The 288,358-nt window shown below is 37.8% G+C and overlaps 1 protein-coding gene across 6 annotated transcripts; it reads left to right on the forward strand.

The window, feature by feature from the left end:
• The first annotated feature begins 55,301 nt into the window (after window positions 1-55,301).
• On the forward strand, window positions 55,302-229,192 carry EPHA7 (EPH receptor A7). Of its 6 annotated transcripts, none has more exons than XM_064447614.1 (17): window positions 55,302-55,667; window positions 59,961-60,025; window positions 64,481-65,150; window positions 113,527-113,682; window positions 114,559-114,894; window positions 183,485-183,609; window positions 186,990-187,158; window positions 193,542-193,650; window positions 194,339-194,394; window positions 198,299-198,424; window positions 203,889-204,074; window positions 204,641-204,702; window positions 205,631-205,840; window positions 206,911-207,060; window positions 211,597-211,790; window positions 212,901-213,056; window positions 225,477-229,190. In XM_064447614.1, the coding sequence occupies exons 1-17, from the start codon at window positions 55,571-55,573 to the stop codon at window positions 225,670-225,672; spliced, it is 3,063 nt and encodes a 1,020-aa protein (XP_064303684.1). In that variant the 5' UTR covers window positions 55,302-55,570; the 3' UTR covers window positions 225,673-229,190. The 6 variants fall into 6 exon arrangements, with proteins under 6 accessions (XP_064303684.1, XP_064303678.1, XP_064303679.1 ...); XM_064447608.1 differs by lacking the exon at window positions 225,477-229,190 and adding an exon at window positions 214,203-218,395; XM_064447609.1 differs by lacking the exon at window positions 225,477-229,190 and adding an exon at window positions 214,203-218,395 and having other exon boundaries at window positions 198,311-198,424.
• The last annotated feature ends 59,166 nt before the right edge of the window (window positions 229,193-288,358 follow it).

Raw genomic sequence — 288,358 nt, forward strand, 5'->3', positions numbered from 1 at the left:
ACTGATTTTGGTTTAACAGAAGCAAAATTTGAAAAACAAAATTGAAAAAAGAGTCACTATGGACAATTATAATATTGCAGGGACCAATAGGACAGATCTACGTGGAAGATGATAGCCTGAACAAGAATTTTTGGACTGGGTGACCATAAAGCAAAATATCAGATTTGGAAATATTAACACAAAATGTATGACAGTACTGAATTTGCAGTAGTGCTATTCTGGTGAGCACTCCCACCCAACACAAAACAGAACTTTTCTTAAGAAAAAAGTCATAGTCGCTTCCTGAATAAAATGCATTACTTGGGCAAAATTATTCTTGACTATTATATTTGCCTTATTTTATGAAGGTCTAGACTGTATAATTTTGTGAGGTGTACAATTTTTTCCACATATTTTAATTAAGACAGTTCAGCTTGCCAAACTTATGAGTATGGGTCATGGTTAAGAGAGAGATGGGAGACCAAATAGTCCTGCTGTTGTAGGTACTTGCTGCAGAGTGACAGTGTTGATGTCAATAAGAAAAGGAAACTGCTAAAGAAGAAGAACACAGAAATTAGAAATTAAATTTCTAATTTAATTAGAAATTAAATCCATATGATTAAATCCCTACAGTCTTGACCAACAGATGAGACACAAGAAACCTAAAATATGAACTGCAAATCTTTGGGATGAAAATGGGAGGTCTTTTCTTAGTATTTTCATTACCTGAGATCACCCTGCCCCCCCAAAAAAAGAGATAAGGAAACAAGCTGGCAATGTATAGGATGCTTGGAGAATGTAATGCATAATGAGGAAAATAGTCCACAGAAACAAAGAATAAAGAAATGCTTAGAGACAGTCAGCTAAAAGATAAATGAGTAAAAAATATCAAAAGGACACCTAGTTTAAGGAAGGATTGAGCATGAATATTGAAAACCAGCAGGGAGGACAAGGAGAGAGAAGGAGTATGGGTTGCAAGATGCTGTTAGAGGTATTTCAGACAGTAGCTTCAGTGCATGAAAATGGCAGAGGCTGGTTTGGAAGTAGTCCAGATCAACTTGGCAAAAAGAAATTTGAGACAACAGCTATAATCAGCATGTTAAGTGAGCTTAGAACTGAAAGGCAGGGCATTCCTAAGATGCAGGGATAAACTTAAAAGGGAAAAGCTTAGGGGAAAACTATTTGAATGTTAAAGGCCAAGACACAGCAAGAAGGTCCAAATGAGCAGGAAGTGCTGTAAGACTGAACTCTGTAAGAGCAGAACTGAAGAAGTCCAGGAAAAAAATCAAATATACCTTTCTGAATTAGTTTAAGCACAGAAGATTATGAACTGACTTACATGAATTATTACTCTGTAATGTGAATGATTCATGAAGTAAAAAAGTCCTTTTTTAGCATACAGGGAGAAAAAAAGAGCTGGCATAATGAAGCAACATGAGAGGTACTAAGCTGTTTTCAGGACCAAACAGAGACAAGCATAGTTGTTGTGTGACCTTCTTTGAGACTGGACTAACTGCTAACTTAAAGCACCCAACAGGTGGTTGCTTATTATTAAATGTATGTTCTTTCCTGTACATCTATGTAAAACTATTTTCCTAATTCAATATAATATTTTTTCTAGAAAAAAATATTGTAAGTCTACGAATAAAAAATAGCATACTTCCTTTAAGGGAAAGAGAACCACTTTTACTGTGATTAGCCTACATTTATTTGCATTTCTGTATGTTATTTCAATAGCTTTAATGGAATTACTCAAAAGCTCTTTCTGCTGCATTGCTTGGAGGGAAATGTAGGAACACAGAGGGAAGCACTGAGGCCCTGAGAACAGCAGGAATAGGAACAGAGCTTACATAGCAGGTTACAAGGCCCCAGGAGTGCCTCCTCATGAACACAGCATGGCTGGTATTAAGCAGGTTGAGAGGCTGTCAGCTTGAAGAAGGAGTGAGCCTAGGGACAGTCACTTAAGTTAAATGCCGGAGAAGCCATTAGCAGCAAAGCTCTTGACTTTGTGCTGCCAGGAGTAAAGCAAGGATGGGAACTAATCCTTGCACAGATATCCTACAATCAGAACTTGATTTCCCATAGATCTTTTATGCTTAGCAGGCACTGCTCTCTTGGCTTATCCGTAAATATCCTCTCCCTCTTTATTTCCCCCTGCTCAGTTGTATTCTTCTCTTGACCTTCACCCTGTCGCAAAATGTCTCTTTCAGAGTTGTGTAAGAACACATGGCCTGAGGATTATTTAGATGAGAGAAAATACATTTGTTGCAGTGGGCTGTATTTCCCCCCAGAAAACTAAAATATATGTGTCACTTTGTGTTCCACAAATATAATTATGAATTACATTAAGAGAGTATCTAAAGGAAGAAGGGGTTAACAGTTATCTGGTTGAGATCATTATTCTGAAATACATTTTCTAACCAGTTAAACAGTGCAAAAAGATAAAACTGATCATCTGCATGCACCATTACAGAAAAAAATAGAATGCTTTTACTGTACTATACAGTGTTATGGGTCAGCTTCCAACTTCAAACACACACCTCCATGTTTCTTGAAATTTTCCAACACAACCACAAAGCCATATGCTTAGAGGTTCACAGAAATACTTAGCTGGAGTTAGAATGTGATCCTTAATACCTAAAGTATGTCAAACAAGCTATGTTCATTGTGGCTAAATGCCATATGAAAACAAATCTGAACTGAGGTAAGACAGTATGAATAGAGTATGTCCATATATTGGCATATGACAAATCTCACACTGAGCCTCTGCTTATAGCATAAGTTTACCCCATGTCCCTGTCTTCTGATTACAAAATAATGAGTTTTCACAAGAAATTCTCTGATGCAGTGAGAGTGAAAACTCAGTGATCATTCATGCAAGTAATGGCTCACTTGCATGAGGGTGAGGTTTATAAACCAGCTTCTCTTCTCTCTGTTAATTTCTGGTCTGTTAGCAAGAGCTATATGTGCAAAGTACCACCAGCTTAAAATACTTCTATGTTCTGCTTAAATACATTTGCAATAAGTATAATTTCCTTCAACAAAGTCTGAAGGCTGCATTGCATTCTAGGTATGTACAAAATGTCATATTCTTAGGAGAAAATAAATAGGAATGCAATAATTGCTAAGCTTGTCAGATGAAAAGGATATGTAACTCAGAAAGCTGTCTGAAGTAATGTCCAGTAATCGGTGTTCTGGGAAAGAGCATGAGAATTAGCCAGCCTGAGAGTGGCCATTTCCTGGTATAGCATTTTAGCTCCCATCTAGACACAATTATAGTCTCTTTTGTTTGTTCAATTACGAAACTAGAAGTCTTAATTAAAAACAATAAGAATAAAAGATTTCCCTTGTTTTTTTCTTTTTTTTTTTTTTGTTTTAATGGAGCATGTTTTCAGAACGTAGGATTAACTAATAAGAGAAGTTTCACACTTGTTCTCCCCAATAAAGGTGGAAAATTTCATCTTTTGAAATTCTATTTCATTTTCAAATCATTCTGACACAAACAGACATATTGACAATGAAATGGAAGAGTGTTATTCACTGTGCTCCACTTCCTGTCATTCAACTGGGAAAATGTATGCAGCCCAGCTAAGGCCTTCAACTTCGAGAAAATCTCAAATTGTGATAGAGCAGAGAAATAGGGAGAAGTGATATTTCTAACATAAAGTCTTACCAAGCAGATGAAAACATGAGAAGATTGCCAATAATTTTTATTTTGTTTCTGTTAATTTAAATATTTTAACTACTGCAAATTTGGCAGTGAAAAGAAGAGCATATATCAAATGTTCCAATTCTATTTCCAGCATATTACACAAAATATGTCAATCACTTCCTTGAAAACAAATATTGTTCCAAAGGGCCTGGTCTTGTCAAATATGCTCTGATAGGACATCTTCACCACTCTTTTTAGTCTCTGGTCCCAGTGAAACATAGGCAATGATAAGTAAACATCCACAGGAATGAAGCATCCAGTATATTCAAAAAAACATGTCACAGAAATATCAGATCAAATGGTGAGATACCATGAGTTTAGGCAGCTAACTGAACAGGTTAGAAAAGCCATTTTCCTTGGCCCAGGAAAGGAGGTGACCTCCAGGAACCTCCAGATCTCCCTTCTAACCTCAATGATTCTGTGATTCTGAGGAAGGGACTGTGGCTTAACAGTTATGGACTTTGGGGTATTTTAGAAGTTTAAGTTGTTTTCAATATGTCAAATAACTCATAGAGTCAAATTCTATTTCAGACATCTGGCCACATATCTTTTACTTTCCCAGCTTGGAAATCTGTTCCATGCTCTGTCACACTCTTGAATATGCTATGATGTTACAAAAAGAGAAGTAGACCTAACAACCAATAAAGAAGTTCTAAAGATGAATGTGAAAGCACCAGAGTCTTTAGGTAATGACAGTGAACCTCAGCACTCAAGTGCCAAATCAGAAGATAAGAAAAGGCATGCTGGATCAGAAAAAAAGTCATACAGTCCAGGAACAGAAAAAGTCCATGCTTAACTAACCTCCTTCTGGATCTAACCTGCCATATCCCCACCTAGTGTATTGCAAGGTACACTAACTGATTCTCACAAGTAAAAAGCAGACTCCATTGGGTGCGGGTTACTGAAAGATGACTGCAATGCTCAGAAACTGTTCCTAAATGCAACAAGGGCTCTTAGCAGTCTTACACAGATTTCATAATTTTCAGATATCAGGGAAAGAATTGCCAAGTTGAAATGTAAAGCTATATCAATATTTTCAGCATCTACTAACTGATCTTTACTCAATTATAGTTCATTTTTTAGTGAAGGCACTACATTTCTCCCTAATTATTTCAGGTTCTGGCAGACTTACAAGCAGAGGATACTTGTTCCAAGAAAATTGTACCAGCTCTTTCAGCAGTCAATATTTTCAGAGTTCAGGTTTTGCATGATTTTTCAGTCAAATGTTAATTATCAAAATACAGTAAAGGACAACAAGCACTACTTAAATGTAATGATTTTTCATTTTAGAAAGGTTATCTAAACAAAACATAATCCTGATTTCATATAATGTAGACTTCACCTTTGTATTCCATTACATTTGAGACTGAAGAATGAATGAGCAGAAAATAAGAATTTTGAATAAAAGGCTGATTTGTTAAGAGCAAAAAGACACAATATTCACACTGTCATTAATGCAGAAGTAACATTCACAATGACTATTGCTAACATATTTTGTTTAAGAAACAGTTAAATGCTAAATACAGAGAACTACCTTTTATGTAACTTCAGACTGACATTTTAGAAGTGGATACAAAATTACTAATTAAATAACAGGGTACATTTGGAAAGCAAGAAATATAATTTGCAAAGTAAGGGCAAAAGTATATAAATAGGATAGTATGGAGAAATCCCAGATAATTTAAAGAGACAGTTCCAGGTACGTAATGAACACTACTGAGCCGAGGTACATCTGCTTTAAACCAAGCAACTTTACTTCATTTCCAGTCCAAGGGAATTTAATCCTGTGGCAAGGTAATCTCTTCCCGGAATAGTCCTTCATTTGCACACTGTTGCCCTGAGGCATTTACCTCCACTCTTTTGTCTTGAGATTCCCTATTTTGGGTTACTTCACTGGTGTATTCCAACCCTCAGTCTCAATTTACAGGTATAACAATATAAGAAATATTACTTAATGTAAGAAACCCGATAGCAGTTGATAGAGTGTAAGATTGGATGCCAACAAGCTGTAAAGTGTAATCTCAATTATTCCACAGATTTGACATTACCTAAGTCTTAGGAGAAGTCCAGTACATCGAATTTCCCTTTTTACATGGATCTAATGCCTCAGATAATTCCGTGAACGGAATAACTCCATAATAACTGGACCAGTTATGTCAATGAACCAGACTAACTCCAAATAACTGGAGTGTTCAGTAATAAGTGACTGCCAGACATCTGATGCCCTTACTTTATTACCCTGTTTTTTAGTGAAACATTACAGTTCCAATCATTCCAAAGGTTTAAAGGAGAGGACAGAAAACTCACCAAGCTCCTCATGATTTTTCCTTTTGAAGTAGCTTATTTTAATATTTTTTGCAGTGTACCAAACAGCTAGAAAACTGACTGAGCCCCAGATTTATGCTGCTGTACACACAGCTGAAAGCCATTTTTAAATTGTGAGATGGAGTGATGAAGGACAATTAAATAATTATGTTTTTTATGATACCACACTGATCACCCCACAATATGACAGTTGGCTGTAGAAATGGACATTGTGTATTCCGTCATGACAAAAAACATATTAGCTTCAGTATGCTAGCTCTCTATGAGAAGGACATTATTTTTCAGTGACAGTGAATGATGTGCAAATATCTAAAATTATAAAGCAATTTTTACATTTTCAATTACATACAGCATTTGACAATTATAATTTTGTTAATCATCAAGTTCCCAGTTTTGTTTGACTTCTAAAGCAAATAGGTTACCCATTAACTAAGTAAAATGATTTATCAGCTGTATCCCTAGTCTTTCTCCAATTCTTATATCTAGCTTGCTAGCATGGACTCGTGGCACTTAATTCACTCACCTCAGCCAAATTGAGTGACTTTCCTACACTGCTTGGCTTATTTGCAGACAAAGTCCCCAAGTGGTTCTGATTTCAAACATTCTTGAAAAATATTTCATTTTTTTTGTGGGGGATATTTTTTCTTTTCTATCTCAGAATTTATCTTACTTTGGGCAGTTACATTAGCTCTGTTCTCTTTAAATTACTTTTTTTCCACTGTTACCTGCCCATGTCCATTAGAAAGCATTATATCCCAGTGTATCAAAGCACTGAAAATCATGAGTTGAGTCAGCTCCCGAAATAGTAGCCATCAAGTGCAGAATTTTACAAACTTCCATATCTTGTTTGACATTCACAGATCTTGGCAGAATGTTTATGCGCTTGAAGACAGATGTAGGCATTGTTTTTCCCAGTGATGTGGTCCATTGTGATATGAAGTCTACAGTCTCTGTTCTCTACCCAACATCTCTTGCCGCTGGAAAATCCTAGAGATTACATTAAAACTAGCACAATCAGAAGCTCTCTGTGCTGGTAAGATCCAAAAAAAGCATTTTCTGGACAGTGGATGTCTTCCAGCACACCAGACCATCTCACTCTGTTGTTCTTTAGACTTACCAGCGTTACCGACCCACGTCCCCAACAGCCATCTACTCTAGCCATAGCTAATTGGCTGTCTTGTACTGAGCCCCAATCTAGAACAGGATGAATGCACGTGTAGGTGGGGAAACGGGTGACTCTTACCTGTGAGAATGATTCATCCAGAAACTAGCTTTGTATCCCAGATCTCATGGTTTTTTATTACAACCAGAAGACTGATCTGCCAGTTTTCACCTTCACAAAAATGTTTATGCAATACATAGCTGCCTGTGTGACAGATGCTGCGATTTCCCTGACTCCATCTGTTTCTGCTGCTGAGTTAGACGCCCACTAGTGCTAAGAGGTGTCAGGTTTCTCATCAGAGAGGTTGTCCTTACCGCAGTAGTATGCAGAAGTCAAATGGGATGCTTCAGAAATCATCTGAAAACTTTTTACTCTGATGCACAGAGCAATTGTTCTAGACATGTAGCCTCCTTTCCTGAAGGCAAACTTCAAAATTCATTCCTTTCTTGCAGAACTGGCAGGTGGGTAGTTATGCACTTTTTCTTTCTGTAGTCTTACTATAGCAACTGGAACCACATGTAATCTATGTCATGTCGAGGTAATTGAGTTATTCATTGTAGATCAGATTATCTGATGAATTTCACCATTTTTTGCAAAATAAATTATTCAGGGATGCATTAGATGAACAGATTTAATTTCAGGTACAAGTGTTCTATAAATTTTATTCTTTTCCATCTTTTGAGAAGCTCACAGTCTAATAACTCCATACTTGAGAGATAAGATTAAATCTATGACTCACACCTTAAACATCACAATTTAAAGTACACGGGTATATACCCAACTGAGGCAAAGGACTCCTACCAAAAAAGCAGTAGATAAAACATTTTAACTTGTCTAAATCTTTGACTGGTTAAGCGTTCTGTAGGCCTTCCATATGCAAGCGAGTGTATTATTTTATTAATCATTAGCGCTAACATGTGATTAAATCCAGCAAAGGACTGAGGCACAGAATGTTACCTAATTGGCCCCTCTTCTTCTGACGGAATAAATGGAGTTCAAATAGGCAAGGTGTTACAACTGGTTGTGTCCATGAGAGAGACCATCATTCAGCCTAATCATTGTAAAAAGACAAACATACAGAAAGAAATTAATATAAGTTTTTCTGAAGAAGGTAGAAGGGAAGGCTAATGAGTGTGGAAACAGAAATTATTTGCATTCTGAATTAACAGCCCATGTTAAGAGTATGCTTGCAGTTTCTTCAAGGAGGTTTAATCAAAAGAGCAAACCATAAACAACCCAACAAGCAATTTATTGTCATGTTCCCTCTATGAATCAAAGCCTTTTGATTACGAGACAGGTTTTTAAAAAGAAAAAGGTGAAAATTAAGATTTTAAGGAAAAGATGGATATCTGAAGTGTTGCTTGTTGAGGAACAGCTAATAAAAGAAATGTAAAAAGGAACTCTGAATAGTTTTCAATTTACAATTACTCAAGTGGTCTTGGTCTAAAATTTCAGTTACATTATTTTTTCTTTTAGCTTGGGAACATCTTATGATGATTCAAATATTTAGCATTCTTGTTACAGATTGATTCACGTCAGACACTCTTTGGCAATAAAAATGCATAAATTGAATATTTTTTAATCCTACTGTTCCAATAGAAAAACTACATCACAAATATTTCAGTATTTAAAAAAAAATTAAGGTAATCAACATACTTTCGAATTTAAAAATTCTAAAGACCTTTAATTCATTAGAAGCAAGTTTCAATATTTATATGACTTTTAATGAGGCAAAAAATGCTGTACATTTTAAGTTTTATACTTTTTAAGCTTTGCTTCATTTTTAAGGAAGAATGAGAACGTAAATAGAAATGAGCATTTGTGCATATGCTCACTTTTTACTTCAGTCTAAAAAGCAGGTCTTTCTTCTCATTGGACTTTTCAGTTGAACGTTGTTTTAGAAGAAGAAAATACAAACTTTATTATCAAGGGGAAAATAATACACATTTCAAGAGTCTTTATAGCTTAGTATCTTATTTGACAATAAGATAAAGGTTATTTCATCATGTACAAAAGTATACCCTCCCTTATTATACTTTAAATTTGAGGTAGTATAAAATCTTCATACTCACAAATCAAAGGAATATTAAAGTATAAACTTGCTAGCCAGTGAAAACTGTATTAACTATTGGGCTCTCAATGACTTTAAATGGAAAGACTGGACTGAAATATCACATAATATTTTTCAATTTACTTTGTGGAATAGGATTTCTGATAGATATTTTATTACAAAGTCACAAAGTTCTGTTGGACTTCTGCCCATGGTTGCTCTCCTGCAATGTCCCGGAAGCTAGAGATTTTGCATTTCCTCCAAACAAGTTATATTTTAGAGAGCAAAATGTAGACTTAAATGTCCAGTGAAAGGACTTAAGCATCATGGGGAAGGTCAAAGTGCATAAACTGAAATACAGGAAATTCCACTTAAAAGAAAACAAAACAAAAAAAATATTGCGAGGGTGGTCAAACACTGGAACAGGCTGCCCGGAGACAACAACATGGAATCTCCATTCTTGGAGATATATAAATTCCCCTTGCTACTGTTCAAAACAATTCTTCACCTTTTAATCCCTGTGGACACAGAGTACTGTCTATTTCCCTAAGGAATTTTATTACCTATTTGTCTGGTGTCATTCCTCCCCTCATATCAAGACTTCATGATCCACTCCTTTCAGGTTTTATTCCTGTACCTTGTCTTTTCTAAACTTCTGATCATGCTTACAATCCTCTGTATTGTGCCTAACTAAGATCATTTGTGGGCAGTGGAAATATAATTTTATTTCTTATGTATAACTCTACTATTCATATATCTCAGAAAAATGTTGGGTTTTCCAACCATGTGACATTGTTGACTGATGATCAGTTTAAGAATTAAAGTGTTCTGCAGATTACATTCTGCAGAACTATCTAGACAATGATTCCACATCTTGCAGTTGCAGATTATTCTTACTAAATGTAGTACCTTGCCCTGTTTCTACTAATTTGTTTCCTATTTTTCAAGTATTTCTGCAGCTTGTCATGATCATTTTGAATTATATTCCTGCTCTATTACTACTACTTGTAACTTTTTCAGCTTGTTATCATTACATAAATGTACTCTCAATTATTGTTAAAAAAAAAAAAAAAAAGAAATGGTATCAGACCTAGAACAGATACCTGCACACCCACCTTCAAAAAGTCTTTGATAGCAAACAGCACACAGCTCTACTTTCTTTGCTGGTGCTCTGTCCACCCATTTTACAATAGTTTCATCTGCATCTTATTTAACCTACGTTGATTACGATGTCAACTAAAACTGTATTAGGAACCTTAGAGCAACCAAGAAAAACTACATATTCCACTTTTCTCTCTTCCACAATAAATATTTTGAAATTGTATTGATTTAACATGATTGTTCTTAACAAATCTATGTTGGCTGTTACTGTCTTATTATCTTCTAAATGCTTACAAATATATTGTTTTATTTTTATTCCAAAGCCTGGAATTCAGTATACACATTTCATTTTACCACCTAAGTTTAGGCACCGTATCTTTTTCCAGTTCTCTGGTGCTTCAGTTGCCCTTCTTCATTTCCCGAAGATGACTGTTAACTAGTCTGAAATTATTTCAGCCAATTCCTTAAAGGCAAACTCAGTTCAAACTCTAGTTTGTCTAAGAAGACTTTAACATATGATTTTTCCTATTATAAATTTTCATCTTTATATGATCGGTGCCAATTGTTTGTCATATGCCACAGTTAAACTTTATAAGAGAGAAAATTTACAAAAGGCAATGGCACATCTGGTGTCCTCAGTGTTTTTTCTTATTAGCTTTCCAACCTACTGACTAATTGACCAATTGCTTTTACTGCTGATGTACTAACTCAAAGCATTTTTATCTTTCTTTAAATTTCTGGTAAGCTGTAGCTTGCAATTTCCAAGTATGTTTCCATTTTTGATATCAGCTTTTCCTCCTCCTAGATAAAAACTTTGGATTCCACAACTCTATGTTGCTCCATTAAAATCAGCAAAAAGACATAGATTTAGTCCATAACATCATATTCATCTCACCTAACAGCTGTTGAGAAAGTCAGGCTACTCTATGATAGTTCTATATGTTTTTCCTACAATGAATTGTGAGAAGTAGATTGAGATAAGGAGATAATCTTATGACACATCCCATCCTAAATTTGGCCTCCGAGATAGGGAGGATAAATTGTCCTTTGGAAATACTCATCACTGTTGCTAGTCACAAACTGTGCTCATCACACCCACAAAATGGTTCTGAACTTCAGCAAACGTGAGGGATCCAGATCCAGTGTTTTATTTCTGCACTAGCTGTGTAACTCTCATGAAATTATCTTAAACTGCCTTACAAATATTAGTTAACTTAGGTCACAATATCTCTGTGAAAGAAGGAAATAAAGACTGAAGAACCCATCTGTTCTCCATCATAAAACAATGCTACTCAACACTTCAGAACAAGAAATATTTTGCATCTAATTCAATATATAAAGAGAACACAGAATTAGGAAAGATGGTCAGAAAAGGACCTGGAAAAAAATTAGAAAGGCCTGAAATAAAACTTAATTATGATTTAAATCTTAAGTACTTTTCTGAAGAATGTAATCTGTGATTTCTGATGAAAACTACTTTTGGGATGTTGTTTTTCTGTTGCTCCTTCAGCTAGGTATTTCTAGCACTTTACAAGCACTTGGTATAATTTTTAAAAAGCATTTTTGTTTTGATCTCTGTATTTTCATACTTACTCACTCCATGTCTTTAATAAAGTAGTTGGAAATTAACTGCTTTGGTGAACCCGTCTTCTTGGTTTATGCAGATATGGGAAGAGGTGCATAGTATACCACCAGTATAAATTTTTGCCATGCCTGGATGACCTTTATGGAACCTTCATGCTTCAGACATCACATTTTGCTTTTCAGAAACAAAGAAACAGAAAAGCAAGAGATTATATATCTGTTCCCACCATTTCTGAATGTTCACTAGTAAAGATACATGGCACATAATTTCCTAAACAGGTCCATTAAAAGTGTGGCAGAGTACAAAATCAATGGTTCCCAAGGGTAGGACAATGTATTTAGTGCTGAATGTTATGATGAAACTCCTGATATGAGGACCTAGTTGTTGCTGACATAGCTGTCTTACCTAAGCTAAGTTTTTATTAAAATATGTTAGTTTTGTCTCTTTTGCTGACTGATGCTGTTGAAGGGTTCATCCTTAGGAACTGGATATTTACAAAAGACAGACATGTACATATATATTCTATAACGTATACAAGAATGTTTTTAAAATACTTCACAGAAGAGGTCTCTGTCTATGTACTCAAGACTTCTTCAAATCCCTTCTTCTCCTCCAGCTACCTCAGCCCAAGGACAGCTGGTGGCAAGGTAAGGTAAGCATCTGACATTGTTGAGAGCTCAACTCTGGCTGTAGGATGCCTTAGAAAAAAAAATGACTTGATGCACCATGAATGACGACTCTGATCGATCCAAATTCAGATCAGATCCACTGGAATTTGTATTGTCTTCAGGAAGATGGTGAGATTAAGGAAGAGAAAAATGATCTTGATATGATATCCTGGACCTCACCCTCAGTTAGGAGAAAGGGATAGAATTCTTCATATTGCCAACTTGGGGCACAATTTAGTGGTGTCAGTGTCTTCCATAGCGTACAGAAGAGTCCTAGTCTTTCAATTATCTATACAAGGGGACCAACTGGAGCTTACTCTAATGTCCCCTCCTCCCGCCTTGCCCATGTACCATGGTTTTTGTTGCTGCAATTTCATGAAGGCACGAGGTAGAAGCAGACACTTCCAATGGCCACTGGCATTCACTGTGTGTATTCACTTGTGTATTAGCACAGATCACTGGTGAATATACTGAACCACTGCAGCTAAATGCACTAGTATTCATGAGTCAAAGCTTTTTATTTCCACTCTGTAAAATTAAATTATAAAACTTTTAAGTTTCTGATATGTTCTGCAAATCTCAATTGGTGTTTGGGAGGTGCTTTGAGATACTATGATTTAAACAAAGTTTCATATGTATTTCACTGCATGTTATTATCTCACTGAATTTTATTGTATTTTATGTATGGGAATATTTTCTTATAGTCCTGACACAAAATGTATAGAAAAACCCAGATCAAATATAATAAACTTTTAAAAATATAAACTCTAGTGGGTGTTCAGAACATCAAATGATGGCAGAATTTAGACTCTTCAGCTTGAAGCTGAAAAACATGTACAGATTTTTAGAAGGAGGCTTCATATTTCAGTAAGAAATGCTTGGATATCAAACCCAAACAAACGGAAAACACAGTTAACTGATCCACGTGCTGCAATGGTGGATCTGAGATGCTATGTGTCTGTCCACCCACTCTTGTACAGGCACTCGAGATACTAGTCATGAAACTATTTTTACCATCATGAGCTTGGTCTTTTAACCACCCACATTTGTCTTTTAGGTTCTCACCTGTCAACAATGTAATTCACACCTTTACTTATAGCCCTGACCTAAAGCCAAGAATAATATGAAAGTAACAAGATTTTTTATTTCATTATTTCTCCTTAGGATTTATTTGCTCCTGTATTTTTTTCAAGAATGTTTACATGAAGTTATTCCTGCAACAGCATTCTTAAGAAAACCAAGATTTCTGAGAAAAAGTAATTATGCTTAAAATATTCCTTTAGGAAGGAAACTGAATAAACTTTCTTTTGAGTTGCAGACTGATAGAAAGCAGATAATTTCTATTCCTGTTTACAGCACGATTTCTACTTTGCACTGATTCTGTACAGGGACTCTTCAAGAAGGAAAGTAGCTGGTTCACCCTAAAGAGTGTCCATCTACTTTTCAGTATGTGGAAACTCCCAGGATCCTTTGTTCGCTTGTCCAAATTACTTCGCTTTCCAACTGATCCATTTTCCACGTCTCTAGAGAACCTTTTATATTCTGTATGTTTAGACACCCTTTTCATAGCTGTTCATCTATTTTTCAAGTGGATCGAATCCATTAGCTCAGGGGTAGGAAATTTTGTTAACATTTACACAAAGGGATCCTTACTTAGGACAGCGTTTTCTTGGAAAGAAGGCTACTTTACAACTGCCCCCTAATTATGCTCTTGAACTTTATCCTAGCCTTTCTGGCTTCAGCACTGCTATTCACAGATTATGATATCATAAAGAACCATAGAGATTATCCAGTTTGGCCTTAAGGTAAGAGTCTTCTGTGAATTAATTTTTGAACTAGGATAGCAGGTAGTAACTCTAGTCTGAAAAGCACTAATGGTCAACAAGGCTAAATAAGGCCATTTAAAAATTATTCTTAGACCATATATAGTATTTGCAGAAAAATAAATTTATATATAGTAATATACTGCAATAGACAAGACACCTGTCACTTGGCTATAAAAGCTGGGTAACTTCTGCACCTCAGTTTATAAAAAGCCTTGCTTTGAAAATTCAGAGTCATGCAGCATCTACCATAAAATTGAGAAAGTTAGTGCACTAGTCAGTTACTCCATTGATTATTCTGCTGCTGTCTCTGTTAAAAAAGCTTCGTCTTGTTTCTGGTGTAAATGCATGTAGTTTAAACTTCCAACCTTATGCAAAAATCCCTAGTGATTTCTAGTTATGTTAAATGTAGCAATCAGCTAAGAGCATGTTCCTATATCTCAAAGGAGTTAATTCAGGTGTTCCAACAGAGTATGTGCCATCTTCATTTTTGCTGAGTACACGGGTAGCTTGTGTAGAACTCTTACATTTATCTCATTAATTTCTCTTACTATAAAACATTTTTAAGAGACTCCAGATTCTTGCCAGCTACTATGGAGATACAGAATTGTGACTGCTACAAACTGCTTCAGAAAAGCGTATTACAGAAGAAGCTGCCATCTGGATTAATAGTGTGCACTGTGGGTTCACAGCCTTCACAGTAGGTTGGAGGTTCCATTGCTCAGTTAAATACATGCATAGCAAGCACTGCGTTTCTTTGCCCTCCTATCTAATGTATGTGTGTTCTAAGGTGAATCCAAGCCATTATAACCACTTTCCACATTGTACAAGATGTCCTGTTACCACACCTAGCCTGAGGTTGAGTGACATCTGTGAGAAACTACACTTAACTATATCACTTAGGGAGGAAACAACTCCGTTGCTATCCTGCAATTGCCAGGCACATCATAGCTTTAAGAGTGGACAGCAATATGTCATAATATTAATGTATTTCTGATAATACCTGTGCAGCCACTGAGGAGCTACATTTACTAATAGCAGCACGAGCACTTTGTCAATCACTGCACACAGTGTCATCCACAAATCTTGATGGTTCCATGTCAAAAATACTCCTTCAGAAAGGACATGTAAAGATTTGCTGTCACCATAAAAACACTTTTGCATGAATTACAAGCTATATGCTTACTTACCAGTCATTCACTGTTGTCAGGTGATTTGAGAGGTCTGTCCTTTAAGTCTGGCATGTGAAATATGAATACAGAAGGGAATAGCCCTAGAAAGAGTGTACAAACAACATGAATCTCACATGCCGTGAGCCATCTACATAAGGGCTTGTGGTGTGGATCCATGCATGTTTATGTTAGAGATAATGTGGTGCAGGTGAAATGGGATGTGTTGGATTCAGTGCCTCAGTAGTCTGATATTTTGGGCTTTTAAAACTAAGAAGCAAGTTCAATATCCCATTGGAAAAATGAACATTTTCACCTTTTACAACCACACCACAACCCTTTTCTAACTCTGCAAAAGGACAAGAGACTGAAATGACATGTTGCATTTTACTTTTTCAAAAGCCATACTTCATGTAGCACATAATCTTACTCATGTCTAAGGACGATGCAAGCAAGTTGCGGTTGAAACCTCATGAAAATATGTCCAAATAACATTTTAAATATGCCCTCTTACTCTACAGGTGACAGTCCTTAATAATATAACAATTATCTAGACATATTAGGTTACTTATTTTGTTTTCCTCTAAGCCTATTAATAACCTCTCAGATTTCAAATGCCACACAGCTTCCCACAAAACCTTGCATTTTCTCTATAGCACTTTGCAGCATTAATGTCTCCTTTGGCACTTTCTTCTTCTTCATTCTGCTGCTCTTAGCTTGCTGTACTGAGATTTCAGCTGGAAAACACTCTTCCTTTATGGTCAGGCTCCACTAGGGACTCAGCCTAAGATTTAGTTCACCAAACTTTGGCTAAAGTAACATCTACTCTAATTTAATCAATAAGGATCCTTCTGAAGTCAGCGGGTCATGTAAACTTTCTAATTAAGACAGTGACATTAAGTCAGCTTGAACCACCTACTGGCAATGCCTATCTCTTTATGTTGAGATGAGAGAGACTGGATGAGGATGCTAAGACTACATGCATATTAGGAAAAAAAAACAGGATATGGGCTGTTTTCTGGCCTGAGCCCAACTAATATGGCACAGATTGGAGTCCTCTATTCCCTTACAGACAACACCTTGTCTGCCAAAACAGGGGGCTGCACCCAAACTGCTACTGGAATGGTACCTGTCCTAGGTTGTCCCCAGGCAGCACCTGGATATTGTCTAGGAAAGCAACAGTTGCCCTGGGAAAAAGCTGTGCCAGGAACTGTGCTCTACAGCTGGTTGCTATGGCTGATTGCATGCCAGTGGTAAGGCCCACATCTTGGTCCATGGCTTACCAGTATAGGTGTAATCTAAGTACATATAAGTACCTTCTATGTAGCGAAAAATTAATCAAATTAATATACATTTTGGTGTTGAAGATGTTCTGTGTTAAAAGAGTGAACTATGGTAAAGATAACCATTCTTTTGTCATATAAGAAAAAGAATTATTGAAACCTCACTAACCAATTCATCCACTGTGCTAAAGATATCACTTACAGAGCATTTAGCCAAAAGCTACATATCTGAGTACTGTCTACACCAGAAGAGCTTCTGCCACTGTAATCATGCCAATTACCCAGACTGGCAATGTAATCATGCCAGATACCAAGATTGGCACTGGTGTTACAGTAACTCTTTAATATAGACCTGGATTTACTAACAGGCAAGCACTAAAAATTAAATTCTATATCCCAGAAAAAATTAAGAAAGTTCCTTTTATAGATGATTAAACAGAAGTAGACTGTTTAAATCTGCATGTGGATTCTTACTTGAAAAATTAAAATAAATTCTAAGATAGATTTGCATGCGAAGGGCAATTGAGATACACCAAAGTTTATTTATATATTCTAATAAAAAGTGTTTTAATTATATTAATTTAATTTTTCTCATACACACCTACTGTTTGAAATTTTTTTCCTTTTCCTCTTGACACAGTTATTCCTTTTCTGAATAACTATTATGAAAATGATATTGTCTGATTAACAGCTGTGTAGCTTCCCAATAACCTAAGAGCTCATTCTGTAATCACAGAATAGTCTTTCTGAGTGCAATGAGGCTATTTGCATGAATAAAGACTTGCAGCCTCAGTCCCTAAATTTTTATTTATAGTATCTTTAAGTATAATAAAATTAAATTACAAATGAGTCACTGATTAAGTGTCCTTTGAAGTGCTATAAAATCTTGCATTGAGCTAGAGCTCCCTACTGTTCCTGTGATAAATAAGTGTTCAGAAAGACAACATTGGAGGGTTTGGTAGGCATGCAGACTGTGGGATCTGCTTTATCCCAGTTTTTGATAGAAAATGGCTTTTCAGGTTTACATATCATCTGAAAAGATATCCAGGGGCACCAAACTTCATTCTAGTTCCTCTTCAGACACTGCAACTACAGCTTTGGAAATGAGGTCTGGAAGGATTTGAAGAGATCAGTTCTCCTCTGGCACAAAATAGAGGACAGCTGGCCAAGCCACAAGCCCCACAGAAACAACAGGCTCTTGTCAGGACACCATAGTTACAATTAGTTACGAAGAAATCTGGTGAGAAAAGAAAACTCCAAGGAGATTTGGATGCTGTTGTGAAAACATCCCAACAGAAAAATGAGGTAGGCAGTGAGGACCACAATGTTATGCTGGAAGGGCTGCGGTAGTGGACTTGATTAAAGCACAGGTGCTCCCCAGTTTTCTCTTTCTCTCCTACCAACTTTCTCCCTTCAAACATCTCTGTATTTCCTGCTCTGAAAATAGTAGCCCATCCATCCCATGTCTGAGACACTGCGTGTCTCTTGTTTCTTTTGTCCCACTCCAAAACATCTTTCTTTACCCTCTCACCTAGTGGAAGGTATGGAGAGATGGTTTTTCCCAGCTACACCCCCGATTACCACCCAGGTTTTTTTCCCTGACCCCCAGCCAAAGCAGGCTTTGTGGAGGAAGCATGCTTGAAGAAAAGAAGGAATGAACTGTGTCTCATTCTTCTTACCCCCTGTCTTCTGCTGGCTGAACACCTGTCCCACACCCCCTACACAGTCCCCAGCTGAGAAAACACTGGTCAGTTAAGTGGTGATTTTTTCTGTATTTGACCAAAACCTGCAGAGTTCGAAATTTTGTAACTTTAAACTGCAGCTCTGATTGGATCTTGTATTGAAATTTTATCATGTTCTATATGAGCAAATGGGAAAATTCCAGTTGCTTAGGGTCTCAGTTTGTCCATAAGGCAAAAAAAAAAAAAAAACCTACTTTTTTCAGAAATTATGAAAAAAAATCACAAAAATATTTACTTTTTTCAGAAATTATGAAAAAATCATTCAGAAAAGAGGTTCTATACTAATGTTTCCCATATTAGTTGAAAAAAAACCCAACTTGTTTCAAAGTCTGAATGTTGAGAAACATATCTGCACAATATAGAAAGTATACACAAATGCAGGCATAGGAAACATGCGTAATCTGAGCTAGAATCTTCTTCCCCTCTGTCTGGAATCTTACAACTTTAAAAACATAATACTAACCTGAAATCTATAATGGATTTCTCGTTGGAGATGGGGGCAATAAACACAAAATAACTTATGGAGCCATTTAGTAAGAATCTGATTCAAGGCCTGTCATTATAATTTCAGAGCCTGGTATCAATTTTAGTGGTATTTAGCTCATACTACAAGAGCAGGAATACTATATTTACTTAGCTCACTTCAGGATCACTCCTCAGACAGTATATATATATATTTATCTACAGCATTAGTACAATAATTCTTAGTGCAATAATATATATGTAAAAAAAATATATATACATAAAAATCTTATCTCAGGAAGGATTGTGCAAATGAATAGTCATTACTTGCCAAAGAAGTCCCACTGCCTCAAAAATCAATTCTGTGATAGCAGAGCCCTGAGGTGTGAAGGGGCTACTCCCTAAGCCTAGCAGGGCTTACCACTTCACCATTTTTTAACTGGGAAAAGGTAGGCAGGAAAGGTTTAAAAAAATTACTTTTCTATGACTTAGATAAGTGCTTTGCACTCCTAAAATTCAAGCAAAGTAAAAGCTAGAGTGAAGGTTCCTCAACTTCTCACCTTAAATTTTACCTTGAAACTCCCCTCACTCCATCTTGGGGTTGACATATGAGCGCAAGTAGATTAAACTTGTCTGGCTGAAGTGGCTATTTCCTGCTCTTATTCACCTTGCCTCTTGCAGAGGTGGCCACTCACAGCTGGGAAGGCTGGTCCAACTCTAATGCTATTTCTTGAACAGCTTACCACTGGCATCGTAAGGCAAAAGGCCAGCTGTAAAATGATGTTATTCGGGAGCAGCCTCGCATGGAGCCAGCTGTCCTAGCCATGGGGACAGCACCCACAAGGAAAAGGGTAAGGCAGAGTGCTCCAATACACTTCAGCCATCAGAGTTTAATACCCCTGTGAGTCAATACCCTCACTCACCCTGCATATCCTTTGGACTTGTTTCTCTTACTACTTCCTTTACAAACTAAGCCATTTTCTGTGTCCTGCTCTGAAATGCTTTGCATACGCAATTTCTCTGGTGTTTCCACTTTCAGGCTTAGCAGAGACCACAAAATTTACTCCCTGTTATTTAGCACCTCAAGCTAGACAGCAACTTGGCCGTAGAAAGAAACAGTCAGTGTTTTATTCACCATTAAACACAGACACCTCTTAAACTGTTCACAGTGCATTTTTATTAAACAAAAGGCATATTATTGGCTTAGAGCCATTTCACATAAATATTTCTTGGTCAAGATCTAATAATGTAAAACATCCTGAAAAACATTAAAAGAATCATATAACAAGATTTGTGTGTCAGATCACATAAAACTGAAAAATTTAAGGTTGATTAGTTGGAAATTATTGTACTGTATGAACCAAATGTTGCTGAAATCTATAAAAAATATAACATGAATATATAAGCAAAAGTTCTGATATCTATTCCAGATGTATCATTTTAGTCTGGTTTCTTGGTGTAGTAAGGCTTCTGCTACCATGCTGTCTGTCCTATGAATAACTTTTGAAGTCACTCAGCAATTTCAACTAATTTAATAAAGAATTTAACTTTTCAAAGTTTATATGATAATTGGAATCTGGATAGAGGAAAGAGCCCCAAATTATCGTCTCTCCTGAGGGAAAAGCAAAGACAACTTATTCCTTTACCTCCTCTGAGAGGAACCAGACATCTGGCCATTCAGTATCTGTATATTGGCAAGCAATCATCACAAACATTACATCAAACCACCTATAGCAAGTTATAAGAAACTGTCTAAATGAGGTTGACGAGGAGAGAAATACTGTTTGTGGCAAGAAGAAAGGATAAAATTCACAAGACAAAATTCAAAGGGAAGAAGGCTTTGCTAATTCCACTATCTTTTGAATAACCTTTTCCTTCAAAACTTTTTTTCTTTTTTCTTTTTTTTTCTTTTTGTTTTTCTTTTGTTAAACCCCATTAGCTGCTCTCACATTTTTTGTAAGGAGAAGGAGTTTGCATTTACAAGCTAGTAAACAGCAACCATCAAATAAGACGTATTAAGATTAAGACCTTTCATTTTGCGTGCGTATTTATCTTGCTATGAGTTATGGGAAGATCTGAACACATGAAATTACACATTATTAGAGATGCAGTCTCGAATGAGATTCAGGATGTCATTCATGGCTATACTGAAACAGGATTTTAACTTGGTTCAATCTATAATGGTTTGTTGGGTCAAAATCTCAGGGTGACCAAGTTAAAATATAGAATATTTTTCTCATAAAGATTAAGAAAGGACAGCCTTTTGAGTGTTTCGAGGACAAACACTGAAGGTGTTCCAGGTTCCAGGTTTGTTCCAGGTTTGGGATACTTCCATGAATCACTCTTTGAAGTGATAATGGAAATCTCCATCTCTTCAGTGGCACAGATACCGAACTACTTTCTAGATTCACCAGACAATATTGGATATTTACTGGGTTTCATACGCTTCTAGCAATAGTCGATCTCCTCCATCTCCAGTCCTAGTAAAAGGCCTCAACAGAAAAAGGAGCCAAACGGGCTGAAAAACAGGAAGTGAGTCACTGGCCACCAAATGACTTGATTTACCTCAGGGACTATGCTCCAAGGTAAAAACAATGCTGGAAGCTCTGCTGGAGAAGAGAACCGAGCAGGTATTCTTCCACTTTGGTATTAATGACTCAACATCAGCTTGGCAGGAGATATTAAGCTGGGTCTCTCAGGGATCTATTCTGGCTTCAGTAGCATTCAATATTTTCATTAATTACTTGGAGGCTAAAGTTGGGAATATGTTAATTGCATCTGCAGATGAATACAGTGCTGAAAGAAATCTAAATGCGGTGGTACAAGACAGATGCAAATGATAGATCCTATGTCTACTTCATCAGTATAGAGTACGGCAGAAGCCTGGTAACCATGACCAGGGATTCTGGATATGACTGTCCTACCGATAATAAAAAATAACTATAATGAAGATAAATAGGATATAATTCATGAAAAAGAATACAGAATCCAATGAGATTACATGCAGTATTCCTGATAAGAAGAAACAACCAGATGCACATATATAAAATATGAGAATCGGTACCTTCATAGTTAGAGAGAAGGATCTAGGTACTTTAGCAAATGATGAATTAAATGAGTCAACAACATGACATATTTCAAATACCGTAAATGCTATCTGGGTTGTATTATTAGGAGTGTCATGTTAAACAAGTTAGGCAATTATGCTGCATTGCTTAGCAGTACATCCATGCACCTTAGAGTACTATTTTCAGTTCCAGTACCTCCTCAAAAAAGTGCAGAAAAAAAAGGAGAAAAACTGGAACAGTTTTCCTAAGCAACAATTGAACCAAATTTGGAAGAAAATCTCAAGTAGAGAAGTTAGAAAAAACAGTAAAATATGCAGTTTTTACTAAATGTTAAGTTAAATAAATTGATTCTGTAAATACTACACGGCTCAACTATCTTTGCATATTAACTAGAACTAAACATAATGGTATAGGATCAAATTTAAGGTTTAAGACAGAAATCTGAGCATAAATATTTTGTAAAGCTTTGACTTCAAGTTGGCAATGAAAACAACTGCCAGTTGAGTCAATGAAAACACCGATCGGTGTGAGAAAATAGGCACATTATGTGGGGTTAATGGGAAAGTCATTCCTTTGCTACAGAGTCTGGGGATCCTGGGACCACAAGCCACATATGTGTCTTTCGTGAAGAAGCCACAGCCACTCCCAGCAGAAGGACAAGAAGAAGTATTACACAGAAATCTCATTGCTACTGGAAATGTCCCTGGAGGAAGTGCCCTAAGTGGTATAGTGAAAGAGATTTCCAGCCAAAATTCATAAAGAAAAGCTTTGCAACACCAGTGACAAAGGTGGACAGAGGCAGAGCAATCCAGAGGACTGCAAATTAAAAAAAAAAAAAATAATAAAAAATTTTCTGAACATTTAATCCACAGTATAGAAGCAGATTAGTGCTTCATGTAGGATCAACAGAAGAAAGGGTAGAAGATAAACAGGAATCAGAGGAGGTTTGAGAGAGCTGGCTGAGTATACCAAGTCCTATAAGAAGTCCCACAGAGGTGAGTTTCGGGAGCAGGGGCTATGAGGAAGGGCAGAGACAGTGAAGCAGTGCAGGAAGCTGGGTGTAATGCTGTCATTTGACAAAGGTACTTCAAGTCAGGATGCAGGGAAGGATTCGAATAATGTGTCTGTGTATTATCCTTCTACAGGGCTGTGTGGCCCCTTGCACTTACAAACCTTTTCACCTCACTATATAGAACAAGGAGCTTCAGAACAAATGGTCCTGTGGTCTATTGCAATGCAAAATAGCGGATGTAAGCTCACTTCTTTTATCTTGCATTCTGTTTTGAACACTATTCCACTAAGACTGAACTTTATCTCATAGTTTGTTAGCTATCTACCAATTAGTTATCTCTCGTTACTCAGTTGTTTGGATCCTTTTCTAGTCAGCAAAGGAAAATATATTCTCGGAGGACCTTCCCCTTTCTCATTCTCTTTTTCTCTCTTTTCTCCTCCCTCTTTTAGTGGTTTCTCTCTTTCTTTTCTTTCTTCCTTTATACCTTTCTGTCTTTCCTATTTTGGATAGCTTTCTTCAGATTTTGTGTATTGAACTGGCTCCAGAAGGATCTGATGAGCACCATTGATGGGTACAGTTGCTGAGTGAGAAATAAAGGATATGTTTCTGTCAGTGGTGTGGAGATGTCAAGAGTCCACTGACAGCTACTCAACAGAAACTAATGATACCACTGTCTAAGTAAAAGCTACCGTTTTTTTCTTTAAATATTTACTGAATACTTCTCAAAAAACACAACATACCCTACCATGCTCTCTCTTCATTAACTAGAATAGCCCATTTGTTTTTTTTTTTTCTCTATTAGCTTCATCATGTTTTCGCTTTTTTTTTTTCCATGCTGTCCTCTGCATATAACATTCTCCCTCGACTGAAACTTGCTATCATATACAGTTCACTAGGTGGGCACATGGGAAAGTCTTGCACACATAATTATGTGTTTTAATTAGTACTAAAGGGAATTACATGTATAAATACCACATACTTTTGGAACTCTGTTTGATGCAAAGCTGGAAGGTTACTGAACTTCTCCTCTATTAAAAAAAAAAAAAAGTGAACTATTTCAAGAACAAAAGGAAGAGATATTTTCCTTTAATGTTAACAATTTTTACCTCTTAGTTACAGTCCCTAATCCAATGATCCACACTAAAGTAATGATTCTATGAGGAAAAAACAAACTCCGCTTCTCTCTCTTTTGCATTTATCAAATGATGAATGATTTCTTAATATCTATTTTTTAAAAGCCATGGAAAAGTCTGATTTACTAAGTGAATAAACATGTACTTGCAAAATCCTTACAGGATGACAAAATGGTAGAGGCTGGAAGGGACCTCTGGAGATCATCTCGTCCAAATCCTCTACTTGAGCAGGGACACGAAGAGCAGACGCACAGGACCATGTCCAGGCAGGTTTTGAATATTTCCAGAGAATGAGACTTCACAACCCTTCTGGGCAGCCTGTGCCACTGCTCTGGCACCCTCACAGGAAAGAAGTTTTTTTTTCTCATACTCAGGTGGGACTTCCTGTGTTCCAGCTTGTGCCCACTGCCCCTTGTCCTGGCCTTGGGCACCACTGAAAAGAGCCCGGTCCCATCCTCCTGACACCCACCCTTCAGATATTTAGAAGCATTGATTAGATCCCCCCCCAGACTTCTCCAGGCCCCCTTAGAACTTTTATGATTCTTATTTATTACAATCAGAAACATAGTTTATTGTTTGTAGTACTTAGAGGTCATGATATGGGAGAAGGAGACAAAAACAAGTTGACAGAAACATCAATGTATTATGAACATAACAGCAGTCTTGTGTACCACAGACTAACAGAAAGGATTGATTAGTTGTGCGATACCATTTGAAATCATTTGCTGTACATAGAAAAACAAAATAATAATAGCAAGAAAAATATAATTGTAAGCAACATATGTGATGAAAGATAGGGAGCAATTCAGTTCTTCTGTGATATGACCACTCATTTGGAGGAAAATGTTAAAATTCCCAAAGGAAAAAGAATTATTATATCTTTTATGGTTGTCTTTTCTTTAAGTTAGAAATTTAATATTATTCAGAAACGTAGGTATGTTTAATAACTTGTAAATTCAGATGCTTAATAGAACTTTCATGAGCAACCTGAATAGACGAAAATACTTATATGATTTAGGAATAAAACTTACAAGTCTCCCCTTACAAGTTTCTGAAGGAAACCAAGTCGTTTCATGACTGATTATACCTTGAGATCTCTTAACAAGCAGCTACTGAAAGCAATTGATTTTACAAACTAACCTTTTTGTACGTATCCCATAATCTACAAAAGGAAACGTTTGAATATATCACAAAAAGATCCAATCTACCAAGCTGCAGATGCATTGTTAACTTCAATCACAGTACTCACATACACAAATGTTTGGAAGATTAACACTCAATTAAGTATTTAAAACTACAAGGACTGAAGCCATATGATTTTCAAACACTAATTATTTTTCCATTTACAACTGTGGAATCCACATGCAATATTTTCTCAATTAACATGGATAGCTCATTACACTGGGGAGAAAAAAAAAAAAAAAAGAAATTTATTTGAAATGTCTCTCTCTTGTTAAAAGAACTATGAAGGAGTTCAGCCCTGGAATTTCACTGAGCTTAATAGATAAGTGACATGGTTAAATTACACCTGTCATTTTACAGATGAAAGGATTTGCCAGGATGTGAATTGCAACTATAAATCTTCTATGTATGAATAGGATAGTAGACAGACTCAGGTTCAGTTTTCAAAGCCATGATTTGTTGCCAGTAATGGCCCTGATAATTAGCAGCAAGTTTTTATAATATTTAAGCAGAAAACTTCGAGGGTCACTGCTTTTAAATCAAACCTCAGGGTTATTTGAGTTACCTTGTGTTACGGCATCAGAAGGCCGGCACCTCATAAATCCCCTTGTATTCTTAACTGGTATTGACAGGACTCTGTTGCAGCATTACATGGCTTCTGATTTATTTGGTATGGGAAATGCAGTACTTGCTGTGGAAGTATTGCAATACTGGAAATTCTCAGAGGGTGGCTTTAGTGTATTAATAGAGCAATACAAATAGAGTTTAAATTGTCTATAGTTCCATAACCTGCAAAAAAAAAGGATCCTAAAAGGGTATAAAATGTTTCTTTATACCAAATGTGGAAGAAAGCTTATTTTTATGACTACAGTCTGACAGCTAGATCCTGCATTATGAAAGCTACCTTTATAGCAGATCAGCACCAAGTCAGGCAATAAGAACTTTTTTCCTTCAATGTTTGTTATGCCAGGAACTGCTTCCTTCTGCATAGTCTTCTTATAGGGGCGTAGGTTCATCCACCTTAGCCTCAGATAGAAAGCAGCCATTTCCAGAATGAAATAAATCACTCCTTGAAGGTGCCTCTCTCTACACTGGCTATAAAGGGAGCCTGGACTTATTTTATAAAAAGGTAAAGTAGGGTGAGAGGACTTTAAGTAAAAATATAAGGATTGCCAGGCTTAGATTGAAGCTTTATTTAACTGGCATTGTCGTTCCCAACAGTACATGCCAATAAGACCCATAAAATCTTTGGAGTAACTATGTTCCCAATTGTCACCAAAGAGGGGAATCTTGCAGAACTTCTGTTGCACTACCCTTACCTACATGTGTAGATGTCAGAGATCCTCTTGGTGTATGGAAGAAGCAAGACTGGAGACCTCCTGGACTCAGTCAGTAGGTATACATGGGCCCATACTGCCTGATGTCTGATACACAGCATTCCCCATCCTCTGCTCCAGAAAATGAGGTACACCTGGAATTCCTTGATCCCTTCCTCCCTCAGGCAAGCCTTGCAGGAGGGTGGCCTCCAGGCACATGTGACTCTTGGCTACGCAGGTCTCCTTATTGGCTTTTTGCCCTTGTACACCTTTCCAGACAGTGTGAACATACCACAACCCCACATGAGCAGGTCTCATGACATGTAGCTGCTCTGCCACCATCTCTGCACTGTGAAAACACTTCCTCACACATGTAATCCTTTCACTCTCTTTCCTTGCTTTTGTGCTCTATCTAGACACTAATTGCTAGTCTCTCTAACTATCAAAAGGGTAAGAAATGCTGTGGGGTAGCATGCTCCACTTTTCACTGTGAATGAATGGAAAAATTGGCCACATGTGGACATGTTCATGGACGTGGAGCAGTTCCTGGAATCCCCTGCATTTCCTGCAGTGAGAGGACACCTAGGTGCAAATGTACACCATGTATAACAGCTGCAGTCCCTCTTCCACCTCCTCAAGAACCCCATGTTGATGTCACCTTTTTCTCCTTTTCCTTTTATTTATACCTGCAAGGCTTGAGATCCCACCATGCCCCAGCACCTCCACTTCACTTCCCTTAGGGCCCTGGCCATTCCCTGCACCAGGAAAAGGAAGGTGCACAGAGAAAAGGGACAACTGCAGACTCTATTTCTGTTGCCTTATCCTGTCACATCTCCACACATTGCATCAGCGGGCAGTGCCCATCTGCTCCTTGAATGATACTTTCAAGGAGCAATGAGTCCTTTTGGGCAACTCTGGTGTCTCCTGCTGTTTCCCTGCCCTTATGTTTGTGACCTTTTAATTGTTACCCTCCTCCCTTTTCTATTTATTATTTCCCCACACTCATTTTGCTCACTCCAGGTCTGGGGTTGTTTTGGTTTTTTTTTCTCTGTCTTCCGTTTGGGAACAGGATGTGGGTTTCGGAGGAAGAACTTTTGGCCAAGCATGAACCAGTCCATAAGAAAATGAACCAATAGGAGCACCAGCTGCCGATTTATACTGAGTGAAGAATATAAGAATAAGGTATACATAATCTTTCTTCTGGTGCTATTTTCCTCTTTTCTCCCTAGGTTTTCTCTTCCTCCTGCTACCTGGATTCTGGCAGTCATCAAAGTTAGTGATTTTCAGATTTAACATCTATGTTAACAGATTTTAAAATGTCAGTTGACCTCTTCAATAATTTGTCTTAACCCCATCTTGACCAACCCTACACTTCAGCTCTACAACTGTGTATAGCAAAAAGTAACGTAATATAACAATACTTCGTGTGGAAAAAAAAAATCAATCTTCCTTTTCTCTGCTTTTTACTTGCTATTTGATAATTACATTGGATTGTCCCTAACTGCTGTGTTGTGAGACTTGGTGAATAATAGTTCCTGATTTACTTTTGCTATACCATGTATGATTCTATAGGCCTCTTTTACATATCCTTCTTTATATACCATCCTCAATTCCCATAATTTGTCTTCCAAATGAGGAGTTTAAAAGTATTTAGTTTATTCCATGTGGTACTGATAGCTCAGATGGAACATTTCTTTTTCTTTTTCTTTTTCTTTTTTTTTTTTTCCAGATGGGATAACGCTAGAAATGAATGTGGCATTCATTTTGGAGTCTTGTTATTCAGTTTTGCAATACATGATGTTTCCTGTTTATTTTCTTCCCTTCTTTGAATAATTACCCCCTTCTCATTCTAGCCTTTTCCCAAATCATCTCAATCACTGTTAACTCCTTGATTAATGTGAAGAGAGATGACCTTTGCATATAATCGCTGTCCTATTGGTAGTGGTGGGCTAACTCTCCTATGTAATTATGTAAAATTATAAACAAAATAATTCTGTGCCAGTGATATATACTTATTTGCCTTTCAAGACATTGCCAAAAATATTTTTTACCTTCTTATTGGTGTTTTCTTCTGTTCACTCATTTATGTTCTTGTTTAATATATTATCTTATTTGTCTATATTTACCTATGGCCATATTTTGCACATTTGCTCATAGTGAGTACTCGTACTGAGTAAAATGTTACTTCTCAAGCCTACTAATTTACTTCACTGGAGCACAAATGTCAGCATTCAAACAACGATATGATTTGGTCCCTACATTTTAAGTTCATGGACTCAGAGGAAATACCTTATTCTATTTTCGTTAAGTATTATATCAGTTTTCAGAACTATAAAAAATAATAAACAGTACATTTTTTAAAAAGGCATCATTTTATAAATAGAAATAAAGGTCCATAGAATCCTAAGTCCTTATCCTTACGGTCTAAAGAAAACAGCTTAAAACAAAACCATGATTTCTCTCTCTCACAAGCCAAAAATTCATGAAGCAGTATGCTGCATCTCCTGAAAGAGTTTAGGAACGGTTGCTTTCCTCTGGGGCATTGCAACTTCATACCTCTTTCTTCCTCTGAGCTGTGCCTAAGTGGAACGATTGAACCCATCATTTGCAGTTACACTAGCGGGAATACAATTATAAAGATTCTCACTCCTAAAACACGTCTTTTTTTCATTTGATTTAGGCACTTAGGAGTCTAATTCCTATTGACTTTCAAATGTGATTTAGCCTCTTGTGCCAGATTTGTAGAGGTATTTAGGTTCCTAATTCCTGTAATCAATGGAAGATAGTAGCCTTTAAAAATCTGGCCCTGAGGTGCATAATTTCTATTGACTTTCCTAAGTGTCTAAGCCACTTTCAAACTTCTGAGTCACGCAGGTGTTTTTGAAAAGTCACTGAATAGTGTCTACCAGAACACCCCCTCCAGTCACTGGGTGAGTAGTAACTGCAGTTACAGTGTGAATACTCTTAACCTTTTATGGAGGGAGCTGAAACGGCCCGTTGTTGGAGAGATGGCACAGAAAGTGATTCATTGATTGGATGCAATTACTATATAAGGCATGAACCCTGACTTATCTTGCTCACATACCATGATCACCATTACTGCTATTGCAGCTAATGGCATTCATGTAAGCAGCAACTTTTACCCTTGTCTATACAGGAAACAGAACTGGAATTTTAAGGCATCAGTCATATTTTGCTCTCGTAAATTGTGTTCTTTGTCAGTGGTTTATTCTATGTAAAACATTAGTTATTATTCTCACTGAATGCTCAGTTAAAACACAATTAAATCTGTCTTAGTAGAGATCCAGATTAAAATAAAGAATATAAAAAAGACATTTGCCAATTAAATTTATTTCATTTTGCAGCTGGTGGAAGTACAATGCATAGGCCCTGTGTGTGTGCGTGTGTCTCTTAAGAAAAGTGTGGGCAGAAGACTTGTTTTCCACAAAGTGTGGACCATATGCTAGTTTCAGTGCATGTACTTCAAATGGTGTCAAATGGATTTTCTGATTCATATCTGAAGATGTCTGTAGCTTTTATATGCAAATATGAATAGACATTGTCCATTTTTTATATAAATTATGCCCAGATTGAGTCAATATGCTTTGAAGCCATATGTGACTTCAGGCGTTGATGTACACGCACATATTCCATAACAATATGTTGGTAAGAGTCTATACAGAGAAGCGGTGTAGACAGAAGGTTAGGATATAAGGCTTAATAGGCTTAAACTGATTCTGTGTTAAACATTTTATAATAAATGTGGCTCTGAAAACTGAACAAAAATTTTCTGTTTTAGACACGTATTTCTCTTTTCTCAAATGAATAAAACCCAACCAAACAAACAAAATCCCATGCGCACATGCACCAGAAAACAGCTGTGATTTTTATAATGAAATTTTGCAGGCAATTAGCCTGGAATGTAGAATAATCAGTTTAAGTAATTTAAATTGGGCAAGATGCTGTGGTTTTAAAGCAACTACTGCGCATTCTCAGAAGCTGCTTGCCATTGGGGTGTTTACTTTGCATTAAGTACTGCAGGTTCATAATATGCAATCTGTACTATTATTACAACACTGTGTGTCCATGTTCAAAGGAGCCATTACCTTAATGCTGCAAAGTAACAAAAGCAGTGATTGCTTTTCATATATATATATATATTAAAAAAAACATAAAAGATACTGATGTTGGAAAAGTGTTCAGTAAGCTTGCTTTGGAACTGCAGTAGAAGCTGCAGATCCCCTACAGCTATTTTAAATTATAGTGCATACACATTCATACTACATGTGATAATGACCCTTGGGAAGAGCATGAAAAATATAACTCCATGTTATAGAAAATACCGACATTGAAGAAGCCTGCAAACCCAATGCCTTGCAACAGAACATCCCTATATCTATTTTTAATTTATGTGATAAAAGCAATAAAATATAAAAATAAATAATAACTGTAAACTCACATTGACAGGTATGCTACGTTTCCAACACAAGACAGAGAATACAAAATCTACTATTTGTTTTAATGGGCTACTCTCATAGTTAACTATTTTGATTGTACTGGAGCTGCCGTATGTCCAGGTTTTTCCTGACATGTCCTCTTTTTCCTCCCAGAAATCGTGTCCAGGTGGAATTCAAGTATTTTGGACATTTTTCTGAGAATTCCAGATGCCTGGCAGCTCAACTAGAGGAGCAGCACAGACATATCGGCTACATATGGGCAGGTCAATGCATCTGATTTTATGCACACATGCAGGCCATCTGTATAGTTCAGGTGTAGCAAGCCCAGTGCTTTTTGGATATATTTCTTCTGGGAAATCCTGCAGAGAGAGAAGGTAAACCTATAAATTTCTCAGGCTGAAAGCATACCTTCATTTATACTAAGTTAGAGAAGTTCAGAATGAAGGACTCAGTCCCAAGCAATGCTCTGGACTACTGCCATACCATGGAGCTCTTCACCAAATAAAGTTGAAATTGTCATCTCCTGTAGTGTTATCTCTGCAGGCCTGTTGAGGTGCTTACAAAAGATGAAGAGTGTAGCACAGGGCCAAAAAAGTTGACCTGTGTAAAGCAATGGATGGCCTTTTAAAGCCATCACATCACAAAGACACAGCTCAGATAGCATCGTATATCAGACACAGCTGAGGGCATACCCTCAACCGGTAATTCACTGTTTAGCTGCTTCACTGTACAAAGGTATTACGGCAAAGACTGAATACAATATACTACTGTTCAAGACCACTTCAGTACTCAGGCACAACAGTGTGAGACAATTCTTTATAAAATACAGCATCTTCTGCCCCAAAGAAATCTAAGTCAGCCTATATATAAAATTAGGAATATATTCACCACTGACGCCCTGTCCCAAACCTAGCCTGAACTTTAGCATTCCTCACTGCAGTGGGTTAACACCAGCTTAACACAACCTTTTTAACTTAGTGATTTAATAATGCATGGGGTCTTCAGCTCCTAAATTAGTAACAGATGGTGAGGCAGGATTCATTCCCAGTCCTGAGGAGCACTTTGCTGTACTTTCTTTGCTCCAGAAGTGTTTCTGAATGCAGCCCAGACTTATAGGTGTACAGATCGATTCTCATGGGGAAAGCCTGGTTTGTGCAGAATCTCCTTAACCGTTGCTGTGCCTCACTGTTTTCTAATATGTAAATCTAAGATCAATGAAGTTATGGATGAAAGTTAAAGATATTACTTCAAGAAATATTGCATACTCCAATATTTCTAGCTACTTCTGTTCCAGTAGCGTACATTCTCAGTGCAGCCACAGCACTCTGAGAAATGTTTTAACACATTGCTATGAACAAATCTTTTTCTTAAGAATTACCTGGCTGTGTGTTATATATAAATGAGTGGGAAGTAAAAGTTAGGTTTGGGGGTATTTTCTTCTCTTTTTTGTAGAATTTCTCCAGAATACCTCATGGTACCATACAAGAAAATTGTTACAAACCAAAAGAATATTTTAGGGTAATCTGTGTTTGGAGAAAAAAACAAAACATATATACATAATTTTGAATGAGTATCTATACAGAACGTCATCTGATAAAATACAGCATAACTTCCTACCTACCCTTCTTTCCACTCTCCTGCCTCAGAAACCCTTTTTTAAACCTTTTGAATCATAGGTACGCTCTGATTCCATAAGCCTATCATTAATTTTTATTCCTTCCTGTTGCCCACAAGCTCTCAATTCCATTCTGTTTTTCTCCTAATGACACAAACATTCATCTTTCCCCTAATAAAAATCAATCCCTCTTTCTTCTGCTTTTGAGTTAATTGATCACTGTTTACAAAATCTTTAATTTTTTTCCCTAACCTAAACTGTGATTTCCAGCTTTTCCTGTTATGTACAGTGAAAAAGTTCTTAACACAGTTTCTAGTTACTCTTTTCTGCCAGAGCCTGTTCTCTCTTAATCTGTCAGCTTTGTTTGATATTACTGACTTTTCTTTAAATCTTACCTCACTTAGCTTCTGTGATGCTTTCCTGGATTCCCTCCTGCTTCTGACAACTGTCCTTTCAGTACATTCATCGAAGAAGAAACCTCAGTGTGGTGGATCTACACACTGTGTTCTAGATTACCTTCTTTCTCTCCTCATTTCTCTCTCTACATGTAATTTTATCTTCAGATGTGAACTGATTTTATTCTTTCTCTGCTGTGACAAATCACAGTTCTACTTTGGCCAAACTTGTCTTCTCCTGTACAAATCAAAATACTGTTTCATCTCTCACATATTCCTGAAGATATCTAGTCATCAGCTTAGACTCCATATAGCTAAAATAGGATCTTGTTCTTCTAAAGATTTCCTCTGCTTTTTACTTTCTGTTGAAAAAAGCAACCAAAGACCTATCTGTCAATCATATCTATCACCTAGCCATCACAGACACTGGTATGAACAGTTAAATCTGAGCAGTCATTTAGACTTCCTTAATAGTTAGTGAAGATCAACAGATACTTCTAGGCCAATTTAGACTTTTCTCTAGATCTTTGTTTCCAGACTGTGTCTAAAACTTTTGAAGTATCTCTTGGTTGCAGCCTTTTCTATCCTTTCTATTTCAGCTGGTTTCTGTCATCTGGCATTTCAGTTAACATAACATCCTTCTCCCAGGCCCTTAGACAGGTAGTCTTTCTCTTTCACTGCATTCAAAAGGTTCTGTAAAGATCTTTTTGATAGCTTGGCACTTTGGCCACCTCAACGCATCCCTATGCGTATTTCTCTTGGCTTTCCTTTTTTTTCTTGCACTGAACTCTGGCTACCTGCTTTCACGTTCAAGGAAAGGCCTTTCATGGCTTCTCTTAGCCATTTAAATTCATTATACTAAATGTAACTGTTTCATTTTACTGTCAGGTCCTTTATGGTTTCTTTCTTTTTTTTTTAACTCACAGTTGGAAAAATATCCTTGTGAGCATCTGCAATCCCAATTCACTATCTCATTTAAATCTTAAAACTCTCCCTTTCTCTGATACCTTCAAAACACTTCCCAACAGTCCAACTGCCGATGCTGAGCCAACTGCCTGCAATGTTGACCAATATGCCCTACTATTTCCTTATTTTCCTATTGTAAAAATCTGAGCTTGAACATTTTCTCTAATGGTGAGTTCAGTTGTTCAAAGTAGTCAAAAATTCATAAAACAATATACTCATTGTTTGAGGGAAGTGGTATTAAAGTGGGAAAAAAAAGAATTTATTCAAATGGCAAGGAATTTTAATAAAGCTCAACACCTATGTGAAGATTGAGCTTATTAAATACAAAAACTATAAGACTGAAAAATCAATGAACCAATACTAATATTACACGAAAATGGTCTAAATATTTAATGAAATAGTCTGGGATAGTATATCCCACCTGTAATCTCAATTCTCAAAGTTTTGAAAAGAAAATATTTTCCTGTTAAATGGACTCAGTATTGAGCCTGGAAAAAAAAAGATATTGTTATGGTTGTTATTGTTATTGTTACTGTCACTGTCATCAAGACTCTTCCGTCAAGCACTCATGATCAGCAGGATGTCCACACTAAGGACACCTGACCAGTGGTCCACACAGTTACAAACACTGAAAGAAGATATTCATGCTCTTTCATTCCTTCAGCACATTTCTGTGTTTTCCTCAGATTCTTCTTATTGTGTTTCCTTTTCTCGCTCTCTTTCTTTCTGCTTTTCAATCCCGAGATCAATCACAATCTCAGCAGAAGTGGAGTGGCCCAGACGTTTCAGCCTAGCCTCAGCAAGAGTAATGAAGGAGCTGGACCTGGCCAGATCAGTCACACAACATCCGTGGGTAGCTAATGAGAGTCTGGAGCAGAAACTCTGATGTTAGAATTGACTGGTCCTCTCGATCTTGTGAAGACAGACCTCTAAAAGATCTATCACACTCAACTTTTACTGTCCCATCTCTGTTTTCATTCCTGTCTTTTTAAAACAGGAAAATAGGAATTATCACACTGATTAATTCAAAATTCACCAACAGAGGTAGTACTGTCTTCCACCATAAGAGAATGAGGCTACATCTAACTTGCTGAAGGTATTCACCCCAGCCAGAAATTCATGACCTGCAAGCCAAGTCACGCAGGGTGCCTCACACCCACCCAGCTCAAAGCTAGCTTCCTCTGGATTGTCTAGTCTTGTTCACATAGTGTAATATTTAGCCTGAATTTCCTGTGGGTCCTATTTCGTCTACCTCAGAATGGACAGTAAAAAAGGGCATTATTTTCTTCATTTTTCTGGTGTGGAGTTGGGTTATTTTTTGTTTGGAGTTTTTTTGTTTGTTTTGGTTTTTTTTTCTGGCTCAGGGAGCTTTAAATAATGTAAAGGCCTTATTGCACTGGTGATTTTTATAACATAAATAATGACTGTGTTAGGTCTTTCCTAAACATTAACTGCTTGTTAGTGACTGGATTATGTTAACATACTTGATTTTCTGAGCCCATTCATTCCTTTAAAATGAAATGAATTACTCCAGTGGGTATTATTTGTTGTTCCTTGGTTCTAGACTATAGACTACAGGTCTCTGAGGCACAGACTTTCACTTACAGTCAAGCAGTACCTTAGCATGAGATCCTGCTCCACAATAATAATAATTGCTACAAATAGCAGTCAATGCTAGTATCTGGGCTTGTTTATTCTGCTACAGAATTAATGTTATTGGCATTGTGGGACCAACTTGCAATTACAAGCAGAGCCTGTGTGTTTGTTCTTTACAAACAGCCCCAAACCTCACCACAGAGAGCCAACACCACCTTTCCTGATGGAAAGATCCCTCCATCTCTCTCCAACAGGCAAAGACATATATACAAAGCCAAGGCTACGAAGGAATGAACTGAAATAACTCTCTTGAGCTAAGCAGCCCCAGGTTAAGAAACAAGTGTTTTAAGGAATTAGGAATTTGGATATGGAGGAAGAGGTGAGCTCATTTCCATGAAGAAAGCTTGCCCCAGGTAGTCCTGTAAGTCACTGTTGAAGGCTTTCTCAAGGACTAGCCACCTATCTAAGGTTGAACTATACACTGAATAAGTCAGTCTGCCACAGAGCCATGCCTGTAGCCATTGAGGGCTTGCTTGTACAACCCAAAATATATTGCTTCATCTGTCTCATCTGATTTCTTTTCCATAGGAAAAGTGAAATCTGTGTTTCTAGATCATTTGGAGGCCCCATAATAGAAAAGACCATGATTATTGTGTACAATGCCAAGGGCAGATAAATCTATTAAGCAACTCTCGAACTCGTGATTATGTTGTTATGTTTTTTCCATAGCCTTCTTTTATAGCATTGGGGATAATGTTAGACAGTTTTTATTGTTAATTCAATGATAGTACAATCAAATTTTGGAGACAAATTAACATTTCATTTGTTCCAGAAGGACAAATATTTCCTTTAGGGCACTTGGTAGCCTTTTCCTCTTACCATCTTCATTGTCCTAGAAAAATATAAGTTCCCCAGCCACTTAAAGCTGTTTTTCTATGGCTTTTTTTTTTTAACTGTTGTCCATTGTATAAATAATTGGTTATTCACTAGGCCACAGAGAAAAAATGAAAGAAAGTTGAGGACCTGCTAGAAGAGGAGGTACCCCAGCAGGCATTCTTATCACCCAACCTTGGCCTACTTCCATACAGTCTAGTTTTAGGTAATAATTTAAACTTCCTTTACCATCAGCAGAGAAAATTTCACAGCTCAAACTAATCCTTAGATAGCTCTTAAGACTGCTTTTCTGACCTGACATTGATTATAGAAGGATCCTAGAAGATGGTTAAAACAAAATGACTACTGTTTAACTGTCAAAAACTAAGCTGCATAAAACTTGCTTTTAAATTTTACCTTGTGCCTTGATGATATTTTCAATGTTATACACAAAACAGAAAAGTTGTAATGTGGCAGACTGGAGGAAGAGCAATGGGTTACCAATATCGACAGAGTTTGTTTGCTGCATCAACTCAAAAAGATAATACATGAAAACCTTGGCCTCCCAGGTCCCAGAGAGGGCTTTAGCTGTAGGGTTACCAGAAGCAGATATCACCATTTCTGCCATAAAGGGACTTGATTTTCTGAATGGCGCTCACACCAAAAAAATTTCATGTCAGGAATGCTGAACTAAGCTATTATGGTGTGTCTTTTTCTCCTTTTTTTTCATTTTTTTGCTTCAGCAAAAAGTATTTGTTAAACTTAAGCCATGTTCAAATGTTTTCCAATGCCCTAAGGTTTTACTTTTTGTTAGAAAAATGATCCACTAAAATATTTTCACCTAGCTTTGAAAATGCGTGCCAAATAAATCTGAAAGAGGACCAAAAATGTGTTCTGTCTTGGAGACTTTCTACTGTCCAAGTGAAAATGTGGAGATAATATCTAAGATTGTATTTCTTTTTCCCTCCCCTTAGCAAAAAACTATTTCCCCTTAATCTGACGCAAACTGGTAGCATTTTGGTGGTTTGTATTCTTTCTTGTCTTTTGAACCATAGGAGCTTTTAAAACCTTTTGATTTCCTTGTCTCTTGTCCATGACGGACCTTGACCTATTCCCTATGACTTCTTTCTTGGGCAAAATACTTACTGGTGGCATATCTGATAGATGGACTAAAATGCTGGACAGTGCTAATAGAAAACGCAATCTGAACACAAGTCAGTTTAATCATCTTCAGGAGAAGCTGACCATGCTTTGAGCCCTGTTCAGTGACCATTAACCCAGCAATCCCAAATCTGGAATACCGTCTAAACTGTAGGCCTCTGTCCTAATGTTCTCATCATCCTGCCATAATCCATCACAGCTAATTATATTAACTTTCTCAATTTCATGCCATATGCTTCACTATTCCTGTAAGAGAAGTCAAGATTTCCTAAGGACAGTCTCTTATTTAAGGTTGAATGTATTCAAATTACTTTGTTTTATTTTATCATTGTACCTCATTTAGCTTATCCATTTAATGATATAGTCACATTGCCATCAGCAGATAACAAGAAAACTATTTTTTCTGTGGCTTTTTCTTTGTCCTCCTTTTGTAAAACTCAGTTAAACAGTGTTTCCCCTTTCATAGCTGAGAACCCTGCCCAATGACACGGCTGAAGTTAAAACTAGTTGAAAGGGAGTGCGAGCTTTTGTTGGGATCTGGCTGGAAATTGTTGCTTAGTGGAAGGCAAAAGTGTTTCTACTTTTTCCACAAACACTTTACAAGGCAAGGAACTTTAAAGAGGAATGACAGCAAAAACTATTCGAAGATTAATGAGGATCCCTGCAGCCTGGTCTTTTATGGATCACCAGCTTTTCTTTCATTAGCTATATTTACTCAGCAAGTAAATCTACTGCTAAAAAATATGAAAAGCTCTTCCACAAGCCTGCTTAAAGGTAAGAGACCCTAAACAAAAGAATTAACAGCATTCTACAAACAAAGGAAGCCCTGAGGGTGGGGAGGGGGAAAAAACCCCTTAGGGAAACCTTCATTTTGCCTGTCAATTAGTCATTTTGCTATTCACTGCCATGCAGCTCCTGAACTATTTTTTCTCACAAATGGAAAGAAAGCAACACAGGGTGGTTAATCATATTACTGCATTGATCTTTTATTAAGCAATATGCTGGACCTCTTGGACTGTTATTAAAACTAAAATGCATTTATGGCATACAGCATGTATATCTAGCCTTTTGGATCCAAGTGTCTCCTGCCGCTGTCACATACTAATGAGGGGAGTTGAGCCTAGCAAACCTTACATTTATCAGGGGAAACAAAATCGTGTGTATTATACATTTTTAATGACTTGTCTGAGTCCTGATGTTAACTCATAATAAATTACATTTGTAAATTATGACAGCAAACGCAATTTGCAATGATACAATATAGTCCGTGGAAATAGCATTCTATTGACAGAATTTTCTCATGCGCTTTTGCTATATTCTTGATGACATGGTGGTGATTCACACCCTATTAAAAATGATCATTCAAAACAGGTCACTCCTATTTCAGGCCAAAAGCTCTTTCCTGTGCTCTGCTCATCAGCAGCGAGGCTCCCCAACATGAGGAAAGCTCTCTAATCACTGAGGACCAAGACCAGTAGGTAAATTAAGCTTCCACCAAAAGTTTAGCAGAAAGCTAGTCCCTTTCCTACTTCTTTTCTAAGAAACTAAGCAGGGCCAGGGCATGGCTTTAAGCAGGGAGCCGTGATCATCTACACTCTACCCCATCCACATGCGTAATTGCCAGCAGGGGCTCTGAGACAGGGCTGCTCTAGTTCAGGCTATGCTGGGGCACAGTCTGGGTGACAAGGTGGCCAGGACTGTTTGCAGGACTCAGTAAGGGCACCTTTTTATGGATGGAGGAGATGTAAACCGTGTTGTGCCACTTGATTTCAGGAATGAAGAATAGGCCATGGCCTGTTTTATTTATTAGTGTGGATGTAGCTTTAGTTTGCTTTGTGCCATGCCTAGAAATTACATGTATATTTGGTGATGTTGCCTCACTTTTTAAATCACCTTTATACCTACTTAGTCATTCTTTTTGCAATATTTTCCCCAAAATAATGCTCAATATACAATTAGAGTTGGTTAGGGTTTTTTTCTGTAATAAAACCTCTTTATAAAAATTAAGCAGATAAACCGTTTCTACCTAAGGTATTTCTCAGAAAAAAAAAAATCTGTTTTTATTTTTCTCATTCCTCTTTGAAAGAAAATAAAATCCCACTACCATAAAAACACTCCAAATATTTTTTTTTCATTTTTATTTTTGAGTTTTCCTACAGAAAATATGAGAAAACAAAAAATGTTGAATTTTCAGCACAAAGTAAAGCTTCATTTTTATGCACAACCATCAGCCAGGTGCCTTAGGAGACAGAAAATCTTGCAGCATACCAGGTTCCCTACAAATATACCACCATAAGATACAAAAGCCATGTTTGTGTTTAGGTCCCATGGTCTCTACAGAGGACAGGCTATGATACCAGCAGAAAATCAGACAATGTGAGGTAATCAACCCAGAAGAGTTTATATCATAACATTCTCAGTTACATCGCATGGCTGGTGAGACGCATGGAAAGGCTGTGGTGATTTAAACACAGTTTGTTGTTCAAAATGTGCAACAGAAGGCAGAATCAGAAAATCTTCCGTATTTTCTTCAAAGGCATATCAGAGCTTCTCTCCTTCTCTTTTTTTTTTTTTTAAACTACCTTCAGCCTGCACCGTACAGCACCGTATCCTCAGATCTGCACAAGTGTGCATACAGGAGAAGAGTGGCAAGTCAAGCACGGCTTGCTAGTTATGCATCAAAATCAGCTGAAACCAGACATTCTTACCAGTTGATATCATGCTTTCCCATCACCCCAAGCTACCCTATAGGGCTGTTTCCATTTTAGTTATGCTCCTAACTTTAGTCCTATTCATAGGCAAGAAATCCATTAGCATGTGTTCATTAATGCTTTCAGTTTGAGGCAGTGAGCCTGAGAAATAATACAGGCAAAGATTCAAACAAACACAACTCAGCAGCTACTCATACAACTAAGCTGGGGACAACACAGTCAAATGTGGTCAAGTCTGCTGAATCTCCAGGGTCTTCTAATTTTCTCTGTATGTCTACAAGAAAGAAGCAATTTCTCCATCAATATTTTGAGTGCACTTATGTTTCCAGCCCCAAAGACTTACTTCACAGGCACCGAATACTGGGCCAGCCCTGACAACTCACATGATACTGCTACGTAACATACAGCTTCAGTCAGCCTAGGCTAATCAAACAAGAGTATGCAAATGCAGTATATTCAAATGAACTCTGTAGTGAAAGAATGGGCCAAATGACCTTGTTGATAACATTTGCTGGTGAGTCATTAAGCAACTGCAATGCGTAGGAGGAACGTTGTTCAGTAATCCCTCTTAATTTCTGCTGATTAGACTATTAGTTAACAATACTCCACACATATTTAGGTATGTTTTAACTAATGTATCGACTGCTTTTGTTAAAGTTTGGATGGATCAATAATTTTCAAGCCAGAAACGATGTGTGTGAACCTCACCCATGTAATGAAGTTATTTCTATTAGTCCGTATTGCCAGTAAGTGGCTGGCCACCCAAGTCCTGCAGTATTGATTCTAGTCCATGAGAGACACCGTTGAAATAACGGAATAAAGGGAAATAATCCTCTTTTTAGGAATACTTATATGTGTTAAAATATATGTAACTTTTGAAATCATTAAGGATCTGCACAAATAACCATTACATTTTTCACATATCACCTCTTCCGGTCTCAGAAATCATCAGCAATCACAAGTTAGCATACCTTTGCTTATGAATGTTTATGAAAATTTACTGTCTGACCACTCTACTTCTAGTTACCCCCCAAAACACAGAAGAGACCCACTGCATGCTGTAGACAGACCTGTACTCCAATTTTAACTTTTACAAATGTACAGTAAGTTTATTTTCTTAAAATACCACTGTTTAAATTTCTGGAAAAGAAGATAATACTTGCTAAAGAAAATTCTATTAAATATTTATTGGTCTGTTGACTTGACCCACTTCCCCTTATTACAATTTTATTCACTTTCACCCCTTTTCCATTTAGTTTTTATATTCTTAGATGATAACTTCATATTTTAGTTTCTACTGTCTTCAGCATGGCCAATGTCATATAAAGCAATCAAATAGAAAATTAGAAAAAAATATCACAACACAACTCTCTCCACCTGCAGAGAAACTGAAATATTAAGTAACTAACTCCTGAACAAAATAGAAAGTTATTTTTTCTATTTCTTCACAATACCTTAAGCCTTAACTGTCCAAATGAACCAAGTTATCACCAGCCTAGTCTTTAGCTCTCACAAATACTGTTTCCTAAATAAAGTAAAACACAGGCTCATACATTTTGTTCTTCTGAACAGCAAAACCAACATGTTTGTAATTTTCAGCACAACAATAATAATGCCATCAATAATAATGTCACTGTATTTTTAATATCTTCCTTCTGTGAGCAAGTTTTTTTTTTTTTTACTACTTATTCAAAACTAGTTTCTTGGTAATTCAGCTGGAATTTTGGCTCTAGGGTTCCTATTTCTCATCAGCCAGCCAAGCTTGCCAAGCACGAGGAAGTGAGGGGTGTGCTTAGTGGAAGCATGTGCCATATTTTTGTACACAGGAATCACATGGGCCATCCTCTTATTCAGTCACTGAAAGGATTGTTAGGTTCACTTGCAGTAGTCAGTAGGTTCATGTGGTAGGTAGCAGTCAGTGATCTTTAACATGTGCCTATTCCAAGACTACTTCTACGAAAAGAACACAATTTTTCAATGGCAGTGGATGAAGGAGTACCTTATTCTTCTCTTATGAAAGCACACCCAGGAAGCCAGAGGAATACTGTAGCTCTCCTGAAACAGTGCCTTTGCCTGCTAATATGGCAGGAATTTGTTAGATATATGATGTGCAGATATCAACGTATACCTAGGCACTGGTCATTCAAGGCTACCAGCTCTATGGGCACCATGACATTTGTCAACTTGAAGGTCTGACCCTCTGAAGCCGGATTCCCCCATTTGTTACTGGCAAACTTCACCTTGATTACAGATTTCAGTGCAGCCTAAGCCAAACTCTAGCTGTCTTGTCAGTTTGAATGGCCTCAAAGTCTACATCTGTATTAGTAAATAAAACAAGATTGGGGAATGTTGTCAGACACTAGTTAATTGTGCTGTTAGGGCAGAATCTGGCCAGACCAGCTAGCACTTTCCTGAATGATTCCTGCAGTTCCTGATGGGCAGCCTGGATATGGCTATCCTATCTGGTTGTTCAGCCAGCGGAGGAGTGGGATTCAGAATGTCCTCTACCAGAGGACCAGTGCCAGACAACAGTCACAGATGTGACTTACCAAGACAGACTTGGCCAAAGTGCCTAAAAACCACTGCCAGATCCCAGAAAACTGGGATCTCCTCATTGTGTTCTCTGTATGTTGTGGGTGGTCCTGCCTCACAGGCAGGGAACAGTAGCAAAGGACTACTGCATCACCTCTAACATCCCTGAGTAGTGAATATGTACTCATGGGTCTCACAACATAGTTCTGATCCTCCTCAAAATGCCCTTAAGGAATTCTAACTATCCCTGTTAGAGACTTCAGAACTCTAACAGGATATCTACCTTCCTGAGCCATAATACTGAAGAACCACAGCACTTCTGAGCTTTACGCTTGTTGGACTTTCTAGCAAACTTGTCTTGCACCCTGCAGAATGGCTTCAACTTTCAAAAGGAACACAGACTAAAAATGTCAATCAAACCATCAAGAACTGCTAACTTTAGCTCAGATCATCAGTTCTGCAGAAATAGTAGAGACTCTGCTTCAAAGTCCTATACGATCTCAGTGGCAGAACATATTCTGGGCTAGCATAAATTTGGGTGAGTTGGAAAACACACATCAAATCCCCAATAAGTAATCAAATTGGAAGAAGTAACCCAAAGGAGTCAGAAGGCTGAGGGGAGAATTTCAGCAGTCCTGTTACAAGCTGAACTTACACTAAAATGGGTGATCCTTTCAGGGTCAAAAGAAGAAAAAAAAGTGAGTTAGACCCTTTATGCCACTGAAACACAGCTCTCCTGATCTATTAAATCATGCCCTCTCTTAAAGTTATGCAAACAAGTCATCCCAAACTTCTCACTTCTGGTCCCTTTGCAGCCTTCCTACTCAAAAAAGGTAAAATGGATTTTCTTAAAGTTTTGTGAGGAAAATGTGGTCTTATAGTGAACCATGTGAACACCAAATTTCATCCCAGACTTAATTTTTATAGCCCATTTATAAATCTTTGAAATATAGGTTTGTAATGGAAATACTGACAGACCCTTAGCAATAGTGCTGCTATAATAAGATTTGTCATTTATGATTAATTGAGGACAGTCTTAAAATGTCTTTTCTAAAAGCATCTTCTTTCCATCTGCTTTATTCCCCATAGAGCTATATCATAAAAGTAAGTTCCCCAATTTTGTCAAGTGCCGGAGACATTCTGCTTATTTACCCTTAATGATAATCCAAGCTTCTGACATGCAATAATTTCCTGTGTGTCACTTCAATCAAACTGATTTTATTGAAAACCTACAAAAGCAGGGTCTAGGAATGTGCAGTGTTTTTAATAATGTATTTCAAATTGCTATATTGTTTTTAAATCTGTAAAATACAAATGGATTTAAAATAGATGTGTGCCTAATTACATGACTGAACTAAGAATACAAAACAAAAAAGATTGGTTAGCTGAAGACATTTTAAAAAATGTTTCATTTTAAATGTTTCATTTAGTGTATTAATACCACTTTGTGAATGCAGTTCGTTTACTCTAGTGTAATTGAATTTGCTTGTTAATCTGTTTCCAAAGGTGTTTAGAGATACAGCTGTACAAGCAAATGGAATCTTACAAAAATGAATATTGATGAAGATCCAGGTTTCCTTATCCCCAAAGGAATGCTAAAATTTTACCCTAAATCTTTAAAAAGATTTTTTATCTTGCTTTTTGCTTATATTAGCAATGGGGGCTGCTTATTAATCAATGTTTAACAATGTAATTACAGCTGGTTTTAGTCTTACCAGATAACACAGATTAATAAATGACCTGCAACTAGTGAAGTGTGTAGAAAGGGTAATGAATTCCTTCCATCAGCACATTAATTTATTAGTAATAAACAAAGACTATGATGAATTAGAAGAATTTGTAGAGTTTCTGAATATTGCAATGAAATTTCCAGATGAAAGCATTTAATCATGAAGTTTTCATTCATTTATTTCACTTTGCGTCTGTACTGTGCTGGGATTTGCTTTTCTGAGCTGCATTAAGCAGTCCATTGAAAGCTAGGTTTCCCGAGTTTTATATCAGTTTATACTGATTCAGCTCATACCACTACACACCAATTTTACCTGTCACTGAAGGTGGTGTAACTCTGATGTGAACTAATTAAATTCTTTCCATATAGCAAAACAACTTAATGCAGCTGAACAAAGCACTGCCAAATTAGCCCTGCCCCTACAGTGGCTGTAACTGTGTGGAGTTCGTCTGGAGAGTGATCTGCAGTTGCCGGTAGAAAGAAGAAGTGATAGAACTAGCCTTATTAATGTGACCTAACTGTCAGTTAAGTGGGGTTATCACACACACCTTCATGCTAGAGAGACATAACAGTTAAAATCACAAGCAAATGTCACTTTAAAATAATCTTGTTATTTTAGCCTCCTTATGAACTCTTCTGGCTTCCCATCATTTGGATACAGACAGACACCTTTTGAAATCAAAATTACACCTTTCTGAGCATGGGATAATTCCTTACAAATAGCAAAACTGAAGGTGAGAAAAAAAGGTAAATCATGGATAATACACCATACTCAATAGCATCATCAGAAAGTACACTGAACAGTAACAGAAGTGTTAGGTGACTATCACAGTATCCACAGTGATGACCTGGTACATCCCTCTGCACAGCACAGCAGCCTCCCCTTTTTGTGGCTTTACTCGTGCTACTCCCCTTCCTTGAGCTGTCCCTCTCCTCAGTTCAGCAGGGAGGAGGTGGAGGCAAACTGTACTTTTCATCTTCCCTCAGTCCTCTTGTTTCTCCGGCACAGTCTTGAATCAGAGCCAGAACAGTGAGCAAGTGGAGTCATGTAGACCTGCTGTGCCCTTAGGTGAGAGAGGATGCTTCACAGGGACAGGCGGAACTATATCTCAATGAGGATGTGTAGAAGGCGGCAGTTCTAACATCTGCAATCGCACTGTAGGTTACTGTCTCAACTGCGTGGCAGTTTTCTTCAGGATTTTGCCTCTTAGCAATATCAGACTGGTGGGAAGCTAATGGGAAAAGAGGTGGAGAGAAAGCTCTCCATTTCCACAAAAACCTGCAGAATTCTTGTTCCAAAAGAAAAAAAAACAAAACCAAATATTATCCAGATACTTGATATTGTAGATTTTTTTTAATATCTATATAAACACAAATTGAAAGAATTAAACGGTATAACTCATCATAAGGTAAAAGTCTTAACAGGTCCATAAAGGCATTAACTCCAGGGGCTCACATCAGGTAAGGCTCAGGCTCACAGCGCTTAGTAATTGGAAGCATGTGCGAAGGACTACTAGAAGAGTTCAGAATTTGCTATGTTTTGACCAACATCCAGCCCTATTACCTCTGTGCATGTAAATCCTGCACTGACTTCTATGAGAGCTGCATAGATGGAAGAATTGCAGCAGTGACTCTCAAAGTGACACAGTTACAGGAGCATATCTGGTGGGAATCTGAGGGCACGTCTAAAGGGAATTCAAAAGCAGAAATCACTGGGATTGTACAAGCTATGCCTAAAAATACACACAGATTTCAGTAGGTTAGAATATGCTGTGATGAATTATGTAACTGGCGTGAAATCTTGCCAAAAAGCCCCAACTAGCGTAATGTTGTTGCAATTATGCCAATTCACAAGAGATAAGGGACTGGCCCTCTGTACACAATATTGTGTGCATGAAACTGTATTATCACTACATTCCATTTATCTAAGACTATTGAATTTATGAGGAAATTATGTAGGTAGACACATACATATGCATATTTGAGAAATAAATGTACTGAAAAGTCTTCGCCTGAACAGATACAGTACAGTACTTCTTTTGAAAGAAAAGTATCTTTAATCTCCTATTAAATCCGAATTCAGTTGAAGCTCTTGCCAGCTGACAGCAGTTACTCACAGGTACAGTAGAGGCAGTGCAGACTTAAAGCTATGCACTGATTTCAGCTGGAAGGAATGTGACAAACTATGTTATTTGGCTGAGCCTGATTAAGCACCTAAAATCTAGCTTAATTACACTACAGCTGGTTATATGCAAGGCACATTATATGGCAGGACAAAGGGACTGGAATAGCATTAAAGCCCTACAATCACTGTTTCTGTCTGAGAGAGGAAAGCCTTTGCATAGGCATACTAGAAGACAGCCTTCAAAGCACCATCTTGCAAATCATATCAAGGGGCAAAGCTAGGGGCAAGCTGGGGGAAGGAAGGGTGGGTTGGGACAGAGCTGCAGAAGGCAGAGACTGGAACTGGTCCTGCAGCGCACCGGGCAGCCTTAGGAGCGTGCCATAATTTTATAGGCTCCCAGAGCACTTTTGGATACACTGAAGACGTTTTCAGCCTACCAAATCAGAAGGACAAGAAGGTGACTTAATGCTCTCTCAGCCTGTCATTCCCCTTGACTGTAAATTTTAAGAGGCTCACTATGGTTTTGTTGTTTTTTTTTTTTTGTGTAGCAACATTCATGGAGAACTCTGTGCCCATTTTGGGGAAAAACAAACTCCCACTACCCATATGGGATGATTAGGAAGATATATGTTAACACTGAAGAAGGAAAAAGTAGTTTAGAGTTTTTTCCTAGAAATCAGGAAGCTGATTTCTGTTGAAATATCCTTGGCAGATGCCCTGAACTGGAAGACTATCTTTTCTTTTTCTTCTTGACACTGGAAGTTCAATTAAGTAAGTTGATTTCTTACTGTGGGTCTTACTACTGTAATACAGCAATTATACAAAATTGTCTGGTAGTTCGTGTACTAATAAAATATGTGAAAAAAATACAAAAACATATAAACTCACAGACAGAATAAATCTGAATTTTTTGTTTTTAAGTTTCAGTCTGCCAGCTAGACTAATTTGATTCCTTTCATATAATGTTACCTGAATATTTGGTTGTATTTGAAAATGGAAAAAAGAACACAATTAAAAAGCAAAGGGAAATAGAAGAGGTTGTTAATTCATGTATTAACAGTTGCCTTTTATTTTAATGTTTTGGATAGTATTATTAAAAAGGGAAACAATAAAATTTCAAATAAAATAATACAAGATAGTCTGCTGAGTCTCTCTGAAGACGACTGCTAAGACCTAAATAATTACAGAGTGTGAGGTAGACATCTGTCAAGAATTAGTCTGGCTATGAGATGGAAAACAAAGCACATTAACATGAAATCAAATGGTTGATTTTACCATCAAAACAAGAAAATTACAGGATGCTTCAAGGTATGTGCTATGAGTAGCATAGCTAATATATTTTTTACCTATTGTACAAGTCGTAGACAGCGATGTGGCAAAAGTTTATTCAGGTTAGCCAGGATTAAGAAAGGTTATGCAGAGGATTAGAAACCCTACCTCTAAGCAACAGGGCAACGCAATGACAGATGAATTACTGTAGACAGCTGCCATGTTATTCACCAAAAAGGAGAGGAAATAAAAACCAAACAACTATTCAGTCACATTGATGGGCTTTAAATTTATTGCAACCACTTAAGAGAAAGACCTAGACATCACTGGCAACACTACAGCTCAGTGACAACTGCTTATTGTGCCATCATTGCAACTGCTTATTGTGCCATCATTGGGAAAAAAGAAAAAAAACCCAAACAAACAAAACAAACAAAAAAAACTAAAAAAAAACCCCAAAACAAAACCCCTACACCAACACAAAATTTGAAAAAAAATCAGTTATTGTCTTGAAAAAAACTGATGTACAAAAAAGCAGCCCCCACCACATCAGTTAACTCTGCTTACTGCTTACAGTTCAAATCACCTCCTCAAGAAAAACATGCACAAAAGGACAAATAAAGGATTCCTTGAAATGGAGTGTTTTCCATCTGAAGCAGCTTTAAAGATACTTAGTGTTTACCTAAGAGTGTCACTCTCATTCAGCTTGAGTAGCACCTAACTCTCACCTAGATCAATGGAACTGCTTACAAGAGGAAAACATTATCTGAACAGAGGCTTTAGACAGGAGACAGCTAAGAAATTACTTGGTAAATGTAGGTGAAATAATAACAATTAAAAGAAAAGAACCCACTCAGTGGTGACCAGAGTGAAATCATCCGTTTTGTGGCGCACATTGTCCCGGGGACAGAGATAGTTAATTCGGTTGCACGAGGGAAAGGAGGGGTCCAGAGGCAGTGTTGCAATAGTGTGGTTTATTTCTCACTCTGCATCTACTGATCCAGGCAGGTGTTAGCTTGCCCTTTAGGGTCGAATATAGCAAAACCTTTTTTCTTCATTATACAGCCATGTAGCTTAATGTTACAGAGGATTTGCATCATCCCTACATTTGTATTACAAGATTATTACTCTAGATAAACCAGGGTTGACTATATAAAGACCGTTTGTTAGGTACTTCTATTAACCTTTGTCACACTACAGTAAATACTAAAGAAATCACATCCAGAAATTACAGTTGGCAAATTCAAGCCAGAAGTAAATGTGTTCTGAATAAAGTGTTACTTACCCATGAAACTCATTATCACGTGAACTTCCACATTTGAAGGAAATAAAATAAAGTACGTAAGGTCTTGTGACTTAACATATCAGCTAAGCATCAACTGTCTCAGGATAAACCAAACTTCCACAATTTGGTATGTGTATTACTTGTCAAAAATCTGGTTTACCTGCAGTGAATAATGAGAAATCAGTTTTGGGGGGAGGTGTATCTACGGACCAGGATAGAAGTGGCAGTATATGCGCATGGAAACTTGACGGAGTATGAGAATATGTGAAAGATGTCAAAGAGGGAAATCTGCGGAGGGTTATACTCCTGAGGGATGGAATTCTTAAATTATTCTACTTCAAGAACACCTTCTCCCATACATTTTGGCAGCTTTCCTGTCAGTAGTGATGCTCCACATCACAACGCTTCCTGGATCTAGAGGTGAAAGCACTGGAACTCCTGCCATTGCAATCTGTAGTTTATCTTTCAGAACTAAATAAAGGTTATTGCATCTGTTCTTTTATCCTTCCCCCTCCTACTTCCTAACACAGAAGGGAGATTGAGAGGAGAGGTTTTTAATTTTTTTCTTTCCCTTCCGTGCTCTTTCACAGAACCATAAGGAAATTGAGAGATTGAGACTGACTGTAAGAGGAGGTAATATATGGAAACAGGAAATCTACTGGGTCTGATTTTTCACCTCAGCTGGGCTGAAATAAGAGTCTAGGACTGTCACAGATGGAAGCGATCAGATGTCACTTGTACTGAGGAAGAACAGGAAGATACTAACCTCACTGTTGCTAGAGTTTATCTACAATTTACAACTAATTAACTAAAATAAGAATTAACTACCATTATGGTCAGGCTCCTGTGAGAAATTTTTAGCACGACAAAACTGAAACTTTGAATCTTAAAGAGTATTGAAGTCAACAACATATTATGTGCGTGGTTGATTCTTGTTGCACCTGGGCAAAAGGCATTCCTTTAATTCATAGGTGAGCAATGGAAATGATCTCCTTTCAGAAAATCTCCAGATGCTGTTGCAGGATGATGGCACCGGCTTGCCTTGCGCGGGCTTCCCAGGGGAAGGTCCACAGCACAATGAAATACACTAACAGACTCTGAAGAGTGATCAACACAGAGACAGTATATTCTCCAAAGGCTCTTGTTCCTCAGTAAAACAGTTTTCAAATTCAGATTTATCAGTGGAAGCAGTCTTACAGGACCCAGATGCAGCATATTTTTGGACCCCATACAAGTCTTTGCTGCTGTTCCTTGGGAAAGGAAATGGCATTTCATGTTCACATATGTATTTAGCATGAATTTAATTTGTGTTGTTCTATAGAATGCAGGTTCTATCGAACATAGAATATGTATATGTATATAGAATATGCTATATGTATACAGAATGCAGAATCATTTCCATTAAATGGCAAGATGATACACCATCTTATCTCTATTTCCGGACAGTGCTTTTCAAGTGTATTGAAAATTCATAGATTTCAAAACCAGAATCTAAGTATCTGTTTAGCACAGTGTATGACTTCAAGTCCCACAAGAGAAAATTTGTCAGTGAATTGTTATTACCATTCTGATGTATGTAAAAACTTCAAAGTGTGAAGCTTTATAGCACTATTTTTGATTTGTGCTAACTAAAATAGTTTAAAAAAAAAAAGAAACCAAACCGAAATTTCAACTATAGGAAGGACTTCTTATATGAGCATGCTTTTCAAACAAACCAGTCCCAATTCTCTACAATTTCTTCATGAACGAGTAATATTTATTTAATGCATTGCCTTCTTTACTATAATAGACCTACTCTGACTTATAAATCCACCTGAAGATCTGAAATTGACACTGTATGGAAAATTCATCTCTGGTCCAGGTTTGGAATATAAGCGCTATTACATCTGGAAGAATAAATGCAAAGTCTCATATACAGCTTTATCATAACCATATTACTTAAAAGTCAAATGTCATGAACCCACTGCATTTTTATATTAAAAAAATCAACAAAAAAAAGACAAAAAATGTACAAAACTGCATATTTCATAGAAAATCTTGTGCACACATAGAGGATTGCTTAGGGATTGCTTAGATTGTGATCACAAATGACCAAATTCAGGGTTTAAAACAATATTCATGTATTACTTAAGCCTAATTTGTACTTTTACTACTGTAAAACACAATTCAAACATTTTAGGTCAAAACCCGTTTTAAGGATCATTCTTGTGTGGAGATAACCAAGACTCAATATAATTTCATAAACTATGTCCGAGGCTAACCTTCAACACCTTTTTGAAACTATTGCAATTTTGATTCAGCCCTGTACAGAGTAGCCAGGAAAGAATGTCTGAATCCTGCAAAAAGGGAATTTGTGAATACATAATTTTATAACTACTTTCAACCCATGTTCATTTCCTTATGTATGCTTGTTTAGCCTTAGAATTGATCTCATATTTCTTTTATAGCGATTTCAGATTGAGGTATGTGGAGTTAGCCAATTTTAAGAAGAAAATTCTTTAAATATTTCCCCAAAATCTGCTTAGACCTTTGCAATTCAATATAAGAAAGCTCAGCTTGTATCAAGCTAGTATCAGTATAGGGAAGCTAGGTGATATCAAGAAAGCCATTCTGACAATGCGCCAGTTTAAATAAAAAGCAGATTCTGGCCTACAGATTTTGAGTAAGAAAAAAAGGACAAAACAGAAAAAAAAAAACACCCCCAACATTAGTAATTTTGACTACGTTGTTCTGTTCCAGTTAACCATTTACTTTGATGGTGTCTGAATTGTAACACATTGAGTTGAATGAAGTTCCCAGTTGCTTTTTTTTTTTTACTTCCTTTTTCCCTTTTTACTTCTTCTCTCAGAGACTTTGGTACCAAATCTGAAGGTTGTGGTCCATTTACCTTTAGCATTTTTGTTCAGTTGTAATATTTCTCTTTTCTGCTTTTGTTCGCAGAAGATCCAATGCTCAGCTGGGTGAGATGCTACACAGGCTGTGCATCCTACAGAATACAATGAAGTATTAGAAAACACTGCAAAGAAGCAGAGCAAAAAGGAAAATACCAGATTAACTAAAAAAGATTTCAAATTCTGAATGAATTTCACAAAGAATTAATGTGTAAGAAGCACAATTAAAAAAAAAAAAACAAAACAAAACAGAAACCACTGTAATATACCCTCTTAATGTATATGGATTATTTTGATGTAACTGTAAACACATCCACAACTGTTTCAAGGAAGCAGTACATATATCATATTTAGCTCAATTTATGATTATCAGGAAGACAAGGCATTTAAAATGAGTTATCAGGAAGAGAAATATACACCCTGAAATCTCTTATTTTATTTCTTTATACTCTCAGTCATGTGCCCATATATCCTTTGTGTGATTAATAAATTTGCATAATTGTAAGTATCTTTGTATGTGTACAGACCCTAGACACATATTACACACACACAATATTAGACTGTACAATATAGTACAATATAGCCTGTATAAATGCAGGTGATGAGGGAAATAAGTGTCTGGCCTAATACTATATGCAGGACATGGATATATCTCATTAGCATTTGAGCCTTTCTCCTATCAGTTTGTTCATTTAGTAAGTTCCTGCGTTTTTATGAACATAGTCATTCAAAGTCTCAATACAAATAACTTATTTTTTAAACACAATCTGTAGGATAACAATGGTCTTTCTGGGTTAATGATGTTGTAGTGAAAATCCTGCACTTTATGCCAGGAAATTGTAGAGGACTGACTATGTTAAGGTCTTCCTACATCTGCTTTAATCACTCTTACAACATATGCCACATGAAAACTAACTTCACCTATGAAAACTTGCAAGGAAGTTACAAAATACCTGCATGTAAGCATTTAAAACAAAAGTATTTTTAAAAGAAGATGAGCAAACTCACTGTTTGGTACAGCTCCTCTTTCTGAGTATGCACGTATGAGGATGGGAATGACAGATGAGAGAGGACGAGAGAATCAAGAGCGCACACTTTGCCTACACTCATCACAGCATCCAGAGTATCAAGAGCATTCTGAATGAAACGCAAAAAGTGCCACATTCTAAGCCATGAGCAATAATTATTCAGCAAATGAAAGGAATACAGCGCATTTTTGAGGCTACCTCCACACCATTCTCAGAAGTAACGAGGAGACCACAGGGAAAGTGCTCAAAGCCCGGAGTATGGTGGCTGTTTATCCGGCCATGCTGAGCGTATTACCATTACTATTATTGCTATTATTATTACTACTACTAATAATAATAATTTTGAAATCTAATTTTGCTTTATTTACCTAAAGATCCTATAGACACCCCTCACCCCCAATTTAAATTTCCATTTATGGCATAACATTTTTCGGTATCCGCGTCCCCATTTGCGCGAGGATTGTTTCAGACTCTCGCATAATCTTGCCACGGAATTGCAATTAAACCCCCTGCGCTTCGCTGCCTTCGCCTGCTTCCAAGACAATAATCACTCATTCCGTTTACATCGCGTTTCCACTCTCCGAAAGGACACGGCGACGCACTTTGAAGCGAGCCGTACAGAGCCAGCTCCGCGCCGCACACCGCAGCCCCGGGAAGGTGAGCGGGGCAGAGTTTGGGGCAGGGGCCGGGCAGGGGGCGCGGAGCGGGGAGCGGAGCGGGGCCGCCGCCTCCCGCCGCGGGGGCTGCCCGGTCCCTGCCCCGGCTCCGGCCCCGGTCCGGCCGGGGATGGGAGCGCTGCCGCCGAGGCCGCCGCCGCCGGAGGCACCGTGCCGGCCGCCCCGCACCGCCCCCGCCGCCCCGCACCCCCGCTCAGGGCACGGTAAGTTCGCGCGTCGCTCTGCTGTTTCCCTCCTTGAAGGAGCAAGGCTGGGTTGTGGGAAGGGAAGGCGGAGGGGTGGGGGCATAATGGACCCCCGGGAAAAGCACTCCCGGGGGAGCGCTGACAAAAGAGATTTGGCAAGTTCCTCTCTCCCTCGGGTCTTTCCTTTTATTTCTTTTCTCTCTTCCCCCCCACCCCTTCCTATTTAAATTGTCTCATTGTTTAGTGGATTACCCTCGCTTCAGGTTACACCCGACGGGGTGCGGGGAGGGGAGCAACCGCCCCAAAGTAAGATCTATATTGTCATTAGCCTTCTTCGTGTTTGGGGCAAATGGGAGAGGCAGGACGGAAAACCCAAATAAAACAAAGGGAAGGGAGCCCAAGTGATGTCCGCCCCGAGGAACTTGACTTTTGGCAGGGCAGTGTCTCGGGGCACCGTCCCGCAGCTCCTACTCAAGTTCCCCTTTCGGTGGCGGCAGCCCAGGTGCACCCTCGGCCCAGCTACGGTGCGGGGGGCAGCGCCGGGACCCGCCGCCGCGGCGGATCGGGCTGGGGCTGGGGCCGGGCCGCTCCTCGCTCCCTGTCCCGGCAGCCGCGGCGCAGGCAGGGCGAGCACACGGAGCCCAGGGGGTGGGGGGGGCTGGCCGGCCGGCCCGCTCTCCCGCAGGAGCGGCCGGCCGGCGGCCTCCAGGCGTGCGGGGCAGCCCCCGGATGCCGGCCGGACCCCGCGCCCCACTCCCGACCCGGCCCCTCCGTCCCGCCGCGCACAGCTCGCGGCTCCGCGGCACCAGCGGGCAACCCGACACAGCCGCGCGCTCATTGGGCGGCACCGCCGACCCCACCCCCCCGGCCGCGACGACTCAGGCGCCGGCTCGGCCCGCCGGGCGGCGAGGATCGCTGTTGGTTGGCCAACGGTGGCTATCAGTCAGGTTGAGGGACGGGCCGTCCTGCCGCTGCGGTCCCGCCCCCTCCCCCTAATTGATATTATCGGAGCGCGGCGCGGGCGGCCGGGCTGCAGTCGGGGCTGGCGGGCGGCCGGCCCGGTGCGGGAGCCGGTCAGCGGCGCGGAGGAGGCGGAGGGGGAGAAGGAGGAGGAGAAAAAGAAGAAGAAGGAGAAGGAGGAGGAGGAGGAGAAAGAGGAGAAAAGCAGCTAGGAGGGAGGGAGCGCCGAGCCAGAGACTAGCAGAGCAAATTCTCCACCGTTCTCTAGCACCCACCAAGCGGCGGCAGCGGCAGTATCTAGAAATATATAGCTAGAAATATAAAATCACCCCATTCCTACACCATGGTTTTCCAAAGTAGGCTCCCTTCTTGGATTATTTTGTGCTCCGTCTGGCTGTTCCGGTTTGCACACACGGGGGAGGCACAGGCTGCAAAAGAAGGTAAGGTGATTCGGAAAACAAAAGTTTGGGCTTATTTATTGCTTTTGTACACGAAGTCTGTGTGGTGGCTTAGTGGAGGACCTGCCTGCCACTGCCAGCTGCTTGTCACCCCCCCCCAAAAAAAAACCAAAACCAAAAGGGACATTTTTTTAGTTGAGGTGGGAGGGAGGAAAAAACAAGGCATTCACTGGGGGTGTGCGAGTGTATGTGTGAGAGACCGGGACAACTGCTTTTGCTCTTAGGAATGAGCTTTGCAAGGCATTTGCACGTGATGAAGAGGCATGGGGCCGGGGAGACAGCCCCCGGCCCGGGGATCCGTGCAGGGGAGCCCCACTCTCCTGTGGCTTCCTTAATCCTCCCGACGAGGTGCGGGGAGGGCGGCTTACCTCGCTGCTCCCCGGGCGGGGGCTGCAGGGGCTGGGGGCCGGGTTTCACGGCTCGGGACGTTTCGGGGGAGGCACGGCACGGCGTGGGGTCCTGAGGCTGCGGGGCAGCTCCGCGCCACTGCCCACCGGGGGGACCTGCAGCGATCCGGCCCCGCGGGGCCGTGCACAGACCGTGGGAAGCAGCATCGGGGTGCAGTTTTGCGCCTCCCGGCCATGTAGGCTGGGCGCGCATTTAGAGGGTACATACAGCCTGGCGTCGTGTCTCTGCAACGTGTGTGCTCTCCCCCGGGTAGAGGGAGAGGTTTCGGGATGGATGCTTTACACCATCTGCGTATCATAACGGGGCTTCCCGATCCCCATCAATCCAACGCCGGTATCTGTGTACGGCGAACCCCGGACATTTGTTTCCCCCGCGCACAGAGAGAAAACAGGCAGTTTTATAAAGGTGTATAAAATCAATTCACAAAGTCCATCTGGGAATCTTTTTCCTCACGCTGAGAAAATCCGAAATTATTTAAAGGTGCGCCCTGCTCGCGTTTGACAGCCAGAGGCGAAGGTCCGTCTCCATCTTCGAGGGTGGGGGACGACAGAGAAGGGGGAGTCAGGGGCTTTTTCGGTGTTTCCGCATATATAAGCGTTTGGGGTTTTTCCCCCCTCAGCTGGATACGTCAATATTTTTCATCAAACCATTGGCATGCAGTAAAATACCATTTGGAGCCTGTAACTGGAGCTTAAAAAAACCCTCTCAATTAAAATGTCCTCTGTCCTTAATAGAAGGCGGCGATGGCGAGGTTAGGGAGGGGAAAGAGGAGAGAGCCTGTCCTTAAGCAGCATTTCGAAAGTTTATTTGGAGGGGCTGTGAAGCAGAGATCCCCACTCGGGGAGTACTAATGCGTGGCCGTGGCGCGGGGGGCGGAGAAGGGCCAGGGAGGCAGGCAGGGAGGCAGGCAGGGAGGCAGGCAGGGAGGCAGGCAGGGAGGCAGGCAGGGAGGCAGGCAGGGAGGCAGGCAGGGAGGCAGGCAGGGAGGGTGCGGGCTGCCCGCCCCGCTCTGCCCGGCAGATCGCGCCGCGATCGAGGCTGCGCCGGTGCCTCCCGGCGATAGTCTGCCTCGCGTTAGTGTGTGTAATACGCGTATGGATGTGTATGTATATGCATCTATACATATTAGTGTGTGTGTATATAACGTGTGTATGTTTAGAGCAAACCTAGCAAAGGAGGGTCAGGAGGGGGCGAGCGGCAGACAGGGATTGGTAGCGGCTACCTGCTGCAAGCTCAGAAAACTCCCGGGGAAGAAAGAGCGGGGTGGTGGTGGGGGGGAGAGAGCAAAAAGGACTAACTTTGCAGCTTCACCCTCGGCCTCGCCGGAGGGCCGGTGGCGGCAGCAGCCCCGCGTGGCTTCCCCACCGCTCCCCGCTGGGTACGAGGAGGGATGAGGGGTGAGAGGCTGAAAAGTTTTCCGAGTTTCCTTTCGGTAGCTAAATAAAAGCCGCGGTGAGACGCTGGAGGGGCGCGGGGCAGGGTCCGCCTGGCTCTCCGCGTTAGCTGCGGAGCCCTCTGCCAGCGCCGCGGCCGGGACCCTCGGGGCGAGCGCAGAGGCGGGGGCGCTGCGGACCGCTCCCCTCGCGGGGGGAGGTGCCACCCCTGCGCCCCGTGGCTGCGAGACCTCGGGGCTCCGTTCCGGGGCTGCCGTCCCGGCCGCTCCCTCCCCAGAGCGGCGGCTGCCGGGCTGGGGTGGGGGAGTGTGCGCCTGTGTGGCGGGGGCGACCGCGGTGCCGGCGCTCCGCTGCCGCTCGGCCGCCAAGCCCCGCTCCTCAGCGCCGGGGCGCGGCCGCCTGCGCGCAGCTCCGCGCAGCGCCCGCGGAGGGTGGGTGGGTGGGCGGCTGCGGCTCCCCGCGGCGTGCTCGGCGCCCGGGGGGGTGCCTGTCCCCCGCCCCGCTGCCGGCGGGGTGCGCGGAGCACGGCGCCCCCCGCCCGCCCCGCTGCCCGCCGCCGCGCAGCGAGCCCGGGCGGCCGCGGGGCTCCCCGGCATCAGCCGCCGGCCGGGCAAGCCCTTCCCCAGCAACTTTCGGTGCCACACGGAAACGCCACGTCTTCTTCGCAAGGGGTGTTTGCAGAGCAGGGTTTTATGTTTGTTTTGTTGGTTTGTTTGTTGTCTTTTCTTTCTGGGATGCGCCCACCCGTTGCTACGTGATGGAGAATTGCTGCCAAATAAAAAGTATAATGAATTCCAGCCACGGGACGTTGTGCTGGTGCTGAAATAGTTAAAGTTTTCGTGGAACCTTTTTTTTTTCCAGGACCATTATAAATGCTCTTGTTTAACAACCCACCACGTACACCACCTGTTTTTCTATAGAAAGTGTTACAAAGTAAAGCCCCTTGAATCCAAGCTTAATGAAATAAGCAGATAATCTTTCAAGAGAGAGACTATCAAACTTCCTTAATAAGTAGCTCCACTTTATTACTGAAATATAGGCCTGGAAGCTACCGGTTTGTGTTCAGCTAACGTTCCAGATATTACTGTATGAACCTTTAAATAACTTTTTTAGTCATCTCATCTTTCCAGTAATTAACTGAAGTTTTGCGTTAAATTCCACTAGGAGAAAGGGCCGAAGCCAGAATTATAACCATTTCAAAAGAACTGACAAAAGTTGATTCAACTTACAGCCTTAAATCATGCACTGAAATATAGGTACTTAAATGCTGTGTATAAAGTTATAAGTAGCTTTATAGCTAAAAATGTGCTGAATAGATTGAAATTAGGAATGTTACTTTTTATTTAATCAGATTGAAGTATGAAGCTCAATGTGCAGCTTTGAAGAATCTTCAAAGTGTACCAAACCTAGATTTATGGTTGATCACTTTACAGCTTTGGCTGTTTGAAAGAACGTATTACAGTAATCATTTCACTCTTCTTTTTTTTTTTTTTTTTTTGGGGATAGCACAGATTAACGTATGTACCGTTTGAAAGTCTTACAGAAACTTACAATAATGTGCTAAGAAAGAATCTTATAGCTGCAACTGAAATATAAGAAGTATATAGAAATGTATGTTTGGACGTAACAGAGCATCAGTAATATAACCTCTAATATGTACTGTAAAATATGAAAAAGTTGGTTTATTAGGCTGTGATTAACCACTTCTGGAGACGGGGTTAAAATTAGCTGAAAATAATTGTGGTGCTACTAGAACTGATGCCTTTTTGCATAGGAGTGTCACAGGGGTATAATGACATGAAGATTTTAGTAAGCCATTACCATAAAGTAGATTAGTCTAATTTTGTGTATGTAGTATTTTGTGTATGCAAAGTGTGAGGTAATTGCAGAGTCTTTTATTTCCTGTATTCCTGGTTATTATTTGTTTATAGAATTACTGCTTTGTCACCTAAGGGACATATTTTTTTTTCTTGCAAACTCCAAAAGAGACCATTGCTTCTGCAGTGCAACTCCGGTAAGATATAGACTAGTCCTGTCTAAATCAGTTTGGAAAAATGTTGAACTGTTGGTGTGTATTTGTTTGTTTTAAGCTCATTGTAATAACCAGCATATGGGAAATGTCCTTCTTATGACAAAGAGGATGAAGGGAGCATGCATTTCACAACTGCTTAGTAACACTTTAGACCACTAAAAAAAAAAGAAAAATTTTGATTAAAGCAATGAATCTATTAACATTAATGTATATCTGCTTATATGTAGATGGTACATAATAATTTATTCATCTATTTACATGTAAATGCATAGTTGTGGTCGCAGATTTTTTTTAATAATGTGAAGAAAAACTATTAATTTATACAAAAATTGTATTCTTTTTATCACTTTTTTTATTCAGACTTTTTTTTTCATTTTATATTGCCACTTATATTTGACAAACAGTGGAAATCCTTTTTTCTTTTTTTTTTAAATCTTTTAGTAATATTGCTGGACTCTAAAGCACAACAGACAGAGTTGGAATGGATTTCCTCTCCTCCCAATGGGGTAAGTACTCCAGGCAAAAATAAAGTTTCTAAAGATGAGCAGTTATTTTCCTAAAGCAATTGAAAGGCTTGCTTTAAACTAGCTCCCCCTCATATTTCTGTCAGTAATTGTACAAAGTGTTTACGGCTTTTTCATTTACAGTGAGGTTACAGCGTACAAACGTGCAAGCTAATTAAGAGTCTCTTTAGAAACTCACCTAAATGTTCTCGGTAGCTTTATGTTTTGTAGTGTAATCCTTTGTGCGGTAACAGAAAGCTCCGTGTATTTATAACATGGTATTTTAAGTCATTTTTTCTTTCTTCCTTTAGAAACAGCAGATTTACTTCTGTGTAGAAACTTTCTAAAAATATGTTTTTCATTTTCTGTATAATGGGTGATCATAAACTTGTTTACGATGTTTTCTTTGTAATTGAATAGCACAGATTGAAGTGCTCTGAAATAAAAACATTTATACTGCAGATGTGTTTGAAATGACATTCCAAACTTGAAACATCCCCAAGTCTTGAGGAGCTTGATATCTGGAACTAGGCACGAATTATGTGGATAAGACCACCTCCAGCTTGCTTACAAATTAATCTCATGGTACTCCGTGAAATGTACCATTGTGAAGTACATCATTATAAAAAATGAGAAGTTTAGAAACATCAATGTTGTTGTCTTATTTATTATATAGGTAAAGTTGAGAAATGTGGCTTTCAGTCTCAATTAAAAGTGGTATAAAAACGCTTCTTCCTCAAGCCTTGAGGAAGAACATTTTCAGAAAGGTATAATGGGTATATTGTCCTGCATTAGCTCAGTCTGACAAATCATATATTACATGGACAGTTCTTGCTCATGGAAGCAGTCTTGCTGAATCCATTGCGACTCCTTGCATGAACAAGGACTTGGGGGATCAGGCCCTTAATCTTCAGCGCATTAAGAAATCTGGAGCCAGAAGAGCATGAAGTGTGAGTGGGGATATAAAAGTGTAACAAATCCTTTAAATAAGAAGAATGAAAATCTTAAAGTGTCTTTCTTTAAAAGCAAGATCGTAAAACCAATACAAGCATAAACTGGAAGTGAATCTAAGGACTTCAGGAAGAATGTAATGTGAGCTCAACGCATATGATGGCTGATAACCTTGGCATTAGCGTTTTGCATTGGTTGAAGCTTTTACCAGAGGTGTTTGAAAGATTAGCTTGGTGGTAATTATATTAGGCTAACCTGTAGATAAAGAAAGGCATGTCAACACATGTTACACGTCAGCATACTTAAGGATGAAAGTAGAGTCAAATTCAACAAATAGTAAAAGGCGACTTTTAGAGGTAGAAGCCAATTTCAATCAGGAATTAAAAGTGAATCAAAACTAATGACTGGATTTGTATGCATGAGAACATCCAGAAATAGTTGCTTGCATATTAACATAAAAGTACCATTTTAATAGTTAATTTTGAAAATAAATGTCTTTCTAGTTTTAATTACTGAATTTTCTACTATGCAATAAAGTCTTCATGGGAATAAACACAGAAAATCTTCTTGAGAGAAACTACTTCATCATCACAGTATAGAATATATCAGCCAGACACTCGTTAAATGCCTCATTCAACTGCAAATGTTACGTCTAACAATCATCTCAAACACTGTTAAGATAACTAAAAAGTTAAAATTTCTTTTATTGGAACCAATAGAAGAGGACACATTCAAATAGAATTGCATGTATATCACCATATGTTGCAGCAGGACAAAGAAAAGTTGAATTTTCTTGCTGTAAAAGCTGTCACGGAACTGATCGCTTCAGAAAGTTTAATGAAACATGTCCTCAGACGGCATAGGTGAAAACATATCCTGAAGTACTGACATATTTTTTTTTTCCATTGCAGAGAAGCAGGTACATCTCCAATAAACTACTTGAAATAATAGCTCTGTGATTACAGAATTGAATCATAAGTCCTATTTCCTTAATTTTTTAGGAAGATCATGTTCCATGGCTTTGGGAAAATATGGAAAGCTAGACTTCAGTGTTTAATGCTAGGGATAATGTAAAGTAGGATTTCTTATCTGAATTCAGTGTTTTGTATTTTTTCCCTTGACTGTAGCAGAAGAATCTCTCTAATACTAGCTAGCCTCATGTAGTGGGCTTTTGACTTTAAGAAAGTTCATTTGTGTTGCATTATGAAAAATGGTTTGATTTTATTAAATGTATTTAGTTTGTTGGTTGGTTTTTTTGGTTTCACTTTCTGGCTTTTTTTTTTTGGGGGGGGGGGAGCAGTTGGGGGCAGGAATTTGTTTTGGTGGGGTGTTCCACACCAAAACCCGAGGAGTCAGATTCTGTTGTGTGGTGCGTTACTTTCACTTCAAAGATACGATACGTCATATGACTAGAATATCTCATTGCAGAATCTATCTGACTTGGTGTTTTGAGGGAGGACAGCTTACACAAGATTAAAAAAAAAAAAAAAACACAAAAAGGGCATGAAGCCTAAAATTTTACTGATCTTTATATTCTCCATTTCACATGAGGTAGTGTTGTTTTTTTTTTTTAGTTTGGGTTGGTTTGGGTTTGTTTGTTTGATTTTTTTTTTTGTGTTTTAGGTTTTTTGTTTGCTTGTTTTGTTTGTTTGTTTTTGGGGGGTTGTTATGGTTTTGTTTGTGTGTTTTGGGTTTTGTTTTGTTTGCTTGTTGTTGTTTTTTCAGTGTAGCAGAGCCAAAACCCTCAGTTCAGGACCCTTTTTTTTTTTCCTCTCCTTGTTAACAGTAGTTCTTATGGGGGGGGGGGAATCTTACTCATTCAGCTCTAATAAATTTATTATGAAGATAGAATTTCTTCTGTTGAGATTAATACAGTTCCATATGCAATCAGTTCTGTTAACTCCATGAGCATTTAATAATATATTTCAAGAATTAATACTATATGCATATGTAATACCGTACATACCAAGTCTATATTGACTGTAGGTCTCTGAAATGCGCTTTGATATTTACAACTTCTGTGCATTTCAGCATCTGCAGCAATGATATATTTTGTGGTGATAACTCTCAGCATCAATTCAGTCACATCTGCTTTTTCCTGGAGCAGTAGACCAACATTAAAATGATCTCATTTGCTGTCAAATAGGCTTGCAAAGTACCGTATACTGCATGGCTCCTAGTCTGGGAAACTAATGCTGTCCACGCTTGGTTACCGGTATAAGGAATGTCAGTGGGTGCTCCATCCTGCAGAGGTGCCGCATATGCTAGTCCCACAAAGCACTTAAGCACATGCTTACCATTAAGCTCATAAGTACTGTCATTGATCTTAAGCGTGAGCTTAAGTGCATTATTGACACAGGGCCAGAGGGCTAAGTGCCATAGGGAGAAGTCATGGTTGCCTGTATCATCGGGTGAGGATAGCTCAATCCACCCCCACCCCTAATTTATTACAGCTGCAGCTTCTGCAGTGAATTAAATGTTACAAGAAATGTGAAAAAAGGTGAAAGACAGATATTGTTTTGGTTATACCTGGGCAGACCCACCTGCTTGATTTCAGTGGAAGGTTTGCCATTGCCGGAGGTGCAAATTCCCACGCCACCAAAGGCTGTTAAAGACTACGGGGCTGTTACAGGCTTACCAGTTTGTTACATAGCTCTTATCCTAAAGAGGGAAAAACAACAAAAACCAGGCTTTGAATCAGTGAACTTTCAGTCATGTGGATTGTTCTTAATTATGAACGTAATCTCATGGTTCATTTAAACTCCCAACTAAATTAAGTTTGCTCCTCTTAACATGGATGCAGCCACTGAACAAAATGTGAGGTGAGGAGCTCCTGCTTACCTTCTGGACTGAACAAAAAGGGTACAACCAAAATGCTTCCTTGCCTTCAGATTTTTAGTTCTGTCTGTTCTCTCTTGCCCTCTCTCTCCACGCCACTTTCATGAAACAGGAGTGAAAAACCGTGCAAGTTTCTCACAAGTTTCGGGATCTGGTCCCGTTCTTTCCGTAAAACTGAAAGTTTAACTGGAAGTTTTATGTGCACAAGTTTTATGTACTGTAACACCAGGCAATTTCATTTTTCTAAGACTTCACTGATTTTATGTTTCTCTGGAAGCGATGCTGCATCCCTCCTTTTAGTCTTTGCTTACCCAAAACTGTCATGACCTTAAGGAAATGCAGGAGAGCCCAGTGTATAATCAGAACTTGGTACGTTTGAACAGCCTTCTCTGAAGCTTCACCTTTACAGCTGCACCCACAATACGACAACGTTTTTCAAAAGTTATTTATATGTGGGAAAGGTGTGGTGGGAGCGCAAGCCAGCAGCTGCATTAATATGTATTTTCTTCATTTGGGTGCTTAAGAGTGTTTTAACAATAGCCTACTTTTTATGAAGCCATACTGTAAAAAAGGAGGAGACTCGAGTTATGCAAAGCCTCTTAAAATACACAGTAGTTACATCTGGTGGTGTACTTGTTTTGTATTACTAACTGTTTGTTATTGTTTTAGTGGGAAGAAATTAGTGGACTGGATGAAAACTACACTCCTATACGAACATACCAGGTATGCCAGGTGATGGAATCAAACCAAAACAACTGGCTTCGGACTAACTGGATTGCAAAAAGCAATGCACAAAGGATTTTTGTAGAACTGAAATTCACTCTGAGGGATTGTAACAGTCTTCCTGGAGTTCTGGGGACTTGTAAAGAAACATTTAACTTGTATTATTATGAAACAGACTACGACACTGGCAGGAATATCCGAGAAAACCAATATGTAAAAATAGACACTATTGCAGCAGATGAAAGTTTTACCCAGGGTGATCTTGGGGAGAGAAAAATGAAACTTAACACAGAGGTGAGAGAAATTGGACCTTTGTCCAAAAAAGGATTCTATCTTGCATTTCAGGATGTAGGGGCCTGTATAGCTTTGGTCTCTGTCAAAGTCTACTACAAGAAGTGCTGGTCCATCATTGAGAACTTAGCTATTTTTCCTGACACAGTGACTGGCTCAGAGTTTTCCTCTTTAGTTGAAGTACGAGGAACTTGCGTCAGTAGTGCAGAGGAGGAGGCCGAGAACTCGCCAAAGATGCACTGCAGCGCAGAGGGAGAATGGTTAGTGCCTATTGGAAAATGTATCTGCAAAGCAGGATACCAGCAAAAAGGAGACACGTGTGAACGTAAGTAAACATGAAGCTTGTTGTAACATGTAAATGTCCTGTTCTACCAGACCTTTTTTTTTCTTTTTTTCCTCCAAGAGAAATACACCACCAGTCTGCTTTTAATGTTTTTGGATCCTCAATCCGTAAACTTCACACTGGCTAATCCAAAGCAGTCGGCGCTTCTGGATAGGGAAATCAGCAGTTGCATACTGTGTTTTAAAAGTTAAACAAGAAAATTTAAAGTTGTATGAAGTGTAAATATAGATTCAGGGTTAACATTTTAAACCAGTTAAGATGATATTGCTGAGCAAGTCATACCTATCAGAGAAGATTTTATTAATAATCTCAAATATGAGTAGTTAGACAATTTGACATTTGACATGGTCTGTGACAGAATTATAACGAAACTAAAACTGAGGAAGAATGAGGTGTGGTTAGTAGTGGAAAAAATACACATGTAGTAAAAACTGAGTTAGAATTTTGTGTCATAAGTGCGTACAAATTCAGACAGAAGAGTATAATTTTAGACCTTTCAAACAGAATATCAAGTTTCCTGAGTAAATTCGTTTTCCTTTCTACAATCTTTTTGCATAAAACTAACTCTAAACTGTCAGCTTGCCAGAGTATCATGGTGATTTTTTTAAAATACTAGCAAATCAGACTACTGAGTTGTTGCTTTCTAATTCAGTTCAGTTACCCATATTCCCAAAGTAATACTTACCCTTAGCGTTGCTGGCACTGGGGCTACATGTGTTAAGACTCTTCTGCTTAGCATGACAAAGGATATTTTGTTGGCTTTGCTTACAGTAAAATCAAGACAATAGGCAGTTTGTTTGAAGATAGGTATTTTCACGTACATTTAACACAAGGTCTATCATTTTTATCATAAGATGACACAAGGAGTTATATATTATCATATTTTTTACCGTAAGATAGGCAGGCATTTTTTTGGTGAGATATGTTGTAAGTCAGAAACTGGAAAAAAAAACAACCCACAAATCTGAAAAGGAGAAACCTGCAGAATCTCAAAAACAGAGCTGGCAGCAGTCACTGAGCCTAAGATGTCTGAGGACTTCAGAATCCCCTACAGAGGATTATGAGCTCCCTAAAAGAAAAAAAAATGTATCATATTATTAATAATTTTTCCTCAGGAAAAATAACAATTGTGTTCTTGACGAGTTTTTACGATGAAATTTGGTACAAGGTGAAGTGAGTGGAGTTGATGTGATGCCTTTGTAGCCTTGCACAAATCTTTCGTTGTTCTGTTGGGAAGGGATGAGGGCTTATATGCCTCTGAGGGTGATCTCATTAGGAGTAATCATAATATGAAAAACTGCCCCCACGAAACCATTCAGTAGACTGTATTAAAGCTGTTAAAAAAATTAAGCACTGTGCCTCATAGAAGCCTGTTTTGAGGTTTTTGAATTTTTCTTTTGAGTGACTGACTTTTTTCCTTTTCTTAGTTAACTTGCTTTTGATTACAGACCTAGTTATGGTTGATGTAATTAATACGCTAATTTTATTTGACTTTCAATAAAGGAGAGAAAGTATCCAAAAAAGAAAGCAGTGTATGTTGGGAAGTGGGTGGGGGACAAGAGCTGAGCGCGTGGTGGAAATGGAAAGAGAAGAAATTGGTGTAACTGGAATTCAAGTAACCTGTTTATTAAACAGGCTTCTTAATTTCTAACCACGCTGATGTTGACAAAAGAATTAAATGATAACATGTACTTGAGTGTAGTAGCGTGCTCATTTGCAAGAACACTTCCCACTTTTGGCTTGCTTCCAAAGCAATCGCTAAGAGAATACACTTCTCTGGAAACAGTCCAGAGGATCATTTATGGTATTTTTCCTCTTTTCTTTCAGTGATCCCGTTAAGAGTCTCAAAACAAACTCTGGCTCCATATTGAGGCAAATTAATGTATTTGAGAGGGAAAAGGTGGGAGGCAGGCGCTCGCCGCATGTGCGCCGTTCGCAGCTTGGAGTCAGAACGATCTGGGTGACTGTGGTGCACAATACTAATTGCCGTCTGTGATACTTGTTAGCCGTGTCTGTCCTCGAGGATGTTATTAAGTATGATCAACTATGTAGTGACCGATAATACAGCTGGCACACTGATACCGCGTCTGTTTTTTGTGACAGATATTGAGAGAAACTTATCTGAACATTGACACTAATGCAACTGGCTAGCTGTTACTGTCAAGCTGTGTAACAGATCAAGCAGAAGCAAGTTGGCGTGTGCTTCCTTAACCCAGAGCTTTTATAGTCCTGTCTGAGGGCTCACTTCTGCAAATACTTTGTACCTGGCATGCTGCGTGACTTCTTTGGGACTACTCATGGCAGAAAGCATTGTGCTCTGTCAGGATGGGCAGAAGTCTGTGATTCCTCTCTCACACTTGCTAAAGCTCAGCTGAATTAACTTAACACAATAGGAAGGTCTTTAAAGATACAGAATAATACCTCATCTGGCTGTGTTGTAGCAAAGGTAGGAGTAGATGGCCACATTGTAGTCCCAAATAGCTCTTCAGCCTGTAACTCAGTGGGGATTTTCATTTGTGTTACGCTAGCTTGATTGGCTGCCTGTGATTGAAGAACGTGTTCCTTTTGCATATAGCTTCTCTCCTGAACTTAATAAATTTCACACACAGATAGTAAAACAATTTAATTTTGATTTATACACAACTCTGCACTGTATGTGTTGCCAGAAGACTTTTTTGTTGCATGAATGTAAGTAACTGGTAATGCTGGGAAGGATGAGGAAGAAAACAATCATGAGCAGTGAAAGGTATAATCTGGAAATGAGCTCCTGTGTGTTCCTTCTTCAGTGCTCAGTCTTTCGAGCTGAATTAATCTATTTTTTAGATGTACACTGATTCCTTCTCACTATAGGTGTGCCAAGGAGTCCATGCAACCTCAGTGATCTGTTGTGACAACACACATACATAAGAGACACAAATTCCGGAGAGCTCACAATTGCTGTTTAAAGCAAAATCTTAAAGCTGGGTGTAAAAATCATGAGAAAACCAGATGAGCCTCTGAACTCTGAATTGCAGATTCTTGTGCTTATGTGCAAGGACGCTATCTCCTCAGTGTTGACCTGATGTCTGCTGGTGTGTGTCACTAGGCTAAGGTGTGGAGGTTGTACATTTTAAAGGATTGTCTTGAAAGGTACGTAGCAAAGGTGCTAGAAAGGTACTTAGAAATATTCAGTTCTTCCAACATCATGTATTGCATATGTTCTGGCAAAAAAAAACCAAACCAACCACAAAAACCCAATAAAGTTCTCACTAACTGTAGCGGACTCCCAGTAGGTCTAACTTCGAGGTTTTTCTCACAGTGGAGTCCAGTCTATATGTTGTGCATGTAAGGACCACACTGCAATCAGTGATTGGTATTTGAAGGAAAAACTAATTCTTTGAGAACTTCTAGTGTAATGTATTTTCCATCTGTTTCATGTTAGTTGGGGATGGGGAGGGAGAGAATTAAATTTATTCAATCGGAGCAGCAGAGTGATATTTCAGAAGGTAGGAAGCATCTCTTAATATGACTGAACTGAGAAATTACATAGATGATTTGGCACCAAGTCAAAAAATTCAGAATTCTAGGGAAAGCCAAATGGGTGCATTTTACTGTTAAACATTTTATAATACCATATGCATTAACAGTTGTTTTATTGGCCCCAGAATAGGGAAGGGATTACAGCTATTTGTACATTTTGTCTTGGTGAGGTAAAAAAGGAGCTACAGGCTTTTCTTTCCAAATTTTGTCATGCGCTATATACTGTGCCAGACTGCAAGCTGTATCTGTTCCTTCTTTTTCTCTTCTTGGGACAAACTTTTATCTCTTGACTTTGAAGAACATTACTTGATAACAGATCCAGAAACCAAATTTGCATTATGCTCGGCATATTTGTGGTAAAGTATGTAAGGTTGTGGTTTTTTGTCTGTTTCCTTTTTTGTTGTTGTTTATAATATTACTCCACTTAGGAGCTGATGTGCCACAAGTTTACTAGTAAAGAGCAATGAATTAAAGGGGAATGTGAATAAGTTGTGATTATGTGATCATAATTATGTGATTACGTAAGATATGTTACCACCCTTCTAAAAAGCCCAAGCTGCGCCTATTGTGAATTGGGTGTAGAGTTTAGCTGAGGTAGTGTGACCCAAAAGCTATGGGGCACCTGCAGACTGAGTAACCTACGTTGGTGTTCCTGCATTTTCAACTTGAAAATGTTTTACTTTGTCGAGAAGGGGCAAAATGGTAGAAAACTTTCTCAATGGCATTTGTATCACCAAGAGTCTAAATGTTTCCTTTTCTGAAGAAGAGTTACCTTTCTTCCATTTGCCTCCAAAATTACCCTAGGGAAGAGAATGTAAGTATTCTCAGCAAACTGAACCAGAGCAGAGAATGAGGATATCTCAGAGTCTTGTAATTTTCTCTGAAGCCAGCAGAAGTTCAGCAGGAGAGTGTCTACCTCCTTACTTTTTAATCCCCTAACATATTTAATATTTTTTCTGTCCTTTTTTTAAAGACAGACTAATGTCATCTGATGTCAGGTCCCAGATACAGCTGCATAGGAACTATTGAATTAAAAAAAAAAACCAACAAACAAACAAAAACCCCAACAAAAACTGAAACCATGTAAGTGTCTTTCCAAAGGATCCTAGCAGGGCTAAGAAAAACATACCAGATATTTTTAAGGTGAAAGTAAGACCTTGTAGTTAGATGGTCAAGAATACTGAGGGTGCTTCTACTATGAAAAGCAGAGCTGTAATTTCTGCTTCTAGCCCTCTTTGGAGTTTCCAGAAAGTTGAATGTCTTGGCTTTCTTTCACCCTGGAGCCTTCTGACTGCCCTTCTCATCAGTGAGATGTGGTAGAAAGATATTGCTAAATCTTTCTTTCTGAACAGTAAACTGTTCCTGAAGAGGGTGACTTTTACAAATTTGTCAGTCTCCCTAAGTCATTCAGGTTTCTTTGACCTACTTTGTTCATGTCCTTCAGGGTTTTAGATGTGTCAACACAGAGAAGAGAATGGGAGAGGACCTATGTCTACTGTTAAACATACCCTCTTTGAAAAGTGTTTTCCGAATTAAATCATACAAAATGGCTGTGTTCTCAGTGGTCAGAGCTAGCCATCACCTGCAGAAACTGGTGCCTTCGTGCTTCATAGAATTTGTTCCCAGTCTCCTCCGGGTTGCCTTTTGTCCCTAAGATACAGGGTTTGTTTTTTTTTTTTTGTAGTGTTCCTTTGCCTGAAGTGTCTGAATTAGTTTGATTAGTATGATTATAGTTGTCGTGGTTTAGCCATCGTAGTTTTGGTGATACAACATCCTCTCTCAAGTGTGTGATGAAGATATGTGAGAAGGTGAGGTTAAGTTGAAGTGATCAAGTGGTGAAGGCAATTGAAACCAGCTAGTTCTCATCCATAATGCCATCAGAGCGATCCCTAAAATTAACTGCAGAGCTACTGATGAGTTCAGTTTCCAATGCATTAGTTGCTTTGCTCTGGAAGAGCTGACAGGAGTGAAATAGCACATGCAGGTGGGCAATCAGGAGCCCAGATCCTAGAAGTTAAATTGTGTGATAATGCAGTTGAATGTAGACCTCTTTCCCTTCTCCAGCCTCTCTTCTTCTCTCCCCCTACCTCCCTGCCCCACTCTGTTCCTCTTCCCAGATTCTGTTGTCTGCAGGAATTAATTTCATTTTTGCATTTTGCTATACAGTTGCCAGATATTAGTTCCTTAAACTAAAGCTTTTGTACTTTTTTTCCCCCTTTTTGTCAGATTCATTGGTGTGCACAGATTTTGGAAACAAAACAAAGCCAGCAATGAAATCTAACAGAATCTTAGTAATTTCTCCTTTAGTTACAGAGGAAGCACTAAAGCTGTCTTTTTACAGGTCTGGGATGCCACTGCTGAATTAGCTATGGTTGCTCAACAGCTGGGTTGTTAACTCCTGAGCCGTAAAGTCTATTTCTCTTCATTCTAAATGAAGCTTTAGTTGCTATTTAGAAATGGAATCTCATCGTGTCAAGTCTGTTGCCCAAAACCATATATCTTGTTTCTGAAACAAACTTTTCTGCCCAGAATTCTTTTATGGAAGGTGCAATAGGCACGCAACTGTTTTGTTATACTTTTCTAAGTAGAAAAGATTTTCCTAGATGAAAAAGCAACTGGTTTGCTTGGAAATTCTGAGGATTGGGTTTGTTCTTCCTCCACCCCCCACCCCCACCCCCCCCACCGGTTTTCTGTTAGCCTCTGAGAATGAAGCCACTAAAAATAAATTTAAACATTCTTTCATTTCTGAGTACAAATGGAGAGGTGACACACATAATCATTGTTAGGGGAATCTCAAGTATACATGCATTCCATTAAATATGACTGTTAACTTTAAACAAACAAACAAAAACCAAACAAAAAAAAAGAAGAAAAAAAACCCAAACTCCCCAGCTAGGAAACAAGATCCTGGGAACTGAAAAAAGGAGAGTTAGTAGGTTGCAGAGAAATTGAAAGTAGAGATCATTTAATGGAAGAACTGATCATGGAAGAGAGGAACGTGTTAATAAGTGTTTAATCTACTTTATGTCTCTGTAAGCCATCTATTATATGGATGGTGAAATGTTCTTAAAAGCTGTTCAAGCAAACTGTGCAGTTCAAGGTAGAAATTGTTCTCTGAAAACACAGAGCCTTAAGCAAAGGAGTGAAGTGGAGGTTCTTACTTGAGAAGTGGGACAAACATAGAGAGATCCACATTTGGTACTGAAGTTGAAAGAAAATAAAAATTATGTGAACAAAATGTTTGCTTAACTAGATTAGTTTTTGAATTTTTCTGCATCCCAAACTTCCTCTGTTATCATGAAAATATTCGCCCCCCGCACCCCAGCAGTTTATATATATATTAAGCAGTATTAAATCTTTAAAAATACCTGTCTGTTTTTAATTGGGAAGCAGTGGAGATAGATAGTTTTCTCTTTATGTGGGTTTTCAGTTAGTATCATGCTTATTACCACTTGAACCACAGTGTAAACGTTAATTGTTCCTTCTTGACTTCTCAGTGTTAAATCTTGGTGTTTTCCCTGTACTGTGCAAGCTCTGTCTGCAATACTAATTTAGTTATTAAAAACAATAAGCTGTACACTGCTTGTGGATTAACACTTTTAAAATTGAAAACATTTAAAACATTTACAAATTAATATCTTCAAAGACAAGACGGGTCTTTCGAAGCATACTCAATACATACACGTCCTTTACATCAAAGCTGTGTTGGGTTTTTCCCCATACAAATACTGTAAATACAATTTTGTTAACAAAAACTTAAGGAAACCAAGTTAAGAATAAAACAAATTGTAAGGGGTTTCCTTAAAAGAATCAGAAAAGTATGTTCAGGGACCATATCAAAAGCCAAACATGGTTCACCTGACAGGAAAATTATGCAAATGTTTTCTACTGCAAGCCTTCACAGAATGTTGCGGCATCAAGCAGAAAAAAGAAGAAAAGGCAGGTTCACTGTTTAATTCAGGATTACCCATCTTTAATTTAATAAAAAGTAACCTCTCTTTACAGGATGATATATCTGAATTCTTCTATAACCTTGCATTATTGAGAAAACAGCAGCGATAGCAAATATGTTTAAGACAGTTTTATGAACTGTCTGCTCTTTACTTAGAGCTGCTTTTATCCCTGTGAGCTTCCTAATCTTTGTTGCCTGTATCTGTTCCAGTGTGTTCTCTTGTCCCTCATATTAATGAAAAATATGTTATATGTAAAAGTGAACAGCAGAAACTATCTTTTCTGGAGGAATTTAATATTTAATTTCTTGTGCTCAGTCACATCAGCAGTTTGTCCAGTGATTTCACCAGGGTGTCTCTTGTGAAGGATTATTCTCATGTACTTTTCCATTAATGACTGTTTCTGACTTCATCAAGTCTCCCTAATAAACACAACATGTGAACACACTAGAGAGCAGCTTTCAGTATTTAAAGCTTTTTTCTTTACTTCTGTTTTTCTCCATTAGGAAGAGATTTTCCTTTTAGGAAAAATTATCTTTTAGAAGCTATATGTATTTTAGGGAATTTGGCTTAATAGTAAGCTAATTTATAATTCAGAGTAAAAAAGGCAAACAAGTATAAAACCTGTGTGAGATAAGAATTAGGCTTAATTATTATACTTTTAGAGTCCTGATCCTGTCAATTCATGTACCTGTATAGCTTGCTTTAGCTGTGTGACCCCACTGCCTATCCTAAGGAGGATAAAGTTGTTCACGTCTGTAAAAAACATCAGGGTTTTCTACCCAAGGTAAATTGATACTTCAACTTCATAATTTTATGGTTTGGATTAGTTACATGTGACCCTTGGCAAGACAAGTCTCTCTTCTGCAATAATAATATAAAGAATTTTCTAATAAAAGTCTAATTAACTGTAATTATTAGTATTTTCTGGCACCTGACATACCTCAAATGTGTGTGATAGATGGATAAAAAGGAATTACATGATTAAGAAATATAATTACTGCTATTATTTTGCAATGTGTTTAATATACATAAATGCAAAGATTATTTCTTGCTGTAATTGTGAAATAAGTTAAGGGTCCAATTTTGAGAAGCTGGTGCAAGTCTAGAGCCCTGGCTTACTGGCTGGCTACTGATTTTTTTTTTTTGTTTTGAACAAAAATTTCGTGATAGTATGTATTACCATAAATAAAGTGCTGTAGAAAGTGTAAAAACGGGGCTCCTATTTTTCAATGAGCAAGTTTATGACCATTTTAAGGAAATAATGCCTAATGCAGAAAACTGTCCATAGGACTGTGGGCTGAGGCATCATCCCTAGAACTTAATGGCAAGAATCCTGTTAACTCAATGAGAGTAACATCGTATGTTGATATTTTCACACTGAGGACAGTGCTAAAGTTTTGCGTAACTGTAAGCATATACATAAACATAAAGCTTTTATGTTGACGAAACATATTTACATGCATGTTTGATTAGTTGTTGGTATAAATGTGTACAGAGAAGCTAATATAAATGGGACTCAGAAATTCCACTGATGATACATGAGTTGTATAATCCCTAGGATAATTAATGGATATAACTTTTTATTATTCTTTCCTTACATTTAGTGAATATGAAATATCACCCAGCCTAGATGGCTGGTATTAATTTTTCACGTAGATTGAACACAGTGGATTGAACTAGGGTGGCCCTTGAAGGTGATACTCGGAGATCTTCTGGCAGGTAACTAATATGGTGGGCTTCACATAGCCACATGCATGTGACCTGCTCTATATTCCCTTCACCTTACTGGATATGTCATCACGGTGTGACTAAATTGCAAGAGTCCCCTGATTCTTGATAGAGCTTATTTTTCTCAAATGACCATGTATGCACTTTTGTTCGAGTCTTATGGCATAGTGTACATGTGCATATTTCTCTATAGAAGTCTAAACCCCTCTGTAGGAGAGGGGCAGGATGTCAGAGTTCTCCATCCACTTCTGATGGACCATCAAGGAAAAACTCAGGAGTTGTCTGGAGCTTGGATTAATGACCTGATCCACTCCACCTGAAAACTTGGTACCGCCTATGGCCTCCAACCCTCCAAGTCCCGCAGTTTCTCAGTTTACTCGTCAGTGTTAATTTATTAGTAGTAAGCATAGCATTCTTTGAACTTCCTGAATGTACCATCTTTTTCTACACTAAACCATTCTATGGGTAGATATTGAGAACAAATGATTGAGAACATTTCATGAATGTCTACGCGGCCTATTTGAATCAATCCATTTACACCCACAGAGGGACGTAGTTGGTGTTGAAAATCTTATTAAATCTCTAATTTAAAATCTTGAAGCCCTTGCTTAGCTACCATGAAAATGCTTGAAGAATGTTGGCCACTGAGATTCTATAAGTAAAGTTCACTGTATTCCTAAAAGCTTAGCCGTTTGTGTGTCAAATGGCTCAGCCCTGTTGGTGCTGGAACAAATTACATGTTCAAAATTTTGTCCGTGGAATATGGTCTGAGTGGGCAACATCTGGCTGTGATCGCTGATCATATTTACATGATCTAACTCAACTCAAGTTTTCCAAACTTAGGTCAATTATTTTTCCTGCTGTGGAGAATTTGAACTTGGATCTCCTGCTTCAAATATGGCATGCCCATTAACCAACATGCAGTCATTGTTAGTAGTTTTTATTAGCCCCTGCTGAAACTTCTTCCCATAGTCTAGCAGTTAGAACCATTCATAAAGAATAATGGGTTTCAGTCTCTTAGGTTCTGAACTTTCTATGTATGCCTATATTTAACACATACGGGTGCACACACACATATAAAAAAAAATACAAAACATTTAACTTTGGATGTTTGAGCTCTCATGTTTCAAAATGTTAAAATATTTTTGTCTTGATCCATTTATTTGCACTATATATATATATGTATATATTTCTGGGGTGAATGATAGAACTGGAGAAAATGTTCTACTGATTTTTCTTTTGTTTATAAGGGTGATTTGTTGATATGTCAAAGCAAATGGAGACATATTGATCTTTTTTCTTTTTTCTGTTAGAACATACAGTTTTGTTTGAAGTCTTAAAATATTAAATAAGAAAATGTAACTAGAAAGAAAAAGAAACATTTTTTTTAAGATAATCTTGGGTATTTCTTTTTTAATTGCCGAATAGCGATAATTTTGGAATGTGATTGGAATCATACTGAAGAGAGGGTATTCTTACTTCATTTTGTTGTCTTGGATCAGGCCCATGATAGTCTCTTAGCTGAAATCAAACATTGAACCTTGGATGTTTGATTTCTCATGTTTCAAAATATCAACATATTTTTCCTTGATCAATTTATTTGCACAGTAAATAAATTAGATAACTCCATTTTAATTTTTGTCCAACTTATCAAAAAGTTTTGTTCCGCGTTGGTAGCTCTTCAGTAAAAACTGACATTCATTATTTTCTTTCTTGAATATATTATAATTGTGATGTGGTTTTGTGTTGACTGTGTAATGACAATATGTTTATACAGACAAATAGACAACTTTCAAAATGTGGGCAGTTTTACTGACACTAACTAGGAAAAGAAGTGCTGATAAAATCCCCCCAAATGGTACCTAAAGGAAGTGGACATTGTTTTAACTGTTAGTAAATCCTAAGGCTCCACATTGTCACCTAATTGTCTCGCCTATGGAAGTCTTAGCCAGATTTAACCTACAGCCTGCTGATGAGAAGTGTGAAAGTATCATGTGCTTAAAATCATAAGTGGGGTTGAAAATCGTGTCCCCCAGTGCAAATGGAATAGAATAGTCTGTGATCTGTGACTGTCTCTGCTGTTCACTTTCACTTATCATTAGTTGCTTATCACTTAATTTTCTGATTAAAAGGGGGAATTCTTTGGCTTTACGATGTGTATGCTTGTCTGTCTGCTTTCGTTTGTCAGTTGAAATAAGTCTCTATTTGGCCTTTTATTAAAAAAGTCTCATCAGTGGAATTGCTAGTGAATAACGCCAGTAAATGAGGGAGAGAAATAACATCTTTTTAAAACACTTTCTCTTTTTCCCGTGTGAGTGTGACAGAGAAGGAGACAACAACATGCCTACTTTTGATCTTTTATCTTAAAGATTTTCTGTCATATATAGAGCTACATAGTCACTGTATTGTGTATTACCCTTGTAAAATTCATGTATCCTGGAGTATAAAATTCAAAACCGTATGACTCAGGTAGAGATTAGTGTTTTTTAGAAAATAAAACACATGTTGATAGTACAAATGATATACAGTCTTTAAGTGGATAATTTTATTTCTTTTCTTACTACAAGGACTAAATGAAAATACAATCCCTGTTCTCACAGAACAAACCCCATTTTTTAAATTCCACCATTTAAAGACACTTTGTGTGTTTAAGCAGTGACAAGGGTATTCATTATTAATTAACATTCAGGAGATAACTGACTGTCAGTTGCCAGTCAGAGAGGAGCTTGGAAGAATGTTGACGTTGATTGATGGACATGTTCTGGGACTATGCAGAAACAGGCTGCTCAGGTCATCTGAACACATACAAATGTTACAGATCAGCTGCACGTACACAGAAAGTTCTTTTGCTTGGGCTGCCCTGCTTTCTAAAGGGAGGTTATCCTTCCATGTATCCTAGATTCACTCAATTTGTAAGTTAAACCTTAGCTTTCTAGCACCATGATCGTCAGTTAAGAAGAGTTCAGTTTGATCTAGTAAATATGGGTAACGTGCAGTCGTGCTGTTTCTAGCTGTGCGTGCCTGAGGTGCTTAAAGCATTCAGATTGAACCAATATCTTTGGATGTTGCTTTATAAAGTGCTGTATGTACTTACCTAATGGATATATACTAATGTAATTTCTTCTTCAGGAGAAAGAAAATCCCCAAACCCTAATTTATATTACATTCAAATGCAGAGATGGAAGAAGCTTTGCAGTCTTGCAATCTCTACAATCTCTTCAGTCTCTTCAGAAATTAGTTTTAAATATCTGCAGTCATACCAGTTCTCTCCATTTCACTGAGCCAGTACTGTGTTTATAGAATCATATAACCATAGAATGCCCTGAGTTGGAAGGGACCCACAAGGACCATCAAGTCCAACTCCTTTCCCTACATAGGACAACCACAAAATTCACACCATGTATCTGAGGGCATTGTCTAAGTGCTTCATGAATATCATCAGGCTTGGTGCCTTGAGTGCCTCCCTGGGGAGCCTGTTCCAGTGTTCCACCACCCTCTGGGTGAAGAATCTCTTCCTAATACCCAACCTAAACCTCCCCTGGCACATCTTCCTGCCATTTCCTTGGGTCCTATCATTGGTCACCAGAGAGAGGAGATCAGCGCCTGCCCCTCCTCCTCCCCTTGTGAGGAAGCTGTAGACTGCGATGAGGTCTGCCCTCAGTCTCGCCTTCTCCAGGCTGAACAAACCAAGTTACTTTAGTCGCTCCTCATACAGTTTCTCCTCTAAACTGTTCATCAACTTTGTGGCCCTCCTCTGGACAGTGTCTATTCAGTGAAATGAAAATCCAGCTTGTGGCACCCTCACACCTCCTTTTTAAGGAGGATAAAACAAGCCTTTTGTGTGTCACGTACAAATTGAATTTGCCCTAGGGTGGGTAGCCTCTGCCCTGTGGGAACAGTGGCTCAGTTCCTCCTGCTTCTTGTGGTGGGTAGCTGATCATACAACAATGGTAGTAGTTAGCTAAAGAAACATAATATGGTGATTTACAGATGGTATAGCCCATATAGAGAGATGATACTTTCCTGTATAGGTGAACAGCCTGGTCACCTTCAACATATGATAAGCACCTGCTTCCTAGGTGCTTATTTCTCATAATTTTTCTTCATATGAATTTTCAGAATATGCTTCCAAATATATCACTGGATTTGCGCTTGGATTTGTTAACTAAAAGAGATGGAGGGTTGTGGATTAAGGTGATGGAAAAGGAGGGTATCTTCTGACTGGAGCCCTTTTCCTTAGATTATCCATGGGGGAAAAACTCTTGTGCTGTATTACATGTGTCTGTAGGTTAACAATGGATCGATCTGTCTTTTCCTCTTTAATATCCCTATAGCTATCTGCTTTGGGAGATGCTATAGTTCTGCCCAGGCCAGATGGAAGTAGAGTGCTGCTGGGGATCCCTTGCCAATCTCTATCCCTGATAGCGGTTTCTGAAGCATATTGGGGAAATCTGTTGAGAGCTGTCATGATTTCATGCTTACATGCCAGTTCTCCCTCTCCCTGTTCCTTCCAAGTACCTGCAACTGGAGTTCCTTAACGCTTCCTTTGGGACTGACAGGGTGCACTGAAGAGGCCGAACTCCCTACTTCTACCCAGTGGAAAAGGGGACCACAAACGTTTTTGTTGCAAAACTGCTTATTTTCCCTTGGGTAAAATCTTGCTTGCTTTATTCATAAAAAAAAAAAAAAAATATAGTCCCTTCGGACTACTTATTGAGAGTGAGAAAACCCGAAATTGGCCCCGTGTCATAACCATCTGTTATTAACACAAAGAGCAAGGGCCCAGTCTTGCAGCCCTTGCTAAAAGCAGTTTGTTTAATAGGAGTTGCTGCAAATATCAAGAATGTGTGTTTTCCTCATTACTGTGGCAATATTCCTTACCAGTGGTGTAAAAAAAGGCAAAAACCCCAAAGTCATCATAAGTCTTGGTGTACAATTGCACAATTGCTTTATTTTATATTGTGGTAGGCTGTATGCAATAAACATCTCATTCCAAGAAATATATGTATTGCTGTATTTTCAAAAATCACTTCAGCTACTTTCACACATATTTTCTCATAGTACATCTTTTCATTTTATGGCTGAATTATAACTTGGGTTTTCTTTTCTACTGTTTTTATGACTGTGGTAAACTTCCTTTTTGATTGTGGCTATTTTGAAAATTGAGCCATTTGTTTGCCTTTTTACCTGATGACCCTCTACTCCCTCCAGCCCCCTCGCTCAATTATAACTACAGACACTACTGGAAAACTGAAATAATTTGATCCATCCTGCTACACTGTGTCATGGCAGAGAGGTAGTTTTGGTGGCTGATATTTCCATTCCCCTTTATAGGCTGGACTGCCAGGTTAGATTACAGGTTTTTTTTCCCACCTTTGTGACCTCCCCTGTATTTGGCATTTCTACTTTAGTATCTGAGAGAATTACTCCATAACATTTACTTCAAAACGCATAGCTCTGTGAAAAATCAGTTTTGGTTCTTCCCCCCCCTTTTTTTTTCATCAGCTTTTATATGCATGGTTTTTAGATCATCCTTTAGTTCTGAGAGTTGTGCCGGTCCCTGCTAGATAACTTGAGCCATGGGTTTTCATAGGGGCGTTTAATCCGTGCTCCTTTGCTTCTGGCTATAAGCCTATGTTAGGCATAGCAAGGGTTGTTATAACCCTGTCGATTGCACCTCAGCGGGAGACCAGCCCTCTGGCTAGCTATACTGCCTTTAAGTGTGGCTTTGCACAATCAGCCTCGCACAGAGCACATGCAGTGCAGCCCAGAATCTGAGAAAATATATAAATTATGATAGAAGGCTGGGTGTTTCCATGGTGTATGCAGGAAGACAGGAATTGCTGTATTGGATCAAACAAGTGGCTTGTCAAATCCATTACTCTTTTGCCAGCAATGTTCAGTAGCAGATGTTTAAAAATAAAAAAGATAAAAGAACTAACCGGTTTGTTTTTCTTCAACCCCAAAGCATTCTATACAGCTCTCTCATGTTTCCCTTATATTCTTTCTCCAGTCAGTCATTCAAATCTTAGAAGATGTCTGATTGTTTTCATTCTGTGTAATAGATATGTTCTAGTCCGTTTAAGCTCCTAATGTATTTCTGTGATTTTTATTAGGTTTGTGGCCTCAGATTTAAATAGACTAGAAATTCTACAGATGTTTACACTATTAACTATCAAGCTTTATTTATAAAATGTATACTTTGAACTTGACTGAAAATCCCCTTGAGAATCTGACATAGAAGTGAACGCAGTAACAACACTAAACTGATTTCTGTGCGTTTAGAGATGTGTATTTCAAATAGCTTGACTGAAAAAATGAATGAATCATTTGTGAAATATGTGTAGGAGAAATGCACTGGAATTTTATTACAGCAGCGCTACAGCAACTTCTTTTTCTGCATTTATAGAAACCTTGAGCCATTGAAGGGTTAACCCCCCCCCCCCCAGGCAAACAGTGTATCACTTTCCTTAAAATGCCATTGGGAAACTGAGATAAATGGTGAAGCATTTTCTGTGTTGACATGATGTTCGCCTGTCCGATCACATCCTTCCCAACAGACAGCAGAGAAGCAATTACAAAAAAAGACATCTGTGCCAAGGTTTGGCTAGCCGGGGAGGGCAAGCTCTTGTGTTTAAGAGGTAGAGAATCCAATCGATGAAAATGTCTGGGCCTGTTAGCACCAATAAAGCTGAAGGCCACTGGGAAGCTCAGAGAGGGTCTTTTGTTGCGGAGATAGAAAAGAGGCCGAAGCTGTGACACTTGGGGAGGAATAGGGTCAGCTAGTACGATCATCCATCTTCCTCAATGGCAGCTTTCTGTCAGTTTTTAACCCTGCTCAGCAGAGGATCTAAACCTCTATTGTTGGCACCAGCCAATTCTCAGCCAAGTGTAAATGAAGTTAATATTCACTGACCTTATGCATAGCCAATGAAGGCCCTTGATGTCATCCTGGAAATAATGTTATCTGACACTTCAAAAAGCAGATGTTGGCAGGTTGTTTGTGGTTTTTTGCTGAGCCAGTACGTAAAGACGCATTGTTTAGCCACCTCGCATTTAAACTGATTTCCATAATAACCGCAAATAGGCCTTTTTGACCTTAAATTGACATAGTTATGGTTTTAGTTTGCATATCATTATCCGCTGTTCACAAAGCCTGGCTAACCTGCACTAAATGATCTGGGAGAAGTTGCTCAGTTCACTTAGATAAGAAATATATGGGTCAGTGAGCAAATTTTATTTATGCTGATAAAACAGTGAGTGATTAAAATAGTTTAAATAGTTCAAAGCAGACATTTTCAGAGCACAATTAAGAATATAATTTATTTTGCAACATACCTTCATGAAAGGAAATATATCACAGAAGTGAAGAAAATTATCACTTTCATGGGTATGGTTTTTATTTTGAAAGGCCTATTACAAGCAATGGTTAAGGTCTTCCTTTGTCTCCAGTAACATTGTGTCATGGCAAAACATGATTATTCTAATGTTGTTTTAATTACAGAATGTTAAACAATTTTCATAGGTTCCTCTTTGCCAGAAGTTTATCTAAGACAGAAGAGTACTGATGATAACTGCATATTTGTACAGTGCATTTCACCAGATAGATCCCAAACCTTCCACAGACTTTTACAAACAGAACTCATCCTCACTCCTTTTGTGTAAAAGCCAGTGTCAAACATCTGTTGTAACGCTGGGGTGACACACTATGGCTCTTTTTAAGTCACAGTGGCGTTTCTTAGCAGCATGTGATTCTGCTTCAAGGAAGCACATAAGTATGTACTGTGCATGGGAGGTGAAAAGTAGTTTGATTTGGATTTTCTTTCTTGTAAATTAGCTGTAATTCTGGCTCACGTGTGCTTACCTTATGAGAGATGAACATAAAGGCTTATGGTAATAAAGTGCAGATGTGGGATGAGTAGTCATTATTAACCAAAGTTTTCAGCAATGAACTTCATACAACCATGTTTTACCCCACTGCATATAGAACACGGCAGCAGGTAACAGAAAACTAGAAATCTCTCTATTATGCTGCAATATTGGTTTTTAAAATACTTTTGAATGATGATTGTGGTACAGTTAGCACCTTTCAGGCTGCAATCCGTACCTGTCCTTTTGAAAAAGAGCTCAAAGTGCCATGCCTTTTTTTTTTTCTGTTTGTCAAAGAATGAGTTAAGGGTTGAACAGAAAAAGCCTGATCACCAGAGTTGCATGGGAGGCAATTATCTGACAAGCTGGCAAAGATGAAAAATACCAGAACAGATCTGCATCTAATTGAAATCACTCAGATCTGATCTTAAGATAAACAGTCCTAGGATTTTTGGAAACTATTTTATTGATTGTGTTCTTCCCATCAGTTGTGTTAGTTTGTACCTGTTAAAGATGTGAACATGTTTCCTGTAGTAACTGATTTGCTTAGCAACTCATCAGCTAGAGACTTCTCTGTATGCCTTTACTTGGTATTAACTCATGTCAGATGGGATTTAAAAAAAAAAAAAAGAGAGAAATAAATTCACTAAGTTTCTGGATAAAATTTTAAAAAATTGCTGACTGATTTTCTTTGAAATACAGCACTGTATTTCATTAGCTTCTGGTTATTTGTGTGCTGGCTGTGACATATGATAGCTCAGTCATGTAGCTCAGATGATTAAATGGCTACTTCTAGTTTGGACATATTTTAATGGGATATCTGATAGGACTAATTTGTCTAGATAGAACTCAGATTTCCGCTCCCTCCCCCAAAATCCTATATTCAGTCCAGTCTACAATCATTCTGAAATTATCTGAAGTTAGAAGAAAATTTCTGAAACACAGAATTACAGCCAGCTACTGAACAGTGTGGAAAGAGCAATGAGCCAGAGAGCATTGAAAGCAATGAGGCACCTTAGTGGGCCTTTAACAAGCCCTAAGTCTGCTAAGCTAGCAAATTAATTTGTTTAAGACTTTACAAAGACCCATTTATTCTGTAAGTTATATTGAGTAACAACCAGATTGAGTCACATTTTGATTTTACTACGTTGCTGTAAGTCGATTAATTTCAGGCTCAGTTTTGATAGTCGGTCCCTTTGTCAGGCTGTATCCTATGAAAAAGTGTAGAATGCCAAAAAAACCCACCTAACTGACCCAGTTCTGCCCTCTCCTCTAGCAGAATTGGATACCGAAGTACAGAAGTTTATTTCCCATTTCTGGGATGAGACTGTGAAAGAGAAATTTGCCTTTGGGAATTAAGCCATGGGCAGATTGATTCATTTCATCCTGTTGGTATTGAATATTGTTCCTGTTTTAGTTGAAAGTTTGCAAAATGCTAGCTTTCCATGGGCAGGCCGCTGAGGAAGTGATCCAAAAATAATGTAAATTGAAAGTATTTGGTTTAATATACTTTCCTGTTTGTTTGTGGATTCCCCGCCCCCTCCCCCCCCAACCAAAACAGAACAAAACAAAAGATGCTTTGGACTAAATGTCAGCAGCAGATTCATTAGGGGGGAAGTGACACAGCTAGATGTGAGCTGCGGGGGCGTGGGGATGCAGCTGGTGGTGTCTCTCTTGCTACCTGAAGGTAGGAGTAAGCCTGGCAGCACCAACAGCTGGTTTGCTGGTGACATTGTCACTGTGTCCAGTTGCTCTCATGGTGGAAACCTGGCAGGTACTGGGAATTGATGTCCTTGCTTGGAGCTAGGTTGATTTTGCTCCTCATTAATCTCATCCATAAGGGCTGAGGTCTTCAACAGCAGATTTTTTTTTGGCCACTTCTGTAGTTTAGAATAATAGATAATTTTCACCTCTAGACTCTGGGCCTCTGCAGAAATAGTCTGTATGGATCTGAGTTCATTCTGTATTGCTTTGTCAGCATAGCTGTGATTTTCTTTGACAGTTACATCAGTGGGGAAGAGAAGAATGGGATTAGGTATGAAAAATTGCTTTGTTCTCTGGGGTTTCTAGAAAAGGTCTTTAAAGCTGTAGTGTGAAATAACAGAATCACAGAATGGTTGGGGTTGGAAGGCACCTCTGGAGATCATCTTGTCCAACCCCCCTGCTTGAGCGGGTACACCTAGACCAGGGGGCACAGGAACATGTCCAGGCAGGGTTTGAATGTCTCCAGGGAAGGAGACTTCACAACTTCCCTGGGCAGCCTGTTCCACTTCTCTGTCACCCTCACAGGAAAGAAGTTTTTTCTCATGTTTAGGTGGAACTTCCTGTGTTCCAACTTGTGCCCATCGCCCCTTGGCCTGTCATGGGGAACTATTGAGAAGAGTCTAGTTCCATTGTCCTGACACCCTCTCTTTAGATATTTATAGGTATTGATGAGGTCCCCCCTCAGTCTTCTCCAGGCTGAACAAACCCAGGTCTCTCAGCCTTTCCTCATGAGGGAGATGCTCCGGTCCCCTGATCATCTTGGTAGCTCTCCGCTGGACTTGCTCAAGCAGTTCCACATCCTTCTGCGGGGCCCAAAACTGGACACAGTGCTCCAGATGTGGTCTCACTAGTTCTCTCTCTAGCACATCTGCAGATGATTTATACCAATAAAGACTTACCAGCAAAACTGTGTTGGAGAAAATAATATTGGAAGAAAAAGGCACAAAAAATCAATTGTATGAGGAGACAGAATATTTAGTACTGAGTCATCTTCCCTAATAAGTAGAAAAATGGATTATATGACTAATAAAGAATCACCTCAAAGAGAACAGTTAAACCATGTACCGTTTTGTTGGACGGATTGGAAATACTGTAAATAACCTACCAGTAATGAAATATGCGATTTTACAACAAACAGAATTTGCCATATGGGGAAAAAACTCTCAGTTAAATGTACCACTTTATTCCTTTGTATACTAACAAGGCTACCTATCTGGCTTTTTTTTTTTTTTTAAAGTCAGTAATATAGTTTACTCCACCCACACAAAGCACTGAACTGCTTAAAGCACCTGCTGTCAAACTGAAGCCTGGGGATATATCCTCAAGGAGAGGGAAGGGGAATTATGTTGATGAAGAGGGACTGCGGACAGGTGAGGAGATGCAATCTGAGGGCAGGGGCTGATCTTGGGGCTGAACTTGTGGATGGAGATGTTTCTCAGCCTCTACCCTGTACTTCAGAGTGCCAGGCAGTAGATGTGTCAACAAGTGAATACAAATGTAAAGCAGGAGTTTTCATCACTGTGGTAGGCGTATCATTTAATGGCCTGCATACCACAGCAAAGTGGTATCTGAATGCTGTGCAAATAGAGCGCGTCTCAGCCATCGTGTGGTGCATGGCTGGGAGCTGCCATCGTTCATGACACAGGATCACGCAGGCATCCTTGGTTTGCACAACGAGTTCTTTACTTAGGGCTTTGCCTTTGTTTCATAAAGTCAATAATGCAAGTGTATGAGAATAAAGGTGAGGCCTGACCTTGTTCCCTTGAAGTGATTGGGAGATTGCCTTTGTCTTTCATAAGAGCTAAGGCCTACTTACTGCTTTTGTTTTATTTTTTTCAAAGCAGTTTTCAAAGTGCCTTTCACACACACAAAAATAACCATTTTAATAGATTAAATTTCAAAGGTAAATGTTGTGGAAATACCTTTCATAAGTAATGAGAAAAGAAGGGCTCTTTTGTAAGTGTGGCCATATTCTTATTTAGTGGAGGAGAATAAGGTGCGTTCTTCCTTGCTGGTGTTGCTCCTCTTTCTTTTCGAACAGCAGTGGGTGTGGCAAAGGTTACATTTTTGTATTACCCATACAAAAGGCTTTACTGTGTTTTTTTTGACACAGCAAGAGAGGCAGGAACTATGTAATATCAGGTTAGAAGGAAAAAAAAAGATATCATTTAAATTTGTGATCTGGACCTAAGGCGATTGAGCTCTGTGCTTCTCATTAAGCAAGTTGGAATGTCTCTTTTCTCTCCCCACCATCCCTAAGCGCCTGCGAAACTGGAAATTAGAAGATGAGTTCAGAGGAAGAAGAAGGGTTCTGAATCCGTGAATTTACTGCTTTTTTTTTAACTTTTTAACCTTTAGATAGGCTTGCATAGCTTATGTAGCTGAAATTAATTGGATCCCCACTTCTTACAAAGGCATGGAGTGACAAGACATGGAGTAATGGCTTTAAAATGAAAGATGGTAGATTTAGATTAGATAGAAGGAAGAAATTCTTCACTCTGAGGGTGGAGAGGCACTGGAACAGGCTGCCCAGAGAAGCTGTGGATGCTCCATCCCTGGTCGTGCTGCAAGGCCAGGGTGGATGGGGCATGGAGCAGCCTGGCCTAGTGGAAGGTGTCCCTGTCCATTGCAGGGGGGTGGAACTAGATGACCTTTAAGGTCCCTTCCAACCCAAACCATTCTATGATTCTATGAAAATCAGGAATGTCTGAAATAATCATTATTCTTTAATCTCTGCGTAAGCATCTGTTCAGTCTCTGAAATGTAGTTGGGTCATGTTTTCAAATTATTTTCCACAGCTGCAAGGAATTAGAAGTAATTTTTTTCTCCGGCTAGAGTTTAGATGGTCATTTGGAAACAACAATAACAATGAAACCATATGATTCTTAGAACTGGAATTTAAAATAGATTATCAACTGTTTTAGGATTAAGAATTAAAAAAATAAAAGAGGAATTGGCAACTTTATAGGCTCAAGCATATTTGATTCTGAAGTCCACATGTAATACCCACAGTTAAAACAACTACAAAGTTCTTTTTTCTTATTTGGTCAGATCAGTTTGGGATTCTTTTGCTCTTTTTTTTAAAGTATGCTTTTAGTCCTGATGAATCAATGTGCCTCAATAGAGTACGCCAAGGATCCCTAATTCACCTCATTCACCAGTGACAGGACTGTTTAGGAAGTTGTGGTATAATCACAGTGACTTCCAGTAGCTTTTATCTGTATAAAACCATCATAGGCAAAGTGTCTCAAAGTATGGGAGAATGTATATTTGTTGCAGAGGTGTAATTGGGGACATAGTTTAACTTGTGGGAACATTGTTACCACTGATGAAGAACGGGGAGGAGGGAAGCCTCTTGGGGCTTTGAAAGTCTCTAAGTATGAATTTGAATGGCTGGTGAATAGCAAACCCATCCTTTTTCTTGCAAAATACCAACTGCAGAACTCACCAAGCAGGCCATAAGCATGGACTGCTGTCTCTCTCCCATGTGCCTTTTTCTAGATGCCCTATTGGAGTGAAATCTTGCTGCAACCTGTGTGTGTAAAATACCCTCAATGGCCAGACTGCAGAGGGCGTTGGGCACATGAAGCTGGGCTCTTTCACAGCTGCTTGCATGCAGTGCATCAGGGAGCACAGGACTTGTGTTCCAATATCTGTGTAAATGGAGTCTGCCTATGCGCAAAATTTAGGTTAAGAGCAAGGAAATATTCTTCTATGCTGAGCGGCAGGTTTCTAGTCAGGGTACACCTGTTCCTCTGTGCTGAAGAGTGCAGGATAAAACAGGAGTTGCTGGTAGAGATCAAGAATGTCAAGGGGAATCTAGGCTTAAAAGCGATTTAAACTAAACAGGAGCAAGTCTTACTCTGTTTGCATGAATTTAATCAGGAACAACTGCATGTGAAGACTGCAGTGAACCTCAGCTTGCAAATCAGATGTTTAGCTATGAGTTGCCATGCCTGATCTCTTTACCACTGACTGCTAAATGGGAATAAATTGTTGGATATGCAGTACCAATCTCATTATTTCAGAACGGCATTCCCCTGCATTTTCTACTTTGCATGTAATTTTTTACTTCCGCTTAATGCACGGTGCTCTCAGTATGCAATCCTAGAAGTTTATAGCCTTGCTGCTGCTGGTCATTTATGTTATGACATGTAACCTTCCTGGAGTCACCAGCTTCTGCTCTGCTGTATTAACTAAAATGCTCTATCCTGGTGATATTCTATCATTCAGTGAGTTCCTTTGCAATACTGGGGAGAAACAGAGAGGGAGACACTTAATTCTGTACTAAAAAATAAAATGCAGCAATTGACCACAGTTATGCTGGACAATAAAATAAGTCTGAATTTGCCTCATTGTGTGAAGTGCCTCTTGCCAGCTCTTGTGGAGTTATCATGAGCTTTATGCCTACTGGCTGCTGTACAGTATCAGCTCCTGCAGAAATATATTTCAATTTACTTTTCTTGAATTTTTTAAAGGATAAGCTGTCAGACACTTCTGATGTTTGACAAATGTAGCTAAGGATGCTAAAAGAAGATAATAAGTGATAAGGGATAATCAAAAAAGGAAAATGGAAATGGTCATATTTTAAAGCCTCTAGTGCAAATAAGTAGTGATCGACCTCCAGTTGTTAACCTTTCTGTATGTCCATTGTTCATTAGGCAGGGTGTTTAAAGTTTTTTGTTGAGATGTGTTCCTCAGATGTGGGCTATTTGTTTGGGGCTGTGTGAGAGTCCAAAGTAATCTGCTTGCTCTGGAGGAAGAAAGTAATGCTTTCTAGGGAGTATTCTTTTAGGTCTAAGAGAATGTCTTTCTATTTTTGTCACAAAGCTATCACCTACAGTGCACTTCAGGCCTGAAGGGGATCATCTTGATGGAGGAAATATGGTTGTTCTTTTATTAATAAAACACAGTGTATTATGTTTGTGCCTGTCCTTGCTGCTGCTACTGAGGCATCCCATTTAAAGTCATTAAAATCTCGTTGATACATTTATTCTCACCACAATGCACTAATAGCATTCAAAGCCATTAGTAGCTGGCTATTGCGCATTGGCAAAATGTTGCAGTGCTAGGTCAGCATACATGCTACTTTTCTGTGATAAATGAGCAATATTAACATATCAGGCCAGAAACAGATTGAAAATATTTATAGCATCAGCTTTCTGTCTTACATTTCACTTTTTAAAATTCTTGCTGCAATTCTGAAGTAGGTGCTAATTAGTGTATCATATGGGTATAGTAATTTTACATTATTATTTTTTATTTGAAATAATGATTAAACATGGTTTGACAAACTTTCAAAATAAAACAATGTGGTAAAAGATAACCCTCTAACATGATCAAAAGTCTCATACTCCTTGCTGCCTCAGTAAGCACAAAGAGTTAATCTAATCTCACAGCACATTGATAGAAATTCAGAAGAAAACATAATGATGTGTAATTCAGGGACAAACAAAATAATTTTCTCCCTATTCATAGAATCACCTCTTTTAATCTGGCCACTGGAACAACTAATCAGTTCCTAAAATTATAAGGTCTGTGTGGAAAATATCACTTTCTACAAAATATTCTAATGTATGCATGTTTTTCTGCCCCCACAGCTTATTTCCACGAGATAGGTTTATCCATGTTTCCATGAGAATGAATGCCAAACCTCCTGCTGAATTTATTTATCAAATGTTGCATAAAAACTGCATGCCATGTTCTGTTCAGCTATTATTCCCACTGGGTTTTCGTTGGTGGAAGTTAAAAGGTGAAATTTTGGCCTTTCTGAAGTGAATGGCATGAATCTTAGTTTAATTGGACCAGGAGCTGACCCAAAGTATTCTGCTTATTATCTCATATTAATTTCCATGGCAGCTAATTGTGATGTCACAAAGCAGAAACATCGTGGGTAAGACGGACAAGAGGAAGTACATTTCTAAGCAACATAGATAATGATTTATTTTAAACAAGTCCTGTAGTAAAAGAAAATAAATGGTGGAAAATCAGTCATTAAAAGTCATTTCACAACTTGCTTTTAGAAAGAGTTGGTATTTTTATTAGGTAGTGGTGAAAATGAAAAGGAAGATTATAAATCCCTTCATGATTTTTAGCATAACTGTAATGAATATGTACTTGCACCACTTTGCTGTACTAAATTTTGATCTGAACAAGGTGCAGGACACTGACCGATACAGGATCAAGGTTTCTCTTTCTGTTTTGATTCCAAAAGTGTTGTCCACTGTCACAGGAGAAGTGAACTTAACCAGACGTGACTTGACTTTACATCTGCACAGGAGGTTATCTCTTGTAAAAGGGTAGACTTGTGAATGAAACCTTTGTCTTCAGCTTCCTTGTAATCCTACAGTACAGTTGAGCATGTTAGCTCAGCTGGAATAATGTGCGGATTTTCTAAAGATGAAAAAGAATTTTAACCCCTTTCCACTTTTTAAGTTCTCAGTTCTGTACTTCCTTAGATTTCACACTACCTGCCTTGGTTTTAGCAACTCTGATTTCAGTCTGTCACCTTCCCTGGCTAAATTCTTCTTTCTTAGTATATTCAAGAAATGCAGTCCCGGAGAGAGTGCTGTTTTGTAGCAGCAGGGATTCTTTTTTCCTGTCATTTTCTTAACTCAGTCTCTGTTTCAAATCTTTATCAGCACCTGTCCTTTTAAGGAAACAGATTAAAATGTCTGAGGGTAAATGGAGGATTAATTTGGTGTGAGTGTATAGCTTCTGTGCTTTTATAATAAATGCAGTTATGAACAGGGATAACACATGCTTTAATATTCTTATTGACTCCAACTGCTTTGCTTCCTTGCCTTTATGCATGCTGATTTTACTTCTTCTTGCATCATATTAGGCATAAATTAAATGTATATTTGAAAATAAGTTTTTATAATTTTTTTTTTTCTTAGAGAAGGGAGCATGTGAGGCTGTTGTATGAAATGCTGGATCACCCAGTCAGTGCTGGAGAGGGGTTATCTGTTAGGAAAGTATGCAGTTATACAAGGAGTAAATACTAAAGATATTTGGTTTAATAAAATGATAACAATATTCTGAAATATTACAGAATATATTGCTGTAGCTCAAATATATTGCTGATTGTCTGACTAGGTTAGAGAAAAAAGCAGTAGACATGCATTTGCTCTGTTTGCTCTCATTTAATTTCATCATAGTGAGTCACACAGGCATCAAAATTTATATGTGTCTGATAAGTAGTTGGAATAGAGTGCTAATGATGGTTGTAATGCTTTCTAGAATTCTATTTCTTCTGACTTTGGTTGACATTGTGACTCCAAATGCTGCAGACTCTGTAAATTAGAAAGTGGGAGACAGAGAAGGGGAGAATGTGCTTCAGAATTTACACCATATTCATCAATATTTAGTCATCCATAGGTTGATTTTAATTTTTTCCCCCCCTGTGTGTCTGGACAGGCAGAATACATGGTGTTCCTCAGGGAATATTTATCAGATTGGAGTGTGCATTTATCAGGAAAAATTCAGGGAAACAAGGCATGAAACATACTGATTTTTTTTGTACATACAAGGAACTTATAACATTTATCCTTCAATTCAAAGAAAATCCTTTTCATCAGTGATCAGTGCAGAATGGAGAGAATTGGCTGAGTCTTACTGATTCACATGGGACAACTGTTTCTAGCACAATCTGTTTATGCTGATGGCCCTAGCACTGACACAACAGATGCTTAGAAAGCTGCTGTCTCTACTGCTGCTGTTGTTGACACCATTGCAAATTCTTAAAGGAAAGTTGCAATGAGTCTTATTCTGGCTGAAAAAAAGACCCACAGTAAAAACAAGGCAGTCTTTTACAGCCTTATCCTATGGGATCTCTCTTGCCATCATGTGCTTTTTGACGGTCTTAACTATAGGTATTGTGGGTTGAAGGCCTTCACCTCTTTAAGTGACTGTAGTATTGATTAACAGGAGAATTCAGAATATTGAAAAATGTTTACACTTCTCTTACCATCTTCATTTATATGACTTGCGTGTCTGCTGCTGTTTTAGCAGTGGTCCTTGGAGGAACTGCTTTTCCAGGACATGAACAAAGACAGGAGTGACAGTATTGCAGCCAGAAAAAGCATGGAAAAAGATAGCTATGGGCAATTTCCACAGCTCTTAATGAGTAGCAAGAACAAGTACAGCACATAAAATCAATATGAGCTCCATGTCTATCATCTACCCTCTTACCTCCACACCCCTCTCCTGAAATCCACAAAAAAATAGATGCAGGAATTATCTTCAACGTTCCTGTCTGTTAGGCGTATCCTATGGCTGACAACAAGGCTCTTTTCCACTTTATCATTTCATGCTTGTTTTGGTGGAAGTGTAGAGAAGACAGTCGGTTCTTCCATTTAATTCTTTTGCCTGTTAGAAAGTATTCTCTATCCTAGTGATATTTCCCTTTGAGCAGTTTAAATTCTTCTGAAATTGCACAGATTTTACTGAAGGCTGTTCTTGCTGTTTAGTTGTTGCTTGCCAATGTGACGCCCATCTACAAGAAGGGCCAGAAGGAGGATCCAGGAAACTACAGGCCTGTCAGCCTGACCTTGGTACTGGGGAAGATTATGGAGTGATACACCCTGAGTGAGCTTACCAAGTAAGTGCAGGACAACCAAGGGATCAGGCCCAGCCAGCATGGCTTCATGAAAGGCAAGTCCTGCCTGACCAACCTGATCTCCTTCTATGACATGGTGACCTGCCTAGTGGATGAGAGAAAAGCTGTGGATGTTGTCTACCTAGACTTTAGCAAAGCCTTTGACACTGTCTCCCACAGCATCCTCCTACAGAAGCTGGCGGCTCATGCCTTAGACAGGTGTACTCTTTGCTGGGTAAAAAACTGGCTGGACGGCCGAGCCCAGAGCGTTGTGGTGAATGGATATAAATCATTGTTGGTGACTGGTCATAAGTGGTGTTCCCCAGGGCTCAGTTTTGGGGCCAGTTCTGTTTAGTATCTTTATCAATGATTTGAATGAGGGGATCAAGTGCACCCTCAGTAAGTTTGCAGACACCACCAAACTGGGTGGGAGTGTTGATCTGCTTGAGGATAGGAAGGCTCTGCAGAGGGATGTGGACAGGCTGGATTGATGGACCGAGGTCAATTATATGAGGTTCAACAAGGCCAAGTGCCAAATCTTGCACTTGGGTCACAACAACCCCATGCAACGCTACAGGCTTGGGGAAGAGTGTCTAGAAAGCTGCCTGGTGGAGAATGATCTGGGGGTGCTGGTTGACAGCCGCCTGAACATGATCCGGCAGTGTGCTCAGGTGGCCAAGAAGGCCAACGGCATCCTGTCTTGTATCAGGAATAGTGTGGCCAGCAGGAAGAGGGCAGTGATCGTGCCCCTGTACTCGGCACTGGTGAGGCCACAGCTTGAATATTGTGTTCAGTTTTGGGCCCTTCAGTACAAGAGGGGCACTGGAACAGGCTGCCCAGAGAGGTGGTAGAGTAGCCATCCCTGGAGGTATTTAAAAGATGTGTAGACGTGGCACTTCAGGACACGGTTTAGGAGCATGGTAGTGTTGGGTTGACAGTTGGACTTGATGATCCTAGAGGTCATTTCCAACCTTAATAATTCTATGATTCTATGATTTTATGATTCTAGTGTATTAATGCCTACATGTTTCAGGCAGACTCAAGAAGAGGAATCAGTTGATTCTGAGGTGCTACTGTTTGTACAATGAATGGGAATGTATCCCCCTTTGCTCCTATTGTTCATTATCTCACCAGAGAAGATAGAGAAATCAAAAGAAATGAAGTGAATTGGCTATAGTCACAAAGCTGCTGTTAAGTGCCAATGTGGGGAATGAATCCCAAACACGAATTTCAACTTAGTACCCTTGTTACTGAGTAATGCTACTTCTAAATAATTTTCTTTTAAGAAGACGACTGCTTAGCCTGCAAAACTGGTCAAATACATATTGTAGTTAACAGAATAGTAGAATGAAAACTCAAAATGAAATAAAATCAAGTGTGGATTTGGTCCATTTCCACTTCTACTTTATACCTCTCCTTAGAACCGAACAAAGGCCATAAAACCTAAATTTTCAGGCTGTATCGTACTTCACCATGAGTAATGAAAATTGAAACAGGGTAGGGTATCCACCTTTCTGCAGTTCTTCCTATGAAATCTACTTCTAGTTTGATGGTTATCATAGCAAAGAGAGGGATTAAAAAATGGACATTAGGCTTCTGGACATTTGAATAAATTAATTTTGAAGAAAAGCCAGTATTCTGAGTTTTGGTTATATTTAAACATATGTAACCAGGTGGAACAATGTATGAAAAGGATAACTAAACTTCTCTTTTTAAACACTTTTCATGATGTGACATAAGGACATTGTACATATATTGTTGTCGACTCAGTCACTTCAGCGTAAGGGTCTATAATGAGGAGAGACCCCGTGGAAAAGTATGTTATGTTCCCTAGTGAAGGAATAGTCGTTTAAAATTGGCAGACAGGTTTGGTGTACTCAATGCCAGGAAGTCAGGCTGACAAAGGTGAGGCAGTAAGATGCTGGAAAGCCTGGAAGAACAGTATAACCATTCTCTGATATAAAAATGAGAAACTAGATAATATGAATTAACATGATGATGAGTTATTGTACTTATCTTCTTTCAAGGAGTAGGTACTTCAATGGAAGAATTTACCCAAGTTCACTGAAAATGTAAAATAATTTTATTTAAAGAAATGAATGGTAAAGAAAATGACTGCAGTTTTAATCTGGTTTTGATGCAAAAAGATACTTAAGGAGATAATGCAGATGTATGGGTTGCCAAATGTTATGTTATTCTTTTATGCAGAAAAATTGCCTTTTCCCATCCCACTGAAGTGTTTAAGCATGGCTACAGCCTTGATAAAGTAAACCTAAAAACCACAGAATTAAGGCAACTCTCCAGAAATTTGGGAACTAAAAGCAGCAGAAGTTTGCATCACCTGTTTGACCTTCATGAGAGCAGCAGTGTAATCAAACTTCTAGGTTTAACAGAACTGGTATAAAACTTCAGTAGGAGACATAAATTTTACTGCATATGCAAAGAGCTGTATGTAAATGGACTATATACCTGTCGAATCTTTAGCTGAACAATATAGACTGAGATAATACCAAAAGTCAATCGCTTCCTCAAATCTTGTGTTACTGGATTTGATTTACTACTAAAACCACATAAAGCCTACCTAATCTTCTTGCATTCTGAGTCTGCCTGAGGTGTTTTTTTGTCCCCTGTTCTCTTCTGATTTTCTCATCTGAAAGAGGTGCTTCACTTTTTTATATTGGTGGGAGCTACCCATCTACCGTCATGCCGTCATGACTTGACATTTGTTGTCTTCGTTGTCAAGGTTGTGAGATTTTTGGAGGGGTTTTGGCTTTTTTTTTTTTTTTTTTTAAGCAGGACAGAACACATGGACTCTTATTTCTACACAAAATCTTAAGTCTGCCAACCTGTTACAGAGTGTTACAAAGAAAAAAGCAGTATTTTCATATGTCACTGGATGTAAATAAAAATGCTGAGTGCTTAAGCACTGTCAGGAACAATTTATATTAAGTTTTAGGACAATTACTAGACGATCGATTAGACTACGGACTTTGCTGCCAAAGGATGTTGTAGAAACATCATCATGGAAAAGGTCAAGAATCTGTATTTCTAAATTGTACAGCAGTAGCTCTTAATTCTGCAAACCAGCTACAGCTGACAGAAAATTTTATAGCAGCTTCACTGCAAATAAAAAGCAGGGACTGTAAGTGAATTCAGTATTAAAAAAAAAAAAGAAAAGAAAAAAGCAATCAGTACAGCAACCCTGGCTTTACCTATTTTCACACTAAATTCCATTTCTTTTTCCACTAGCTCCCATTTTCAGACTTTGATGAAACAGGTTTTTTTGATTGCTAATCCACAATATATGCTATGTTCAGGACTGAAGGAGGATGAGTGAAAATCCAGCACTAAGTACGGGCTGTTTGAAACCTCTGCTACTACTAGAAAAGCCTAAGTGCAGAGGACAGATGGGAAGATATGTTGGTTTAAGTCCATCCAAAAGTACTTGTTGGGAACTTTATTAGTTGAAAACCAGTATGCCTGCAGTGATGATATAGTTTTTGGCTCATTCTTGCAAATATGTACAATAAAGTCACCCTGTGTGACACTAACATCAAGGGTGTGGGTAAATAGGCAAAAGCTCTCCCTTCATTTGAGGAAGATTCCAATGAGCTTTGAGTTCCTTTTACATCTTACAGTCCTTGTTCTGAACAGCATTTTGCTTTATTTTGACAAAGTTGTCAGTAATTATCAAATATCTTAAAATCTGCGGGTTAAATGCAGAATAGAGTATTGAGTGCTAATGGGCCTTTTAGGACAAGGAAACCAAAAGGGCACAAAAATGCAAAAAAGTGCCTTATTAATTCAACATGAGATTTAGTGGCTGGGCAAAGAGGTTGGCACCCTGTGTAGTGCAGGAAGTAGAATGTTAATTAGGGATTCCCGGATGCCCCAGAAGACTCCATAATTAATGCTTGTTGTAGCTTCATGTATATAGTGGCAAAAAGCCCAATATGTGGCTTTTGCATCTGCTATTTCAGTGATGTCATATGTTCCAACTTTGTTCCAAAGTTTGAAGAAAGATGAGATATGGAAAGACAAATAGATTTTTTTTTTTCTTCTTTTAAAAATCAGTGTGTACTTGATAAAGTCTTTAATAACTCAGCTTTCCATGGTCATTAACAACTGAGAATGTTTACTTGTTCTTGCTTTCACCCAAACCATTTGCCACTCCTACCGTTCATTTTAACATGCATAATAAGCCAGTAGAGAGGGTTATATCATTGAAATATGAATGCTTGCGAAGCATGCACATGTGTACACAGATGCCCACAAACATAGACACGCTCATGTTGTTCGTGTAGAATTAAGATTCTTCAAATGTGTGTTCTATCTCTGCTGCTGCTGTAATGCAGTAAATTGCCAGCAAACATTTGCATTCATACCAAATTACTTTTCATCATCTTCCACATAAATGTCATAGTAGCCTAACATAATAATAAAAAACTTAACTTCACCACTATTTTATTTTGAATTTTTAGGTAACTAGTTACAGTACACCAGTTCGCTACTCTAAGGCTCAGATATGCCAGCCGTAGCTTGATAACTCATTCCATGTAGGCATACATTACTCATTTCAGTTCAGTCACTGAGACTTTGTGTGACAAGCTATAAAGCGCTTTACAATGCTATGTGTATGGATCTATTTGGTACTTGATAGAGGCAGATCTGATAGAGAATTGTGGATAGTCTACTGTTCTCATTTCTCATCACTACCCACCCATCACAGAATGCTAGATAAACTGCTTGCAAATGAAAACCAGAGATATTTTATGAGGCTATGCTGTTGGGTGCTATTTGAGGATTACTGGTAATTCTTGTGACTGGATGCTTTATATATATGCATGCCAGGACAAGTAACTGAGAGCAGGGTTTATTTTGAAGCTGTTGCCTGGAGAGCCTTTCCAGTGACCATTTGCAAAAAGCTGGGGTTGAGTTCATAAACATTGTCTGTCTGGTTGTGTTTGAGGTGGTGCATAGTACACAAGACATCTGTGTGGGTTGGCAGACATGATACAGGATTCACAGAAGACCTACCCTCTTTTGGACCATTAGCTGGGGACCTGGCAGGATAGCCTTTCTCAGACTGGACTAGGCAATTGCGTTTAGGCAGCGCATAACTGAGCCCTGGGTCCCCATAGTCTCCATTGAGAACTTAGCTACTCATTACACATGTAAGCACTGACATATAGACACTGACATTTAGGTGTTGTGATCTTGGGAGAAATCACACCCTGAATATTTAATCTGTGGCCTGTTGTCAGTTAGGCAGTGGAGATCAAGGGATTAATTTGGACGATTTCTCTAAAAATATTCCTACTCTGTATCGCATTGCTGCAGTTTCTGTCGATGTTTCCCTCCCAACAGCCCCTTTTTTCCTGCTGAAGTCCTCAGGGCAGACTCAGGACGCCCAGGTCCCAATCTGACTTTGTATTTAAATCCAGTGTCAGAGTTGGCCAACCTTTTTCCTTTGTGTAGCTTTCCTGTCACTGTCTCAGAGGAGACCCATTTGAGATCAGTAGGTCTGTTGGACTAGAGTGCTTGCTGGTGATAAGGAGCTGGGTTGTGTAATGGAAATTTGTCTGGCTGAGCAATTAAAAAAAGTTGGGAAGAGAAGGGGGGAACTGAGCCCCGAGTGGGGACTGCATGCCTGTTTTGTTTCCTGTCGCTCAGCCCCATTCTTTGACTCCTAGAGGACCTCCACAGCCACTCCACTCTCTGGATTTGTTCCATCTTTGTTTTGCTTATAAAATTAACTTTAATTAAAGTTTAATTATAGTTGTGTTTTTATCATTCTTAAAACACGTTAATATTTAACACAGAAAACTGCAAGAATGGGGAAGAAGGACAGTGGTACTAGAGGACCAGTATGCTTTTGGGTAATGTAGCAGAACTGAAGACAGAAACATCTTAGAAGCCAGGGAGGTATCAGGGAATGCTTTCTATCAGTGACAATATCTGCTGTTCCCTGGGCCATTGCCATGACTTTCACGCCTTCTTGAGATATGTTTTATTTCTTCCTTGGCAATCCACTCTTTTGAGAATGAATGAATGATTTTTGAATAGAGCTGCCTAATTGAAAGCCTTAAATTCCACCCTAAGTGGAAAACTGAATTCTGCCGTGGGCTGTGAGGGCACTTCCCTAACATGGACAATATTTCTTCTGGGAGCTGCATACACATTATGCGAGGACAAACTGGGCCCCGTTGCCTGTTACTGAACTTTATATAAATTTGCTTTTTCTCCCTCTACTTCTGTAAATCAACTTTTATTTTCTTTTTCTTTTTTTTCCTGTTTTCTTTTTTTGTTTGTGAGTATAACTTGCTTCCTTCATTGTTTCACTTTCAGCATCTTGCTCTTTTTCAAAGAATTTTGCAGTTTCTTGAGCACTGAGGAACCAGCATCTATAAATTTGTCTTTCTAACAAGCTACACAGAGCTCTTTGAAGAATTATTTGCACAGAAAAAAAATCATTTGAGTTACAAATTGTTCACAATTAGGACTCTGAGTCAGTTCTACGTCTGTTAGATAATTTATATACTGATTTGTCAATCAAAGTCAACAATTAAAGCTTCTCCAAATAAAGAATTCATGTTTTCCCTTCATGATGGTGTCACTAGCAAGGAGCATGGAACAATAGGAGTGAATCTGTAAAGCAAGCGAGTTAGTCCTGAGGACTTGATGCCCACACTAAATAAATTTCTGAGGGGTTTATCTGGGGTAGGTCTACTCTGATCCAGTTGTGGTTGGAGTGCCTTAGTTTCACTCTTGGAGCGTATCTTCCGGTTATTTTCCTCTGAAAGCAAACCAGTTCACATGTTCTGAGATTACTCTGATGTGAACCAAAACATGGTAAGCAGGGATGACCAGGAAATCACTTCAAAAATAGGAATTGTAAGTTTCAAAATCAATAAAAGTTGTGTAAATGCATTGGAATATCGGTATTCTTGGAAATACAGCTCACAGCTGGTGAGAGGCAATGGAGATTGTTCATGTGTCTATATTGCAGTCTCTGCTATGACATATCCGAGCTGGCTATGTGGTCAGTGACACCTGTGCATAGTCCCTGTCATGGTTGGTGTTTGGAACGTGCTATTTACTCAGCTTCTTGGGCTTTTGAAAGCCACACAGCCTGTCTGCTGCTGTGGCATTACTGTCAGCATTACCCAGATTCAGCATGGGTGTGGCTGTATCTGTACAAGCTACAGCTGTGTAAGGGTCCATGTGGAAACATGCACTGTGTATACTTTCTTATAAGACATAAAACATGCTTTAACATTCAGGTGAATAGTCACTTGGATGAACTCTGGTAGTTTATGAAAATAATTTGATAAATTCAGGAAAGGTAGGTTTGTCAGGGGATGTTAAGCAAAGAGTTGGAGATGGCTGATAGCTCACAATTGCTAGCACCTGGATGCAGGTCCCCTCTGTCTCTGCCCTGCTTTTTCGTTCCTTTTGTAAGCAACTGGCAGAGGTCATGGCTGAAACAAGCCAGTAGTCTAGGTGGACCTTTGATCTTCCTCATTTGCCTTGTCTCTATTGCATGATTCAGGTCACCCATTGTCCAAGACACCCATTACTTCAGTGTGTTTGGATCAAGCCCTCAGGGCTGTAATTGCTCAGCTGAGTAATGCCACTAAGTTTTCAGAAATCTGCGGACGACTATGAGTGCATACAGTTCCAGTGAACCTGGACACTGTATGTGCACAGAGCTATTCTCTTAGGGGGTTTAAAGGATTAAATGTAATAGTAGTGTACACTGAAACAGAAAGTGAGATAATCAGTTAAAGAGCTTGATTAGGTGGCAGAAGCAGCATGGAAGTCCACAGCATTTTCAGTAAAAAAAAAAATCTTTTGTATGGTTAGATGAATATCCTCTTGTCTTCTCTAACAAAAAGAAAGTTCATGTTTTAAGATTACTCAGTGCTGGCTCCATAAAGCTTCCTCAGGTGTCTAGCTCCTTTGTTTTGCAGTGGCGTTTAATCACTTGCAGAAAATGCTTGTTGTATCATACACTCTTCAACCATGCACATTATCCCTTAATTATATACGACTAAGCCCCTCTTGACTACAAGACATGTTGTTTGTTCAAACGCACTTACAAAACCATTTTCTTATCAGTTCTTTGCCGAACATTTACACAACGGGGTACTGTTTAAATATGAAAATAAACCTTTTTTAAAAAAATTGTTTGACCCACCCACCTGGCCTCCATCTGTGATTGTTCTGTCTCTGCAATCTGTTGTCTGCTTTTCCTCAGCGTGTTCTTTATCTTTTTGGATGGCTGCTATCTTTGAGCGGCTTTATTGCCCCTCCCTATTTTCTCTGTGCTTAGTAGAAAGTGACATTTCCAAATCATAAGGATCAGCCAGGCAGATTTGATAGACTCTGTGCTATAAGACACACTTCTGCTCGGAGTATGCAATTAGTAAAGACAACTTCATTTCACAGTATTGCAACTCATGCTGTACTATGTGGAATTAAAGCATTGTGTGAATGTGGGAAGTTTTCTCATAAAAACTTGTAGCAGATAAATCTGTCAGAGTTAGAAATGTTTTTTCTCACCACAGACTTACTGAAATAAACCCAGAAAAAGTTTATTCATGTTTTATTCCAGTTCAGTTTCATGTCAATGAATTACTATAGTAATGCTTTTCCTTTATATTTTTATTTTTATTTTTTTTATTAAAGGGGAGCTGTGTGTTTGTAATCTCTTAATAAACTGATGCTCTAGTCTTTAGATAAAGAGGTTAAATCCAGTTTTATTTTGAAATATTATAGTTAAGTACTTATACAGACAGTTTAAAATTCCAGTCTATGCACTGATAAAAATTTTGTTGGCTTCAGTGAACCTGGAAGGGAATCCCTTCTTAGAGTGTATTTTTTGTTTCCTTTCCGGAAATATTTCTTCCGAATTTAACTGTGGAGAACAGTTGGTTTTTTGCATTAAAGTTCCTCCAGAAGCACTGCAATGGTTTGATAGGCATAAGTATATTTTTCGGAGTAAGTAGGACAATCAACATTAAAGGTAGGAATATCTGAGACCAGGATATGCAACTAAAGTTATTTTTAGGTTGTGTAGCACCGTTGTGCAGAGTGGAGTTATTTCTCTCTTGCGGGTTCTTAGAAGCCAGTCTTTTGTTTGGATGGATTTGCCTGCTGTATAATGATGGCCTTGAGGAATGTGTTACAGAAACCTGTGAAAAATTTCTTCTGGATTGAGGCCTGGAATGGTAATGGTAGGTCATTGTCCAAAGGAAACAAAAATGTGTTATCAAGTTATTTTAATTTCATTTCAATTGGAAAGCTTATAGAGATGCCTGCTTCTGTTCTATTTTATGAGTAAGCCCTCCAGATTTATTTCTTGCTAACCAATTATTAGGCACCATTACAGTTAAATTAAATTAAACATCCACATCAGGTTGATTGTCTCAAAGCTTCAGGAAGTCTGCAGCAACAGATCTATTTGCACCACTTCCTTTACAGAGAACTTTATCCTTGAACTGTATGATCTAAGACTCCCCCAAAAGACCGCTGTTATTCCACAGGGGACAAAATGATTTCATGAAAGGATTTCAGATTATCTGAGGCCTTCATAGGAAACTCTCCCATTATATTTGTGTCTGGACAGGCAGGATTTTGGGGCATCAGAAAGGAGTCATCTGTGTGAAGAGGGAATCTATGGCATAAAGATAGGCAGAATGAGTACACCTAGGACTGTTCTCTCCACAGAAGTATGAGAAGTTACTCGGGTTATATTTTCACTAACTTTACATTTTGTTAATGTATTTAATACATTTGTAATGTATTTTAATACATAATGTATTGTATACATTAATTTTGTTAATGTATTTAATTAAGCATTGCTGCTGAAAGAAGGGGTTCCACAATTTTTCAGTCCCCTGCTCCTGTCCTGTGCCTTCACAGATGTTTAGTGGCTGTAGAGAGAACTGGACTGAGGAACCAATAAAACTAACAGCACAAAGTTAGTTTTACAGTAGTACATCAGAAGGTTTTGTAAATAAGGCTTTAGTGGCATGTGAATGATTGTGCCTGTATAATAAAGTATTTTTTATGTCTTGCAGAATTAGATTGCTGTTGGGGAGCTCCTTTGACAGTATAGGTGCATCTACGCTGTATTCTGGACATCAGTGTTGAGCCTTTCAGCAAAACCAGACTGGCTGAGTATCCAGGCTTTTAGAGACAAGTGTTAGGTGAACTTTGTGGCATCCTGGGAAGGAAAATTTGGCCCGGTGTCCTCCATCTGGCCTGAACCCACACTGTCCCACTGTCCCACCCGTGCCTGCCCATGGTCAGGCAGGCAATTTAACATACGGACTTTCCTGGAAAGTCTCAGATAGGCAGATCCAGTCTGCAGGCAGCCTGAGGAGTGCCTAGCTGCGGGCATCTCCTCCTTCTTGGGCAGCATACGCCGTCTGTCCCCCACAGCCACGGCATTTGTCCATTGAGGAACAGCTCTGAAGGATGAGAAGCAAGTTGGAAACTTCAATCTGCAAATACCTAGATCTCTGTCTGGCAGATCTGGCTGACATGTCTGTGACACACCGAAACTTATCCCTATTTCTACTCTCTGTCTGATGATAATTTATAAGCAACTCCACCAGAAAAGCTATCACTAGTCTTCCCTTCACCAGTTTGTGTTTCTTCTCCTGGAATTTTCTTGGTGTTGCTCCCAGGAAAGGAGGAAAGGGGTAGCCAGGGAGCAAGAATGTTGTTGGGGATATTTGGAAACGGCTTTTGTGGGGTTTGGTGAAAAACACGACTTCCTGATCAGAGGACTCTGACAGCCAAACTGGCAAGACTATGACTGTTCATTTGGCAAGGGAGATGAGAGCCTTTAGGGGGGCTTAATAGGCATTAGAGACATTCATGTCAGCGGACAGACACGTCCACTGCTCCATATAAAACGTCACTGTCTCATAATTGTGTTGTAGTTGTTCTGTGTAGTGAGGTTGCTATTTAGAATGACATGTCTTTTTTTGTTTGTTTAATTTGAGGTAAGAGGCTAAAAGATTCTAAAATAATGGAGTAGCTTTAAAAAAATCAGTAAAAGAGGAAAAAATAACAGGTTGTACCTAGTAACCAGAACTCTCAGATTCCACTGTACATTTCTACCTTTAAATCATAGAATCATAGAATCATTTAGGTTGGAAAAGACCTTTACAATCATTGAGTCCAACCTAACACTGGCAAATCTACCACTAATCCACATCCCTAAGTGCCATGTCTACATGTCTTTTAAATACCTCCAGAGATGGTGACTCTACCACTTCCCTGGGTAGCCTGTTCCAGTGCTTGACAGCCCTTTTGATGAAGAAAGTTTTCCTAATACCCAATCTAAACCTCCCCTGGTGCAACTTGAGGCCATTTCCTTTTGTCCTATCGCTTTTTACCTGGGAGAAAAGACCAACACCCACCGTGCCACAACCTCCTTTCAGGTAGATGTAGAGAGCGATAAGGTCTCCCTTCAGCCCCCTCTTCTCCAGGCTAAGCTACCCCAGCTCCCTCAGCTGTTTCTCCTAAGACTTGTGCTCTAGAGCCTTCCCCAGCTTCATTGCCTTTCTTTGGACACACTCCAGCACCTCAATGTCTTTCTTGTACTGAGGTGCCCAAAACTGAACACAATATTTGAGGTTAAAGGTTTTTTTTATTAAAACCAAAGGCCTTTGCTAAAATGGAAGGTCAGGTAAGAAGACCATGGGACTCTTGTTGGCTTTAAATTAAAAGATATTGTTTTAAATTATTTTTGTGTTTTCCAAATTATCTATCAATGATCAGATTCTACTGTATTTTTATTTAGAAAACAAGCAAACCCAACATACCCATCCCACTTGAATTACATTATTTTCATTACTGCTTGGAGCTTTTCTAATGTATTTTGCTCTCGGTAGAACACAACAGGAAACTTTCCCTAAGACGTGTTGGCAATCACAAAGTCAGAAAGCACATTAAACACCTGAGAGGGTTAATTTTTGCATGCACAGAAAAGGTATGGCTGTACAGAACCTTCATGATGTCAGAGGAGCTGAGTCACAGCATTGCCACTGTCAAAGTCCCTACTGAATTCAGTAAATTCAGTTTAAGTGGAACACTGTATAAGGCAAGCTAGCTATATTGTAGACTATACTTGCTTCTTTGTTTGAGCTATGCCCCACAAATACGGGAAGAAAAAAGCTCATTAAAAAAATCTATTGTATTAATTTAGTCACCAATAGTTTTTTTCTTTTCTTACGGCTGTTAGAGTTGAATTTTGTACAACTGAAAAAAAATAAAAAGACAAAGATATTAATGCAGGAATGTGACAAATTTAGTACGATTTTTTCATACATCTGTTTGGGAAAAAAAAAGCATCGCTTACACTGTAGTTTGCATAGCCAATTTCTTTTCATTTCAGCAATGTCTGTTGTCTGCTGATGCATCTAAGGGTTGTGTTATTCCACTCAGTTATCTAATCATAGAACTTTCTTATCAGAACATCATAACTTTTGTAAGTTAGTTGGTAGTCTTAGACTTGTTGAATTCTTAGTCGCTGTAGCTTTAACAGATTTTTTTAGTAAAAATTAAATAGAGTTCATAATTAAATATTACCAAGTCAGTAAAGGAGGAAAAAAAACCAAAACCAAAACCCAAAGATGCAGAAGCTGTGAGCAAATTGAGTGCATTTTTTCCATTAATTTGCTGTCTGGTTGAGAATCTTCTGAGGAAGACAGATAAAATTTCTACTGCTGACAAAACTTCAGGCACGGATTCATTTTTTTATAATGAACCTACACCATGTCCTGCAAAGTGTGGAGCATTTGCTCCCGATCTGGCTAATCAGTCAATCTGTCACTCACACTCAGGTCCTCGCAGAAGCTACTTGAGCACCTTGCAAACCTAATCTTGAGGGAAGGGCAGGATGGAAGAAAAGGAAAAAGAAAAAAAAAAAAAAAAAGAAAAGAATGAACAGGAAAGCCAGAATATCTTTTCTCTTTTCATTTCTTTACCCACCTTTCACTTTTGAACTCTGTTCAGTAATAGAGTTCCATCTGTCTGCCTTTTTCTGTCTTTGCGTCTCTCACATGTTAATTTCCCCCAGATTTTCATGGTGGCTTTATATCTGTGGTTCCCAAGAAAGTTAATGAAAGGCACATGCCCAAGCCCTTGCAAACTCTGAAAATGTAGAGAAACATTATGTCATAGCCTCAATGCACAACTTCTAACTTACCTAGTTAATTAATTCTGCTCAGGCTGTGCTAGAGTTTCTTTAATTGCCATTTAAATGTAGTCTTTTGTGTACTTATTTGGAACCATTAGATTCAAAGTAATTTTGCTGTTACAGTATACTTGACATTGGGTATTCTTTGATTTGTGGGATATGTTCTTCAACCTGATTACTTTGTCCTTGTGTATAAATTAGCCAGGAAAACACTAGATTATTTTTTTATGCCTATGTTCCTTTGCAACTAGATAAGTTAAAAAAGCACTCATGATGACATACTCAGGTTTTGTTGTTGTTTTTTGTTTTGTTTAAGTAGATTTGTATAGAGGAAAATGTTTTACTTCATTTGGTGGAAAAGTCAGAATAAGTTACTATTACTTAGCAAGCATTCTATTTCTGGATCTCTGTGTGAACAGCGGTATGTGCACATCTCTCAAAAGACATTAGTGGGACTTTGGACAACAAGGGCATATTAGGCTTGGGAAATTAATACGAGGTCTGAGAGATTCCTGACAGGCAACAGCAAACATTCGGTGGATGATGGTATGCAGCTACAGGACAGCCCTATTTAGATATGTCATTCACACTATAGCTGAGGCACCATTAAGAGTCTTGAGTTTATTCTGGCTAAACCATACAACATAACTCCTTGGCTGAAACATGAATAATCTTTAGATGCTATTGCAGTTTAAAAATCAAGCTAAAATAAACATCTTTTTCAGCTAGACATTTATCATTGCATAGTAGTTAGACAAATAAAATACTACAGTCTAAGCTCCTTATAAAAAAATATATATTAGGTGCCAGAGAAGGCATAACAGATGCCATCTCTCACTATAAAAATAATTTACAGTTTCAAACATAGTTATGACTTGAACGTACACAAATTATTGGAAAAGGGGATCAGAGGTTATAAAGTCTCCTTTTGTTACTGGAGTTCTTATGTCTAATATTTCACATCGAAATCCACATTTGGGAATTATTTTATAATGGTCTGTTTTCAGTTTATCTAAACTTTTCAGATACATTGGCTAAAAAGTGCCTGTGGCTGACGTTGTGATCTACCAGGCAAGCATCTCATAAGAGAACAACACCCCCCAAATTATTTTCAAAATGATATCTTTGATACTGTGGAAGTTTAAACGTTTTGTATTTCTGATGTCTCCCGTGCCAAATTGTCATATGTTTGTAGCAGGTTAATACAGAAGGGGGTTGACAAATCTTGCTATAATCACTACCCCATGTTGTTTTCATCCTCCTTGTCTGCTGCTCATTTTCGTTGTGAAAAACCCTAATATATCAGTGACAGGAGGTCTGGATTTGTGGCCGACTGTTATAATTACTCCCACTGAGGCACTGTCAATAGGATTAAAATAAAGATTCTGGACCTGTCCATCGTAGATGAGGTCAGCAACACTAGCAGTGGGAGTACTGTTTCTGCAAGCTGTGCTTTCAGTCCTGAGTTATGGAACCATAGACCTTAATACGAAGCAAATATTTGAAAGCTCCAGTGGAGAAAGACCAGCCTTTTTTTCTGCATTAGCTAAAATATCCATCTGTAATAAATAATCTAACAGCATCCATCTATGTCCTGACTATACATATATGTATTAATTTTCAAATGTATCAGAGCTCCAGAGAGTTTCAATTACAGAACAATCCGTTTTGCATTTTATAATTAATAAAGTCTTTGCAGCTGCATAACTTCATCCAGGAAACATCTGCACAAACTCCTTGTGTATACATAATTTCTGTGAAAAGGGGGTTAGCTGAATTGTCTTTAATGTTTGCAGGCTTGGGGAAGATAGAAAGGTAGGGAGTTGGTTAAGGTAACGCAAAACAACTCACAAGACTGGAGGCTTACGTCCACACAGATATAAAACAAATTCTAGCCACTGCCTGCAGGAAAAAAGTACAGTGTATAGGATCGCTTTAGCATATAGTCAACTTACTTTATTCGAGTGAATAGGAGGGAGGAACCCGGAGGAAAACCTGAGCTCTCGCAAGGTGTGCAATCATTTTGCAGTGGTTCTCAGTGGCACCAGGCTGTTACCCAAGTTAGTGAGTAACACGCTGTTGTTGAGAGTCTGTGATTACTCCTTTGCCATCCTTTGACGCTGACTTTGAAAAAGTATTGGTTTTTAAACTTTAGTTTTATCTTCTTCAGTGTGCATGAAACTATGGCACGTATGCCACTAAAACTTACTCATGGCGGCAAGCTCAGAGAATGGTGAGATAACCAGAATAAACAGGCAAGCTCTCTTGCTCTGCTAGTACGGTGTGTCATCTTTATTTTTCTCCCCTCACATCAGTCTACTTTTTATAATGGGATCAAACGGTAATTAGTGCAGTCACCTCCTTGCAACTCATTACGTTTCATTATTTTAATATAAACTCAAAAATTGTTATCAAAAGCCATGTTCAGTCAAGCGTCTAACATGCTGAAACAATTGTGTGCCCTTTCAGTCTTAAGCCGATATGACACCTGAAAGCCTTGCACTTCTACAAATGGAGATTTTATTTTAATTTGTTTGTATTATTGTAGTAGCAAATAATTTCCTTGATTAATATGTCTCTGCCCTACAACTGTTTATTCTTTCTCCTTTGGTTATATAAACATTGCTTGTTACACATGTCACTCATAACCCTTACCGTATTTCCGTCATCCCTCCCAGTTTAGTTTCCTAGCTCTCCTAGAAGCAAAATGAATCTCCACAGTGTTTATAGTGAAAAGGTTACATAAAAAAGAACAGTACATAACACGTCCCTTTTTTCCTTCTTCCTGTCCCACAAGTGGGACTCCAGGCTGCTGTTTGCTGATTTCTACATCTGCTTTCATTCCCCCTTCCAGAGGTTCTTGGAATTTTGTTTTTATAAATATGAAAAGAAAAATAGACATTATTTGATCTCTACCAGGCTGCTAAGGCATGTGATGAGCTCACAGCAGAGAAGCTGCTATTTTAACACATAAGCTGCAGTCAGCACCTCTAGTTACGATAGCTAATGCCTTGTGCCACAGATGTGGCATCATAGTTCATAGTAGTGGGTGTTAATTCCTCAGCATTTACTTGTGGCTTTGCAATATTCCATTATTTACAGTATTTGTGTAGGCCCTTAAATGATACCAAACACATTGGCTCACAACGTTTGCAATTGCACTGACTGCGGTGGCATATGCTAAACGTGTATTTGAGCGAGTACTGTGTGCGGATGCTGCAACCTTGCCCAGCCGTGTACCAGACCCTACCGTCGCGACACGTCCTTGTTATGGCTGAGTGCTACTGGATGTACGAGAAGAAAGCGACTTAGTCCAAGCCAAGAAGGACTGCTAGCGTCATCTTCAGTGGGGTCTTTCACCGTATACAGACAAAATAGTGTACCGTTTTATGTAGGCCTTCCAGGCGAGGAAGTTTAAATATGGAACGACAATGCCCTGCTCAGTTTCAAATCGCGGTTCTGCAGTGTAGGGAGTCTCTCTCATTCAAGGGCCATTGACATTGTCTTTGTATGTCATGGTGGAACTCTGCCAGCTTCCCAACAAGAGAAACCTCTTTGCTTCGCAGAGGTGGGAAGATTTCCTCTGAGGAGCAGCCATAGCTATCTCAGACAAGTAAACAAATCCAAGGTGCTGGGTAGCCCTGGAGGGTGTCACTGGTGGTCAGTCCCTAACAGAGGCTAAGATATTAAGCAAAGGATTGTGCCTTGGCTGAAGCATAGCTTTCTTCTATACTTATTGTTGATTTTGTGATATGTGGGGAAAGAATTAGTAATTAATTTGTGTGTTGTTTGAAGACTTGTTTAGGTTAGGCTGGTAGGTGTTATTCTGTGTCTTTGTGCTGTCAGTAAAGCTGACTGCTCTTGATTTGAAACCTTTTTCTGGAACGTATAAGACTTCGGAGCAGCTGTTTGAACAAAATGGGAGCTTCATCTCGGAAGAGCTGTTCTATTAAATTAGCAGCTGTAAGTGACACACCACAGTGAATCGAAGTGAATTTATTTTGTCCTGGCTTTCTTCCCTTTCCCCTCTACTCCCACCTGTTCCAGTACCCCAGAAGCCCTTCAGTAACAAAAGTACTCCTGGCTCTTAACTTGCTTGAGGAAGATCAAATAAGTTCACATTTTACTCATATCAACAATACTGAGGATTATGGCTACAACATCAGAGCGCTGCCGTGCCACTTACACCTTCCTGCATATCTCCCATTGCTTAAGTTCTGTACCTTGATTTACAATATAGGCTCCCTTTACAGGGAAGAAGTGCTGCTAATGAGCATTCTCCTGCACTAATGAAATATTAAAATGGATGTGATCAAATGTAGTTTGAGTTGCCTCAAGCTTTGCCATGAGATACTTTTGTGGAACAGCACCTGTATTTATCACCTTTAGGTATGCATGTACAGAGCTCCGAATAATGTTTGGCTAATGTAGTATTTTATTTTTTTTTTACAGTTGGCATTTTTAAAATGTTGCTTATGGTGGTGGTGGCAGTGAGGATTTCATCCTACCTGTCCCTGTGATCTTAAAAATATTACATAAAGAACTGAATTGGATGAAAAAAGGTGGATTTAAAATAGTGTAGAACAAAACAATGTATTTAAATTACCTGTAATATAAAAAAATCACCATGGCAATTTGGCAAGATAGGACAAAAGGGGGGACAAAAAGAGTCAAAAAAGTATTTCTGAATGGTTCTTTCCCATCTGTGACCTGTAATACCTCACTGGCAAGTTATCACACCTTTATAAATGGTCCATGCAACACCCGTTCTTGGCATAGTTTTCGGTTGTAACTTTCTTGGCAAGGACAAAGATATGTGTTAAAAACAGATAAAGATTCATAAAACCCCAGTTTTTGAGCCACAGAAGTATTCCACTGCTAGGCTGAAAGGAACAAATTTCTGTGGCAAATTAAAATTTATGAAGAAAAATGGGAAAATAATTTAGCTGTATTCCTCCAATTAGTACTTTTAATTATGATGTGTACCCCTGCACACCCTCCTTTCTAATGAGCTATGAAGTTTTTAAAAATCCTTTTTAAAAGCACTCTTTTCATACTGTTAAAAATTTCAGTGCTGGAATATTCTGGCCCTTATATTTACAGGGCAGAATTGAAGGGATGGTTATTACATGTCGTCACAAGCCTCTTATTGGAAAAAAAGCTAATGGAATTGTGGCATTGTGTGAGTGCCTGAACCTGCCGCCTGTGGTATGCTGTGCGGGAGAATAAATGGCTTTCAGTCATGTAAACTAGTCACAGACATTCAGATCCTTTGAACTCTACTAAGAAATGCACACTTACTTTAAATAGTAAGTGACTAAGCACATAAAAGTCTTGATCAAGTCATCAGAAAAAAAATGAAAAGGGGTTTTCTGTTTACGTTTTGTTATTTCTGTCTGAAATCTCTATTTTACCCTCTGCGTCTTTGCTTTGTAATGTTCCCTGCTGAGAAGGACAGACTGGAAACACAGTAGGGATCTTTGCCTTTTAAGTTGCTCTTTGCTTTGCAGAGGGCTGCATGCTGGAAGACCTGGTGTATTTGTCCAGTGTTTTGCTCAGTATGAGAGAAACATGACTATTTTAAGAAAGGCAGGAAACTATTTTTTTTTGTAGTTTTAGCTACGTTTCAATTGCAAGTACTGAAAAAGCAGACAGAAGTTTAAATATATGTCTTAAGGTACATGCATACAGATCAGTTCAGCTTTTGTGCTCTTGGTCTTTGGTCAAGATATTCTGAAAAAATCTTGAAATAAGGTGTAAAAGGATAATTCTGAGTTAAATTTGCCATAACGATGAATTAATGGGTCATGTTTATCCAAAGCATTTCTCCAAAATTCTTCCTGTCTTCTTTTCTAAATAGCATATAGAACGGCACTGTGGTAGAATCAAACTATAGCATGTTTTACAAGCAGGGCTAGATTTTCTTGTAATGCAAATTCGTGCTCCTTTGTCAAAGTCAAAGGGTACATGCTCTGCATGCTGATTTTCTTTTTCAGGTAATTTATCCCCCCTCCACCATTTTTTTCAGCATGACGAACTCTAAATGTTATGGCGATTTCTGTCCTTTAGGCATATTTTTCCTTAGAAAATTAGTATATTGATAGAGAGTAACAGAGGGCCAGAATTTCCTATCATTTTATACTGGTATGATCCACTGTTGATATACCTAATTCATAAATTTGAATCTATTGTTGTCTTAGGTATTACAACCATTTTTCACTCTCAGTTGCATAAAATTCATCAGATTAATAAGAGTCGTGTCACTGTAGCTACACAGTGAGTCCAGTCCAAAGGCTAATAGAGTCAAAGACACTCCTCATTGACTTCAGTGAGATTTGGCTAAAGCTCACTGTTTTCATGCTCTTTCCATCACTGCAGTACCAGACAACTGAAATAACTGTTCCAAATATCAGTGTCTTTGGATACTTTGCATTTCTGTTCTGAGGAAATATCCAAGCAAATATGAATATAACCAAAGTAAATTCTCTCCCTCTGAATTCAGAATGACTATTTAACTAGCTTTAATATTTTGATACAGAATACTAAGTTTCACCCACTGTCCCTTTTCTTTGCATACAGGTGGTGGCTTAAGAAGGTTAGACTGTCTTTTAAGGTTGGAAAAAAAAAGAATAAAATAGTGTGGTTGAAAAACCCTCTGCTTTATTAGAAAGTTCTGGAGGACTTTTGTGTTCTGTTTCTCATGTTGACAGTGTTGGTAAGCTTGCCCATAACCTCAGTGCTGAAATGGAGTCTTAATCTGTTTCCAGTTTTAGTGTTGCCTGATCCCCACTTCCTTCTTCCTCATCTCCTATAGCTCTCCTCATTTATCCATTCTTAAGCTGGCTGTCTAGGTTGCAGTCCTCTGCGTGTAAGAATCATTATAGGTGTGCTTTATGGGTGTTTCTGCTTTGGGAACTGTGGCAATAGCTGATAAAAGTATTTCTAAACACCGGTTTTGGAACACAGCACATTTTTTACTTCCATGGGTTCACAGCGGACAAACCAAAGTGTGAAATGATCTTACATGTATATTTCCAACTATCTACCTTTTAATTTTCCCTTGAAAGTTTTAATAAATTCATTTCAGCCTAGTTGTCTTTCTCTGTGAAACTGGAAAAACCAATTGTGCGGCTTATGCTGTCTGCCCTCCTCTTCCTGCTTGTTCCTACCAGCATCCTCTGTCCAACAAGTGTTCACACCTCATTCTTTCCCTGGGATCAGGGTTCACCAGTGGGTTATAGCTTATTTGGGTTTGTCAGATCAGGGAAGAGTAGTCTTTGCTCCATTAATTCCGAATCAACTATTTCAGATACCAGAAACACTTCAGTAGCCTTAAGACAGAGCTTCTTCAGACTGCTTTTGCCTTGCTTAGGCCTATTGCAGGCATCCAGCTGTTTCACAACATTATTGTACTCTTCTTTGGTGAAAAACAAATGCTTGTTATATTTCTGTGGGCCTCTGTGTTAAAATATTGTGCTGCCAACTGCTGAGAGATCTGTAATGTATGCTTGAACTCATAAAAATGTCACAAAATCATTAACAGCATCAATGTAAGAAAAAGAAATTGTGATTTCTGTTGGCTTGTGCCAACATTAAAAAATGGATAATTTAGAGCATTACAGGGATGTGTACCTCATATGACAGATAGAAAAAAGATTAGAATAGTCCATGTGAATCCAGACCTTAATTTGTTTTGTTCTGCTTTAGCTTGTGGCCGTGGGTTCTACAAATCCTCCTCACAAGATCTGCAGTGCTCCCGCTGCCCTACTCACAGCTTCTCTGACAAGGAAGGATCTTCAAGATGTGATTGTGAAGATAGCTATTATAGAGCACCTTCTGATCCACCATATGTCGCATGCACAAGTGAGTCAGTCATGAATTTAATAGTAAAGGACATTGCTTAACCAACCAGGTGCAGCCACTTGTAGCTAGCAGTTTTGGTTGGCTTTTCCTGTATTTGGAAAGTACATTTACAACAGTGAATGAAATTGAAAGGCAGAGGGAAGAAAAGTTGACAGTGAATACAGAATCAGAATAAATATAATTTTCTTGTTTGCTTGATATAACATTGGAAAAAGTTGTATGTTGGGTAAGCGTGTAACTCATTGTAATAGACAGAATACAGGCACAGATTTCCCATGGCTGTAAAATAGTTGTAGACAATGTGCTTTATGTGATATACCAAAATGAGTAACATGAAAAATGAAAAGTAACCTGTGCGGATCTGAGCTTTGATTGAACTGTAATTGCATCTGGCTTAACCTTCTAACTGCAAATAGACTAGCCTACACAGATTGGTGGTTCAAACAGTGGAAGTCTCCTAAATCCATAGCAGCACCAACTGTCTCTGTAAATCATATCAGAGCTGGTAACAAAGGACTAGATGCAGTTGGTGCAGTATGTTTAGAAAAGAAGAACAAACCTCATACTTGGGAAAACTATAAAAGACAGCCTTTAAGGTACATTAACCAATCCTTTTAATTGCACAGAAGAGAAACAGCTCAAGTCAGTTGCAGTAAATATACAGACAATTGTTATTCTGATGCCTTAATGGAAAATAAATAAAGCTCTTGCCAAGTGAGTTCAGGGAACCTTTTATGCAACTTGTTGTAAAAATAATGAAATGTTAATATGTAGAAAAAAGCTTCAACTATTTTCTGTCTCAGTAATTAAAATGCTAGCTGCACATCCCACCATGGTTCTGTGCAATTACCCTGGGCTTTTTTGTGTGTTACATAGGACCTCCATCTGCACCACAGAACCTCATTTTCAATATCAACCAGACTACCGTGAGTTTGGAGTGGAGTCCTCCTGCTGACAATGGGGGAAGAAATGATGTGACCTACCGCATTTTGTGCAAGAGGTGCAGCTGGGAGCAGGGCGAATGTGTTCCCTGTGGGAGTAACATTGGATATATGCCCCAGCAAACTGGATTAGTAGATAACTATGTCACTGTCATGGACCTGCTAGCTCATGCTAACTACACGTTTGAAGTTGAAGCTGTGAATGGGGTTTCTGACTTGAGTCGTTCCCAGAGGCTTTTTGCAGCTGTCAGTATTACCACCGGTCAAGCAGGTAAGTTTTCATCACTTATGAATCTCAACACTGTGAGACTGAGAGAAATTGGGAACATGCAAACTACAGATGCAGTAAATCAGGAGCATGTTTGGTGTGTTCTGGCTCATTAATCTTTTCACCTTGCCAACTAGTTAATTTGAGCTTATACTATTTCATGATAACTTATCCTGTTTCTTGGCCTCAGGATGGCTTTCAGAAAGCATTCATGAAAGACTTAGAAATGGCATACCGCTTTATTATTAAATAGGTTTTCTTAAGTCTGCAACTTTTTATTCTTCTTACGTCATTGTAGGTCATTCCCTACTATTTGAAGAAAAAAAAGTAGACGTGACAGTCCTGTGCAGGCTTCCTTTCTGAATTCTTTAAACCCGTATTGGAGTCCTAGGTCACTGGAAGATGATTTGGATATCTGATGGTGTTTTCAGTGTTCATGTTTTCCCTCAGGATAATTTTTCTAATTTATCTTATATTTCCAGATATTTGATTATGAGATTCAGTGAGAATGTGGTGATTATTCTTTGTTTCTCCTGCTTATCATATTCTGACAGGTAAAATGTCAGGAAAAATAAAATCAAACTAGCATATCACCTCAGGGGAAAAAAGGGCTTTAGTTGTCTACATGCTGAGTGAAAAAAAAAGAATTCTCTTATTTAGGTTTCTGAAATGACAAGTTGCTTGGTGATAAAAATTATAGGCCTCTGAATCTACAATAGTGCACTGTGGGCTTTCAGAGAGGATAGTAAAACTAACCTTTTATACATTGAACAAAAGATCTTAAACTGAACAGTAATTGCAAGATCTGGCTTCTGATAAAATGCCTTAAAAGAAAATATGAAGTGAATAACTGATGTTTGCTGTAAGAACAACTAACCAATGTTTTAAAGGCTACTTCATACTTACATCTTGGAAGAAATTTTAATGACTGTGATCAAGCTATTCTTTTTTAGTGCAGTAGAAATGATCTCCTACAGTAACGCTTTGAACTGAGGACAAACTCACCGTACAGGGGCAATGAACAAATAGGAAAAACTGTAGTTATTTTGCACTTTAAAGATGGTCATCTCAAAAAAAAAAAAAAAAAAAAGTCCAGAAATTTACTTCAAAATCTTTCCCCCCTCCCCCCAAACCTAGGATGGTTTATTGAGTTGTTAAAGTTAGGCTGGAATATTTACAAGGTATTTAATTTCCCCATAGTGCTCTTCTGGATACTAAATGCACATTTTATATTATATTGGAACCATCCCCGTGACTGAAAGGATTGGTCTCTCTGCTCATTCAGTTCTTGGAGTTTATGATGAGATTTTGAGCATAGAGAACTTACCCTGAAACTATTTTTGCACCACAGATTGTATTATTTTGGCACCTTGATTTTTCAACTTTTAAATAATTCTCTCTAATTCTTCAAACGTGCACAGGTGGACAGTGTTCTGCTCTCTGTAGATATCTGTACAGAACTACCACTCAAAGAAGATGATTTGGACTTTTTCCTATTTAGATAAATCAAATTGGCTTTACTTTATGTGCTTTGATGGTTCAGTGGCGCACAGGGTAAAGGAAGAGACAGTGCAATTTGATGGCTAGTATCACATCTCAGGAAGATGAAAAAGCCTTAATCAAAAGTTTGTTGTGTTACCCCCAAGATAATTCGTTATAGTTAATTCTCTTGTTTTCTCATAGTCATAGATTTATAGGGTTTTCAGACGAGAAGACATAATATGGTTATCCTGTGTTACAAGTAGCACAAGCTATATGATTTTATGAAATGATCCTCATATCAAGCCCAGAGATGTTAGTGAATGTTAGCTTGCATATATATTAGAGGCAACATCCAGACTTTACCTAGTGATTTCAAGTAATGGAAAAAACCTCCTAGGCAAGTTTTGTAAGAGCATGCAGCAGGAAGCAAGAGACCTCACTCTTCCTTCCCTGCCCTCCAGTTTGCCGTGGGATTATGCACGGGTGAGCATTTCCCAGTGCTGTAGAATCTGACACTGTCACTGTTGACAGAAAGGGTACTCGTACAACTGAAGCTTTGTCTGTTTAGCACTTCTGAATATCAGGATTTAGAGGCTTCCAGTTGGGCATCTAAAAGGAATATACATAGGAAACAGATTTTGGAAAATAAAAAAAAGGCTTTAAGCTCTCTTTGTTGCAGTCTTCTCTGTCTGTAAAATGAAGGTAACACTTACCTTTCTTTACCAAGCTCCTCAAGATTTTCTGTTTGAAAGTGCCATATAAATACAGCATTTTTTTTACCTGAACTACAAAATTCATGTTAAAGAAAATACAGTCTTTCAAAACAAATGGATTCACCAAAAGGAAAGAGCTATTTTACATTATTTTTGCAACAGCACGTTTTGGATCCTAATACTGATTTCTTTGGTTTCTCAAGGAGGAAAATATTTTAGGTGGAACAGATTGATGACTATAATTGAACAGAAAGAGACTGGTTGCTCAAAGGAGACTGTTATGCTTCTCTGCTCCTATTTTATTTTACCACAGAGAGAAAGAAAATGTTGGATTTATTTATAGCCAAGTAAACTAGGATTCATGCAGCTCTCATTTGTTACTGTGTGACTGTTCTATACTTTTGGCAAAAATGACTTTTTCTATGCCCATATTGCTTTTTATGTGTGTAAATGTGTCTAACTAAACCTTCTTCACATGTTGTTATGGTAGCACAATAGGTGGCTATATATAATTACTGGGTTCACCAGTTGCACAGAGGTTTGCAGTGAGATTTTCCCTTTGTAGTTTTGGTTTAATTGAATTGATCCTTTGTGGCCATATTCACAAAATTTGAATCATTGTGTAATGATAACAGGAAATTATTGATAAAAGAATGGGGTTATAGAATATATTCAGTGTTTCCACACCCACATATAACAAGCTTCTGATAAGACAAAGAGAACATGTCATAGAAAAGAACCAGGTGGTTGATAAAAACCTACTTATATTTGTGGAAATAACACAATAAAATGACTACAAGCGGGTAGGTACCATTTCACACTGCTCACATATATACATATGACACATCACTATTTATTCCTTGTGTTAAAAAGACTTTGTGACTAGGCTATCAGTTGTCAGATGACATTTTTTATGCTGCAGCCAAGAACCATGAGGCTTTTTGTTTTGCTTTGTTTTGTTTTTTGACAAAAGCATGAAAAGAACTGAGTCGGAATCAGAGGTAAAAGATTAAGTACACTAAGTCCCCCAGGAGTAAACCATCTTGTTTCATATCTTGCCTATGCAACATCATATAAAGAATACAGGATGTCATCCCAGTATTGCAAGCTGATCTATGTGAACCCCTGTATCCTTGTAGAATTCAGATTTAAATGCGACTAAGCCCCAGTTACAATAGGTGAATGTACTAAAGAGCTGCAGCTGGCAAACAGCTGACAAACACTACGTTTGCAAGCTTCTTGAATGGTTGTTTACCAAAGATAAAATTTACCACTTCCTGTCATGGTTTAACTCTGGCTGTCAGCTAAGCGCCAAAAAAGTGCTCGCTCACTCCCCGTGTGGTGGGATGGGGGAGACAACCAGAAGAGTAAAAGTGAGAAAACTCATGGGTTGAGATAGAGTTTAATAAGTAAAGCAAAAGCCACACATGCAAACAAAGCAAAACAAGGAATTAATTCACTACTGCCCATGGGCAGGCAGGTGTTCAGCCATATCCAGGAAAGCAGGGCTCTGTCACGCCTAACGGTTACTTGGGAAGACAAGTGCCAGTACTCCAAACAACCCCCCCTTCCTCCTTCTTCCCCCAGCTTTATATGCTGAGCGAGACACCGTATGGTGTGGGGCATCCCTTTGGTCAGTTGGGGTCAGCTGTCCCAGCCATGTCCCCTCCCAGCTTCTTGTGCACCCCCAGCCTGCTCGCTGGTGGGGTGGGGTGAGAAGCAGAAAAGGCCTTGACTCTGTGTAAGCACTGATTAGCAGTAATGGAAACATCCCTGTGTTATCAACACTGTTTCCAGCACAAATCCAAAACACAGCCCCATACTAGATACTATGAAGAAAATTAACTCTACCCCAGCCAAAACCAGCACACTTCCATAATAAAATATTCACCTTTCGGTCGTACTGGTAGTTCCTTTTGATCCATCAAATTCCTTTCCAAATTTTCTATTTTTTTCCATACCACAGTTAAAAGGCTAATGGAATTGGATAGGTTTCACAGCAGTTGAATATTTGTTAGATTTTGTTATATATGCACTGTCAAACCTTTAAAAAAAATGTTTCAAAAACAATTGTATATTTTTTCTGCTCACACTTTTGCAAAGATAGTGTGTTTTTAAAACTATCTTTCTCCATCTTTTCCTCTGGTATTTATCTAAATGGTCAATGGATTGGCCTCTAATAAAGGGTAATATTCACCCAACCTAGCCTGACTTTGAGAAATCTTAAGAGAAGTTGGGTGATTCCCAACGTTTATCAGGGTTTGAGAGAATTTAGTATCTATCCTGAGCCAGTTTGAGTAGTCTTTATAGTCATTGGAAAGAAAAATATCATACCCAAGGGGACACTCATCATGTCTTATTACCATAACCAATCATGGCAAACAAAAGTTAAAATGTAACGCTGATACCTGCTCCAACATGAACTTTCTATTCTTATGCATGGAGCACTTGTTAATGCTCACTGCTTCTTCACAGCAAGAGAAAAGTGCCCCACAGCACTCTGAGGTCATGCTGTACCTTAAGGTGCACTTAATGCTGACAACTTGACGTGGTTAAAAACCCCTGATTCAGTTCCGATCAAGGCTAACTCTTGAAAAATATTTTTAGTAACAATTTATTTTTTATGTAACAATATATTTTGTATATGTTGATTTGCTTTTCCTTTTGTTTGCATCTTAGAGTTAAATTTTCAGACCTTTTCCTACAAAAAACAGATCCCAAAATTCAGTTAAAAAAAAAAAAAGGAACTGAATTTTTCAAAGTTGCATTACCCCAGGAACTTGAACAGAAAAAACAATACAGGCTATAAAATCATGAATATTAGCAGCAGTACTGTTGATTTACATGGCAAGAAGACATGACTGAATGCATAAAGGAAACAAACCATCCATTGTGTAAAGCCATGTGATGGGTTGTGCGTTTTTTAGGTACTTCTGAAGTCTTTCTAAACAGGGAAGACACTTTGCATTCTCCTTTTGTTGTTGCTGCTCATAATCTTTCTCTTATTTGCTTCTCTTCACATTTTCCCCCGTTCTCAATTATCTGTACTAATTTTTTAATGTCTCCTCTTTCATAGTCTCTGCATTATTGACCATCTATTTGTTTCCTGTTCCCTGTCAGTCTCACTTGAGCCTGGCTTTTCTTCACCAACAAGCTGTTCCCCAGCAGAGGCAGCAATCAAGAAGATTTACACCTGTGGCTTTCCCAGTCACTTTGACCCCACTCTTCTAATCCTATTCTCACTTTTCTCCTTTCTGAAGACCATTTTGGTGTCTTCCCATTCTTCTGGCAACTTGTTTTAATCTACCTTCATCTACACCTTCCGTCCAGTGTTCGCTTCTGGTGATACAGGACAGCTTATTACAAATAACTTCTGTGTTCAACTTAACATTGCTCCTATGTTTTCCCATTTCAATGAGCTTCCTTTAGCTTCAGGTTTCATTTGATATTTCCTGCTAGCAACTTTACTTTTTTTTGAACTGTGATTCGTCTTCTAGCCTTCAACTGTAGACCAGCTTTCCCACATTGATATTGGCTACAGCATCTGTATATATATTTAAAAACAATGCTTCATGTAAAAAGAATTTCCATTATGAAAATAATGTTTTTCTTTTCTTTTTACTAAATGTGTTCCTCCTGTTGAACTGGGAGAAATATTTTTTATAAAAAACTAATATTCCCGAACCACTTTCATTAAGCTGTGGGTTTTAGAAATATATATGTTATGATGATAGTACTTTGGGTTACCATTTTGCTTAGTTCATTTAATGGGAGCTACAAAGATGTTAGTGCTTATTCTTAACAGTATTTAAGATATATTTGAAACTGTTTTAACTTTTTTCTAGACCAGTAGGCAGGCAGCATAGTTCTGTAGGGATTCGGCACTCCATGGCCACCAACTGAAAAGGGTAACACTAGAGTAGAAATTAATTACATGTGGTAGTTATTATCCTTCTGGTTTTTTACATGTCTTTTCATTACATTTAAATCGGGTTATTTCTGTGGAGCTAAGACTGCCTATTGATCTGCAGTCACATTACACTGGACTAATATTACTGATATTTTGACAGGAGGCAGAAACTGAATTTATGCCTGAATTAAACCGACGGATGAAATCTAGATAAGAATTCCAGTCTCTGTAGAGCAAATACCATCAGATCAGGGAAAGCAGTTTGTTCGTTCACTGATTGTATCAGGTCATATTTAATGTAGTGAAATCCACAAGGTTATAGCGGTACTGTAGAATTGCTAGACTGAGGCATTATTGTAAGATTACTAAATGTTAAATTTGTTTTAGGATTTTCACAAAGAAGGAATCATCTATATCAGGTAAAATATGGTATGGCATATATGAAGTTTAAGAGTTTTGATATTTTATATACATATACAGAATATATAAATATATATAAATTTGAAATGACAAGCAATATGTTTTATAAGAAAACTTATCACAGAATAGCCAATTCATAGTAACTCTTTTTTTCTAATATTTAGTTCTAATTTGTTCTCATATTTTTCACTGAAAGATAAGAGAGAAAGCAAGAAAGCACGTTAGCTGCGTTGCTTAGGGTCTGATCCTGCACCGCTGAAGTCAATGGAAGTTTTGTCATTGACTTCAATAGGAGCAGGATTTGAACCTTATGCTCTATCAGAACACACAGGAACCAAAGCAATGGGCACTTTGTCATCCTGAAAGGAAACTTTAACTTCATAACATGTTTTAATTCTGACTGTAGCAGGTTTTTGCACATCAGTTTGTGGCTGAATGTAATTTGCATTTTTTTAATAGTATACTAAAAATATTATTTTTTTTTCCAAATGGTTATCAGAACTCTTGCCTGCTGAGCTTTACCGTAAAAGCTTTTTAGAAAGAAATGTAATTATTTTTGCTAAGAAACTAAGTTTTTCTAGTAGAGACTATGTGAATTTTAAAATATTTAGAAATAAAAATAGTGGGAAGCTACATTCTGGTGTAGCTACACAAAGACAAAGTAAACCTTCAGCTTCACAGAACCAAAGCTCTGAATTAGAAATGGTCACATTAAGCTTCTCTGTATGTTGACTGTTTGGTAACAATCTGCTAGGAGAAGCATGACAGCCACAGGGCTGTTAACTTTCCCTTGCACTCAGCTATTGAAATAGCAGGTTATGTCATCACAGTCAAAAGTACACTACTAAAGCATAATTTCACCAGCTACGCAACTAATAACTATGTACTTGAGGAAGAAAATGAGTGACGTAAAGTACAATTTAGCCAAAGAAAGGAGAGATCGGTTTGCTAATGTGACCCAAAGGACCACGAGCCACTTTTTCTTCTAATGTTACAAACACGGGCCAGACAGCTCCTCGATGTTTAAGAGTTACACCAATTGTCGTCTTAAAAGTAGTGATGAAAAATTAATCCTGACCTTGAAAAGAAAATGTGTGAACGTCACATTTTCTATGACCAGTCCCAGAAAGGTTTGTAAATTAAGAGCTCTACTTGTGATACCTGCTGGGTCAGTTTTTAGCCTCTCATAAACATGCCTGGCTTCTCCTTTCAATTCATCCATAGTTAGATTCTCTCTCATAGCCGTAAGTCCTTTTGAAGAGAGTAGAAACTAAATAGTAGTCTTTGAGCTTTATTATGCTCTTTGGGGACTCTTACACATAGTTCTGCAAAGACCTGGCCAACCTCAAAGACTTTCAAGATACCTGCAGTACAAAGACAAGAAATCATTTGATACATTTATACATGACAATACACAGTCTAGTGTAGCTAATCAACTCATGTGCAAAGAAAGAAAAATTCCATAGCCCTTTGATTTTGGCAGCAGGACTGTATCTCCAGATCTGCCTTTTTCTGCTCCTTGTGAACTGTAATATGGTAAGTGGATGCAGGATATGGATAAGTGCTGAACACCATCAGTAGAATTTCTTTAACTGAATGTTATTTGTTTGGTATATTGGCCACATGTATCCTTCTCTTACCAAAATAATGTCACAATGATGACTATGAAATATAAGCAAATATTTGTCCGGAAACTTTAGAATTTCCATAGGAAATCATTTTAGGTGAAACACTGTCATGGCTATATTGAGACCTAAGAGTAAAGGAGAAATACAGTAGGGAAACTGGCAAAAAGAAATGCCCGTTCTGACTCTCACAAATTTTCTCAATTATATCTTTTGTTTGTTCGGCTGAGCTTCCTGTTTCTTACCTGTAGCTAATAACAGGGTATAGCTGGCCTCATAAAAGCACAAGGAAGATTTGGAAGATTTGGTTTTCAGGATTTACAAAATAGATTTGAACTCCTTCAGTGAGCAAACCAGTAAAATATTGATATTGGTAGGACAGAATAATACATAGTGTTTGAAATAATCTAGCCAAAACCCACTGTACTCATGAGTTCTGAGATCTTACTTCAGTACAGTGTAATTTATTGTTACAGTGTTTAATTTCTTTGTTATTTTGCCTAGAAAAATAAAATTCAAAGGAGAAGTGTATGATCATATTTGTAGCAAAATAAGACATTGGAAGTTTTTTCCCTGAATTTCCTAGTATTTGACGGTTTTTTTCAGGCCTTTTGAAGAATTCAAGTACCATTATCATTAAAACGAACAAAACACTGTAAGTGCACAGATGCTTTTTTGATGAGAAACGAGCATCACTACTGAAAGGCAGTATTGCAAGTGCGTAAGTGCCACTAAATGTGAAATCCTAATTGAGGTTGTACGTAGTAAATTAAAAAATTCTTTAAATGTAACATCTCTGTAGAGTGAAGCATTTGATGACAGCATGGCATGGAGCCAGCCTACTGTAGTGACTCCTGTGGAAATCTTTAAAACAGAGAAGATAGCTTATACAGGGAGAGCTAAAAAAGTTTCTCCATCAAGCTTAAATGATAGACTAGCTAAACGTGCGAGTTCTAGATGTGAGAGATTGCTCACACTACTGCTTATTTAATAGCTGGAAGACCTTTGTGGTGCATCTGTCACAGCTAGTGTAGTTAGTATGCCAAAAATGCACTGCAGGAAGGGACAAAGAATGTCTTGAATCGAAAGCGTTCTTGAAGCAAGGTTCAAGTCCACCACTTAGGGGTAAAGTTCAGTCTCATAATTTACTGTCTAGAAAGAGGTGCCACGTAGATTTGTCCAGCATTTTAAGACAATGTATTTCCAGTTTGCTTTATATATGTATTCTCATTAGAAATAGTCAGAGATTCTGATGCTGCTCTTTTGGAACAGACCATATTTTATTCAGTTACTTATTTTTGATTTGTTACATGTGCCAGTAAGCCTGCTTTTTTAGAAGGAAAAATGGAGTTTGGCTAAATGGACCCTCACATGAAAATCATCTCCTTCTGGGCTTCTGGCAGTTTAGAGAGTATCAATGTCCCAAGAATGAATGGTTCAATTCTGGCAGGTAAGGCGAAGATAGCCGAGGTGGGTTGGAAAGTTAGGGCAAAATAAAGGTCTGCGAAGAGCTGGGCTTGATCTTTCCGATGCTGCTGGAGTAATAAGAAGGGGACACATCTGCCCTAATGGCAGTAGCCATTGCTGACTTACCCACTATAACAGCTGCATAGGTGGCAGCAGAGTTGTCAGGTGCCGGAACAGTCTGGCTAATTAATAACCCTGGACAATTTTTGCCATCTCTTGACATGTTGCTGCTCTATGTAGTTTCTTCTGCCTTGCATGTGATAAACCAGCCCTGACTCCATAGGGCATATTCCTGATTGAACAGTTATATCTACTACTCTTTAGTGTATTAATTGTTTTGTACAGTTTGGCATTTCTGTAATCTTTTCATGTTATAGTCAAAATATATCGTTGGATCTATTTCTAGAGGAAATTCTCAGGGCAATTTACTGAGGAAGCCATGGTTGAAGGCTGCAAATTGACAACAATAAAAGTGTTATCCCGAGTTCAATAGTTAAGATAAGAGATGCTGATTATCTTTCTCTTTGCTTCGTTAGTGATGAATGGAAGCAAATTTGATGCAGACAGCAATCTGGTGGAATGATGCAGAGCTATCTATGAAAACATCTGTACTAATCCACCAATGCAGTAAATTATAGCTACAAGCAAAAGACATTGATCCAAGAGGATCATTAACAGCTTTAACCAACTGATCCAAGTAATAGGGTAAATGAGAGAACATTATCAAGATCTGATTTTTACAGCTGTCAACTACAATTGATAAAACATGGTTACCACTTTCTCTCAGTTTCAACCATTTTATGACTTAAGTTTCGTATATTCTATTGTGGGCAGCCAACAAGGAGCAATTAAGTGGTAAAATGCACAGGAAAAAATTGCCCAGCTATCATGCACTCCATTTACCAAGAGGTCAGTCACAAAGGGAGAGATAATTGCTGCAAGCCAGCAAAATTAATCGGGGATGAGCCAGAAAGGATGATGTATGTTCTGTGACAAGGTATGTGACAGAGATGTACGCATAAACCTGTAGTTGCTTGCCTTGTTGAGGACACAAGGACGAGAGAAGGAGACCTGTGAAAAACAATTAGCATGGCTTCAGAGTGAGCAATTCTTAATTATCCATAACATGTCGACATCAGATAATTAGTGTCCCAATTTTTAACAATATTTGGTCATTAACTACAGTAGAATAAGGAAGATCAAGAACAGAGCCATTTGTCTGAGCTAAGTGTTACATAATGCTGTCTGCATGTGAACATAAGTGAACGAAATCATGTTCATGATAATGACACAGAAATCTTCTTATTGTAAGATCAATGTAAATACCCTAAATTTGAGCTTACAAGCTGCATTTTACATTTCCATAAGGTAGTTTTTTTTGTGATATCAACCCACAAAATAAAGCAGGCTTTAATGACAGCTGTAGTTTAAAATTACTGCTTTTTCATTCATACATTTAAATTTTCAGGATAATCTACACAGCAAGCAACATAATACTAGTATTAATGCTAATTAACAAAAGGTTATTTTTGGCTCAGTATTCTAAACATACAAGGCTACATGAGTCTGCTAAATGTGTATCTCTTCGGACAATTTTCTTTCAGCTCCTTTGTCCTCTGTCAACAGTTTTTGACCAGTTTTAACTATGTTTGACAGAGAGGAAGAAATCTTAAACTCCTACATGAAGTCAGCAGGCCAATGAAGACCTCTACCTTACTGAATGAGCTAAATTATTTATCAGACATAAAAGAATCCACATGCGCAGAAACACAAAAAACTTTAAGAACAATGATTCACAGAGCTGCTGGTATTTTTCTAATGTTAATGAAAGATACCTTGGAATTGCAGAATGGGATGTTTCATATCTTACTTCCATCTGGTTTCTGCCATATACAGTCACAGAGCAAGGAAAAGAGAGGGAGAGATGTGCACACACATCACATGTCTGCATGCACAGACACATCCATGCATATAGCTTAATCTCTTCTTAATCTCACTTTCTTCTAGCCTGTTAGTGTAATTTTCAGAATTTTTAAGACAGATCTCACTTCCTCTGAAGTGACCTTAAAATTCTAGGGACAAGGTCCTGTCACTGTGATTCTTAGCTTTTCTTTTTAACCCTCTTAAAATTTTACCTACATTTCAACATCTTGTTGTGCACAATTATCCATTGAATCCAGGGTTACCTCTCACATATATGCATGTGCAGCAGCAGACCCTTCAGTTTCTGTATCTCCCATCTCATACCTGCTGATGGATCTATTTACTCTCTCTCCTTTTGACCTTTTCTGTCTGTCTGTCATCTAAGGATTTCTCTTTTCTGGGCGCCCCATTTCCTGATGCATCACGGAGTGCTCATTTTTTTCTGTAGCACCCAAGCTCCTTTCAGGCAGTAGTGGCTGAGTCAGCAGGCTGGATTCAGAGCTAGTAAACCCTGATGCTGATGTGGAGAAATGCCATTTACTTCACTAAAGAGTCTATTTAAGTTCATAGAACCTCTAATCATGGCTGTGAAATGAGGAATTGGATGTTAATATTTCAGAGCCAATACTCTAATGATCTGTCCCTGTGGACCTTCTATGGAATTATTCCAAATATTCCCTTGTGTAGCTGAGATCAAAATTTCACCCTGAGTTCTAATTTTTTGTATAGCAGTTTAACTGGTAATGAAGAGGGAGAAGTGTCATTGCTCTTTATACTGTGTAGAGTTAATCAAATGAAGCATTTTAGGGCTAAACGTTCTGCTCTTTGATGTTGGCATTAAACATTAGCATTTAAATCTTTGGTGGATATTTACATTGTTGTAGTCAGTGGAGATTGATAGGTTTCTTTAGGGAGTGATTTGGAACAGGAGCCAAATTTAGGAATTGTGCATTGACTCGTCCTTAATTACAGAGGAAGCTTTAGATTACCTTCCCTATTTAGCCACCTAAATTAACTGCCAAAAGTTGATGACATGAATGCCCTCTTCTTCCCACTCCCACGTATGCAAATGTTAATTTCTGCCACAACGTTAACATTAAATATTTACATGCTTCTATTTATTTTCAAGAAAATACTAAACAAGCAGGCAAATTTAAAAGCAATTTATTGTCTTAAGGATTTTAAAACTCCGTAAAAATAATTTTCTTGTCCTATTAGTAATTCATGTTATTAAGACTCTTTGAAGTCTTTTACCATAGACTGAATTAACTAAGGTGCTTAGTGAGAATATACATATACAGGTGTGTCTTAAAAATAGGGATATTCCACTTGATTGCAGTTTATAGCATTAATGTTCAAAATGTTTTTAAAATGTAAAATGCTAATTCTATGCTCTCTTTTTTTTTTTTTAATGCTTGTTAAGAGTCCCCATTAGGAGTGCTGCAGGTGCCTTACAGTTTATCTTGCCTACAATAATGCAGTGATGACCAGTCATCAGTGTTACATACTTTCGTGTAAGCAATAAATTAGCTCAGCCATGCAGTGGCACAGAACAATTACAAACAGATAACCTCCAATAAGCAATAAATAGAGCAAGTGAGCTCCTTCACCATCCTCCTGGGAGCTGTTTCTCAACCTTTGCCCTAGCAGGTATCCCAGGCTCGCAGAATATTACCACATTCATGATGCTTTAGAGAGCAATTTCTAGATGCCAAAAGAGGAAACTACCTTTCACACCTTTGCTGACTACAGCAGGGGTAAAGGATGGTGGTGATCTCTCAGGCAGACAAGTCTCATCCCGTTTAGCATTCTACAGATCTAAATCAATAGCTCAGACTCCACTTGGATACTAACAGGTGGTGGGACTCTGAAGAAGCTAATGTGTGTTCTCCATTTAACCAAAGCTGTGTCTACTCAAAAGGGATCAGGGTCCATCCTCTGCTCCTGGTATGCTGGGACTTGCACTTGCAAAGTTAAACTTCTTTATCTCCCCAAAAATGTGCCCACACTGAGATTGCCACAACTATGCCCAACTGGCTAACTATGCTAACAAATTAATGGTGTGGGCAAGCATGTATTCATACTCCATCCTCAACTCTACCATAGTTTACTAGATTAAGTTTAGTAGGTTTACTGAGCTGTATTTATAGATTAGGAGGTCTATAAAATTTGAGTTCTTGGAAAATATTGTAATAGGCTGATGTCAAAGTGACAAAACTATGCACAGAATCAGCACAACCGCTTTTCTGGGGGAAATGCCAACTGTAGTGAAGTTGGTAAACTAGTACCATGCCTCTGTCTGTCACATGATCATATAAACTTCTGTGAATATAGAATACTCCCCTGGACTGGGAACAGTCATGGCTGGTGTCATAAATTCTGTTTTGAAAAACAGACTTCCCATTGGGTACACAGAAAGGGCTTCAGTTTGTAGTTCATATTTTTGAAGTTTACATCACTTTTTCAGCACTCACTCAAATTTTCATTTCCTGCCTCACTATGAAGCCTAGGGAAGGGAAAGACATTTAGAGGATGCAGAAAACAGTTTGGAAGTTTTTTATAAAACATGCAGAACTGTTGTTTCAAAATGTGGGAAAACCTTAAGTATATTTTTATGAGAAGAAATTAAGTAAAGGATTTTAAAAGTATGTCTTCTTGGCTATTTATGCTCTGAATCAAAGTCAGTGGTAAGCTTTCCTTTAACCCTGGTAGTTATCTAAGCCCTTGAAAATGGCTATTTACTATTATTAAAGGCAAAAAGGGTGGCATGAAGTTGCTTTCCATTTAACTTCCACTGATCACTCAGAATTGTCCTAATATCACAACTAGAGAATTAGCACACATAAAAAAAAACATTGATAGGAGGTGGTAATTATTCAACTATCCATTTTCATACATTTTAGTAATCAGATGTTACATACAAAATAAGGTTGTTTTGAAATTGTCTGTAAAAATCTGGGATCTGGGAAATGCTTACCCATGTAAATAGCTCCTTTTTTTTCAAGTAGGGTATAAATGCTTAGGAATTTGCATAAGCTAGCTGTAAAAAATTACCTGATCCTGGATTTTTTTTCTGCGTTCAGAAATGCATTTAGTCGAATGTTTTGAACTTAATCAGTACATCTCAAGGGGAGCTTTGGTGTAAAAGGAGTGCAGTTTGACCTCTGTAGCTGTAGAAAGTAAGAGTCAGTGATCTCCATTAGACTATATATCCCGCTGGGTAGTATCAGTTGCCCTTTTGTTATTGTAAGCTCTTTCTCTTACTTTTACTCTTTAAATAAATATATTGAAGCTAAAGAGTTAATGACAAATTCAGGAAGTCTTGACTTAACGGTGATGAAGTGAGACGCATTTTGTGCCATTCAATGTACACAATTTATAACCCCGTTTGATTACCGCAGCATGTCCTCCGCCTATAAGGATTGCACCCGGGGGACTAGTCAACTTATTAATTCATCACTTGCTGCCTTTTACGGTTGCAATATCCCTTTATGGCATACAAGCAGAGATCTAGTAATCCGAAGGCTGCCAGCCGACTGGTTCCACTCTAGCTGACCCTTTGTCTGCAGGCACAATGCTGGTAACTTTTCTCCCGGTTCCTCTTTCTCCGAGGCTGCGTTACCCTCCCGCCTTTTGTCTTATGATAGGAACAAACAGCTGCAGTTACCGTGACTTCCAGGGAGGAACTGCCTTCCACAAGTTAACCTGTAGCTTTTTAAAGTGCCTTTTGATTTATCTGTCACCTGATCCATCAGCAATGAATAATTTTCATGGAAGGTGCACTTTAATTACCTTCCCATTTGACTAGCATTATCATGCCCTATCTAGGTAATTAATCTCACGAAGTATCCAATTTCAGTCTTTATTGCTGGCAGGCAGGCCTTCTGAATTATATGTGCTTGAATGGGCATTGGGTCTGTGGTTAAACCAAATAGGCCATGAAACAAATTTTGGGTCCCTCCCCCGCCCCTTAATGTGACTGTAAGGGTGTTGTGGTCTAGTTGGGTTGGCATAGTTGAGATTTGTACAATGTAAAGCAGGAGAGGGTAACGGTAGAAAATGGTGATACAAAAAAAAAACCAAAACCAAAAAACACACAGATCATAAAAGTCAATCAGTCTCTGAATAAATAGTTACCAGGTTGTAAAACTAGGTACCAAAAAGAATAATTTTTTCTCTTGGATAATATATATAGCTTTTACAGTATGAACTATGTATGCTGAAGAATTACTTTGTAGAGCTGGTGCATTCAGAGGATAAATTAGAAGTCTTCCTCCCAATATCAGATTAGGGATTTGCAATTGTATTTAGTTTTGTGTTCCATTGCTCTCTGGGTGAAAGATAGACCTTTAAAAATGTATTCTTGAACCAGCAGATTAAATATCACAGTAATAAATTTGTAGGAGAGGTTATTCTTTTTTCTTATGCCTGTCTCATTAAAAATGGTGAAGAGTTAAGGTATTTGGAAAGCTGAACAAAAATGCTGTCTTAGTGGGAAAAAATAAATAATAGCATAGTGTGAATCTTTCGTTCAGTTGCCTAAACTTTAGACACACTATGTCTCTTTTGGAAATTCCTTTGTAATTGTTCTGAAAGTGTTTTTTTTCCTCTTCTTTCATTTCCCTTCCCATTCCCCACATAAAAATTTTTACAGGTTATATTTTTGTAAAAATTTTGACAGAAACATCTTACCTCAGATACAGCTGATAATTCCTCAAGAATTTTCAGAAGTTCATTTCCTGGAAATAACTTTACTCACTTTATCACTGAAGCTGATGAGAAAGTGTGTGTTAGTTAAGTTTCATGTTCTGAGTAGAGATTAGAATTTTTGGATTAGAAAAAAGTTTTTTAAAGGAGTTAAGTATGAAGATTTGTGAAGGAAATAATGAAATCTTAAGATCACAGGATATTTCTTTGTTGTCATAATTTTGAAATGAACAAAAACAGGCTCTTAACTAAAAACCCTTGAAATAACAGACAATTTTACAAAGGCACAATTGAACTTGTAACACTGTTTTCTCTTAACTGTTTGCAGGACTTCTTTAATATCAAAATTTTATTATCTGCCAGAGGATTTCTTTTAATTTAGTGGGGGTACTTTTTTGGTTTTTTTTAATCAGACGTTCTCCATACACAGGAAAATTTGGTATAATTGTTGTTTATACTTAGAATAATTTTAAGGGGTAAAATCTGAAAATATTTAACTGGATGAAAAGTGGAGGCAACTGTGTTTAACCATGTAACTTTTGCTTCTACCACTTTGAACTTCAGAAAATGGGAACAATGAACAGCATGGAGATTGATCCTGGAATGCAGAATCTTTCACCTTTAGGTCACCAATTCAAATTCAGTCAACCCAAGCAGTGACCAAAAATTGTTACCATATGAAAATTGTTTGTGAACTGTGTGGACTTTAAATTATGATCTCAGTTCATTTTCTTTTTCATAAACATCATCATAAGCAGTGCTTTTGGCAGTCACCCAAAAAAGAAGGTAAGATTAAAGGACCGCGACCTAGTAAACTTTTCACTCCTGGTCATGATCCCTTCAGGTGAACATAGTGGCTGGAGAATTTTAGGTTGCTGATGTAATTTGTACTTATCCTCTGGATGAAGACAGAACTTTAGTAGTTTTTTTCTTTAAATATCATACTTTAATTAATTTGAATCTTTAGAGGCAGATACTGACCCAGTGTGTTAGACTGCCAGTCTCATGGGTGCTCCTGCAGCTTGAATTACATTCAAACCAAAACCGTTCAATTCATTGAATATAAAAAGAAAACAATTGACTTGCTTTAGTTTTTAAGCAGCTTTACCAAATGATAAACTGATGTCTTCAGTTTTGTTTGCAGTTTGCCAGGAAAGAACTTTTTTTGGTAATTGCCGAATGGCTCCTGCCATATATTCAGACTTACATATTGCTACTGTTGTAGTCGTTTTCAGTCACAGGAATATAAAAAAGCCTTGATAAAAACCTGTAAAGGACTTTATTAAAGTATGGTCATTTGCAGAGCATGAAGGATCTTTGCCAGCTGCCAAGCTGCTGAGCTTTAGCTTTGCTGCTGACTTTGAAGAGAAATGTAATATTTGGTCTGAAAAGTATTTGTGTTCCCAAGTTTCACAGCTGATGCTGAGGCAAGATACAGGGTGCTTAATTAAGCTGTTTCAGTTAGTTGCATTAACTTTCTTTAGAATAGTGATAGAGCAAAAAACATATGAAAAATAGCCATTTTAAAAGGTCATTTAAGGTACTGTACAGCAACTCTTGTCTCAAGAAGAGAACGGTCTACTGGTTCAGACACTGGATGGGGGCTCTGGAGAACCATGATAAATTACATAGTCATTCCCATAGGCATCTTGTGTTACTTTAGATAAATAACTTAATCTGTCCATGACGCTGTGCTTCTTGAGAAGAACGAGGATAATAGGACTTCTTTGCATCAAAGGAGCATTGTGAAGAAAAATCCATTAGTGACTGTGAGGCGTTCAGATACTATTTTCCTAGTGGCTAAGATAGGTTAAAGTTATCTATCTTCCTGTGTTTCTTCGTCTGGTTTATTTATTTATTTATTTATTTATTTTTCTTGGTAAAAATGCATAATAGAATTAAGCTCTTGTTTTCATGTTAATCTAGAGCTGTTAGTCGTCTTTGTTCAGCATCGGCCAAATTCTTGACTGGAATTCCTGTAAGCCTCCCTTAACAGATTTTTATCCCTCTACATTTTCTCTGAGAACTGTAATGCAAGAGAGATTGTAAACAGGACTAGTCCAGTATATCACCAGCTTTTTAAGAAAACTTGAGTCTCCTGCAGCTCTGCTGGATGCACTGGGTAACAGCCAGTGTTGCATATGAGAGAGAAACAAACCTTGCCAGGAATCTCCAAGTTCTCAGACAGTAAGCAGGTAGCAGGGTTAGCCCTTAAGGATGTTTTAATAATATATTCGCTTATTTAAAAAAAAATCCTGAGATTGTGACCTTTGTGAAACAGTTTGTTCTTGCTGGAACTTTGGTTTTAATTGCTAATCATTGTGACATTTTTTTGGCAACCTAACCCTTGTGAATCTTTATGAAGTCTTCTAGGTAAGTCTCCCATGGGACAAAGCAGGTCTTTAATACAGCAGTTTTCAGACTGTAACACTGATGCATTCCTCCATTCCCTAATTGCATCTGGGAAGATCTGGTTCTTCTTGCAGTTAATAAGCTGTTCACCCAGTACTCTAAAATAACAAGATTGGTCACATTAAAGTGCTTTTTCATGGTTCATGTTTTTTCTCACCCCACTACTCCAAATGAGAAGAATAATTTTATGGAGACCAGCACCATTACTCTTTATCTTTTGTGTGGAAAGATCTTTGGTTTGGTTTATATCGGAAGTGTTCTAAAAGTTAGGTGTCACCTTTCTGCCACATTACAACATCATTAAAGCTCAAGATGTTGTTCAGCCATAGGGGCATAAGTTTTTTTAGCTTCTGTTCTAATGGCTCCAGGGCAGGCAGTTTTAAATTTGATGGTCTCCTAAGATAACACAAAAGTAGGTGTAAAGAACAGCAGAGGATACTAAACTTTGGGGACCAATTTTGTTATTTTTATTTTGATATGAAAATAGTTAAAGTCATTTCACAGAGTCACAGAATCACAGAATGGCAGGGGTTGGAAGGGACCTCTGGAGATCATCTTGTCCAACCCCCCTGCTTGAGCAGGGACACCCAGAGCAGGGGGCACAGGAATGCGTCCAGGCGGGTTTTGAATGTCTCCAGGGAAGGAGCCTCCACAACCTCTCTGGGCAGCCTGTCCAGAAATAAAACCTCAGACCTTCAGCAGATTCAAACCACTAATAAGGAGGTAATCACAGACTAAGTTTTAGGTACAAACACTGAGGACAATTTCCCACAGCTCTGGATGATGGTGAGCAAAGGCAGAACCATAAAGCCTTGACCTTCAGGTTCCTCTTTGACATTCTCAGAGCCACCACCCTGCCTCATACATTTGTAGTGTGATGCTGTGATCACTTTGCCACCTTCTCGCTCCACGTTACGTTTTGTTGACCCAACCATAAGGGGAGAAACTCAAATGCTCAGCTGAAGCTTCACTAGTGCAACCTTTTTGGGTCTTGTGATGAAAGGGCTCACACTCAGTAGTAGATTCCCCTATTCTGGCCAAGACCTACTGTTTTGCTTTTCTTCATTATAGAGTAAGTTAAATGATTCTTACTAGGCGAAACAGGGATCTTCAGAAAGCCATTTCTTTATTCGTCTTGACCTTGAAAATTTTGGGTAAGAGTCTAAAGGGAACATAAAATGTGTACTACTGCAGAAAAAAGTCAACTGATAAACTATTTTAAAATCAGACTCTAGATTCTTGTTGAGGTGAAGGAAATTCCACACATTTGGACAATAAGTTAGTAACATCTATGATATAGCTGGGTTTGTAATGGTGCAACCCCAAATGTGTATGAAGAATAGATAAAGCTCTTAAATGAATGCCTTGGCTACATTTCAGGGGTTTATAGACAACTCTGCAATGTCCTGTCACCATGGGATTAAGGAGTCCTTGCACCTGTATGTCCTAACCGGAAGTTCCACTAGTATTTTTCTAGTCCTCTTTCCCTTCTCAAGCCCCTTCTCTTCCCCTTCTTTCTTGTCTCAGTGAGAGCGTTGTTCTGTGAAATAACAGTGCATTGCCAGCGTTGCTGGCATTTTACAAATAAGTCATTAGTATCACTCAGAAGTTGAAACATCACAGTCCACTTACAGGTCAAATTCCAAAGGTTTTCAAAATTACTGTTATTGCAGTTATAAATGAGGGTTTTAGCTGAAACCTCCATCAATTAATATTGTTCATGTTCTTGTAAAGCAGTTAGGATTTATATGAAATAGTTATATTTTCTTCATTGTTTTGAAACACAGAGAATGGAACTTACCAGTCTAGTAAACACCACATTTTCTAAAATTTTTACTATTGCAGTGAGAAAAGCCATTATTTTTTAAAAAGAAGACAGGAATTGTGGCCTCTTTATCTTTTCCTGTGCAGCACAAAAATGTATTCAGTTTAATGGAATGCCATAATGCACTCCTAAACTGTCAGATTTCTAAATATGAGCCATACATCATGACAGTGCAGAACAATGTATTTTGTACCAAAGCAGTTCTATTAGAGAAGGTGAAAATATGTTAATCCTACCTCGATCATCAGGGACCCATATGAATTTGCATTACTCTTTTAACCTTGAAGTGAGTAGGTGATATAATTTTTGATTTTTTTAAAAGAAAAATCTGTTCAACTACAAACAATTTTTTTGTTTGACAATATTATTAATTACTTCACAGACATCAGTAATTATTATTTGCACATATGCAAAATATAAAAATCTCAGAGAATCTTTTGTTACACCTTTTAAATATTTTTTCCCAGGGGAATTCTCTGAGGGTTTTATTTTTTTTTTTTTGCTTGTAACTGGTACCCATTTAGAGTTAGAATACTAATTGTTTTATTGTACTCTATAAAGTCTGGACATAAAACTGCTCACAGTTTCTGTTGCCCACAGATTGTACTGAAATGCAGGCTAGTGTTGTAAAATCTGGCCACAGATTTGTTATACAGATTTATAGATGATTGCATTGAGTTTTGTCAAATGTAATTTCATAGTAGGAACACCTGAAATTACCATTCAAAAATATATTTTAACCTTTCAGGAAATGATCTTGTTAGGTGACCAGTGCTAATTGGGTTATTAAATCAATTTTGGGGGAGGGGTGTGAAGAAAAAAAAAAGTAGTACGGTAAGGTGATTACAGGTGTTACAGTGGATAAAAGACTTAATTTTTTGTTGGAATTTATAAATTTGAAGGACTACCAGACAGATCTCATACTGCAAAATATGAAAGTAGTTAGATTTTGGTAACTGGTTGTGAATTAAATGATATCCATTCTTATGTCCTCATCACATGAAACATCTTGGGGATTTTTGATTTGTTTTGTTTGTTTGTTTGTTTTTGTCATGAACATACATATGACAGAAAAGCTCAAGATAAATATGGCTGTGGTACAGATTTAATATAGTGTAATATCTGCAGAGATTAACTGTGATAAAAAATGAAACAGAAGAGGCTCAGACTCCAATAAGAGTTGAAAGCAGATTTTTCACTTTTGTGGCATTAGGTGCTGTATTGTTGTTATTGCTTTGCTGTCTTCAACTGATCTAAAAAAAAAAAAAACAAAAAAACCAAGAAGACATTTGAAAATAGAAGCTCAGTAATGGCTGTATGATTCATGACAATGAACTGCCGATCAGTTTTTGAAAATAGGCATGAAACCATTTATACTTTAGATTTAGCTTCAAAAAAATAGGTTTGGTTTCTTTTTAATAAGTATGAAGTCATTTGTATTTTAGAGTTTAACAAAATTATTTCCTTTTGAAAAGTCCAAGAGTGGCCCCTTGGAAAATAAAACTTAGTCTTCAGTACGAGTAAAATAGTTTTCAGTATGAGTACAACGTGGACGCCATCAAAGATGACCCTCACTGTATTGCTTCAGCACCATGATCACACGTGAGTCTGGAGAAACCTCAAACAGTTAGTTTAAGTCTACATTAAAAAGTGCTAATTAGCTCCATTGTACAGGTGAAAAAGAAAAGGTAAAAAGTCCTTGAAAGTGCCTGAGTGCTGGGTCCTGCATTCACAATGTAGATGCCAGCGTTAAGAAAGCAAGAGAACAGTTTCCTCTTATTCTCAACAGTGGTTCTGCAGATCTCATGTAAAGGAAACGATGGGATAGTGTTGTTTTGGGCACAGAGGAGAACAGGAATATTTTAGCTGTACCCCATTATTAGGAGGGATCAAGAATAGTATGAAATTTCACCCTCCGCTTGTAGAAAGTTAGGTGTATCAGGAGAAAAGTTCAGGAGAAATGTGCTGGAAAAAAAGCTGTTGGACCTGGTTAGCTGAAGACATAGCTCCTTTCCTTCTGCCTTTAATTTGGCACTGGAGTGTGTATGGGATTGAGAGCCAGAAAACCTGTCCGGAGGTGAGTGTGCCAGTATTCATGGGGTTTTTTGAGGCAAGTACAGGCTCAGTCTTCTGTTAAAATGGGGTGCTGTGGGTCGGAAATGCTGCTCTGGCATTATGCTGTAGCCTGTGAAATGGGAGAGCCACGTTCTGTTCCCTTCTTTAACTGATGAATTTACTGTGCTTCTTCCATTTCTCTAGGAATATCCTAATTTTTAGACAACAGAGTCATGTTTATGTGTAGTGCCTAATTTTCTTCCTCTCCTGTTGCCTTTCTTTTGCATGATGGAGATCCAACAAGAATGACAGAGGACTCCTTACTGCCACAAGTTTCACTAGTATTCAGAAACACACTGGGAGGGAGTGTGGGGGGAAAATCACAAATGAAATGCCAACTTAATGGAATGACTGGTACTGATGTGAAAACAAATGGTTGAGTTTGTGACATGAGATACTTAGGCTGGAAACTCTTAAGTTTTCTAGCCATCACACTAGTGAGGTACTGGAGCAGCCTTTTGATGGGAGTAGTGGGAGACATAATTTGATTTTAAGACAGAGCTTGGTCATTCTTTTGGAAGGACATGGTTGCCTGAGATGGCAGGTAACTGCAAACAGTAATCCCAAACCACCTTTCCACTCCTACCTTCTTAATTAGGAAAATACTTTATATTTTGTTATGTTCTCTGGTTTCTCAGAAACATTTCACCTGTAATTTGATGGTGGTATTTTTTATTGCTTAAGAGAGGTTGGACATAGAAAAGAATTGTTGAGATTGCAGTAGTCTGGTAATTGATATGTGAACTGGAGATGATGAAATAGCTGCATGTAGGGTAAGAAACAAGGAGGACACTGTTCACATTGAAATGGCTGGAAGGGATGTATAAACAATTATGGCAGTATGTATAGCTGTTTTTAATACTGATGTCACGACTGATAAAGCGTAGAGTAGTTGTTGCATCGGATAGCATAAATTTAGAAGGTGAGCAAAGACTTATCCCCAGTTTGTTTACTTTTATATGAATGTTGCATTTGTTAACCTTTTAGGGTCTGTAAATTATGCATCGAGACTAAAAGTAGATTTGACTGTATTCTGACATCACCATTTTTTAATCAAAACACTGTTTGTGTATTTGTGGGAGGACAAATCATGTTGCTATGTTTTAGTCAGTAAAAGGAGTACAGTATTGCTTTACGTTGGTACTACAGTTAAATGAGCTCAAATTAGAATTTTTAAAAGATTCTATATTATGCCATCAGTGGTTCAAACACAGAAGACAAATTTATGATCCTCAGTAGTAACTCATTCTTATGATGCATTTTAAACAAGTTTTGCTATACTTCGTGTTGCACAAAACCTACATTTTTCTGCTGCAGATAATCATAGTGCAGTTTATGTGGTGTTTAAGTTTAAGGGACTCCTTGGAAGATTGTGTTTATCCTAGCTTTGTTAATGTTACATATCTAACATCTGAAAAGCTCTTCTTTCATATGTTGTGCTGCTAATGACTCAGCACCTTACTGGCAGTGAAACAAAAAACATGTCATTCATAATCAAGGTGCTAAAATGAAGTTTTGAATCCCATTATAAGGAGGTACTTTGCAATGGGTCATTAACTTGCTTTATGGCATGAAACCCCTGGAGGAGGGTGTGTGAGGTTACAAGTAATGACATAATTGGCTGATGATGTAGAAATATGACCAAGTTTTTAAAATGTTGCTTCTCTAAATGCTTTAGGTGCTGGATGCTCACGGCCTGATTTTTAGCAGTGATTACTGTAGGGAACTGTTCCTTTCAAAGGCTTAGGAAGGAAAATGTGGCGATAGGACACAAGTTCACCTTGCAGCGAGTTGCTCAGTCAGGCTTCAGGCACACAACAAAGCAGACACCTGCTAGGCTCCTTGGTAGGAGTATTTACTACATAATTGAAGTGCTACTGGACTCGTAGGCAATAAGCATCTCTGAAAATCATGATTTGAGTTACAAAAACAAAGGAATTGAAAAGTAGAGGCTACTTGTAAAAAATTTGGGCATTGGTATGAATTGCTTATGTACATCTTTTTTTTATTATATGCCATTATTTGAAGCTTAGATAGAAAAGAAAATGGATTTCTCTATTGCTGATCATGGTTAATTTATCAAAAAAGTAGAGCTCTGAAAGGAATTGCTTTTTAAAACATTGTGGGTTTTCAAACCATTTTTCTTCCTTTAACAGATTGATCTGTCATTCTTGAAAGATCAGCAAAATCCCACAAAGACATAGTAGTTTTTGTACAGCTTTTGAACATCATAAAATTGATTCTTTTTGTGTGTGAGATTGTGTACATTTATATGGGTTTTAATAACCTTCATTCATCTACTTACCACTCTTGTTTAACTTTAAAGTAACAACCCAGAAATTTTCCAGGATACATTCTCCAGTGTTTAGTTCACTGTGTGTTGTTATTTAGTTTGTTAGTCAGTTGGCAAGGTTAAATTATACAAATATTTGACTTGTCGTTACTGTAGCTGTACTTCTTTAAGCTGTTTCTCTTCACCTATCAGAACGAATAGGGTTATACTGGGGAGTGCTTTTACTTGATGGGATACCTGCAGTGAGAATCTAGATGTTAAAAGAAGTGCTAGATGATCAGAAGACAGGTTTTTTTTTTTCTCACTGCATTATGCTGAACCCATTGTCCCTTGTGGGAAAAAGAATTTTGCAATTGGATTTGTTGCTTCTCAGACTATATAAAAAAGCCTGAAGTCCTGTCAGCTCTAGCCTTCGCACAATTTGCGAAAGGAGAGGTGTTAACCTCAGTGTCCTGAGCAAATTCCAGTTTGAGTAATTATGTCTCACATCCCTGTCATTCCCCCTGTAGCTTCAGCTGGATTAGCTATTCATTTCCTGTCCCAAACCTTTATGTAGCATTTCCATGTGCTCTGTAACAGTTTCCACATTTCACCCGAGAGCTAACTGTAATCATCTTTCTTTGTCTGTCCCCACATACAGACACAGAATAATTGTGAAACTCTTTGCAGGCTCATAGAGAAGCTAGCCAAAGGCCAACTGCATTAACTAAATTAAGATAAAATTCTAGATCCAGCACAATCTGAATTTAAACCAGGGCATGAAATGGCTTTAGTGGCCTGTGTAATAGGTAATCTGCTCCTGTCAGTGGAGAGAGGGCAGACATCTATTCTCATCATTGTAGACATATCTGAATCACTTAACATGGTTGATCATGAGATAGTACTTTCTTACCTGAGAGGGGTAGCAGGATCCAATACACTAAAATGGTTGGTGATAAACACAGCCAACAAGTACTCAGGGCAGACCACCTTTTTTGTTCTTCATTCTGGTGTCCTTCAAGAATCAGTTTTATTGCTAGCTCTTTTGGCATCTATACTCAGCTACTGTGTGAACAGGTCAGATGGTATGCTCAAGAAATATGCAGATCATATAAATTTCTTTTTGTACGTTGAGACCTGTAACCATTCCAGTTTCATTGTAGTAGCAACTGATTACAAGAAAACAAGACAGAGATGAAGAATTATTGGTTGAAAGTGAACCCAGATGAGGCAGAAACGGTACAAGCAAGAAGAAAATGAGTGAGGCAGTGAGTTTCCAGGCCCAGTATAGTAGCTTCTGGTCAAAGTTATACATTGATTTTTGATCAGTGCATTCCATATTTTAGGAATACTTCTGTATTCTGTGTCAACACTAAAGCTGCCACAGAGTGACATCTGCTAAATAAAACTGTCCATCTTTCCTCTTTGGGTATGAGAGTCTACCTCATCCTGGTGGATATTGAATTGGCTGCAGTTATTCATGCATTTACTGCTTCTCCCTTGGATGACAGCAACACAGGATACCTGAGCATAAAGCTCTTACTGGGTAGGGAATGTTATCTAATAAAAAAGGTTGCAGCAATACAGACAACCATGAGCACATCAGACTGCCTTACACTGTTTTTTCAGAGAATTAGGCTTAACTTCAGTCTCCACTCTTATCTTCAAGACTCTCTAGCCTGGGCCCAGATATCTAAAAGGCTATCTCAAGCCCCAGTGCTTGATAGCTTCACTGCTGGAAGTTCTCCAGTAGATTTCTTCACCGTAAATATAAGGCTTATCTGTATGAGGGAGCATACAGCAGTACAGTTTGCATCAAAGCCTCTGAGTTAATTCCCAAGGAATCTGATGACTATCGAAATATTGTCTTATTTCCGTGTGATGCAAATTTCTTGGACTTGCCTCTATCTTGATACAGCTACACAGAATCAGCCATAGTAAAACAAAAAGGCACTTTCCAGCTTAGGGGTACAGTTACTCTTTCCTCTATTCCTTGAGAAAAGATAAGGAATATATATTATATTTATATGCTTCTGTGTTTGTAAAGATCCCTAGCTTTACAAACTAGTACAGCTCAAATGACTACAGTGAAAATATGCCAAATTATAACAGATAAATATATAGATGGGAAATCATTACAAGAACTTGCTGGATTATATGGCTCATGAGCTTTCTCCTAAAGAAGCTGCCAGACTACTTTTTGTTCTAAGTCACAGACATAGATAACTGCAATGTCGATACTGAAGCTAAATACTAAAATAATGAAATAAATGTTATGACATATGATTATTTTTTTGAATATTGTTCCTGCCTGTTAGCCAGTAGCCAGAGATTCTGGCTACTGAACAATAAGCGTATTTATTTGTACAATTTTGGATATTGCTCTTATTTTTAAAATTCTTCATAATTTTGTTTATTTTACAAAAACATGCCCCACTCTGTTATTCTCTGTCCGATGCTAACAGTACTACTTTTGGAGAACTTAAAAATACAGAAGATAGTAAGGTGACTTATGTACCTGTACTTCTGCACATTACTTTATAATATTTGGTTTATTTCTGGAATTCACATCTCTCACAATTTGATTTATTACTGAGATTCTTTGTAATGTTTCTTGAGTCAAAAATGTGAAGGGAAAGAATGACATTTATTTTTCACAGTCTAATTGTATTAAGTTGTTAGTTAAGAGTATTAACTTGTTAGTTAAGGGTTAAGAACATTTAGGTGATAAATTTATTCAATAAAATATAATACAATACACTTTTGCTAGCCCAAACTCCTTTTCTACTGATAATTTTTATTTATGCAGATAGACAAGGCATTGCTGAGTGAACCAGAAAGGACAGAATGTAAAAACATAAGTCTTTATGCAGAATTTGGATATCTACTCAAGACTGTTTTAATTTCTGTCATTTAATTTCAGCAGCTGGAAAAACTTCTGGGTTTCCTGTATACTAGCCTTTGGTAGTAAGAACAAACTCAGAAGGAAATAATAAGAAAGCTGTATCAAAAATCCTCAGATGTCTCTGATGTGGAGTCTTAACTGTTAATTGCTTGCCACATCTTACTTAAAGCACATTCCTGGGTCACATTTTTATTAATTAAAAGAAATTATTAGATGTAACAAGATTCTTTTTTCTTTCATTTTTATAAGAAACATATATAACAGAATAGAAAAAGATGTAATATCCAAAATACTATTTAACTTTCTAAAACAGAAGTGTCAAGGAATACTTCAGAGCTAAATGAGTCTGATGTCTCTTTAGTACGAAAATTTTGGCATTACTCCATTCATTTCAATAAAATTACTCTTGGCTTTCATTAACATAAGTTACAGAAGCTTCACACTTTTTCATCCCTCTTGGGTTTCCACTAGGGTGTCTTTGAATTTTAAACCATGGTATATAGTCTATTCATCCATTATTTTGCTGTTTTCTTAGTTCTTATGTCACTGCAACTGTTCAAAAGCCCTAACTGGGGTGGGCAGTTGTTCTCCTTTTGCTTTTAAGATGACATAGTACAAAACAAACAGTGGTCTGAATCAGCTGATCCTTCAAGGTAAATAGACTTGTATCTGTTATTTCAAAAGTGCTGTTCATGAAGGTGTAAGATTATCTCAGGGCTCTGGCATGTGCAGTCGAGGACTCTCAGAAGAAACAATTTACAGGCCCTAGCAGGTATAGCAGGGCAAAAAAAAAATACTTGAGCTTCTTGTGGCTAGGATTAGTTGTCTTCTGCTCAGCCATTGTGCTATCCCTGTTTCACAACAGCTGCTCAGGCTTTCACGGTGACAGAATTGGGGCTGCTCCACACCTTCTGTTGGGTTCCCAGCAGGGGAGTGGAAAGTGAAAAGCACTTGCTTAGTGCAATTTAAACCTTGGTCCTTGTTCAGACTTGATATATTAGGGTTATTGCCCTAGCACAGTGGCAGGTACTGTTCCTAGTACCCCCTCATTACCATGCTGAACTTCCTAACCTGATTTTGACAGTTTAAGCAAGAGCCACATGCGCACAGTTGCTTTGCCTTTTCTTGAGGACTTTTATTTCTTTGCTCAAGAAGATCTGAATGTTCAAATGCAAAAAGAGGAGATTAACAGCAGTGAGCTAGACCTCTATCTGATACAAACGCGTGTACACAGCTATCGCTTCAGAGTGTGTTGTACATGTAGAAGTCACTTCAAGCTGGTAGTACATCTAGGACTCCAATAGGATGTTGGCTTCACTGCTTCTACAGGTATCCCTGCTCATCTTTTGTTTTCATAAAAGGCTCTGAAACACAGCAGCAATCATATAGCTTATTGAAGTACCAGTTTCAACTCTGGGTTTGCAGCTGCAGCATTTTGGGAGCAGGCTGACAAACACACCAGCCTTGCCTGCCTCCAGGGTGAGGCAGCAGGACCGGGAGCTATTTACGGCTGCCGCTACACATCGGTCAGGTCGCGCAGTCACGTAGGCATTTGCAGGCGCTCTGCAAGAGACAAAGTGAAGGTTTATCAGCTCTGGATTTCTGTTTTATTTATCTGTTCTTTTTCCACCAAATTCCTTCCATTAGATTTTGTGGGTTTGAGGCAGGCTATAAATAGATGGTTTTGTTTCTTCTAAATATATTCATCAGAGGAATAGAAAAGTGAAGGGCCACCTGGAGTTAAGATTTTAATATTTCAGTTGTTACAAACCAACTCCAAAAACAATATTTTTTTTTTCCTCGGCAGATTTGGTGTGAAAATGTTTAGTTGAGCAGATGGAGCCACAGCTGGTAGTGTACATGTTTATCGGGATAGTTGGCATTTAGCTGCATCCAAAACTGATGTCAGGCTCAAAGATGCTAAAAAGCAGGAATGACTGGAAGCTGAGATGATACTTCATCAGATCAGCTAGGAGGAAATTTCTTTAATTTTTAGTACTTTGGCCTCATAAGAATAATTTTAATCCAGCAGGAAGTTAAACATTTCAGACTAAAATTAAAAAAGATGTCAAAATAGGTAAACATTTGCTATTACTATGCTTTAATAAATAGCCTGAGGAGTGCAGAACATAACCCAGAACATATTGATGTTTAAGGCCTAGTTAGCAAATAACATGCATCTGCTGATGTTTAATTATCATGTATGCTTTGCTGGCAGATTTTGGAATCTGCATAGTTCATATTTACCAACATAGACGCTTGTTTCACACATAAGAACATTCAGCTGGAAGTTTCAGAGAGGAGAGGGCACATGAATAGTAGTGAGGAACCAAGGAATCAGGACAGATATATGTAGATTATAATGATTTTACAGCTGTGTTTAATGCACACAGTGAGGTTCCATGTCCCGTTGTGTAAGGCACCATACAAACAGTAGGGGAGAGTCCCTCTGCCAGGGAGTCTAAAGGAAGACTTATTCAGACACAGAAAACTTCATTTCAAACAAGGATTTTAGCTTAAAGCTCCTTAGGACAATCTTAATATGAACAAGTGGCAAAAGTGTACTCTTTCTGTGGCCTACGGCATGCAGTAGTTTTATGACAGTGTGGGATATTACTCAGTTTGGGTTAATAATATTGCATATATTTATATCAGGGATTAATTTGGACCTGTTTTCAACAGTATTTCCAGGATTATATTTTTTAAAGGATTAACAGATTTATAGCTAGTTTTTTCTTCCCTGTATGCTTATTTTTCCCAGTACAGTTGTTCCCCTGTGCAACTTTTTCCCAAATATTGTAGATGCATCTTGGACTCAAGAAAAATGGAGCGTGTTTCTCTCATTTCCGTAATAAACAGCAATCGACAGCACTGGTGCAGCAAAGATCTGTTCAGGTGGTATTCCCATACACATGGGGTAACGTTCAGAAAGTGAGATTTATTCATCTATATTTCTGTCCTGTAAGCAGCAGAGAATTTTTGCCTCATTTTTTGGCATGTGATGTTCTGAAGCAAACTCCTTCGTTTGTTGTCATTGAACAGGTAGCAGAGAAAAGTCTCTCTCCAGGCACATAAAATGGCTGCATTATAAATGGCAATCTAAAGGGAACAAAACTGCTTCACTAGATGACCAGTGATGCCTGTCACTTCTTTGCCGGTGGGTTGTGAATGCAGTGTACTAAAATGTAACGGTGCCTTCAATAGCAAAATAACAGCATGCGGCATTGTGCAAACTCTGAGCAATTCCACTTACCTTAGGGCATCCTTGGAGTCTATTATAATACAGAAAGCCCTCCTCAGCTGTCATCTGCTGTAGCCCGTTCCAATTCCCATCGTAGTCTGGCCTGGGAAACAAGAAAAAGTGCCAGAAAGGCATCCTAATCCTACATTCAACTAAATGGGGCTTGTTAAAAATATAAGCTTGTACAGAATTCAAGCGCCATGTTTCTTCCTTTTTGGAAAGTTGCAAAATAAAATAATTATATAGCAGCATTTAAAGATGTTTCAATCATAGACTGTACCTGGAAAAAATTAGTTGAACGTTCAAATTGCCAATGTCCTGTTTTAAAGCACGGTGATGGCTATTTTTAAAGCACATATGCACTCCAGTGCACTCACCCAATGGCAGGGTAATAGCATAAAATTAAGTTCTAATTATGCAAGCTTAATGATGATTAAACAATAGTAGCTTATGAGATAAACAGCCATAGTGTTTTATAAGGCAGTGGGTTTGTTACACATAGTTGACTCTTGCTAATTTCACAGGGTGGAAAATATAGTTTCTGTAATATAATGTGCGGAGACATGTGCAACCCCTTACAAACAGAATTATCTCCTAGCTATGTCCAGATTCTTTTGGGGACGTATGAGTCAGTAAACTTATATCAACTTTTAGCTTTTTATCATAGAATCATAGAATTATAGAATGGTTTAGGTTGGAAGGGACCTTAAAGATCATCTAGTTTCACCCCCTTCCCCTGCCATGGGCAGGGACACCTTCCACCAGACCAGGTTGCTCAAAGTCCCATCCAACCTGGTCTTGAAGACTTCCAGGGATGGGCATCCACAGCTTCTCTGGGCAACCTGTTCCAGTGACTCACCACCCTCAGAGTGAAGAATTTCTTCCTTCTATCTAATCTAAATCTACCCTCCTTCAGATTAAAGCCATTACCCCTTGTCCTATCACTCCATGCCCTTGTAAGAAGTCCCCCTCCAGCTTTCTTGTAGGCCCCCTTCAGGTACTGGAAGGCTGCTATATGGTGTCCCCAGAGCCTGCTCTTCTCCAGGCTGGACAACCCCAACTCTCTCAGCCTGTCTTCACAGGAGAGGTGCTCCAGCCCTCTGGTCATCTTTGTGGCCTTCCTCTGGACTTGGTCCAACAGGTTCATGCCCTTCTTATCTTGGGGGCCCAAGAGCTGAACACAGCACTTCAGGTGGGGTCTCACCAGAGTGGAGTAGAGGGAGAGAATCACCTCTGCTGACCTGCTGGCCACACTTCTTTTGATGCAGCCCAGGATACAGTTGGCTTTCTGAGCTACAAGCACACATTGCTGGATCATGCTGAGCTTCTCATCAGCCAACACTCCCAAGTCCTTCTCCTCAGAGCTGCTCTCAATGCATTCTCCACCCAGCCTGTGTTTGTGCTTGAGTTTGCCCCGACCCATGTGCAGGACCTTGCACTTGGCTTTCTTGAACTTTGAGGTTCGCAGGGGCCCACCCCTGAAGCCTGTCCAGGTCCCTCTGGATGGCATCCCTTCCCTCCAGCATGTTGACTGCACCACACAGCTTGGTGTCATCAGCAAACTTGCTGAAGGTACAACTGATCCCACTGTCCACGTTGCCAACAAAGATGTTAAACAGCGTTAGTCCCAATAGTGACCCCTGAGGAACGCCACTTGTCACTGGTCCCCGCTTGGGCATTGAGCTGTTGACCACAACTCTTTGAGTGCAACAATCCAGCCAGTTCCTTATCCACCAGGTGGTCCATCCATCAAATCCACATCTCTCTAATTTAGAGACAAGGATGTCATGTGGGACAGTGTCAAATGCTTTGCACAAGTCCAGGTAGATGCTATGACTTTACTAATTGTGTTGGACTATACTGGCTTCAGAGCACTAAGCATTATCACAAATATACAAGCTTTAGTTAAAAAATGTTTTTAGACTGGCATTTATGCAGTTTAGTATATTATGGATAAATCTGATAGCTGGAAAGACTGTCCCATTTTTTTTCTGTTCACTATTTTTCAATTTCAGCTTTATGTTGGTTTTTCAAGAACATATAGCCATCGTAGCACATAATTATGAAAATTATATTATTTGACATCTAATTATAATGAAAATTTAGGTGATGTTTTATTTCCTCGTGTAATGAACTTGATGAAAATGCATTGTACACTAATGGCTACACTCCTTTTGAAAAAAAAGCTAATATAACTAGTCTTCATCACCATGGTTTAGCATAGAAATATAAAGCTCATCTTTTGAAACTCCTTTTTCAATGTGGAAAATAATAACATACATACATTTTCACTAAAATTAAAATATATTTTTACTAAAATTTCATTATATTAAAGACAATTTCTAGTGAAACCCAGCATTTAATAAAACAGTATTTTTTAAGGACAGGTGTGAAAAGGAATTTTCTAGTCTCACTCGCATCTCTCTATTTTCATGGCAGACCATGGCATACATCAAAATGAAATTTAGCAGATGGACTTCACGCTAAATCCAGATGCAGTTCTCACTAACAAGTGGTGGCGAATATTAAAGTATAAATAAATAAGAAAATATATATCTGAGCTATAGAACCATATCTTTCTTCATGCAAGTTTTTGTATATAGTATGCCAGCAGGATTTAGCCTTTTCAGTAAGATAGCAAAATCAGAAGTGTATTCTAAAACAGTGGATAACAGAGGCAATAAGAGTTACCTAAATTAGGAAAATGGTCATATTTCACTTGGTTTCTATAGATAGGTGAAAATATTGCACTGCTAGTGAGAAAAACAAACTAGAGTGGTGGAAGGTTCAGCTGTTATAAACACAGAAACAACAAAAGTCCTTGCATCTGTCTGTTATGATTAAGAGCTGAAAATTAATATTTGATATATAAATGCATAAAGAAATTAATATGAATGTGTTCTGAGGAAGAAAATGCTTTACATAAAAAATATTATTGCAAGGGAATTTGTGAAGTCCTAGTGAAGACAGAGCAATTCATTTTACTTTTACAAATGTATACTGATATACTTTACTTACCATTGCTATGGGGACATTAATGATACAACAAAGGGCTATACCTGGAAAAAAACAGTGAAAGTCAGTGGATAAAGGAAACCAGACTGCTAATTAAAAGTCTTAATGTATATCTGAACATGTTGCCAATAAAACAGAGACTGCATATTTTTCACCTGTTGCTTGAACCTTGAGACACTGTTGTTTTCATAACTTCTGTTTTCCTCAAAGCAACCAGAGTCTGAGTGTACTTCTTTTGAATGCATGAGATACAGGCAAGCGTAGCTTAGAGTTACCAAGTTACAGTTACAGCTGCCTTCACATTTCCACTGGCTTATAAAGGCAAGCCTGTGGCTGATTGGCAGTGTGTTTGCTTGTGTTTTGGGGAGACAAAGTCATAGGCAGTAATATGAAATACCAAATTTACTACAACTATTTTGTTTATTGTAGTTTTTTTCATTCTTCTACTCTTCTCTCTGTTTGCCAAATTAAAACAACTTGTTTATCTCCTTTTATGTATTGTGAAGAAGAAACAGCCATCAATAACATAAAAATGGAACGTCTTCGCTGTGTTTATTTTTGTTGTACAGAAAGAATAAGTAACTTTAAAGATATTTTCATCTGGCATTCCTATGTCTTGTTTCTTCATTCCTGGTCCTGGTCATCCTCTTTAGACTAATGAATGTTGTTTTTTCTCATAAAAATTTTATTGGACAGGATTTCAGGCACAGTATCTCTTACTGTTGTTGAATATGTCAGCACACTCAGCTGTAACGTAAAATATGTCCATCCACATAAAATGAAAGGTTAATAATTGTTTGTGTAAGTTGGGACAAAACTGAAGGAAGCTTTTTCTGCACCCTAGTTAGAATAGTTTGATTTGTTTTGATAAAAAAAATATTTTTATAATAGTAAGCTGCCTTTTCACAACCTGCCAATCATAGCATGATGGATTCATTCATTTGCAGTTTCTGGAACCAGCTGCTCTTATCTACTGCTGCTGCAATTAGAAAATCAGTCTGTTAAAATATAATGAATTTAATAAATCTCATGCTTTCAGATTTATGTATTTATTATCTACTAGTCATGATAGAACCTATAGCTAATATAGTTTTTTCAAAAGTTAAATAATAATAAATAAATCAGAAGGATGTCTTGTATTACAAAGCAAGTCTTTCATGATAGTCATCTCTGGGAGAAGAAAAATTGCTGGTAAGTGTAGAGAGGCAAGGATAATCTTATTGCCTCACACACTGTTGCTAAATATAAGTAGCAGTAATAGTCTTTGCAGAAATGTTCTTATTAAACAGAGAGTAGGGTCAGTGAATTATCTTCTTGTTTAATGCAATAATTACATTATATTTTCACAGAGATATGCCTTGTAGGATTCATGTCCTAAGTATAGGAAAATCCCTAGGAAAATATGATATACTGATTATTTTCTAATCTTCATATGCATCATAAATAAGGGTAAGAATTAGTATCCAATATTGTAGTAGAAGTTTCTGATGGAGAGCTATCAAGTTTACTGGCGATTTGAAAGGAAATCATTACCAGGATGTAGAAAAGAATCCAAACTTCTCAACTCCAATTTTTGTCCTTAATCATTTAATCACACAAGTTACTTAATGTGAGCTTTGTGGCTAATGTATTATGCAATTACTTTTTCTTATGGCATTGTCTGCTTAAACTACACACATAGACTGCATTCACCTAAACTGTTAGAAATGGGAAGGCAATCTAGCTGATATAAGGTTTGTATTTTGGGTAGACATCTGGAAATGCCGTGCACTTTCTTTCAGCAAAAATCCCTTAATCTCTATTGCCATTTTCCTTTCTTAATTTTATTCTCTATCTTTTTTGTCACCTTTTCTGAATAGTCTTATCTATTTCATCCTTCAAACAGTGGATCGAGAGCCACCTGGCAGCCAAGACCAGGCCAAGATCAGGAAGAAAAAAGTTACATGCACAGCCAAGGCAGCATTATCCCCTTTATGGCTGCACTGATGTTGGCAGATGTTTGTTCTAGTCATAGTGAAGATTCTCCAAGGCAAACTCTCAGAGCTTGAACAGGCTTCAGGAGCATCCTGGTCACTTCAGCTCTGCAGCTGGCATGCTGTGCAGAAAAAGGGAACTATAATTTCCCTGGATATATTCCACCTCTCTGCACCATTGGAAAAGCCTATGTTGCAATAACCCAAAGCAGTAAGAAGAGAAAAGGAGTGAGACTGCCTTCATTTCTTGGGATGTGTTACTTTAAACTTGCCGTCAGCAGAACTACATCTATCAGTGGGTTGTCCAGAAAGCAGCTTTGTAAGAATACTTCTGTTTGGGCTATACCACATACCACAGTGGTTTGGGTAGAGTTCAGACTTCATTATACTGCTTCCTTCACTTCCCACCCCCCCATCCCCCACCCCTGCCGTCACTTCTACCTCCTACCTCTTCACTGCAGCACTTTTAGTGTCAGGCTTCCTAGGCAACATTTCTCTCCCACTTAACTTTCTTTCCTACCTAAAAGATTGTTTAGTGACTCCTCCCTAAACATTTTAGGGATGTTAAATGCATGCACTTTGCCTCACCTAGGTGAGGAGAAGTTAAAATACCTATCTTTTTTAGTAAGAGTAAGGCAGATACGAAATGCTCACGAGTTAACAATGCATGCATCTCATTCTAGAAACAATATTCCAGTCAAAAAAGCAGCAAATGCCCTGATAGTTTGGATCTTGATATCCTGACTGCATAATGTTATCTACAATGTAGTTAACAGAGCATTAAGCTTTATTACCCAGAGACCTCTTAGCAGTCATAGAAGTGCAATGACTTGTCAGGTAAGATTTACTTACCGATTCCTAGAAATTAAAAAAATTGAACAATATATCATCAAATAGAAGAAGGACACAAAGGGTCTAGGAAGTGTGTCAAGCAAACAGACATATCTCCAGATTATCTTAGTTTGTTCCATTAGGGATGGAGAAGTTCCCAAAGCAAAATATGTAAATCAAGCTATGACTCTCAATGGATGTGTAATTTCTTAAACTGTCCATTGTGATCAGAAACGTCAATATTGCCTGGACTTTAGAGGACATTAAAAAAAAAGTAAAGTAAGATAAATCTGTTTTTAATTCAGATGTTCAACATTTCAAAGGAAATAGTTTATGATAAAGAACAGACCAAAGATTGATAAGCATGTTATTGGTCAGCCTATGTGAACACGATAGCAAGAAAGGCAAATTCATACATTCTGTCAAAAAGACTATAAAATTCTCACTCTATAGGAACTATATGTTTGCAATAGCAGTTTCTGAGGCTTCTTTTTGACCAACTCCTGATCTAAAGGAAGGTTTCTCAAGAAATAACTGGGTGGAGAAACTCAAAGTCCTGGTGTGTTAAAGTCATGTATCAGCAGCAATCAGGAGATAATATAGTTTTGGTTGTTTTGAAGCAGTATCTGGTTCAACATCTTTTGAGCAGGTGTTTTAGCTTATCAGGAATTCCAGCCTCTATAAGAAACATAACTTGGATATCCAGTTTTTCATTTGTTATTTTGATGCACTGTTTCAGCCCTTGCACTTGAGCTTTGTCCCATAAGTGGCCATGATTGCCATTGTTTTCTGTCCCTGTTAATTTTAGCCAAGTATACACGCGTTGCCACTGTTTTGGGGCTCCGAGGTATGATCTCAGCTACTCCTCAGTCTAAGTTCTCCAGCTAAAATACTTGCCTCCTCCAAAGTGGCAGACAAGTTCCATTCCAGAGATGGTAAAACAGTATTTGACATGACATGAGCTTCTTCACTAATTCTGCCTTTATTCCTCTTTAGTTTTAGGATGGAGAGAGAATCTCAGTTTAAGAGAGAAGACAACTAAAGAAAGGCAAAACCAAATTAGTAATAATAATGAGAAATAAATAAAACCCTGGAATGAGTGTCAAATAAGTCTTTTCACCAGATAGTTTGCAAGAGAATAAAGAAGGGAATCTGAGCAGAATGGATGGTCCTTAGCTGGCAGAGGAAACCAAGACTTTCTGGGGGTAATAGATTCACAGAAGGAAGATAATACCTAGGCCTCAAGGGTTAATTTTACATAGATTTAAACTTCAGATAACACCATCAATTTACATTTGGTATGACATAATAGAAAAGACAAGTTTAAGAAATACCCCTGTTAAAGAATTCTATTTCCTCTAACCCCAAACTAAAATAAACTCAATATATTTATATTCTTATAAGGAAAATCTTAAATGTTCCTTGGGCTTTCTTTCCCCACTTCCCAGCATCATAGTAGTATATTTAAGAGTCGTCTTCTATGCTCTCAAATTCTTTTCATTTAAAGTCTGTTTACTCCATAGATAATTTTTATTGGCCATCATGGCAAAATAACTTTGTTCCCAACAATATTCTGAGAACATTATGCTCAAATATCTGAGGGCTCCAGTCATAATAAGGAGGATTTTTCTGATGTGCAACCATCCATCCTTCCTATACAAATGTAGCAATTTAAGGCCTGGAACAACATGATTGCTTCTTCAAATGTTTGCATTATGTGCAGCTTTTTGAACTAATAGTGCAGAAATTTTTAACAATTTTGGTTTTGGTACAGTATCTGAACCTGCATTATGAGAAGGGAGGCTGAGTGGTCTTAACTTGCAGAAGAGCTTGGTGGAGGAAGAAAAGGAACACACTTCCTGCTGCAAAGGAGCTATGCATTTCATGGAGCGCCACAGAGAGCTGACGTATGGGTGTCACTCTTTGTTCAATAATCTGAACTTTTTAAATGTCTCTGTGGCTATTCTTTGTCCCATTCACATTTCTTGTAATGCAGAAACCTTGTCTGGGATGTTGCAGCTATGATCAAGAGGGAATGATGAGTCAAGAGAAGTTTAGGAAATTTTTATTTCATTCCTCATAACATTCTGGGGACACTGAGGAGGAGGAGTGAAGAACAGTTAATTAGAAGTGAATAACCAGATCTGTGTAAGTATTTAGTTAGTTCAGCTTGTGACTCATGTCTGCTGTGTGCAAACAACTGAAGATTCATCTTGCAAGAGGCAACCTGGTATTTTAATAGTTGAGATTTTTCCTCTGAGAAGCACAGAACAAAGGATTTGACAACTGAATTCCTTCTTGAATATCTTCTATTCCCCTCAAGAAGAAAGATGAGAGAATTTGAAGATTGGTCTGAATCTTTAAATGAACTCAGCCAAGCAGTTCTCAGGGGTGGTAGCCCTGTTATCTCTAAACAGGATCTTCTTACATGCCACGTATAGTGAATTAATAAAATGATAGCCTGATACTTCAGAAATGTTCCTGTGCCTGTACTTATTCCCTTCTGAGTCTGAATGTCAGTTATGACTCTGGTTTCTTCAGGTTTCTCAGAATAAAAACCTGTAAAATTATGACTGCAGAGGGTAATTTCACATTATAAAAATTTGTGGTGTTCATTTAATAAAACTAACCAGACACAATATTTTAATTACCGAATTAAACTCAAAACATTGCTGACAGTAACAACCATGGGGCCTTTTTATGATATCAGGACTTTGTTGCATATCTTGTCAGGGGCAGAGCATGTCACGCTGCCCGAATCTATTGGCTACATCATGGCACAGAGGTCAATCCCTGCAGGTTTGATTAAAAACTTAGCTTAAAAAAAAAAGCTAAATCCCTCAAAATTACCAGTCATATCCTCTGGGAATTTGTCATGAGAACTTAGACAACACATTCCACGTTTTCTTAAAGGCTATTTTTAAACTGTATTTAAAGTCTTGTGCTTGATGCAATTTCACATCTAAAAAAACCTGTCTAGTCAAGGAAAAGAAAGAGAATTAATTTGATCACAAGTTTGTGGCGTGTAAACGCAGGAATCCCAAAGGTATGCTTAAGACACAAGACTAACCCTTAAGATTTTCATGGCATGGATCTGTTCTTTTAAATAATCTTATTTTGATTTATATATCTGTATACATCCCCTTGAGGCTATTATAAAAGAAGCTTGCTTTCTTAGTGTAACTTCAACTAGAAGGAATCAAAATAGGTTTGATTTAAACCACGACAACCCTTTATAAGCCTCAGTAGTTCAAGACCAGTTTTGGGTTGGCCGGTGTTTTTGGTGGTGGTGGTTTTGTGTCTGTAAAAATACCGAGACACCTTGAGAATATGTAGAGATGAAGATTTCAAAATATTAAAAAGTGACTTTGAGAGCAGGAACAGTTCACTTATCTGATCTATATATAATTTGAAGCATCCAGGACCTCATACAGACAGATTTTAAGACCTGAAATGGAGAAATATGCATCTTACCTATGAATGCTTAATAATATATAGGATTCTTGTAGAATTTACTGTCTTTGTCTACAGAATAGATCTTGCCAAAATAAGAGTAGTATGCCCAGGTTATATAGGAAATTACACAGAAACTCTCATTTCTTAGGGAGGATTTATAGATGTGAAACTATTCAAGGAAAAGTTAATAGTCATCTTTTAAGGATTTCAGGTTTGGCCTAATCCTTTCTTCCCAATAATTTTTATGTAAAAATGCCTCCAAGACTCCACTCTTCTTCCTTCCAAGGCCTGAGGCTTGAGAGGGAGAGCTAAGGAAGGACAAACCACGTGAAAATTCACCTTGAAGTTAATGTGGCAACAGGTGTATTCGTTTCTAGATGGATTCCCTCCATACTGTTCCCTCTGCAGCATAGGAGACTGATGAGACATGAAGCAAACTGCGAGAAATGGACTCTGAAAGGAAGAATGCAGAGAGCCCAGAAATGCCAGGCAGAGATTTTTCCACAAAGTCCTCTGGCATCCATGTATAAACCCACAATAACTTAACCGAGGATTTGCCCGAGCACAGTTTGCCTAATGTTTATTACACATAGTTAAACATAGTTTTTAATCCTGTGTCTGCAAATGATTCAAATATAAAGTACAACTGTATCTGCTTTGTGTTTGTTCATCTACCGGTTGGACTCGATGATCTTAAGGGTCTTTTCCAACCTTAATGATTCTATGATTCTATCTTAAATGTAGTGAGAGTATGGGAATGTAGTGGAATAGTTTTAAAGCAGGCAGTTGACTATGGGTGAGTTATTTAGTTCGGACTTGATCCCAAAAAATAACCATTTTTAACAAAATAGGTGAGCAAAAGTCAGCCCATCCTTAGATCTCTTTTACTTTAATTGGCTGAATGTTTTAGCACAGGCTTTCAGAATTTAGAGAACTGAAGTTTGTCAAGGTATTCACTAACAGATGGGCTGGTAAAAAAATACGTGCACCTCTCCTACCTATTTCTTGCATCAGATTAAACAATTTCAGAATCAGAAAATGAAAATATGTGTTTAGAATTGGATAACTTCTAAATATAGGATTTATTTTCTATCAGTGCTATCCTTCAGGAAGAAAATGGCAACAAAAAAAAAATCAAAAGCAGAAAACCCTTTTCCTGGCTTTGTGACTCATTTCAGGTAAATGATTGATTCACAGTAGCTCAGAATCAAATCTAGTATAACCCAGAGTGATATCAGGGTGAATTTGGCTATAAAGTATTGCTCATTCCTGGAAGCATGCGTAGCAAAACACTGACTCAACAAACAATCTCTGAGATAGTTTGTATTAGATTTAGCATTTCAGCAAAGTAACAAGGTTTATGTAGAAAAAGGGTGGTTTGGAGTTTATTTATTTATTTATTGCCCACACTAATCTGGGAGAGATGATGAGTGTAAGTCATCTTTCTCTTTGTGTATTCACTCTCAATTCATTTGTTGAAATACAGAGCTACATCTCCTTCTTGGAGCAGCCCATACTTTAGCATATTGAAGTTTTTTTTGGAAATTAAAGCATTTCAAAATGTAATCTCTTCCAGGAGGCAGAGAGGGAAAAAAATCTTGCCAGACGTTCATCTTGTTAAAGAATGACTGAATGATTTATAAAGTAACATTCAAACTGATTTCATTGTTGAGGCTGGAGCAGATCACATCCTGAATTTATTGCAGATTGGGCTAGATTAGTCTGCAAGCCAGCATTTCCCAGCTATGAGCTTTGCTGATACCACCTCTCTCTTCTCTCATCTCTCTTCCCCCCTTTTCCATTGCCCCTTTCCCCTTCCCTTTCCTCCTTTCCTTCCCCCTCCCATACTTTTTTTTTTCTCTTCAGCTTCAAAACGAAGTGGATTAATTTTGATTTAGTTTGAAGGAGTAATGGAAGTCACATTTTTCTTTCTAAAGCTTTCTGCTAGTAGAGGGCAGTGCTTGCATAGGTCTTTCTTTGGGTTTATTCACACTTGCCAGACCAGGTGATGAAGAGTGTATGTGAGCTCAGTTCAGTGAGCCATTGAGAAATAGGTTGTAGTTTTCAGGAGCAATAAAGGTTTGGTGTGGGTAGATCCTGAGATGGAGCTTTGAGTTATCATATGGCACATCACTCATTAGTGATTAGGCTTCAAAGGCTTCAAAACAGTGACCATTTAATGGAAGATAAAGAATATATTGTATACTTGCACCCCTTCAACTTTTTTTTGTGCCTTCAATCCTGTTTTCTTGTCTCTCTTTTAAAACACTATCTTTAGAAATCTTCTCTCTCACTTCCGTTTATGCTGTCTGAAATGAGATCCTACCCCCAAAAAAATCCTTTTCAACTTTCGTAAGAAAAAATGCTGAAACTGAAGAGCTACAAAAAGGTTTTCAACATTTTCATATGAATACAAAGAACCTTCATCCTCTTAAAAAAAGTAGTGTTCTCCTTCCCATCTGTCAAAGTGCATAAACCTGCTTTCCAGAAAGTATATCCCTGGTAGAAGACATCAGAATACTAGTAAGAAACTATGTGTATCTTTTTATAGCAGTAACTGTGCAGTTTTTGCTAGAGTTGACTAGCATGACATTTCATTTGCACTTGTAATTTGGACGTGCCTAGCAAAACCTAATAAAGTTTACGCATTTAATGTTACTGCAGATATTTTAATTTTGATACCTGTACACATACAGATTTCCTTCTTTTAGAGTTTTGCCTGTAATATTGGAAGCTCAGAGAAATAATGGAAAATTATCATATTTGAAGTGTCTAAGTAAAGTGAGGATGCAATAATGCATTTGTATTGTAAAAAGCTCTTTGTTTTTGTTTTCCTAATGTTGCGCTGTACCCTAGATGTCACCCTGAGGTAAGGAGTAGGAGTGATCATTTAATCCCCTCTGTGTTCCCATGCGAACAACTGTATTCTGGTCTAAGAGCACAGTACCTTTGATAGGTGTATTACCAGATGCAGGCAGGAAACAGGAGCATGGCCTACTTCGCAGCCCAGGATCTGGGGCTCCTGTTCCTACACCCATCTGCACATGGATGCAGGCAGACCACTGAACCGCAGCATGCTCAAAAAGCTGATTAAGCATGCCCATTCTTCATTGTCCTCTTTTCCAACCGTCAGTGCTACAGAGTGAAAATAAAGCATTTGTGCAGAAGTTTTGGCACATGTAAAGACCCAAATTTTTCACCCCAGCTTCAAAACCTGGAAGGAGAGAGGAAGATGCTGATCCACAGAGAGGTGTCAGAGCGACAGCGCTCCTTAGGAGGAATGAATGCTGTGGCATTTCCAGATTTCTCTTTGTTTAAAACTGTGCTGGCATTTGAAATCTAGCTAATGTGAAGACAGTTCATAAACCAATAGCACGCAGTGCTTCCCTTGTTAAGGGTTAATTATTATGCATCTTTCCTTGCACCATATGGTGGACTTTTGTTTGCTCTAAAATACCTCTGCTTTCAACAGCTCTGCAGATTAGAAAGTAAAGCTCGTTAGCTAAAAATGCTATCGTTTTTACTTGGGATTTCCATTATTTTATATAACTTTACATAGACTTGACTCATTGTCAAGTATAACTAGATCCAGGTAATGAAAAGTAGAGTTTATTTTTTATATTTATTTTTTTAAAATATGCTGTTTTTTTCTTTTTCTGTAAGCTCTCTACTAAGAAGAAAGGTTTTCTTTCTGTACCTAATTGCTGTATTTATGATTAAGTATGACCATGGACTTACATGCTCCTCAAAAGGCAAAAGCTTAAATCACTTGTTGCTGCAGGATCACTGCCAAGCAGCTCCAAGTAAAACTGGTTTTATGAAACCAGAACTGCCTTAAATGTATTTAGTTTCATGATAATCCTAAGATAGATATGGGTACAGATAGAACCAAAATTGAGCAAAGTCATTTAGACTTACAGTTGCTTAAGCATTTCCATTCCAGCTCTTAATTTTTGGCTAAAATTTTTCAGACTGATGAAACTCTGGTTTTTTGTTTAGTAGTTTGTGGAAGAAGTAAACTGGACTTTTGAAATAAAATATTAATTTTCTGTGTTAAGTGAAAAGTGAAAGGGTAGAATTATTTTATTAATTATATATGCATATTTATTTGAAACACATTTGCAGCAAAATAAGAATAATGAGTTGAAATTTTGGCAAGGAAATAGTGATTATTAATTTCTTTTTTCTCTTTAATATTCTCATGAAATTCAGTTTTGATCTGGCATAATCACAAGTCTTTGGACAGTACACATTTTGCATGCACCTTTTATGGAGGTATGATATTAAGTGTTATGTAAATGTTTGTGAACATTCTTGTTGATGAATTCTGGCAAACACAAGATAATGGAAAATTTTAAATATTGCATATATGTTACCATGCCCTTTATATTGCTTATATAATATTAAATGCACTTTAGAAGCTACTGGAAACAATCATTACTCTAATATTAAAATATTTATTCCATTGCTATTGCCATTACTATTCACTACTGGTAATATCGCTGTCTGGATATACCACTGACATTATTGATTATTAATGGTAGAATAAGAAAGGGAATTTTGCCAGTACTTTATAAATATTCAGAGAAATGGAATATGAATTCTCATAGCATACTTGTGGTACAGAGTTTTGGAAAGCATGCCTTTGTTGGAACAAGTTCTAAATGATTCTTTATCCTATTTGCTCCATTTTCATATTGTTCTAGATATTTTTATGCTTTTTCTGCTTGTGACCCATCCTTTCCTGGCTTATTGTTCAAAGAATCTTTACTCCAAAATATGTGATAAGACCTGTTACACTGGGCATTATTTGTGATGTCACAAATCAACTTTATGATTTTTGTACAGGACTGAGTCCTGCTAGCCAAGACAGAAATAGAGGTAGCCTATCTTGTTTCATACAGCTATTTCTGATAAAGGAAGAGAATGTCAGGGAGTGATATATAAAGCAAGGGAAAGTAGCTACAATTCTGTTATTTTTCTGCTCTGAATATGCCTTATTAAATCTGTGGAATCACTGGATTTTTCACCTTATTTTAGGAAGTATACTTAAAATTCTCTCTCATCTGCAGGGCCATATAAAACTTTGCTACCAAACTAGCTGAAAGACAGTGTCATTATCAGCATTTTTTTGCATACTGTTTTTTATTTTCTTTTAGAAGAATGTTGAAAGGCTCCCGTCAGACTTCAGACTGACTACATTAGTCATTAGATACACATCTAAAAATGTGTTCTCTAACCCAAAAAGCTTTTACTCTAAGTAACAATGGCATGCTTTGCCAAGGACAAGGTGAAATGCTAATGTCCTGTTTACCACTTTTTCCAACCTACTGCATGGTAAAGTAGAAAAATATCCTTACTCTGAAGGACAGCTTTATGATTCTGATTCCTGGAACTTCCTGAGTAATTAGGACATGCTCATTTATTATGCCAATTTACAATGGTTCCATCTGGGAAACAATATGGATTCTTCAAATATCTTTCCACCATTTTAGCTGAAAATCTTTATCTCCTGGTTCAACGCACATTTCCTGTGTCTTTCCTAAATCTCTGCCATGGAAATTTTTTTTTTTATTAGGCATGACAGAGAAAACATTACACAGCTGTTGAACTTTAGAGTAAGAGAAGCAGTCAAAATTAGTTGAGTGTCTGCAGGTTTATTTGAGGTGGGCTTGATGTATGTCTTACGTGAAATTTCTGGGACTTGGAAAAGTTTAATCCAGCACATTTTTGTGATCCAGAATAGTTAAAATATCATTTCTCTGGAAGACTGATGAAGAACACATTTAACCAGACTTCAGGTTAAAAAACTTCCAGTAAAATATATTTGTGCTTTCTAAACAAGTCATTATGGAGGTAATTTTTGATTGTTGTGGTTTTTTTAAAGAAACAGTTCTAATATTAAAACAGTAGAAATAATAAATACCAGGGAAATGTTTTCATGACAGTGAGAACTTTGCTGAAAACTGATATACTGCAAAGGTCTGAGTGGTATTCTTGCTTTTTTTCTTTTTTTTTGGGGGGGGGGAAGGGGGGAAGCTAAAACCAAATAAATAAGTAAATAAAACAAAAACTGATTAATAGAGATTTTTGTTAACATATTTGTAACTAGGTTATTAATTCCTGTATCTTAAAGATATATTATTAATTACATTGTCTATGCATTATATATTCCAAGTTATACAAAGGCAATAATATAATGCGTATTAGAATAGATAGTCATTGCTATATGATTATCTTCTATAGTGCTGATTTTTTAATGTTACATTATGAATCACTTGACTTATATTAGTGCAGAATTTTCTTTTCAAAGAATACCCTAGTGTTACAATTTATACATGTAACAGCTGTGTGCCTTATTAACCAAACACACTGAGTTACTTCTGAAGTGGTTTAAGATATATTACTGTATTTTAAAAAAAAATTTTACTCATATTGTAATGAAGAAAAACAAATCTATGTATAACGTCAGAACATGTGAACTTAAATTCTGGACTGAGTTAGTCGTTCAAGAAAGTTGTATAACAGTGGGCTTAATTTTGTTCACTGTGCAGAAAAATGAAACAATTTACAGATGTAAACCAGAAATAGAAATGAAGTTATAGCATTCCCTGGGACTTTACTGATTTGTACTAGCTAAGAACCTAACTTTGTACCCCCATGGCAATTGTCTATATTAAAGAAAAAGAGCAGAAAAAAGTATCCCTTAAATTGTTGCTTTTAAAATAAAATGACGGCGGCCACTTTTTCTTCTGCCTCGGAAAGTCTCTTCTGTATCAGGTGGCTGACCTCAAGAGCAAGATTCATTTTTTGTGAATAGAAAGAGTTGTAATGACTGTAATTAAGGGAAGGTATTTCATGCACAGCTGTGATATGGCAGTGTCAGGGCATCTCACCCACCCACTTGCTGATTCCTGAGGTACTCCAGCTCCTCATGCTCAGTGTCCACTCTCCCCTTCCTTCATAGAGTAATTCTCACAGGCAGTACTATTAGTTGTGAAAACATGTCATAAGTTTTCTCTGCAATGCAGGACTTGTAGTGATTTTGCTATGAATTGGTTTTAAACTGTAAAAGGAAATAGCAAGAATAAATGGGTGTAATTAATAAGTAAAACCTGAGCATTTAATACTCAGTATTGTGTAAGCTAAAATAATACAAGCAGTAAATGTTAGAATGACATTTCTGATACAGCTTCCTTTGAGTGGCATGAGCATTTTCTCCTTCAGCTGTGGCCAAGCCGTAGATATACAGAAGAGAAACCTATTTGGAAGAGATATACAGTGAGCTCAGTCTTGTTTTCCTGCATTTTGTTAGCATATATCACTAGATTGATGTTTACACTTGAACAGACCCAGCTTTTAGCAGGAACAACACTGTGAATTGAGTGCCCTGAATTGTCCTCTCACCTTGTTTTAGAAAGGGATGCCACCATTTCCACAGTTAAGAATGAAGGAGTAAAGTAATAAAAAAAACTGAGAAAGTCAACACTGTTAATTCCAGTCTGAAATATCTTTTTTGTTAGGCTCTTGTTCAGTGTTCCATTTTGCTTTGTCTCATCCCATACGCTAGCTTAGCTGACCTTTGTGGGAAGCTTTGGCCTCCCAAGATTGGAATTGCACAGTAGATCATATTTTGATCAAAAACCTGCTTTTCTGGACTCCCCTGGGACAATATATCTATGTAAGTTCAGTCACATACACTTTCTAGATAAGGACTCAGGCCTAGTTTTAATCCTTTTCTGTTTAACACCTAACCAGAAGCCTGTTTGCTAGTGATAAAGGTTTGTTGTTTGTTTTTTTTTTTAACTCTCCTAAATCCAACAGCAAGACATAGGGATGTTAGATCAGAATGTCTCTCTACTCTAAGGAGTCTTGGAGACTTCTATTTTTAACTTTGATGTGCCACTTAGTGCCTAAAACTGCATGACGATGAACCTGGATTTTCTGGTCCAAAGTCACCATTAAAGAACAAGGCACCCAGACACCTTTGAAGCACTGGTGCAGGTGGTGATGCTTAACGTAGTTCAGTTCCTCAGCTCCATTTTAGATGGAAACCTATAACATCTAAAAAGGCTGTATTTCTGTAACTATCTTTTCAATCAACATGCTCAAAAGTAATATTTCACAGAACATTTTACTAAATCTTAATAAACAATACATATTTTAAATGGAATTATGACTAAGAAAATTTAGATGATTAATTGAGAGGACCAGTATAAAATATGTTAATACTTGCTATGGTAGCACCTGGTTACTGTAAAAAAAACTCAGGCTCCCCTTCACATGGGCATACTACCTTTTTTTTTGTCAAGAAAACATAACGGAGTAATTTGTTTTATTATCATCACTTTAATGGATTTTGTTTGTTTTGTGATATCTTTTTTTTTTTTTGGTGGGTTTGGGGATGGTAATTATCCCAGTAAATTCAGTTCACTATTTCTCACAAATAGAACATTAAAATGAAAAATTACAGTGTTTTCCCAAGAACATCTCTATGTGTAATCAGAGATTTGTATCTAGCTCAAGAAAGAATAATATTCTCTCAGGATACAAAGATTCATTAATTGGCAAAAATCAATGTCCTGGCAATATAAAAGTCCAACAGCATTTATAAATATGCTGCCATTGCCTCAGTAAAGATGTGATAATTAGAGGGTCATCAGTTTAACGCTTTTGTTTCTTTTATGTCATTAACGCAGAAGTCATTTGTAGTATTGATTGTTTCTGGCGAGCAGAATTATTTAACTGGGGAGCAGTTAAAACAAAGCAGGTGTATTAGCTTCTATTCATGGCTGATGTTGCAATGAATCAGGTAGGCCAGAAAATAAATAAACCAACCAAACAAAAAAAGTGCCAGGTGATCTGTCTTGAATGAAAGCCCATAGCACAGCTTTCATTGTGCAGAGTTTGAGTTAAAAAGCCATATCCTGATAGATAAGTAGGTGAGGTGGTTGTTTACCTCAGGGCTGGGAAAGAATGCAAACAGTAAAATAAACTTTGTTTTTAACTTTTTAAGATGGAAACACCAAGTCAGTAAATAAAAGTATATGTCTAAGAGAGCAATAGTTTTACAGAATGCATTACATAAACCATTGTTAAGGCTGGCAATTTCAAAAGAACTAGCTCGAAAAACAATCTTTTGAGAATTTGAAAAAAGCAAGAAGACATAAGTTTTATTTAGAAGAAAACTGAATACTATGAGAAAAAAGTCAGAAGAAAAAGAAAGAAGACAAATGTGAATTTCATTACAATCTGGTTTATTCTAGTCACACAAATTTATCTTTTTTTTTGTTTTTTAATTTATATCTGTGATTTAACACAGGCCTGGATGATTCCAGCGATTAAAAGACAATGTGTTCTTCCAGCCCTTGGCAGCATTCTGCCCTTGGGGCTTCTTTCTCAAGTGGTACACACCACCTAACTTCCAGTCCACTGGGGGGGATACAGGCTGTCAGTATAGATGCTATCTACTGGCTAGATTTAGGTCATTGTGCCAAAACTGAGAGGGATGGAGTCTGGTACCATATCCTATTTATTATTTTAAAGTGAATTCACCATTTACAATTACAAGGATGAAAGATAATCATATGACGTAAGAAAAAAAAGCCCACTTTGGACAATCTCTGTTCAAACATAGTGTCGTGGTTTAGCCGGCAGCTCAGCCCCACACAGTCGCTCGCTCACCCCCCACCGGTATATGGGGAGAGAATCAGAAGGGTAACGCTCGTGGGTTGGAATAAGAACAATTTAATAATTAGAGTAAAAAAAAACAACAACAAAAATGCAATGGAAAGGAAAACAATGAGAGGCGCGAAACCCGGAAGAGGGGGAAGGGGAGGGGGAAGGGGGGAACGAACTGCCAAAACAAACCGCACGCGACACAACCACTCACTACCCGACGCCGCGCCGCTCCCGAGCCGCCAACTGCCCCCCCCCTTAATATACTGGTCATGGTGTCACGTGGTATGGAATGAACCTGCCATTGGCCAGTCGGGGTCAGCCGCCCCTGCCATGGCCCCGCCCCTCCCAGCCCCCGCCAGGCGGCAGAGCACGGGAAGCTGGAAAGGTACCTGATCCCCATGGTGAGAATTAATCCCTTCTCACCCCAAACCAGCACATCCTCCACCCCTTATTCCATACTATTTACACCATGCCCAGGTCCCATACAATCCAATACAACCTTACCAAGCACCACCCCTCCCCTTCCCATCCTTTAACATAATACACAGACATCATTCCCTTAGTCTATGCACCTTCCCTGCAAAACGTCCATTAAAATGTCCATTGAGTTTGCATATGAGGATGGTGCGCTCCGTACAAACTTCTGCCACGTGGAGCGCGTGCACTCGGCTTCATCTGGATCTTTGGATGACCGTTGATCGTCCAGGTCACCATAAATCACCTCAAGCACAGCTAATTCCCTTAGATACTGGATGCCTTTCTCCATAGTTGTTCATTTTCCTGGGCGATATGTAACATCTTCTTTAAAGGGATACCTTTTCTTCACTCCAGACAGGAGTCGCCTGCAGAGGCTGAGGGCTTGTGGTTTTTTCCCAATTGCTTTGTCAACGCCCCCTTCCCCAGAAAGGGAAAACCAATTGTTTGGCTTCTTTTCCCTCTAGTTCCAGGCTACTGGCCCCATTATCCCAGCGAGGTGGCAATGTGCTCACCTGAGCTACGGCTATAATCTTTTCGCATATCTCGCAACTCGGCTATAATCTTTTCGCATATCTCGCAACTCGCTCAAGGACAGGGATTGGGTGGTCTCTATTTCATTTATTACTTCTCCCTCCTCTCCCCGTGATGGCCCTGGTTCTTCATCATCCCGTTCTAAACGAGTTGATGTCCGCTTCCAATATTTTGTCTTGTGTATGGGGGCAACTGATACTGGTACGGGTTTATTTTCTGAGCCAGCTCCACTACTTGTTGTGGGGGTTTGAGTGGCTGCAGTGCCTGTCGTCAGGGCTGGAGTGACCACAGTGCCAGTCACTTTGCATTTCAATCCAGAGACATTCTCTTCCCCCTGGGGGCACTGAATACTGTTGAGCAGGGCTCGGTATGCATGGGCCAGACCCCAGCATGTTGCAGTTACCTGTGTCTCTCTGGAGCTCCCATTGTAACAACATACTTTCTCCAAATATTCTACTAGTTTTTTAGGATTCTGCACTTGTTCGGGGGTGAAACTCCAAAACACTGGGGGTGCCCACTGCCCTAGGTATTTGCCCATGCTATCCCACATGCCCTGCCACTTGTAACTATCAAGCCGCGGGGCAGACTTCTGGGTGATATTCTTAAGTTGCTTAGTCAAAACCAAAACAACATGCCCAAAAACTAACAATAAGTGCACCGTAACCACCCAAGGATGTTCAAGATACAAAAAGGTTGTTGTAATAAAGGCGGAGACATCTTAGAAAAAAGTTGCAAAGATACCATTCTGTATTTCCTCCATATAAAACCTCTCAGAGGAGGAGGTATAATTGCTAATTGCCTCAACAAGGTGGTATCCGAAGTACAGTAATGGTTTCAGCAAAAACCCCAAATACCAGATAAAGCTGAAAACGACTGTTTGTATAGCAAATCTTGTAGGCAAAACATTACTAATCACAGCAGAACACAGCACTCAACAAACCAACACCGATCTTTAATACCAACTGCAAAAAGGACAACATGGTGCTGTGACCAGCAGCTGTTGTTATCTCCAACCCTTGAGCCCCACGTTGGGCACCAAAAAGACTGTTGTGGTTTAGCGGCAGCTCAGCCCCACACAGCCACTCGCTCACCCCCCACCGGTATATGGGGAGAGAATCAGAAGGGTAACGCTCATGGGTTGGGATAAGAACAGTTTAATAATTAAAATTTTTTAAAAATATCAACAACAGAAATACAATGTAAAGGAGAACAACGAGAGGTGCAAAGCCCCGGGGGAGGGGAACGAACCGCCAAAACAAACTGCACGCGCCGCAGCTGCCCGCCGACCCGACACCGCGCCGCCTCCGCGCTGCCACTGCCCCCTCTCAATATACTGGTCATGGTGTCACGTGGTATGGAATGAACCTGCCATTGGCCAGTCTGGGTCAGCCACCCCTGCCATGGCCCCGCCCCTCCCAGCCCCCGCCAGGCGGCAGAGCACAGGAAGCTGGAAAGGTACCTGATCCCCATGGTGAGAATTAACCCCTTCTCAGCCAAAACGAGCACACATAGTTAGCTCTTAAATGAACTGCTCAACACCAGTAAATCCCTGTTTTACTCAGGTAACTTTTAATTCTCCTCTTCAGCTGCCATGGGCAAAGATCACAGAAGTTTTCTGCAGTAAGATTTTCTGTAGTAAATAAAAGTTTAAGTTAGGTAAGTTTCAGTTAAGTTACAGTTAAGTAGAAGTTTTCTGTAGTAATATTAAAGGAGACCTAGAAGCATAATTTCCTGAGATTGCTCTAAACTATATGCTAGTTTGGGTCACCTCTCATACCCATACTTGGTATGTGGCTTGATATAGCCTTCCTTACAATAACTCTATTTTGCTATATTTAAGTTTGTCTTTCCATGCTCTTTCGTTCTTCTACAGTAGAGAAACTTAAAGTCTTTGTCCCAATTTCATATTGCAAATTCTGTGGAATTTAGTTTTCATTAAGTTCTACCATTTTGTTACTAAAACTCCACAACTTTATTTTAAATCTGAGTGCATTTAAATACATGAAACATAACATAAATTATAGTTGAGTCAATAATAGAAACACTTTGTCATTATTTTTACTTTTCAATATAGACTAAACAAGAGAAGGTGGAATGAAGACAGGAAGTCTATAGAGAAGAAAATTCAGATCAGTCTTAGCAGGCATTCTTAGCAAAGAGATAACAGGATAACAGGTATATAGGAGGAAGGCTGACCTGTCTTCTCCTCTCATCTGCATTATTTTGGAAAGAAAAAGAGAGGATTGCCCCTCTCAACTTCCATTCAGAAAAGACTCTGTGTCTATCCAGGAAAAGCTGATCCAGGCCAGTGGACGTTTCTGAATCTCAAACTCATAAATTTGGTTCCCAAATGAAATTATCCTCATCCAAAGTCTGGATTCCTGGCAAAGGGACTTTGCTGTGGAGGAAAAGGAAAGAAGGAAGGATTACTCTCAGTCCCAGAATGACTGGTGTGGAAAGTGCTGTTTAACCAAAAATAGCTTTCCTGCAAATCTGCCACTGTCTGGATAACCAGTGACAATCTGGAAATCTGTATCTGGAGCCAATGGTGACACTGTTGATGCACCTTTCACTCTGCTGATTAATAGCCTAATTAAAAGAGTAGAGTGTTCCATTTGTTATAACCTGAGTGTTGCGGTGCCATGTTATAAAGTGCCAGTGATTAGACTATTGTTCATTTCCACTTAAAAATAATACCACTGGATTTTTAAAAAACTTTAAGTGTTCCAGTTGCCATTTTATTTTTATTTGTATTTTCTGCCTTTGAGCTCTATTCTTTTAGGGGTACCATTAAAAATTAGTCACCTGTTAATGTGCTGAAGGCTTTAGGTACTTAGATAATTCTTTGAAAAGAACTAAAGAACACCTGCAACGTCTTAAGGTAATAACCGTCAAACTGTCAGAGGCAAAAGTAACAAGCAAAAATATTTGCAACAAAAGAAGGGAGAAGACAGCCGTTAGAAAGGGAAGCGGAATGTATATATAAAGCAGGTTGTAAAAGCGGTTAACGCTAAACATGTGATGTTTGTGCCAATAGAATGAGTCAGATATGTTTCAAGTGAAATACTGTATTTTGAGCTGCCTAATGTCACCAGCGCCGGCAGGGACAGTTTGCTAACTCTCCATGAACACACAGCCAGCTCTTCAAAGTAATTTCCATTATGCAACAGTGGAGCTTTAAATACATCCTCCCTTATTGATCTTGTTTTTGCATGATTCAACTTGTTAAGAACAAGATAAAGTTCCTCTGATAACCATTGAAATTCTATAGGTAAGAAGAATTTCTTTAGTCTAACATTTTAATTGTCATTGTTCGTATCTGTGCAGACAGCTTAATCTGCTCTGAGTCTCTGGTAAGTCATTAAAATGGCTTTTTTGTTTTTGTTTTGTTGGGGTTTTTTGGTTGGGGTTTTTTTGTTTTGGTCTTTTTTTTTTTTTTTTTCCCAACAGTTAAGCTTCCTTTAAACTCTAGCCAACTGCTTGCATTCCTGACCTTCTGGAAGTACTAAGCCAATACTCAAGACCAGTCATGGTATTTCACTTGCTGTTGTACTGTCAGGGCTAGGCTGGAATATTTCTAGATTTTGCTTTCTTCATGTTAAATTCAGTGAGGGAGATACAAACATCTGATTTCTCAGAAGGCATTGATTTGAAAAAGTGCACTCCCTTCCCTCCCCTCTTCCCTTCCCTCCCCTCTTCCCTTCCCTCCCCTCCTCCCTTCCCTCTTCCCTTCCCCCTTTCTTTCCCCCTTCCCTTCCCTTCCCTTCCCTCTTCCCTTCAGTACCATACTCCTTGAGGTATGGACTACTAAAGGAAAGGAGCAAATATAATAAGTTCACACTGACTGAATCCATCTTGTGCAAAAATGCTGCAGATTTAGATTTTCTTTCCTGGGTTGGGGTTTTTTTGGGGGGGCAGAGGGGTTTGAGACCTAGTTTGTTAAATATATATTCACATAAAATATATTCTAAATATCCAAAAACACCATATTGATGATCTCTTTTATTTTTTTAAATGCTTTTGCAAGCAGCTTACCACAGAGTTGAAAAGGGGAGGAGAAGTATATACTTGACACTAGAGTAAGTCATCTGGATAGACTGGCTGTACAGTAAAATGTAGGGTTTAAGCACAATTTTGGATGATCCTGTAACTTCAGTCCAAGCTCGGTCACTTAAGACACATGTTGTGCTGTAGGTCAGCTAGCTAGCTGTTTGCATGTTACACCTCACAAACCTGCATTAGTCACAATCCTAGTCTGTCATGTATATCTACGTATCTTTTATGTGTGTCTGATAGGATACAATCTTGTGGAAATTAATTGCAAAAACTCAAAAGTCTGTTTGTACCTAGGGGGTGAGAGTGGTTTCTAGGGATCCTGGAGAAAAGTTAATGACGGCAGCAGAAAGGTGGGTAGGTGGTAGACTCCATCTGCCAAACTTTGTTGTGTATCGCTTATCAACACATTTTAAGCTCCAAGTAAACCAGACTCCTTAAAGAACATGCCTCATTTACTTCTTGAAGAGTGGCAGATGCTTCCGAAGACCCTCAGAGGGAAGTCCTGCCTCCCTAGCTGGGTGCCTGAGCTGGACCAGATAGAATGTCTCTCTGGAGGCCTTTTGGGGTGGCCCTTTTCCTTGATTAGATTTCTTCTTGAGAGTTTTTCATTAGGCCTCTACTGCATACACTCAAGAGTTTAAATTAGGGAGGCTAGTTTTCAGTTATGGGTAATAAATTGATACAAATACCAGAAATTAACATCTCTGTATTTCTATTACAGAAAACAAATATTAGACTAACCATTTAAAATGGAATAATGATCATAAAATAATTAAAAATAAAACCCAAACCCTATAAAAGATGTAGCATGAAAAGACAGTCCTACCCGTCAAGTAATGTACGTTCCGTCTCAGGACAGATTTGGAGCAACAAAATCTAACTTGAAGGCCCACCTAAGACTTCCTTACCATAAGATCTAAATGACCAGCAGGATCTCTTTCTCCACTAACTGAAAGGTCTTTGAGGAGGCTAGGCTTGTATTTTAATATCTCAGGTGTAAAATTAGATGGGATCAGTCCAGGCAGGTATTGCACACTTGAGGAAAGGGTGAAATTTTTCTTCAGATAAGGAGAATTGTGTTTATTGATAAATTGTACACTACCATAAACATTTCAGCGTATGAAGCCAGAATATAGTAAACGCTCTTTTAGTAAAAATAAGCTTGTTGAGTGCTCTAATCCTAAAATCAGTTTGCTATCACCTCCATTTGAAGGTATCTTTCCTACTTAATCTGCACACATACTGCATGTGTGAAGCTGATTGGTTCGTGTGGGATACAAATGTTATTATAAAAGTGCCATGAGTCTTTATATTATCTGACTTCACATGCGTATTTCATAAATATTTAATTTAGTTTGGATTAGGGAAATTACAAGGTTAAAAAAAGAAAAAGCCTTCAAGTAAAGACTTAAAATAAGACATGCCCTTATCATTGCCAGCTTTATTTTATGACTAATTCAACCACTGTTGGCTAATCAGAACAAAGGGGGAATTTTTTTTTTGCTTTTTTATTATCCCTGAGCATGTGAGCTGTACAGCTTTGATTAGTTAAGTAACCTCTCTACTGTTCCACCTTTTTCAGTGGGGCTCACATAATGAGCTACAGAAACTGATATCTAGGTAATGAGAAGATTGAGTATTTTTGTCATTGAAAGATCACGAGAGGAATTTGTAAGTGGTTTAGCATAGCTATTTTTTGAGGCAGGGTTTTTACATGCACATTTAAGGGAAAGTAATGAATATTCAGTATATTTGTTATCATGGGAAATTCCCATGCCCATAATTTATTTTTTTTCATTTCATACAGTAAGCAGTGCTGAGGCCATATATATTAAGGAAACAAGCTATAGATGTTCATGATTCTGATGTATATCCATCTTAATATGTGTTTTTTATAATACATTCATGAGTATAAATAATTACACTGGAGCTATTTCAAATTAATAAGACAGTTGACTGATATTCAGAGGATGTAGTCTTACTTCTGTTTCTGTTTACATACTGTGCAACTGTGCATATTCTGGTATTTAATACACTGTTGGTGTAAATGTTGTCATATTGTTTGGCTAATCTAAATATGAACGGTATCGTATACTGTGTAAACTGAGTTGCTCTACCAGTGATGTGCCTTGCAATCACTAAATATAAGTATTTGATGTTGGTATTGAATACAACTTCTGTTCTATGTACACACATAAGTAGCAATAATTTCTACTGTAGACTTGGAGCCTTTCATAGAAAAACAGTAATTGAAAAATGGTCTATGCAGTCTGTGTAGGAAAATAGTAATTTTCTTTAAAGCACAGGATAGTGCTGTGGTTATGACTCAAATTTAATTTCTTTTGTGACATTCCAGTTTTTACCCCTGTCTTTTTGCTGTATCCTTTACCAAACCTGGAAGGACTTGTAAGATGTATAGACACAATTTTTCCATACTTTTGTGTAACAGAACAGCACAGGTTGCATTCAGTCTGAAAGAGAGACCAACCCTACACCCTCCCAATACCTTCGCTATGAATGAGGGAATGGAGAATCAGACCTAAAGTTTATTATTTAGGATAAAAAGTACCATAATAGACTATTCAAGAATGCTTATGTGATTTTGCTTAGTTTTCCAATATATTGAGTAATTCTGCAATCAAACAGAACCAGATTTGTATCTTTTTTAAGTTTAACATATCTGACTAATTGCATGGTTTTCTGTTACTGCAAAGAGCGCAATTTTCATCTCCTTCATCCTGGGTATTGATTAAAGTTGAACATCCAGGATGAAAGGAGTCAGTGCAGTCACTACTTTTTCACACCATTAAAAATTGAAAGAGAATCAGTCCCAGAAGCTGTTGTTCTGGTTTTGTTGTTTTGTGGTTGGTTTTTTTTTTTTAATTAAAAATGTTAGTTCACACTTCAGTTCTGCTCAGGAATATTTTCAGCATTAAATTGATTCCCTACAATTGTGAAGTTGGAGTTATGTAAGCAGTTACAGTATTTAGCTGGCAGCTTACTAAAATACCTCTAACGTCATCAAGAATTATACTATTGTATGTAGAAACCTGGTTCCTACAAGATTTGCATGAGAGGGAAGACAGGGCAGACTCCGAAAATTTAGAAGCGAAAATTTAGAAGAGAAGAAGAAATTCTAGATAGTGTGTGAGGAAGATGGGGTCTACCTCACCTAAAAAGTATGTAAATGTTACGTCAGGTTTATTTTGCGTACCAGGTCATCTGTTTCTCCTAAAATCAGTGCCTAAATTCACTGTTTAGTCAGTGGAGAAAGTATTTCAAAGGCCTTAAAATGAAGATCTTTTCAAATTTATAGGTCTCAGTTTAAACATGCAGGATCACTTTCTGGATCTTTCCAATGCATTTACCTGTCTGTCACAGGGAACTTAAACACTTAATTTAGGAGAGCTGTAGTCGCCTAAAGGGTAGGTACACCCAGGTGCCTAAGTTAGATTGTCTGGAGCCCATCCAGAACTATTTCTGAAGTAAAAGGGTAAAAAACTATCTCTGTGAAATTTGCAATGAAATTGTAATCTTTTTATTGAAAAAAAAATTGTGACAAATTAATGATGTAGCTATGTTACATGATCAGTTGTGGTTAATTACATTTTTAATTGCTTTACCCTTAGGACCTGATTCTGATCTTATTTCCATTGGTATAAAGCAAGGATAACAGATAAAATCAATGCAGCTAAACTAAAAATATAATTGATGAGAGGTCAGAATTGAGCCCTAAATGCTATGCTAAAAGTAGAACTAATCAAAAAGCTAAATGGGTTTATAATTTGTGCAATTGACATTTTCATAATCTAAATCTCCAAGAAGTTAACCTTTGGATATAGAACTTGGGTTTCCCTTAGAGCCTCATAGCATTCAGGGAAGTGAAGCCACTGGAAAGTCTGTAAAAAGATGATGTTTCTGTACAGCTTTTAAAACCACGTAGTAAATTCTTTCATTAAATGATTGATGTCTTTCCAGTTTAATATGTTTCTGCATCAGGCAAGTCTTTGTGCAAGGTTTTCTGGCGAGCAGGCACTGGAGAAGCATTGACCCATAGCATGTTCTCAAATAACAAAAAAAATCCTCCCAAACCTAAGGTTATTTTAAGAAATTCGGAGATTTAGGAACCAATGTCTACTCAAAGTCAAGAATATTTAAGGTCTTTTGGAAATTATGTTTAGAGGTTACTGTTTGTATAATAGATGTTAGGGATAACTTTTTTTAAATCTTGCCAATTTATCATATATAGTTTCATAAGCCATAGAAATGTGTTACTCCCGTTACAAGCTTTAATAGGATTGGTTGCAAAAAAAAGAGAAAATATAAGCAAACTGAAGACATTTTCATACAAATTTTGTGTATTTTGTTATTAGGTAAATATGTCCATTATCTCTAAAGTAATTATTGCTGTTTAATAAGCAGGTGTTAATTTATGTGGTATACTCAAATTGATCAACTAGCTTCACTTTACAAAATATGTTCCCTATAAGATAATGGGTTTTTCTTCTGCTTTTGCATGGCAGTATTTTTTTAATAGCTCGCGATTACTCCCAAAATTATTCCATTTCGTTTCATTATTTCAACATTGTATCAAATGGATTTTTTTCTCAGTTATGATACGATTTTGTACTTCAAGAGAAATTTTGAATAATGTATTTATGTCAGTGGCAGTTCTCCCCAGCAGTGACCTCACTCTGGTCAGTGATACTGCTTCTTCAACAAGCCCGGACCAAAGGAATCATAGGCTGACTGCTGTGCCTGACCTTCCTCTCATGGACATGACTTTTACTCCTGTGCATAGTCGCTAACTTCAGGCTTGTTACATCTGATATTTATCACTCTAGCAGAGATTCCCAGACAGATATTTATATATCCCCTTAAATTCTAGAGATTTAATGCTTTTTGGGAGAAGTAGAACGGGCTTATAACATTAAAAAAAAAAAAGGCAAGTAATTTTTGCAAGGAATTCGTCTTGCATTCCTTGGGAATACCACCCATACTGCTTTCAGAAATAGGCTCATCATTAGCAGTGTCACTATAATGCATTTCCCAGGAATCTGGAAGGCTAGAACAGAAGTTGTACACATTTTAGGAATGCTAGTAGAGTAATGTTTTTTCCCCACTGAACAATTGTCTTTGAAAATGTAAATTTGATCAAACCTCTGGCACAGTGATAATTATTGTTTTGTGCTGACAATTTTATAGAATATTTATATGCTTTTCTGTTAATATTTGATCAACTGTTTTTAGTTTTTTGGCACAGCACTTTCCTTCCACATTTTTGTTGGCTACGTCTGAAACAAAATGCTTTGTTAAGAGGCTGGAATTAATTCAGTTGTCTCTTGGACATCCTATGCTAAATAAACATAATTGTACTAGTCTGTAGGCCTCCGAAGTCACCATTCTAATCACCTCGTATCTTCCAGCAAAAGCAACTTTTCCTTTTAGACAAGTCAAACTACAGTGGCAATATTAGCTATACAGTAGCAATGAGAATGTATTAAGGGTTTGGCTTTTTTTTCCCCATGAGTAGCACCCTTGAAGCTGACATCTTTTTGTGACTGAATAGATGACAGCATGAAATTCAATTACAGGAAACAGTCTCAGTCATTACACCTGTCTCCTTCCAGAGGAAGGTATTTGAAAATTGTGCTTTATCCTTCCGTTTCCCAAAACCTGTGTCCGTAATTGACACTTGCCAGCAGAGATGACTGGAGACAGAAGGAGAACATAATGTGTCTGAGTAGCCCACCAGGGAAGAGTATCCTCATCTTTGGGAGTTTTGTGGTGTTTTGTTTTCTTTAATGAAGAATAATACCTGTGTGCCGAAGATTTACTGCAAGGCTGGTGGCAGGTGTTTCTGCTAAAACAAAACAAAACAAAACAAAACAAAAACCACACACCAACAAAAAAACCCCACAGAGTTATGAAAAATGAATTGCAAAAGAAGGCAGGACAAAAGAAAAATCTAATTAACATAGAAATATTTCTTCTGCAAAGGAAAACAAATGCTTCAGGAGAACAAAAGCCCCTCTCTGTTATTTGTAAGCCTGGTTTGTTACTCTAACACATTTGTAAGTATCAGGTTTGTGCCTAACATGTCAAAACTTATTCACAAAGCAAGAGTTGTGGATACCTTGGGAGTCGATGTTGTCACTTGTTACGCAACTCAGCATCCGTTCAGCACTGATTGATGCCTAAGTCACCAGTTTTGGAAGAAATGGGATACAGACATGACAATTATATTTGTACCAAATGTCAGGCAGAAGAAACAGGGGAGTTCACAGTATGGATCTAGACATAAGACTCTGACCGGAAAAAAATCCAAAACATGATAGACAAACTCTCAGTCCTGATCTTTCTAAACAGTTTCATTTCTTTCTGGTAAGTTCTTCTTCTTTCTTTTTATTGGCTTCCCTCCCCAGAATTTTGCCAGAATAGGCAGCATATGAAACTGATGCAGCTCGTGACTTTTGAGCTTGATGAGGCAATTGCCAAACCATTACCTGTTTTAAATGCACCAGATTTATAAAAGATATGGACAATTAGTAAATCACTATATATTTGGTAAGAATGTTATTGAGGATAAGCTTTTTTAGAACTCCCCTAATAATATTCAGGGAGATCAGAATGTATTTATAGTTTTTCCTCATTTTTTTACCTACTTTTATCAATTGACTTGCAAAATTATTCGGATAACTACTGCTTCTGTTCCTCTCTGTAGATCAGCAGGTAATTTGAGAGTTTCTCAACCACAAAAGAAATGGCAAAAACATAATGGAGTAATGCAGTCAAGTATTACTTGACTACATTGCCTGTTACCATGTACTCAGGACATCCCCAAGTGGCCCAGAGAGCTGTGTGTGCCTCTGCTCATGGCTTACAGCACATTGTAAGCACACTGTGTTATATTTATGAGCCAGAAAGTAAAGTGTGTCAGAGAGGAAGTTAAAATGGTTTCTCTGTAGGATATTGTTAGTGTAAAATATCTGATTTATTTGGGTCTCTTTTTGAATGCTGCAGCTTGTAAACACAGTGGGGAATTTCTCTGTCATTGATCTAAAGCAATGGGTACTAATGGCATAATACAGTGGTGCTCAATAACCTTTTATCATGGGCTGCTTTGTCATGTGGCGACTTAACTGAGGGGAGAGAAATACACTGCAACGAAAAGGAAGTCTTTTGAATTTCCGTCTATCCATTTAATAATGTTCAGTTTAAAAGCTATCATGTTCTTTTCTGATATATTTTTTTGCATGAACCATCATACAAAATAATATTAAAATTGTTGTACATATTAGTGTAAACATGCAGAGAAATGTAGGCATTTTTTCCGAAAAAATTCAAAGGACAAGCTGTGGCAGATCTCTGTCATGGCTTGAGTAGCACTGACATATTACAGCGCTCTAAAATTTTTATGTTTTCTTTTCTTGTCCCTCCGACCCCCAAACCCTTTGTATATTTATGGAAGACAGAATAAACAAACAAAGGAAATATCTACAAAGTAAAGTCTTAAAATTTGCCCAGTCCCTGCTAACCCTTGTCAAGACACTTGCTGCAGACCAACATAAAAACCAGCGTGGTACCACATGCTGGCACCAGGCCCCTGACAGCAGTAGCTGCAGTTCCTCAGGGTATATCATCTATGTGCCTACCACTCTTATGTAGTAATTTTGGCAATCCTGGTGCTTAAGTTTCCCTTCAGAGCAAACCAGAGCATGGTAGGAGGCCAGGTTATGACTTCATTTACACACCTTCTCTTGGGAGCAAATTAGTACGCCAGCCAGTGCAGAAGGGTGCCGTTTGGGTAATTTCGGTACAGGATTGTTAACAGAGTATAGGGAGTTTTGTATTCTCTTCCTGAACAACCATTTAAGAGCTAACGACAGTATAATTTTCTGCTACTATTTTCATATATGTATACATGGGTTCATTTTGCGTTTGTTTTTGGTAAGATGCCAGATTCCAGTCTCACTTAAAATAGATGCAGAGTCAAAGCAACTCTGTTATCTAAAGATTTCTGCCAAGAAAGGAGACATCGAAGATGTTTTAAAAAGAAACAATAGAGTAGGTTGTAACCGTTGGGATGCTGATATTTCAATTTTTCCATGGTTTACGTCTGTTAGCAATGTCTCCTTCAGCTGAATACTCAAAACACCCTCCAACTGCTGTAGAACATTGTTGCAGAAAAATGGTGTTAATGCTTCATGTAATGCAAAACTTATGTTGGGCCCTAAGATACAGTTTAACAGGGATGTAAAAATTGATCTCTTTGCTGCTGTATGAAAAGCTAAAGGTTTTGAGTGATTGCTGCATATTTTTATGATATGAAAAGGAAAGAGGCCAAAAGCCAAGAGCTTTTCTTGCTTGGGAAGTGCTGTACGGGTTCGATACTATGAAAGTAAGAGTGTTACTGTTTATTTCAGCAAGTACAAGGCGAAGCTCAGATTGTCTTAAGCACATTATTGCTATTATAAAAAAAAAAAAAAAAACCAACCACCAAAATGTAGAAAATAGTTAAGGAAGGCTGATAGCCTGTTCATTCATTGGTCTTTGTATAACAAATGATGAAACTGGAGTTAAAAACATAGGTCTGGTAGCACCTATTGATATGGAGTTTGGTCCTGCTCTGGGAGTGTTTATTCATGTTTCTTTGTAAAACTTCCTGCATGAAGTGAGGCTGCAGGATTGAAACACTTATTTATGAAGATTTTTAATAGTTTGTTTTATACACGTGAACTACTAAATACCTGGAATGCTGCTTCTAGAGAGACCTTTTTAGAAGCATCAAATTAAAGGTCTCCATGACTGATGTTATTGATAGAGTTGAGACACGTTCGAGATGCAGAACTTTAAGAAATCTCAGAGAAATGGCTAAGTATGTTCCTTCTCCTGAGTTATCTTTTTTTCAATAAAAAGGTGTTACACTTGATTTTGTGGTAACAATTGATGCATTATGCCTAGTGTCTCTTATATGTGAAAGTCCAGCTTCACATGTTTTCATTATTTAGTTTCTATTGTTTTGTTTTACTATTTTGTAGTTTTTTTCCAGGGTTTTTGTTCTGATACAAAGTGCAAAAGATTTATTTTTCATCTGCCTCTGTCTTTTAGAAAGTATGCTGTGGATCAAGGGAAATGCTAGGCATGGGAACCAGAGAATAGCTAAGCATAGAGATTAAAGGCATGAGCAATATTGTGTTATAACACTTTCAGAGGACTCTGGACTAAAAGCAGTGCCTTTCAAAACAGTCAGTACAGTTTTCTGTACATAAATATTTGCACATATTAATAATATACCATATGCTTGGCTTAGCAGTATAGATGTAACACATCAGTCTACCAGATGCAATATTCTCACTGGAGCAGAATATTTCCTTGGAATATCCTGCTCTTTTTGACACCTCAGTTTTAACTTTTTCTATAACTTGATCTGAAAATGATGACCAGCTTGAAATCTATATAACTTGAAGGCTTTATCAGTAAAGCCCAGCAGAGTTATATTTCTCTGTGGCTGTGATGTTGAAACCTGGTGAAAAATCAATTTTTCCTTTTGCTGAATGGTATATTTGAAGCATTTAAAAAAGGTGAATGAGTGTGCTGAGGGCCTGTCATTCTTGAAGTACTTTCTTATGCAGCATGTGTAGGTACATCTGCCTGTTAGCCCTGAGAGGCTGTGTGTGTTTGATGCATTGGATGTTGTGTCAGCAGGAAGGGGAAAAAAAAAGAGATGAGGTATTTCAGAAAGTAAGTTGATAGCAAATGGTGTCTTGAACAGCCTGTATCCCCTAGTGTAATATATTATGGAAATAAAGATTCTGACAAGTGATGCGTCTTTGTAACCTGAAGTGATACAGTAGGGATTATGCATGCTCAAGTCATTCAGGACTGGGTACTTAGTTGTCGGAAATGCTGTAAGAAGTGTCTTCACCATGAACAACTTTGTTATAGATGCAGTGGAAAAAGCTAGATTACTAAAAGAAAAAAATACTTGAAACAGTTGTTGTTGTTGTTGTTGTTGTTATTACTATTTTATTTAGCAGTAGTAGTTTAGCTACCAATAGGAACAAAAACAATATTTTAATTCTTTTATTATAGAGTTATCTTTTGTGATTTAATACCATATTTCATCTTGTATTTAGGGATTAATTTTATGCTTTAGATCATTTTCAAGCTTGCTCAAACATAGCTGTTTCAAAACCATAAATAGGTTGTTAATTAATTAACAAGGGTAGGCAATGAGAAACGGGCTAAAGGTTTAAAACAAGGCATCAAGAAGCCAGAACAAATAAAATATGAATGCAAAACAGTTTGTAAGAAAGGCACAGGGAGAATACAGAGGAAATTATTATACTAGAAAAAAGAACAAAATGGTTCTGACCTGTGCGCTCTCATTAAGCACAGATCGAGAAATGCTACCCAAAAGGCAGGACAAAGATAGCATATACATCCAGCCTCTAACGTCAATAGATTAGCTTATGTGGTTGCTCTAGTTTACGAGAGGTTTCCTTGCAATAACAACAGACTGGTGTACCTTGCCAGAGGATGATACTGATTTCAACTTATTTGATGATTCTCTTCTTTCCCCAACAAAACATCGGGACCCAAAATAAACTTAGGTAACTTACTGCTTTTTAGGAATATCATGTGTTACGGGAATGGCATACAACATAATTGTCTTCAGAGCTAGTAACGCATACAGTCTGCAGAGTTGGACTTTCTCTTCTTCCTCATGTGATTCTTCTACCAATAAAAGTAGCACATTTTCATTTATGGGGGAAAAAAAGCCAAAGCACAACAACAACAACAACAAAAAAACCCACCATCTTTTAATCTGACCATTCTTGAGTGAAAAGAATATTAAATGACAGGAAATATATATATTTTATATATATTTTTTTATATATATATGAAAATGCATTTATTTAAGAGCTTTGGATGCTGTCTCGCTATGTTGATAAATCACTGAGATTTTGTTTTCAGTGGAAATTCCTTAAGAATGGAATATGCCTGTTTGTGGTGAACTTTGTACAGATGTTAAGTAGGAATCTCACACAGTATATTTCACTTCTCCAATTCAAATCTTCCCCCTTCTCTGTTCCTCCTTGTCTGCATTGCTGTTCATTCCCCACGTATGCAGAGTTAACTAATACCAGAGAAAGCAAGTTCATTTTGCTTCACTGCTTTAAAAAAATGAATTCTGTGACCAACGGAATGAAAAAATTTAATAAGCTAAAACAAGAGGCAGCAAATGTTGAGAACAAACTCCAGTGACCTAGGTAACACAAAACTGTTTTGCGATAAGTATGAACATTAACAATTTTGGGTATCTAAAAATGTAAAATTAGCAATTCGAAAACATTTATCTGGATGAGAGGGAACATTATACACAAAACATAACATCCTCTCTGAAATTCAGCCAGGATGTTGTGGTACTCATTTAGACAATGAAGACAACTAGTTAATCCCAGCAAAGAAAACTAGACAGGGTAAATTAGTTTGCAGCATTCCAGACCCCTAGCTACGAAAAAGAATGTATTTGACTAATTAGAGAGTGAAAATACTCTAAGCTTTTAGGAAGAGAATTCAAGAAGAGCAAAAGAGAGAGATCCTGGCTTTGGAATGGTGTATCAACCTATGGTGTTTGCATGATACAATTTTGTGATTTTATCAGTCAGGCAGCCTATATTAAGGGGTCTTCAACTTTGATTATATTGATTATATATAACATAATAGTTCATAATTGAAATTATCATGCATGGCTTCAGTCCTTAATTTTCATGGACCCTTGGAGCCTCTAATGAAATGTAAATAAATTTAATTTAAAAACCTACATGAATATACATGTTGTTATAAGAGGCTAGAAACAACGCAATTAAAATAAGAAGTTAACAATCAAATTTTAATTTTTTTAAAGGATTATTTTCTTGACTATGCTGTAGAACTTTTTAATTTATCATATTTTTATCCTTAATGCCACAGGAGTGTGCGTTCTATATGTTCTATCTCTATATTCATTAAATTAAATAAAGGAAAGTGAGTGTGCTAAAGAATATTAGAATGGGAATTATTATAATTAGATGTAAGGTGAATGGTAAAAGAGAAAGTGAATTTCACCTGCTTGTTGCATGGGATAAGAATCCTATTTTATCTGAAGACTGTACAACATTTTACATAGTGAAAGCTTTATATACAGTTCTGAAATAAGGTTGCTCTTTCTTTTTAACTAGAAAAAAGATGTAAACGTTCAAGTATAGAATCAGTACTAGATTGTATACTTGAAAAGATATAAATAAATTTATCTCTACTTTTCATTTTCTGCCCTCTGTCTGATTCTACTCTCCAAATATGTCCAAGTTCCTGTACATGTAAATGTCATTTTGTTTTTAACTGCAGGGAGCTGAGGATCAAGTCCTCTCTTTATCTGTCTTTTGTATGTGCAGTGTTCCACCCTTGAATTATTTCCATTAAATTGGAAGAGAACAAGATCAAGTTCTGCATGGTTCCAATGCTGTAGATGTTGTTTAAAGAGCTATGGTTTTACAGGACTTCTGTGCCTCATTCATATAGGCAGTATGTATGTCTGAGAAAAAGTGTGACTTGGGCCTCTTTTGAAACTGCACGTCAGCAGAAAATCTGCCATCTTTCTTTTTCTTTTTTGATAAACATGAGATAAGCTGATAAAGCAGGTTACTGTTTCAGTCCCTCACATTTTATTACATTATCTCTTAAACATTTTTAAATTAGAGTCAATGACTCTGTAATGCTTGTACGTTTTTGGGGTTTTTTGATTTTGAAAGGTGCTTGTTTGTGGGTGATGTTTATTAGGAAGCTGTGTGTATGTGTGCATGCGTGCAAGTGTGCATGTATGTATGTCTCTGTAGCATGAGGTAGAGGAAGAGAGTATCCCTTTTACTTCGTAAGATCTACTTCTTAAATTGTCTCACGCTTTCAAAAAATGCCAAGACCAAATATGGAAACTTCATCTCTAAAGAAACAATGTCCTGGAAAGATTTGAACTACTGAAAAAGAGGGGGATTAGTCTCTTAAGAGTTAAGTTATTCTCATCACCAAGTCATGCTGTAATCAGATAGTGCAACAAATTATTTTTTAAGTAGAATTGGAATCAGTTATACCAAATCAGCCTAAAATGTGATTTTGTTTCTAAAACATTATTTTTTTAATATGCATTTCAGAAACATATGAAATAAATATTTAGACTTTTAATTTACAACCCGTCAATCTAAAAATCTACCTTGTTAATTTAATCAGAATTAATTTGCGTAATTGTTATTCCTATCCCATCAACCTCAGTTTTGCACTAACTTGAACAATGCCACCTTTTGCTGTTTGCACTTTAATTCAATTTCCATTCTAAGTTTATGAACAGTAATAGGGTCCTGCTTGAATATTCATTAGCTTTGAATTGTGAGCTGTGAAAAGGTGCTTTCTTTTACCTTAATGAAAGTGGCTCAGCATGGGGTGGATCAGTAATGACATTTGATTTTAGGCATCCAACAAATTTGCTTTTTATTTATTGACACATCTTGTCCAAACAGCTCCTTCACAAGTTAGTGGAGTAATGAAAGAGAGAGTGCTGCAGAGGAGCGTGGAGCTTTCCTGGCAAGAACCAGAACATCCCAATGGAGTCATTACTGAATATGAAATCAAGTATTATGAGAAAGTAAGTGCTAAGATTATCTGTAATGTACAACAGTGTGCTGTTTGCTTCGTGTTGGCTTGCTGTGTTGTGGAACAATGTTAAAGCCATCAGCTATCAACCATCCTGTCTCTTCGAAGTCACAATGGTTTTGCTCATTTTTAATGACTAACGTATCCCTGCAATTATTATTGCTATCATATGTCCAATATATTGTATTTTGGTATCCTAAAAATGAAATATCCACTTGAAATCTGCCTTTTTTCCCTCTTTCTTTTTTTATTGTTAAGTTGGACTTGGCTATTTTTACCATGATATTTGTCATTTTTCCTGTCTCTTCTACGTTGTGTATAGAGCTTGTTTCATTTCCTTCTGTGTCACTGTAATTCCAGTCTTGAGATGATATATCAAATACAACTCTTGACTACATTTGAAATTTCCTTATGAGCTGGGCCACTTCAACTTGATGTCTGAAAACTTCCAAAGCACTTCCTACTGTTTCAGCTGATAAATATCCTTATTTGTCCTTTAAAAAAGTCCCAATATTGTGAGATTTATTTTTCACTCGTTCTCCTAGCACAATAATGAATTGAGGGCTGCTTTTCAATAGTAGATGAAGTGATGTCTGTTTCTGGTAGAGTGAAATCACAATCCTATTGATGTCAGTCAGAGTTTTGCCATTCATTTCAGTGTGTCTAGGGCTTCATTCATGATAACTTTGAAGTACTCCAGAATAAAAAAATTCTGACAAGCATATAAGTAGGGCCACATGCAACCGTGAGCTGGATGAAAGCAGAGTGGAGGCAGGTTGTGCAGCTACATGTTCATCATGGGACGCAGAATAAGTGTGTCTCCTCCAGATTCCCTGGGAAATTTACCATAGCACATAACATATTCCTAATTTTTATAAAACATTCTGGGAGGAAATAGAAAGAATTAAAATGGAAAGAAATGAAAAAAGGAGTTCCTTTGTGATCACTTGTGAAGGCATTTCATTTCTGCAAACAAGGATAAGAGTACCTCTATATCAAAAGGAGAGCGTCAGCTTACTAGGTAACATAAAATCAGGTAAATTCAGACCAGATTTGATCTAATATCAAGTGTCACATCTAATTTTCAGTGCTGAATTACACAAATATACTTATCAAAAGATCTTTATATGATTTAGGAAGGGAATAAAATGTTTATTTGCTGATGTTAACTCCCAGTTTAAGTTGTTTGCTTTAATGCCTCTTATAACAAAATTTACCAGGTATGTACAGATAGATAAACAGGTTTTTTAAAGGAATTTTACTAATTTCAGCAGGTAATTTTTCTTCCTCAAGCATGTGTGTGTGCACACTCACACAAATAAATCCATATATTGAAAAGAACCAAACCAACAAGTTTGCATATTTATAAAAGGCAAAACTGTTCTACACACACACACAAAAAGAAACAAACAAAAACACCAAACAACTTATTTCTTTTTGTATGCATAGTAGTTTCTAATCCGTAAAAGGAAATAAATAATTTAAATAGATAGTGGAAAGTGACAGAAAAATGTGGTAGATACGAGACTTTTCATAAAATTATAACTTTTAGAATGTAGCTTTTATTATTTTCCCTATGTATCCATGTTATTTTAAATAAACAGCGGAATTCCATTGCCAATTTCCTATGTTTGCAAAGACAATAACTTATTTTGTAATGGAAGGAAACCTACCACTGTTATTACAGTGAAATTAATAAAAGAGAATAAGAAGCTTATCCTATGAATAGTCACTGATAAATGGAACTATATAGTTTTAATTCAGTGAGACGATTTTAGCACAAATACTTAAATGCATACTTTTCTTCCAAAATAATGCAGTTCAGCTTGGAAAGTACTTCATTAGCTTCTTGCTCAGAGCGAGATGCAGTTTAAGTTAAAAAAAGATCAGAAATTTCAGCTCCTTTTAGAGCCAAACTAAACCAAACATTTCTGTGGTTCTAAATTATTCTGATAAGTGTTTTTTCACCTCTCAGTTCTGGCTAGGGCTGGAGTAGAAACTGCCTGAAATCTCCCAAGTAAGCCTGTCCTGTGAGATTGCAGGTTGTTTTTATTTCTTTGTTATTTATTTATTTTGAATGCAAGAACTGTTTGCAACACAAATAAGCCTCATTCAGGCATCAAAACCCAAACTCTGAAACAGTTATTGTGGCTTACAGTCCTGAACCTGTTTACAGTTTCCTTATGCTTGTTTCTCATCCTGTTCTCTCTCACATACCAACATACATTCCACCATGGTCCTCGCTTACAGATCATTTAAACCCTCTTGGAGAAGACACAAAAAATTGTTTCTAGCCGACCCGGCAGGCTTGCTCAAATGACAGTCTGGGCAAGACCCAGGAGGAACTATTACTGAATCTCAGAAGAGAAATCATGTATGTTAAATTTAACCCTGTATTTCAGCAAAAGCCTTTGCTGCTTTACTGACTGCGAAGGGGAAGGTTCTCTATCATTTTTAGCTGGTGAAGTGCTACTGAAATGAGTTACAGATTTATTCCTTCCCTCTGTATCTGTCTCATTAGCACTGCCTCGTATGGCTCATGCTTCTCTGGTCATGTGGTGCATTCAGATGGTTGGTTAATTCATCTCTTCTGCCCTTCAAATCAGGGTTGCATCTGCCACCAAAAATCAACAGGGCTGCACATATCTATGCTGAAAGATAATCTGGATCAGTAAATGTGATGAACAAGTAGAGCTTTTTGAATATCGTAATGATCTGTGATACAGCTTTTGTAGTATTTGAAAGTGACTTATTACTCATAGGGTTTGTAATCTTACAGCTTCAGATTTGGGGGGTGTCACACTGAGCTTCTTTCCCTGGGTTCTTCTTGATGCCCTAGAGTCAAAACCTGAGAAAAGACTAAAAGTCAGAGAAAAAAAACTAAGTGAAAACTGAGTTAAGGACCTTAGAATTTGGTGCAAAATCTAGCCAGTTATACACTGGCAGTATTGTATTTTTTAAAGATATTGGAAGGTAACAAGGGAAGGTGTTCTGACCACGAAAGAACATGTTTTCCTGTCCTTGAACTGCTTAGACCCCACAGATCCCCCTGGAAAGCTGTGGTCAAGCTATTTTCTCATCAAAATTTCACTAAAGGTAGTCAGAGCCAAAGAAGCAATCATTTTATGCCTGGGTGTTTTATGAGTAACAACATGAGCACCCCATTTGAATTTTATGTTACACTTAGAGCTCCTCATTGCATTGACAGTGTTCTGTAATACTCCACAGAGTACGCTTTATTTTTTATGTTGGGAAAAAAAGCATCCAACAAATTGGAATAAACTACCCACGCTGGCTGTCAGTTGCTAATGTGCAACCATGATAAAATCTGACCTGTAAATGTCATTTAATCTTTTGTCTTATTGTTTCCAGGATCAAAGGGAGAGGACCTACTCAACAGTGAAAACCAAGTCCACTTCAGCTTCTATTAATAACCTAAAGCCAGGAACAGTGTATGTTTTCCAGATTCGTGCTTTTACTGCTGCTGGTTATGGAAATTACAGCCCCAGACTGGATGTTGCCACGCTAGAAGAAGCCACAGGTAAACAATTAGATTTATAAGAAATTAACACTTTTGGTAGAAGTAGTAAGTAAAGCAAGAAAGGAAAGAGCCATAGGCAATATTATTAAAACTAGAAAGAATGAAGTTCTACATGAAGGTGGATTTTTGTCACTGAACTTTGAAGGATGAGCTTCAATTAGTTGTTTTACCACAGAACTACAAATTACACTCTTCTAATTAGCTGGAGAAGACTTATAACGTATCAGGTTCTTCTCCCCTGATGTCCTTCTGACACAAAGAAAGTTCTTTTTTTCATTCAAATACACATCTCTTTTCCCCCACAAGAACTGAGTTGTGGTGAGCTCAGTAACTCTGCTAGATTATTCTGTAACTGGGGAGATGAGGGAAGAGGAGATTTCAGCCCACAGAAGCTTCCCAAGGTAATTTTTCCCTGTTTGATTTCCTGAAAAAAAACTCTTTATAATTTTGTTTGTGTGTGTGTCTTGTTTAAACTGTATTTCCATCCTTCGTGTCTTTTGAGTTCATTGGCTAGTTTCAACTTGGTTTAGTAAAGAAACAGAGGACTCAAAGATACTAGGCTTCTTTAAGGCTCATTTCATAAGTTATAACTGTGTTAAGAAAAAGCAACCTCTTAAAAACCCTCACAGTGAAAAGTAAGAAGCTGAAGCAGAAACTCTCTCAGTACAGTACACCAGAGAATCTAGCTGTGACATCTCAGCAGAGGGATAGCATTTGGGAGAGCTTGTTCTTTCCTTTATGCTGAACCCAATCTTGTGCCCTTATTCATCTAAAGATCACACAGATACCTTTTTTCCTCACTAATTTAGAAATGTGCATGCATGCTTGGAGAAAATCTTCCAAATTTTCGGTCTTTGGAAAGAAACTTTTGCATCACTGCGACCTGACCTGGCAGCTGTGAGCCCATTCACGGGAACTGCCTGTGTCCCTGGCAGCTTCACTCTCTGTTGTAGACCCAAATTTAGTTACTCTGTTCTGGGTCATTTGCTTCAGGTTGACTTGCTTGACAGCAAATCAGCCAGATTTGGAGCTGAGGATACATAGCCTACAGGTTCAAAGGGTATGGATGCCAACTCTGCTCTCCACACTTTGTGCAGCATACCTAAGGTGCAGGCACACACTATTGCATCTTATAAATTGCGACCAGATGGTGCCTGAACCATTTGCGGGTATTCTTAGAACAGTGGTTAAGCCTTGATTCCACCTTGATTCCACACAGAATATGAAAACTATCAATAATGAATAATAGCACATGTCTAATAGACATAATTGAAATAGTAATTATCATAATAGCAGCAATAAACTGTTATTACTAATATTATTAGCTCTGTGCCTGGTAGCATGCTTTCCATCCATAGAGTTCTGCTTGAGAAAGAGTCAGTAGCAGAATCTCCATTTTGCAGAATGGAAACCTGAGGTACAGCCAGAATTTCTTATTTTGAGTAGATTTCTGGAAAACAAATTTAAAGTCTCTCATAATCTGTGATACGTTTCTGCTAGTTAGCTAATTTATTGTCCATAGTGGTTTAAAATTAGTAGACTAAAATATTTCCCCAACATTTCCTTAATTACCTGAGTATTTTTCATATATTGAATGTAAGCATACTGGTAGCTACGAAGATTAACAAAGAGAATTTCAGAGTTAAACAGTCTTGACTGGGTTTTGGTTGACATATGGAAGACTAGGCAATCTTAGAATAAATGCACCGCTGACCATGCTCATGCACCCTCTTTCAGACTTAGGTGATGAAAAACAACATATAAAACAGTGACATGTTTAGCCAGTATGCACGGCAGGTTCTTCTCTTATCGCAGGCCAGCTTTGTGTTTTGACATGCCATGTAAAATGTCCTGTGCTTTCATTAAAGAAAATTCTAAAAGTGGCATACTTTCCTTTATCTTGAGAGGACACTATAGAATATAATTCCCATCAAGGATAAGCATCCACAGTTTTCCGTATATGATTTTCAGAAAGAATTGAAATGATGGTAAAAAGTAAATTCCGTTAAATTCCTCTAAAATTGTTTTACACAAAAATATTTGATTCTCATAGTTTATTTATAGTTTTATCAGAACTCGCAGGCTAATCAAATTAGTCTTTCGTTAACATTTCAGAGGAAGAGCTTTATTGGATCATTGTTAGGAAATATACCTCAGGTGAAGTTCTGTACAGGTGAATAGTACACCGATGTTATGCTACAGTTAAGAGGCATTGGTTTCTCATTATTCCAGTGGATTTCTGAATGCAGCTTTTAAATGTGTCAAAATATTTTAAGAATATATATAGTGAGAGTATATATATGTATATACACACACACACATATATACATGGAAGAATATATATAGTGACCATCATGGTCAGCTAGTCATGTTGACTACCCGCATTTCTCTTGGCGCTTCAACTGGTTGGCACCTTTTGCTTGGTGCTGTTGATTAAGTAGATTTTTGTATTATGCTCTGGTTTCTGAATTGTAATAGAAACGGCAGGACCGTTTTCCAATATTTGTGGAACTGCATCCACTATATTAATATCTTATATGTAAAATATGCATATTTTATACTTGTATTTGCACATAGAGTACATATTGGGCATTGCATACATATTTATGTAAAAATTTGAAAATTATGAAGTAAAAATGCTTCATAAAGGCAAGATATTTCTATTCTATCCTATGTTTGCCACAGATCAAAGTACTTTAATTACTGTATATTTTTGTTGGAATCATTGCTGGTTATTAGACAGAAGTCCCTCAGCAAGAGCCTATAAATCCATAGACTTACTTTTTATTTATATTACCACTTAAGTGGTAATTTTATCTTTTGATTCACTGAAGTATTTAAAAGTTATGTTAAATGACTTGTAGCCAGTGGATCTGAAGATGATCCCGTGCTTTTTGTAATTGAAGGGGTTTACCACTTGTTACAGTTCTTGCTGTTAAAGGACTGAGCACAACCTGGCATGAAGACGACTCTGCTTTCTCCTTTTTCCATAAATCACTTTAGATCAAGCATGGTTGAAGTAATATGCAGATGTAAAATTTATTCCTAATGTCTGAAATAACATTGCTACAGATTTTTATAAAAGATGTAAAGAATAATGTTTAAGAAAGTGATATCTGGCCTACATGAATCCAATTTGTCATTAAAGATTTCATGGTGGACTTCATCAGGAATTCTCTTCTGCGAATCATATATTTTAGGTTGCTTGCATGAGGAAATATTGCTGGAGGAGCAACACAGCTTTTACAGCCGATATTTTTTTTTAAATCCTCCAGGGTATTTGGATACCCATTCCCCAGCCTTCCAACCGTGTACTTAAATGGTGGTTTTAATTCCTTTAAATGAAGCATTGCCTCATTCATTTGCATATGCAAATATCATAACATCAAATTAGGTATCACCTAGCTGATTGCCCAAGTGTCAGATCCCTGTCTTGCTCTGAATCTGAGCACAGCTTAAGTAGAGGTCAGGGCAGACTTCCCTGTCCTGCTGGTGGTTCCCTGCCGTCACCATTGTGGCAGCACCAGTGACAGGTAACCATGCCACACACCCCACGAAAGCATCATCAGCACCCTAAAATCATTCCTCTGAGGGCACTCACTCTAGCATCTTTATTTGTGCAAAACCACAGTGATCATTCCATAAACTGGCTTCTCATTTACCCTCACACTAACAGATTGAGTTCATCACACAGAAGGGAGAAGCAGCACAGAGTACGTGAACAGAGGCAGATGTCTTAGACTGCTGTCACTGAATTCATACCAGACCTTTTTGTTTTGTTTTTTTAAAGCTGTAAAAATACATCATACATTTCATCCTACCTATCTTACTATTTGGCCAGTGTGCCATGTCCCCAACGTTTTCCAGAGCCCAAATAACATCCTCGGCTTGCTTCCAGCATGTGCCAGTACCCAAAATCTGTGAAGCAGTTATGCAGAGCAACCCACTCACATATGTCAACCTCTATGCACTCAACTTGGATGCTAGCTTAGGTGGCAGGCTGCGATGGGTATTTTTCCAAACTCTGTTAGATGGATGCAGATTCACACCCTGGCCACTGTGACAGGATGCAGCCTCTTCTTGACTTCCCAGTGAGGTTTACACTGAAGTTCAAAGAAAGGAGGGAGCAGTTTGAGGAAATGTTGCATTTTACGTAAATTGGATGTTCCCATGTTTGGGATTGTCTGCTCTGATGGCCTGGTGATGTTACAGGAACTGAGTTGTATTACTCATGCCCCTACACTCCTGGACAAGATAGTGACCACTGATTTCCTAGAAGTTCCACTAGTGTGATATATTTAGGCCTGTGGTAGCATCCTACTGACCTGGGTATCTCAGAAAGATATAGCTACTCAAAAATAAGCATTTGATCTTTTCAGTTAAAGACTGGTATGAATAATGAGATCTTTCTTACCTGCATTAGGTAGAACATAGAAAAAAATAAAAACTTTCTTAAGGAAATGAATTGGGGAGGGGGGGAAGAAAATTTCCCCTCAATGCATATTATTTATATCTGTGTAAAATAACAAGGGATTTGTTATTGGAGGGTGGGGAAGGGGAAGCAGCTGGTACAGGCCAGTGTCAATGACAAATAAATCATGTTGATTGGCTCCCTTCTCCCAAGACAGAGCAAAGAAAAGACTGGTTGGTTTGTTTCTATGGGAACCTCTGAAGTCTGCAACAGGAACCTGATTCTATGGAATTCATAAAATCCTCATGTAGACATTCCTGTTCAGTTACCACTACCAGCAGTTAACCATATTAACATTCCATGTACAATTTAGTTAATAAGCTATCAGCTGGGTTTCCCTTTTTTCCCTCTTTTTTCTCTCTGCTGCTTCCAGATGACTCATACTTCCACAGTCCCTTGTGCAGCATCACTGCCTGATGTCTCCTCCTTTATTCTCAGTCTCTTGGGCTAGATCCTCACTGTTACAAACCAGCATACCTCCACAGAGTTCATTAGAGCTGTACTCGTTTAATGCAACTGAGTACATGTCACCTTCATTAAATGTCAGGCAACCAATGTATTTAACAAACCTTGAGGTTTCTCAGGCTAAGTATTTACATCCTCAGTTTACATTAAGGTGACATGCATACATTTGCATATATTAATAGCATTGGCATATCTGAATAAAAAGAGTGATAATGTGTGGATATTTTAACACGTAAATTCTCTGAAGCATGGAGAATCCCATTTTGTATATTTGGAAGCTCCTTTTCCTTGTTAACAGAAACAGATGATAAATAATAATAGCTTTACAATGATTAATTTCAATAAGAGAGAAATATGCTAACTAGGAAATATGTGTTATTAGATAGTGTTTCATCTCGAACACTCTTCTTATAGTTAAGACGCTATTTCCTTGGATACCATCAAAGTCATATCAACCATATCAACCTGGCTTGTATCAGGAATAGTGTGGCCAGCAGGAGTAGGGAAGCGATAGTCCCCCTGTGCTCGGCACTGGTGAGGCCGCACCTTGGATACTGTGTTCAGTTTTTGGACCCTCGGTACAAGAGAGACATTTTGTTGCTGGAGCGTGTCCAGAGAAGGGCAACGAAGCTGGTGGAGAGCAAGTCTTCTGAGGAGTGGCTGAGGGAGCTGGGGTTGTTTAGTCTGGAGAAGCGGAGGCTGAGGGGAGATCTTATCACTCTCTACAGCTACCTGAAAGGAGGCTGTAGCAAGGTGGGTGTTGGTCTCTTCTCCCATGAAACAAGAGATAAGACAAGAGGAAATGGCCTCAAGTTGCTTCAGGGGAGGTTTAGATTGGATATTAGGAATAATTTCTTTACTGAAAGAGTGGTCAGGCACTGGAACAGGCTGCCCAGACAGGTGGTAGAGTCACCATCCCTGGAGGTATTTAAAAGACACGTAGATGTGGCGCTTCAGGGCATGGTTTAGGAGACACCATAGCGTTGGGTTGATGGTTGGACTTGATGATCCTAGAGGTCCTTTCCAACCTTAATGATTCTATGATTCTTTAACCAGTTTTAGCAGGGAGGCTAGGAGCACAGCTCTTCAGGGATTACTCTCCTGTCCCCCCTTACAAGGATACCCAGGTCTTCCCTTTTAGGAAGGACTCAACCACTGAGCAACACAGATGTCAGTGCTGGCTTTTGGCTAATGGCTGGTACCAATATGACCAAGTCAGTTTTAGCACAGATCCTTTCTATTCCCTGTAGACAATTATTAACTCATCCAGCATTTGGGTGAATTTCCAGTGGAGGCTCTTCTTTAAACTGACTTTATCAATTTAATAGTTTCAGGCAACTGAAAATATAAACTAGTCTGCAATTCATGACAGTTGACTTCATTTTTTTTGCCGTTCCTTTGTAGGGAATAATTTTAAACTAATCTTTGCTCTGTGCTCTGTTTGTAGCCACGGCTGTTTCCAGTGAACAGAATCCTGTTATTATCATAGCTGTGGTTGCTGTGGCTGGAACCATCATTCTGGTCTTCATGGTGTTTGGATTCATCATTGGGCGAAGGTACTGCACCTTGCACAGACATAAGTACATCTGACCCCACTTTTGTGAACTCCTGAGACAGAGTCTAATCTGGGATAGTAATTTGCAAAACTGAAACAGAAGTAATTTTTATCAAGGACAATTTTCATTTAAATCCTGCTATCAATTATACAGTTTGTCCTCTTACTTTGGCAAGATACACTTAAAGCAAGATGTTCTTTTTGTCCTATGTAAATGTGCTGTAAAAGGAACCCCCAGCAGGTTCTTTACCTGTACTCCTCAAAGCCCCTCTTTCTATTTAGTTTTCTCACGTGGAGAAGTCTGACACTTTATCTGATCAGCCTTTAAATTACTTCACATTCAAGAAAAAGAGGCACAGCAGTAGAATACCCTCATGTAAAACTGTGTTCTACTTTCAAGTTCTTTAATCCTCTGTTTTATCTGTAGAAGCTTTTCACCAGAACTTGAATTTTCTCTTTAGGACCTGTCCCAACTGGTATTTGATACAAAAGCCTTTTGATTGCAACTGTTCATGATTTATTTAAAACTCTGCTGTCAGGAGAATTATAGCTGAAACTTTCAAAGGGCCTACAGGAGTTTAGGTGCTCAGTGCCTGAAAATCCCAGCCTGCAGAACTGATGTTGTCAGGAATTTAGATGTGAGGAAGTAAATCATTATTTACCAGTAAAACTGGTGTCTTTCTTTTCAGGCATTGTGGCTATAGCAAAGCTGATCAAGAAGGGGATGAAGAACTTTACTTTCATTGTAAGTGTTTTGCTTTTTTTTTCCCCATTTCAAAAAGTCCCAACTGCAATAGTGTAGACAATACTAAACGAACACTCCATGAAAGACAAAGCCGTAACAAATTCAAAAATGCTGTGTAAATATCAAATGGGAAGTTAAACACTGTAAATATGTGACCGACACAAAAAGAATGCAGATTAAAGTCAACGTTGCTCACACAGATGATTTTATTTCTATACATGTTTATGATATAGTGTTGTTTTCATTCTGAATTATTTTTCTTTTGGTTGCTTTGAATACATGTTTCACACCATCCTAATGATCTCTCTGAGGTGCAGTATTTAAGACCTTTGGCTGACTGTATGATCTTTACCTCAGGCAAACTTCAGATTTTAGAAAGTGTGAGTGACTACATCACTCTAACAATGAAACTGTTCTGCTCAAAAGCTGTTTTCTGCTACTATGAATACTGTAGCATCAATACTTACAATACATAATGTCCTTAAAGATAGAATATTTAATATGAAAAGAAAGGTCAGCTAGTTCTTTACTCTTCTCTGTTCTAGAATCACTTGCCTAGCCAAGAGTAGCACCTAAAACCTCTTTTGTTAAAATCACAACTACTATCTGAACCTGTGCTAGAACTCTGGGAAAATTCAATAAAATACATCTTTCTTGGGTTAATGGCAATTGAAAACTTAAGGGGAGGGAAAAGGCTTATGAAAGAATAGTTTCAGTTTTATCAAAATGTTTTTTAAAAAACTTTCTTATTTTAGCCCTTTCTCATTTCAGTTACAACATCATTTTGACATGACAAATCAAAAATGTTTTAATTTCTTTTAGAATCAGTTATTAACTCAGGAAGTATGGTAAAACTCTGCAGCAAATTGATTTTGAGCATCAAAAATTGCAAAATCGCTTAATTGAATTAAACTGAATATAAGTTCTGACACAAAACAATGCCTGGGTTTCCAGTTATCTCCCATATCTGATAACTCTCATATCAATAGAACTTGCCATTTAGTTATGCTATGCTTTACATAGCCTTTGCTGTCTACCAATAATTGCAGCTGTAGCTTAAATCCATCAGGTTTGGTTGTTTGTTTTTTTTATGAAAGCAATACGGTTTATCTCATTCTGAATTTGTTAAAATCATAAGCTATTATCAGAATGTAATGTCATGTGGAGAATGCCACTAGTCACAAATCTGTAGCATCTTCTCAATGCACACCTCTTAAATTCTAGCCAAAGCTCCACTCAAAATCAGATCAAGGTTTCTGTTTCACCTTTCTGCCCTGAAAAAATCAGATTAGATGGTATTTGTTCATGCTTCCTGAGTTTGTGTGTGTTGACACCTAAACAATTTCATTTAAATGCAATGAGTATTAAACTAAATAGTGACATCATTGAGGCTTTAGCCAATTGATTCATAATCTGTTCAGGAAAGGTGGAAAATAATAATGGCATAAGAATTATTTATCATGTAGTTTGCAGTGCAGATGATTTTAAAGAATTAATCAAAAATCTGATGTTACTTAAATGTTACTATTCTGGGAGTGATGGATTTGAAATTTGCCTCTCATAGATGCATTGTAAGCTTTTCACGTTGTCAGAAGAGCTACTGCTTTCACTTTTGAAATTCCCATTATGTCCTTGAAGGAAAAGACCAACTATATATTCTTGTATTTCGGTATATAAACAAAAGGAATATGCTAGCTAAATAATTCCTTTCCTTGTCTCCATTATCTGTGACATTTTTTTTTTCAGTGAAAGTGTAAATGAATTAATATGAAATCTTCTACTCAATGATTAATAATTGATCCAGGAATGTTAAGACTTTATGAGCGCTCATTTCCCTCATTTTACTTTCAAGAAATCTGGTTATCCTGCAAATCAGTCAGAACAGTTAACTTACACAGTCTTTTTAAGATCATAGCACCAAATATAAGTCACTGTTTGCCAGGCTAGTTTTTCACTGTCTGTTGATTGAAGGTTTAATTTAATTTTATTCGGTAACCATGTACAGAATGAGAAGGAACCCAGTGCTTTGGTCACAGAGCTGTGAACACCAGTTTAGTGTCCTTTTGCTCCATAATATCTAGACAACCTTCTTATGTGCTGAGGTACCAGATGAGATTTTTGAAAAAAGTAACAACTTACAACAAGCATGTAACACAAAAACTTACAAGTAACCATTTTTTAAAGCAGGCTTTAAAGCACTGTATTCAATAGAGTATCATATATTTCATTTCAGTTCCCCTCAACTCTCTGTGACCTCAAGTGCTACACTTAAAGATACAAGCACAATGGAGGAGTTTAGTCAAGCAATTCAGATTTATATTTGGTTTCCTCCTACCATTTTCTTCTAACAATGTCTTCAAATCCAGGCCAGCACTAATTCATGTTGGTATGCCAGGATAGCCTTGGCCTGTCAAAATGTTTTATGACAGCTTGAATAAAGAACCATCAGAGGCCCATTTGAGATTCGCAAGGTTACCTCCAATCCAGGCCCCTTATTACAAATATAAGAGGATGACTCCTTCTCCATCTTCCTGCCTGAAAGCACTATCATAGGAGGTTAACCTATTGCTTTCTTCTGATTTCCCTTGTCCTTTTTGGGGTTAAGAAATAAATATTTATCTTTTTAAAAATTTATAGTATTATCAATAAAATTGGAAGAACATCTATTTAAGTACATAATATGGCAGATGATAACATCTGGGCAAATCTTCAAATAATTTATCTGGAAGTAAATTCATTACATTCCGCAAACATTTTCTCTAGCTTTTTCCTTTTTATGAGGGTTCAGTGGTTTTTTGGTCAGTAATACCATCTGAAACATAAATACACATGATTACTAATCTATTTTTCAATATATTCTCAAATTTAAAATATTTTATGTTCAATTAAAATATTACAAAGCAACCATAAATTATTTATGTTTTGTATTGACAGTTGATCCTATTCTTGTATATCGGTATACCAATTAGCAGAGGAACAGTCTTGCATTTTATATTGAGTTTTAATTCACTGATTTAATTAAAGCTCAGGACTGTAGTCCTTGTGAGCCAAATTTATTTCATAAAAATTGCTTGGTTAATAGATTTCCAGGGTTGCTCTGCTTTCACCAGAAGGGCAAATAATAATTTTCCTGAATCAGCAGCACTAAGAGAAAAATCCACATACTGGCCAGAGTGCTACACTGCCTGGGTTGCTCTAAGTGCAGGGAACAGAAACCAAGTTGCTGCATATTATTCAGTTAGGTGCTTGAGAAAGGGAATAATTGTGTCACAGAGCACACTTTCCCTTCCTGTGCCTTTACCAGTTGACTACAAGTGTTTCTCATGTTCATATTCTAGCACAAGGAGCATACCCAAGGATATGAATTATAAGTGCTGTGAATAGTTCAGCTTGGCTATTGCCACAGTCTGTAAATAATATTATATTCAATTGTTTAAGCAAATTGAAGTAGGTGGAGGAGCCTTTCAGATCCCACTAGAAGACAGAGATAACATAAAGAAACACTGTTTACACAACCTGGGAAAAGAGGATAAGCTGTCCTTACATGTAAAAGAGTCACCTCTTCTGCTGCTCTTACACCCCTTCCCCTGCTTTATTTTTGTTCCCACTCAACCCTTCCATTTTATTCCATTGAGCACTATTTAATATTTATTATTTCTTTCACTTCAAGGTGGAGATGCAGATATTAATGCTAGTCATTTTTAGAGGTGGGATTGTGTACTTGTGTCAGCATGCTTGCAGATGATGTCTAAAACTAAGGTTGCCTCTCAGAAAGGCTCTGACTCAGGTAGTGTGGAAACAGGTTCACTCTTCCAAGAAGCACTCTGCATAATGAAATTCCTGGGCTGACTGCACAATAAGTGCCTTTGCTTCATCACAGTCATGCTTTCTTACATCATTACAGTTAAATTTCCAGGCACCAAAACCTACATTGACCCTGAAACCTACGAGGACCCAAATAGAGCTGTCCATCAATTCGCCAAGGAGCTAGATGCCTCTTGTATTAAAATTGAGCGTGTGATTGGTGCAGGTAAGGCTGCCGTGGCTTCCTGATTCAACTGTTCCATTTAGCCAGGATCGAAACTCATACATCATAATGACAGGCAAATAATTATACCTCAAGTACAGAAGAACTTTTTGCATTGCCAGAGTGGTTAAACGCAATGAAGCTGCACTCACTTCTAAAATGTGAAAACAAACAGGGGGGGAAAAAACCAACAAAAACCAAATAAGTAAGTGAAGAGTCTTGCTTGACGTTGAAAGCTTGTGGGTTTCTAGTTCTGTATCTGCTGTTAAAAATGTAATTGGGAGGAGGGGGCAGTTTTCCTGCCTGTTATTTACTGTCAGAGTAAAGGCGTTAGGCATGAGTGCAAATTCTACTTGCTTTCCTTTTGCAAGAGGGATTTTTCACCCCTGAATTTTTGTTCTTCTGAGTAAGAAAAACTGGCTGCAGCACAAAATCTTAAATAGAGACTAGGAAGGTCTTGTTTCTATATAACAAAGTCTTCCCTAAGGCTGTTTTTTGTTCTACCATTTTTTCTTTTTGATATTTTATGAATACAAAAAGTTATTGTTTAAATTCTCATGACTGATTGTAATTGCACCAGCATTACATTGCTTTTCTTCCTCTTGAACTGTCTACCACCTACTTAAGCCATGGCGTTCATGCTCTAAAAAGGCAGTTTCATTTGTTTGCATTAATAAGATATGTGACATTTTTATTGCACTACTCCATGTAGTGAAATTAAGTTTCCGTGGGTAAGAAAAATATCAAATACTTTGGATTCCTGGAGGAAATGTTCTTTTGCTTTCCTGTTGTTTTATAAAAGTATTAGTAGAATACTTTTAAAATCACCCTGTAGTTTGGCATGTACTGTAAATTACATACAGTGGTATTATTTAAAAACAGAAAAGTAATATCTATAAAATAAGATGGTTTACCTGTAAAAAATATCTTTACACTTAGAATTCACAATACCTCTTTAAAGTAATCTCACTCGTGTTGAGTCACGTCTTAATCAAAGAGTAGTACTGTTGAAATTAACAACACTGCTGAGCAAGTTATTCCTTCAGATGAGTAAGAGAATAAGAATCCAGCCCTTGCTAACTAGTAATTTTTGTGATGCAAGAATGGCAGCATCTCTTCTAATAAATACACAAAATAGAAGATTTAAATTCAAGATTATAATAGAAAAACTATTTTGCTTTACCATTTGCATTAAGTTAAAAAACTATCAGCATAGCAACAGTTCAGAGCACAAAGATATATTCAGTTGGACTTTGCCAATACTTTCTGAGCAAAATGCTGAAAATGCTTCAGTTGCAAAGAGTATACAGCTTAAAACATATTTTCACTGTTATAACAGAGTACTTCCAGAATGTTAATTTTGTTGACTGCAGATGAATTTATTCTTGATTGTAATGAGTATAACTGATAGCAAAAAACCTAATGTGAGTTGGTAGTCATTCTGAAGAAAGTTAATTAGAAGTGCTATGGTGAAAGCATATTGGGGGGGGGTTAACTATAGTTTTAACCTGTTGATGTAGATAGCAAATAGGAGTGAAATGAAATGCAGTCTAGGAACAACAGAATGTTAAAGACCCAAAGAAGCAGCTGAAACTTATACATCAAAGAAGAATACAGAATTTCTACTAGTGGCAGCGCCAGAAAAGCCACTTAGCAGTCTCAATATGCATCAGCAATGCTGGCCACATCAGCTATTGAGTGGTGCCATGTCTCTCTCAGACAAACAGGGTGCAAGTATGCTTGTGCTCAATTTGCATGAGGGATATGTGCTTTCCTTGCCAACATTTTCATTACCATCCTGCTGTGGCCACCTGTCAGATACAGAATATAGTGTCCACTATGTTGAGTCCTTGTTCGTACCACACATCCTTTGTTTTAGCCTCTTCCTTGTTGACATGCTGAGCTAGTGGCTGTGCAGCTGTGCAGTATGCCCACTCTTGTCATATTTTCTGGATCCTTTTTTGGGCATTATTTCAGCTGAATATACTATTTTCTTGGGAATGAAAGCAGTTCATTGGCTAGCATCCTGGCCTGAAATGCACAAGATAAAAGTTCAAGTTTCTGGTTTGGCTGAGTGTGAGTGATCTGTTTTTGGAAATCAATCAAAATCAGATCACAGAGAGCTGGAAAGGAGCTAAGCCTTAGTGTCTCCCATGCCAAGTATCTCAGCTACCTGGCTCTGAAGTATCAAATGCACAGACATACACACACACTTATACTCATGTCTTGGTTTTGGCATGGAACAAAAACAATTTTGGAAGGTACTGCCAGAGAAAATTGTTATCATTTACAAAGTTCTTATAGCTAGGAGCTGTGAGTGAGGTCAGTGGTGAATTCATTAATAGTCATCCATATTGCTAATGAAGTGCAGGAGGGAGGCTAAGGAACCAAGATAAGGGCATGAGCAGCTAGTTGTTATGTATATAACAGCTATGCCTCATGGTATTCATAGCTATGAGATGGATATTCAGACCACAGCTACAGTGCCCAAGGGTAGTTGAGGCTGATACCTCACCAGTGCAGGCAGGAACAGTTGTACTCTCGCCAATTAGGTCAGGTACAGCACAGTGTTAACAGGTATATTATGTTATATACATGGGTAAATGAGTTGATTGGAATTAACCTTAATTCAGCTAGGATAGAACGGGAGGGAAAGAAATTCGATTCTGTATGCAGTTGTCTCCTGTGAGAGTTGTAAAACCAGCCATGCTGAGTGGAGATTTATCCAAACAAGGCAGTAGGAAATTGCAGAATGGTAGAGGTTAGAAGGGACCTCTGGAGATCATCTCGTCCAACCCCCCTGCTTGAGCAGGTACACCTAGAGCAGGGGGCATAGGACCACGTCCAAGCGGGTTTTGAATGTCTCTAGAGAAGGAGACTTCAAAACCTCTCTAGGCAGCCTGTGCCACTGCTCTGTCACCCTCACAGGAAAGTTTTTTCTCGTGTTTAGCCAGAACTTCCTGTGTTTCAATTTGTGCCCATTGCCCCTTCTTCTGTCGTTGGAGACCACTGAGAGTCTGGCCCCATCCTCTTCACATCCACCCTTCAGATATTTATATGTATTAACAAGGTCCCCCCTCAGTCTTCTCTTCTCCAGGCTGAACAAACCCAAGTCTCTCAGCCTTTCCTCATAAGGGACATGCTCGTGAACCCTGATCATCTTGGTAGCTCTCCACTGGACTTGCTCAAGCAATTCCCTCTTCTTCTTGAACTGGGGAGCCCAGAGCTGGATGCAGTACTCCAGATGTGGCCTCACTAGGGCAGAGTAGAGGGGGGGGATAACCTTCCTTGACCTGCTGGCCACACTCCTTTTAATGTGTCCCAGGATACTGTTGGCCTTCTTGGCCACAAGGGCACATCACTAGCTCATGGTCAACCTGCTGTCCACCAGCACTTCCAGCTCTCAGCAGGGCTGCTTTTCAGCAGGTCAACCCCCAACATGTACTGGTGCATGGGGTTGTTCCTCCCCAGGTGCAGGACCCTACACTTGCTCGTGTTGAATTTCATCAGGCTCCCCCCAGCCCAGCTCTCCAGCCTGAATCCCAATACTAAGGCTGGCCAAATACTAAGGTCTGGCCAAAGTTCTGCCCTTCTGGCTGGAGAACTGTGAAGCTGAAGCCCAGGCACTGTCTTTCTCCTTCTCTAAGCTCTGTTCTTGGTGGTGACAGGAGAATAGTAGTGTTGGAATGGTGATGGTGCCCCAAACAAGATTTCTCAGATCTCATCTGTTAAGACACTACAACTCCTACCTCTTCAGGCATGCAGCCCTATTTCCAGGGATACCCCTATCTCCACTGCCAGCCAGACACCTTGCCAGTGTGTATGTGAACTTAAGTCCTGATCCCACCAGTTTTCTCAGGACCTTAGCCTATGTCCCAAAGGGATTTTCTTATCAAACTCTCCATGTTAGTCTTTCCTAACTCAGCCAGCACTGTGCCCAGGTGGCCCAGAAGGCCAACAGCATCTTGGCTTATATCAGAAATAGCGTGGCCAGCAGGGTAAGGGAAGTGATTGTCCTCCTGTACTCGGCACTGGTGAGGCCGCACCTCGAATACCATGCTCAGTTTTGGGCCCCTCACTACAGGAAGGACATTGAGGTGCTAGAGCGTGTCCAGAGAAGGGCAACGAAACTGGTGAAGAGTCTGGAGAGCAGGTCTTTTGAGGCGTGGCTGGGGGACCTGGGGTTGTTTAGCCTGGAGAAAAGGAGGCTCAGGGAAGCCCTTACAGCACTCTGCAACTACCTGAAAGGAAGCTGTAGTCTTTTCCAACCTAAATGATTCTTTGAGTCTATGAATCATATTTTTCAGCACTCACCTTAAAACATGTCTTGGATGTAGGTGTGTCTGTATAATTGCATATACTGAATAGCTTAAAGTTAAGGCACTCCACAGGTATGCAGAAGATAAATTTCAGACTTGATTTGATTTGGAGGAGGGACTTGGATCTATATCTCCCATACACCAGATAAATTTGCAAAGTACCAGATTATTAAATATTTTTGAGATTAGTCTTTCTCTTTTTAAAGAGGTGTTCCTCTTTATTCAATATAAGATATGTTACTACCCTTTTTCTTCTATATATCCCAAGAGATTTTTCTGCTGGCTAGAGAATAGGGAGTCTCTCCTCTCTCTGCTGACATGGCTGTGAGGCAAGGGACAAGTCTTTCACAACCTCAGTAATAGTGAGGTAGACGTTTTGCCATTCAGCTCCACTTCTCACATGTTTCCATCCTCTTTCCTGACCAAGACAGTCCAATTACTTCTCTCCCAGATTATGGTTGTTGAGGCTTTTTCTTTGGTATTCTTGCTGCTTTGCTGTTTGGCCATTTCTTTTCACATGCTTCTTCAAGTTCCAGTTGTCTGTTAGTTTAGAAGCCTTTTACAAACTTCCAGCATTTGCTCGTGTTTGTTTAATGTAACAAAATTATTATAAGTCACACCTTTAATTTCATAATCGGCAAAGTAAATTATCCTGCATGAAGGTAATAATGTAGTGCTTCATTTAACACCATAACGATGTTAAATTAAAAGCAGCTCTGAACGAGCTGCCTTTTGAAAGAAAAAAACCCATCGGATCTAAGGATAGCAAGGAAACCATGTAGAACAGAATGACATTTTCACTTAGAAATGGCATTACTATTTCTGAAACAGTATTTTCTTATGAAAGCCACTTCATATTTATTTCCTATTTTTGAACAAAATATAACAAATTACTAACAAGTCTTTTCAAATATTCAGATAACAGTCCTGTGGATTGGCTTTACGTGAAGTGTTTACTCCATAAGGTACTTAGTCAGCAATTCATTTAAAGCACAGGCCCATCTTTGTGTTCCTAAGTAATCCATTTCAAATATGAACACTCACATGTTAGATTTAAACACACACTTAGGCAGCTAGTTGAATCAAGGCCTAAAAAGAATATTAATATTATAGTTGGAGTAATTCAGTGTTGATCTACTTCATTTTAGGAGAGTTTGGTGAAGTGTGCAGTGGGCGTCTAAAGCTTCCTGGCAAGAGAGATGTTGCAGTAGCCATAAAAACTCTGAAAGTTGGCTACACTGAAAAGCAAAGGAGAGATTTCCTCTGTGAAGCAAGCATCATGGGACAGTTTGACCACCCCAACGTTGTTCACTTAGAAGGGGTTGTGACCAGAGGTAAGCAGCGGCTCAATCTGTCAGTCAAATAGCAACATAATGACAGGAATTACTTCAGCTTATTTATGGTCAAAGATTCAAATTATAAACAGGCTGCACACTCCTAATGGATTTTCTCCTGATGCGTAACTAACTAAAACAATACTTTCTTTATGCTACAACACAAGGAAAAAAATTAAGATGCATGCCTGATTAAAACATGAAGTGCTTTGAAATATATTATTTTTCTAGTCTCATTTAGCCTCAAAGACCATGAAGAGAGATAAGGTTTCTTATGTCCTTTCATATTATCTGAAGTGCCATTATTCCAGAGTCCTGTTCGCACAGCAGGAGTTAGGAGAACACACTGACATTTTGATTTGTATGGTTTAATTTTGTGAATCATGACCACGTTCCATACAGACATTTAGGAACTTATTAGAGCTCAGTAACAGTGCTGGAGACCTCAGAAATGTGTGTTGTCTCAATGATTCAGTCCTTCAAAGGAATAACTTGTGTTTTATCAAAAAAAGGCACTCCATTTGTGTTACGGTTTCTCAAACAAAATCTGTCTTCTTTTCTTTCAGGGAAACCAGTTATGATTGTAATAGAATACATGGAGAATGGGGCCTTAGATGCATTTCTTAGGGTGAGTACCAAAGTGAAAACATACATAAACCTATTTTAGGTGACATATATATTATCACTTTTAAAAATATGGTTTTATATATGTGCATATATATACGTGTGTGTGTACATGCATGATATTCATATAATTAAAATGGTTTTCAGGCTGAAATGGAGCTTGACAAATACTAGCAGTTCTCTACATTATTTCAGCAAAACCAGATCAAAAATGAGAGGATCGGACAGGATCACATGGGAACACAGCTGAAGTTAAAACCACTGACACCTGAAGCACAGTTTTCTGCCTTTTGGGAGCAGGATTTTATGGTGTCAGCATGGTGCAAATCAGCATACAAGAATCCCTAAATGAACTATGATCGTGTTTAAGAGAACAAAGGAAAATGAAATGCAAGTTCACAACAATTTAGCATTTATTTGCTTTATCTTCTGAACTGGCCAGTTCTGACTCCTTACCAGGTGTACAAGACAGTGTGAAATAATGGATAAACACTCTATAGAGAAGAGAAAGATTATGTTGATAAACACCAAGCTATGAATAAATTATCAGTAGCTAAGATTCCAAAAGGAGATAGTTCTTATTTTCTTGATACAACTAATTATGCTGAGAGGTGAAGAGCATAAAGTCAAACTATAAAGAGCTGTGCATCAGGTAATCTCTCTTAGAAGAGACTTGCCATGACTTAGCCAGAAATTTATAGTGATGAGCAAGTTTTGTTACTTCTAGTACATTAACTACTCACACATTTCTTAAATGGATGTACTGCTTTATCTCTGAAGAGAATAAAACTTGTGTTTGAAGTGAGTTTCTTTGCCCCAGGATGAATTGCCACAGAAGTAGTAAATAAGTAGAAAGCTACAGTTGTAAAACTAATTCTTATTTCTCTTCTCAGCTATACTAACAAGAATTGCTGCTCCTTTCTTCCCTCCAGAAACATGACGGGCAATTTACAGTCATTCAGCTAGTGGGAATGTTGAGAGGAATTGCTGCTGGAATGAGATATTTGGCCGATATGGGATATGTACACAGGGATCTTGCAGCACGCAATATTCTTGTCAACAGCAACCTTGTCTGTAAAGTGTCAGACTTTGGCCTTTCCAGAGTTATAGAAGATGATCCAGAGGCTGTCTACACTACCACCGTAAGAGGAATTGATGGATTTTAGTAATTTTGAGATGTCGTTATTAGAAGCAGCATATCTTCTAGAGAGTATAAATAAGAGAAATACATTAATTGCTTCAGAAATGTTAACCAGTCAGAAGGATAAGGGTCTCTGCAGAAATCTGGCTCTAATTAGGGATTGATATTTTTGTAAGAACATACATTTTTATTCTGTAAAGTTCTAAAAATTTTGCACAGTATCGTCATTATTCCCTTACTCATGATTTTCTGTTTGAACAAATAGAGAAGTTTCACTCATAAAAATGTTAATAATCTAATTTACTATGAGTCAATTAAAATATTTGTAGGCTATTACTATTTTTCAGACTAGATTTTATCTAACCAAAACGTTGACTAGCTTAAGGCTAGACTGTGACAAAGCTCAACTCCTGTATTTTCCCTTGCTTTTGGGTGGGACGCTTTTCTTAAATAAGTATTCATTGGACACACTATGCTCTTTATTCTTTTGTTGAGCCAGCTCCACTTTCCCACCCATGGGGCCTCACTGTACCTATTTTCTCATGCCGAGGGAAGGAGGGGCCCCTGGAATCTGCTCCAACAGGCGCAGGGATCCAGGAAACTGCACTGGCATTCATGGCTGTCACTCCTGCCGCTGGGCTCTAAGTGGGATCCTGGTTTTAAAATGTCAGACTGAGATTTCAGGGGAACTGTATGACAAGTCAATGGGATTTTTATGCATAGGATGAGATTCCCTTCACCTAGCTTCAGCCAGCCCAGAGTTAGATGACTAGTGTAAATCAGACTTCTAAGCAGCCCCTTAAAATCAAAGCAGAGAGAAGCACTTCCAGAAAAATGCATCCAACTTAGCTTAGACAGGTGTCTAAGTTTCTATGGCCCGAGTGTTTTAAGAGCCTAAACTTCCTTAGACTCCTTTGAAAATGCTGCTATTTGTCAGCTATAGTAGATGATAGAAGTGATGCTTTTGATGTTGATGGAAATAATTATAAATACAATCTACAGAAGATGATATGGGAATTTTGTGGAGAAAAAAAAACTTTCTTCTTTTCTTTTGTTTTTTTTTTTTCATAGGGTGGAAAAATTCCAGTGAGATGGACAGCTCCAGAGGCCATCCAGTACCGCAAATTCACATCAGCCAGCGATGTGTGGAGTTATGGGATAGTTATGTGGGAAGTAATGTCTTATGGAGAACGGCCTTACTGGGACATGTCAAATCAAGATGTAGGTTATATTTTGTTTGTGAGCATGTGTGTGTGTGTGTTTTAGAAAAACAGAAATTACATATTGTAAACACATACATAAGTGTTTCACTATATATGCATAAAATGTTGGTTTACAATTAAGATTTATCAAAATACGGTAGGCTTCTCACAAAATGAAAAAGTTACAGAGCTTTCACTTTCTACCTAAATCTCTAAATTGTTCTGCCATTTGGATGTTGTAGGTTTCTGTCCTGAGTATCAAGTAAGATTAGAACATCAAAAATAGTGATATGAGCTCTTTACTTTATTACACTTAAGCATAGAAGGAATTAATTTCTTCCAATAAAAAATAATTCTCAGGTTTCTGACCTCAGATCAATGATTAGTCAGTTTAAAAAGTTGTTAAAAATCTGAGTGGCAGTTAATGACCTACTTTGGCTTTTTCAAGTTAATTATGCTGATTTAACAATACTCTTGTTTGCATAAAATATGACCCAGAGCAACAGGTCAGCAGTAATAGAACAGATGGGTTTTAATCTTGATTTCTGACAAGAGTATCTATTAATATAGAAAGTACACAAGAAAAAGCCATGCAGGTGTAAAAGATGTCAAAAAGAGTCTCATTTAAAGTTCTTCAGGTTAAGGGCTTGAGTGGGTTTTTTATTATTATTATTTTATTTTTTTGATTGAATGATCGACATCAAAGTTGAAAGAAAAAAAGATAAAAGTGTAAATGATGAGTCAGTTTGGCACAGTGCAAAGTTGTTAATATTTGACAGGTCTCAGTGTCAAGATTTCATGGACTGTCAAAATATGGGCAAACAAGTCCTTGGGGCAGAGAAAGAGAAATATTTACATTCCCTAGACACCCAGTAGAGTTTCATTTCTTTTGACACCTTCCTTCTGTACCAGATTCAAACATAAAAGAAGTCTGACAGGAATATAAGATGCCTCAAAGGCAAACCTTACCTATCTTTCAGGGAACAATAAGGAAAAACTTTAAATAGGGGAGAAGTTTTGGTATCTTCTTCTTGTTGGATTTTGAAAAGTATTCCCTCTATTGAAAACTGCAAGTAAAGTGCATGAATGAACCTTTTTCATAAAACAGCAATTACCACTTCTTGCAGTTTCATCTCTTTTTAGCATCTTACACAATAATCTTCAATAGCACATAGTTAAAAGATGCTTCAATTCCTTGGTAAAATAATTTCAAATATTCTTGTATGCAGTGATCTTCAAGCATGTCTTCAAGTGTCCTGAACACATCTCCCAAAATGTATTACACATTCTAACAATCCCATAGATAAATATATGATGTAAAAATTTAGAATCATCTTATGTTTAGTTATTTATTATCCTTCACAGTTACCAATGAGAATATTTAATTGGAGTAAAAACTGCTAAATATGTGTATTCTAATTTTGCATATGCGCTCAGGCAGTTTATATACCTTAAGTGTATCATTTTGCCTAAAAGTGCATGTGGGTGTAGTCATCAACCAGATCAGATCTAACAAATATGTCTTACTTCAGATTGTTAGATGGCATTTCTTTAATTCTGCTCCTCTGCCTTTAAATCATTATTTTAGATTGATGTAGGATACAAATTTGTGTTGCAATCTCTTTTTAAACAGAAGCCCTTTTAGCAGTGACCTGGAGCTAGGGTGCACCAGAAGAACACTTATTCTACAAGCTCCCTGCAGAGGCATAGTAGGCTGAGCACAGATGATGCACAGAGTCCCCCAACTTCTCTGAGCAGTGGGCTCCCCTCAGCTTAACCCTTGCTGGTAACAGTAGCCCTCAAACTGCTGCACTTTACCCTATTCTCCGATTAGACTCTTGGTTTTTGCTAGTTCTTGCTCTCATTTTGTTACTGACCCTAGTTCATATTGGTTCTTCAGAAAAGGGCAAGACCTTAGGCTTACATATTTTTTCTTTGCTGTACTCCTGGATTTATTACCAATAATATGATTATTAATTTGTATTATTATTATATACCCAGAAGCAGAGTGATAAGATTATATTGTCCAGTTACCCCTTATTTAATACTTCTTTCTTGGCAATGAGTATATACAGTGAACAGATCTGGCCCTCTTCTAATCTACTTTATATCCTCAGATAGCCTGATTATGATAAAAGCATACTTGGCTCTTCCCTTTTTCTCTTTTTGCAGCAAAAGCAGAATTTGAAAAGCAAATTGTGGAAAGTGTAAATAATATAAATCAGTTCTATTAGTAAGAACTCCAGCTGTGTTCTCTTTGTAGCTTTGCTTATTTAAAAAAAAAATTTCTTGCATCTATTTCGTTATCTCCAAGTACCGATTTTTGGAACCCCACCCCCACATTTCTTAGCAGAGTAGACACTTGTAATACCCTTCCAAGTGCCCAAGTTTTGTATAAACTTCTTTATTTTTTTTAAAGAAACTTTACTTGTCAATATATTAGAATTTTTTTCAATGTTTTGGATATTCCCAGAAATTCCATCCATCTCTAGCTAACTCATTATTTTATATTTCCCGGTTTCATCCTACTTGCTCAGAATACACATCAAAGAAGCTGATTCTGCAGTATCCCCAAAGCCTTTTAAAAATATCATCATCTTGATTCCCACCTCTCTTCAGTTTTCTCTGCAGATCATAGTGAAAGTGGAAAAGTCCTGTTCATGATCCTTTCATTCTTATCTAGTCTTATCTAGATGGTTTGCCAGTTCTGAGAGTCTTACATGTTTTGGTGGTTGTGTTGCTGTTGTTACCTGCTTTTCAATTCCTCATTGATTGTCTCTGCATTCTGACCTCTTAAGCAACCGCTTCATTTTTAGTAAATCATGTGTAGTATGCACAAAGGCTTTAATACCTTCTACCTTTTAGAAGGTAAATTTCTGCATTACTTTTCATAACACACACGTCCTATACACACTGTAGCTTTCTTTTCACTTTTCTTCCACAGCTACTTCTGAGTAAGGAGCTGTTCTGTTGTTTTTCCTATTAATACTGATCTAAAAGATCATAGATTTTACCTCTAATGTTTTCTTTCCTATATAGTGGTTTTTTTTTTCTTTTAGTTTCCCTGTTCTTCTGCAGAAATCCTCTCTCCCCACCCTGTCTGACAGATAGCTTCACTCTAGTTAAAAGGTCACAGCAATCATTCTTCAAGGTGTGGATGTTACTCCAGGAACTGAATATTTCTCATTCATTTTTGAGTTGTAGGACAGTACTGTCATTCTAAATGTACGGATAGAAAGCCGAGGCCCAGGGAGATGAGGCAACTTCCCGAGGTCGGAAGGTCATTCTGTGACACAAACCTGCAGTAAGTGCCCTACTACTGGGCTATGCCTCCTCTTTTCACAAAACCTATTTTCTGCAAAAGGTTTTGGTACAATCATGGATTTCAGTCAGCTTTCTGAAGGTCATTTTGTATTCTTTGCAGTTCTGTCTACTTTGCAGCTCACTGCTTTTGCATTTTCTCGCACAACCTATGGAATATTTTCTATCTGAGGTTATTATTTTCACTAAACCCTGGATATTCAGTAACTTTATTTATCATACCAGATCTATTTCCTAGGGCTACATCCAAAACAGCTTCTGATCTTGCTTTCTGTACAAACCAAGGGAGAAGACAGTCCTATGCACTCCCCTTCAGGAACAAGCACCCTTCCTTAGCAATTCTAATACTGCTATGTCAGTCAATGTCAGTATACTTGAAATCCCCCATGAATGGTGTTTTAGCCCTTTTTCACAAGCCTTCCTTATCTGCCTTGCTTCCTGATGTGCTTTCTTATCCTGCCCTCAAGCTTTACAGCAGTTTCCTGCGATTTTACTTTACCCATTTTTATTTTTTACTAAAATCCAAATGGACTTGATTAAGGAAGTCAATGGGTGGGTACAATTCTTGGTTCAGACATTTATGCTCTCCTTTGATCATATTATCATCAAGCAGCCCCTTATTAAGTCTAACTTTCTGTTTAGGTGATATATTAAAATACCATTCAGCCAGGTCTTCCTCGCTCATGTGGCACATTTCTGCTACTTTATCATTAATGTAACATGGTTAGTCATAGAGTACAACTTTTGTCCTTAACAATTTCTGACTGCTAAACATTTTTCTGGGATCGGTTTATAATCTCTTCAGGCTTTTTGTATTTTATATGTGCATGCACAGATCCCTATCCATTTTCAAGTCAGTTGCTTCTACCACACACTCTTTCATAAAAGCCTTGGGGCAAGTAATAATGCTTTCTGAAATAACTCCATTTATCAATCTATCTGTTGCTTCCTTGGTGAATTTAATTGTCATTCCCTGCTGCTCACTTGACTATGTAATATAGCTATGTACTGTACATATAAAACAATATGCTTAATAAGACCAAAGATAAAGTCAGGGAAATTATTTGAAAACACGAAGGCTAGTGTCAAAACAACAGATTCATATTTTTGCAACACTGATGGCAAATTTTATTTTACTGATTTTTGTTCTTCTTTTATTTCTTGAACTGGGTAGCAATATGTATTTTTTTAATATCCCTTGATGAAAAATGATGTTGGCTATGTTGGCTACTAGGTTATAAAAGCAATTGAAGAAGGCTATCGTTTGCCAGCGCCCATGGATTGCCCAGCAGGACTACACCAGCTGATGCTAGATTGTTGGCAGAAGGAACGTGGTGAAAGGCCGAAGTTTGAGCAGATAGTTGGTATTCTGGACAAAATGATTAGAAACCCAAACAGCTTGAAAACCCCACTGGGAACCTGTAGCAGGTAAGAAAAGCTTTAGTGTGCGTTCGTATGACGGTGCGCGTGGCTGGGTTTTGGATGTTTGCTTGGTGGCTAGTTCCAGTTCACACTTACTCCATGTGTCTCTCAGTTCTTCCTTCCTCCTATTCCCTGTTCTTCCCTTACCTCATTTGCCCTTCTTTTTTACCACGCTGAACAAAGCCAAAAAGGACTTTCTTAAAGAATAACCAAAATAAAGAAAGCAAATATCATGGGACTAACACATTTCTCAGTAAACTACTGCCTGCTGGTCACTCTTTCCACACTCTCACTACTAGCAGTCTTTGTTTTCCTTGTTTCTTAAAGTTATGAAGTTTGGAGGACAAGGATCATCATCTACTGTAGTTTTATATGATGCATCCCTTGCCCTAGGAACTGCTACGGTAGAAATATTAATTAATAATACTCCTGCTTGGCCAATGTACTTTGACATTGCTACACTCTAGATTTTTATCTTTCATTTTCTGGCTTTAACTCCTTTCAGTGATTGCATCTCATTGTGTTTCATGGTGTAGCTTTCAATGGCTTCTTCATAAATTTCAGGTGAATTATTTAATCATGGTAATCTTTTGATCTGCTAGCTAGATCACTGCATTAGGGAATCAACTGGCCTGTGTTCTGCTCCCAGTTCTTCTACTGACTGATTTGCTGTGTGACCTTAAGCAACTTACTTTGTGTCTCTGCTCTTTCCTTGTCTTTGTTTTGTCCCATCCAATCAAATAATGGGAATAGGTACTACTATATTTTCTAAGATGCTTAAAAGAATGCCATCTTTATTTTACCCAGCAACTTTAGCTGCAGCTGCTGTAATGCTAGGTAATAAGGTTGATTTTCTGTTGGTAATAGTCCATTAGGCTGATTTTGCTCACTCTGACCTTTCATCTTTTACGTGAATAAGCTTAGGAAATACATATTGTGATCTACCAAGTAGTCAAGAGCTATTCGCAGAATAACCTAAGCTGTGTATAAAGGCCTATTACTTTCTACTCTTGACATTATTAATACCCAAGCTTATTTGACTCTCACCTTGCTAAATACTCCCTGATGTTTTACTCTCTTTGGAAACAACTTACTTTCCTTTTTCCTTCTCCATAGACCAATTAGCCCTCTTCTGGACCAGAACACTCCCGATTTTACCACTTTCTGCTCCGTAGGCGAATGGTTACAAGCTATTAAGATGGAAAGATATAAGGATAATTTCACAGCAGCAGGCTACAACTCTCTTGAATCAGTTGCCAGGATGACTATTGAGTAAGTTAGTACTGGGCATGTTTAACTTGCATTTAGGGAATTTCTAGGTAAAATAATACACAATGTTCAACTCCAAAACTTTACCCTGAGTACAAACATGGTACCTGGGGTTAAGCCAGCCGGTTTAGCAGCTGATGATGTTGTACTGGAGCACCCCGTGAAAGGGCAAATACCCTGCTACCTATGTGTAGCATCAATTTTTTCCCTGCTTTTGAGACCAATTGAAATCACACCAAGGGGCTAGAATTTGAGGGAGAATGTGGCCCATTTCAAAATAGGAACCACTTTGCCTCCACTACCTAATTGATACCTTTTTCCATATGTGTACTAGGAAGATGTGGAATTTTCTTCTAATTGGCTGGGGGCTGTTACTTTACATCAGGATAAAAGTCCATAGCAGCAAAACAATTTTCTGAAGGCAAACGTGGCCTGTAGTGGTGTTGCCATCTTAAACAGGTCTTCTTGGCACCCTGCAAACAACATTCTTGTCCTGGTGGTTGCCAAACACATGTAATTCCTCTTACAGAGAGTAGTGTTTTTTCTAAGCAAGTTTCTAAACAATATTCTCAAGCTTGCAACCATACTCTTATCTGCCTGGTATCACTAGGGGTCTCAGCCTGTAGCTTGGGAACTGCCATCAGAGCCCACAAGCTTTGACTAGGTCAGTAGTGGTGGAATTGAAACAGCTGCTCCTCTTTCATTTGCATGTTGGGTATGGGTCAATATGCAAAGGGTTTCTCTAGGCATCTCTTTAGGAAGGAGAATGTGATCCCCAAAATCTTGTATTTATACATAACTTTGTCCTGAAAGCCACCTGAAGTATTTTACAAGAGAAGTGTTTCTTTCTTTGGGTGTCCTTAAAAGCCACAATAAAAGATCACTGTAGTGCAAAACATACTGGCCTCATTCTCAGATGTGAAGACACATGCAGTGTAACTACATGACACTTGCCATGTAATTGCACTCCTTGCTGAGAAGTTGAACAGCGCCTATATGAACTTCACAGTACTGAGCTGAGGTTCCAGTGTAGCTTCAATGTTAGAAACCTGTAGCCCAGACCACTACATAGCTTTGACTCACAGTTGAATACCATTCAATAGCAGTCTAAGTTGAAAAATTAACAATGTACGCATTTATCTTCCCCAGGGATGTGATGAGTTTAGGGATCACGTTGGTTGGTCATCAAAAGAAAATCATGAGCAGCATTCAGACTATGAGAGCACAAATGCTACATTTACACGGCACTGGCATCCAAGTGTGATAGACATTTCTCCCTTATGAGGGAGGTGACAGACTGAGAGAACAGCACTGGCCTTCAGTATATATGAAGTGCTGCTAGAAGACACTTGATTTCCTGGGTCCTTCCTGCAGTGAATAGAAGAGCTACAAGAAGCACCTACAGACTTGAACTCCTAAGTGCCACCAGAATTTATGAAAAGGGAATTAGGATCCACCAGTGGTGGCAAGGAAAACAGCAGTGACAATAAACAAAGTACTACCTGAATAAACATACAAACACCTTGAGCTCTCTAACCTCCTTTTTATCTAATAGACTTTTTAAATGTACATAAAAATTTAAAAAAGAATATATTTGTCAGATAAAATCATGATATTATTGTTGAATTCAACAAAATATTTTCCTTAAATCTGTGATTTCTGAATCTTTTTTTAATAATTTGTGTTTATTCTTCATAAAGACTTTCTTTTAGTATGATGTTTATATCTTTGGACATTTTTAGTGCTAATTCTATGACACATACTACACTGGGTACCTCTGAAGGATTATTTGAGTTCCTAGAGATTTAAGAAGCATGACCAAGCAATGTATATCTGTCCGAACTTTGGTATCCTTTTGTGCTATTTGCTTTTGTTAAATCAGCACCGTATTGACATGGCTAGCTAATTGGCAGGGAGTCAGGAAAATGCAAGTTGCCAAGAGCTCTGATATTTTTTAAAGAATTTTTTAAGGTTACACATATACTATCTTTTAAAACAAAATAAAAGAGGAAAAAAAAAAAAGAAAAGAAAAAAGAAAAGCAAAGCAATAACGACCCCTAAGTAGTTCTAGGCACTTTTAGCAAATTGTTTGCAAGATGATTTTAATGGACTAGAGTGAAAGTGAGATATATTCTAAGATGTAGATCTACGACTGTAAACCTGCTGAGACCCTGCATTGAATGGACAAGTGATTGTAGGAGTGTCTCAGAACATGGGTGCAGTTCTCCAGTGTTACCTAAACCATTTAATCTGAGCACATCACATTTTTTTTCAATACTCTGCTTTAGCAAATCTGAGAGAAAAAGCTGGCGTATATTTTGTATGAATTTAAGCCGAATGCAGTCCAGCTGTCAGAATAAGGACATAGATTTTATATGAGAACTGTAGAGCATGAGGCAAGGGGCAGTTCAAAATTTTCAAGTTTTTTACCAGCTTTTGCTGCTCTGAACAAAAATGCGTGTGTGTGCTCACACAGACACAACAGTCGTTCATCAGGAACGCAGACGCAAGAGTAGTTGCTCAATGGAATATCTTTTTACACCATTTACTTATATATGAATTTTGTTTTAATAAAATATTTAACTACCATAAGCAATAATGAACGGTGTCTTTACAGATATTGCAGGTATGTATATGAACCAGAGAGAAATGCTTTAAAAAATTCTGAAAATTGTGAACTACCCCAGCAATGAAATGCTGTACTTCCAAAGAGAATTGGGCTGCTTCTATTGATTTTGATAGAGAAAGATCCCAGGGATCAGTCATAAATTGGTCTTGTTTGATAATGTGGGCATCCACACAAAAAAAATAAAAACAAAAGAAAAACCCTGTAAATGTTCCTTTGTAAAACTTGTAAATTTTATTTATACTGTCTTGTTTTGTACACACATTTATGTGTAGTGAGCTCTGAATACATTGAAAATGCACTATATTTTTCTATTTTACTTGCAGAGCATCACAAACAAACACGTATATTCAGTGCTACATGATGTGTTTTCCCACATTTAGGACCAAAGATAGTTATCAAAAAGTTAAATGCATCATTTTCCCCCTCCTTTTTTCTCCCCCTTTTTTAGATCACTGTACAGCGTTATATTTGTCATTTTATTTATTTGTTTCATTAGAAAAATTGGTTTGGTTATACTAATTTTTGTCCCCCCTGCCTTTGTTGAAGAAAATCTGTAAAAAGCTTTTAACTAGCATAATCCCGTTACATAGACACTTCCATTTGTAATCTTTGTAATAGACTGTAAATATATTTTTGGAACTATAATGCAATGTGCATAAGGTTTATTTTTCAGTGTCCATATATGATTGTTTATACAATTCACAGCACTTTACAGTCATGCTGAGAAGCCTAATTTATTGCCTGGATTTGGGCAGAGTAAGAAAAAAGGTGAATATTCTTATTTCGTATTAGATTGTCATTCAGTAGAAATGGAGTTATTTTCATGTATGCAGTTGAAGATGGCTTTTTAACTATTAAAATTAATTTTCTAGAAATGCTGTAGAAGTAAGACGCAGAGTAGACTGCATGCCCAATATTGAAAGAAGTGCACGCAAGCACTCGGCCAAGGCACTTTGTGCAGCCATTGGAACACTCTTAATTAATAAACATCCATTTTGTGTTATGACAAATGCTAAGTGCCTCACTACTGGGGTGAGCATCTGTGGGCAACTGCACAGGGTCCTTGCCAGTTTTGCTCCTGCTTTAGGCACCCAGCTATGAATTTAGGAGTCTAAATTCAGACACCTGCTTCCTTAAAAATCTTGGCTATTGTTTCTAAGGGCTTGGTGATTAAAGGTGCGATGCAGCAATGCTGGTATTGCTGAGAACCCACAAACCCTAAATGTAAGAGAGTTGAGGCCAGGCTTCACCTTTAGGACTTGTTCAATATTCTGAAGCACAGAGGCCTCAAAGCACGTGTGGCGATCTGGGCTCACACATGTAAAAGTGAGGGCCCTAATGGTGTTTCTTCCTCATTTTTCCATGTTTGATTTAAGCCATCTTCTTTGAATAGTAAATATATTTTAGCATTCATCTATATACCTTGACTGCCTTAATGTTGCCACAGATTTTTACACATTTGAAAGTGGTAGAGTAGGTCCAGAAAGCACAATTGCTATCAATACTCCTATCATATCTATCTGTTCAGAACGTTATTGCAATTTAGAGCACATGCATGTAAATGGGTTTGTAACTGGTAGAGCAGCAACATATTGACGTTGGTTGCAGTTCCCCAGGTTCCAGGAAAACATAGTCCAGTGTAAGAAAAATAAAGTGCCAGAGAGAGTTGATGTTCATGGGAGGAACTGAAGAAAAAGTTGGGTCAGAGGGACAATTAGAGGCTAAATGATGAAACAAAGAAATTATCGCAGTTCTGGCTTAATTTCATTGAATTTGGAAATTGTACATCGCTAAAGACAGATTATCAAGCTGTCAGTGAGGCTGATCTTTCTTGACTTGATCCATCTACAAGTATCTAAAAGAGAGATGCCTAAGACAAGCAGGATGAATCTCCCTCTGGGAATACTTATCTCTATTACCTGTAGAGGGAACCCAGATGATTAGCTTAAATTAGGCATCTAATGTCTAGATAGTTAAAGTTAGGTGAGATGTTTCCTACCCTATATGTCCTTGGCTGCCACAGTTTCCCCCACAAGCTGTGTCATAGAAAGGCAGCTCCTCCACTACTAGTATGTCCCAGAATGTATTTAAACTGGGCTTCATTACAGAGAGAGGTGATTTTTTTTTTAATTCAGAGATTTGTAACAGATCATCTAAATGCTTTTTGTAAATGGCTAGTAATTCTTGAAAAAAATTTGTGATTGTTCTGAGGAAGACCTGCCTAGTAAATTACAGTTATTTAATATTTTAAATAATCAGAAATATTTGCTGACATACTGCTTCAGTCCAGAGGTTATGTGATCAGATATGATAGTTGCCGTTTGCAAAACCATGTTTATCTAAAGCCTTGTCATGTAAAAATCTCCAGGAGGCAAAGATGCTTAAATGTATCTCAAATTGAATGTTGCCCTTAATATCTCAATAATTGAGCTATGTCTGTATTATTCTCCATTTAAAATGAATTTTTTATATTTGTTTAAGCTGGAGTTATCTGGCATCCACTGAGGGAGTTTGAAAAATGATTTTAAATTAAATTTGCTTTTCTCCACTAATAGTAAAATATGGTAAATAGTTTCCACTGTTTTGAATGTTACAAGATTTATTGCTTTAATGTGGGGGGTGAAGGGGTTTATTTTTGTTTTGTTGTTGGTATTTTTTTACATTTATTGGTTAGTAGTTGAAATAAAAAAAAAATTGATAATTTGTCCTTAACTTTCTAAACAATTCATATATAACAATTTTGAGAATTATTTAAATTCCACGACATTTTGGTTACTACTGAGATGGTGATCATGTCACTACAGCCATAATACCAAGTGAAACTGATACTCCCTGCCACAGGGGTGGGTTCAGCCAGCATTCTGTTGCCCAGTAATGGCATGAAGCAGTCAGCTGGCTGGGTGCGAGGAGTGAAGGCGAACTCAGCCAAAAAAGGGTCATTTCACCTTCTAATATATATGTGACATGTTAGAGCTAACACATCCTTAATGTGTTACTTCCCTGCATGCAGTTAGAAGCCAATAAGTTCATCATATGCATTTTGGGTTTTGGTGGTTTTTGTTGGTTTGTTTGTTTTATTTTAAACAAGTGACATTTGGGGTGCTTGTGGAAGAGACCAGTTCCCAGACAGGATGACAAGCCCAGTTTAAGAAAAGTACAATACAAATTCTTGCCTAACAGTAATTCTGGCAGCAGGTGCTGCGGGGTTATTCAGACAGTTGGTGCTATGATTTGCTGAGCAACTAGCACAGCAGGGTTTCTGCATGCTCAGGACCTGTTAGGATTGTACTTCTGATGAATTAGCTGATATGTAGAAACAGGCAAATTATTTTCCCCACTAACTTGGAATGGACTTGCAGATGGTAGATTTGAGATTCGCAAGACTACTCAGAAGTCTTAGCCTCAAACTAACTTCTAGCAAAACAAGAAATTCTGGGCAGCAGCTTATATATATTTTCTCTCCTATTCCCTTAAAGGTTGTCAAGCCTAGCCAACAATTACTTTTAAACAGAGATCTTTATTGTTTGTGTAGTGCAGACTTCTATTTACTTGGGAATAGGCAGTTCTGTAATTAAGTTTCCTGCAAAAAGGCTTGGGGAGAGATGGGGGAGAGGGTAGGAACACAAAAGTTTGGGAAAAAACTATGAAAACAAAGAAAGAAAACCCCAATCCAGCAAATTACCTGTGAAACCCAAAGTATGACTGGGCTCACCATGTTTGTAACACATTCCATATAGGAATTTGAAAAATATAAGAGATTAAACCATAGGCATAAAATCTGCAATATCCTGACGAAAGAGTAGTGGCAGAATGCAAACTACATTTGTGGAAGGTTTTTCCTCTCTGGATTTGGTTTTGTGAGATTTTTAATTTAGGATAATTAACACACGCATTTAGAGTAAAGTCTGTTGGGACAGGCTAAGAGACCAAATTAATGGGTCTATAATATCCATTAAAAGCTCAGTGCACTTTCAGGGTGGGTAAGGGTCAGGCAGCTTGAAAGTGAAAGGAATTATGTGGAGTTCATATGCGGTACAGGCTGTGTAGGTTATGTCCAGTGAGATTATGAAAGGTGAAAGGTTAAAGAGGAAAACCCTCACTTTCGTACCTGGTGAAATGTCAGAAGATGGGAATGAAAGGAAAGAGAGGGTTGTGAAGCCATTCAGAATGTGTGAGTCTAAGTCATAGGGCTTTGCAAGACATTGCTGGCAGGGGAGTTAAGGAGTGTCGAGATTTTTTGTTTAAGTAAAGAGACACTGTTAATAAAATATACTTAATAATGTAGCGTGGAGTAGTTTCAGTACTCTGATTTTTCCTCAGGCCAGATTGGAATTTGTCAAAGAGACTAAATTGAGACAGATGGGAAAGCAACTGGTAATACACAGCTCATTCAAGCAGACTTGAAAGAGACATGAAGGGAGAATTTTACATTAAAAGCCTGAAAATAAAACATGAACTCTGATGATATTTACTCAAAAAAGGCTTTAGAGTAGTTTTCTTTAGGGTAATGATAACAGATTTTAGCACTGATACTATACAAATTGGGTGAAATTAATGTTTAATTAAAGTGACCAAAAAAGAACCATAAGTCAAAAAATAGTTGATGTCTTGATAGACACTGAAAAAGATGTGATGCAACCATGTGAAACTTCTGTAGCCAGCCAAATGAATCTTGGACAAAACAAGACATAATGCCTAGTGCCAGAAGAGCTAAATCAGGAACAGAAAATCTATTCATCCATGGACCAAGGCTTCTGTATTTAATTGATCCAAATAACTAATTTTAGAACTCTGCTACTAATAATAATTAATACTAATAATGAAAAGCTAAAATTTAGAGGTCATCTGATTAATCATAATATGGCTGATACTGAAAAACATATTCAATGCTTAAACCATAGTTGTGCCCAAAGAATTACATGTGCTACTGGTATTAGAGTTCCATGACTCTGAGTATTTCAAGTCATTTATAAACCAGAGATATTATAGCCCAGAGCCCATAACTAAAGCCTTCCTTTTTTTGTGCCACAGGAAAAAAGGAAGGAATGCTGAGGAGTCTGTAAGGTCTATCAAATGCAGTAGAAATTGTCTTCTGATTATTTCCTTAGAGTTACAAAGAAAACCATGAGTTTCTCTCTTACATTAAGAAACAAACTTCCTGCTCCGAAGATGCCGTGTCACTGAGAAGAAAAAATCATTTGGTACTTTTACTAAGACATCCAAATCTGGCTTCAAAGAAGCTGGACTGAAGAATGATAGATAGAATGTATCTGCATTGATCTCATACATTTCACATCTGTAGGAAAATTACTCAGGCAATTTCTTTACTATCATTAAACCTGTCTTACTATGCAAGCTTCCACTGGCTTCCTGAAGGGCTGCATATCCGTTTTTAAGATGTCTACTGGAAAACATATTTCAATTTCCTTTCCTCAGGGACCAACGAACCTATGCTAAGAATGCATGTGTAGCTTGAGAGTAAGAAGGTGCAGGAATCTCAGATTAGCTCTCTCCAGGGTGTTCTTTTCAGTCATAGTCGTAAATTAAATATGTTCTCCCACTGAGGTAGCACATAGTAAATTGCATGAGAAATCTGATTTGCCTAGAATAAAATTAGTGAAATCATCCAGATACCTCCTGAAGGCCACTCAGAAATGGCAGCTTTTAAGTGGTGGTTCAGAAAGTGGAAGAGGTGGTTCTATGGGAAGTCTGTGTGTGCAGCATTCACATCCTGTAAAACACTCTACTTACTGAAGTATGAAGTATGGAGCTTTCTGGATAGCAGATATCTTAGGTCACTCTTACTGGAACTAGACCACAAATGCAAAATTTATGAGTCCGTAAGAATAAACAAATAAGAAATAATAATGATAAAAGAAGAATACACAAAAGTGATGCACAGTACAATTGCTCACCACACGCCAACCAATGCCCAGCCAGTTCCTGAGCAGTGATCCCTCCCCCTGGCCAACTTCCCCCAGCTTATATACTGAGCATGGCATCATATGGTGTAGAATATCCCTTTGGTCAGTTGGGGTCATCTGTCCTGGCTGTGCCCCCTCCCAGCTTCTTGTGCACCTGGCAGAGCATGGGAAGTCCTTGACTAGTGTAAGCACTACGTAGCGACAACTAAAACATCAGTGTGTTATCAACATTATTCTCATACTAAATCCGAAACACAGCACTATAGCAGCTACTAGGAAGAAAATCAACTCTATCCCCACCAAAACCAGGACAGGGGGGAAAGTCTCTTCTCATTCTTTTATACGTACTCTACATATTTTTTATGGTTTTTATGAAATGAATATAGCTGGATTAATGAAAATCATATGGAAACTAATGCTTTACCTGTCTTATCTGCTTCTGAATTATTTGCTGAAAAAGAATGAAGATATTCCCTAGAAATATTACCTGCTTTCAGTACAGCAAAGTAAACCACATATCTTAGCGTACGGTATGCATCTGCATGTCTGTCATTGAGCCATTGCAGCATACTTTTGCAAAACAGAAGGTTATATTTGGTGGTGCTTGGACCATAAAATCTATTGTGTTGTTGCTATTGGGTTTGTATGTAAGGCCTTTTGGTGATGTAAGCCCTTGCTAGCTAAGTCCAGTGAACACTATTAAGCAGATGAATATGATGTTAATTGTTAGAAGCCATTTGCTGAAAGTACGAACGTATCTCACAGAGGTGATATCCAGCTGTTACTGAACTCACTCTCTCTCCTAGTCTAGTGTAAATGCCAGAGCCACCCAACAGACTGACTCCCCTCATGCGTACTGACAGCTGAATCATGCCTACCCATAGTTAAGAATACATAGCTGATGGAAATGTAACACCTATCTAGCACTCTTTTACCACTGTTTCCAGGAAGGTTCAGCTTATTTTTTTTGTGATTTGATGAATAGCTTACTTCTTTTCTGAGAACATATGTAAATTCTACTTATCTCTTGGATGAGAAAGGCATAGAAAGAATGACTTCAGCTTTGTGTTGTGGGAAGGTGGTACAGGAAGGCCAATATGATACTTTCAACTTCTGTGTGGGAAGGGAGAGACTCTGTAGGTATTCGTATATTGGCAAACACTTTGAGCTGCAGTTGCCTGCCTGGGAAAAGGTTGGTTAGGCTAAGCCTAATGCAAAATTACTTCCAAAATTCCTTCCTGCACTGTATAATCTCTTCCCTTCCTGGAGCACCTCTCCCTTCTGGGAATCCCCTCCCTGGGAATCCCCTCCCTCTCTCTTACTCTGAAATTGGTGTTTAGGCCACTTCTCAGGGAATGAGGAGACTGTTCTGAGTAAAATGGAGGTTTTTTCATGGAAGAGGTTGAGTGGCCTGTCATGTCCCAGAAGAGCTAATATCTTGGTCTGCAGGCACGGCACTTTCCTATATCATTCTGCCATTGCTCAACTATTAGACAAAATGATCTCTTTCATCCTGCTTTTACATGTTTCCTTCTGAAACGATGAATTTAGGCGTCTACTTTCAGAGAAGGTTTGGGGCTGTGAATCCCTGAAAATAGTTTCGCCAGGACACATCCAGATTTACTGCTGGGATACATGACAGCATACCCAGGACCCTCTGAGAACTGGTTCTCATTGGGTTTCTTTTCTGTGGAAGTTACAGTGTAGGTGGTAACTTGTGCATGTGCTAGTTTTATTCCATTACTGACTACAAGTATGGCCTTAGCATGCATCGGAGACTGGGTAAATGAGTACTAAATCTGACCATACAGATACCCCAACCAAGAACTGAAGCCATATCCTCACCTCATCAGGGCTTGTCAGCTGGTTTATCCACTGTCTTTGACTGGCCTTCAGTTTTGCCAAACCGTTTTAAGTTTCTATCTCTTCTCAGGGAGATAGAGTATCAAATTCAGGACTGGAATGACATTGGACAGCAAGGCAGCTAGAATGAAACATTGTGATAATGAATAGCTAGGTCATACAGATGTAAGGAAATTATCAAATTGATTTGCCATGTGTCATATAATGATCCTCATCTCCCATTTGCTGATGTTTCATACTTGTTAACTTGCACCTGGTCTCTGCTCTGGTGAAACCAGTACTTGGCACTGAGAACCAGGCGCAGCCCAGGGTAAAGCCATGTCACAATCCAGGCTGTACACACACTATCTCATGACTCCCTTGATCTGGAGACCTTCACCCTAGTGCTGACCAAAAAACATCAGTAGCAACAGCACCAATATAAATGTAGCCTTAGGTTTTAAATACCTATACATCTAAGTGCTATTTGTGACTACCATTTGCCTTTAGCTTTGAATAAATTCACATGTCAATCATTTTTACTAATTCAAAGACTTACCTACCTACAAAATAGTAAAAAGAAACTATCAGAGTCAAAAAAGTCTTCCTTTTGGAAAGGATTTCTCCTCTGAGTTCCTTTTTGCTGCATTCTTTTCTCACGCATTCCTCGCATTACTAAGGTTTCAAAGGGCAGGTGCAAAAAAAAAAACTAATAGAAGTGAGATTTAACTTAGTTAATACCTCCCTTTCACATAAAATTAGTCCTTAGGACAGTACACTAGACAGAAAAAACCATTCTGTCCCTCCAACAGACTGCTTCCTCTAGCTTTTCGGTTTGGGTTGGTTTTTTTTTTTATTTTTTTTTTACTAGGCCTCAAACATTATGGCTATTAATATTGTCAGATCCTCTTCTCAGCTTATCATAAAACATCTGCTCCCATTTTGTCCAGTTTAGTGACAGAGATATATGGTATGCTACAATGTATTAATAATGCTCTTCTCTTGAATGAGTATCTTCCCTTTGATTCACACTGTTAAATAATCTAATCCATGTGCTGGAATGACAGATACTACTCTGGAATCAACTGTAACAATATTGGTTGGTATGGCAGGGGGACATTCCTCTGCTCGTTTATTTTTCTTTAGTATTAGTGTTACATTGGCTTGTCTCAACGCCTGTAATAAATTGCTTTTCTCTCAGGAATTTTCAAATAATTTAGTTAAGAGATTGCTAACCATATGTAAAATAATTTCTATTCAGTCCTGGCCTACATCCATTAGTCCTAAAGCTGTATTGTTTTAGAGATTTCATATGGCTACCCTGTCACTAAATGTACAGTAAAATCCACATCTTTTTCTTTCCTTTTCTTTTTTAAGTTCTGGGGTTTGGTTTGGGTTTTGGTTTTTTTTAAGCTCTGGGGTTCTTTTTGGCAACACAAGTAACATAAACATTGTCTTGGGGTGCCTAATATCACATAATGACTGAGACAAGTCAGTTAAAATGTTTTATAAGATTCTTCAGCAATACTGAGAGCTTCTGATAATATCAGTTAGGCTAAAAGAAAATCTATTAGTTTACATGCTAGAATCTGACTACCATGTGTACGCTATTTTAATTAAGCAGAGTTTAAACTGAACACACCCATTCCACCCTTTTCCTGCTTCTCTGTTTTAAAGAACTATCTACATTTTCTCTTAGTTGTTAATTTTATACCCAAACACCCATATGAAAAACTGCACCTCATTCATTTATTTCCTTTATTTCCAGTACTGAAATTGTCAAGTATAACCCCGTGGCTCTTCGAGGTCCAACATGAAACACAAATACATTTCCTTCATGTTAGAGGTGTTTGCCTGGGAATCTTTGGGTTTATTGATGTTTACCTAGCTAGTCAATAAGAATTTTTGTCAAGTAGTGGTGTATACATGGCAACGAGAATGATAGTGTAATTTGCCTCTATTACTTCCTGATATCAGGATTCTGCTGCACTGCCAATTTCATATCTGTTGTTATTATTTGTTTGACAGAATCAAAAACATGCCAGGTGCTTTGCAAAACAGAGAACAAGAAAAATCCCTTTCCAGAAGAGATGACAGCCTGAATAGAAATGACATAATGGCAGGAGACAAAGGAAGCAGAAAGGGGAAGCAAAACAAGAGTTATAACCATAAAATCATGAGATTGGTTTGGAGGCACAGTGAACGCTATGAGGCATTTTTTTAAAGCGCATAAGGACTGTAGTTGGGATTAGAGGATGGAAATGTAGAAAAGAAGCATGGAAAGGAATGGAGAAGAAGGGAGGAACAGACTGGCAACAGGAGGAAGAGTAAACAGAGGTGTATGGGAGAGGCCAGAACACACACCTGACAAACTGAGGATTATGACTAATGCCAAGGATGAAAGACCACATCTGAAGAGCATGATGATGGCGAAGCAGGACATGGCGATGCTGCTAGGGAGAGAAGAGCCAGCAAAGCGGCCCTGGAAGCCTACCCTGGAAGCTCCTCACATTAATATAACCCTGCTTCCCCATCTTCTTTCTAGCTCCCCTCTTATACACAAAATATGTATATAGAAGAGCAAAGGAGAAGGAGAAGCAGCTAAAACATTTCCAGACATCCTGCTGGGGAAGAAGTTTAAGCTGGGATGATACAGATTTACTCCTACTGATGCTGCTGCTAGTAGAAGCTGCAGAGAGCATCCTGTTAGCTTTTCTCATGCAGACAAATCAATGGGAGTCTTTGCCACTACTTACAAATAGGCCTTCCTGAGAAATACTCAGTAAAATTTTAATACTCCAGCCAATCCAGAACATTTTAAAATGTCCTTTCATTCTAGATCAGAAAGAAGCAGAAATTATAACATTCACAGCGAAATGGAAACAGGGAAGAAAAATATTTGAGCAGTTTCTTTTAAAACTGAAAATAATAATTTCAGTATTACAGAAAAAGAATAAGGGGGATTATGCTCATGGAAAAATACATTTTATAACTTTTCATTAAAATAACTGATAAAATTGGGAATTATTTTATTTATTTTGGATTGGATTTTTTTTTTCTTCTAGAGAATTGGTTTTGTTTTTAGAAGGAAACTGGAAAATTGCCATTTTCAGTCTGTCAGACATTCTAAACTACCCTGATTTCCAAGGTAAGAATTCTTCAGGAATAAGAAAGGTCCAAAGTGGCCAGTCTAATCTCCTCCTCGCTTCCTTCTCCTCTGCTTCAGTGATCAGACACGTCTAATGATCAGGCTGCAAAGAGCAAAACCAGTTTCTATGTCTCCCTGAGAAAAGGCATTTTGCCAACCTCTTTAAGAATTATTAACTAGATCTGCTTATAGGAAGTCACTTTTTTGCTGCAGACTATGTCTCCATTTAAATCGTCCTCACAGCTCTTCCATTTTGCTGGGGAAAGTTTATCAGAAAGCACACTGGAAAGGCTCAGATCTTTCTGTCTCCAGTGAAACTGTTTTTAGACCATAGCTTGGCGGATGTACTGGTATGACAGTTGAGAGACTACTGTTGGTAATGGAGTATTCTATTACTTTGGCATATATAGACACTTTTTGCTTGGTGCTTCTGACCGCAGTATTGATGTTTAGGGTACTATAGGTACTTACCCATTGTATTTTTTCTTACAAGTTTTAGAGGACAGCACTGGATAAATTTTTCTTCTCCTTCTGGGTAACAGAACTTTGCATGAGTCATTCATCTTGAATGTACACCAAAGTGATATGAAGTTGGTTGTTGTGACACCTTATCAATATGTTGCCCGTTTTCAGTCTCTTCTAGCAGTGGAATGATTTAATTATTGTCTAGTGGAGACAACAGCCTTGTTTAAGAATATCTTGGTGGCTGTGGATAGGATTCATCTAAGTGAGGAGGGACAATTGAAAGTCATAGCTGAAATATTACCAAAAATCCTTAACTGGTTGGGTTTGCCCATCATTTTCTTGACAATTTTGGTAAATGGTGGCTTACTGGATTCTCAGATGGCAGCAATGGCGAAGTACATTATTTGTATTGTCTTCAATTTGAACTTTGCTTAAGTTAATTAAACTCTTGTCACCTCAGGATACCATTTTAGCAATGAGGTTTACACGACACACTCTCAATGTAGAAACTTCAGCTTCTAAAGAACATACCGGATATAAAGAGTTAACACAATGCTCAGCAGTGCTTGAAGAATCAGGCCAACCTCAGTAATTTCTCTCCACGATTATTGAAATAATACTGGATTTAAATCATATAGCCATGATGTCAACTTACAAAATCTACCCTGCTTAAATTCCTCTTACAACTGAATGTAGATCAAAGTTTTATAACAGTCCACATATCATTAAAAAAAAGATTGCAAAGCAGTGTCATAGTATCCCCCACAACACAGAATTTTTTACATATCATTTTTATATATTTGAAAGAATCCCATTAACTCAGTTGCATAAAACATTTTGCAATAATAGACTCAGCATAAAGCAATATCATAAAATAGTTAATATTTCTGCTAATTATATTTAGCCAAGCTCCAGATTTTGCATATTTTTGCCCCTGCTTCTGGCATGGTAGCAGATATAGAAGATGTGTGTACCTATCTTTTGGCCCTGAGAGAGGACTTTGCTGTGTGGCAACTTCCCACCTCTGCTACCAAAAAAAAAAATTTAATTGGGAAAGGTGACATAACTCTAGAAACTGTAGTTTGACCTACCTTCTGAGTTCAGACACTGAACTGGATGCATGATTTGGGAAGGGATTTAATATCAGCTACCTCAGTAGCCATGTGGAGTTAAGGGAAAAGGCTGAAAAAAAGGGGGTTATAATGTATACTGAGAGTAAAGGACAGCATGGTTATTTTGCCTATAATTTTTTTTTTTTTTAACCTTGCCTATACTTTTCCTGCCAATCCTTTCCTATTGTTATGTATCAGCTTTTCTAACAATACACTTGGTTGTGCATAAATTAAAAATAGCTGCACTGACTCAAACCACAAGTCCATGTAGCCCTGTGTACCTGGCAGGTGTTCTGCCTTGGTAGGGGTAGAGTGCTGTTGTTATAAGGCCTCCACTGTCCCCGACAGATTAGGGACACCTTCAGCAATTGACTTCCAGACATTTTCAGGGCTCTGTATCCAATATGTACAGTTCAAATGCTTCCTAAATCAGGGGGTGAACTATGTTTAATAGTCTGAATTTGTCCTAGATCCTGTGAATTTACTTCCTCCTTCTGTCTCTCTTTCTCTCTCTGTCTTGCCCTTCTTTCTTCTGAAATAGAATGACCGGGGCTGCATGAATTATTCAACATAAGAATGTATGATGTATTTATACAGTGATATAGCTAATACAGTGTATTTATACAGTGATATATATATGTTTTCTATTTTGTTTACAGTTTCTTTCTTAATCATCCAAATATCCTGTTTCACATTTTTACTTGATACTGAGTGGTTGACTTGATGTTTCAGAGAGCTGTCTAAATATTAATTAATTATTTTTTTTCTTCTCAAGCAATAGTTAATTTGTTGTCCCTGCCTGTGTATGTATAGTTAGACTTATTTTTCCCTTGTGCATTTCCTTCTGCTTTATCAAATTCCATTGCCACTTTATTGCCAATGGCATTCAAAATTGTGAAATCATTTTACAGTTCCTTACAGGCAGCTTCTGATTTAACTTTTAAAATCATTTTGTATCAAACTTTCTCATCTGACAGTTCTTAGATATCACATTTCCCTTTACTACTAATAAAAGTACTTTTGCTTAAATCCTTTGTTTTAATTCATGCCTCAGTTCAGAAATCTTTGCACACACTTAAGTGCCTAGTTGCTATAATTCACTTCTGCATTTTTCAGGATGGGGAGGGAGGCCTTCAAGCTATTGTCATTTAGATTTTATTAACTGGAAACCTTAAAAGTAGAATTTAGACCTTCTTATTGCCTACTGGTTCTGACAGAGCGGTTATACAACCTTCAAAGTGAAAAATTGCTAAGGACTAGATCCATATAGCACATTTAGGAATAACCTTTAACCTTTTAGATGTCCTTCCTCCTTGCAGAAACTATAAACCCAGATTAGGCACATCCCTCTACACTGAAAGAGTGTAGCAACAGCCTCCACCAACTCTGGCATACCAAGCAGGGAATAGTCTGAGTGAACTGGAGAGACAGCCAGATCTGGGAGATAAAAGAAGTGAATCGTGTACTGATGGTATACTTTTCAACACTGCCTTACTCATCAGACTACGGGGTGTTGTGATGTGAACCTTTCAGCATCTCTCCCACTGTAGCTATTCCTCTTATTTATCCCACTATTCCCCTCAGTGAGCTCTAGCATAAAAATATAGTACTGAGGTGCCAATCCCTCTCTTTCTCTCTATCCCAGTAAATATTGAACTTTCAGGGTTAGGCAACAACTGAGTAGACTTTGGGGAACTACCCTGTCAGTGTGAGCACCCAAAGCTGCATTTAGCCACTTCTGTATCATTGCAGATCTAAGCTGAGGCCTCTGTTACAATAACAGTGAAAGCAACGAGAATAATTTGAACCCTGAGTTAGCAAATCTGATAAAATTGCTTGTGTAAAAAGGAACCACTTCTGTTTGTCCCATATCTTAATTTCACTGAAATGGCACTTTAGTAATTCTCCAAAACCTAGTTTCTCTCTACACAAGGATTATGCCATGACCCATTTTACCTTACATGAATACTGAGAGTATGTAATTGTAGACAGGTGAGTAGACCCTATGAGTTATTAGTATTCATAACATACCAGAAACCTGACATAGTGGGGGAAATAAATTGGCAATATAAGTGGGCGATGACTGATATTTAGTGTTTCTCAAGCTGAGTTGCATCTTGGGTATACAAAAGGAGGAGTGAAGAGCTTATTTATTTATTTGTTTTTTAGAAACATCTTCACTTGCCTATATTAAAAAAATACAGAAATATGTAGTACTGTGTTTATTTTTCTGTAGTTATGAAAGTAGTTCTTTCAAAAGCTTTAGCTACACCCAGCTGGCCAGTGACAAAAGAGAACCAGCTGCCAGAAGACATTTGTGATGTTCCTAGAGAAAGTGTTATGAATTTCCATTTGTTCCATTACAGTGTAGATACCTCTAAATCTTTCTCTGAATCAGTAGAACTATGGGAACTAATAAGCCAAAAATTAAGAGACTCTACAAACTATCAAATCAAACTGCCATGCAATGTTTTAAAAGCAAAGAAGCCCTGAATGACTTCCATCACTACCTGTTAGCTGTATCTAAATTTCTATATTGATATAGGCTAGTTCCCACATTTATAATTCATTTCTTACTTTCTCAGTTTGTTAGACATGTATGTTTGCCCAGTCTCTCCACTGCTTCAGCATTTCTTTGTGTTGCTGACATTAACTTTAATGGGTTCTGCTTTTCCATTGACAGATATTAACTGAGTAACAATGTCAGTTAGGCAGCAATAAAATAAAAGAGAGTGAACAGAAATATGGGATTAGAGGCAAATTCATAACAAATCCCAGGTCAGCCAGTCTTTTGTCGTATGTACTGGGCAGGTACAGCTCCTTCTATGTACAATACCAAAACGGCAAAGAAAGTGGATTTTTATGCACTGATGCCAAATAACAATAAAGCTATTTCTAGGAGATCTAATATATTCAGTGATACAAAGGAAGGAACTGGTAGAAAGGCTGTGGCATTAAACTTGGTCAAAAAATATTGAGTAATAACTTTAAGTTGATGAACTTTTTTGCCAGTTCTGCCATTGCGTTCATGCGAGGTCCTTTAGGAATGCTCATTCCTTGTTCACATTCCATCTCACCTGCACTTTCTAGCTCTTTTCTTGCTATGTAGACTGGGATCAAAGACTCTATGCCCACACCCTTTTTCAGTACAGTCTTTAGCCCTTCTTTTACCTTCACTTGGTAAGTGAAGTAAGTACATTTCTTTTGAATGTAAACTATACTTACATTACTGAAAGATGGAATTGGTTCAATCTTTTGTCCTAATGCAAACCACCAGAATTTAGGAAGTGAGAAATGATAGATTCTTCAGAGGGAGAAAAGAAAAAATCATCTTCTCTAGTTCTGTAAAAGCAAAACTTTTCCTGTAACATAACTTTGCACTAAGGTTTCCAAAATTTTAGGAACACAACTTGAGTTCAACCATTTATGGCAAGCTAACTTTTTCTTTAAGCACTGATTTCCAAACCTCTGAAATACAGGAATTCTCAGTTTATTACAAACTGCAGAAATATAAAAAATCACGTCTTTAAAATAAAAGGAACAGTTTAAGTTAGTAATGTTGCTTTGACATTTAGGGCCTTGATTTTTTTTATGCTCAAGCTCTCTCTTTCTTCTAAATGCATACACATATGTCTGCACTTTCATAGAATAAAATTGTAGAGCCTTTAGGTTGGAAAAGACCTTTAAAATCATTGAGTCCGACCATAAACCTAGCACAGACAAGCACACCACTAAATCATGTTGCTAAGCACTGCATCTACACATCTTTTAAATACCTGACAACCCTTTCAGTGAAGAAATTTTTCCTAATATCCAGTCTAAACCTCCTCTGAAGCAACTTGAGGTCATTTCCTCTTGTCTTATCTCTTGTTTCATGGGAGAAGAGTCCAACACCCACCTCACTACAGCCTCCTTTCAGGTAGTTGTAGAGAGCCATAAGGTCTCTCCTCAGCCTCCTCTTCTCCAGACTAAACAACTCCAGTTCCCTCAACCTCACCTCATAAGACTTGCTCTCCAGACCCTTCACCAGCTTCATTGCCCTTCTTTGGACATGCTCCAGCAACAAAATGTCTCTCTTGTAGTGAGGGTCCAAAAACTGAACACAGTATCCAAAGTGCGGCCTCACCAGTGCCGAGCACAGGGGGACCATCACTTCCCTACTCCTGCTGGCCTCACTTTTTCTGATATAAGCCAGGATGCTGTTGGCCTTCTTGGCCACCTGGGCAAACTGCTGGCTTGTATTCGGCCCGCTGTCAACCAACACCCCCAGGTCCTTTTCCACCAGGCAGCTTTCTAGACACTCTTGCCCAAGCCTGTAGTGCTGCATGGGGTTTTTGTGACCCAAGTGCAGGACCCTGCACTTGCTGAACCTCATACAGTAGGCCTTGGGCCATTGATTCAGAGTCTTCTGCAGAGCCTTCCTACCCTCAAGCAGATCAACACTCCCATCCAGGTTGGTGTGTCTGCAAACTTACTGAGGGTCCACTTGATCCCCTCATGCAGATCATTGATAAAGATATTAAAGAAAACTGAGCCTTGGGGAACACCACTTGTAGCTGGCCACCAACTATATTTAACACCATTCACCACAACTTTTTGGGCCTGCAATCCAGCCAGTTTATTACCCAGTGAAGAGTACACCTGTCCAAGCCAAGAGCAGCCAGTTTCTCCAGAGAATGTTGTGGGAAATGGTGTCAAAGGCTTTACTAAAGTCTAGGGAGACAACACCCACAGCCTTTCCATCATCCACTAAGCAGATCACCTTATTATAGAAGGAGAACAGGGTAGTCAAGCAGGACCTTCCTTTCATAAACCCATGCTGACTGGACCTCATCGCCTGGTTGTCCTGTACGTGCCATGTGATGTCATTCAAAGTGATCTGCTCCATAACCTTCCCCAGCACCAAGCTCAGGCTGACAGGCCTGTAGTTCCCCAGATCCTCCTTCTGGCCCTTCTTGTAGATGGGTGCCACATTTGCCAATGTCCAGACGACTGGGACCTCCCTGGTTAGCTAGGACTACTGATAATTGACGGAACATGGCTTGGTGAGCACTTCCGCCAGCTCCTTCAGTACCCTTGGGTGGATCCCATTCAGCCCCATAGACTTGTGTATGTCTAGGTGATGCAGCAGGTCACTAACCATTACCCCTTGGATTATGGGGGCTTCATTCTGCTCCCCATCCCTGCCTTCCAGCTCAGGGGGCTGGGTACCCAGAGACCAACTGGTCTTACTATCAAAGACTGAGGCAAAGAAAGCATTAAGTACTTCATTCTTTTCCTCATCCTTTGTCACTATGTTTCCCCCTGCATCCAATAAAGAATGGAGATTCTCCTTAGCCCTCCTTTTGTTGCTATTTATAGAAATATTTTTTATTGTCTTTTATGGCAGTAGCCAGATTAACTTCTATTTGGGCTTTGGGCCTTCTAATTTTCTCCTTGCTTAACCTCACAACATTCTCGTAGTCCTCCTGACTTCCCTGCCCCTTCTTATAAAGGTCATAAATTCTCCTTTTTCTTCTGAGTTCCAGCCAAAGCTCTCTGTTCAGCCAGGCTGGTCTTCTTCCCCACTGGCTCATCTTTGGGCACGTGGGGACAGCCTGCTCCTATGCCTTTGATTTCCTTCTTGAAGAATGTACAGCCTTCCTGGATTCCTTTGCCCTTCAGGAAGCCTCCCAAGGGACTCTGTCGACTAGTGCCCTAAATAGGACAAAACCTGCCCTCCAGAAGGCCAAGGTAGCAGTTCTGCTGACCTGCTCCTTCTTACTCCCCCTTATTACTTCTCTAAGAATTGAAAACTCTACCATTGTGTGATCACTATGCCCAAGACAGTCTCATCATCACATCACGCACAAGTCCTTCTCTGTTCACAACAGGTCCAGCGGGGCACCACCCCTAGTTGGGTCATTCACTGGCTGAGTCAGGAAGTTATCTTCCACACACGCCAGGAACCTCCTAGACTGTTTCCTCTCTGCTGTATTGTATTTCCACCAGACATGTGGTAAGTTGAAGTCCTACAAGGGCTAGTGATTGTGAGACTTCTCCCAGCTGCTTATAGAATATTTTGTCTGCCTCTTCATCCTGGTTGGGTAGTCTATAACAGACTCCCACCACAATATCTGCCTTTTTGGCCTTTCCCTGCATTCTTACCCATAAACACTCAACCCAATCGTCACCATCATTAAACTGTAGACAACCAAAACACTCCCTAACATTCAGAGCTACCCCACTGTCTCTCCTTCCTTGCCTATTCCTTCTGAAGAGTTTATAGCCATCCATTGCAGCATTCCAGTTTTGTGAGTCATCCCACCACAACTATATCATAGTTTTCCTGCTGCACAATGGCTTCCAGCTCCTCCTGTTTGTTGTCCATGCTGTGTGCATTGGTGTAGGTGAGTAGTCAGGGAAGCCTCTCTACTTTAAATGACAAATGAACTTTTAACCAGTGGACAGAAATTCCTATGAAAGCTGAAGTATCAAGGAAAATGAACTGAGATGATCAGTTTGGAGGCAGGTTTTTTGATAAATACAAGGAGCTGGTTATATGCTTCACTAAATATTTCAGCTAAGTGAAACTTAAAAGAAGATGCATTGTTGTCAGCCATTATTAATATTAAATTGAACAGAATATTTCAAACCCTGCTGTAGTCCACTGTTGAAATAACTATCTCCAAAAAATAACACCATTCCAAAATTGTATCTGAACAACTAGAGCTAGCAGACATTTCTTTAGGCAATTTAAGATCTACAGTTTTATTACTGTAAGGTAATTATATTGTCAGGAATTTGCCAATTAATCTCTAAAAATATATGGAGCACATCCTTTCTGAAAATTCATGCTGTCCTGTTTTCTAATGTCTGTTGAAAACAGTTTAAGCAAAACCTATAGAAACAATAAACACGACTTAATGCAAAAGAAAAAAGCAGGTATTTGTAGATGAATAAAATTAAGTCTAAAGCTAGTACAACATATTAATATTATCCCTCTCTGCCAAATAAAAATGTAGGAATTGTCATACTATTCCATTCAATATAATATTTTATCTGTACAGTGATCAACAACTGTACATCCATTTTGAGCACTGAGCAGAAAAAAGAAAATGAAGGATTTCAATACCTCTCTCATCATCTCCTAATTATCACCAGAGTTGTACATAAATCTTTAGGTAGATCTAGACTAAATTCTTGGGCAAAAGCTAAAAATGTCTTGCTTTAAGTTTACCAGAAGTTTTCTTTACCTACCCATGGGTGCAGACAGATATTCAAGTACACATGCACAGATAGATGTACAGAGGAAATTAAAAGGTCTTATCTTTGTTTCTGTTCTCAGGAACTAGAAGTATGTTCAGAATTTAAAAAATTTTTAAGGAAAACTTTGTCTCTGCATGATATCTGAATTGAAATTGCACAGAAACCTTCATGTGTAGAAAGATGTAATTTTCTGAAATCCAACAAAAACAAGCACTCAGAGATCTGATCTGCATTCTTACTTCCCTATCTGTGTGTCCATATTTTGTTTTTATTTTGAGAACATCTTTATTTTCCATGCCCTCACTTCCATGCTGTTGGAGAAGGTTAACAGAATTGCTGACTAACTGCATTCACCCAAGAGATCCAGGAAAAAAAAAATCTCTAAATTACATAATATGTACTTTAAAGTAATGAAACAGTCCCTCTGTCACCCTTGAAAATAGGGGGCACTACTTTCTCCACTTCCTTCCCTCCAGGCTGCACTCATATGCATTTTTATACTGAAGCATTCCCAAAGGAGAAAGCAGTGCAGAAATTCTGAAACTTTTTTTTTTTTTAAATTTATTTAATCGTGATTACCAGTGGGAATGGATTTGGTAAGGAGAATGTAACCAGGATTAAAAATATCAGGTGCTATTAAGTGACATTAAATGTAATGAAATCTCAAGGTCAACTTAATTTCTTGCCTTTCCTTATCTCCCTGACACATAGTACTGTATCTCAGTAGCTGCCACCAACAGCTACCATCAGAACGCTTGGCTAATTAGTAATCAGTCATGTCACTTGGTGTGATCTCATCCAGTCTGACTATTGAACCTGAGTACAACAACAAAAAAGGAAATTGAAAACTTAGCAACTATGCGTTTAGTCCACTTATTTTTTGCCACATTATGTGCCTGCAGTTCAAGCTTTCATTATGCTACACTAATAGATATGAATTTGGTGGTTTTGCTAGTTATTCATTTAGGAATAATCTGTAGTGCTAAGAAGCACCAGCCAAATAACCAAATAACCCCATCAAATGCTAACAGGTAAGATTTCTTAGCAGTTCAACAGCATTAAGATAGGGGAAAAGCTTTTGAATAAAATTCCTAATCATATATCCTTTTTCATCAGTAACCCTTTCAGCATAGAAAGTACACATCATAGCTGAATGAAACCAGAGAGCCCCTCACTGCTGGGGCCTGATCCAGCAAAGTGCTTAGGACGCCTAGAATCTAAGTACAAGAATATCCCATCAGAGTTACTATGATCACCCACATGATTAAAATTTCACAGAAATGTGAAATGAAGCATTTAAGATCAGCCTTTCAGGTAGCAGAAATATTTTCAAACCTTTTTAAAAGGTGACATATACATAAAAAATACTATCTTGCCTTTTGACTGCTAGACTCAGGATACCTTCATATGTGAAAATCCTGCACATTAAATGATCACTTTATTCCCAAACTAAGTAGCTGTCAGAAATGGCAATCGTAAAGCACTAATCTCTGGTACCAATAAACAAAAGTAAATCATGACAGAAAACTCGTTTATGTGCAGTAATCTCCAGAGGATTAGCATTTCAAGGGATCAGATTTCCTAAAACTCCTCTTTCCTGATAACAGCCTCTGCTGTGAGGTGACACACCAATAGGTATAAATTATCTAGAGCTGCAGATAAGCAGAGGCCATTTGGGGGTTCGGAGTGCAATATAAATAGATGCAAAACAGTAGGGGAACTGGTGCTCATCACAAACCTCAAAAGGATTAGCAGTTCAAGCTCTGATTTCCTTGCTGTTGTTCACTGTGATTTATCATCAGACAGTGACTGAGAGTCTGTCTTATCTGTGATAATTTAATGGCTTAATGGCAGTCCCTTTATCTGGGGGTCATAATTAAGCTTGTTTGATCAGTTTCCTAACAAGCACCTCGCCTGTATTTTTAGCTTAGCCTATTTTTTCTCTGGGTGTAGGAGCATTTTTGCTAATTGGTATTAACAATATTATTGTTAACAATTACTGGTAATGGTAACAATCTCGTAAAAGGTTAGCATTTATCTGGAGGAAAAATGCAAGCCAAAAAATATGCAAGACTGAAATTAAATATGTTTACAGGAGATTTTTCTGCAGTGTCTCAGCAACTCTTTGGTTTGTCAGCTTCAAATCTAACTCAAATACATAACTGAAAATGAAAAACCACTGCATAAAATAATTCTCAATTGAATAATTTTCTCTGCTATAAAATTAATATAAATTTCAAAGTAAAGATGACTGTTATTTTACAGTGCATTTACTGTCCCTCTCTATCATCCTACTAATGAGCTGTTTCTTCCACTGTCATGAGAATTTTCTCAATAAAAGATGAACTTTAAGCCCTTATTACGGCTGTTTAAGAACACAGATGTCATCAAAATGAATCTAGTGATACTTTATCTGTTAACATCACTACAAAAAGAAGCAAATATTTTTAAAAAATGTACTGAATATCCGATATTTGAAGGGAAAATTTCCCGAGATTCTAAATATTTTTTTTAATACAATACAACACAGTGATAAGCAGACCACTACATAAAATGTGAGGTTTGGGGGTTTTTTTAAGGAAGACAAAATAGAAAAGGAAACAAATTCAGATTGATCATGTTAGTTTCTTAATCACTGATGTAATTTTCTGCATTAAATATCTAGGAGGCCACAAGGAAAGGTGAATACATTAGTTACTGATATTTAGGGAAACAGAATGCCTGTAGAAAGACATCTAAGAAACCTGATCACACATATATAGACACAGGACATATGGGTGTAATATGTGTGTATATATGTATATAAATCTATGTATATGTACATTTATGTGTATTTGCACATCTATGTACATATTTATGTATTATATATTTTATTTTTACATATATCTTTAGTCATATACATAATTTATGCTTTCACAGGTTTATTGAAGTTTGTCTTCAGAATAAGTCTTATTTCTCTTTTGAAGAAAAAATTAATAGTGGGACAGAGAATCTATGTGTATAGACAAAATTAATTATTTAGATACTATAATTAATGCAGAAAGACAGGGTTCATTAAAGGGTAAGTCATTCCACTTACCTGAGTTGCTTTACAATTGGATGTGTTGCTTTTCTTTTTTTGTGGCTATAGATAAACCCAGGAGACGTGGCTAAGCTTGTAGCTGGCTGAATGTTAGGCAAGATGAATCCTACCCACATAAATGAAAGAAACAGTAAATTTCAGAATAAGAATTCCCAATATACTCTTACAAAGAAAGTTTCCTCCTCGTTCTTTGCAAATAGGGCTGTCAAAGAAAAAATATTATATATGCGTGTGTACATAACTACATTTCCTACCTCCTGTAGAACAAGGCTCACCTCAGACCCTTGAACATACCAAACTTTCCCTCTGGATATAATCAAATAACCTGTAGTAATAAGTAGTTGATTAAATAGCCTAAGACTTGCAGGCAGCAGCAAAGAAACACAAAACCCCCCAAAACCAACACATCTGTTCATTCTCCTGTCCTACTAATGTAATGTTACTGACTTTTGCAAGTGGATCAGAAATGGCTTGTGTTCAGCTGTTTGGGTCTGGCAAGCAGGAATTTGATTTTAAGCTTGCTATCTGACCAAGAGTACGGCAGAAGAATTTACTGGGAGAATTACAGGAGACAGTCTCGATTGAGCTTTGATCCACACAAAACCCTTGATCCAGGTCCTGATGAAATCAATGAGACACTTTTCATTGACTATGGTGGGCTCAGGGTGGAGGTGCCAGCCGTACTGCAGCAGCAGCTGGCAGCTGCCTGAGAAGCTGAAATTTTACTGAGATATCAAACAAGCAAAACGTGTGAAAGACAGAAATGACAAGGTGTAAGGGAGATTGCAATATGACACACTGAAATCCTTACCCAGTATCTGCAGCTAAGGCCACTGACACTTGGGTGCTGAGCTGACTCTGGGAGGCCTCGATGAGATAAGCTCACACACTCACCAAGACGTCTGCTTTACACATCTAACTTCTCAGATAACTTTCCAAAAGTAACAAGACGGAAACATTTCTTGATTAATATTATTTTTGTTGTCAGAGTGTGACAAGTTCAGTAGTTTTTTTTCCACTGCTATAACGAATTGTTAAGGATACATAAAACAGGAATCTTTGCCCAGCTCACAGTGAGAACAGAGACAGCGTTGTGCAGTCACCACTGTGCTATGTTGTTAGTTGTTCACCAGCTAGTGCCAGATATAATATAGCCAAACAAATCTCCAAGAACAAAAACATCACAAACCTTGTGAAATGCTGAAACCTTAGATTTAGGTTCACCAAAGGTTTCAGTGGATCTTACTGCTGTCAGTATAGAAAATAATAAATATCCTAAATATATCTCATTGTTTTAGTTTTGGCCATTACTTGACATTGCTTACAGAACTGATGCTCTTTCTAGAAAGAAGTCATAGCTAGAACAAAACAACTGCTCACATATCTGAAAACTGAAAGAAGTTTTCAGTTGAAGTGATGCAGCTTATTGGTTTCTGTCTTCGGGTTCATGATCAGGATTAGAGATGGATTAAATCTGCCATTTTGATTTTGTGTAGTTTTGCATGAAAATTGTCATTGTCTGGTAATATTTTCAGTCCCATTGTTCTTCCTGTATTTGTAGTTTTAATAACATGATTTTATTGCCTATACGTATATAAAAATACAAATATATTGGTAAACACATACCTAGATATGGATATAAACCCCCATAAATTCTCATTTGTTCTTTGATGTACAAACAATTTTCAAGAATCTATTTTCACTCACAAACAGGCATCTTATTACTGAAAAACGGTCCCAAATATGATCTGAATACTTCCATCACAAAGATAAATTTTGTTCCCACTAGCATGTAAATGTTGTTTCACTAGACTGGATCCAATTACATATCTATAACAATCAATCTCCTTGATATTTAAGACATTTTTTATTTCATTATGAAAATTTTGCATAATACGGTCTTCTCATCCAAACTCTTGAATTCTTTTTTCAGCTCTTCCAATGATTTACTATTTTGTTTTAGAGAAACCTTTTAATCTCTCTGAACTTCAGTTTACTCCTTTGAAGTAGATGAGGAGACAAGCATGATTTAATTGATGTTTATAAAGGACTTTGAGACCTTGTAATGAAAAATAAGACAGAAGTGATAAATATTCTTAAAGGTACACTTTTTCTTTGCTCCAATTTTTGCCAAAAACCTATATATTATTGCTAAATGTAGGATTATCTGTTCGACGCATTTTCTTTTCACAATCAGAATTGTTCAAAATGTTACAGCATGATGTATTTTCATACTTAAATCACCATTTTCACAAAAAAGTAAAATATTGTGGGCATGGTATTGTTCTTAAAAAGTGAATCTTTCTCATGAAATATTTCCTGTAATTTCATGATGCTCTTATTAAATTCCCAGATCTGTAATCCACTATGCATTGGCAGACTGCTGTATACATACGGAATCCCAGTAGTATATGGCTCAAAATGTTCAGCAGAGAAATCTATTGAAAATTCAGTTGTGGGGCAGGCAATGATAACATAAACCGGCATCCTATGATCTGTATACACATGAATAAATATTTATATATAAAAACCAATATATATAACAACCTCTATCTATTTATATGTACAACAAAGGGGTTTTTTTTCTTTTAAAAAAAGTAATAATCATGTTACAATGTTCAAATATGCTTACATGTATTTATGAAGAATAATCATTCAATGTCACAAGGTATTTGGTAGTGGATTAGCAATACAAATTCAAACTTTCCTTTGGATTTGGTGGCCTCCAGAAATGCAGGGCAGACAGTGACATATTTGCAGTTTTGATCTTACCTTTCCAGAGGGACAGGAAATGTTGAGTTTATTCTGGGTCTGTTTTATATTCTGGAATAGAGTTTCTCCCACAATGACCTAGTTGCATAGTTGCAGGATACCACAGGCATTGCTGCTCACGACCAATATCTAATACTGGAACTTCAGAATGGACAGATCAATGAGACAGATCAAAACCTGCTTTCTCATTCTTATAAATGGCCCACAAAACCTGCTTCCTTGGCGAAAAATATGTAGAGTTTTCTTCTAAAATAGCTCTTCAGACCTAAGGGGGCTCCTACCAAGGTGAACGGAGGAGGACACATTAACCCATTTTATGGTCAGAGGTTTTTCTTAGACTTCAGACAATAACTTGCTGTTGGGGAACACCACAGAAAAGATAATACCATCCACAACTGTATTGTTATTTACTTACAATTTCTATTGTGCTGATGGGGAAAGCAGTATCTCTCTCAGGGATTGAGGGAGATGACAAGTTGGAGAGGGTTATTAATTACTAGTTACTATTCATAGGTTTTCTGTTTAATTGGGCAGGAATATGAAATTGGGATGTGAAACCAAGCTCATATCTCCTAGGCAGCTGTGCAGAGCAGTATCACTGAACATACATAATTTAGAGCACTTCTAACTTCAAGCTCTTGCATGTCATTTTAATGGCTCATTTGACAAAATGATGCAGGGGGAAGAACAAAAATATTAACACCTCCCAGATGAGACTCAGATAAAGAGTCCATTCCTCGTTTCCTCAAGTTGAGCAGGGATACTGTTCTGAAAAAAAAAAAAAAGAAGAAAGAGTGTACAAGTTGTAGGCATTAAGTGAAAAATAAGTCACTATAGTTACCTTGGTAGGTGTCAGCTACTCTGTATAGCACATAAACCCATGCTGACCTTTAAGTTCTTGAGCAGACTAGGGAAGGTCAGCAGCAGTTACTCACATGCTTACAAATCTGAACCTACCACTGGCAAAGAGAATCTCTATATGATTTCTGTGACAAGTGAAACATTTTTCATGTCGTCACCACTGCATTTTCAATAGGTGGGAAACTGTTTTCATATTGCAAATCTTGACGTTTTGCTTAGAAAACGTCCTGCCAGGGGCAACGTGTGAAGCATTAAAACTTACATTTTGAAAAAGCTGGGTCCTCAGGGAGAAGTGTTGAAACTTCACTCTCATCAAGATTCTTCCCCAAACACAAGAAAATGGGTACACTGCTCTGAAAAACTGTGGTTATAAGTTAAAAGCAGGCCACCACAAAGGGTCAAAAAACCAAAGCATAGAGGCCAAATGCTTGCTGTTCTTGAAAGCAGTTAAGGCTTAATCAAACCTTGGTACAAGGTATCAGTAGAGCTGGCTTAATAATAAAAGACTCCTTGTGTTGTGAAAAGATGATAAAGATTAGCCTTTACTGAGAAGCCGCCCTGTGTAGTACTGGAGAAAACCCCAAACAACTCCCTTATAATTCAGCTTTACCTATCTCATTGACCCTTTTCTTATCGGTGTTTTGTCAGTGGGTTTACCTTTTTCTAATTTGACAATTACCTCTAGTTAATACTATTATTTAATTAGTGGTAACAGCTTCAGGATGCTCAGTGTGACCTGTTGTTCACCTCCTTTGAACTATTATTGTTTCTTACAAGCAGATAAGTCACTATTAGTGGCGTAGCATGTTCATTTGGGTCTAAATTTACCCTTTTCCATGGCCAAAATAACTCACAAGGAACATCAGAATTCATATACGTATGCGGTTTCTCTTGCATTCACTGCTTGAAAAACATAATTACCTCTTCCTTCTGTGCAAAGTGAGATGATGATCACTTTTTCACAAAGCCTATAGGCCTCCTGAAAGAAACAAAATACCTATTGCATGGCCAAGTTGGTTCATTGCTGTTACTACATGCATGTAAGGTTGAAGATGTGTTTTCAGAGACTTTCTCCTCACATTCCTAACAGAGTGGAAAAAGATCTAAAGTTATTGAAGGTTGGTGACAAACAGTGGTGATGGTTTGTGTTATGGTGTGAAGGGGAAATACCGAGATCTACAAGATCCTTTCATTCTTTTTGAGCTCAGCTTTTTAATCCCATATAGAGAAATAGTTCATCCCTACAGAATTAGGTCAAAACCTTACCTTATTGACCGCACTTTCCTCTCCTGTGCAAGAAAAGAATGATTCACACCAAATGGTAGTACAGGTGTGAGTTGGATGTGAAGTTCGCTGCAGTTGTTTCTCAGGCAGTGTTCTTCAGTGGCAATTTTATCTGCATAGAGACCATAGTATCATACATAAGAGATCAAGCCTTCTGGTCAGTTTTTAAAGTTAATATTGTTATACACACTGCTGTTAAAATGTATACTTTTACACTGTTCCTTCCTTTTCTGTGCTTGCATTACCAGTATTTGATAGCACAACTAAAAATAGAACAAACACGATCTATACTAAAAATGTTCTATAATGTGAAGAGCTTCCAAAGTGGTTAGAGAACCTGCTTGTGGTATAGTGAGGACTGGTTGGTCCAAGTTCTCCTCTGTGTTCCATTGCAAATAATTAGATATCATTCATTTAATTTGACTGAAGTCATATTTCCTCTTGTTTTCAGATGTTGTCACGATAGACAAAGCTGAAAACACATCAAAAACTTTTGTCAATATTGTTTTGACTTTAGGTATCTGTGTAGCAACTCCAGTACTATTATTGGTGGACAATTAAAGGAAGGGAAGTGAGTCAATCCAGAAATTATAAGAGATGGAGCTATTATCAAGATAATCTTTCTGTCAAACAGGACAGAGCTTTTCAAAAATTCATTAAATTATCTAAAATTTTATGTCGATTGTCTTTTCAGCTATAGGCAGTAATGATTTAACACTGATCTTTCATCAGTTGACCTTTCTTGTTGAGAAAGAGTTGTGGAGAAAGTTCCTGCTGAGGAGAGGCAGGGAGAGGAGAGGAAATAGCAATACTTTGAGCATTTAAAATACCATAGCAGAGTCAAGTACCATCAAAATAGAGAGACACAGATGACTCGCAGAATGGCCTATTTTTTGTAATTACATGATTAGATTAATTCAGTGCCACTGATCTCTTCAGATACATGTGTAGGTCTATTGATCACAAATCTGCCTCACTGTTATACTAACAGATGCACAGTTATTAATCTTGGAAAGAATCCACATCCCCTTTTCAGAAAGATCAGAGAAGCCAATTAAGGATGGCATGGCATCTTGCGTAGAGGAACTGCCTTGCCCTTCCCATAAATGGGCAAAAATGATGCCAGAACCTATGAAAAAAATGCCAAGAAAAAATAATGGTGCCCTACATCATAAGCTTTTGATTCTTCTCTGCCATTTTATGCCAATATCTTTCTCAGATTACATGTTCAGTGTAGCAAGTGCAGCTCTGCAAATGCATGACACCTGCTAACTGTTCCCCTTCCCTTCTCGAACTTCTCATTTACCAACCTTTGTTAAGTGCTCCAGTGGGTTGACACAGCAAAATAAATGCCAAAAAAATTCTCTCTACAAGAGCACTAATAGCTCAACAGTATGAGCCAGGGTTATTAAACCACATCCTAAGTGGTGTCTGGGCTATTTGGAAATATAAATAAATAATGAGGAAAATACAGGAAATTTGTGCTCAGAAGAGATTAGTATTCAGATTGTTGGGGTTCAGTTAGTGCCAGGAGCTATCTGATGTGCAAAACATACTATTTGTATATTCATTTCACAAGATAAAATCTTAGTTCTATTAGCAGAATTGCCTTGGTCCGGAATACTGAAATTACATACTTTATAAATAAACCAAATCAAAGCTGATATCACCTTTCTTGTCTGCTTTTGAGATTTTGGTCTATCATATTCAAACGGGTTATTTTTTTTTACTATACTTATACCCATTAAAGCTCTTTTCATGTATGGTTCTTGTACTTCCTTGGAGATGACTTCTTCAGACATGTAAATGGTAAGACAAGTCACTGGCAACAAAATAACTAGATTGGCACTGAATGAACAACAAAACCCCCTATGAAAGGAACATAGGGGCAGTTTTTACCATTAGTTTAGTCTTTTAAATGTTGGTAATATTCACATTCTTTTTTCTTTCCCTTTTTCTCTGATGACTAGGACAAATCTTAAGAATATGGAGGTAAATGATTTCTTGGACTTGCAAAGATCCGGGGATGCTCTACCCATGAACGTCCTCTTTCTCTGTAGGATATCTGAAGGAGCTTACTCCTCCATCCTGAAAGGATAAAGATTTCAAATCATCTAACGTGCTACAAGGTCAAAGAGACGTTACACAAATTATTCTCATGACACAGCTTCTGTAGTAACATTTTTAGAATGACAGCAGTGACCTACATTGTTTTTTCAATGACTGAGCCTATGAAATTCCTGGGGAAGATCAATGACATTTATATGGTAGAGGCTTTAAGACATCTGGATACATGGTTAAGGAGGTAAGTAGATGAAGTATAGTGCCTACAAGGTTGGAGTCCTGAACTGGCGAGGTAAAAAGTACAGTAGGATGACTAAGATATAATCATAATATTGGAGATCAGGATTCTAAAATGAGTTGTAGGAAAGAAGAACAGAGGAACTGCAGACATTACAGTCTAGGGCTGGTAATGTTAAACTTAAGTCACAATAACCTAAAAAAAATTAGAGAGGAATGACAGACTGTGGCTATAGTGGAATACCAGCTTGGGTGAAGGTGCTGGCTCTGGAGAGTTTGTTTCAACAGTCAGACATGAAGACAATGGTAAGTGATTTTGCCCAAAGAACCCGAATTCCTAATTATTCTGTTTTTCTTAGCTCGAAAGAGTATAAATTCTCACAGTATTTTGTTTTGTTTTGTTGGGAAGGAAAAGAGGAGGAAGTAAAGGGGGGGAACATGTAAGGCAAGATTGATTTTGGAGTCTGTAATGGTAGGTTTATTGATTCTGACTCATGAAGTATGAAGTTATAGATTTCTGTGATGTTACAAAACCAGCTAAAACAGCTACATAATGTCACACACTACCCAAGTATTGGTCAATTAGATTCTTGTTTTATATCTTTTGGCTCTTTATGATACATTGTAGATATGATTTAACAGCTGGATCAACCATCTAGCTTTTCTTTTTTAGTAGCAGACAATATTGTGTACTTGAGAAAAAGAAGAGAAAAAGAGCTATATGAATCTCCTAAAGATAGGATTTTAACATCAAAATTAAGAAGAGAGATGGCAGTGACATTTACACATTTTTAAACATTTTTAGTTAAATGTAAATAATTCTGTATTGAATGACATTTTCGTTTTACTATAAATAAAAAAAAAATAAACGTACTGTTATTTCTTGTGCATACCATTGGTTTAACAGCGAAAATTAAATCTCAGGAACTGGGCATTTGTCTGTATGCCAGCTAACATGAGTCACTCCATAAACAAATTATTAAGAACTAAGTTCAAACAAAACTCAAAAATTTCTTATGCAGGAAGGAAAGTTGTCATAGGCACTATTTAGTCTTCCAGAGGTGTTTCAGTTAAGCATCATGATGACAGATTTCTGGGAAAAAAGTCTTTTAGCTTGGCTTATCTACTGACTTTAGAGTCAGTGGAGAGAACAAGAATGATATTTAAGTTAGAGTGTCAAAGCAACTAGTTTGCTCTTTGCTTAATTTTGGTTTTGAATGTTCTTCTTTTCACTAATAGTAGAGCTGGCCAGGTATGCAAATATTAGCCAAGGTGATCCAAAATTCTCATTCTTAATTTGACTTGGGGTGCAAAAATGTCTGTAATGGTTATATCTGACAACTTTAGAAGATGGTATGAATACAGTCATTTACTATTTTTGTAACTGTGATGGCTTTAGTGAAAATTGTTTTCAAAGACAAGATAATAAACAGTCTTCAAAGATAGAATATTTTTTTCTAATATTTTTGTCTAAAGCAAAGACAGTGTTTTTAGAAGAGTATATGGTTCCAGAAACATGTAGGGATGAATATTCACAAGGCCTTTAAGATATTTGTATTCATGATTGAGCACCACTGCACAAGTCTGTGCCATGTTCACCTTGTTAACATGGATCTAGCTAATGTGGGTAGAGTAGCACCAGTCAGTACATGAGCTTTTTTAACAATTGGACAAAAATTATTTATTTCTCATACTAGTAAATATTTCTAACTATTTCTATTTCTAAAAATGTGTGCTGCAGCACTGTTGTCCTAGCCCTATGCATGCACACGTGCACGTGCGCACACACGCATGCGCATACACACCTTCTCTGCTCTGGATACAAAAACCTTAAGGTAACAGTTTAAATTCAGAGAAAACACAAAACTGAGAGAAAGCTGTTACTGTTATTTCTATTTCTAGATTGAACTTGGAGACATGAAGAGGTTACAATTACTTAACTGGTGTTTCACAGCAAATCTGAACATAGAACTAACTATTTTATGTCCCTGTCTGGTGGATTTGAGATTTTCATTCATCTTCAAATTACAGGAACAATCACAGAAACTTTCCTGATGTATCAGGCTGGCTGCCTCCATGAAGACCTGCTTAGAACATACCAAGGCCTTGTACATCCAGGTTTCTTTCTTGCAACAGCCAGGATATAGAAAGTGGTTGCATGACATGGCCAGGACACGCACTTATTTGTCCCCTGGTTCAGACATGGGCCAGAAATCATCCTTCCTGGGTGCTATATCTGTTCTGTTCATGGTCTAGCAGAGTGAAAAATATATTGCAGGGAAATGAAACTCCAGAGGCAGCAATCAGTATAATTACATTCAAACTGCTACTTGACATACAGGTCATAAGAACATTGGCTTTGTTTACAAATGCATTCCAGAAGTACTTCATTTAGCTGTGTGAACTCCATAGTTCTTTATGTGAAAATATACATGCAAATTGTTCTCTATTCTAACAGATTTATGTGAAGGTTCATACCCATATATATGGATTCCCTTGCCCAGTGCAATCCCCTTTTTTGCAGTAAAACTAATAAGTACTTCCCAGTAGAGATTTCCCACAGTAATAAAATGAAGAAATGCTAAGATTTTGTAGAGCGATCATGTGGACATGTTGACTAATTTGGAACAACAGATATTCTAGTTCTCTTAATTCACATATGACAGAATAAGTGGAACACTCAGGAAGCCCCAGGATTTGCAAAAATATTTTTTCCAAATGAGGTCTGGCCAGATACCTGTCTAATTTTCTTCAATTTGTCTCCAGAATACATGGGTTTGAATTTATGAACTCCTATCTCTACATCTTATATTTTTTTCATTAGGCTTCACTGCTCCTGAGCCAGAAGTATCTGCTTCTGTAAGTGTTCCTTTTAAATGGATCCAAAAAACAGTGAGTAATTTCTGAGTAAATTTTATGCATCCAGTTTTTTCAGTTAATGGATTTGGGGTCCCTCCTGCTTTTCACTGCCATCTGATGAACAAATGTATTTGTTCCTCACTGCAATTTAATAAAGGAGTTACTGCCACATAAATTTTATGCAAAAGAAAAACAAGAACAATACTTACATGATGTTCCACAAAATAAAATTTGCTCACGCCGGCTGTTGAACTTGTGTCTAGCTGTTAGCTACAACAACATAAAATAATGAAGAGAAAGAGATACCCATGTGGAAAAAAGGAAAAGCAAAAGAAGCAAAAGCAAAAGCAAACAAAAAAAAGAAAAGGAGAAGGGAAAGGAAAGGAAAGGAGAAGGGAAAGGAGAAGGGAAAGGAGAGGAAAGGAAAGGAGAGGAAAGGAAAGGAGAGGAAAGGAAAGGAGAGGAAAGGAAAGGAGAGGAAAGGAAAGGAAAGGAAAGGAAAGGAAAGGAAGGGAAGGGAAGGGAAGGGAAGGGAAGGGAAGGGAAGGGAAGGGAAGGGAAGGGAAGGGAAGGGAAGGGAAGGGAAGGGAAGGGAAGGGAAGGGAAGGGAAGGGAAGGGAAGGGAAGGGAAGGGAAGGGAAGGGAAGGGAAGGGAAGGGAAGGGAAGGGAAGGGAAGGGAAGGGAAGGGAAGGGAAGGGAAGGGAAGGGAAGGGAAGGGAAGGGAAGGGAAGGGAAGGGAAGGGAAGGGAAGGGAAGGGAAGGGAAGGGAAGGGAAGGGAAGGGAAGGGAAGGGAAGGGAAGGGAAGGGAAGGGAAGGGAAGGGAAGGGAAGGGAAGGGAAGGGAAGGGAAGGGAAAATCGGGAAATGTTTGGATGGCAAACCTTTTATTTAAAGTGATTTTGATAATTAAGATATCCTGCTGGAGGTGGGTTAGGTAAGTGAGGTAAACACACATGTATCCAATGAAGAAGTTATTCATTTTCCAGAAACCAAAATGTGATTTTTCGCTATTTCTGTAACCCACCTAACTCATATGGATCTCCCTGTTTCTTCCATTACATTATGATAATTAACCATATCCTGGGCTGCATCAAAAGAAGTGTGGCCAGCAGGTCAGCAGAGGTGATTCTCTCCCTCTACTCCACTCTGGTGAGACCCCACCTGAAGTGCTGTGTTCAGCTCTTGGGCCCCCAAGATAAGAAGGACATGGACCTGTTGGACCAAGTCCAGAGGAAGGCCACAAAGATGACCAGAGGGCTGAAGCACCTCTCCTGTGAAGACAGGCTGAGAGAGTTGGGGTTGTCCAGCCTGGAGAAGAGAAGGCTCTGGGGAGACCTTATTGCAGCCTTCCAGTACCTGAAGGGGGCCTACAAGAAAGCTGGAGGGGGACTTCTTACAAGGGCATGGAGTGATAGGACAAGGGGTAATGGCTTTAAACTGAAGGAGGGTAGATTTAGATTAGATAGAAGGAAGAAATTCTTCACTCTGAGGGTGGTGAGGCACTGGAACAGGTTGCCCAGAGAAGCTGTGGATGCCCTATCCCTAAAAGTGTTCAAGGCCAGGTTGGATGGGGCTTTGAGCAACCTGGCCTAGTGGAAGGTGTCCCTGCCCGTGGCAGGGGGGTGGAACTAAATGATCTTTAAGGTCCCTTCCAACCCAAACTACTCTATGATTCTATGATATGATTCTATGAAAGTCACAGTAATTATGAAAGCAAATTTGGAAATTGAATTAAAAATCTAGGAAGACATAAGGAACTTGACCTTAATTTGCTATTTCCCTCCAAAATCTCTATGATAATGATCCTTCAATTTCAATAGAGTCTGAAGACAACAAGAAAACCCAGAGAAGCTGAAGAACAGTCAGGATCAAATTATCTTTTTCCAAGTGAGTTTTATACACCAGTCCTGGGCCTGATTCTCAACTAGTATGGTGAAGTTGAGGAAATTACGATGCCTTACGTATTCATTTACTGCTGCTGCAGTTCCAAAGCATATAGATTGCATTGTTATCTATATCACTCTTTCCTGCTGGACCCAAGCAGACTTGTATGAAGCCAGGCTGCTTTAAGTGAAATGGAAGAACAGTCACAGCAGTGGTTCACTTCCCCTTTTTCTTAGCCAAATAACTGAGCCAACTCACAGTGGGAGCATAGGTATTCAGTGTTGAGTCTCACCAGTAATAAGTTATTAACTCCAGGGATGTAAAAGGAAACAAGGGAGGAATTGGGTCTGTGAGCTACAATGCCTCCTGTGGTTGTGGTGGGAGTGGGCATACTCAGAGTTGTGCTTAAAGTCAGACTCCATCCCTTTGTAGTTTTGCATAGATCTCATCAGTTTAATGTTGCTTACCATGAACCTATAAGTAAGCTATAATCTTACTTTGAAGGGGAAAAAGATTACATTGAAATAAAGTTCCCTTTTTTTTTTCCCTTTGTACATCTGAATAAGTTAAATATATGCCGTGGATCAGACACACAGGTTGGGTAAATCAGCTCCACTCCATTGATTTTAGTTCAGCTGAGAATCTGGCCCAGTAATTTTTAAGTCAAACAATATAATCTGATTTGCATGAAATGTTACATGCAAGAATGAACTGGGAAACATGATGTGGGATCCTTATATTTAGCTTTTTAATTACTTTTCCATAATTCTACAAGGCAGAGATTATTAAATTCAGAGGACAATGTTTGATCCCCTTTGGTTAATTTAAATCTATTTAAAAGTTCCTGTGGGAGGCTTTTGGATCAGAATGTCTGACACCACAACTGTTTTTACACCAACTGCAGTAAAAACATTCAAGACATATAAGACAAAATAAACAAATCCAGTTTAAAAATCAGAATACTTTTCAGCATTAAGTGACACACACATATTAACTAATTTTCCTCATACAACTTTTATGACAAGAATAAATACTGATCTGCAAATTACATATGAGAAAACTCAGGGAGGTAAAGTGAATTGCCCACTGCTACAGCAAAGTCATTTTCAGATGGTTTGGAACTTGGGAGTTTTTGGCTATTAGATGTTGTGCCCCTCTTCTAATTAACTAGAGGTTGGGGCTTTCTTTCACTTAGCAAAAAAGAAGAAAATATTTCCTCCTTTCTTTCACTTTCTCAGCATTTCTACATTATTCTCTCTATACATAATTCTTTAGCTGTATCTCTGTTGTGGTAGATTCCTTTTCCTCACCTGTATGTCTTCTCCCTCCCCCACTACACACAAAAGATGATTGCTTATGATCTATTTTCAGAAATACATGAGATTATTTCCTTTGTATTTACACATACACAACAACAAAGGTAAGAAGACTTTATATATGTGTGTAGACTAGTAGGGTGATTAGGGGTATATTTAGAAGTGTTTAAGTCTTCCTTAGATAGTGTCTTGCTATCACACACAACTTTTTAAAAGTTATTTTCTAAAAAGAGTTTATACACTGGAGTAAGAGCATGGACATATTGGAATGAATTTGTTTGTTCTAAGGTATGCACAGACATATTCCTAACTATTCAACTTTTGTCAGACCTCTGGACTCTCCCTTCTATTGCACTTCACATCCACTTTAGCTTATTTATCTTTTGATGTAGTTACTTTGCTTACAAATTTTTATGTCCAGGTTATGTTTTTTTAATGTTGGAGGATGGCTAGGAGAGGCCTTTATAATATATGACATGAGTGAATAGTACAGGACTTACCCATTCTGGCAGCTGCATCCTCCCAAATAGTTTTAGATATATAGCCTTATAATTAGCCAAAGATCACCATCATGCTCAGGCATGTCTCGAGAAGAATCATTAGAAGCCAGACTTCTGTAAAATATTGTCTGAATAGTTGAAGCATATAGGTACTTTGAAAGCAGCCCCAATAGGCAAGTTAAAGCTCAGAAGAGCTGGCAAAATAACAGTGGACAAAAAGAGCAAAATGGAACCTTTGGAAATATTGTTAATATCTGTAAGAATGCTGTAAAGAATATGACAGAATTTTGCAAGCAACTTGACTCCTACTAAAGGTTGCTGCATCTGATGATTTTCCACAAAGATTTGAAAAAAGAATACATTGAGCAGATAACCTAGCATGGCTAGTGCCCAGGAACCCATTGTGAGATCCTTTGACTTCGTACATGTCCTGGTGTTCAACCAAGAAACGATTCACACAGGGCAGCCAAGAACTATATTACCCAGCAGATTTGGAGATTACAAAGAAACCTTAGGTGGTCAGCTAAACAGAAAATGGTGTGCAGGACAGCTCTGCCAGCAGCCAGCAGGAAAAAGCTGCATAGAGGAGCTCTATTAATAAAGCTTATTCTTTTATCATGAGGAGCTCTATTAATAAAGCTTATTCTTTTATCATGATTCAGCAACAAAGGTAAGACAAACAATCTGTATCTGTGTAAGTATCTGTATACTGGATATCCAATGCCAGCATTTCATCAAGGAAGAAACTCTTTGGGTGGGATTCATTTTGAGATGAAGACACCTAAATATATATGTCTATCTTAAGGTCTCTGTATCACCTGCAGACCACAAGTTTGTATTACACTCGGTGGAAATCTTGCCAGTACACTTAGTGGAGCTGAATGATTCTGCTAAGTTTAGATTAGATTCCCAGGTATTGATAAAACACAGGTGTCTGGAGGCACTTTAGGAGCACTGGAACACTTAGTATCCATCCAGGAAGATGATAATCCATCGGTCTCGCATCATATCTGCTAGCCCATGCAAATGCATTGGACATGTAATACACTATTAGTCTTACAGCTGAGACATTTACATGTGCTGGCAGATCTAACACAGGATCCATGGGAGACACGTGCTTTCCTGCAGCAGTGGATTGAAGCCACATAGGAGCAAAAATATGGCTTCTCAAATGGTTCTGGGTGTTTGTCAGCAGGAAAGTACCCTGGACTCTTTGAGCTGGCTAGCATCGCATTTGCCCATTTTGCTGCTGTCGTGCACAGTGGCACTCCTACCGATGACAGTAGGAGTGCAGGGCAGCAGGGGCAATGGCAATGTGCATTGTCATCCTGAGGAACAGCTCCATGATTTTGTCCTACTTTGTCTCCAGCACAATGCCTTCCCTGGCTATGCATTCCCTGTCTGAGGCATGTTGTCCTTCCTGGTCCATTAAAAATGTGTCAGAAAACCATTCTTCTATAGGTCTTCCAGTCTCTCTGCTAGGATAGACAGCTGACTCAATAAATCTTTCATTGTTTTAATTTTTTTTTTTAATACCAGAAATTCATTAGGTTTCCTACAACTAGGAATAATTAGATAACACTCAACAATTGTATAGAGCTTTACAATGATCAGCTAACTAATATTCTGATACCCTTGTGCAGATATCATTAAAAAGCCTACAAACTATGTACAAAAGTATTTCTTATTCTAAGTATAAACAACACCTTCCAGTTATTGCAAGTTAATATTTTAAGGTTTTAGTGGTTTTTATGTTTTATATCATTAATCCTTTTTTTTTTTAAAGGTGAAGACAAAGAGACAACAAAGGATATAAAACAAGTTTCTAGGTTTGTGGGAGCACTTCATTCAATCCAAGGACTTTTCTTTTTTTTATGTTCACCAGTTACCCTGTCACCGGTTTACTGGAAGCTAACATGTCTGGAAAATAACTTAGATTTCACAAGAGGCGTTGAAAAATTGAAGAACCTAAATTTGAAGACTGTTGTTAATGTGCTTCTTTTAGTATTTTTCCCCATAGTACAAATCTAGCTAACTGAAAATATATTAAAAAAACCCCACCAGCTCCAGTCAAAAAGCATATGGTCACATGGTTAAAAATGTGAGATCTAAAGAAAGGTTTTTCCTTTAGGATCACATAAGATAACTCTAGTCTTAATGCTGGCAATTACTTTACTTGTTCTTTTATTCAAATATGAAAAAGATAATTAAAGTGAGAATTAGGCAATAAATACTGAGTGAAGGATGAAAAATATAGTAAAATTACCTATTTATACTTAAATGGAGCACAATTTTACCTTTTCACTCAGCAAAGGATAACAAAAGCACATAAGTGAAAGAAAAGCATATTAAGAATGAAAACAATTTCTCTAGCTAAAATTAGCAGCTAGAGAGTTAGAACTTGGCTTTGTATTACCAAATTGTTTATTGGTCTTAACACTAGTGATAGTCCCAGAGCATCAACTGTAATCAGAGATCTGTTTGCAAAGGTAATTCCTTCAATTTTCTTCCCCTTCTCATAAAAAATAAAAGCTTTCTCTATCACCACTCCTAAGTCTTACTTTTATAAAAACGTGACTGCAGGGAAAACAACCAAAAAGAAGAAAAGAATAACATAGACTTCTACATTAGTTAAATTTCATTAAAAACCTCACAGCTGACAATTATCTCGAAGTCTGAAGGGACTTAAGAATATTATTCCATTATAAGTTTACCATAGAATTATTTGGAAAAAACCATGTAAAGAGCAATTTCATAAGACCAAAACAAGCAGGTTACATTGTGGGAGTGAGTATTCCCATTTTCTGCCCCCATTCTCTGCCCTTATCACATTTTTAACTGCTTGTATGGTCAGGGATTCCTAAGCTCAACATTAGAATGAGCTGCAAGAGCTAGTATAACATCAGAAGATATTATCTGAATATATCTGTCCAACAGTCAGGAAGGGAAAATGAAGTTAACAGCAGGGAACGGGATTAAGGCCAATGGTACAAATAATGAAAAAGGTTATCCCGTATACAGGCGTCAAGCAGCTTTCAACTTGTCAAGCAAGCTGTGAAGGCGTGCTTACAAATGTGTGTGATACACTTACCTTTTTAGGTCCAAAGTGCATAGCTGTATCATGGCTTGCAGTGAAATAAGAAACCATAGTGCTTTTCCCCACAGACTTCCCCACATTTGGCTGTTTCCAGGCCAGATGCAGATGCCACACATCTAGTACTTCCCTTACCCCTAGCCTATAGTAAAAATCTAGCAAAGCCAAGGGCAGAATGATGGCGTGTGTGTTGATGAGGGAGGCATGACTAGGAAGCCGCAGACAACTATCTGCTGACTGATTTGCTTGAAATGTTGGCTTCAATATCATCTCACTTGGTTGACAGCAAAGACCAAGTTTTGTCTGAGAGAAGACTACCAGCCCAGTGCCTTAGTGTGCCTTCAGTTCATGTATTTGGTAAATCTGTTCCCTCTCTCCCTTTGTGTTTACACAAACAAGATCTTCAAGAAAGCATATAGCACTATTGGAGTTCACCACAATCTAGCTCAGTAGCTAAGGCGAGGCAGGCAGAAGGGCAGTTCAGCTTCCATACAGATATATATACACACACATGCATATAATATGTATGTGTATAGGTAACTTTCAAAGGTAAAGGTGCAGATTTCTGTTATTTTTCAGATCCATTTCTGCATTTTATGTCCAAGACAAGTCTGTCAGATGAAAGGAAGAATAATTCACAGCCTTTTAGCCAGTCTTACAGGGGATTTCTTTCTTCTGTTTGAATGTCTAGTGATTGGTGAACAAGCCTCTGCAGCTCAGCCAAAAATCCTCAAGTGGCTTCTGGTGTTATTTTGATGGTATTAAGACAATGGTGCATTATAGCATGATATGTCAGGCTTTTTCTCTGAGCTCTTCTTCTCCTTCTGAAGGAATGCTCATTTTCTAAATTGGAATAAGTCTTTTAACTTAGAATAGAACCTGTCAAAAGGAATCTCTCTCATTTTTTCAGCTTTGAAACCAAGTGCATTAAATGCAATTGTAGTAATTTTCAGTTATTGCAGATTTGAGGTTATGCATTTTTCTTTCAGAGAAAGCAAAACACTTTTCATCACACATTTGCATAGCATATTAAACACTAAAGTGGACTATTTTTTTTCAAGTAATTCAACTATTTTCAGATTTGACTACATAATAACATTCAGTAACGAAACGAGATGGTCAGCAGTGCCTTGGAAGTAAATGTATAAGACAACATGTTATTTATCTAAGATGGAAACATTATATGACTTGAAATAAAAAGGGTAAATGTCTTTAATTAATTAAAAGAAAGAATTCAAACTAGAGAATCACCTTAACCAATGTTGCTAATAAAGCAGTGATATAAGTGTCAGGGAAAGATATGTATTTTTCCCTTACAGCTGTGGACAACATTTTCACAAGGTAAGCTGTGAAAAAGGCTATAAAGTGGGAATGGTGTGTCTACATCTAAATTTATGATCCTGAAAACCCACGTTCAACTGATACCTGACTGTCAGAGTGCCAAAACACATAGACACATTAATGCTTGAAATTAACATTCCTCAGGTGCCTCTGCATTCCCAGCAGAGGTTCAATTTTTATGTGCCAGAGCACCTTTACATCTTAAACACAATCGAAATTTAGAAAGCAAATTTTTTCTCCACTTGAACCCACTGTACACCTATATTAGGAAACCTGCACTACCGAGAATGCGGAAGTAGCTGCCATTTTCTTTTAAAACCCAGCCACAGGAGGAGAAAACCGAGGAGGTAATCCTTTTACAATAACTTTCTTCTACACAGTAGCTAAGGCACAAATCTGAACATGACTGTGAAAACATTAGAGAAGCCAATTTTGTTGGGTAAGGACGGAAAGTAGTGGCTTAAATTTTAACATCTATGTAAAGCATCATTATTTTCTTACATTACAGGCTCATTCTTTAAAATACATGAATGATCTTTGGAAATGGATTGGAGTCCAGCTGTTGCTAACCTGGAGCCTTAATGATTAGAGTACCAGTCACACTCTCCGCCTTGTTCTCTGAATCACTAATTCTTGCACTCCTTCCCCCGGAGTAGCTCAGGTTCAACAGGATGATGCAGATGAAGCTGGTCTTGCCTAGCCTGTTACTTGGTGCTTAAGCCCCTCTCCCGGTTGCAGGAGCTGCAGCTCTGACACCCCGTACAGTGATGAAGCTCTAGTGTCCGTGTCCATATCTTTCTGGGTAAACATTTCAATTATCAGAATTAATTGCAGTAAGATTCTTCATCTGGCTGTAGCTTTTAATTAAAACTCTAGACTGTCTGAGTGTATTGTCTTGCTAAGATCATATCTTACATATTGGGAATTCCAAATGAGTAGTTGCTTCCCAGCCCATCTGTGAATCATAAAGGGGGTTAGGTGGGAACCAGGTGCTACTTTCAAACATACAGTACAGCTTAGATTTAAGCACGTTAGAAACTTTATCTTCCAAACCAAAGGTGTCCAGATTTTTGTGCCACCAGCTCAGGTGGAATGGATCAGTCTTAGACAGAAATGCTTTAAATTCTGAGTACCAGGTTAGAGGGAATTTGGCAGTCTGTGTGTCAACCTGCATGATGAAGGACATTTTTTAAGCTTTAAATTTCACCACACAAAAGAAATATTTTTTCTTTTGAATCACTTTCAGACTTCTTTTCTTTAGAATTTTGTATCAGCCAGCAACTAAAATAATAAATAAATAAAGAAGTACTTCCTTACTGATCCATTCCTAAATCAATTAAATGTTTCTCCAGTCAGCTGCACATTTAATGAAACAGGAGAGAATGGTACTGAGACATTAGACAGTAGTGAAAAGTCTGCAATCCTCTTCACCTGTAAACTTGCAAACCTCTACAGATCTGTAAAACCCTTTCCCTCAATGTGAGAGAAAAAGGAAAAGATAGTGAAGAAGAATCTATGTTAATTTGTGAATGACCACACATATCCCACTCCTGAGTGGGTGTTGATTAAGTCTGGAAAGAGCATCAACACCTGAAAGTAGCCTCCTAAGCATGGGGCTGTACGAAGGCTAACCCTGATCCAGCCCCATGCTTAGGAGGCTACTTTCAGGTGTATTATTTTGCTTTCAGTGTTTAACGCTAGTTTTATGGAGAGTTTAATACATACCTTCTAAAAAAGGTTAACCTTCTTCATTAGAGGTGACAAAATTCATACTTATTGGCAATACCTTAACTGTAGAATTATGATATTTATATGACTGGGTTGCATACAAAGGAGGCATAATACAGTCTGAATAAATGGCCAGAGAACGTTTCTTTTCTATAGTAAGCTGCAGCTCACTCTCATAACAGAACAAATTAATATACAAATGAAGGTCTTGTCTCTGTTTCACAGAGACTATACAATAAATACCTCCCTGGAAACATGCAGTGTCAACAGGCATGTATTTTCTATCAAATTATTGTTTCATTTTTATGGAAGAGAGAGCCTCCTCTAAGTTTTTATAAAAATTGTCACAGTGTGCCTGGTTTCTTTCTTGCTTGCTGCTTTCCTGCTCTCTCTCTTTTTTTTTTACTTGTATATGACTACATTTGAGAAATATGCAAGTGATGAGATATTAATAAAATATTATGAGACTGCACTGTAACTGTGTAAGCTTAGAGCATGTTCTTTCTCTCTCCCTCTCTATACACATACCACACACATACATGTCTATACAAAGATAAAGGCATTATAAAAACCAGATAAAAGATAGATAAAAGCATATATAAACAGTGTTCTGGTGACAATTCCTAGAAGCACTGGTTGTATCTATATAGATATGCCATAAAGCTGTGGCCCTGCTTTCAGGTTTTAAGTGCACTAAATTTATGTCCGCACTATTTATCTTACTGTCAAAAGGCTAGATGTTTTTCTACTGATCACAACAATTTTATGACTACTTAAAATGCACAGTGATATACCTAACCTATTAAGTCAACTGTGTCTCCACCGTGAAGCAGTGAAAAAATTCCCAAGCCTATTAAATTGTATTACCTTATGTAACCCCTTCAAGAAGCAGACAGAACATTTCAACTAAAGTCACATAAGGTACAATTTTTGTTTCCTCCTCTTTATTGTTACACTCATTTTTGTGTTATATTCTTGGATATGATTGGAAATACCTAGATTTGGAAGAGTATGCTGTCTTTCTAACAGTCACTTGGAAAGTTTTTGAGGACAGGAAGCTCCAGTTTTCCCTGGCTGCAGTCAGCAGATCTACTTGCCAATGAAACAAGAATGAATAATGAGTTGCTATTATATGTCAGAGGTTTGGAGATGTGTCCAAGGAGAGAAGTTTTAGGAAAGGGATAGTTTTTGCATTGTTAAGACTGAGGAAAATCAATGGGGACAAATGGCAAAACAATTTGTTTATTAAAATTTGGCTTCTAAAAATGAGTGCTGTGCAAGCACATAATTGACTGGGAGATACTTCTGGTCTGGTCTGACTCTTGGCAACTTTTTACCTGCATATGGTATGATTAGCAAATAAGGACTGTTTGCCAGTATTCCTGGAGAGTTTGAAGTGAGATTGAGGCTTTTGTGTTTGGACACAGATCCTTAAAGACACAGGTCTTTAAGATGTGCTAAGTTGTCTCCAGGCAACCTGCTGAAATGGATAGAGATGATCAGGAACTCATTACATGGGTGCACCAGTAACAGTAATAGGAAATACCTTGCAAACCAGATTCCCAGATTCCCTTCCTCTCCCTGCCCTCCACCCAATCTTCATTCATTCAGTTTCTGTTCTCAAAATCTGCCAGCAAGATGTTATTCAACCTGCTCTCATTTTTTTTTTATTTGGAATTTATTATCCTGGGCCTCGTCTTATTCTAAGAAGACCAATTATATTCACCAAAACCCAAGCAATAAAATTGCATTCACCATTAAATGTGAATGTTATTCTACTACCATCATCCATATTTTTGGATGTTTCCTTAGGAAATGCACTGTGCTCCTTATTTAACTAAGTAGGGAAGTCATAACATTCTCCAGCAGGCCTGAAAGCATTGACGTCATGTTTCAAAGTGCTTTGCAGAAATCGAACAGACATGATTTTTCAATCATGACTGAAAAGCAGATATGTACGTGGTAGAAGTAACTACTTGTTCTAGGTTGGTAACAGTGGAGAATGGAGTATAATGTATGCTTTAACTAAATTTTCAGATGAGTGGATTTATATTTACCTCCAAACATTTTTCTTTTTTTTTTTTTTGTTAAGTTTTTTTTTATATACAATACTCTTTTTCTAACGAGATTCAAAAACAGAAAAGGTGTTCGTGACCTTGTAACATTAGGAAACAGTTCAAAAACTACTGACTTCAGTAAGTTTTGTACCAGAGCTGCCAATGAATAAATGGGAAAAGACTGATGAATAAAGCTCATTCAGAATGAGGTGAGGAAATTCTGTTTTGACAGTGAAGGATTTTTTTCATGCTAAGATCTTACACTGTTTTCCACATATATATTTGCATCCAGAAGCAGAATAGAAGACATTGATATGCATCACCAAGTATTGTCCATCTACCAAACACCATTGAAATGCAGGAATTCTAACAATGCTTTTGCAGATGAAAGCCTAGGAATGGTATACTACAACACAGAAATGTTAATCTGAAGCTGTTTTCAAGATACCAACCTATGGGTCTGATATAGAATCAGGCCCACAGGGTAAATAAAGAAGACTTGAAAAATAGGTTACAAGTATTACTACTATACTACATGAAAAGATAAACAAAGTAATATTTTATAACTGCCTTCATGCCCTATCTTTGAACAACCACAATACATATACACCCAGTATATGGCTATGTTGTTTCATCATTCTGTGATGCTTTACTTCTAGGAGTAGCAACCTGGAATGTCAGAAACTAGAATTTTCAATGCAGTCACATCAGAACAGAGTCACTCTTTCTCAATAACAATATGTGTTCAGAGGAGTAGATAAATTAACAGAGACCTGTGCAGGAAATGTTAGAACATTTAGAAATATTTGAGCCATAAAAAGAAGAAGTGGGTGACTATTTTCTGAGATTCAGACCTAGTAAGTGCTAATTTGGTGAGCAGTTTGAAGGAAAAGAATTTTTAAAAGGCCTACCTCGTAACTAATTAAAAATAAAATCACTTTTACAAAAGCAGTATAATAAACTGACACCATACTTTGTTTTTTTTTCCTTTGAGAGAAGTTTTTCTGTGAATTGTTTGTAATTTTCATATCTAAATAGAGAAGTATAAATGAAATTTTTTTAAAAAAAAAAAACGTTGTGCAGTTTTAACATATGTGTATATTTGGGTTGTTATCAGCACATTGCATTTCTTCCTAACTTGATACGTCAGTGGTTTATGTAGTTATAGAGACAAACAGGTTATCACAAATATTTATCAACCTAGAAAGAAAAAAGCTTTCAAGAAGTCTTTGTTGCCTTCCCAGCTTTAAATAGATCTTAAAAGAATGAATCATTCTTCTCATTGGCAAATTATTGTTTTTGTACGTACAATGACCATGAAGCCAATGCATTACAAGATACGAACCTGAGAATTAAATGTTTCTTCCCAAGACATCGCATGATTAATATTAAATTATTTCAATGTTCTATGATGGAATAACATTTCAAGTAGGGCACAGTTCCACACAAAAACAAACAAAAAACCCCACAACCAAATGAAAAAAGGAAATCCTATTTCCGTAAGTATAACATAATAGAAAGAAAGTAGAACTAGTGTCTGCTGTCTTCATATATGTTTGGTAAAACCTGAATTTGTCAGAGATACCACTAATTTTAATGGGATCTCAGATGGAGAGGAAGTCTTCTCAATGTGAATCAAAATCATTAAATGTTATTAGAAATTGTCTTTTGTTCCTGCAAATACCTTTAAATGAACAGATAATGGTGAATGCTATTTAGCTAATCAGATTCCTTTATCATTTGTTTGGTGTTCTATTGTTCCACAGATTTTATGTATGAGGTTTATTTGTTATGAATACCAGAGAGCATTGTGCATATTTGATTGGGGTTGGCCATATGCACAGAAGCGCATGTGTTTGCATAAGGGCTGGACCAGCTTACATTCCACTAACATTTTGAATCAGGATATGTGAGAACATTGCCTTTTCATTTTCTGCAAAGATATTAAGTCAAAGTTTCCTTATTCAGCAACATTAGAATTGAATGTCATGTTATACTCATGATATTATTGGACATCAAGTATTCTGGTAAACAGCTGGCATAAACTTGGATTGCACATCTGGTAGGTGTGGATGGAATTCATTAGAATAAGTCTTCCATAAATAATGTGCCAAAACTTTGATATAACAAGTGCTTATGCCTGATGGCAGCCATTTACTGTTTGCCAGTTTGAATGTGCTTCCAGTGTTGGAATTCATCCACACTGGCACTTGAAATATTGAGAATGAGCTCACTACATTTTGGAGGTGAAAGTTGAAGTAAGGGATCCATATACTCAGCTGCTATGAACTGCAGCAGCTCCAGGGAAGTCAGCAGAAGCACCTTACTTTGCAGCTGAAATTTTGGCCTGTATACTTCCACTTTTAGCCAGTTTAGTACTATTTTAGGGCAACTAATCATGGGGCATTTCATTCTAGAGAAGTGACCTTGAATAGAGTTGTCCCCTTAGAGAAAAGCCTAAAACAACAAGAGAGGAAGGACTTATGTGTTATAAAAAAAAATAGAAGACAGATTTGGAAAGAACCTTGAGGAGTCACCTACACTATCTTTCTGCTCCAAATATGTTTACCCCATTCCCAATGGATGCTTGACTAATCTGTTCATTAATCATTTTTCATTAATCCCAGCCCAACATCATCAACAGAAAGCAGTATACATAGCTTCCCCATGTCCCTTTCCCCAGATTCAGGGTAAGGGTAAGAAAAATCTGACTTTTTTTCTTTTGATAGGACATGTAAGCAAATGATTATCATTCTTGATATTTGCAGATGCAACACAAGTGTTCAGCTGAAATGCTGACAAAAGGTTGGAAAATTTAAATCTGACCATGTCAGTGAACAAGGACCACAGAATAACAATTCAGATATTTTTATTTGTGATTCAGAAGATAGCCTCCTCTAAAAACTGATCAAAAGGAAGCATCATCCCCTCCAGACATTTCTTTATAAGAATGAATATTCTTATTATTTGTGTTTTATTTTAAACATGCTGCTTTTTCTGTAAAAAATCTGTTCTTTTATGCTGCCACATGTATAAAATTTGGTTTCCAAGTACTATTAAATCTCTCTTATATTTGTCCTGGCAATAGCAAAAGGCTTATAGAATTCAGTACTTGGCGCTCAGTATGGGGATATTAAAAAAAAAAGAAGCTGAACTGAAATGCATAACAAATACAGAAAAGACACTTACTTAATATCACTGGGTAATATTTTCAGAGGCACGTAGGTTGTTTAGTAACATAAACCAAGAGATTTAGGATCAAAGGTCATTTGGGCACTTCCAAAAAATTAATTTCACAGAAAAATCTTAGGAGAATAATTTTGCCCTTCAGACGAAATACTTAAATTAGATTTTAGCTAAATTATAATCAATGATCAAGGCCTTACCCAACTGATTGCTCTTCCTAAATAGATTGCACATTATCTATTTCTCTGCAGAGTAATTTCTTTTTATGCCTTTATGCCTTATCGAGCCACAGCTGATCAGAACATCTTTACCTATGTAAGTGAACCATAAAACATTGAAATGTCACCCTTCATTACACCTTAAAAATAGATACAAGTAGCTAAATATTTTTATTTCTTGTTGCTGTATTTTTATTGTTGATGATAAGGATTCTGTATACATTTTATTCTTAAATTTCTTTATTCTTTATTGGGATGACTTGGAACCAGAATTTCTTTAAAAGGCACACATTCATTTAGCAAGATGAAAACAGCAAAAAGCACATTCGTGAACACAGAACAATTTTTACTCATTGGCAATGACTGCTTCTTATTAAAATTGGCAAGAATGATGAATCAAATGCTCCAAGAATTTTACTGTGACATCAGAAAATTAACAGAGGAGCACAGGAAAAAATGCCTGGCCTAGAAAATAGGTGAAAGCCCAAGCTATGTGGCATAGTAAGCATCTAAAAAGTTACCTATAACCCAAGCTGAGAGGAATAGAGCAATATTTATCTCTTGACTTGTATCATCAGTTATTACTTTTCTTTAAAAGCATTTAGATTTCTTGTCATGGTGACAAGCTTCCATGATATTATCATCTCTCCTGCCAACTCTATCAGAGAACAATAGAGAGGAGGGAAAAAGGGAAGGTGTTTTTGAATTAGCAGTACTAACTTCTCAGTCTCCCTCCACTTAAAAGTCAGAGGAAAGGAGACGCTTCTGGTGCTTACACTAATAGTGGTTTCAGTCTCAGAAAGGCAGTGTGGAGTTACAGGTTTACATTTGTTCTTGCCATCATATCACTACTGTCTAGTTTCTTTTAATTCAATAAATGTTCTCATTTACAGTTAGTCATAGTATCTCTCTGATACATTATTGTAATTTAATATTATACAGTTCAAAATTTAAAAAGATGCTGCAGAACTGCTGCTTAAGATTATTAAAAGCATTTTACATCAGTCTGAAGATACTGGCCATGATACCAGTAGCACAATTTCTACTGATTTCAAACAAACCACGGTTAGGCCAATGCCATAATGTACTTTAGAAAATCCTGGCCATCATGCTTTGTCTTCCTGTTTTGAATCCTCTGCACAGTGACTATGCTTACAAACACAGCAGAGGTTTAGCAAACCTAATGATGTGGCAAGTCAGCTGCAGATCAAACTGTGATCTGATGTTGAATGTGCATCTACACTGGAAGACTAATGCAATAATGAGAGCAAGCACCTAGCATTTCACAAAACAAACAAAGAAACAAAACCAGCCTCCCCCACATTATGACTGTCTTTATTGGTACAGCCCATAGTTGTTTGTAGATTGCAGATAGAAAGACATTATATGTCAGCAAAGAGTTGCAGGATTTTCTAAATTCGTTTTTTGTTTGGGGAAATCAAAACTCAGTTTTGTTATGTTACATCTACTGAAATAAAGTGTATATACATATTAAAAAAAAAAGAAAAATATGTTAATCTAGTTCAAGAAGATGCTTGTAATAAAATAAAAAATAAAACAACTTCTAGATGTATATCTGATCTTTTTTTTTTTTCTTGGACACATATATAAGAGAACAAGAGATTAATAAAAATTAGGTCAGAGGGAATATTAGATCATCTAGCCTTACGCATGTATTATAGGACATTAAATTTCAGCCTTTACCCCTGTACTGAAGCCAACAATCCTTGTTTGACTGAAACATGCCTTGCATTTAGTAAAAGAATAACTTCCAGAAAGGCATCCTTTCTTCATGTGAAGATGTTAAGAGACAGTGAATTCATTTCTCTGCTGGGTTATTCCTTTCATTAATCACAACCACTTGTTTTTAAAAAATGTTTTATTCTTAATTTGATTTTTTTCTGGCTGCTTCTTGCAGCCATAAATCTTGTTATGGCTTTCTTTACTAGACTTTAAAAACCTTAGTACCCTATATTTTACACCTATAATGATATCTGTACATTTAAAAAGCCTTTAAAAAAAAAAGTCAACACATTAAACCCTTTACATCTCTTATTGTAACATATTTTCTCTAGCCTGCAAATAATTTCTATGGATTTAGCTACCTCATCTCCAACTTTTAACGTCTTTTCAGAGTTGTGAATACTGGAACTGCACACACAGTTCTCAAATATCCGCCTTATCAATGCTGTATGTGGCTATAAACACCTACAGAGCTGCATTTTCTATTATTTCCTTTATTTTACAGTATCAGTTAAAAAAAAAGTGAAAACCCGAAAAATGTTAATCCATTCACCAGTTTAGCATTTAGGCATTATAAAATACAAAACTTCCACCATTAAGAAACATTCTTAAGCAGATAGGTGGATAACATCAAATAGTCACAGAAGTCCACCTTATTAGTTGCCAGAAATCTGTTTAGAAGCATAAGTTAGTTCCTGCAGATTTTGTGAGGCAGAGTAAGTCCTTTAGGGAGAAGCTAGGCTCATGACTACACAGCTGCCACAGCTGCATTGTTCAGATATTCCTGCCCTGAGTTTGCATTAGCTGCCAGAAGAACGCATGGAAAGAAATCATTTGGGTTGTTTCCTACTTTTCTTTAATATGTAGCTTCCTTGCCAGGCAGGTGAGGCTGAAGATAAAAAAGGGGAACTTAGATTTGACTGGAGTTGAGTATGTATTTTTCTTGGAATAATTTAAGCAACAGAGTCATAATTTAGGTGCTTTTCAGTGTATGCAAAATGTGTGAATAGGGTGGATAACCCAACAGCTTTCATCACTGAAGGTGTTAGATCAAAACACTGGCATTTATTCCTAGGTCAGAGGAAACATTTTCCTTAAAAGCTCTGACAGAGATGCTGAAACCTGACTGAAAGGACAATTTCAGGGAATTAACAGTAGGCTTTATTTTTTAAAATTATTATTTTTTTTCTCAGCCCTGGTATTGCTACTATTAAAGTAGTGTCATGGCTTAACCTCAGCCAGCAACTAAGCATCACACATCCACTTGCTCACTCCCCCCTGGTGGGGTCGGGGAGAGGATCAGAAGAGTAAAAGTGAGAAAATTCATTGACTGAGATTAAAACAGTTTAATAATTGAAAGAAAATAAAGTAAAATAGTAGTAGTAATAATATTCTACAAAGCAAGTGATACATGATACAATTGCTCACCACCTGCCAACCAATGCCCAGCCAGTTCCTGAGCAGCAATCACTGCCCCCTGGCCACCTCCCCCCAGCTTATATACTGAGCATGGCATCACATGGTATGGGATATCCCTTTGGTCAGCTGGGGTCAGCTTTCCCTCCCAGATTCTCATGCACCTCTCACAGCATGGGAAGCTGAAAAAGTCCTTGACTAGTGTAAGCACTACTCGGCAACAACTAAAACATCAGTGTGTTATCAACATTATTCTCATACTAAATCCAAAACACAGCACTATAACAGCTACTAGGAAGAAAATGAACTCTATCCCAGCCAAAGCCAGGACAGGTGGATAGCTGCACCTCTGTAGCGAATAGTTTGGGCTTCTACCAGCTTGACCAGATTTTGTCAGGTGACAAAGACAGAAGCCCTTTTACTTGTTTTAAATTCTATAATGACTGAGTCCATTTAATTAAAGGAGGAAAAAACCCAAGACCTCAACCTCCTCCCTCCCTCTTAAGTCCTGTTACAAGTCACATTTCTGTAGTGAGGCACTAATGACATCATTCACAGCCACGAGCCTGCTGCAATAGAACAGACACATAATTTCAGTGTGGCAAAGTGTAGCATCTCTCTTCTTATTAACATCAGCTCTGTTTCTTGTTTCATCGCAGGAAAAATTTCTCCCTTGTCAAAGAACTGCTGTAAGACTTGCAAATAACTGACTTCAAACTGAGAGAAGCTTAGCAGAGCTATTAGTGGAAGGCTCCCTTTTGACTCACTTGGTAAACCTGCTTTCTATACACCCCAGGGTTCTGGTTCAAGGACTGGCTGAGTGCACACACAGCAAGTTCACACACAGCAAGTTCAGTTACCAGATTTAATCTGTCAGATGCAAACAGATGTCATATCCATCTGTGGGACATGCTGAAAGGGTTGAGAGATCAAAACCTGCGATTCCCTGTGAGTTTCCAGGATTAACAGTCCCTGAAGTACCAGAGATCTAAATGAACAAATCTAAGTGAGCACAGGGTGAATCCAGGTAATTTGGCAGGTCTGAGAGAGGCGTATGGCAGGAAATATTGCAGGGCAAGAATAACATTCATGCTTTTCTTTCAAAAGTGATTGTGAAAAATGTTCATTTTCCCATTGTGCTTTTTTTTCACCTTTAGCAACTGGCCAGGGAGTTGTCTCGGTGTCACTGCTGTTGCGCTGCACCATCCATAGGAATGCTCCTTGGCAGCATTCCTTTGACCATGTCTGAAATTTTTGTCGTAAAGAATACCCAGTCCCTCCCTTCTGTTGCTGAGCTAATTCATGCAGCACAGTTAAGACTGAGATTTATCCTCTGCCTCATCTCCCTCATATCTGACTGCTGAGCTTTCAGACTATCTTGTCAATATCTCAACCTGACTGCATGACTGAGTTGCTTCCTTATAATTTTTACTACAGGGAAGAAGGTATACATTGACATTCACTTAGAATTTGCATTCAAATGGACAAATGTTTGTTCAATTTTCATTACTTCAAATATGGCTCATTTAGTGCAGAATGTTTTAAAAGGTGAGTCATAGAGCATATTTTCTTTAATTTAAGTTTTTCAAGACCTCAAGTCTGCAATGATGTTATAATATGCATATAGAAAGAGTTCCCAATAACTAAAGAGACAATCCTAGTTAAATTTATGTTTGGGAAGAAGGATCAACACAGTGTGTTTGTATAGCTGAACTGCAGTTTCTCTACATCTACTGAAGACATTTCAAACACAGTCAATGCAAAAAGGGGAAAAAAAAATACATGTAGCCTGTCTTGTTTGAGATAATTGCCATATACACTTATGCAAAGGAAAAAGAAATGGGAAGAATTTAATTCATATTTGAAAACAAATTCTTTTAACAATGCAACAGAGATCACATTTTGAAAAGTAACCCTTCTTTAATAGGCACATCCAAGACACTAGACATCACACTATGAATACAACCCTAATCATATCAGTCATTGCAAGTGCATGAAACATGCCTGAACTGCAGGCCAACAAGTAAAAAACATGAAAAAACCCTCTAAGCAAGGTCAAATGCTTCAGCTGAGAAACTTCTAATAAATCAAAGCCATAATGTTTTAATCTTCCAGTATTCAAAACCCACCTGGACGTGGTCCTGTGCCCCCTGCTCTAGGTGTACCTGCTCAAGCAGCGGGGTTGGACGAAATGATCTCCAGAGGTCCCTTCCAACCCCTACCACTCTCTAGTTCTGTGATTCTGTGAAGTATGTTCTATTAGTTATTTGCAATCTTAATCAGCCTTTCTTTTAAAAAACTTTTAAAAGTTTTGAACAATGACACAAAATTAGGGCTGTGATGAGCAGTTCCCCAGAGTTTTGAGATTTGTTCAGAAAGTCCTTCAAAACTTGCAATCTAATTAGAGCTCTTAAGGAAGCAGCGTTCTTCTGTGGATAGTAATTGGAATATCAGTCACAAAAGCAAGGATAATATGTTATAAGCATAATCAAGTTAGCTTTCAACAAGGTAGTGCAGGCACCTCTAACCACAGCAATAAAGAAGCTGTTGTGAGCTTACAGCTGTGATTTATTGGCAGTTTTGAAACCCATACTCATCTTGGTACTGATGTGGCTTCTAACGCTTTAACCAGTTTTGACCTAGACAGTGAATATGGACTTAATCCTACTGTGGCTAACACTTCAGACTTAGTCTTGAATTGCTCTCTTAGGTCTACCATTTGGACTTTAGAAATAATTGCTTTTCTCCATGCCTCAATTTTGCCATTTGTGGATTAGGAGCAATAATGTCGCTTGTAAAATTGCTTTAAAGACTATGGATATAAACTGTGATAGAATATTCTCAGAATGATTGAAGGGAAAATAAGGTTTTGTAGCATGAGGAGAAAACACAGCTGGGTGTGGCCTATGTTCAGTCCATAAATTTCAACCAGTCACTGGTTAGCATCCTATCTACTCTGCCTTCTTGCTTTAATTAGGCCTTGTTGAGAATAACGTAAACTGCTCTGTAAGCATTCAAAGCATTTTAGCCAGTTTGATTTCTCTAGTGTATAGCAGGCTCCTGATGCATAAAGCAATCCCATCTAAGCTAAAAGATATTAACTGTGCTTACGAAAACCTGTATGACTGAGTTCTGAATCAGTCCTGTAAAACCACATGTTAACAAAACATTAGGTCATACATACCCTGTGCTTTGTGTACATATAAGTTACAGATTTGAAAAGGAGTCACAAAAGGCAAATACAGCACTTGTCAAGCAAGAATCATACTGATTTTCATTGGCTTGATATCCAAGATTTCCTTCTCTTCTCTCATCTACCCTCAACCAACATAAACAAAAGGACAGACTAATATTTATGTTCCTCAGCCGGTCAAACAGACCAAATAAAACCCCACAACCACCCCTGTGCAGACATTTTATAGAGCATAGCAGATGTCCAAAACAGCTGACAAGACAGGAAAATGTTAACACTAACACCCTAACAAGTTGAGTAGAATTTTGCTGGTCACAGGCAGCTCAGCAAGCAAGTTCAAGGAGTTAACAGCAAAACTGCTGCATATATTTAAACTTTGTGCTGCGGGTCATGTAAACATTCCTTTCATGGAAACTGTGCTGGGAATGTAGAAACTCTCTGACCCTGCTGTGCCTTCCCTATAAGGTTTATCATAATGCTGTGACATAACTACATATTGTATCTGTCAAAAAGATGGCATCTTCCTGTTTAAGAAAGCCAAACTCATGTTTATCAGTGGAATCTGGAGAAAAACAATAATGCAGTCCTGTGACATTGGAAAAATTTCTGTTGATCTTGACATTTGTTAAAACAAATTGTAATTTGAAAGTGAATGTAAACTATAAGACTGTAACAATTCTTTTCTAATTGTAGTAAAAGCAGGTATGGAACTGAATAGGCATACATGGTCTTGAGGAGTTTAAATCTCAGTTAAACTTCTCAGATGGAGTACTAGTGCTTCCACAGATAATCAGGAAAAGAAATGCTAACATTTAATTGTATGCATCAGTTCTTTGCCTTTTTCTTATTTTTCAGAGGCAGGGAAGTTGGAGATTATACTACAACATTCTAGTCATTTCACTGCAGTCCTAAAGCAATATGTCATTGTCAGACACTTTATCTGTCACTTGCACTCTTGCCCGTAGACAGCAGTAACCTTCTGGGAGATTTCATGGTGACTTTTTTTTTTCCCCCAGGCTGCAGCAGGTGTGAAGTCACCACAACTCTATTAGCTCCACTGTGGCAATGAAAGCACATTATTATAATAGAATTGGATGTCTACTCATTACTAGGGAAGCAACTTGCTCCAGGACTTGCCCTTTTTCTATGTAAGGCCACACTTTCCTGCCAGCTCTTTTTCAGAAGAGGCCTCAAAAATGAAGACATCAAACACTCAGCTGGAATCCAACTGCATTCCACCCTGCCATCCTCACTGACTGGACCTGAAAAGCCCGTCTTCTCTTATTTCAGTCTTGACAAAAGCAGGACAATGTGTGGCTATTGGTAAAGTCTTTTTTTTTTTTTTTTCAGTTAAGAGCCATAAGCATTATCCCAAGAATCTCCATTCACATAAAGATAATGCACAGTCACTCTCTCCTTGTTTAGACTACAGCTCAGCCTATCTCAGACCACCTCTTATTTTCTTTCTTGCCTTTTAATCCTTGGCTTTACCTACTGAGTTATCCAACAACTGAACAAACTAAATAGGAAAATAATTGTGGTAAGTCTAAGTGCATTGAAGACTTAGACAAAGATGCCTTGCCTTTTCCCCCTCAGCTCCTAAGTTATATTGGTGGGAAGGAACTTCCAGACAGTCATGTTTAAGACTGCTGAATGAGATTCTGGAGCCTGGAAGGGTTCAATGTATTCTGTGGAGAATCATCTATCCTTCAGGGGTAAATGGAGTCAATCACAAATCTTAGCGCTCAGCTTCTTAATGGGCTTTTTGCATGCTAGTCTGCATTTACACATGAGGTTATTACTATTAAAAAATCCTTGTGTGTTGCTTAAGAATTTCAGCTCCTGGTGGGGTTTTTTGCTTGTTTGTTTGTTTTAAATAAAGGTGAGGAATATGTTAGGAGGTTCAGAAGTAAACATTTCTGTTGCTGAGGCTGTCTCTAAAAAGGTGACAGAGAAGGCATGGTTATGTCTAAGGAAAGATTCTTTGAAGGAAAGCTTTTTTCTTCAGCAAAGTTATAAACTACCTGGAGTATATATGAAAGAGAATCCTTTTTTTAAATATATCTTCACATCTTTAAAATAAAAAAATATCTCATCTAATAAAGTTTTCCTTTACTGATTCTTCTGCTCCTTCCTATTGCTGTCACCAATAACAGCAATAAACAAGTACTGAAAGGCTTGAAGTTTCATTTCCTATAACAGTTTGGATCATATTCCAAGGAATAAACCCTGCAGAAATTTTTTTCCTTCCTCTACTCCATTCTTGACATTTCTATGCCTTGTACCACTGCTTTGACAGGCTTCTGTTCGCTTGTCACCTGGATTTGACTAAGTCCCATCCTCTTATTCACACCCGGAATGATCCTAGGGTCTACCAACTTTCCAAAGGCATCCGCAGGATTCAGTAGTTGCTGAAACAATTAACTTTCTGAAAGGTTACCAAACGTCCTCTAACTCCACCAATTTGTTAGTCTCATTTAGTAAATCTAGCGAATTATCCTTACACCTGACTATATACAAATACATTTACCAGACACACTTCATTCAGATCACTGTTCAGTGCAGGTAAGTCATTAGAGCTGTTGTATCCTACTTAGACAGTTATGCAGACTTAGTACAATATCTGAGAAACCTCTGTAAGTGCATTAAGTTAGAAATCACCTTTGTTTTGTCATCTGCCTCTCAAAAACATTTTTCCCGTTTCTTAAGTATATTATTGCTATGTGTATTTATTTTAAGATAGAGAATGTTGAAGAAGTGGGTTTCCTTTCCCATGGGAAGTTGTTCTGGTAAAATTCTTCTGAAGAATAATTACAGTAATTAACATGATCAGCTCTGTTAAAGTTATGTTTCTCTATGAGAGGAGAGTTGTCTCTTTGGAGATTTTTGTCTGGACATGAGGATTAGTGTTGTTGGCAGTGATGTGCCTCTTGAAGAACAAGCTATCCTGAATACAGAGCATTTAGCGTTTTAAAGGTATGAACTGAGGACAAGATCTGAAACAAGATTTAGATCTCTAAGCCTGTAAAAACAACACTTATCCTGTTCAGGGAGCATATTTTCACCTCACAAATTGCTTAGGCACTTAAGATTCTGCTACAAATCAGGCCTCAAAGCATTCGCCTCTTATCTGATGTGAGTATCTAGGTGCTCACCAGCTGCTTAAGCCACCTGAGAACTACAAGCTTTTCAGCCTTGAGCCTACCACACTCCCTGGGCTACCTGGAGTGATGCACTGCATCAATACAAAACACAACAGCCATAGTCAAATTTACCAAAAGGGGAAGTCCAGAGGAGGAAGCCCTATGTCAGTGTAGGAGCTCTGTGTATCTGACTGGCAGCTGGCATGCTGCTCTGCCACCACTCCAGCCCGGAGCAGGGCAGCTGAGGGCACTGGAGCAGCCACAGCCATGGTCACCAGCACCTCCTTCGGGATGGGGGTGGGTCGAGGCTGGGCTAAGACATGGGCCTGCAGATGGGCCTGGCTCAATAGGGTCCACAGCCAGGCAGGGCAGGGCTGTGGGGAGCTGGAGACCAGCCCTTCTATGGCACTGCTGGGGCAAGAGCTGACAGACCAGGGTGGCTGACATGGCATCCTGGGCCATGGGCAGGGTGGGGGGCACCCTTAAGAGGAGCTGGGCAGGGACAGTCAGTCCCATTAGTGCCCCTGCCTTGCAATATCTGCAGCCCAATGCATGCACAAGTATGAGGGTTTTTTAGGCCCAGGTTTCTTTGGTGAAGGAGCATTTCTGACAGATTTGAGAGGTGTCCCGTCTCTGATGTGAAAGTCCTGGTTATGGCGGATGTAGAGCTATGCCCTTCTCGCTGTCTCCTGTGACCCTTTCTTTCTTGGCTAGAGAGCTTTAGCAGGCAGAGCACAGGGTATGGTGAGCTAGGTAGCATATACTGACTCGTCCTTCTGCAGCTGATCACGTATCCTCAAGCCAAGTGGCATGTAATATTTCAACTACCTGTTCTCACAGTTCTCTGTATTCACCTATCAGGCAGTAGTAGTCTCTCAGCCACTCACTTTTTCTCATATTATTTTTCCATAAAAAGTAAGTGTTGGTGGACTCTGCTCAGTGGCACGATTTAAGTGTCTAAGCTGAGAAGATATCTGCATTTTCAGAAGGGATTTTCAGATGGGATTTTCAGTTTCCCATGGGTATCTTACTGAAGGCTACAGCTAGAGGAGAGTCCAACAAAGTCAGAGTTACAGATGTGACCTTATTGTCTCACCTGGTCATTTCTCTGCTTGACATATCATCAGCTGTATGTTTCACTCTTAGGTACCTAGCAACAATCCTACAGTCTATAGGCAGCTTGAGCTCCTAACTTGGTGTTAAGATTTTTAAATACTTAACTGTTAGATGTCATGACTCTCAGCACTGTCCCAGTGTCTTTTTAAGGTGTCAGTCTTAATCGGAGAATGGAAGGGATATGCTTTGCTGTTTGTGTACCTGTTCTTCCATTTTTTTATTATAATAATATGTTTATTGTTGACAGACAATAACAAATGAAAATAAATGATGCTACTTGCTTAGAAGAGGCAAATTAGATTTATATTTCAAAGTAGTCTGAAATAAGTAAAATCCTTTCAAATTTAAAAAATAGAGAGAAAGGAAAATAATTTATCTGATATCGCTGTGGAATACCAATAGGCTGCATGTATGTCATTAGGAACAATAAAAAGATGGAGAGGGAAATCATAACTAAATATACAGCACTCAAAACTGTTGTTCTAGCTTCCATTTTAAGTGTCCATGAAATAGTTTATCATCTTAATGTCCTAACTCTACAATAGCTGTGGCTTGTGTCACTAAACCAAATGTTCATCAGATTAATATTTCACAGCAGTTTTAGTGATGTCTTTGGAATGCAAAAACAAAACAAACCCTTGTATCCCTGGTGGAATATTGCAAGACAATTTTCATTTTTCATTGATGTTTGAGTATCTACAATTGTTCCCTTTCATTTGGTACTTTTTCTTCTTTTCAGTATGTTAGCCATGGTAATTAATAGACTCTTTAGCTTATCTGATTTTATCAGATTTATATCAAACTGTCAGAAACATGACATATAAGCAACATAGTCAGCAAAACTGTAAGCTACCAAATATTTCCGACTGAGTTAATTTGTGCTGGTTAAAGCTGATGAGTTTTTAAAATATCAGTACTCTGTAAAATAAGTTTTAAAATGTGGAAGAGAAAACATAAGAAAGTCTTAACTTTCTCATGACATTCTGTCTCTTCTCTTTCTTTAGATATACAAAAGAGAAATCTTCAAGAGACATGAAACAAAGTCAAGTTTGAATTAACTGCGACAGCTATTAGACTTTTGTGAATAATGGAAATAATCAATGAAATATTTTAATTTATGAAATTTAGCATAAGAAATATCTGACAAGCAAAGCTATGAAGGATCTATGGCTGAATAACTTCAGAAAGGATGTGAATTGCTTGCTAAAGGGCATTCATGATTCTACTCGGTCTCCCAGCAGAATCACAAGGAAATGAATCTAAGAACTTCATCCATGAAGATATGCCAGAGACGTGAGCAAAGACACTGTTCCTTTCCACTTCAGTTCCTTGATATGGAATAACTTGGGATTTTTTTTGTCTGGTGGCATGAACTAGATAGGTAGAGAAAGGTGAAAAACCCACTACTTCTTACAACATCCTTGAACAGTAGAAAGGTATACTGCTTCAACTTAAAAATACTCTTCCTCTTTCAACATAACCTGGAAATGCTGGAATGCTTTATAGCATTGTATTCCCTTCATAGAGAAGGCAATCATCTGTTTCGGCAATGCATATTCAAACCCTAGCAGCAGCTGGAATTCAAGAGCTGCATCTTACAATAGTCTCTTGTACAATATTTCTATAAAACTGAATATTCAGGAATGTTCCTGTCCCTGTCTTTCTAATATATTTTTTTGATCCTTACTGTTATTAATTTATCTACTTTTCCTGTTTATAGGGGTGCTTTTTTTATTAGTTCTTAGATTATTTCCTCTGGGCTTAGGGCACAAGAGCATTTCTGGAAGTCATAAATATTTACTGTTATAAAAGGACATAAATATTGAAAACATGGAAAGCAAAATTTCAAAGCAATGAAGTAGTAGAAATGTTTTAATTTTTCCAAATAAAAGACAAGCTGCTGTTTTCTAATATAGCCTATTACTTTGGATACAACTACATAAAAAAATAAGGTAATTTTCATTTTAGTGAAATTGCATGAACATTACAAAATTTTGACGTTAACATCTTCTTAACTTTTAATACTTTTAATGATCTTTTCACTTCACCTGAATAATGACTGACATCTGGATCTCAAAGCCATCAAGCATAATAATCTAACAAATGTATCAGGCAAGAAACTGAAAGCTTCATTAAAGAACCTGCTTAATTAACCTACATGTCTAAGAAGTGCTATGGACATTTTCAGAAGACTCCAATGGATACAATTCTGACATAGGCAAAGAACCATCCACAGCGTTCAGGTAGGTCTGGGCCACCTTTGCAATTTCCAGCTTGCCATCCTTCAGATCAGTGGCTGCTAGGGTATGCATAATTATCTATTTAATTCAGTGAAGTCAAATAAAAGTGGCAGGATGACTGAGTTACTTTCATTTGCATGTGTAAAGGAAGAAACTATGTACTTTTTATTTTTTCAGAAAGCTTTCTTAATACCTTTGTGCTTTTAGTAGGTGTTCACATGTCCCCATCATGTTAATCTGTGAAGACTTTATTAAAGTGACACATCTTTAAAGAATCCCTTTGTTTGAAAGTAATTATTTCTTTGCAGTTATGGCTATTAAAATCAAAGTTATACCTATATCTACAGGTAAAATGAAGTACAATGTAGAAAAAATTATAACTTTTGAATAAAGGATCTTAGGAAAAAATACAATATTGCCAGCAACAAAATACATTAATAACAGAATATTAATAACAATCCATTTGAAAAGTTTAGTTTTAATTTGTTTGGAATGGATTAGAAATCCATTCCCTCATAGTCCTTTTATTTTAAATGAAAACCCTGGTTTAATTTAAGAAAAGGAATGAATTTCAACATTAACACTCAGAGTCCTAAAGTACCCATGAGAAATATAAACTTGTTTAAGCAGTCAGAATTAAAACTGTGTGAAAAATTATAGGTAGCCCTTCTATTCATTGCCACCCATCTTGGAAATGCAAATGCCATATTTTTGTCACCAGAAGATCTGTTTCAAATCCACATTATTGCATATTGTTAATGTTTATATTGGAATTTTTTAAAAAAGTAAAATTAAGACCCTTCAAGTCACTCCCTGAATGACTCACTGGGAAGAGTATAGACTACTTTGGCATGGGACATCTTTTGCAAATAATCTCTGTAGTGCACTTTAAATGTAGTTTTTCACTGTTTAATTAATTACAAAAATATGTGCTGCAGTTTGCAAGAACTTTGCCATTTTCATAACATTTCTTGAAGCTCAGCCATCCTGTGATAGTAAAACTGTCATGAGGCCAGAGGTGGTTGCAGCTCACTGTTCCTGATGTTATTTGCGTCTAACACACAGAAATCAAATGAGTATGCAGAATTATCTGCTTCATTTAAATTTAAATATACATTTACATTTAAATTTATATTTACACCTTTAGACATCTCCCTTTGCAACAAAAAAAGAGAATGAAATACAACCTTATTTCTCCACTACTGTTTGCTATCTGAATATTTGTGGAAGCTCAGGTCTTAAACGTTAGAAGACATTTCAGATTTTTTTTTTTGAGAAAATGTAGATCAAATACTTCCCAAGGCTATTCCAGTGTCTTCCAAAATAATTCTGCCATTATGAGTAGAATAATCTGTTCAAAATTCTGTTTTAAAAGCAAACAAAATAGCCTCAGATGTTTAACAATAAAGTCTTTCAGACTGTGCCTCATCACATAGCGCATCTCCTATCCAAGACACTTTTAGCTATCTCTAGTACCCATTTTCTTCACTTCGATTTAAAAGAAAAAAACCACAAAACCTAGAAGGACGAGTCTTCCTAACCCGAACTCCATTCCTCGCCTTGTAATTCCCAGTAACATGGAAATGAGCACTTTGCAGAAGTTCAGCAAACCAGTTACTGACTAAAATTCCTTTCCACCCTTTCAGCGGCTAGTATCATCAGGCATCTCTAATATCTTTTCCCAGTGTTACCTAAGGGTCATCAAGGTCTCACTGCCTGAGTTTGCATTCCTTGTTGTTCTAAACTGATAATATCAGGCGTTCTGAATTAGTTAATATCATGCAAATGGTATTTCTGTTGATTTTACATGCATGCACACACACATAGATAATAGCTAGGCAGCCAGTTTGCTGGTATGCATCACTGCTTATCATGCTGATTATAATCATCTCATTGCTACCTTATTCTTCCTCCATCTGTTTGTTACATCCATCTGTTGTCTATCGTCTTATAATGAGATTGCAAGTTCTTTGTGGCAGGGAGAATTTCCTTGTTATTTGTTTGCATGCAGTTAGGAAGAATGGTTTGATGCTATTCAAGGTGTTATTGTGGTTTAGATTATGGTAATAAAAATGATCTAAACAATTTTTTTTCCTCTCAGAACAGTGTGTAGAAGATTCATAGACAGTCATTTTAACGTATTGGTGTAGTAACATGACAAATGGTGAATTATTTTTAGATATTTTTTTTTTAATGGCTCTTTTAAAATAATTTTGCCATCTTTTACAGTTCCTGGACTTTCTAGGAAAAAGGAAAATTTAGCATGCGAATAAACCCTTTGAAATTCTTTGACTTCAGAGTCTGTGCAACAGATGTCTAGTCAGATGATGCAAAGAGAATTCAATTCTTTTTCCTATTGTGATAGCTATGTTAAAGGGAAAGTAAAAAACATTTATTATGTTGGTTACACCCAATTTGTCCAGTTGGGATGATTTTTTAAAAATTAATATTATTTTATCCCTTTAAGCTGGTCTGTAATGAAAAAGGGGGTTTTGACTTAAGGACACCTGAAGTTAAAAAAAATAAATCTGATTTCCTTGGAAACTTTTATTTCTTAATTTATTTGCTTTCACCTCTTATGTTTTTAACTGGAAATGTGGAAGTTGCTGCAAGGAAGTGAAACTCAGATGAAATGGACTATTACTCTTTGCCACTTCCCAAATTCTCTGCCCTTACCCTGCCTCAAGCACAAAATGTAGTGAGTGAGAATCAAGTCAAACAATTATATATTGCCCTGAAAACACCTCTGAAGCATGGAGAGGACAGGTAACTTACAAATTCCGTGCAACTGCTTGCATTGGCACAGACATAATTCCCACTTGCTCTGCTGTCAGTCTCAAACTAACACGTAGGTTATTTCCCCTTTAAAATTTCTTTTTCTACTCTAAGTGCTATGTGAGGATTTAAAAACCAACAATATGTAAAAGCCAGCAAGACTTAATAACATATAAGAGCACAAAACAAATTTAAACCTTGTAGGTTATCAAGTGACAAAGACTTTTCTAAACATCATTATGAATAAACTGTTACAGATTTCACAAACTTTTAATTTTATTTTAGTATTAATTGTTCACTGGGAAAAGGCCATTTTTCTCATGTTAAAGTAGATCCCTACTGCTGATACTGATGAATTTTAGAAGCAATTTCAAAATCCCATATAATTAGTTGATAAGAACCTATTAACTGCCAGTCATATCATATTCATTAGCCCATGAAATAAAAACTGACTTTTTATTTCTTATCTATTACGATATATTTAACAGATCTTGAGTTCTGCTTAAAAAATATTAAATGAAAAATAGCAAGAAACATCCCTCTAAGTCAAAATTACAGACATTATACCTGATCTTTTGTTCTTTGAAAACTGAAATTTGCTTTACAGAAATGGATGGATGGATAGATAGATAGACAGATAGATAGACAGATAGACAGACGGATAGATGGATGGATGGATGGATGGATGGATGGATGGATGGATGGATGGATGGATGGATGGATGGACGGATGGGTAGATATGGATTTTCTAGACTTCTTTGCTGTTACATAGATCTGAACCTGTCTGTAATATATTAATGTGTGAAAATCCCCATTATGTAATATGTTGTTATCTTACGGCAGAAACCAGGAATGATTGGAAAACATGTGCACTATGTGAAATTCTCCATGGATGTAATGTCTATACTGAGGATCAAATTCTGACAAAGGACTGGGCTTTGACACCTAGATGTTACACTGACCCAGCCTGTACTGCTAAACCAACAAGAAATTCAGCCTGTGATTGGGGAACCTCTGGAGTCCACATGGGGACCATGAGAGAGGGAGATGGTGGGTGTGAGTGTGGGGGGGTGTGTGTGTGCAAGTGACACATAGTTGATACAGCTCCTGAGAGGGAGGAAGACAGGAGGTGATGGGGGGCAAGAGAGCCATTCTTAGCTGACCCATCAGGAATAATTAATGATTTTACTGACAAAAAACCCACCCTGTTCTAGCATAGCCTCAATGCTGAAAACAAGACTGAGGTCTGCAGATCACAAGTGAGGGAACTCTCTGCCCCGTAGAGCTGGGCAAGTGTAGGGAGAGGTCAGCCAAGCTGTCCTCATCTGCATGAGTGACACTTGTCATGCAAAATATTGGCCTGTTCTAAGTTAAAGGGAGATTATCACACATGAAAGAGTGATCAAACTGCCCTTCATCTTTAACGAAAATGCATTTTGGCTAAAGTTAAGATTTTTCCTTCTATATTGGTGCTTGTAATACAAAATAGCAATATAGTAGGAGCTCTGGAGGACTGAAGGTGGTCAGAGGTGGTGGAGGAGGCTAAAGGGTAGGTGGGAGCAGCAGACAGCCATCAGACAAGGTGTAACCTCTGTGAAGTTGGTCACCCCTCCCCCTCAAGCAGGTTTGTAAGGAGAGTTGAAGAGAGCCTGGTGGTTTGGCCAGGGGGGAGTGAATTTTGAGGGGGCTGCAGTAGCCTCAGAGGGGTATTATGGGTGTATTTTTTCCTTTTCTCAGCTCCCTACCTTAATTAATTTCTTGTTTTATTTTTTAAAAATTAATGACTTTTTTTTTTCAGAAAGTTGTTCTTATGCTAAAAAAGACTGAAAGTTTACTTGAATACACCTGATTTTTGTTCCTTTTTTTTCTAAGTGAAATTTGAGTGCATGGTGCATTTTAACACTTATACTTACAGCTTGCCTTTGATGCACCAGAAAGGTTACAAAAATAATTAAATATAAGTCAACTGGATTAAAACATACACACCTATGTGTGAATGGGTGCACTGTTCTGGTATCAATCTTCTTGCATCTATAGTTTCTGTCTTTTTCATGTAGGAATAACAGAGCAAGTTAAAAAGGAAAATTTAAAAGATATATAAATGCATTCTGTATATAGGCAAATACAAATATACAGTCAATATTTGGTTCTCCTAATATTGTTGATTGCTGCTGGAAGAAAATCACACTGCATTTCTGAGAGGAAATTTACTGTAGTTTCTGTCTTTGTCTGCATGTTCAAATACACATTCACCTCACACTGATGCTTGCTGCTAACCCTAAAATGATACATGTCCTATGGCTCATAAGTACATTATATTATTTCATAAAAGTGGAGTTAATAGTGCCCATGAAATTTGACCACCTGTTAATTCATCCAACCATGGTCAAACTATAAAACCAAAGTTTATTTTCACTTTCAAATCAAAAATATCACTTGACCAGAGTGAGAAAAGTCTACACAAGTTTGCATCTCAAATTTAAGAATCTCAGAACCTACTCTTTAATCTGTGTGTTGACTTATACCACAAAGTTGACTGGGGTTTAGGCACTAAAAATGAGTGCATACAGTGTGAGATTTAACAAGGTATTCAGGCAGGAGAACTGAAACTTGAAACAAAAGTTGTCAGACACTTACATGCAGGCAACTCCTTGCAGAAACATGTTACAACTCTACCAGTAAAAGCTCTTAACTGTATATATAATTTATTTTTATTTTTATTGCTGTTGTTAAGAGATGATTGGGAGTAAAAAGAGAATACCTGTAATTTATTACTACATGGTAGGTGATAAACAAAAACTTAATTTACACTGAAAGGGAACATTTTTATTTGCAAAATCATAATCATTATTTGATACTTATGCATATCGTGTTTAATCATACCTATTGTTCAATGATGTATATTATTCAAGGAAAGTTAAGAACTGTAGAAAACAAAACATTGTATAAATTAATATGGTTGTAAAATCTCAAGCAGATTTTTGTGTGTTTGCAATCACTAAGAGCAAAAGTCTTACTGGAAAAAAATGTAAGACTAATAACGTGGAAAGCCTTGACGTTCACTTGCATTTTGATGTGCATTTTCACATGACCTCTATAGAGCACAGCTAGAATCTAAGGAGTTTTACAAACAAGGTAAACTAAAGAGAGATGTGCAGGAGTAAAGCAGATATATAAACAAGTGTGCAAATGAGAGGAAGACATTTGAATCTGAATGGCCAGTTAATGATTCAATTAGTATTTCACTTTGTTAAACTATGATAATCCTTCTCTACTAGCTCTCCATATTGAAGCCTGTTAAGAAAGAATGCAAAGTATCTTAAGAAAATTCTAAGAAAAAAGAAAAGCCTTTTGTAAACCATTGCTGCTTCCCAACAAAATGCTGCTTGTGAACAATAATGTGGATGCAAGGCAGATATTTTATTGAGTCTAAGGTTCTGAACAGGCTTGGTCTGAATAAAAGCTATCAGTCTGAAGTGATTCCTTCAGTTATGCAGGCTGATTGAAGTGCAAGTCTGGCTTCAGGATTGGTGAGAACCTAGTAAGTCATATGTACTGTGACTGATCTCTTTATCCTTTCTTATTCTCATCACTCCATATTTATCTTTCCACTGTACACTTTAACTTCATTTTCACTTTTCTGCTCTTTCTCCCCTCCCAAACTTGGAAGATTCCTTAATACAGGTTAGATGCCTTCTTCATTTCTTCATAGTGCAGAGATATGAAAATAGAGCTTTAAAAACTGCACTTACATAAGCACGCACCTGCACATATGGACACGTGTATATTACCGTATGAAGGCTCTGCGAAGATGGCATTCTGATTTGTAGTTTCTAAAAGGTGGCTGTGCAGATAGGTGACTGAGACTCTTCATTATGACTGGTGCTAGCATGTAAAAGGTACTGATTAAAATATACAATGACTGACGTCTGGCACCGAGGCAGCACAGCACTCCCTGCCCTTTTAAGTGTTGTGCTGAAATTAAGCAATGGATACATGGAGTCAAATAACTGTTAAGTAATGGCTTACATTAACGGATTACTTAAAAATCCTGAGAAGTTATCCGATTACTTTACAGGCCAACAAATAATGCTATTTACTTAAGTACTTTTCTTGGCAATCCTTTCATTCCCAACCACTGTGTGAATGATTATTGATGATATCATGGTAGCCCTGGTATTCAGTATGGCCTCAGTTTCACTACATAATTTGAATGCCTCCTGCAAACAGAGTTAGACACTTATGATCTATTGCTTCGATGAGAAACTAATCATGAGCAGACAATTGATTACAATTTTTGGATCCCATAATTTATCTTAACCATTACAGTAAGAAACAAGGTGATGTCTACCGAAAACCTTTTTCAGCAAGGATAGATATTTGTGTTGATATTGTGTATTGTGTATATATATTGTGCTGCTTTTATATATATATGACCTCTGTAGGTTCCATGGGTTCCTCAACTTAACCCAAATAAGAATTAATTCTGATAAGAGTTAGACTAAAATGAGATCTGCCTTAGCATTTGTATCACCCTAAGTAAATGTATTTTAAATGGACTGATGTTAATTACCTGAAATGCTGTTATGTAAAACAGAGAAGGAAAAGAAAAGGAGGGAATAAATTTCCTCGTGTAAGGAGTGGGCTGAGCAGGCAAAGGTATGGGAGTTTCACTCCCTCTCACCTCTCCTGGCCTTCCTCCTGTTTGACCTTGCCCAGGCACACAGGCACAAGCTTCCATGTCATGTTGTTTCACCTGACATGATCATGTGGGTTGCCTCGTTGACATATCATCCTTCACTCCTTTCAGTTTTGCCTAGGGCTATAGCAACAAAATCTGACTCTGCTTTAGTTGGGAGAGTCACATAAGCTACATAAAATTCCTGTTAATGTTACCAGACCATAATTAAAATATTTTTCACCTATTAAGTGAGTTTTCCCCTGCATATAGTGATGGAAAGGAAACTAGAACAAGAACTTTGTAAATAAGTTAGGATGAAACTAACATTGGAAAAAAGCACTACACGAACCCTTTTTTACCACTTAAAATACATATTAAAAGATGTGTGTGGGTGTTCTGCATCAGCTTGGATTTCACATTTTTAAAATGCCAAATGTCGGTTAAAGCTATAATTATGTTTCAAAATACTTTCTTTTTTACATTATGCTTTGTGGTTTTAATACAACATATCCAATATTCTCAATTAAATAACAATGTGTTATGCAATTGGTATTATTATGAAAGCTGATGGGTACATTCTATTACATTCTCTAGGCAGAAACAGTTTTCTTTAAAACAATAAGCATAACCTGTCAGTTCCTTCAACAGTAAATGGGATGTTTTTTTTCTTGCTAAACTTCCATTTTAACCACTGAAGGGGACATTTTTGTTTAATTCAGAAGTGCAATAAATGCAACTCATACCACTATTGCAACATGACTAGCATTTAAAATAAGATGCGTCATGCTTTTTATTTAGTTTTGTTATCTGACTCATTAAAGTTTCTTTTTAATTTTGAGTTTAGTAACTTTTCTTGATTTCTTCAGATTACAGGGAACATTTCTGACTTGGGATGACTGCAAGGCCTTAAGTTGGTTCTGAGAAGACGAATACATTCTTTAAATTTCCCAGTGAGGAGCAAGACCTCAGCTCCTCTCCTTCTTGTTTTGATTTGTGTGTATATGAAAGCAAGTATTAGTACAGATGAACAAAGATGTATGCGCAGTCATATATGCATGCATATATTTGAAAGCTTTGTCTCCATATACCTGCTTAAAAGAAAAAATATCTAATCATACACTGAAGAAGTTACATAAAAATAAATACATGTGTGAAAGAGTTAAAAAAAAAGGCAAGGGAATGCTAGGTAGGAAGGAGACAGAAGGTACAGCTGTAGCCATTCTTGCCTATTTCCAGGCCTCTGACTTTTGAAAGATACTAGAAATCTGCTGCACAAGTAACCTATTTCATACCATAGGTCAACAAAATTTCTTAATAATTACCTAGTGCCTTTGTTATTCAAAAATTGATGTATGGAGGCATTTTTAATGCACACAGACCCATTATCTTCAAAAGTTAAAAGAAAATATAAAAAATTATCTCATTAGTGACAATGTTTTAGAGTTAAAAACCTCTTTTCTGTGTTGAAAATAAATTCAGACAATTGCCTACCATGCTTGTGAGCTATTACACAATAAAAAAACTACAGCAGCAAATAAAAGGAATATAGGAAAATACCAACTAGCCATTTCAGAAGGCCATCTGTAGCAATGTTTTAGACTAATTTAAAAATACCCACATGAAGTCACAGAAAACCAAGTATTATTTTCCATCCTCCTCTTTCTTAATTCTTCATTTGTCTGATATTATTCACAGCAATGGTTTACATGCAAATTGCAGATTTAAAATGTTAGAGAATAAAACTAAAGCCTTTTTTAAAAACGCCTTTTTGGTGCAGTACAGCATAGATAATTTAGATTCAAGCTGCTTTAAGTGCATACAATTAGATTTGATTTAGGTCAGTCACCCTACTATAGGCCAACTTATATTTTCTTTTTAAATCAAAGTGGATTTTTTCTGGTGCTAATGCTTTCAGAATGTGTGGAATATGACCCTTGTGGTTATGGTTCATGGAGATCTTGGATGTACAAATTCCCCTAGAACTTGTCAGAATTCAGTATTTACTGCTGAAATGTTTCTATGATTAACGTTTTTTTTTTCTTTCTTTCTTTCCCTTCTCTATAATCTTTCATTTAAATCCTTTGGATCCTTGTCACTACAAAACTGGATTAAGGTCCTTTTCCCAGATGAGATTAAAAATTAAGAATCTTGTGAATGTAAAGGTAACCAAGAACATATTTTCTTTTCAGAAGAAGAAATTATGAAGCTTAAGTCTGCAGAAAAGTGGGACAAATAGAATTTGATAACAGTTGCAGACTTGTATTGTTGTATGTAAGTATAAAGGAGTCCCGGAGTCCCAATAAAGGAAATAAGTCGTCAAACTAATGCCTTGGGCCATTTATGTAAAACTGCTCTATTTTTGTCTTTTCCTTTTCTACAGGGAAGAATTCATGACATTTCTGGAACTGGTAATTGAATTTATTCATTGCCATTAGTAGAGGCTAGGGAATGACTAGACTAAGAAGTCCTGACTTAATGGGAATACAGTCTTTGGTTTAACCCAGAGAACAGCTGAAAGTTACAGTCCAAGGACAGTAGGAATAAAGCCAAGAGACCTGATTGGCTTTAGGCCGCAAAAGAGGCTGCTTTGTCTACTAAAGTTTTCAGAAGGTCAGAGGTTTTTCCCTTCCCTCTCTTTCAGCTGTACTCCAAAATACTGAACAACTAAGTACACGCAGTCACCATATTAACTATAACAGACACAGTGTTCACAGGTATTTAATTGAAAATGGTTGATCATAATCTTGCATTGACCACTCATTCTAACATCTCATGGTTAAACGGCTATTTCCTTTCAGTGAAGATGAGGCAAACCTAAGAACAGTATCTTATATACTGTCCTATTACATTACAAAGTCATACTCAGTAGAGGGGAAAGTCCAACAAAATCAAATATTTTTTTAGGAAATGCAGCAGAAGAAGCAATCCGTTTTTTTCTCCCTGGAACATATAATTGTTAACCTGAGGCAAATATTTATAGCGTATTGTAAGTAAAAATAAATCAATAAATGAAATAGATCCATCTAAAATACTAAATACTTAATGTCTGAATTTCCAGTGTGTCTGAATATTTCAAATCTATTAGCATGTAGAGCCTTGAAAGTCCCAATGATATAAGAACTATTTACTTTAAACAGAGACAAATTGTCAAATGCTAGATTTTCACACTACCATTCAAACATTGGATTACTTTAATTCCTTAACTAAAACTCTTACTACATTTTCCTGTAATGGTATACTTTAAACATAAACAAAATATTTGCAGCACCTCTTATTTGCCATGGTCAGAGGAATAATTGAGTGATTGATACATACCATTTAATACGAAACAATACAATGTCCAAAGCATAGTGTAATACTAAGAAAGCTAAACACAGACATTAGGAAGAGAAATATTACAAGAGAGGCAAAAATAACAAAAAACCTCCAGATTTCCTGAAATTGTTGCTCCATGCAAGAAAAATGGTGATGCATGGGGAAAAAGAAACAAGAACCACCAAAGCTGTTTTCACAGAAAGTGATAAATCCTCAGATTAGGACTACAATAAAAAAGGATAAATCTTTAATAGACTTAATTTCATAACAAATTTGGAGGTTCATATAATAGAGCCACAGTGGTGATAGTTTTACTAGTAAACAAAATAGTGCCCAAATCTGGTTTTGTGGCCCAGAAATCCAGTGGCACATCCCAATCATATTCACAGTATTGAGCTTGACAAGAGAATGTCCGTGTGCAAACTGCCTGTTGGCTATTTCCTTACTCCATTCTAACTTCTGAAAGGTGCCAGAAAAGAGTTTGAGAGATCTGGTTGTCCCAGGACAAAATCACACTAGGGATCACTTCAGAAAAGTAATGGGGTAAATGACAAGATGTTAGTATGTTTCCAAAGCCAGGGAATGATTCCTGGTACAATTTAATTTATTAACAAGATTTAGCCAGCATGAAAGCAGTGAGGGAGTGGTAAACTCTTCAGCAGGACATATAGAATCATTAAGGTTGGAAAAAACGTCTAGGATCATCAAGTCCAACCATCAACCCAACACCACCAGGCCTCCTAAACCATGCCCTGAAGTGCTGCATCTACACGTCTTTTAAATACCTCCAGGGATGGTGACTCCACCACCTCTCTGGGCAGCCTGTTCCAG

The sequence above is a fragment of the Phalacrocorax carbo genome, chromosome 3 (genome assembly GCF_963921805.1).
Source record: "Phalacrocorax carbo chromosome 3, bPhaCar2.1, whole genome shotgun sequence".
Lineage (NCBI taxonomy): Eukaryota > Metazoa > Chordata > Aves > Suliformes > Phalacrocoracidae > Phalacrocorax > Phalacrocorax carbo.

Bases quoted from the DNA above. Each gene is read 5' to 3' on its own strand.
- EPHA7 (XM_064447614.1), top strand. From the start codon at position 55,571: ATGGTTTTCCAAAGTAGGCTCCCTTCTTGGATTATTTTGTGCTCCGTC. The intron at 194,395-198,298 runs GTAAGTGTTTTG...ACATCATTACAG, and splicing joins TGAAGAACTTTACTTTCATT to TTAAATTTCCAGGCACCAAA. The intron at 204,075-204,640 runs GTAAGCAGCGGC...CTTTTCTTTCAG, and splicing joins AGAAGGGGTTGTGACCAGAG to GGAAACCAGTTATGATTGTA.